Below are 267,935 nucleotides of genomic sequence, written 5' to 3'. Positions count from 1 at the left end.
TACTACAAAAAGCATTTATTTCCTCAAACCTAAGGACTTTTCATCTACTTTACTTGCCGGATTAGATTGGACTCTTAATTTGGAGCTAAGCGCTAAACCATAAACTTTATAACCAACATTATCCATTATTTATAGAAATAGGCATGGTAGCTCCATAGTAAGATTTCATAATTACAAACCCTCAATATCACAAGAAGAAGATTATGAAGAAAATTAAACTAATATGAACTTAATGAATATAGAACATAGCATACTGGAAGAAACTCATACAAACAATAATGCTGAGAATAACTATTTATTTTATGATGACTTAAATGAATATGTTTACATCCCATTTGAAATAGCTATTTATTTCACTAAAGAAGATTTTAAAGAATTAGAAACTTTTGACCTTTTACACCATAAATTAGAGTCTGACTGGATGTTATATTTTGATGAGGACCATAATATAATTGCTTAAAAGCAAGATTACTTTTCAGCAGTAGACCTAATGAATCCAACCGAATCGAGTAGCACTAGTAATTTTAGAACACAACCATTACAAGTAAGATACCCTGTAAGCTCTATGAGAACTATGGATTATGGAGAAGGGTATCCTCCAAGAATAAAGATTACCCCATATACTAATAATAATCCTTTGTTGAAATAATAGGAAAAAGGAGACCACTTGAAATTACTTATTTTGAAAAAAAAATCGGTCTTATTAAATGTTGGAGAATGCAATGATCCATAACTTTATGATACTTATTTAGAACAGTGGATAGTCTCTGTGAAAAGAGATTATCAAGCCAGACATGAACTAAACATAGAAACAGGAGAAGTCATGATAAGAGTATGGGAAAATTAGCTAGGCAATGTTGCCAAAGCAGCATGAGAAACTTATAAAACTACATATCCTGAGGAAATAACCAGGATGACCTCACAAGGAAATAACATATTCAATTTTTGCTATATAATTCATAAGTTATTTACTGCCAGGGACGCTAATACTGGATTAGATATAAGACAAAGAGAAGCTATGAGGGACTTAGAACAATGACAACTCTTTAGCTGGAACTATATTAAACTTTTTTGTAATGACTTCTTAGCATTAACAACAGTCTCAGGAAACTATTGTAACCCAGGACTAGGGGAAAGACTCTTTAGCATGCTTCCAGGAGACTTAAAAAAGGAAATACATAAGGCCTAGAGAGATATGAACGTAGCAAACATTGGAGTAAGAATCTAACACATTATTTCCATACTTAAAGAAAAATGTACCTATATCTACATATAAAAGCAACTAAAAAATCAATAATATAGATTTTATAGCCAGATATATACCCCTTAACAATATGGTCTCACCCAACCTAGACCAAGACAAAATCATTCATCAAGAATACCCAGAAGATCGGTATCAAGGCCCAAGGCAATAAAACTCAAAAAGACCTACTATGTTAGAAAAAGTAGAGAAAAGAAACTCTATCTAAATAAAGAAAAACATGTGTGAAAGTTCAAACCAAAGAAGACATATGCTAATTCCATCACATGTTTCGCCTGTAATAAACCAAGATATTTATCTTCTGTCTGCCAAATAAAAATAATTTATATACCAAAGAAGCAAAACTAGTTACCTGTACAAATCTTGATTTAGTAAAAGTACAATCAGATGTTTTTGACACATCCTTCATCTACTCTATTGTTTCTGTAGATGATGTGGAAGAAGTTATTCCTTCTTCTGACTATAGTTTTGTAAACTCCTTCTTGCAACCTTCATACCAGCAGTATAATCTACATCCTGAAAGCTAAAATTACATACCCTACGATACGCTAGATAATCTAGAAGAATTATAGAATGAATTTCCAGATACCAATCTAATGTTTAAACAACTCAGCACTAAGACTACAGAAGAACTTAACTATCCACATGAGTGGATACTCAAAATAAGAATTGATAACATTCATTGTTTCTTTTGTAGCTATTATCTATCTTTAGATAAAAGATGTACCTATAAGTTATGTAAGAAACAAGCCTGTAATCTTTGTCTTCAACAACTGTTCTCTATTATAATACCCATAAGCCAGCTCTCTAAGGGAGGTACTCAAAATTTTTTATTAGAAACAAGAGTCTTTGTATTAGAAACTCGTATTAATAAATTGGAAACAGAATTAGAGACCCTAGATAAATAAATAAAAGAAAACCTTCCTCCACATTCTTCTAAGGCTACTCTTGATAAAGGCAAAGGCTTACAACTTACACTAGTAGATATAATAGATAGAGATTTGGTCTTTATAAAAGCCTCTAGTATCTGTAATATAGGAAAAACTCTAGACATTAGAGTCAAATGTCTGGTAAATATCCATGGCCATGAGTTCACACTACATGTCTTTCTATCCAACTCCACCATAGATGAAAATACACTTTTTTAGTCTTGCCAAAAACTTTTATAAAAATCACATCACAACCATTATTAAGTACACAATTTGATAGTCAATAATTAGCTTGCACACAATTTGTCACTAACATCCATATGAGGTTTTATTGTCATGCCCCAGAGGAGTCTCTACCGACAAAATTTCGACAGCATCTCCCCTATACCGGTGACAATATGAATTATATATACATACATAACTATATACGTCAACATATAAACATATTCTTGTTGCCCACACGGCTGGATATAAGCACAACCACGCAGTTTATAAGCAGCCCACATGGCTGAAAGTAAACACAACCATGCAGTTTATAAGCAGCTCACATGGCTGAAAGTAAACACAGCGAAAATCACAAAGAAAATATACGAATGTAAAACCAACAAAACAATTACCCAAGATACCTGCAATCACCAGAGTAGACTCTAAAATCCATATCAACTAGTTACAACTGTAACGCCCCGCCCCTCCTGCTAAGGAGACGGGGGTTACTTACACATACATATACATACCTACTTACTACAGCGGAAGTCTTATTTATAAAACTTAGAAACATTTCTCTTTTTTTTTCCTATATGAATCAACGTGACTAATCACCTGGACATATAGCATACTTAACATGATTTGTCAGTCATAATGCCCAAACACAAAATTAAATGTCATGGAGTCATAAAGCAGTAACATAACTAGGCATGGTTCTTATTAAACAAAAAGCAGGTCTTTCTCCTTTAGCCAGGACACTACCACACACATCCTTCCAGCCCCTCCTGCTACTCCCCTAGTTCATCCATTCCTTGCCTTTATCTGTAGTACAAGAAAGTAAGCTGTGAGCGCTCATGGCTCAGTAAGTTCCTTTCCTACTCACAAAAACCGTATGACATATATCAAAATCATAAGACATAACACATGAAGGCAATTCATTATATCATGCAGCATATCATAGCATATCATAACATAAGCATAAAGTAGCATGGCATAACATAACAAAATCCTCAATTTCACCCTGACATATCATAACATCATCATAAATATCATGGCATAATCATAAGGTATATGCAAGGTAAATTCCTAACCATGTATCATGAAAACATATGCAATATGTCCTTTGAAAACTTATAATATACATACTTAAACATAATCTTAACATGATTAGGGCCCTGGCTTGTACCACATACATAAATGTGCGCGTCCTATGTAGGTCCAAGGTAGCAAGTCTTGAACCCTACAAGACATACATACTAGGCCCGTTTCTTAGTCCATCGACCTAGGGGCACTTAGGAGCCCATCCCTAACGAGGCCCGTTTTTTAGTCCATCGACCCCGGGGCGCTTATGGAGCCCACCCTTGGTACAAGTCATACATAAAGTAAAATAGCATGTTCTTACATATCATGGTTATTATCTCTTCTTGCACATCGTGTCACTTATCATATCATACCATATAGACTTTTGGGCACACAGCACGTCATATATTTTATGCATAAATTGGGCACACAGCACATCATATATTTCATGCATAAATTGGGCACACAGCACATCATATATTTCATGCATAAATTTGCACATAGCTTCATCATATATTTTATGCATAAATTGGGCACACAGCACATCATATATTTCATGCATAAATTGGGCACACAGCACATCATATATTTCATGCATAAATTTGCACATAGCTTCATCATAAATAATACACACCATAGCATAAGGGTTTCCATCATGTATAGATCCTAAGTGTGCATAATTAAACATAGAAGCATGGAAATCTTACAATCATGACATATAAGATACATGGAAAACATAATTCGATCTCTAACCCTAATATCTCTTTGTGGCCGAGCCATATAGGTTAGGGTTTATGGTGAAAACTTCATCCCAACATGTGAACCCTAAGCAAGCATCACTTCTTATACCATAAGAACTATCATGAGCAAGTTTAGGTAGAGTTCTAGGTTACTTAGACTTACAACTTATCATGGCCGAACCTTATCAAGCATGCATTGGGTTAAAGACTATCATTCAAGCTTGTGAACCCTAAACAACTTTCATAGCAAACATTTCAAGGAATAATATGAGCATGGTTGAGTTAGGTTCTAAGTTTCCTAAGTCCTTCATCATGTATTGGCTGAAACTTGTAGGGTTTGAAATTAGGGTTCAAGTGCCCTAAAAACATGAGAATCTTAAATAACTTTCATAGCAAAAATATCAAGAAATAACATGAGCATAGTTGAGTTAGGTTCTGGGTTCCCTAAGTCCTTCATCATGACATGGCCGAATACTATAGGACTAAAAATTTAAGTTCAAGAGTCCTAAAAGCATGGAAACCTTAAACAACTTTCATAGCATATATATCAAGGAATAACATGAGCATAGTTGGGTTAGGTTCTAAGTTCCCTAAGCCCTAGGTCTTGATGTGGCCGAAACATGTAGGGTTTAAAATTAGGGTTCAAGTGCCCTAAAAACATGGGAACCTTAAACAACTTTCATAGCAAAAATATTAAGGAATAACATGAGTATAATTGAGTTATGTTCTAGGTTTCCTAAGTTATACATCATGTAATGGCCGAATACTATAGGACTAAAAATTTAGGTTCAAGTGTCCTAAAAGCATGGAAATCTTAAACAACTTTCATAACATATATATCAAGGAGTAACATGAGCATATTTGAGTTAGGTTCTAAGTTCCCTAAGTCCTAAATCATGATGTGGCCGAATGATATAGAGCATGGATTTAAATTTCCTTACAACAATAAACATGAGCCCACTAGATTAGCTACATGTCATTTCATCAAGGAGATCATGAGCATCTTAGATTTTGCTTTAAATTCTCCTAAGCTTTTAAAAAAAATCCAACATAACCGAACCTTCATGGACATGAATAGAGTTTAACTAAACATATAATCATGACATATCATAATAGTTTCATGACTTATCTTAAGGAGATCTTGGCATACTTAGTTTTAACTTAAAGCTCTCCTAGGCCCTTAGTTTTTACCATGGCCGAATACTCATGGATCTAGGTTTTACCAAACATCTTTAACATAGATAAATCCTTACCATAAAATACATGCTACAAGAGAAATATTCAAACATATTAAATCTAGATCCTTTCATTCTCTATATCCTTCCTTTGATCTTATCTTGGTTAGAATTCCTTCATGATGTCTTCTTAGCTTTCTCTTTCTTTTTTTATATGCAACCGAATCTTCATAGCAAAATAAGAGCTATTGTACCACAGGTGAGGGGAACTTACATCCTTTCGCTTGTGGTTTTCCTTAGAGAAAAAAGGTGTTCTAGTGATAAGGAAGGTGGAAGCTTCTTCTTCTTGTATCTTCTCTTGTTTCCTTTGCTTGTAAGGGCTAGAACTTGAAGTTTCCTTCTCGGTAATTAGTTTTCTTGGAGAATAACTTAACTTAGAAATTGGTATGAGGAGGGGAAAGGAGTTTCTTGGTTCGGTGAGAATGGAGAAGGAAGAAGGAGGAAGAAGAAAATGAATTAAATCCCTTTGTTTTCTTCTCTAATCCTATTTATACCTTGCCAATGAGACATGCCCCCATTCTTTTCCCCAACTCCTCTTTTCCCTCACTCCATTAATTCCCATGAAAATAGAGAGGGGAAGGGAAGTAGTCAATCCTTCTTTTGCTTGCTCCCTTTTTCTTAACCAAGAGGGAAAATGAGGTAAGCAACTTGGTTTTCTCTTGCTCTTTTGCTTAGTTTTCTTTTCTCCTTTAACTAAATTTTTCATTCCTTTCATTCCAATTATTTCTTCTTATCCTAATGGTTATCATTCATAAATCTATCTCCATCATTTGTGGGAGGTTCAAGGTTCAATCCTTGACCTCACCTCTTCTTATTCTATATTTCTTTTTTTTTTTTATTTTCCTTTTTCTCTTATTATTTTCATTTCTATGCTCTAAGGAAAAAAAATAATATTCATACACCTATCTTATTATTTCGTGGGTGTTACAGTACCCCATACCTCATAAAAAGTTCATCCTCGAACTTAGAATAGCGATGTCAGGTTGTACCGGACTTTCGGCTGAGTGCATCGGCCACCTTGTTCGGTTTTCCGGAATGATAAAAGATTTCACAATCGTAATCTTTGACTAGCTCGAGCCATCGGCGTTGTCTCATATTTAGGTCTTTTTGCGTGAAGAAGTATTTCAGACTCTGGTGGTCTGTATAAATCCTGCACGGGGCTCCATATAAATAATGCCTCCACGTTTTCAGAGCGAAGACCACAGCTGCTAGTTCCAGATCATGAATATGGTAACTTCTTTCGTGCTCTTTGAGTTGTCTGGAGGCATAGGCGATGACTTTGCCGTCTTGCATGAGTACGACTCCCAATCCTAATAAGGAAGCATCGCTATACATATCAAAGTCTTTGTTGCTTTCTGGAAGAGTAAGGATCGGGTCACTGGTCAGCCTCCGTTTTAGTTCAGTAAAACTCTTCTCGCATTCTTCCGTCCATTCATACTTTTTATTTTTCTTGGTGAGATTCGTCATGGGGGCTGCGATTTTGGAGAAATCCTCTACGAACTTCCTGTAGTAGCCTGCCAATCCCAGAAAACTTCTGATTTCGCTGGCATTCTTTGGTCTGTTCCAGTTACTTACGGCTTCAATCTTACTTGGATCTACCATGACTCCATCCTTGGAGATGACATGACCCAAGAATATTACTTGATCTAGCCAGAACTCGCACTTGGAAAACTTTGCATACAATTGTTTCTCTCGAAGGATTTGCAGTACAATATTCAGATGTTCGGCATGTTTCTCTTGGGTTCTTGAATAGATGAGAATATCGTCGATGAAGACGATCACACATTTATCGAGATATACCGTAAATACCCGATTCATCAAATCCATGAATACAGCAGGGGCATTTGTCACTCCGAAGGGCATGACCACGAACTCATAGTGTCCATATCTTGTTCGAAAGGCTGTCTTGGGTATATCATCTTGTTTCACTTTCACTTGATGATAGCCAGACCTTAGGTCAATCTTTGAGAAGACAGTTGCTCCCTTCAATTCGTCGAACAGATCGTCGATCCGTGGAAGGGGGTATCTGTTCTTGATTGTCACGTTATTTAATGCTCAGTAATCTATACACATTCACATAGATCCATCCTTCTTTTTCACAAACAGTACTGGAGCTCCCCACGGAGAGTGACTGGGGCGAATAAGTCCCTTGTCGAGCAACTCCCGTATCTGTTCTTGAAGTTCCTTCAACTCAGTGGGCGTCATTCGGTAAGGTGCTTTAGAAATCGGTTTGGTACCCGGAACTACTTCAATCGTAAATTCTATTTCCCTGTCGGGTGCTAATCCCGATAGTTCATCAGGAAATACTTCCGGATAATTACATACTACCCTGACCTCTTCTAGCTTCTGACTTTCGGTTTGTTTTGTATCAACTACTTGTGCTAGAAATCCAGTACATCCTTTGTCCAACATACTCTGTGCCTCTATAGCTGATAAGAATCTTTCAGGTTCTTTCCCAGATTCCCCAATAAATTCAAATATCAGTTCAGCTTCAGGTCGGAAGACTACTTTCTTGTTACGACACTCGATTGAGGCACCGTACTTGCCCAGGAAATCTATGCCAAGTATAATGTCATAATCCCGCATGTCAAGTACTATCAGATCGCAGTAGAGTTCTCTGTCTGCGATTCGGATAGGTACGGCCCGCAGCATATGATCCGATGGCATAACTTCCCCGGATGGTAGGGTTGTTAAGAACGTGATATTTAGTGTCTGGGGTGGTGTGTCTAATCTCTTGGTAAATGATGCTGAGACGAACGAGTGTGTCGCTCCCGTATCAAACAATACTAAAGCATACTGACTGAAAATAGGTAGCTGACCTGTAACGACAGTAGAGTCGCTTGCCACATCCTCCTTAGTAAGCGAGAAAACCCTGGCGTTCGTTGTAGTTGGTGGAGCTTCCAATCTCCCTTGGCTAAACGGTGTTCCCTCAATAATAGTTTGCATATGATGTAGTTGTGAGGGGATATTCTTGTTTTGGTTGCTCTGCTGAGGTGGTGCCTGGAACTGGTTGGTGCAGTCTCTGGCCAGATGTCCTTCTCCTCCGCAATTATAGCACCTTCTGGTACCCTTATGACATACTCCAGAATGCAGCTTTCCGCAAATAGCGCACTGGGGGTACCTCGGTTGCTTATTCACTGAGCCACCTTTTGCATTGTCCCATTGTTTCCTTTTTCCAGTGGAGGTCCCTTTCCAGCTTGTCTTATTGCTTGAGGATTTCTGTCCTTCGGTTCGGACCTGACTCTTATTTCTGTTCATTACATTCTGATAATATTCCGTGATGAGAGCACTGTTGACCAATTCCTCTGTAGTCTGAGGTCTATTAACTCCGCCGGCCACGTTCAGTGCTATTTCGGGTCGAAGCATCTTCAACATCAGTCTGACCCTTTCTCTCTCTGTACGAACCAATTCCGGACATAGGCGTGCCAAACGGTTGAAGCGTTTTACTGCTTCGTTCACTGATAGGTCACCTTGCCGAAACTCGGTGAACTCGTCATAGTGTCGGTTCGTCACTTGCATATGGAAGAACTCTTCGAAGAACTCTGTCTCGAAGTCCGTCTAGTTCATCAGATTGACCTGTCTTTTTGCTTTCACTCTTTCCCACCACATTCTCGCGTCTCCGGAAAAACAGAAAGACACACACTTGATCTTCTCCGATTGACGGTTCCACTATGTTTTCCTCTTGTCTTGAACCGGGCTGGGCATCCCATGGCTCTCAAGTGCAGAAGTTTTCGGTTTCACCTCGGCCATTTTATTAAATAGGTCTCTGTCGAACCATTGGGGGGCTACCGTGGTAATCTTGGTGCAACTATTGGCCGACGGCACCACATTCGATTTCTTTGGCGGGGTGGCAGGGAGTTCCTTGTTGGCCCATTAACGTAGTGATCAATTGTTGTTGCTCCGTGATCTGACGCTGGAGATCAGTGACTACCTGGGTCAGATCTGGTGGAGTCGGTGTCTCGTCTGCTCGGTTAGTACGTCTCCTAGCCATGCTTATCTTCATTAAATAACAATAAATTATCGTTATTCCTATTTGTTTGCAAAAAAAAGTTAGTACTATTCCTATCCTACCATCATGCATACCTAAACTAGATAACGAACATAAATAAACATGCATAATATTAAAACGCCATAAAACAAACAACAACAAATATAAATTAAGCACATAAATTCTTACTTAGAGCGGCAGGATGGAGGCTTGACATGTGTGTAGTGAATTGGCTAAACCTGGCTCTGATACCAAACTGTAACGCCCCGCCCCTCCTGCTAAGGAGACGGGGGTTACTTACACATACATATATATACCTACTTACTACAGCGGAAGTCTTATTTATAAAACTTAGAAACATTTCTCTTTTTTTTTTCCTATATGAATCAACGTGACTAATCACCTGGACATATAGCATACTTAACATGATTTGTAAGTCATAATGCCCAAACACAAAATTAAATGTCATGGAGTCATAAAGCAATAACATAACTAGGCATGGTTCTTATTAAACAAAAAGCAGGTCTTTCTCCTTTAGCCAGGACACTACCACACACATCCTTCCAGCCCCTCCTGCTGCTCCCCTAGTTCATCCATTCCTTGCCTTTATCTGTAGTACAAGAAAGTAAGCTGTGAGCGCTCATGGCTCAGTAAGTTCCTTTCCTACTCACAAAAACCGTATGACATATATCAAAATCATAAGACATAACACATGAAGGCAATTCATTATATCATGCAGCATATCATAGCATATCATAACATAAGTGTAAAGTAGCATGGCATAACATAGCAAAATCCTCAATTTCACCCTGACATATCATAACATCATCATAAATATCATGGCATAATCATAAGGTATATGCAAGGTAAATTCCTAACCATGTATCATGAAAACATATGCAATATGTCCTTTGAAAACTTATAATATACATACTTAAACATAATCTTAACATGATTAGGGCCCTGACTTGTACCACATACATAAATGTGCGCGTCCTATGTAGGTCCAAGGTAGCAAGTCTTGAACCCTACAAGGCATACATACTAGGCCCGTTTCTTAGTCCATCGACCTAGGGGCACTTAGGAGCCCATCCCTAACGAGGCCCGTTTCTTAGTCCATCGACCCCGGGGCGCTTATGGAGCCCACCCTTGGTACAAGCCATACATAAAGTAAAATAGCATGTTCTTACATATCATGGTTCTTATCTCTTTTTGTACATTGTGTCACTTATCATATCATACCATATAGACTTTTGGGCACACAGCTCATCATAATGGTATGTAAAGATTTGGGCATACAACACATCATATATTTTTATGCATAAATTGGGCACACAACACATCATATATTTCATGCATAAATTGGGCACACAGCACATCATATATTTCATGTATAAATTTGGGCACACAGCACATCATATATTTCATGCATAAATTGGGCACACAGCACATCATATCCTTCATGCATAAATTTGCACATAGCTTCATCATAAATAATACACACCATAGCATAAGGGTTTCCATCATGTATAGATCATAAGTGTGCATAATTAAACATAGAAGCATGGAAATCTTACAATCATGGCATATAAGATACATGGAAAACATAATTCGATCTCTAACCCTAATATCTCTTTGTGGCCGAACCATATAGGTTAGGTTTATGGTGAAAACTTCATCCCAACATGTGAACCCTAAGCAAGCATCACTTCTTATACCATAAGAACTATCATGAGCAAGTTTAGGTAGAGTTCTAGGTTACTTAGACTTACAACTTATCATGGCCGAACCCTATCAAGCATGCATTGGGTTAAAGACTATTATTCAAGCTTGTGAACCCTAAACAACTTTCATAGCAAACATTTCAAGGAATAATATGAGCATGGTTGAGTTAGGTTCTAAGTTTCCTAAGTCCTTCATCATGTATTGGCCGAAACTTGTAGGGTTTGAAATTAGGGTTCAAGTGCCCTAAAAACATGAGATTCTTAAATAACTTTCATAGCAAAAATATCAAGAAATAACATGAGCATAGTTGAGTTAGGTTCTGGGTTCCCTAAGTCCTTCATCATGACATGGCCGAATACTATAGGACTAAAAATTTAGGTTCAAGAGTCCTAAAAGCATGGAAACCTTAAACAACTTTCATAGCATATATATCAAGGAATAACATGAGCATAGTTGGGTTAGGTTCTAAGTTCCCTAAGCCCTAGGTCTTGATGTGGCCGAAACATGTAGGGTTTAAAATTAAGGTTCAAGTGCCCTAAAAACATGGGAACCTTAAACAACTTTCATAGCAAAAATATTAAGGAATAACATGAGTATAATTGAGTTAGGTTCTAGGTTTCCTAAGTTATACATCATGTAATGGCCGAATACTATAGGACTAAAAATTTAGGTTCAAGTGTCCTAAAAGCATGGAAATCTTAAACAACTTTCATAGCATATATATCAAGGAGTAACATGAGCATATTTGAGTTAGGTTCTAAGTTCCCTAAGTCCTAAATCATGATGTGGCCGAATGATATAGAGCATGAATTTAAATTTCCTTACAACAATAAACATGAGCCCACTAGATTAGCTACATGTCATTTCATCAAGGAGATCATGAGCATCTTAGATTTTGCTTTAAATTCTCCTAAGCTTTTAAAAAAAATCCAACATAACCGAACCTTCATGGACATGAATAGAGTTTAACTAAACATATAATCATGGCATATCATAATAGTTTCATGACTTATCTTAAGGAGATCTTGGCATACTTAGTTTTAACTTAAAGCTCTCCTAGGCCCTTAGTTTTTACCATGGCCGAATACTCATGGATCTAGGTTTTACCAAACATCTTTAACATAGATAAATCCTTACCATAAAATACATGCTACAAGAGAAATATTCAAACATATTAAATCTAGATCCTTTCATTCTCTATATCCTTCCTTTGATCTTATCTTGGTTAGAATTCCTTCATGATGTTTTCTTAGCTTTCTCTTTCTTTTTTATATGCAACCGAATCTTCATAGCAAAATAAGAGCTATTGTACCACAGGTGAGGGGAACTTACATCCTTTCGCTTGTGGTTTTCCTTAGAGAAAAAAGGTGTTCTAGTGATAAGGAAGGTGGAAGCTTCTTCTCCTTGTATCTTCTCTTGTTTCCTTTGCTTGTAAGGGCTAGAACTTGAAGTTTCCTTCTCGGTAATTAGCTTTCTTGGAGAATAACTTAACTTAGAAATTGGTATGAGGAGGGGAAAGGAGCTTCTTGGTTCGGTGAGAATGGAGAAGGAAGAAGGAGGAAGAAGAAAATGAATTAAATCCCTTTGTTTTCTTCTCTAATCCTATTTATCCCTTGCCAATGAGACATGTCCCCATTCTTTCCCCCAACTCCTCTTTTCCCTCACTCCATTAATTCCCACGAAAATAGAGAGGGGAAGGGAAGTAGTCAATCCTTCTTTTGCTTGCTCCCTTTTTCTTAACCAAGAGGGAAAATGAGGTAAGCAACTTGGTTTTCTCTTGCTCTTTTGCTTAGTTTTCTTTTCTCCTTTAACTAAATTTTTCATTCCTTTCATTCCAATTATTTCTTCTTATCCTAATGGTTATCATTCATAAATCTATCTCCATCATTTGTGGGAGGTTCAAGGTTCAATTCTTGACCTCACCTCTTCTTATTCTATATTTCTTCTTTTTGTTTTTATTTTCCTTTTTCTCTTATTCTTTTCATTTCTATGCTCTAAGGAAAAAAAATAATATTCATACACCTATCTTATAATTTCGTGGGTGTTACAACAACACAAACTCGCGAAAGCACTATACCACTCAAACAGAAAATAAGATTGAAAAGAAAAATTGTCCTCGAATGTGTAGTGGGGCTGGCAGCCAGGACTCTCCAAGCATCCTTGATTCATCTACCTGCTACCTGGCGAAAGAAAAATCAATTTGTGGGGTGGTGAGTGTTGGGACTCAACGGGTAAAAGAAAGATAGTGCATGAACAAAATATACAAATAGAAAGTGAGCCAAAGATATACAGTCTCATAAGAGAAATAACATATAATAAAACAAAATCGTAATATATGCTCATTCTTGAAATCATATCCTAAGCTAGGTAATAGAAGATCAGGAGTAATACCGATCGACTACTGAATTGTTCCTCACTACGAAGGTATCATGTAAGGTAAAGACATTCTATCAATAAGTAAACCGGAGTCGAACAACATGTGAACAATACATATATAGCTCAACAAGTATAAATGTATCACATGGCAAAATGAACGACTGTAAACATACGAAAGCAATAGCAAAGAAACAATAACATAGGCAGGTATAATAATAATAATAAAAGCATATGCATTGATAGTCACTCCCGTCCACCCGTCTACACCATGACCCTTGTATGGTCATGAGGCCGGGTCAGTAACAAACTGTACAACACTCCAACTACCACTCTCTCGAGTGGCCAAGTGGACAATTGCATAGTAGCTAACTAGCTACATCTGTGACGGGGTTCCTGCTGCTCACAACTCCAGCTTGTTGGTGCGGGAAGCATCTGACGATCGAACCTATATTTTGATTATGTCAAAGGGTTCAAAGATAAGGTGTTTTATTATCTAACATGTTGAATGAGTGTTTCAGGAAAGTCCTAACTGCGGTTAGGCAGGTGAAAACCCTAGGGGTGGTAACCCTAGGTCCTAGGGGGTGGTAACCCTAGGTGGAGAAAAGTCCTAGCTGCGGTTAGGCAAAGGGAAAATCCTAGGGGGCGGTAACCCTAGGTCATAGGGGGTGGTAACCCTATGCGAAAAGTCTTGGTGGGTCGAGTGCTTCAGGCAAAAGTCCTAGGGGGGGGGGGGTAACCCTAGGTGGAAAGTCCTGGTGTCGCGAACTAGGTGAAAGACTGGACCAGCCGGGAAGCAGAAGTCCAGCAGAAAGTCCGGAAGCATCGAGCGCCGAGCAAAAGTCCAATCGATCTGGAGGATCACACTGGCATCAGGTAAATCTCCTGAGTGGAGTAGGTAAGGACGCGTTCCCCGTAGAGGGAACAGTAGGTGTCGAGTCGACCTAGGATTTCCGGTTAGAAATCTGAAGTCAGACCCGGACAGTCCGATGACTGTCAAACTTCATACTTATGATATTATATGTGCTAACTTTTGTTTTATAGGATATGTTTGTGTTTTGGATCTAACATGTCTTCCAGGTACGAAAGAACAAGGTTAAGCCTCGGATAAACAGTGTCCGAGGCGTCTCCATGGAGCTTGGAGGCACCTCAGGTGCAAAAGATGAGCTGGCTGCGAAGCAGGCTTGGAGGCGCCTTGGACTGGTGGATGAAGGCGCCTTGGAGAGCAAAGAAGGCGCCTTGAACCTGATAAGGTTCGACCAGTTCAGCCCTTATCTCAGCGTGTGACTCGGCCAGCATGGAGGCGCCTTGGATGACTTTCAAGGCGCCTTGAACACCCTTTATAAGAAGGTCTCGACCAGCAGCTCAAGACAACTTCGCACAAGCAATCATTCTGCAAACTGATGCTAATGAGACGTTTCGACAAAGCCTCAACTGGACGCCGACAACTCGGAGCTTCAAATTTAGTCTTTTGTTGTCGGTATAACTGTTATTTTTACTGCTTTAAATTCTACTTAGTTTGTAATAGTTTTTACGAACTATAGTTGTTGCCCACCAAAAGCGGTCAGCGACCATGGGCCTTCGAGTAGGAGTCGAGATAGGCTCCGAACGAAGTAACCTCTCGTGTCTACTGTGTGTTTGTGCGTTTTACTATTTTCGCTGCATTATTACTCGTGTTTTACGATTCCAAAAAGAGTGAAAGCCACGAGCGCTATTCACCCCCCTCTAGCGCTTCTCGATCCAACACAACTTTCTCTACTCACGAGTAAGCGAGTGGGGGCACGACATAACAAGCGGCATCTGCTCCAGCTACCACTCTCTCAAGTGGTCGAGCGTGCGACCCTGGCCAACGACTCTGTCGACCGCAAGGGAGAATTCGCCGTTGACATGCATGTAATGATATGATGCGCAAAAGACAACAGTCATCATATACATATAAACATGAATCAGGTATGCTACATGAAGCCAGCATGCTCAATACGGTACATAAATAAACAACAATCAAAGCATACAAGGTTGGTATCTAATATCTGCTAAATATCATAGATGACAACATGTATATAGAAACGAATAACTCAAAGGTTTGAGTGGAAGTATCAAGCACAAAAAAATACGAGTGGAGTCAAGGTAAAGTAGTCCTTATAAAAAATTAGCTCATGCACCAAGTTTCAAAGAACTAAAGAGAGTCAAAGTAAGAAGTATCCACCTCAAAAGAAGATCGTGCTAAACAATCCCCATGTCGAAGTGCTCATTTCGAAACAATGTCCTGCAAATCACATACTATACAGTTTAGTTATTCACATATGAATTAAACAGCTAAATCTAATCCCTCAAACTTATTTAAGGTAACTCCAATCGAATACAATCATTGATCAACCCCCAATTAATGTCTAGGTCTTACTAATACAATTCACCACCTAAACTAGAGTTAAGTCAATTTAACTCTAATTACTCTATCACCTTTATTAGATTAAGTTTAATCCTTCAATAATACATGATCCTGTTTGAGAAGCTGGACAAAATGGAAAGCTGGGAGAAAAACCTACTGCTGATGAAAAATAATACTTGTGGAATACCGATCCAAAAAATCCAAAGCGGATCTGGGAGAATGAAGTCACAAAATGTCCTCCTTATGCGAAGATCCAAAGATAAAAATAAGGATTCAATGAAGAAAACTGAGATCCAGAGCTTCCAAGGCTTCCTGCGCACAAGAGACCAACCAACACTATCGTTAGTGACCTAAGACCGGGGTGGGAATCCCTGGCAAGGCCCTCCGACGCTCAAGTTAGTGATCTCTCTTTGTATGGAAGAAGGAAGAAGAAGATGAACAGTAGTTGAAAATTAGGGTTGTGAGTGCGAGCAACCATGTGTGCGTACCTGACCAACGGAGAAGATCCCCCTTTTTATACCACTTCATATAACCTCCGTAGTCATGAAGTGGACCCCAGTTTGTTAGAATTTGTTATGAGATGACGTAAGTCATGTACTTGCATAAAATAACTTTTAAGGAATCTTCTTGGTACCCCAGATGTACCCTCTTCATCGTCTAGTACCTGTAGAAAATTCTAGAAGCATTCTTCCCGGCAAATTAGTCAACCTGTTATACAATCATATGAAGCAGATATTTTTATAAGCTATTCATAAATATCTCTAAAATATTTATTCTCGTCTTGTTCTATGAGTTATATTTTATCACCCTTGCCTGGTTGTCCTATCTTCACTATGTCATGGACAACCCGATATTATACTATGTTTTGTATTGGTCGGGATTGATCCGAGTTTTCGTACAGGTGGGTTATTATTTTTATTTAACACAGGTCCTCATCGTCCGATGATATATTATAAATCCTATATGGTCTTGTATTTGCTCATTCCTGGATGATCATATACATCCACCCGATATTAATCTATATTCGCATGCGTTAGCTCAGACAATCTCGTCCGATGTTGGCCTTTCTTTTCTTAAGCGTGTTATCTCGGTTGATCTTGACCCATATCTACTTAAGTCTGCTATCCCGGTCGATATTGACCTATATTTTCTTAAGCGTGTTATCTCGGTCGATCTTGACCCATATCTACTTAAGCTTGCTATCCCGACCGATATTGACCTATATTCTCTTAAGCGTGTTATCTTGGTCGATGTTGATCTATACTTCTCAAGGTATTACCCTGTTGAGATTGGCCTACCTCTCTCAAGATATATCCCGACCGATATTGAACTATACTTCTCAAGGTATTACCCGGCCGGGATTGACCTATCTCTCTCAAGGTATATCCCGACTGATATTAGACTATACTTCTCAAGGTATTACCCGACCAAGATTGGCCTACCTCTTTCAAGGTATATCCCGGCCGATATTGGACTGTACTTCTCAAGGTATTACCCGGGCGGGATTGACCTACCTCTCTTAAGGTGTATCCCGGTCGATACTGATCTATTTTCTTAATTCTACTATCTTCTTTCTCCTTTTTACCAGGGACACTAAACCTGACCCATATCACTAGCCTCCCCTTCAAGTCTAGTCGAAGGAGGTGTAGCCGACTGACTAGACACAAGTCTATTTTTGTCTCTTTGCATATCTTCACCCGTGACTCTACCATGGGTATCGTAGTGGTCTCATGATCTTCTTTATAGTAGCCCTCGTGATTTCTGGTACAGCAATCCCGTGAACCCGAGTACAGTGATCTGTGAACCCTTTAGATCCTTTAAATAGGGCTACAACCCTCTCTTCCTTCTTCACTCGCCCCAGTTCTTTTTCCTTCTTGTTCGCCTCTTCTCACCCAGAGTATGGCTTTAGATCCCTCTTTCTGAGGGACATTCTTGGTGAATAAGGTAAACTTTATATATGAGGTTGCCCAAGCTTTGGATTTAATCAACTCTCTGGTCCAAGAGCTGGAGGGATTTCTGTTGATCGCCTTGTTTCGAGTACGATCAAAAACTACCCTGAGGAACAAAATTCCTAGAGATCTAGAATCTCAAGCCAAAGGCACGACTTCTCTGCAAACCCGACGGGTTTCAGAGGGGTTTACACTATTCATGGGGGTTCAAGTAATTACCCCCTAGACGTCACGACGAAGGCATAACCCATGTTATCTGCGGGCTAAGGCGGACCTTCTGGAAGCAGAGCTCAAATGCTCAAACAGGAAAGGGACTCTTCAGTCACCTTTCCACCGGGGCATAAATACATCTGCCCCTCCTTGTTTATGAGACCACTCTGCTTCATAGTTTCCTTCGTCTAGGTAAGATATTTCCACTTCTTCGACCTGGGCAAGCTTCCTTCGTCCAGGCAAAATATTCCCACTTCTGCGCCTTGGTCAAATTTGTCTCTAGTGGGGTTGAAGTTTTCTAAGGAGTCTGAGAGCTTATGTTTGTAACTTTTGGGTCAGGTTTAGTGATATTATGGGTCAGGTTTAGTGGGTCCCTGGTAAAAAGGAGAAAGAAGATAGCAGAATTAAGAAAATAGATCAGTATTGGTCGGGATACACCTTAAGAGAGGTAGGCCAATCCCGACCCTATAATACCTTGAGAAGTACAGTCCAATATCGGCCAGAATATACCTTGAAAGAGGTAGGCCAATCCTGGCCGGGTAATATCTTGAGAAGTATAGTCTAATATCGGCCGGGATATACCTTGAGAGAGGTAGGTCAATCCCGGCCGAGTAATACCTTGAGAAGTATAGTCCAATATCGGCCGAGATATACCTTGAGAGAGGTAGGCCAATCCCAACCGGGTAATACCTTGAGAAGTATAGATCAACATCGACCAAGATAACACGCTTAAGAGAATATAGGTCAATATCGGTCGGGATAGCAGGCTTAAGTAGATATGGGTCAAGATCGACCGAGATAATACGCTTAAGAAAATATAGATCAATATCGGCCGGGATAGCAGGCTTAAGTAGATATGAGTCAAGATCGACCGAGATAACATGCTTAAGAAAAGAAAGTCCAACATCGGGCAGGATTGTCTGAGCGTTGAATGCGAATATAGATTAATATCGGGCGGATGTATATGATCGTCCAGGAATGAGCAAATACAAGACCATACGGGATTTATAATATATCATCGGATGATGAGGACCTGTGTTAAATAAAAATAATAACCCACCTATACAAAAACTTGGATCAATCCCGACCAATACAAAACATAGTATAATATCGGGTTGCCCATAACATAGTGAAGACAGGACAACCAGGCAAGGGTGATAAAATATAACTCATAGAACATGACGAGAATAAACATTTTAGAGATATTTATGAATAGCTTATGAAAATATCTGCTTCATATGATTGTATAACAGGTTGACTAATTTAGTGGGAAGAATGCTTCTAGAATTTTCTGCAGGTACTAGACGACGAAGAGGGTACATCTGGGGTACCAAGAAGATTCCTTAAAAGTTATTTTATGAAAGTACATGACTTACATCATCTCATAACAAACTCTAACAAACGGGAGTCCACTTCATGACTACGGAGGTTATATGAAGTGGTATAAAAAGGGGAATCATCTCCGTTGGCCAGGTACGCACACATGGTTGCTCGCACTCACAACCCTAATTTTCTATTACTGTTCATCTTCTTCTTCCTTCTTCCACACAAAGAGAGATCACTAACTTGAGTGTCGGAGGGCCTAGCCAGAGATCACTAACTTGAGCGTCAGAGCGCCGGACAAAGAGAAGCGTAAATTTAAGATGACGGTAGCTAGTGATAGCTTGCCGGAAAGAGTTATCTCTCCATTCTCTCAAAGTGTACTGGAAGTCCTTCCCAAGCGATATCAAAATCTTCAGATCGGCGAGTACACTGGAACTACAGATCCAGAGGATCATTTGTTAAAATTTGAGAACGTAGCATTATTACAATAATTTTCTGATGGAGTAAAGTGTCAGATGTTTATTACAATGCTTGGAGGAGCTGCTCAACGCTGGTTTAAGAGATTACCTGAGAATTCTATTCGGAAATTTAAAGATTTCAAGAAGGTTTTCTTGCATCATTTTTCTAGCAACAAGAGGTATCACAATACTCCCTGGAGCTTATTCTCAATTAAACAGGGATCGAAGGAGTCCATCAGAGCCTATATTAAGAGATTCAATCAGGTAGCTATCGATGTACCCAATGCTACTATGGAGATATTGGTGAGTGCCTTCTCTCAAGGCCTGAATGATAATGATTTCTTTAAGGATTTGGTGAGAAATCCTCCTGCCAATTTTGACTCATTAATCGAGCATGCTACTAAATTCATTAATGTTGAAGAAGCTCAAGCCGCCCGCCGAAAAGAAGGTACTACTTCTTCTCCTACCCCTGTTAAGGAGAAGGCTCATGCTCCTGTTCCTCCACTGTGGGGACCTCGAGTAGTTCATCCGCCCCATCATCATCCAGAGTATCACCCACAAGCAGTACAACATGTGGAGATACAACAAGAAGCTCCAAGAAGATGGTGCACTTATCATAAGACCAGCAGTCATCATAAAGAGGATTGTTTTGTTTTGAGGAATAAGAGAGCAAATAGGGATCGTTATCAGAGGCAAAACTATTATCGCCAACAATACCCCAGGTCGCAAAGTCCGCTCAAGTGCTTGAGAAGACTCAGCCTAAGGCTATGACCGCCCGACAAGAAGAGTAGGAGCAATGCCGCCCGAGGCAACATTAATATGATCGCGGGCGAGCCCACTGATGGAGACTCTAACAGGGCAGAAAAGCACACACACGAAGACTCGAGATCCATGCCGTAGGGTGCAGTATGGAAAGAGCAGCCGGTCTAGAAATCAGTTTTGAGCCCAAAGATCTTGAGGGAGTAGAAATACCCCATGATGATGCATTAATAATTAAGGTTGTGATAGCCACTTATACTATTTCTCGTACCTTTATAGATACTGGTAGTTCTGTAAATATTATTTTCAAAAAAGCTTTTGATCAGCTGCAGATTGACCCGAGTGAACTTCAACAGATGGTGACTCCCTTATATGGATTCTCTGGTAACGAGGTATAACCTTTGGGTCAAATAAAGTTGACCATATCTCTAGGGGAGGAGCCTTTTATGAGAACAAGAAGATCCTACTTTATGGCGGTGGATGCCCCCTCCTCCTATAATGTGATACTGGGTCGACCGACCTTAAATGAGTTTAGGGCGGTCGTTTCTACCTTTTGTCAGAAGATTAAATTTCCTGTCGATGACCAGGTCGGGGAAGTGCGGGGTGATCAGAAGATAGCCCGTAAATGTTATGTAGAGATCGTCCGGACCGAAGCCAATGCCGCTCGAAAAATTCAAAGAATGGAGGTCAATGTCATTCAAGAGAAGCCACTTGTTCTGGTCTACGAGGAGAAGGAAGAAGTCCAGATACAGACCGGTCGACCTGAAGCTACTACTTATGTTGCGGCCGATCTTGATCCTGTGCTGAAGACCGAGCTGGTTCACTGCTTGAAGAAGAATAATGATGTCTTCGCGTGGACGCCTAGAGAAGTCACGGGCATTTCTCCTTCGGTAATAGAGCATTCTTTGCATGTTTTCCCAGATGCCCGGCCAGTCATGCAAAGAAAAACAAATTTCAGTGCAGAACAAAATCAAATCATCAAGGAAGAAGTGGCTAAACTCATGGAAGCTGGCTACATCAGGGAGGTACAGTTCCCTAGCTGACTAGCTAATGTCGTTCTGGTTTTTAAGCCCGGGAACAAATGGTGAGTGTGTATTGATTTTCACGATCTCAACAAGGCCTGCCCGAAAGATTATTATCCTTTGCCCCAGATTGATTAATTAGTAGACTCTACACCCGGATGTGAATATATTTCTATGTTGGATGCCTATTAAGGCTATCATCAAGTCCCTCTTGCTAAAGAAGATCAAGAGAATGTCAGTTTTATAACATTTGAAAGTACTTATTATTATAATGTTATGTCGTTTGGACTAAAAAATGCAGGAGCAACTTATCAGAGGCTTATGAATAAGGTCTTCCAGAAACAGATTGGGAGAAATATGGAAGTATACGTTGACGATATTTTAATTAAGTCTCTTCAGGCTACTGATCTATGCAGGGATGTAGAGGAGACTTGCAAAACACTGAGGCAATATTGACTCAAGCTGAACCTAAGCAAGTGTCTATTTGGAGCAAAAGGTGGAAAATTCCTGGGATACATGGTATCCGAGTGGAGAATAGAGGTCAACCCGAGCAAAGTCAAAGCACTCCAGAACATGGAACCACTGCACAATATGAGGGAAGCCCAAAGACTCACCGGCCAGATCACAGCCTTGTCAAGATTCATTTCAAGGCCGGTCGATCGTAGCTTCCATTTCTTCAAAATACTTCGTAAGGCTTACAAATTTCAGTGGGACAAAGAATGTGACAGAGCTTTTCAAGAGTTAAAAGACTATTTGTCCACCCTTCCTGTATTAGCTAAGCCTGTAGTAGGTGAGACCTTATGGGTATATCTCTCGGCCAATGAAAATGCTGTAGGCTCTGTGTTAGTTAGATAGGAAGGGAAGAGCAACAACCTGTGTATTTTTCTAGTCATTTATTAAAAGGATCCAAGTGTAGATATATTACACTCGAAAAATTGGCTTATGCATTAGTGTTGACCGCCCGGAGGTTACACCCCTATTTTTTAGCACATGCAATTATTGTATTGACCAACAGTACTCTCGGACGGGTGTTGCTTAACCCGGAGGCATCGGGTCGGTTGATCAAATGGACGACCGAACTTAGTGAGTATGACATATAATACCAGCCTTGCTCGGCCATCAAGGCGCAAGTTTTGGCAGATTTCATCATAGAAGTTCAAGTTCCTGAAGAAGAGAATACTTGGAAAGTTTATGTAGATGGATCTTCAACCAAACAAGGTAGCGGAATTGGTATTCTCCTTATATCACTTAGGGAAGATAAACTTCAACTTTCTGTCAGGCTGAATTATAGGGCCACTAATAATGAAGCAGAATACGAAACATTGATAGCAGGATTACAAGCTGCTCGGCATGTGGGAGCAACCCGGGTTTATATTTACTCTGATTCCCAGTTAGCAGCTCAACAATTATCAGGTAATTTCGAAATCAATAATGATCGACTCAAGTTATATGTTGAGGCATTTGATAAATTAAAGGCTTAGTTTCAAGAAGTAACTATACAAAAAATTCCTCGAGCTGAGAATCAAATAGCAGATGAATTAGCTAAATTGACCTCTGCTATAATGCCGTAGAGTTTGGATCGGCCAGTTGAACAGACATTGTTAGTATCTTGTATTGAAAGACAGGCTGATGTAGAGATACAAGGTGACTGGAGGGCACAAATTATATTATATTTACAACAAGGTATTCTTCCAATTGATGCAGAACAAGCAAGGATATTTAAGAAGAGGGCTGCTCAATATACTATGATAGGGGAACAGTTATATAAAAGAGCTTTCTCTAGACCTTTACTTAAATGTATTGGGGCATAAGATATACAATACATCTTGCAAGAGGCTCACCAGAGCTCATGTGGTAGTCATATAGGTGGAAGGTCCTTGGCCTGAAGAATTTTATTAGCAGGATATCTTTGGCCTACTTTACATGAAGATGCTGCAAAGTTTGTAAGAACTTGTATTTCTTGTCAGAAACATCAAAATATTTCACACCATCCTACACAATTGTTAAGAACCTCTATGGTCTCCTGCCCCTTTGACCAATGGGGCATGGACATAGTTGGTCAGTTTCCTATGACAACTGCACAAAGGAGATTCTTATTAGTAGCAGTGGATTATTTCTCTAAATGGGTAGAAGCAAAACCACTTGCTCAAATTACTGAATATGCAGTTATTAAGTTCCTATGGAAAAGTATTATATGCAGATTTGGCATTCCTCACAAATTAGTTTCTGATAATGACAGACAATTTCAAGGAGATAAAATCTTAGACTAGTGCAAGAGCTATGGTATTATTCAAGCATTCACTTTTGTAGTATATCCACAGAGTAATAGTCAAGCAGAAGTAACCAACAGAGAGATTATAAGAGGGTTAAAAATCAAACTGGATCATGTTGGAGGCAGCTGGGTAGATGAATTGCCTAGTGTTCTATGGGCATATCGTACTACACCCCGAGAAGCTACCGGAATCACTCCCTTCCAATTGATTTATAGGGGAGAAGCTGTCATTCCTATAGACGTAGGCATAGAATCTGACAGAAGACAACTATATGATGACGACAATGCGGGTCGGCGGCTTATGGAGCTAGATCTGATAGAAGAAATTCGAGACAAAGCTATAACTCGCCTCACATCATACCGACAAAGAATAAGGCAAAATTATAACAGAAGAGTCATCCCGAGATTTTTTCAAGCAGGAGATTTAGTATGGAAACGTGTTAAGCCCGCCGGAGATGTTAGCAGATTAGCACTACAATGGGGAGGACCCTACAAGGTGGTAGAAAAATATGCATCGTGTTCATATTACCTCCAGGACACTGAAGGAAGAATTCTCGAGCGTCCATGGAGTGCAAATCATTTACATCCCTACCGAACTTAACAAACTCATATCATTTAAGCATACGCCCGAGAAAACAAATCAAATTTATTTGAAGCAGTTTCCCCATGAGCAAATAACAAGTATGTTCATAATTTATGTACTTCATCTAATTCGATAAATATAATGCAGGCTAAATATTACCCGAAAAACAAGCGCAGTTTAAACAACATGGCAATTATCAGGCAAACATTCTTATTCCACTCAAATGTTTGTCGATTGGGGGTTCTGGGGAATGATCGACCAATCTTCCTTAAAGAATCTCAAAGACATTAAAACCATTACAAGGTTAGTACAAGCATTTTCATTTTACTCAAATAACAGTCGATCGAGAAATCTCGTGGAGTAACCCGGACGGGTCTTCATCGGAGGAACCGGAGACTTTAAACTATCAGAAAGATAATCGATTGGGAAATCACATGAAGTGAACCGGACGGGTCTTCATGGGAGGAACCGGAGACTTTAAACTATCAGAAAGATAGTCGATCGGGAAATCACATGAATTAACCCGGACGAGTCTTCATGGGAGGAACCGGAGACTTTAAACTATCAGAAAGATAGTCGATCGGGAAATCACATGAAGTAACCAGGACGGGTCTTCATGGGAGGAACCGGAGACTTTAAACTATCAGAAACACAGTCGATCGAGAAATCACATGGAGTAACCCGGACGGGTCTTCATGGGAGGAACCGGAGACTTTAAACTATCAGAAAGATAGTCGATCGGAAAATCACATGAAGTAACCCGGACGGGTCTTCATGGGAGGAACCAGAGACTTTAAACTATCAGGAAGATAGTCGATTGGGAAATCACATGAAGTAACCTGGATGGGTCTTCATAGGAGGAACCGGGGACTTTAAGCTATCATCAAAAACACAGTTGATCGGGAAATTTCATGGAGTAACCCGGACGGGTCTTCATAGGAGGAGCCAGAGACTTTAAACTATCATCAAAAACACAGTCGATCGGGAAATCTGTTGGATTAACCCGGACGGGCCTTCATGGAAGAAACTGGAGACTTTAAACTATCATTAGCAAGATCATGCAGGATTAAGTATCTGATCAAAATATGATAGAGCGCAGGACTCTATTCGGGATTACATGCCCGACTGAAAACTCAAAGGGTGATGGAATTCTTCATATTAAATCGGTCGGAATTACACGCTTGACCAGAGGTTGATGAAATTCTTCATTTTAAATCGGTCGGGACTACACGCCCGGCTGAAAACTCAAAGGTCGATGGAATCCTTCATATTAAACCGTTTGGGATTATATACCTGGTCTAGATTCAAAATTATTTGGATGAAGATCACTCGGCATTATACTTCTGACCAGGATTCAAAGTTCAAAGGTGAATTCTTTATATATATAGATATATATATATATACACACACACACACACACAATCCTGCAAAATTACATTCTTCGTCAGAGGCCATAATCATATAAAGTTCTTTATTTAAAATCGCTCCGGATTATACACCCAACCGAGATTACATAAATCCTATGGAGTTCTTCATATAAAATTGCTTGAGATTACATATCCCTTGGAAGCGCAGAGGTCTTCGGAATTCTTTATATGCGGTCGTGCCTGACTGAAGTTCAAGGAATTTATGGAAGGCATCATTGTTCGAAATTATATGCTCTTAGAAGATATCACAAAAAGGATAATTCTTATTCTTAACTCTCAGGAGCATTTCAAAGGAACCAGGATCAAGCTAACACAAACCAAAAAAAATAGGTAAGTACCAAATTTTCTTTTAAAAATGCAAGTACTTAATTACAAGTCTTTTTCTTACATAATCATGCTTACTCAAAATTGCTTGTTAAGTTTTCGGGCAGTTCTTGATTAAGTCTACGACGATTTATAAACTGAGAGGGGGTTCCCTAGATAAGTAATCGCCTTCCCTCAATTTCCGAATAACTCCTGTCACAGAATGATTCATAGCCCCTATCATTCGGCGGACAAATTCATTACTAAACCTCGGAGACCTTAGATATGGCAAGCGCTTGCCTTCCCATCGATCCTCCTCCTGCTCCTTATAACTTTGAAATTCAGCCTGTATTTTAGCAGCTTAATCTTTGAAAGTGTCTCTTTCTAATTTAAGCTGCTCTATCTCCTTTTGAAGTAAGGATATCTCATCATCCTGAGTCTTTCTTTGTTCTTGCTCTTGTAGTAGAGCAAAATCTCTTGAGGCTGACTCTTGAGCCTGATCAGAAAGAAAGACATTGTGAAGCCTCTCCACTTTCTCTAATACAATGTTTTTATGAGAAATATCCGAGAGGGCTTTGTCTTTCAAAGCAATTTCCACTTGGAGGCTGGAATGTAATCGGTCTACTCGCAACTCCAAAGTTCTCCTTTCAAGCTCTTTATTTGCCAATAGCTGCTGCTGATGTTGCAGTTTTTCTTCAGACTCTCTCTTTGTTGAGTCTGTGAAGCTATCTTCTCTCGTAATTGAGTAAGCTCAATATGGGAAGGAGGAAGATTAGCTTTCAGTGCCTCCACTTGAGCTTTTAACTTGCCATTTTCCCTTTCCAAGGCAATGACTAATTGGTCCAGATGAAGACTTGAGGCAAGGAACTGAAATAATAATACGATTAGCTGGAGTAATAAGAAGTTAACAATATATAATGAAAAATACTTATAGCAACAGCTTGGCGACTATAACTGTCGGCACGACTGGAAATACTGGTGCCTTTTATAGTTCTTAGCTATGCAGCCAAGATTCAGACAATGGGCCTTGTAGTTGTAAAAAACCGTAACCAGGAGGGTCCGAAGTTTGCCCCATTTGAGAGGGAAGACCCATAGCTTGTTTAAATAAAGGCATGGAGGCAGAAGGAGAAGAGGGTCGTGTGGAAGAAGAAGGAAGAGAAAAGAGGGGGGGGGGTAGTAGAATCGGGAATGACAGAGGATGAGCTAGAGGGGATGGAAGATGGTAGAATAATCAAAGTTGATTCATTGGTCGAAGCATGGATAACTGATGGTCCTGGACTTGGGGAAGATCTCCTGCAAGGCGTTCTTTTAGCTCGAGGTCCAAGAGTTAGAGGAGGCAAGGCCAGGGTAAGAGGTTGAGGGGAGGCCGAAGTAGTAGTAGCCATCTGAGAGGTAGAAGTAGCTGAAATGATAGCAGAAGGGGAAGGAATAAGTAGACCCGGTCTTATCATTCTAAGAGAAAGATTAGAAATAATGTGAGTAGGGGGCATTGGTGCCTTACCTCTCTCAAAAGAAATAGGTGAAGGAGCAATAGGGGGTTGCACAAAAGTACCAAAGGTGCCGCGAAAGGGAACATCCTCAATAAGCCTGGGTTTCTTGATCACGGCAACAAAAGGTTGTTCCTCTTCCTCTTCCATAACAGCAACACCTTTCGTTGTTTGCTCTTCTTTAGATAATAAACCCAAAGTAGAGGAAGTAGAATCGGCTCGACGAGCTTGCAGTAATTGCTCTCTAAATTTATTCAAAAAGACTTGGTCATAATTGTATTCTTGTACATGAAAGCGGGTAGAAGAGCATCAGCTGAAACATAAGAATTGGGCATCATTATAGAAGATGATTAGCAACTAACTGATAAACATAGCTCAGAATATTTAGACATACCAAAAGAGACATCCAGGGGAGTGTCGATGTTACTTATCCCAAAGGGAAACATTAAACCCTTCACAATTAAGGATGGTAAGCTGAATTTTGCCCCCTTTAGTTTGGATAAGGCGAAAGAGACAGAGGGATCATTGAGGAGATTGTCAGTACTAAGAACTGGAGGGAGATCATATATCCAGTGGATAGGAAAAGGAGGAGAAGAAGGGAGACGCATAAAGAAAAATTTGTGATGTCATTCCCCTTGAGGAGGAATTCGGTTGAACAAAATAACCTTAGGGCGAGACTGAAATTTGAAGACACCGATATCTACTTGGTGTGGAATGAAGAAGTGGTGAAAAAGATGAGGGAATAGAGGAAAATCTAGCAATTTAGACACCCCAACAAAATCCATGAGGATAGAAAAAGACTGAGGAATAAATTGATTAAGGGGAGTGGCTGCTGAAGAAGCAACAACCACTGATGAAGAAATAGCCGGCGGAGAGACAATAGGAGTTTCTGTAGGAAAGCCTTTAGGAACCTCAGGAACCACCTGAGAGCTGGAGACTTCAACCAGGGGAACCAAATCTTCAACTGGAGGTGGCGAATTAATGGCAGGAAGAAGCTCTTGCTCTTTTGTGCGAAGTGCGTCCTCTTCCAGACGCAGTTCTTCATCGATTAAAGCAGCATAAAAATTGGCCACTACACAGAGTGAAGAAAATGTTTTAGTTAGTAAAAATCAATAAGGAAAAAGCAGAACTTTACCTAAAGAGCCTTGTGTATCGGGCTTGGCAGGGCTTAGATCAAATAGATACAGAAGATCGACCCGCAACCATCTAGGGATAGAAAGACAGTGACATAGTAATTTTTCGTAATAAATAGGAAAAGAAGGATAAAGGTGAAACTCCTTGACGTCGGGCAAGGGAGGCAAGGAAGATCTCCAAGCATGGGACCAAGGGATGGGCCCCGGAAACTTCATAAAGAAGAAGCGAGATTTCCAAGCTTTGAGAGACAAAGGCATATCCTCAAAAAGGACCATCTTAGTCCGAGATTGGAAAAGAAAAACGCCGGGTTCCGAACATTTTGGGTAAGAAAACATGAAAAAATTTTAGGGAGTAGGAGGAATGTCTAACAAACGAAACAACATATAAGCACCACACAAATAATGAAAGACATTAGGTGCGAATTGTTGCAAGAGAATGTCAAAATACTGGCTCACGTCAATTAGGAAAGGAGGGATAGGAAACCTCAAACCCCCTATTAGCTGATCCCTGAAAAAGGTCACGCAATTAGCGGGGGGACGGTGAGGATGATCATCTGGTTTAGGGATCAAGATACTATATTCCCTAGGGATTTCATACTGCTTGCGAATAGCAAGCCTAGCGTTCTTGTCAAAAGAAGATGAAATTTGGACATACCAGGGGCAATCATTTCTTCAGCCATAGACAGAAGTAAAAGTTAGCAGAACAATAAGTTACTTACTGAAGTCAAGAAAGGAGATCACTGGGAAGCGGTGAACGCAAAAATGAATCAAAGGAGTGCAGTCAAAGAAAAACGCTAAGGCAAAGAAGAAGGGACAAAGTAGACAAGAAGATGAAGGGTTTAGGGTTGAATGAACATATGGTCGCTGTTAGATCAGAGGGTTTTTTATCAACAGGCACCGTTGATTACAGAAAGGTGCCAACGCTGGTGTTATGAGAAAGAAAGAGAAGACACGTGTCATATGATCATAAATGAGCATTTATGTTGGACACGACAAATCGAATCACGATGGGGTTGGTAACACCTCGTCGTGCGCCTCCAACATTCTATTATCGTTGAAAAGACAATCATAATCAAGGAAATTTTGACAAAAGGTGTAGTTTACTATGTGTAATAAAGGAAGATGGAATGGGTTTGACAGAGCTCGGACCGAGGACAGAAAATAAAAAACAAAGTCAAGCAAGCGTGAAGCACAGTTTGAATTGATATCATTATGAAGCGTAGGCTAACATCGACCGGGATAACCTTGTCTGCAATAGACAAGCTAATATCGGTAGGGAAAACCTTGTCTGCAATGGGAAGGCTAATATCGATCGGAATGACAACATTTATGATATACAAACCAATATTGACTGAGGCATTACGTCTATTCTTATGAACTAGAAGGATTCAAGAAAGTCACCCAATTCAATACAAAAGATCGTTCGATTTTACACTTAGAACCTGATCAAATACATAACATTACATTTTCCTCTCAAAACATTAAACCTTGAAAGGTCAACAAAAGTTACAAACATAAGCTCTCAGACTCCTTATAAAACTTCAACCCCACTAGGGACAAATTTGACCAAGGCACAGAAGTGGAAATATTCTGCCTGGCACGAAGGAAGCTTGCCTAGGTCGAAGAAGTGGAAATATCTTACCTGGACGAAGGAAACTATGAAGCAGAGTGGTCTCATGAACAAGGAGGGGCAGATTTATTTATGCCCCGGTGGAAAGGTGACTGAAGAGTCCCTTTCCTGTTTGAGCCTTTGAGCTCTGCTTCCAAAAGGTCCACCTTAGCCCGCAGATAACATGGGCTATGCCTTCGTTGTGACGTCCAGGGGGTAATTACTTGAACCCCCATGAATAGTATAAACCCCTCTGAAACCCGTCGGGTTTGCAGAGAAGTCGTGCCTTTGGCTTGAGATTCTACGATTCGATTTTACGATCCGATTTTATAATTACTTTAATGATTTTACCTAAATTCTCAATTTTAACAACATTGGATCCATCCACCATCGGGCCTCTGACTGGTTAGCTCTATCCAAAATTATGAGCTAGATGAGAAGATGAACTTAGAGAGATTATAGATAATTTTAATGAAAAACTAATTGTGATTCAATTTATAAATTACGGGAAGAATAAAAAAAGGATTAGAGATTACAAGACCAGCCAATCTTCTCCGAACTCGCAGACAAATCCTTAAATGTGCTTTTAATAAATAAGTTTATTTATAGACTGATATGAGTCAGGTTTAATAGGTCTCTGGTAAAAAGGAGAAAGAAGATAGCAGAATTAAGAAAATAGATTAGTATCAACCGGGATATACCTCAAGAGAGGTAAGTCAATCCTGACCGGGTAAAATCTTGAGAAGTATAGTCCAATATCGGTCGGGATATACCTTGAAAGAGATAGGTCAATCCCGGCCGGGTAATACTTTGAGAAGTATAGTCCAATATCGGCCGAGATATACCTTGAGAGAGGTAGGTCAATCCCGACCGGATAATACCTTGAGAAGTATAATCCAATATCAACCGGGATATATCTTGAGAGAGGTAGACCAACCCCGACCGGGTAATACCTTGAGAAGTATAGATCAACATCGACCAAGATAACACACTTAAGAGAATATAGGTCAATATCGGCCGGGATAGCAGACTTAAGTAGATATGGGTCAAGATCGGCCGAGATAACATGCTTAAGAAAAGAAAGGCCAACATCGGGCGGGATTATCTGAGCTAACGCATGCGAATATAGATTAATATCGGGCGGATGTATATGATCGTCCGGGAATGAGAAAATACAAGACCATATGAGATTTATAATATATCATTGGACGATGAGGACCTGTGTTAAATAAAAATAATAACCCACCTGTACGAAAACTCGGATCAATCCCGACCAATACAAAACATAGTATAATATCGGGTTGCCCATGACATAGTGAAGACAGGACAACCAGACAAGGGTGATAAAATATAACTCATAGAACAGGATGAGAATAAATATTTTGGAGATATTTATAAATAGCTTATGAAAATATCTACTTCATATGATTGTATAACATGTTGACTAATTTGGTGAGAAGAATGCTTCTAGAATTTTTTGCAGGTACTAGACGACGAAGAGGGTGCATCTAGAGTACCAAGAAGATTCCTTAAAAGTTATTTTATGCAAGTACATGGCTTACGTCATCTCATAACAAACTCTAACAAACTGGGGTCCATTTCATGACTACGGAGGTTATATGAAGTGGTATAAAAAGGGAAATCCTCTCCGTTGGCCAGGTATGCTCACATTGATGCTCAGACTCACAACCCTAGTTTTCAACTACTGTTCATCTTCTTCTTCCTTCTTCCACACAAAGAGAGATCACTAACTTGAGCGTCGAAGGGCCTAGCCAGGGATTCCCACCCCGATCTTAGGTCACTGATGATAGTGTTGGTTGGTCTCTTGTGCGCAGGAAGCCTTGGAAGCTCTAGATCTCGGTTTTTTCATTGAAGCCTTATTTTTGTCTTTGGATCTTCGCATAAGGAAGACATTTTGTGACTTCATTCTCCCATATTCGCTTTAGGTTTCTCGGATCGGTATTCCACAGGTATTATTCTTTATCAGCAGTAGGTTTTTATCCCAGCTTTCCGTTTTGTCCAGCTTCTCAGACAGGATCAATTCACATCACTTCACAACTGATAACCATTCTAATAATCCTGATAATGATCATGCTATTATCTAAATCAACCTAACAATCAAATAACCAATCCATAACCGATCACAAACTCCAACATCCCTTTATTATCCACTACACATCATGAATCAAACATGCATAATCATCCTTATGATCCATTTTTAGCCACCAAATCGAATAATCAATCTCATCATATCTAAAACCTTCCTTCACAATTCACATGCTCTAATGAATTAACCCTCCAAAACACCCTTGAACAAAAACTCATCTATCATGCAAATGGACTTATATAGCTATACAAAATTAACCAAGTTAAACAACCACTTATATAAGGTAGAATTTATTACCATACAACTCTTCTAGTGGCTGCTCATAGTGGCCGGCAGCAAGTAAATCAAGATCGAACAATGGCATCAGGGTAGCGACGATGCGGGTGAGGAGGAAGATAGCGAAGCAGTGATATCTGACCCTCTGTGGTCATCGGCGTCAATGCCTAGTAGCTTGTGATCGGCACAATTAGGACCGAGAGAAGGGAGGAGAGATCGAGAGGTGACCTCGAGCAAGGATCCAACATGATCGGACGACGATGGATCAATGGCTAAGACTCAGTCGGACAGGTGAAATCGGGTGCTCGGCTCCTAATAGATGCTTCATGTCCACGACCAAGAATAGGAAGGACGTGTCTGGGCGGTAAACCAGATCAGGAGAGGCAAGATGATTGATTGGGGCAGAGAGGAGGCGGTCAGCGCTTTAGGGCAGAGATGAGAGGCTGGTGGTGATCCTTCCTTCCGGCGACTGTGGTGCTCGTGTGAGGGAGCGAGATCCGATGGCTTGTGGCTGATGGTTGTGCGGTGCTCGGGCGAGGGAGAGAGAAGAAGGAGGGAGTCGGCGGTGTCGCGGAGGTGAGGGCTCGGGAGGAAGAGGAGAGGTTAAGCGCAGAGAGTTAAGGCAAGGGCTTGGGATTAAGGAATTTGGCAGAGAAGGAAAAAGAAGGGGAAAATAAGAAAAGAAAAGAAATCTTAGGAATTAAACAATAAGGTAGCTTAAGTAGGCTTTCTCCTGGCCCAATAATTAATCCCCTTAACCTACATCATACGAGCTCGAATTAATTCCTAGAAAATTTCTATAAATTCCTAAAAATTCTAATAAGTTTATTCACCCATTAACCTTATTATTTAATTATTATTTGGGTGTCATATTTTACAATGACAACTGCGGTAAATACAACATACTGTTGGATCAAAAAGAATTTAGATATCTCCACAATGACATGATATTATTCACTTTGGGCCTAAGCCCTCATGGATTTACTCTTGGGATATACCCAAAAGGTCTCATGCCAATGGAGATATATTTTCTCTTATAAACTCATGATCTTTCCCATGTGTTTTCAATATGAGACTATGTTTGCAACCTTGCAACCCCAACACATACCACTCCCACTCTCTAAACTATGGATTAAACTATTATTATATCCTAATATTCACTTAATCCTAGGCTTAAATTTTCTTGTAGTACCAGATAGAGCTTTTCTTTTAACTAAGGATTATGCTCTTTTCTTTTCCTCACTTATAATATCTCCAATAGTATCAGACTATCCCTATATTGTCCATCCCTTAATTGTTGGTGCGGGAAGCATCCGACGATCGACCGTTGTTTTGATAATGGAAAAGGAATTCAAAGTTAAGTTATTTTGTGATCTAATGCACTTGATTGAGTGTTTCAAGAAAGTCCTAGCTGCGGTTAGGCAGGTGGAAAACCCTAGGGGGTGGTAACCCTAGGTCATAGAGGGTGGTAACCCTATGCGGAAAGTCTTGGCGGGTCGAGAGCTTAAGGCAAAAGTCCTAGGGGGGTAACCCTAGGTAGAAAGTCCTGGTGTCGCGAACCAGGTGAAATACTGGACCAGCTGGGAAGCGTAAGTCCTGCAGAAAGTCCGGAAGCCTTGAACGCTGAGCAAAAGTCCAGTCGATCTGGAGGATCACACTGGCATCAGGTAACTCTCCTGAGTGGAGTAGGTGAGGAGGCGTTCCCCGTAGAGGGAACAGTAGGCGTCAAGTCGACCTAGGGTTTTCAGTAGGAAATCTGAAGTCAGACCCGGACAGTCCGACGACTGTCAAATATATCTATCATATTATTTATGTGCTAACTTTGTTTTGCAGGGTTTGTGTTTGGGACTAACACAATTTGCAAGAACAAAGGAGCAACTTAGACCTCGGATGAACAGTGACCGAGGCACCTCCATGGGGTTTGGAGGCGCCTCGGGTGCTAGTCAAAGCCAGTTGTCCAGAGATGCTGGAGGCGCCTCGGAGGTCACTAGAGGCGCCTTGGACCAGGCGTTGGAGGCACCTTGGAGTAGCTTGGAGGCGCCTTCAGTGGGATAAGGTGTAACCAGATCAGAGCTGATCCACGCGTGTGACTCGGCGGCCTGGAGGCGCCTCGGACAGGCTTGGAGGTGCCTCCAGCACTGTTTAAAAGGGGACTTCGACCAGCAGCTTGAAACAATGAATTCTAAGCAATCCTTACTCTGCAAGCTGCCTACAAGATGATCCCGAAGTGCTGCAACAACATTCCGACGACCCCAATGTTGGGTTCTTCGAGCCGCGAAAATCGCTTTTTCGCGTCGCGGAAACCCTGAAGGACCCAAAGCCGTAGATCCGTGCAAAGATTCGTATAAAAATTCGAAAAAACTATTTCTTGTATGAGTTCAAAAAAAACTGATCTACTACTTAGATCTATGAGGAAAAAGTGTTTACCCTTGATGCGATGCCCTTCGCGTTCCCGCTCGTCCAAATGATGCCGGATCTCAAGACCGTCAAGCGCCGGTCCTCTAGAAGTATCCACACGGACACACTAGATGGAGATGACCAAAAACCAAGGTGTGCTAGCACCTATGTGGTTCGGCCAAGGGAGGAGAGGGAGAGGGAGAGCTTGAGAGGAAGAAGGAGGAAGATGCACACAAGTGAATGAAAAAAATGAATTTTTTCACCCAAAAACCAAGTGGCCGGCCACATTTCAAAATTCACATTAATTGCATTAATTGCAATTAATATGAAACCATAAAATCACATTAATTGCATTAATTGCAATTAATATGAAACCATTAAGAGAGTGACTTTGTTATTTCCATGAGGTGGCACCCATGATGATGTGGAACATCATTATTGGTCCACCTAATGCCAACTCACCAATGAGGTGGCAAAAAGGTCAAGTCAAAATTGACCTTTGGTCTTCCTTCTCAAGTCAAGTCAAACTTGACTCCATCTCTACCATGGTGGATCTAATCCAACCATTTGATTCGAGCCAACTTAATATAATGAATCTAATTCATTAAATTAAATTGATTCAATGAGTCAAAATCTAAATTAGACTCATTTAACACATGAATCAACTTGAGTCGAACTCAAGTTAGCCCAATTAGGATTACTCTTAATCCAATTTGATTCATCAAATGAATCTAATCCTCTTGGTTCATCATATGAACCTAATCTCCACCTAATTGTCCTAAGTGTGTGACCCTATAGGTTCTTGTAACGTTGGCAATGCCCTAAACCCATTTAGGAGCATAAGTAATGAGCGGTATCTAGCAACACATCATTACTACCCAAGTTACAAGAATGTCGAGATCCGACATCACCTTGTGACTACCAATTGTGACTACTCACAAAATAATGACAAGTGTCCTTCTATCCTAGACGTCTAGATTGATCAATATGAGGCATAGACCGTGTCATCCTCTAATCAATCTAAATCTTGAATCCCAAGTAGACTCACTCAATCAAATGAGCTCAACATCTCATATTGACTCATTTGGGCATGACCATGCACTTAGTGGTCTCACTCTATCAAGAATAATAATGTCACTCCCGTCATATGGGAGGGATAGATCCCATCTACATCACTCACATCCCTCAGCATAATTTGTTACATATCCAGTAATCGCCTTTATAGTCCACCCAGTTACAGGTGACGTTGACGAAGCCAAAGTTTGTAACTCCTTATGTAGGGAACCATGGTGACTTCAGGTCCAAGGACTAATAGTCATACTAATAGTCACATGAGAAAGTATATGACACTCATATAACGATCCATGATACTTTCTCATGGCGGGTCATTCAGTATACATTCTCTAATGCATACCCATGTGTCAGCTTGATATCTCTATCCATGACTTGTGAGATCAAGTCATCGAGCTGACCTACATGCTAGTCTTATTGTATTAACATTGTCCCTGAATGTTAATACTCGACTAGGAATGATTTAGAGTAGTGTTTCCTATATCATCTCACTATCGATTCAACTAATCGATTGATATAGGTATGAACCTTCTACTCAATGACGCTATTATACTTAGTCTATTTGGCACTAATATAAATAAGTATAATAACCAAACAAATGCCTTTATTGATATACAAGAATATGATATACATGAGTCCATACAATCATCAAATGATTGGCTCTAGGGCTCTAACTAACACCCAAAGCTTCAATTTCCATTTTGTTGTTGTCGGTATAAAGTTCATTTATAATTAATTTGTACTTAGCTTGTAATAGATTTTACGAATTATAGTTGTTGCCCACCGTAAACGCTCAACGAGCGTGGGCCTTGGAGTAGGAGTCGCCCTAGGCTCCGAACCAAGTAAATTTTGGTGTGCTTTTGTGTGCGTTCTTTATTTTATTCCGCTGCTTTATAACTCAATAGTTTTACAAATTCGAAAAGAGTGAAAGCCACGAGCGCTATTCACCCCCCTCTAGCGCTTTCGATCCAATAATTGGTATCAGAGCGGGGTCGCGTTGATCAGGTGCAACCACCAATCACGCAATTTCTTTCGTGGTATTTTCAGTTTTACGGAGTCAATTAGAATTAGCTTATTAGCTACATTCTAATTAATTTTTTTCGAATTGGTTTTTGCTCGAGACTGGTGCAACACCACTCGAGTTCGCAAATTGTTAAACTTTATTTCCCGCACTGCTAATCCAAGACCTAGTCTTGGGACATTTCTATTTTTTTTTGTTGTTGCATATCACTAATGGCCCAATAAGAAGGTTTCAGCACCGTTCACCCCCCACTTTTCTTCGGAGAAGACTTCGGATATTGGAAGGGGTAAATGGAAACCTTTCTCAAGACACAGTTCGACACGTGGATGATTATCAAGACTGGACTACAACTGTCATCCGACGAAGACGGCAAGCCGACACCCTGCGAAAAATGGGAACGATCCTAATCAAGAAGGTGGAAGTTGATGCCAGAGCGACATGCACCCTTCAGTGCAGACTGACCAAGGAGGAACTCAACAGAGTTGGACCCTTCTCCAATGCAAAAGAGCTTTGGGAGAAGCTGATCGAACTCCACAAGGGCACCTCCGACACCAAGGTAAGCAAGAGAGATCTCTTGTTCAATAAATTATACAATCTGAAAATGCAGGAAGGAGAGACAGCAAGTCAACTCCATGCACGGATTCAAGACATCCTCAACTCCCTCCACGCTATCGGGCAAAAGGTCGAGAACAGGGGCATTATAAGGTACACACTTAATGCTTTTCCGAGGAGTACATTGTGGGCATCGATGGTAGATGCCTACAAAGTCTCCAAGGATTTAACTTCCATTAGATTATATGAATTATTTTTTGAATTTGAACTTCGTGAGCAGACTAATACACAGCCACCCAAGATAGGTGTAGCTTTGCTTGCAGGTACCAGTAGAACACGCGAAGAGGGACCTTGTGTCTTCGAAGAGGGACCTTGAGTCTTCGAAGAGGGACCTTGAGTCTTCGAAAGACTCATGCCATGTGACATCGGCAGAAATCCCTTCTTGGAGTTCTGCATGCAAACCATAGGAGTACCTCGTCAATGTATGTACTCTGACTTAGGCCAAGCAATCTCTTAGATCTATCTCTATAGATCTGTATCCCAAGAATGTGGGATGCCTCACCTAAGTCCTTCATTGAGAAGCAACTCCTTAGCCAGGTCTTGACAGACTGAAGCATAGGGATGTCCTTCCCAATGAGTAGTATGTCATCCACATACAATATGAGGAAGACAACTATGTTTTCTACAACCTTCTTGTAGACACAAGGCTCATCTTCATTCTTGATGAAACCAAACTGTTTGATCACATCATCGAATCGAAGATTCCAGCTCCGAGAATGACCTCTAGCCATTTCTCGGAATCTGGTCTCATCACAGCTTCCTGATAGGTGGTGGGCTCATCCTCTATGAGCATCATGGTCAGACAAGAGAAATGAGTATCTCTCGGTGACAACGTACCCTATCGAGGTATGTCTACTTGAACTGGTTGTTGTTCCTCAACACCTTGTGGAACAACATCATCCACAACACTTTGTGGTTCCAGTTCAACTTCCATTGAGGCTTCAGTGCTATTGTTCGCATCTTGAGCTTCTTCAAGATCGAATGTGCTCGCACTAGTCTTTCTAGAAACAAAGTCCCTTTCTAGAAAGACCCCAGTCTTTGCTACAACAACCTTGTGCTAACTGGGAATGTAGAAATAATATCCCTTAGTTTCCTTGGGATATCGAATAAAGTAGCACTTGTCGGATTTGGGTCCTAACTTGTCTGAGACTTGACGTCGAACGTAAGCCTCACAACCCCAAATCCTCATGAAAGACACCTAGGCATCTCTCCCGGTCCATATCCTATATGGTGTCTTTATCACGGCCTTTGATGGAACTCGGTTGAGTATGAAAACTGCCGTGTCTAGAGCATATCCCCATAGATATGTCGGAAGATCCATGTGACTCATCATAGATCGTACCATATCTAATAAGGTGCGATTCCTCCTTTCGGATACACCATTCCACTGTGTTCCGGAGGAGTGAGTTGAGATAAAATCCCACACTCAACTAAGTAGTCACGAAACTCATGGCTTAAGTATTCACCACCTCGATCTGATCGAAGTACCTTAATACTCTTGCCAAGCTGGTTCTGTACTTCATTCTTGAATTCTTTGAACTTTTCAAAGGATTCAGACTTATCAGTACACATAACCATATCTACTGAAATCATCAGTAAATGTGATGAAGTACCTATAACCGCCTCTAGCAGCAACATTGAAAGAGCCACATACATCACTATGTATGAGTCCTAACAAATCAGTTGCTCTCTCTCTATGCCCACTAAAGGGCGTCTTGGTCATCTTGCCTCATAGGCATGACTCACATATCTCATATGATTCAAAATCAAATGAGTCCAGCAAACCATCCTTATGGAGCTGGGATAAGCGCTTGTCATTTATATGACCTAAGCGACAGTGCCAGAGGTAGGTTTGGTTCATGTCATTTGACTTGAACCTCTTGGTACTAATGTTATAGATAGGGCTCTCAAGGTCTAGAATATAGAGTCCGTTTATTAGTGGTGCACTACAATAGAACATATCTTTTAAATAAACAGAACAACATTTGTCTTTTATTATAAAAGAGTATCCTTTCTTGTCTGAACAAGAAACTGAAACTATGTTCTTAGTAAGAGCAGGCACATAACAACAATCATCTAAATTTAGTACAAGCCCAGAGGGCAGAGATAGCTGATAAGTTCCTACAGCAACAGCAGCAACCCGTGCTCCATTGCCTACTCGTAGGTCCACCTCGCCCTTTGCCAATACTCTGCTATTTCTCAGCGCCTGCACATCAGTACAAATGTGAGAAGCACATCCAGTATCTAATACCCATGATGTAGAAATAGATAGATTAACTTCTATAACATATATACCTGAAGTGGAAGTCTCACTTCACTTCTTCTTAAGATCTTCCAAGTATACCTTGCAGTTCCTCTTCCAGTGCCCGGTCTGACCGCAGTGGAAACAGGTAGCATCCTTGGCGACCCCTCCTTTAGGCTTCAGTGCCTTGCCTTTGCCCTTGGCTTGGGACTTTCCTTTGCCTTTGGGCTTGCCTTTGCCCTTATGCTTCTGGACCATCAGAATGGGCTTAACCTTCTTAAGGTTAATCTCAGCAATTCGTAACATACTAAGTAGCTCGGGCAGTGGCTTGTCAATCTCGTTCATGTTATAGTTGAGAACGAATTGACTATAGCTATCCGGCAAGGATCAAGTCAGTGGCCATCTCTTGGCCAAGTGGGAACCCCAGTCTTTGTAGGTTCTCTATGTACCCAATCATCTTGAGTACATAAGGACCTACAGGAGTCCCGTCTGACATCTTGCACTGAAACAGTGCCTTCGAGATCTCAAATCTCTCATGCCTCGCTTGTCCCTGATATAGTTGGCGAAGATGCTCAACCATATCAAAAGCGCCCATCAACTCATGTTGCTTCTGAAGCTCTGAGTTCATGGTCGCGAGCATTAGACAGGACACATCTAATGCGTCGTCTTGATGCTTCTTGTAAGCATCTTTGTCGGCTCGCGGGGCATTGGCAGGAGGAGCCTCAGGAATGGGCTGCTCCAGGACTTACGCTCCCGGGTGAGAACTATTCTCAAGTTCTGTACCAGTCCAGGAAATTCGCTCCGTTGAGCTTGTCCTTCTCAAGGACGGATCGCAGGAGAAGGAATTCGTGTTCGACGTCATGGTTATCTACAACAGAAAAATTTGCAGAAATAAATATCATATTCTTTAAAAACATTTAATTAGACCTTTTAATTAAATGATGCTCCCATTAATTCTATAATTCTTGTGGGACAAGATCCACATCATACTAACCCTTGAGTTAGCTTTGGCTAATACGCCCAAGGCTTAGTATGATCGGTAGGTAACGATTATCAATTACATCTCTATACAACTCTTGTTTATAGAATCAATATCGCGTTTATATTAAAACTCGAGTTAGCTTTGGCTGAGCGAGTTAATATAGATGTGATTTTGACCTATCTTTCCAACTATTGGAAGAATGCCTATAGTTGACTCGATCCAACCGAACTATGATTACTCAATCTAATTGAGTTTTATTCACCCATGCGTTGATAGGCGAGACCAAGATTGTCCCTCCGTACCTACCAAGATAATATGTATTGCTCTTCTTCGGATTCAACAATACATGTGATCGAGGTAGTGATAGGTATCACGACACGGTTAGGCATTTTAGAGTTGGTTCGATCTAGATCTAATCTAATCGAGAAGAATGCATCTTGTGCACGACTTAGATCTAATCTAATCGCAAGGGTGCATCATGTGCACGACTTAGATCTAATCTAATCGTTAAGGCACTAATTAATTAATTAATTATTAAACATGCATCAAATACATAATAATTAATTAATTAATCTATTTGTGATTTAGTCATGGCCCTACTACGATCTTCTCAAGCCAATGAGAAGATCGATTGGTCAACCTAGGGTCAACAGCTTCTCAGCGCCTCCTTTGACCACCTTGTATTGCTCGTGCGCCACCTCGGAACTCCGTCTCGTGTGGACCCTCCACGCTCCAATTTGTACATTACAATTTGAAACTCGAATTACATTCGAGTCTAAATATAATTTACAACAAGAATAAAAGACGAGGCACGACGCGCAGGTCGCGAATAATAAAATAAATACAACACGCGAAAACACATCACAGCACGCAGGCATTATGAATTACAACACAACCAATCATATTGGGCTTTGGGCCATGACTATCACAAATTAATATATATAATTCAAAATTATATATTTTCATAATTTTCTATAATTTTAAAATTAATTTTACAATTTTACAAGTAAAATTTCGCGGTCCCGTTTAGCGGTTTGGCAATGCGATCGTGAGCGGATCCCTACGGGGCCAGGGCCCGCCCCTACGCGATCTAACCATCGCGAGGGTTCCTTGCGATCCAACAGCGCCTAAACCCGCTGTCCCAAAGCGATTTGGGCCGAGACATTACCGTTTGGAAAAATCTTCCCGACGGGTTCGTTTTAGCGATTTGGGTGCGATCGCGGAGCAAATCCCTTGCGGGGTTGGGGCAGGCCCCTACCCACGATCTAACCATCGTGAGTTGCTCCGTTGCGATCTAAAGGCACCCGAGTCCGCTGTCCCAAAAGATTTTGGGTCGAAACGAAGCCGTTTGGGAAAATTTCCGATAGCCGAAGCCTACAAGTGCCGAGACACTTGTGCTTCGCCTATAAGAAAAATTACCCATAAAACATAAAATTGAATTTTACAGAAAATCACAGAAGCTTTTTTTGTTTTCCAAAACCAAAAACTAACTCAGACAAGTCTTTGCGTGGCTCGATACCCTTTGTTGGGTTCTGAAGCCGCGAAATCAGCGTCGCGGAAACCCAGAAGGACCCAAAGCCGTAGATCCGTGCAAAGATTCGTATAAAAATTTGAAAAACTATTTCTTGTACGAGTTCAAAAAACTGATCTACTACTTAGATCTATGAGGAAAAAATGTTTACCCTTGATGCGATGCCCTTCGCGTTCCCGCTCGTCCAAATGATGCCGGATCTCAAGACCGTCAAGCGCCGGTCCTCTAGAAGTATCCACACGGACACACTAGATGGAGATGACCAAAAACCAAGGTGTGCTAGCACCTATGTGGTTCGGCCAAGGGAGGAGAGGGAGAGGGAGAGCTTGAGAGGAAGAAGGAGGAAGATGCACACAAGTGAATGAAAAATGAATTTTTCACCCAAAAACCAAGTGGCCGGCCACATTTCAAAATTCACATTAATTGCATTAATTGCAATTAATATGAAACCATAAAATCACATTAATTGCATTAATTGCAATTAATATGAAACCATTAAGAGAGTGACTTTGTTATTTCCATGAGGTGGCACCCATGATGATGTGGAACATCATTATTGGTCCACCTAATGCCAACTCACCAATGAGGTGGCAAAAAGGTCAAGTCAAAATTGACCTTTGGTCTTCCTTCTCAAGTCAAGTCAAACTTGACTCCATCTCTACCATGGTGGATCTAATCCAACCATTTGATTCGAGCCAACTTAATATAATGAATTTAATTCATTAAATTAAATTGATTCAATGAGTCAAAATCTAAATTAGACTCATTTAACACATGAATCAACTTGAGTCGAACTCAAGTTAGCCCAATTAGGATTACTCTTAATCCAATTTGATTCATCAAATGAATCTAATCCTCTTAGTTCATCATATGAACCTAATCTCCACCTAATTGTCCTAAGTGTGTGACCCTATAGGTTCTTGTAACGTTGGCAATGCCCTAAACCCATTTAGGAGCATAAGTAATGAGCGGTATCTAGCAACACATCATTACTACCCAAGTTACAAGAATGTCGAGATCCGACATCACCTTGTGACTACCAATTGTGACTACTCACAAAATAATTATAAGTGTCCTGCTATCCTGGACGTCTAGATTGATCAATATGAGGCATAGACCGTGTCATCCTCTAATCAATCTAAATCTTGAACTCCAAGTTAGACTCACTCGATCAAATGAGCTCAACATCTAATGTTGACTCATTTGGGCATGGCCATGCACTTAGTGGTCTCACTCTATCAAGAATACAGATGTCGCTCCCGTCATATGGGAGGGATAGATTCCATCTACATCACTCACATCCCTCTACATAATTCATTATATACCCAGTAATCGCCTTTATAGTCCACCCAGTTACGGGTGACGTTTGACGAAACTAAAGTACATAACTCCTTATGTAGGGATCCATGGTGACTTCAGGTCTAAGGACTAATAGTCATACTAATAGTCACATGAGAAAGTATGTGACACTCATATAACGATCCATGATACTTTCTCATGGCGGGTCATTCAGTATACATTCTCTAATGCATACCCATGTGTCAGCTTGATATCTCTATATCCATGACTTGTGAGATCAAGTCATCGAGCTGACCTACATGCTAGTCTTATTGTATTAACATTGTCCCTGAATGTTAATACTCGACTAGGAATGATTTAGAGTAGTGTTCCCTATATCATCTCACTATCGATTCAACTAATCGATTGATATAGGTATGAACCTTCTACTCAATGACGCTATTATACTTAGTTTATTTGGCACTAATATAAATAAGTATAATAACCAAACAAATGCCTTTATTGATATACAAGAATATGATATACATGAGTCCATACAATCATCAAATGATTGGCTCTAGGGCTCTAACTAACACCCAAAGCTTCAATTTCCATTTTGTTGTTGTCGGTATAAAGTTCATTTATAATTAATTTGTACTTAGCTTGTAATAGATTTTACGAATTATAGTTGTTGCCCACCGTAAACGCTCAACGAACGTGGGCCTTGGAGTAGGAGTCGCCCTAGGCTCCGAACCAAGTAAATTTTGGTGTGCTTTTGTGTGCGTTCTTTATTTTATTCCGCTGCTTTATAATTCAATAGTTTTACAAATTCGAAAAGAGTGAAAGCCACGAGCGCTATTCACCCCCCTCTAGCGCTTTCGATCCAATAATTGGTATCAGAGCGAGGTCGCGTTGATCAGGTGCAACCACCAATCACGCAATTTCTTTCGTGGTATTTTTAGTTTTACGGAGTCAATTAGAATTAGCTTATTAGCTACATTCTAATTAATTTTTTTCGAATTGGTTTTTGCTCGAGACTGGTGCAACACCACTCAAGTTCGTAAATTGTTAAACTTTATTTCCCGCACTGCTAATCCAAGACCTAGTCTTGGGACATTTCTATTTTTTTTTGTTGTTGCATATCACTAATGGCCCAATAAGAAGGTTTCAGCACCGTTCACCCCCCACTTTTCTTCGGAGAAAACTTCGGATATTGGAAGGGGCAAATGGAAACCTTTCTCAAGACACAGTTCGACACGTGGATGATTATCAAGACTGGACTACAACTGCCATCCGACGAAGACGGCAAGCCGACACCCTGCGAAAAATGGGAACGACCCTAATCAAGAAGGTGGAAGTTGATGCCAGAGCGACATGCACCCTCCAGTGCAGACTGACCAAGGAGGAACTCAACAGAGTTGGACCCTTCTCCAATGCAAAAGAGCTTTGGGAGAAGCTGATCGAACTCCACAAGGGCACCTCCGACACCAAGGTAAGCAAGAGAGATCTCTTGTTCAATAAATTATACAATCTGAAAATGCAGGAAGGAGAGACAGCAAGTCAACTCCATGTACGGATTCAAGACATCCTCAACTCCCTCCACGCTATCGGGCAAAAGGTCGAGAACAGGGGCATTGTAAGGTACACACTTAATGCTTTTCCGAGGAGTACATTGTGGGCATCGATGGTAGATGCCTACAAAGTCTCCAAGGATTTAACTTCCATTAGATTAGATGAATTATTTTTTGAATTTGAACTTCGTGAGCAGACTAATACACAGCCACCCAAGATAGGTGTAGCTTTGCTTGCAGGTACCAGTAGAACACGCGAACCAAGATCACGATGAAGAACCGAGCCAGAGTCGGAACTAGAACCAGACTCGGACGATGAAGACGACGGGCTAACAACCGAACTCGTGAACTTGGTAAAGAAGCTCTACAAGAAGAAGAAGGGCTTCAACAAGAAAGACCTAAAGAAGGCAGTCCAATCTAAGGAGGGTCAACCGAGCTCAAAGGTCAAGCTTGAGGTGATCTGTTATGGGTGCAACCAGAAGGGGCACATCAAGGCCAACTGCCCCAATCAGAAGGATGCAAAGAAACAGAGGAAGAAGAAGGTACTAAAAGCAACCTTTGAAGAATCTTCAGAAGAGGATACCGACGACGAGCTCGAACAGACGAGCCTTCTTGCCTTGATGGCCCAAGACCAGATCGATGTGTCCGAGAGCGAGTCAGAAGCAGAATCAGAAAGAAGCCACGGATCTGTATTCGTTTCCGAAGGGCTCGATCCATCTGTAAGTATCCCTCGACTAAATAATCTAGTCAATTACTTGTTACGAAAATTAGCTAAATCTAATCTAAAGATTAAGTCACTTCTAAAGGAAGTAGCTGTCCTTAAAGAAGTGACTAACTCCGAATCTTTGACTGAACCAGTTCAGATTGGAAACTCGACTCAAGTCCAAAAACTTGAGGAAGAGAATTCCAACCTGAAAACTCAGGTCAAGGATTTGGAGAAAACATTAGAACGATTCTCTTTGGGTTCCAAGAACCTTGACTTAATTCTTGGAACACAAAGGGCAATCTACAATAAAACTGGACTAGGATTCAAATTGAAAAAGAAATATAAGTCATATTTATCACTTATACAAAGAACAAATAGAAAAATGGTCCAAGCATGGGTCCCCAAGTCCAACCTGATCAATCAAGTTGGACTTGGACAATATTGGGTCCCTAAGGATCAAATACATTACCTTGATAGACCATATCGAGGCTATGATCCAAGAGGAGCTAGAAGAAAAACGATAAAAATAAAACAAAATTCAAATTAAATCAAAATTAAATTGAATAAACTTGAAATTCAAATTAAAATTAAATTAAATTCAAATTAAATTAAATTAAAATAAAATTAATTAACAATAAATTAAAATAAAATAAAATTAAATTCAAATTCAAATTAAATTCAAACTAAATCAAATTAAAATCCAAAGGAAGGCTCCAGAATAGCTGGCACCTCCGAAATTAATCCACCCAATAAGGGTAAACAAGAGTAGACTACCCGACCGGGTAATTAAGGTTAGATTAAAATGGGCTATGTTTAACTTGACCTACGGTACTGGTGAAGTATTGGATGATAGTACATTGGGGAAACTTAGTCATCACATGTCTAGGAAGATATGACTTTGACCTGGTGCATTTGGCTAAGTGGAACTGACCGAAGCTATCCTTTATGGTTCCAACCAGTTAGACCAAGGTTTTGTATTAAGTTCAATGGGTAGGACTATTTGGAAAACCTCGAAGGCATGGTTACTTTAATGAGGTCCTTGTGACTCACCATAGCCCAGAAGTTTATCCAAAGAACGGCTACTTGTTGAACCCAAAGCTAAACCTGAATCTAACACACAGTTAAACCAAACCCTAAAATTGAACTCAATTTATCTCACATATATTATAGGATTCCTTGATTGAAAATTTAGATCGGGTGAGATGACTAAGGAATAGAAATCTAAAAGAGAATAAAAAATTAATTAAAATTAAAATTAAAATTAAATTCATAATTAAAATTAATTCAAATTTAAAATTAAGTTCATAATTGAAATTAATTCAAATTCACATTAAATTCATAATTAAAATTAATTCAAATTAAAATTAAATTCATAATTAAAATTAATTCAAATTTAAAATTAAGTTCGTAATTAAAATTAATTCAAATTCAAATTAAATTTGTAATTAAAATTAATTCAAATTTAAAATTAAGTTCGTAATTAAAATTAGTTCAAATTTAAAATTCATAATTAAAATTAATTCAAATTCAAAATTAATTTCGAAATTATTTTTAAAAATTAAATTAACTTAAATTAATTAACTTAAAATATTTTTCAAATTTAATTAACTTAAATTATTTTTTAAATTAATTAACTTAAATTATTTTTTAAAAATTAATTAACCTAAATTATTTTTCAAATTAATTAACCTAAAATTATTTTTTAAAATTAATTAACTTAAATAATTTTTCAAATTAATTAACTTAAATTATTTTTTAAAATTAATTAACTTAAAATATTTTTTAAAATTCATTAACTTAAAATTATTTTTTAAACTTAAAATTATTTTTTAAAATTCAAATTAATTAACTTAAATTATTTTTTTAAATTAATTAACCTAAAATTATTTTTAAAAATTAATTAACTTAAATTATTTGTCAATTTTTTTTAAAATTATTTTTTCAAAATTAATCAACTTAAATTATTTTTCAAAATTAATTAACTTAATTTTTTTTTTAAAAAAATTTAATTAACCTAAAATTTCTCTTTCAAAATTTAAATTTTCTTAACATAACCTTTAAAAATTTTAAGAAAAATTATTAGCCTAATTCATCTATCTCACAATCACCCATATGAATAACTGATTGAAAACCTAGTACGGGTAAGATGGAAAAATAGAGAGCTTAATTCAATCGAACTATCTTTCAATCCATTAAAAGAATCAAAATCAACTACTTTATGTGTAGGAATTGGATAAATGGATGATAGATAGTGGATGCTCCAGACATATGACTGGAGATAAATTGAAGTTTACTAAGCTCAAATTGAAGAACCTAGGGTCAGTTGCGTTCGGCAACGACGGTAAACTTAAGGTAATCAGAAGAGGTAATATCGAACTTAACTCTAATTTTGTCATTCAAAAAGTTCTATTAGTTGAAAATTTTAATTTTAATCTATTAAGTATTAGCCAATTATATGATAGTGGATACTTAGTTACCTTTGATAATTCTGGGTGCTTAATTAAAAATATCAATAACCCCGAAATCAGACTTAAAGGACTTAGAAAAAATAACATCTATACAATTGACCTACCCTCAATAAAGTGTCTCTTGACACAACAAGAGGAAACCAACTTGTGGCACAGAAGACTGAGTCACACTCATATTAGACTCATTTCGAAAATGAGTCAAAATGGCTTAGTTAGAGGATTGCCCAAATTAAGAAACCTTGAGAATACAATTTGCCATCCCTGTTAACAAGGAAAACAAACCAAGTCAACCCACAAATCAACCAATCTAGAAAGAACTAACTCTCTACTTGAGCTCCTTCACCTAGACCTATTTGATTCACATGGAGCCAAGTCACTAAGCAAGAACTAGTATTGCTTAGTTATAATTGATGACTAGTCCAGGTTCACCTGGGTAAAATTTCTAAAAACAAAAGATGAAACCTTTGAAGTTTTCTGTAATTTTTGTAAATTAACAGAAAATGAAAAAGATACTAAAATTAAAAGGATTAGAAGTGATCATGGGGGCGAATTTGAAAATCATAGATTTATCCAATTTTGTAAAATCAGCGGATACAAACACGAATTTTCATGCCCAAGGACCCCCCCAACAGAATGGGCTAGTAGAACGAAAGAATAGAACCTTACAAGAAGCCGCTAGAACCATGCTCAACGAATATAATCTAAATCATCAATTTTGGGCTGAAGCAATAAATACGACAAACTATATTCAAAATCGAATTTTAATTAACAAACTTTATAATAAAACTCCTTATGAAATATACTATAATAAAATACCTAACTTAAACTACCACTACAAGAAAAACCCTCATAGACATCGGTTTTTCACCGCTGTCTATTACATTTTCGACCGATGTCTATAAAGGCGATGTAAAAGGTCTGCCATTTTAGACATTGGGTTATAACCGGTGTAGTATCACTTAACGACATCGGGTGTAAAATCGATGTAATATTATATGTTAATAACACCAGTTTTGGCAGCAGTATACGACCGATGTAATATTAATTAATGACACCAGTTTTGCAACGGTGGAAAACCGATGTAATATCAGTATTGTTTAACGACACAAATTCGATTTCCGAAATAGTGAAAAACCAATATTATCACCAAGCAAATCATAAAATTAAGTTAATATTATTAATTCACTAAAAAAATCACAAATAAAACTACACCGATGTATCTAAACACACCAAGTCAATATCCATATAACCAACACATAAATATTCTTCTTACAATATAAAAAGAGAATAGATATTGTGCACATCAAGTCAGTATCCACAAATTACACATAACTATTCTTCTTACAACATCAAAAGGTAACATATATTGTACACATCAAGTCCATATCCACAAATTACATTCCATAAAAATGCTTGCATCCTCCAAAGCTTTCAAAAATCGAATACCTTTTATAATCAAATGTAATCTAGCATATATTCAGCCCACTCGAACCACACTTTATCAATTTCAATTGTAGAGTACTTGAGATTTGTAAACTGTAAAAACACATAAATAATATATTAGTAAAACCAAGTACTAATCACTTTGCAAAAACATTTTTCGAAAGCAAACTTTGAGAATGCAACAATAAAGCTTTATGTTAGTCTTAGAAAGCAAAATGGAATTCTCCCTACACTAGCAGGATACCTCAATAAATGTGAGCAACTACATAAATATATAGCCAGATAAAATACAACAACATTACCATACAAAAGCTATTCATCAATTCACAAGACTTCTTTACATAAAGAATTGTTGAATATCCAAATCTAAGAAGTGATTTGCCTCAAAATAGTTAACTAGTTCGAAATGATATTACAGGTATTACATTGAATTTGTTTATATTGTACTAGATGGCAACAAGGAAAACAACATAATGATCCTCTATTTATGTATCATTCTAGAAGCATCAAATTTCAATCTAGAAAGAAGAGGACTATAAGAATGCCTAGAAAAAAGTAAAAAGAAAACTGTTACGTTGAAGACCAATGAGATCAAAAGACCACATTCAATATCAGTGAAAAAAGAATTTTAAGAAGATCTTGGCCAAATTACTTACTCATTCTTTCCAGCTTCTCAATTTGCTCTCGAATAGCCTCAGGATCCTTTTTCAAGATGTCAACCTCACACACCTTCTTCCTTTCTTTCTTGTTCTATCATAGAAAATATGTTAAGGTTAGAAAAATAAACACAATCATAGGATTTAAAAGATGATTGTTTATCACAATCCACACTACTATAAAGTCAAATGAAACAAAATGACAAAGTCGAGAGAGGACTCAACCATAGAAAAATCACATATATAGATATGTACATATAAATCTACATGCATACTAAGTAGGAATAACCATGCACGACAAGATATTAAACTCATCTGATAAAGTTATAATATTAATGGAGAATTACCATCGAGAAGCAATGCTATTAAGAAATGGAGAATTAAAAGTATCATCAAGAAAATGGTTTCATTAATTTATAGCATCTCAAATGTAGAAATGCCAATGATACCTTTCTAAGAGGATGATCATTGGGTAGGAAGCTTCCTATCGTTTTCCCATACACTTCACATGTTGAGAAGTGAATGACGCGCTTGTTGTTTTCTGAGCAATACCTAACTTGCACATGCCATAATAAACTAAATCAATACCAAAGAAGAGTACAAAAAAGATCCAACTGGAAATGAACAAGCTCAGGGGTCTCAAAACTAACAACTGGGAGAGCATCAATGAAATTACTGAAGATGGTGTCTAGTGGGCGGGAGTGATAATCAGCAGGAGTGTAGATTGCCGCCAGATTAATCCGACATCTTGATGAGGCATTCGAGCCTGGAGTCGTGTTTGATATTGAGGCGGTGGAACTAGATTTGACCAACCCAAGGGCGGCACGCGGCTTCTTGCCCCTCCGCTGCGTCGAATAGGTGCTTGATCTTATCGCTGTAGACGTCCACTGCCAGCACCGTGTGCAGCCTAACATAATGGATAGTATTAATTTGAGATTTTGAGAGAAAGCATACATTTAGTATAAATCACAAAGGTATTTATATGGATCAATTTGAATGCTCGATGGTTTATAGAATGCAGGCAGTTTCTCCACCTCATAACTATATCAAGTATAAACATTTGCAGCTAAAAAAAAGCATAACAAAAGGATTGAAGGTAAACAAATGAGAAGTTTTTTCTTCCCATTTTTTGTTTGTCTCCGAAAGGAGTTATTACTTTTGAACTAATGATGTCGATCCACATGTCAAAATCTAAAATAAAATTTAAAGGATTTTTTCTTCCTAGCTGGATTAAAGATATGAATATCTCATGAAAAAAGAAATCGCAAGTAAGATGAACTATACTTAAGATTGGCATACAATACTGATATTCGATGAAAATCTATTTGTAAATTTCCCCTTTTATCCAATACTTTGACATGGTCCTTAGGAGATGAGATGCAAGAATTTCCAATCATAAGCTAATTTTTGAGTAAATCACTCTCCTACACACTACAAGAAGCTAAAAAAAAATATAGATAACACATAAGCTCAAATAAGATCACACAAGAGAAGATTTTTTTTTTTTACAGATTGTGAACTTATTAGAGTTGTAAGAACAATAGCAGACTGTTCACACCTCTTTTACAATGGGTCATGCTCCAAAAGTGAAACCGAGTTAGAGTAGAAAAACACTTGAACGTATATATATGTTTATCATTATCTTAATCGTATGTCACATTGCTTAATGACTTGGACCTCTATGAGGCAAATGATCTCTAGAGAATCTGGATCACATAGAATCTGTTCTAAGATATCTTTTAGTGTTTCTTGATGCATGTTCTAGTTGACGTTTTCTAGATTGTCACTAAAAATTAGAAAGACGCTACTACTTCAATGAGATGAATAATCCAAAGTGGAATAATTACTAAAAAATTTAGCTTATTTCTCCTGCCATATATAATATCTTGAGATCCTATCACTTCAAACAATGTCAAAATCACTTTATAGTTGGTTGGGGACACTCAACAAACACATTGTGGGCGGTTAAAGTGGACATCAAAGATCATCCGCCTGGATTAATTGAGAGAGACATAAAAATGAAGAGGCGTGAAAAGAGGAAGTATCATACAATTCAAGCAAATCAGATGCAACCAAAATATAATATGAAACGCGATACCATCAAGGAAAGAGATCCTTGAAAAAAACAGCACCTTTGGGATTAGGCATTCACCTGTCTGTCACAAGGTGAAATCTTTGAGGTAACTGGGATCCTTCCGGGCTCGCTCCTGGAACTTCTTGAACCACCGGTCAAGGATATCCATGGACACGACGAGCCGGCTTCCGTCAATCCCGTAGAAGGACTGCATGAAATTGAAGAGGTTCTCGCCAACCCTAAGAGTGAGTCGCTCGGCCTTCGTCTTCGCGCCGGCGTAAGCGACGGGTGGCAAGGAGGCGAGGTCCTTGACCGAGACGCCGATCTTGGCAGAGGTGAGCACGAGATGGAGGGGATTAGGGTTAGGGTCAAGAATGGGGGTTCTTCGGAAGGGTCAGGCCAGGGGAGGGAGAGGAGAGCGGATGGGTGGGCAGGGTGGATGGCGCCGCAAAAGAGGAAGGGATGACCAGGGGGCTGGAAGTGGATGGCGAGGGCCTTGCCGGGTGGGAAGGAGGAAGCCGCAGCCGGGAGGAGAAACACACAGAGTTCTCTAACGTCGCGGTAGGCATCGCCAACGAGGGAATTCATGTCAAGGATCTAGTGGAGCTGGTCGATCTGCGCGAACGCCAATGCGTCCATGGGGAAGCTCCGCTGTACTCAAGGTTCTTCTCCATTTTCTTTGATGACTATTTAAAGTCTTCTTCATCGGATCGGTGGAACTTAGTATCACCTTTCCCCCTAGTCATCTTCATCTTGCCTCCCTCCACCGCTACTACTTTGAAACCCTAGAAAACAAGACTAACTCGTCACCTCTCCTTTCTCGAAATGTGAAGAAGGGTTCCTCTTCTTACCCAAAGGGAGGAGGTGGAGGAGTTGCGTCGTGAGTCAATCTTGATCGGGAGAGGAAGAGGCGTTGATCTAAGAAGGGGAAGAGGGAGATGAAGCTGAGAGAGATGGTTGGACGACTTGCGGCGAGGAGGAAAGTGGTGGTGGCGTCGTGACGGTATACGGTGCACGACGCGATATAGGTTTAGTTTTGGAGGGAAGAGTGAAGTGTTGCAAATTTTGGCTAAGTATTGGCGGGAAAATTAAATTATTTTATTTTATCATAGACACTGGATTTTAAAAACCGCTGTTAAAATTAGTGTCTATTAACGAAAAAAAGGCGCTCATAGACATCGGCTTAAAAAACCGGTTTCTTATAGATACCGGTTTTTGGAAAAATCAGTGTAAAATACTCAAAGACATCGGTTTTTGCTTAAAACCGTTGTTGTTCCACCGATGTCTATGAGGGTTTTTCTTGTAGTGTACTTAAAAGTATTTGGATGTAAGGTTCATATTTTAAACACTAAAGACTACTTAGGAAAATTTACAGCCAAATCAAACCAAGGAATCTTTTTAGGATACTCTACAACTAGTAGGGCCTATAGAGTTTATAACCAAAATACACTAAAAGTTGAAGAAACAACTAATGTAATATTTGATGAAGAAAATAATCTACCAAATATAGATAAAGACACAGACATTAACCCAAGAATTATAGAAGACGATGAAATTCAACTTAATACTAGTAAACCAGAGGAACTAAATCCTAACACAAATATAAGACCAACGAGAATAGGTAGTTCTCACCCACCTGACCAGATTTTGGGTGACCCAACTCTAGGAGTTAGAACTAGATCCTCTTACAGAAACCTAAGTCAGATTGCCCTTATTTCTAAGATTGAGCCTAAGACGATAGAAGAAGCCCTACCTGACCCAGACTGGATCATTGCTATGCAGGAAGAGCTAGCACAATTCGATAGAAACCAAGTCCGGGAACTTGTACCTAAACCCATAGATAAGTCCATAATGGACACCAAATGGGTATTTAGGAACAAATTGGATGATCAGGGTGAAATAGTTAGAAATAAGGCCAGACTAGTAGCCAAAGGATTCGGTCAGGTTGAAGGTTTAGATTATGACGAAACTTATGCACCAGTAGCTAAACTTGAATCCATTAGGATGTTGTTGGCTTATGCAGCATATAAAGGATTTAGATTATACCAAATGAATGTCAAGTCAGCCTTTTTGAATGGATTTATTAAAGAGGAGGTATATGTAGGTCAACCCCCAGGTTTTGAGGACTTAGATCATCCAAACCATGTATTTAGATTAAAAAAGGCCTTATATGCACTAAAACAAGCACCTAGGGCATGGTATGAACGGTTATCTAATTACCTAATATCCAAGGGCTTTAACCAAGGTCAAATAGACCAGACTCTATTTTATTTGCAGTAGGTATGTGCGCAAGATACCAATTCTATGCAAAAGAGTCACACCTAACATATGTTAAAAGAATACTTAGGTACATTAAGGGCACCCTAAATGTAGGACTTTGGTACCCTAGAACTTGCACCCTTGACCTTTTTTGGCTATTCTGATTCAGACTATGCCGGGTGTAAATTAGATAGAAAGAGCACAAGTGGGAGCTGCCAAATTCTAGGTCAATGCCTAGTAAGTTGGTCAAGCAGAAAGCAACACTGTGTTGCTCTATCCACTATCGAAGCTGAATACATAGCACTAGGAGAATGTGCTTCCCAACTTTTGTGGATGATGCATACACTAAAAGATTATCAGCTAGAATATAAAAATACAAAAATTTTAATTGATAATATAAGTTCAATTAACTTAACCAAAAATCTAATTCACCACTCCAGGACCAAACACATAGAGGTAAAACACCATTTTGTAAGAGATCATGTGGCTAAGGGTGAAATTGTACTCAACTATGTTGAATCCAAGTCAAACCTAGCTGACATTTTCACTAAACCCTTGCCTGAACTTGAGTTCAGTGCACTTTGAAGGCAAATAGGAATGTGTTGGGTAGAATAGTTTTTAATTTTCAAATTAGTTTTCTATAGTTTTAAAAATCATCTTATGTTTTAAAAATTCTAGGAAAATATTATTTTTAAAATTCCAATTTTACTAGATTTTCAAAATATGAAATTAGCTTAGGCTATACCCTAGAAATCTTGCTCCCCTAGAATTCAGCCAGAGCATCTCACAAACACCTAGGCTTACCTTGCTTGTGTTTGAAAAACATAGAACGACGTGAGATGCATAGGGTACAGCCTGGACTCAAGAATGCTTATATCTGTGCATCAATATGAGTCTGGGCGTTAAACATCTAGTTAACAGTAATCAAGTCAAATCTAACTGGAACTATTGACTTGACTTGACTAACCAAGTAAAAGCTATTGCCCTCTAGGTAATCAGCTAGTAGCTAAATGGTTAGACATATGGCCGCGAACCTACATGCTTGATTTTTAATCTTTTGAGTTCAGTCAGGCATGAACATTAAGGCTCTGATACCTTACTTAAAGAGAAATTAGCTAATTTACAATCAATCTAACTTAACTCATGCTTGGACATTAAGGATTGAAGTTCCTCCCTTGCCCTCAAAAGCTTTAAATTAATTATTTGTCTAAAAAAAAAATTCTTTCAAATTTAGCTAAGTTTTCAAAACTCTAAACTTTCAAAAGTCATTTTTGTTGTACTTTTTAGACTAAGCTTTCAAAATTCTGATCATTTTAAAAGCTAAGTATTCTGAAAATTTAACTAAGTATTTTTCAAAGTCAATTTTTTTTAGCCTTTTTTGAAAGAAAAAATTGATCCTTAGACCTTGGTTTCACTTAGCTAAAGAATATTATACAAAACCAAGTATTACCAAAATACTTTGTCCCTTATTAAAAGCCTAATGTTCCAAAATCTTGACTAAATTGCTTAAACTAAAATTGCTTTTGCTATGCTATAAAATAAAATTTTTCTCTAACAAAATTAATTGATAAAGTTTTAGAAAACTAACTTCGAACTCAAACTATTTCACTTAGCGAGTTGATCGCTTTTAGTTTCCTTACTTAGCCATTTTTTCTTTTGTCCTAAAATTTTTGAGAAAAGTTAAGATTTTTTCAAACGTGTTCATTCTTTTTGATAAATGGCAAAGGGGGAGAGTAGAGAAATTCAGAATTCTTAAATAATGATGTTATTAAGGGGGAGCCTGACAAAGTTTAAGTTTTAGCTTAACCATGCGTGCACTTAAAATTTATTAAGCTTGCTTACTTAAACTTTATGCATCTATTTTACTTAGCTTTGAATTTCAGTTGCCATAATCAAAAAGGGGGAGATTGTTGGTGCGGGAAGCATCCAATGATCGACCGTTGTTTTGATAATGACAAAGGAATTCAAAGTTAAGTTGTTTTGTGATCTAATGCACTTGATTGAGTGTTTCAGGAAAGTCCAAGCTGCTGTTAGGTAGGTGGAAAATCCTAGGGGGTGGTAACCCTATGCGGAAAGTCTTGGTGGGTCGAGAGCTTTAGACAAAAGTCCTAGGGGGTAACCCTAGGTGGAAAGTCCTGGTGTCGCGAAACAGGTGAAAGACTGGACCAGCCGAGAAGCGGAAGTCCAGCAGAAAGTCCGGAAGCCTCGAACGCTGAGCAAAAGTCTAGTCGATCTGGAGGATCGCACTGGCATCAGGTAACTCTCCTGAGTGGAGTAGGTGAGGACGCGTTCCCCGTAGAGGGAACAGTAGGCGTCGGGTTGACCTAGGATTTTCGGTAGGAAATTCGAAGTCAGACCCGGACAGTCTGATGACTGTCAAATATATCTATCATATTATTTATGTGCTAACTTTGTTTTGCAGGGTTTGTGTTTGGGACTAACACAATTTGCAGGAATAAAGGAGCAACTTAGACTTCGGATGAACAGTGGCCGAGGCGCCTCCATGGGGCTTGGAGGCGCCTCGGGTGCTAGCCGAAGCCAGCTGTCCAGAGACGCTGGAGGCACCTCGGAGGTCATTGGAGGCGCCTTGGACCAGGCGTTGGAGGCGCATTGGAGCAGCTTGGAGGCGCCTTCAGTGGGATAAGGTGCGACCAGATCAGAGCTGATCCACGCGTGCGACTCGGCAGCCTGGAGGTGCCTCGGACAGGCTTGGAGGTGCCTCCAGCACTATTTAAAAGGGGACTTCGACCAGCAGCTTGAAACAATGAATTCTAAGCAATCCTTACGCTGCAAGCTACCTACGAGACGATCCCGAAGTGCTGCAACAACATCCCGATGACCCGAAGCTTCAATTTCCATTTTGCTATTGTCGGTATAAAGTTCATTTATAATTAATTTGTACTTAGCTTGTAATAGATTTTACGAATTATAGTTGTTGCCCACCGTAAACGCTCAACGAGCGTGGGCCTTGGAGTAGGAGTCACCTTAGGCTCCGAACCAAGTAAATCTTGGTGTGCTTTTGTGTGCGTTTTTTATTTTATTCCGCTACTTTATAACTCGATAGTTTTACGAATTCGAAAAGAGGGAAAGCCACGAGCGCTATTCACCCCCCTCTAGCGCTTTCGATCCAACATTAACCACCAAACCCCACATACAAATCATAACATTTGACAACACACCATTTTGTTAATGTTCTCTTAAAAATGCATGTAAATAGCCCAGTAAGCAACCACAACCTAATAGTCAAACTTATGCCATAGCTTTTTTTGACCAACAAGATCCGAAAAACTAGCCTCACTTGGTTGGTTAAGCCCTATAACTGATGACACCTGGATCCCACCTAATCTCATACTCCCATAATAGTTACTTCAAATAATAAACACCCATAAACCTGATTTAGACTCCCTTATTTATAGATTAGAACAACTAGAAATTATTAGAGACAATCCTAATAAATATTGGGACCGAGACAAAATCTACTACAAACTATCAATAATTAATCCAGATCTTACAATTAAGGCTCAAGACTTAAAATATACAAATTGGAAACTGAAGAATGTAAAATGCACATTAATCAACTCTTAACTTTAGGAGTCATTCAAAGGTCCACATCTAGGCACTGAAGTCCAGCTTTCATAGTTAATAAAAGATCAGAACAAAAACGTTGCCAATCTAGAATGGTATTTAACTACAAAAGACTTAATGATAATTGTCAAAAAGATGGTTATAAAATCCCTGACAAAGACCGACTCTTAAATAAAATCCAAAACTCAAAATGGTACTCTAAATTTGACATGAAATCAGGATTTTGGTAAGTCAAAATGCATCTTGAGTCCATTGAATGGACAATTTTTTCCTGCCTTAAGGGACATTTTGAGTGGCTTGTTATACCTTTTGACCTTAAGGTAGCCCCTCAAATATTCCAAAGGAAAATGGATGACATTTTTTGCTATGTTTCTTTCTTCACTTGTGTGTATATAGATGATATTCTAGTTTTCTCTAAGACTAAACAAGAATAATATGATCATTTTCATATTATTTTTAACCTATTTGAGGAACATGGTCTGATTATTTCTCGAAAGAAAATGACAATAACAACTACTCATATTGATTTCCTAAGAGCATAGATAAACCAGGGACATATAGCTCTTCAACCTTATATCTCTGCTAAAATCCTTACTTTTCCAGATAAAATAGAAGATACTAAAACTCTAAGAACTTTTTTAGGACTCCTAAATTATGCAAAACCTTATTTAAAAGATATAGGAAAAATTAGCGGCTCCTTATATAATAAGACCTCCTTAACCGGACAAAAACATTTTAATCAACAAGATATAGCACTTGTATAACAAATTAAACAGTTAGTAAAAATAATTCCCATGTTAACAATCTCACTTGATTTCGTCTACTTAGTTATTGAAATAAATGGATGTGAAACAGGATAGGGAGACATTTTATTTAGAAAAACTTCCAAATATGACCCTAAACCTATAGAAACCTTATGCAGGTATGCCTCTAGGAAATTTCAAGAAAAAAGACATTTAACTTCACTAGATTTTGAAATATTAGCGGTTATTTATTATCTAGAAGCCTTCCGACTATTCATTTGCAATAACCAAGAAATTACTATTAGAATAGACTGTGAAGCTATAGTCAAGTATAGTCAACAAACTAAAGGATTAAGAAAAGAATTAAGGACTAAGAGATGATTAAAATTCAAAAATACCATTATTAGTAAAGGTTTACGCATTCATTAGGAACATATAAAGGGAATTAACAATTCTTTAGTTGATACTTTATCTCGTTTACTCCACTAATTTTTTTTTCAGGTAATGAATAAACCAAGGAAGGTACGAACATCATGTTGGTGCAGCGGGACTGGCAAGAGGGGGAGGTGAATTGCCTGCATAATAAAAATACCCTCCTCGTTTCTTTCAACTCAAAAAATACAAAAATAATAAAGAAATAAACTAACAGAAATAAAGAGGAGATAGAGAATTTAACTTGGTTACAACCCAGGGGGTTGTTAATCCAAGGCAATGAAAAAGCTCAGAAAGATCTCCTTCTCTAAAGGCGGAGAAGCCTTTTACACACTAAAAACTCTTACAAGTTGCTAGGAAGTTGTTACAGAGTTGATTGATTAATTTCCTAGCTCTAGGGGCCTTTATATAACTCTTGGAAATCTTATCCCGAGTGTTGAAGGCGCCTCCAAGAGGGTTGAGGGTGTCTCCAAATAGTTTGACCGGATACAACTCTATCTGGTTGCAAACGGTCACAAAAACTGGGTCTGAGGCACCTCCAATGCCCTTGAAGGCACCTCGGACTGGTCTGAGGCACCTTCAAGGTGATGGAGGCGCCTTCAATGTTGAGGGCGCCCTCAATGATATTGGAGGCGCCTTCAACCTGCATGGTATAAATACTATCTTCAACCTACATGGTATAAATAGCTTCCAGCTTCTCTTTTTCCTCTTCTTCCGAAGCTCCGATCGCTTGGATGATTTTGGCCAACCGAAATAGGGCTCACTCGAACCCAATTTCTGACCTTCTCCTCGAGCAAGCTTTTGACCTGACTTCTCGTCCCTCGAACGCCCACACATTCTTCTCATCCATCGGTGTACTCTTCCGCAGCCCTTTCATCCTTCAGACACACCAAGCCCGTCGGCTCCCTTCCCGTGCCGTCCTTCTCGCTAGCTGCGTCATCCGCTCGACTTCCTGTGCTCCTAAGTTTCTGCACACTTAGACACAGGGATCAAATAACAAGCAGAACCTAACCTAACTTGGTTGATCACATCAAAACACCCATGGGGTCCAACAATCTCCCTCTTTTTGATATGCATCAACCCAAGTTCAAGTTAGGGAAACAAAATAGACAAACAGTAATTTATAGAAATTACTAAACTAACAGTTCAAGCATAAGGATTGCAATACAATTTGCAACACAAGATTTTAAGTAAAAACCATTAGAAATTCCCCCTAAACTTGTACCTATCTTTCTCCCCCTTTGATCACAACAAAAAGAATGGGGTAATAATTATCAAGTAGAAGTTTTCTAAAGAAAAGTTCAAGTTTAAAAAAAAACCATTTTCAAAAATAATTTCTAAGTAGAAGAAAAAAAGTTTTAACTTAGTCAATTTTTTAAACAATTTTGATAACTTCTTTTGAAAATTTTCTAAGTGAAACTTTAGGTAAGATAATTTTTCTGAAACAAAATTTAAACAAAAAATTATTTTGAAAAAATTTTTCTAAGGAAAAAATTTTATGCATGAACCGTTTTTCTAAGTATAAAAATATTTTTGAAAAAATTGTTTAAAAAATATTTGAAAAACTTTTTAAAGCATTATTTAATTCTAATTTTTAATGCTTTACCAGAAAGTTAATTAAACATTTTATTTCAATATTTTGACTTCTAGGTTGTGGCAAACCTTCTTGGTTATTGGAGTAACAACCACTTTCTTAGACAAAGTCTCATAAAGAAATTTTAACGTTTAATTTTCTCGCTGTAAGCTCTAACTTAAAAAAAATTAAACTAGCAAAGATTTTGAAACCCAATATAGGTTCCTTCCTACTGGATTTTTTAAGAACTTAGGGGGTACATAACTTTTGGGAACTTTTCTAAGTTGACCCTGGTGTTTTCTAATATACCAATTCAATTTTCTATAAATTTTAATTTTTGATTTTGGAAATTTATTTAGGCATGCATGATCATTTTTCAATTTTTCATTTTCAATTTCTAATTTTTCATATTCTAATTTCAAATTATCATACATTTCTAGAGGGCATGCTTTTGCTAAGTTTAATTTTATTTCAGCATTTTCTTTTTCTAATTTTGCTAGATCTTTCGTAAGCACTTTAATAAATTGAAAGGACTGAGTAGGGGTTAGAGCACGTACCTTACTTACCTCACTTGGTGATGCTCCCCCTTCATCGTAACATTCTTCTTCTGATGATCCTCCCCCTTCATCTATGCTCATATCCAAGCTGGTTTCTTCAAAAAGATGGTTGGCCATCAGTGCTAATCCCGAGAAGACTTCAACTTCAGATTCCAAGGATTAAGATTCATCCCATGTAGCCTTCAGACTCTTGCGTTTGGAGGACGTTAGTCTTCGAGACTTCTCCTTGTCCCTTTTCTTTAATTTAGGACAGTCATCCTTGATGCACCCTTCTTCGTTACAGTTGTAGCATCAGACCGTCCTTTTGTTGGTTGATACTTCTTCGACTGCGATCTAAATTTATTAGTTTTAACAAATTTATTCAACTTCCTTACCAATAATGCCGCTTCAGTTTCGTTGATTGACGCTTCAGAGTCGGGATTATCCATCTCAGCTTGTAGGGCAACATTGAGACTTGACTTCTCTTTAGGTTCTGCAATTCTTGATTCATGAAGTTCAAATGTTGAGAATAAACTTTCTAACATACTTACCTCAAAGTCCTTAGAGATGTAGTAAGCATCTACTAAGGAAGCCCACTCTGGAGTTCTTGGGAAGGCGTTGAGCGCATACCGAATAGAATCTCGGTTCGTTACCGGTTCTCCAAGATTGGTCAGTTGAGTTATCAACTACTTAATTCTCGCCTGGAGTTGCGCTACCTTCTCGCCGTTGTTCATCTAGAAATTCGTCAACTAAGTCCGGAGGATGTCGCGCCTTCCTAACTTTGCTTCTGAGGTGCCTTTGTGGAGCTCCAGGAATTTTTCCCAGAGGTCTTTAGCAGAGTCGTAGCTTCCGATCCGACTTACCTCCTGGGGTGGCAAGACGTTGAGCAGGTGGAACTCCACCTTTCCATTGGCCATGAAATCGGCTTGCTCCTTCTTCGTCCAGTTGTATTCTTCCTTGTCTTTGGGGGCTATAAAATCATATTTCATAATAAGAAGAATATCAAACTCAGTCTTAAAAAATACCTCCATTCTTCGCTTCCATGTAGTGAAGTCTCCGTCAAATTTCGGAGGATGAATGCTTATTCTGACCATTGTCTTGATCTTCGTGCTTCAGTCGGCGGTTAGTCCTTCTGAGGCTGTCGGGCTCTGATACCATTTATTGGTGCAGTGGGGCCGGCAAGAGGGGGTGAATTGCCTACACAATAAAAATATCCTCCTCGTTTCTTTCAACTCAAAAAATGCAATAATAATAAAGAAATAAACTAACAGAAATAAAGAGGAGACAGAGAATTTAACTTGGTTACAACCCAGGGGGTTGTTAATCTAAGGCGATGAAAAAACTCAGAAAGATCTCCTTCTCTGAAGGCGAAAAAGCCTTTTACACACTAAAAACTCTTACAAGTTGCTAGGAAGTTGTTACAGAGTTGATTGATTAATTTCCTAGCTCCAGGGGCCTTTATATAGCTCCTGGAAATCTTATCCCGAGTGTTGAAGGAGCTTCCAAGAGGGTTGAGGGTGCCTCCAAGCAGTTTGACCGGATAAAGCTCTATCCGGTTGCAAACCATCACGAAGACTGGCTCTGAGGGGCCTCCAATGCCCTTGAACGCGCCTCAGACTGGTCTGATGTAACGACCCGCCTCCTACTGACTAGGTTGCGAGGCCGATCATTACGTAATGCTGTGCTAAATTACTATTGCGGAAAATCTGGATTTATTAAAATTTTACTAAACTATTATCTTTGAAATCTGATCTTAATATTCTCGGTGTACCTAGGAGTTGTACACATGCTAGGGGAGGTGTTTACAACTGATAATAAACTTCGGATCGATCCACAGACCGATCTACTGATACTGGCACGGTAGGAAACTCCGGATCGTTCAACCAACCGATCCATAAACTACTGTGCAATCACATGCGGCTGCGGATCGTCCGTGCCGGCCGGTCCGGTGGTCTGATCGGTCAATGAGACCGATCAATGGCTTCATTGATCCCGTCGGTGAACGACCGATTTTGTTTTCGCGACCCATCTCACGATCGATCCACGGATCGATCGAGAACAACAACAACGTTCAGTACCAGTCACGATCGGTCTCGACCGATCGTCGAGACTCGATCGTCTGGCGACCGATCGGTTCGTTCGTATTCAGCCCCGATATCAAGACCGATGCGTGCCAAGGTCATTACACAATGCTATAAAAGCTAAGAGAAACATTCTACTAGGTAATGGCTAACATACTAAACATGATTAAGGCATAGAATACTAATTCATGGCATGTAAACATATGGAAACCCAAAACTAACAAGGTTTTAAACTGTTCTCTTGCTAACTAACGAAACATAAGATAACACTTGCTATAAGTACTAATGCATCTTGAACACGTTCTAATGCATAATAAAATAAAACTAGATCCCTAGGATCTTTATTCCAGTTCCTTCCACACACATCTTGATGCATTGACCTCCACCCTCCTTTGCTAGTCCATTTTCCTTTTACCTATATCTACAGTATAAGGAAAATAGTATCCGTAAGCTAAAAGCTTAGTAAGAAACCATCTACCTCACTAAAACATGCATACGATGCAAATATGATTTTAAATCATGCTGTTTGAAAGGATATGCTAAGTATCTTGAATAAACTAAACATGGCATGGCATATAAGCATACAATCATGGCATATCTAAAGTGAACATGATATCAATCACATGGTATCAATGAAGAACTAAGCTGATACTAAAAACTGAGCTAAGCTAATACTGAGCTACTGCTAGGACTGTACTGAATTCACGAACTAATTTGTGAAAGGTTGAAAACCATATACATATAGTAAGTAAAAATACTAAACATGCTGCTGATGGGCCCTGACAACTGTACTTGCTGTGCGCGCATCCCTAACTAGACCCGGGATTGCAAGTTTCGAATCTAGTAGGGTTTACTAGGTTAGCTAAACCTAGGGACGACTATGGGAGCCCAACCCAATGGATATCTAATCCAGTACAGTGCCACTGAAAAGTAAAATACTGAAATAGCTAATACTATTTTGCTGAATCTAGGTTATCTGAACCTAGAACTAGGTTGTCTGAACCTAGAGGCGACTGTGGGAGCCCACCCATTTGGACATCTAGTCTCATAAAAGCTGAAATAAAAACTGATCATGCTAATTAACATGTTCTATGGCATTTAACTAAAAGCCCACTGTATCATAAGGCTGTGCTAGGCATTTTGTCGAGCATTTGGCGCTCTCTAACTCTCCTCTCGATCAGGGAGACCACCTCTAGGCACCCAACAGCGTCTAAACCCCTATCTACAGAGGATACACGTGCTCGGCCCATCTAGAGATGCTCACTAATCCCTAAATCTGTGAGAAGAGTTAAATTACACACTATATGCTGACAAAATTAAATAAAACTAATCTAATGAATAAAAGAAAACACGCGAGAGCTACTTATACTGCAGGTGAGGGGTTTCTTACCTTGTGTGCTAGATTTCTTACAAATCTAATCGCTAGAAATTCCAGTGGAGACGACTTCTCGACGATTCGCTCGCGTCCACGTGCTCTACTCGCGGAGGGGAACGTCCTTGTGCTGAAATCGTCGCTGGAAAGTGACCTTGGGACCCTAGGGATGGAACCCTAGTTCTTCCCTTGTTGTGGCGCCGAGAGAAGGAGAGGGAAGAGGGTTGGCGTCGGCGTGAGGGTTTTGGAGAGGAGTTGCCGAACCAAGTTCTAAAAATAAACCAAACCCCAACTTAACTATCCTATTTATACTAAGTAATTAATTCGGCCAAACCAATTATAAATATAATTGATTCCCTTTCCTTTCAGCACGACCCTGCTAGGTTCACCGGTTACTAAGGTTAACTAAAGGTTTAGCGGACCCGAGAGGTCCCGGGTTCGATTCCTGCTTAAGCCATTTTACTTTTCTAATAATTTTTGCTACTTCCGCTACTCGGAAAATTCCATAAAAATATCTAATAATTCCAGAAAAATCATAGAATATTCCTACTATAGTCTTGAGAATTTTTGGGTGTTACAATCCCCCATACCTTATAAAAAGTTCGTCCTCGAACTTAGAATAATTCTGGGTACTTCTGTCTCATGCTGGCTTCTGTCTCCCAAGTTGCCTCTTCTGCTGTGTGACTGTGCCAAATGACTTTGACTAATGGTACTTCCTTGTTCCGCAATTTCTTAACTGCTCGGTCTATTATCCGAATAGGCCGACTATCATAGCTGAGGTCTTCGCGGATTCGACTGCGGCTCAATCACCTGGGTGGCATCTGGGTATGCTTCTTGACATAGAGACATGAAATACGTTGTGGACAGCTGACATTTCTGGGTAGCTCTAGCTCATATGCTACCTTGCCCACTCTTCTGTGATAAGGTATGGTCCCACATATCCGGGACTAAGCTTGCCCTTCTTCCCAAACGCATCACTCCCTTCATGGGAGCTACTCGAGAACACTATCCCGTGGAAAACTCTAAGGTTCTGTGCGTGTATCAACATAGCTTTTCCAGCGGCCGTGAGTCTCTCTATCCTCTGGCGGATCTGCTGTGTAGCTGCCGTGGTATCTGCTACTAGATCTGTCAAGTTCTAGTTCTTCTGTTCACCACCTCATACAGATTGGAGATCTACACCTGCCCATGAGAGTCTCGTGGTGCCATGCCGATAGTGGCACGATAGTTGTTGTATGCAAATCGCTAAGCTCGGATATTTGCACCAACTTCCTTGAAGTCTAGGGCACTGCCTCGGAGCATATCTTGATGTACCTGATTTACTCGCTGTCGACCATCCGTCATGGGATGGAATCTTGTCTTGAACTTTAACTTATTGTGTATCGTACACTCCCGTAAGTGTGATGTGAATCTCTGTCTCTGAAATGATGGTTCGTGGGACTCCATGTAGTCGGCGATCTTACGGAGATACAACTGAGCTAGCGTCTCCATGGAGTAGGATATCTTGATAGCTAAGAAGTGGGCTGATTTAGTCAACCTGTCGACTATTACCCAGACGGCGTCAAAACCATTCGTGGTTCCGGGCGGTCCCACTATGAAATCCATAGAGATATCCTCCCACTTCCATTCTGGGAATCAGATCCGAAGAACTCCTCAGTCGGTGGATGTTACGCCTTGACCCTCGGCGGTGCAGATGCTAACATATCTGCGATGTCTCGCTTCATCCGGGCCACCAAAATGGTTCTTGGTCTTGGTACATTTTGGTGGAACTCGGATGCATCGCATAAAGTCTTGTGAGCCTCATCTAAAATCTGTCTCCGTAGCTCCTGATCTGGAACACAGAGTCTGTCACCAAAATACAACACCCGCTATCGGACACTCGAATTCTCTACTTTCGATTCTGCTAGCCCTTGCTTGATTTTCTGAATTTCGGGGTCCTGCTCCTGAGTGATGAACATCACTAAGCAAGGTAGACTCTAAGGTCATCGTAGAGAGCTGTCCAACGATGAGTTCAAGACCGAAATCTAGATCTCCTTCGTAGGGGCGGTGACATGGCTATAAGAGATAATAAGGTAGCATGGATTTCTCGCTAAGTGCGTCGGCCACCTTATTGGCTTTCCCCGGATGGTAGAGGATATCTATTTCGTAGTCTTTGACCAGCTCAATCCATCTGCGCTGTCGCATGTTCAGATCATTCGAGTGAAGAAGTACTTCAGACTTTGATGATTTGTATACACTCTGGCACCGAGCTCCATATAAGTAATGTCTCTAAATTTTGAGAGCGAACACTCTACTGCAAGCTCAAGGTCATGAGTAGGGTAATTCTTCTCATAATCCTTGAGTTGTGCAGGCATAGGCGATCACCTTGCCGTTTTGTATCGTATTGCTCCTAGTCCCAACTTAGAGGCATCACTATAGATGTCAAAGCTCTTGTCAGCCAAAATGGGAGCACTGGTCAATCTCCTTTTAGCTCGGGTGATTTCTCACAGTCCTCCACCTGAAATTTTCTCTTCTTTACGGTAAGATCATGGGAGGCTATCTGGAGAAGTCCTCTGAATTTTAATGTTAGCCTGCTAATCCCGTAAAGCTTCGATCTCCTTTGGCGTTCTTGGGTCTTTTCCAGTTGCTCACGCTTCTATCTTACCGGGATCTACCATAATACCATCCTTTGAGATGATGTGACCGGAAGGACACTGATCTAGCCAAAATTCACATTTTGTGAACTTGGCGTATAGCTGGTTCTGCTGAAGAGTACTGTCTTCAGGTGCTCTGCGTGTTCTTCCTGAGTTCTGGAATAGATAAGAATGTCATCGATGAACACGATAACGAACTTATCTAAATATTCCCTGAATATCCTGTTCATGAGGTCCATGAAAGTAGCTGGAGCATTTGTCACGCCAAAGGGCATGACTACGAACTCATAATGTCCGTATCTGGTCCTGAATGTTGTCTTGGGTATATCCCCTTCTTTAACCTTCACCTGATGATAACCTAACCTGAGATCTATTTTAGAGAACACTGCTGCTCCCTTTAGTTGATCAAACAGGTCATCTATTCTGGGAAGGGGATACCTGTTCTTGATCGTAACCTGGTTCAGTGCTCTGTAATCTATGCACAGGCGCATGCTCCCGTCCTTCTTCTTCACGAACAATACAGGCGCTCCCCATGGTGCGTGACTCGGGCGTATGAAACCCTTGTCAAGCAGCTCTTGTAGTTGCTCCTGAAGTTCCTTCAGTTCTGCTGGAGCCATGCGATAAGGCGCTTTGGAGATAGGATTTGTACCGGGAATGAGCTCTATCTCAAAGTCAATCTCCCTGTCTGGTGCTAAGCCTGGTAACTCTTCAGGGAAGACTGCTGGGTAGTCACATACGACTCGAACCTGTGCTAGCTGTTGGTTCTTGTCCTGGTTGGCGTTGACTACGTGTGCTAGGAATCCTGTACACCCTGAATCCATTAATCTCTGTGCCTTCATAGCTGAGAGAAACCTCTTGGCCTTTCTCTTCGGTTCTTCGACGAACTCGAACTGTGCTTCTGCTTCAGGTTGGAATACGACTTTCTGTTTACGACACTCTATAGAAGCGCCGTATCTAATCAGAAAGTTCATTCCAAAGATAACGTCATAGTCGGTCATCTCGAGCACTATCAGATCACAAAAGGACCGGCACTGCTCTGAGCCAGTGCGTGGATGCCATGATCTCTCGAAGGTAGTGCCATCAAAACTGACCACTGAGTACCTCGAGGGTATTTCTAATTTTCGGAGAACATCCTGGCTATATATGAATGGGTTGCCCCGTCAAATAGAACAGAGCATTATATTGTAAAATGTTAATCGACTGTGACAAACCTCGAGGCATTGGCTCGTCCTCTCCGGTGAGTGAGTAGATCCTCGCATTCGCCATAGTTGGAGGGGCTTCTAATCTGCCCTTGGCTGATAAGTGGACCTTCTAGAGCGACTGCTGATCGATATAAGCGTGGTTGGCCATCTGTGAATCTCTGTGGTGACGAGGAAGACCGGTCTTGTTCGGGGCTTGACCATGTGCCCTTCTTGTCCACATTCAGCATCCTCGTGTGCCCTTACGACAAACCCCAGGGTGGAATTTTCCACAAGTAGCACACTTTAGATAACTGCGGGTCGCTTGCTAGATGGTCCTCCTTTTGGGTCACTCCCGATTTGCGCTTCTGTTGGAGTTCCCTTTCCATTAGAGCTGTGGCCTTGCTGTTTTTGAGTGTGAGGGTTTCCTTGGCCTTTGGACTCGAGGAGACTTGCTTCTGCTGCTTTATGCTGTTAATGCTCGGTGGTCAAGGCACCGCTCACTAACTCCTCTGTGGTTTGTGGCCTATGTATGCCACCAACCATGTTCATATCTCGGCCTCGGCATCTTGAGCATCAAGGATTCGTTCCTTCTCTCGACTAGCTCAGGCATGAAGCAGCCAACTGTTGAATTTCTTCGGCTTCCTCAAGGCGAAAGGTTGCGAAACTCGGTGAACTCGTCGTAGTGGCGGTTTGTAACCCGCATGTGAAGAACTCCTCAAAGAATTCTTTCTCGAAGTCCCATGTCATCTAATTTCTTGGGTGCTTCGCTCGATTCTCTCCACCACATCGTGCATCTCCGTCGGATGAAGGGCGCACTTTACCTTCTCATGTTACGGCGGTCAGGCTCCATCGTACTCTCGTGTTTTGAACCATGCCGAGCATCCCATGGTTCACTGGTGCCCTGAAGTTCTCGGGCTTGACTCTGCCACCTGGATCAAATAGGCTTCTCTCTTTGCCTCTACTGCTGTTGGGGCTACTGGTCATAAGCTGGTGGAACCTCTAAGACCACCGAGTCGCTGGTTTGGTTCGGGGGTGGGGTATACGGATTAGCCCCGAGGGTGACTATCTCTGTTCGTCTGACTTAATTGCTAACTGCTAGCTAACGAGCCACTAACGTCAGAGGGGGAGGCACAAGCTGACTGCCTTTTCTGGGCTCAGTAGCTGGTGTCCTTCTAGCTGGGCGTCCTCGTGCCATTTCTAAAGACATGGAGGACATGACATGCATAACTAATACAATTATAATTGTATAACTATTGCTATCATGTTATATACTATCACATACTAACATGCATCAGATATCTATAAACATGAGCTATAACAAGAAAGCAAGATACATAAATAAAGTAGAGGTAGTCTTACTTGGAAGCTGCAGGTTCAATGCTGATGTGTGTGTAGGAAGTATGGAACACTGCTCTGATACCACTCTGTAACGACCCGCCTCCTACTGACTAGGCTGCGAGGCCGATCGTTACGTAATGCTGTGCTAAATTACTATTGCGGAAAATCTGGATTTATTAAAATTTTGCTAAACTATTATCTTTGAAATCTGATCTTAATATTCTAGGTGTACCTAGGAGTTGTACACATGCTAGGGGAGGTGTTTACAACTGATAATAAACTTCGGATCGATCCACAGACCGATCTACTGATACTGGCACGGTAGGAAACTCCGGATCGTTCAACCGACCGATCCATAAACTACGCTGCAATCCTGTACGCTGCTGGATCGGTCCAGAGTCACCTGATCGGTCGTATGAGACCGATCATTGGCTCATTTTCTGTCTCCGTCACGGTCACGACGAGCCAGCGACCCGGCTCACGATCGATCCACGGATCGATCGGGAAACAATGAAGTCAGACGACGGGTCACGATCGGTCTACCGACCGATCGAGAGACTCGATTGGTCTACGACCGATCGGAGACTCGATCGGTCTGGCATCGGATGGTTTCGTATCAGGCCCCTGATATCAACACTGATGCGTGCCAAGGTCATTACACAACGCTATAAAAGCTAAGAGAAACATTCTACTAGGTAATGACTAACATACTAAACATGATTAAGGCATAGAATACTAATTCATGGCATGTAAACATATGGAAACCCAAAACTAACAAGGTTTTGAACTGTTCTCTTGCTAACTAACAGAAACATAAGATAACGCTTGCTATAAGTACTAATGCATACTGAACACGTTTTAATGCATAATAAAATAAAATTAGATCCCTAGGATCTTTATTCCAGTTCCTTCCACACACATCTTGATCTGCATTGACCTCCAGCCTCCACTGCTAGTCCATTTTCCTTTTACCTGTACCTGCAGTATAAGGAAAATAGTATCTGTAAGCTAAAAGGCTTAGTAAGAAACCATCTACCTCACTAAAACATGCATACGATGCAAATATGATTTTAAATCATGCTGTTTGAAAGGATATGCTAAGTATACTGAATAAACTAAACATGGCATGGCATATAAGCATACAATCATGGCATATCTAAAGCTGAACATGATATCAATCACATGGTATCAATGAAGAACTAAGCTGATACTAAAAACTGAGCTAAGCTAATACTAAGCTACTGCTAGGACTGTACTGAATTCACGAACTAATTTGTGAAAGGTTGAAAACCATATATATATAGTAAGTAAAAATACTAAACATGCTGCGGATGGGCCCTGACAACTGTACTTGTTGTGCGCGCATCCCTAACTAGACTCGGGATTGCAAGTTCCGAATCTAGTAGGGTTTACTAGGTTAGCTAAACCTAGGGACGACTATGGGAGCCCAACCCAATGGATATCTAATCCAGTACAGTGCCACTGAAAAGTAAAATACTGAAATAGCTAATACTATTTTGCTGAATCTAGGTTATCTGAACTTAGAACTAGGTTGTTTGAACCTAGAGGCGACTGTGGGAGCCCACCCATTTGGACATCTAGTCTCATAAAAGCTGAAATAAAAACTGATCATGCTAATTAACATGTTCTATGGCATTTAACTAAAAGCCCACTGTATCATAAGGCTGTGCTAGGCATTTTGTCGAGCATTTGGCGCTCTCTAACTCTCCTCTCGATCAGGGAGACCACCTCTAGGCACCCAGCAGCGTCTAAACCCCTATCTACAGAGGATACACATGCTCAGCCCATCTAGAGATGCTCACTAATCCCTAAATCTGTGAGAAGAGTTAAAATACACACTATATGCTGACAAAATTCAATAAAACTAATCTAATGCATAAAAGAAAACACGCGAGAGCTACTTATACTGCAGGTGAGGGGTTTCTTACCTTGTGTGCTAGATTTCTTACAAATCTAATCGCTAGAAATTCCAGTGGAGATGACTTCTCGACGATTCGCTCGCGTCCACGTGCTCTACACGCGGAGGGGAACGTCCTTGTGCTAAAATCGTTGCCGGAAAATGACCTTGGGACCCTAGGGATGGAACCCTAGTTCTTCCCTTGTTGTGGCGCCGAGAGAAGGAGAGGGAAGAGGGTTGGCGTCGGCGTGAGGGTTTTGGAGAGGAGTTGCCGAACCAAGTTCTAAAAATAAACCAAACCCCAACTTAACTTTCCTATTTATACTAAGTAATTAATTCGGCCAAACCAATTATAAATATAATTGATTCCCTTTCCTTTCAGCACGGCCCTGCTGGGTTCACCGGTTACTAAGGTTAACTAAAGGTTTAGCGGACCCGAGAGGTCCCGGGTTCGATTCCCGCTTAAGCCATTTTACTTTTCTAATAATTTTTGCTACTTCCGCTACTCGGAAAATTCCTGAAAAATATCTAATAATTCTAGAAAAATCATAGAATATTCCTACAATAGTCTTGAGAATTTTCGGGTGTTACATATGAGGCGCCTTCAAGGTGATGGAGGCACCTTCAATGTTGAGGGCACTCTCAATGATGTTGAGGGCACCTTCAACCTGCATGGTATAAATACTGCCTTCAACCTGCATGGTATAAATAACTTCCCGCTTCTCTTTTTCCTCTTCTTCCGAAGCTCTAATCGCTTAGGTGATTTCGGCCAACCGAAATAGGGCTCACCCGAACCCAATTTCCGGCCTTCTCCTTGAGTAGGCTTCCGACCCGGCTTCTCATCCCTCGAACGCCGCACACATTCTTCTCGTCCACCGGTATACTCTTCCGCTGCTCTTTCGTCCTTCAGACGCACCGAGCCTGTCGGCCCCCTTCCCGTGTCGTCCTTCACGCTAGCTGCGTCTTTCGCTCGACTTCCTGTGCTCCTAAGTTCCTGCACACTTATACACAGGGATCAAATAACAAGCAGGACCTAACCTAACTTGGTTGATCACATCAAAACACCCACAGGGCCCAACACGTCATTTGCTACTACAACATTAAGATTTAGAGCTCAAGAATTACAACAATTCACATAACAAGATTATCAGTTCCGCTCTATATTCAGAGACAAATTAGATCACATACAACACTATCTGATTGATAACATTTGGTACATTCCAACCATTCCTGGCAGCTTTGGACATAAGATAGCAGTTATAAATGTTTTAACAAACTATTTTTTAACAACCATACAAAAGCCAGAAGGCAAGAAATTCTCTTGTTATGTAATCTTCTCTAGACCACAAGTTGGGGTATATGCTACTTAGGAAGAAACAAATATGACCATACAAGGCCTAGAACATCCTTTCTTTAAAGGATACTATTCACTTGAAGAGGCTTTTAATACTGCCAGAGCCCAACTTGGTGTTAATTTGTTTATTAGCACTTTATTAAAAACAACAACCATGATGACAAACCTAACTAGCTTACAAACTAAAGAGACTCCTACATTTGCACAAATTATTGAAGGAACACATGGGTCTCCTTCCTCTTCTACAGTATTAATAGACAAAAAGTCACAACGGCATAACTATTTAACACTGCCCTAATTAAAAGAATAAGTTGCTACAACCTTCGCTTAAAGAATATCCGGAGCTCATATATTGAGTTTGCCCAACACCATACCTGAAGACATCAACTCTTATGTTCGAAACTTAGCAGAACAACCAACATTACAAACCTTTATAGAATTATGTGAAGCATTAAAGGTCTTCCATAAAAATTCCCCTCCTAGGATAACTATTGTCTATGAAGCAGAATTTGGCCCAAAACTCAAATGTCAGAAAATTAGCCCAACCTGTGAAGACTCTGCTAAATACGGATGTCCATGCTAGCTGTTATATTCTTTCTGTAAAGTTAACTTGGACTATGAAAAGTATAAAACAACCTCTTATAAAGGAAGGCTTATTATTCCTTTTCTTCTAATGGACAATGGACTGCTTTACAAAGTTTGGATCCATGATCTAAATTCTGTCAAAGATTTTCCTAAAAAGCTTAGTACTATTATTTCTCTGGCCCTAGAAAAAGAAGAAACGTTTGTCGTATGCACTTTTGACATCTCTCTACCTGAATGGCTTGACCTTAATATTGAACTAATTAAACATCTTGTTAAGCTTGACATCAATGAAGTTGGAGGTATTCAGACGGAACTTGAAGATTATTATTCCGACCCATATCTTAATTGGAAAGCTCCTCCTACTATTGGAGATCAACTAAAGCACTGGGGAGCATCAGGACAAGGAACTAATTAGGCTTGAGATCGTTTGACATATCCAAACAATTACTTTCTAGTCGGAGAAACTTATACTAAAAAAATCTACTAGTCAAAAGATATGGGTACTAGATTCTTCCCTTTCTCCTTTAAAACACAACACACAACTTTGCTTCAACATTATCAAATAAAAATTGAAAGATATTGCCAGAAGCGACTAGACAACTCTGTCCTCTCTGCTATAGTATATAGAGCAACACTCCATAGAAGTATGTAGTTAGACTTAGCCGGAAACTCACAAACTCCCTCTTTGGACCTTACAAATGACAATAACCTAGATAACCTAATAGAGACTTAATGACAACATTGCCCATGAAACGTCATCTATGACATCCTTTTCCATTCACAACACCATAGCAACATCTACTAAAAATGTCATCCATGAAATATTTTTCCATTCCTCCAACAGTGTGTCCACCCAACTAAAATGCAGTCATCTGTCCCTCATTAAGCCTCCTTTTGCCAGACCCTCCTTCTTCCCATCTCTTACTGCTTTCCACCTGTCCTTCACCAAGTCTCGGCTCCTCTCTTCTCTTCTCTTCTCTTCTCTCCTTGCTTTCCTTCTTCTCCAAGCAAACACTCTCTTCTCTACCTATAAAAGGCCCCCAAACCTCTCCTTTTGGGGCATCCACTTCTCCCACTGTCATCGCTACTGTCCAAATTCCCCCGGTGTTCTTCAAGTGTGCTCAAGTGTGTTTATTAGTTTTCTTTGTAAGCTATCTTTATGTACAAATATGTAACTCTTTCAGTTTTCTGGTTATAATTTCCTGTAAAATTCTTTGCTAAATAAGATCTATGCATGTTTTTATGATGATAAACTGAGTTTAGTAACAAAGATATTCTGTCTATCTTTTCTGGTTTTTTTCCTCAATCCTTATCTTAGTAACCAATAGGTGAACAATAACTGTATCAGGAATAATCAAAATCATATAAGACCTGTGCAGGCTAACTAAGAAGGGTATCTTTAACCTAAAATTTTACACATAACCCGAGGCACTGATTAAACGATGAGATCCTGAATATGTGAGGCTCTCTGGAAAACAAACAAGAACAGAAATCAGAGTAACTACTTAATTTACTATTCACTATTACTATTTACTATTTAGTATTTATTGTATTTTTCGAACGTAACTTCTAAGAAGAAGCAAAAAATTTAATAATATATATATATATATATATATATATATATATATATATATATATATATATATATATATATATATATATATATATATATATATATATATATATATAGTTGGATAATCTATGAGTGATTTTAGAAAATAAACTAAATTAAAATTATACTAAATTAAATTTAACTTAATTGTCAAGATGACTTAATCAGATAATTTTATGTTGTCAGTAGGGGCTAATTTCTACCAAATGCTGAGTGCTGACTATAGAGTGGTCTAGTGCGAAGTGGCCAAGTGTAGAGTGTATAGCGGCCGAGCAGTTGAGTATAGAGTAATCGAGCGCAGAGCAGGCTAGCGCAGAGGGGGCAAGCACTAAGAGGCCAAGTGCAGAGTGATCAAGCAATTGAAGATTTTGAGGCTTGTGATGAACGTAGTTTCCTTAGAATAGATTTGCTCCATATCCGACTATGCTTTTAGGTTTTCTTGAGTCACCTAGTTTCCAAGATACAATGGTTAACCATGATACGTACCAAACACTTGTTGATTCTAAAGCATGAAAAATACATAAATACAAAATCTGTAAAACTCACAGTGATCTCCCAAAGTAGATCTTGATCTTCGCTTTTAATACAAAACGAAAAACTCACAGTGATACTCACAGAAGAAGATCAGAAAAGATATCGAAGAATAACTTATCGTTAGAAGAACGATCATGAACGAATTGGAAAGCTCTTTAAGATTCCATGAGTCAAATCCCTCTCTATTGGATATTCTCCTTGCCGATTACTTGCTCATCACCACATACACAACGCAACAACCTTTTCCTAATGCTTACATCCTCTCTCTTTGCACCAATTGTCTTGGATGCTCTTTTATAGAGGAAGATGAAAGGGAAGAGACATCCTCTACCTCCATTAATGGAGGAAGGCGAAGGGTTGTTAGATGAAAGGGAAGAGACATCCTTTCATCTTAGTAACTCCTACATCCCCCACTTATCCAAGTCAATCCATAAAGGTTAACTAGTCACAAAGACCATGTAAGTCACATAAAATATATTATAATCAAGTCACAAAGACTAGAGAAAACTACTAATTAGTCACAAAGACCAAATCAGAACATCTAATCCATACTTTAGGAAAAAATAGTTTGTGAGACAGCAAGCACACTGAACAATTATTGCTAAGAAGATTGTTACACCTTACATAGCTACTCTATAGAATGAATCAGAGACATCAATAACTTGTCTTTATCCCAAATTAATCATTTACATCATTATGAACATCTCTAATTCCTCACAATGGAAATTATGTCAAGAGCATATTTTATATTAAATATTTACAATCATTTTTGTACATAACAGAAATGGGTCGAATCTTAATCTTCCTTCTTATCTTGAATCTATTCATTCTAATCAGTCGCTTTTCTAGTTATGCTCTATAGACTAAATCACCCATAACCAATAGGAAACATGCTAAAGTAGCAAACATTAATTATAACTTCAAGTAGATAGCTAAATAATCACTTAGGGTAAGATTGAGATTAACTTATAATCTCAAGGATCTCACATAGTAGAGAAGCTGAAATCCATTCTCCTACTACCCTTATTGTTGTCATAACATATGTGGTATAAATCACACATGCTACGATGTTATTCTCTTTACTAAAAAGAGCACATGCTTTTTACAAAAATCTAACATCATACAGATTTTGATGAAGATATTATCTAATGTCTAATTCTGAATTGAACATATGAATTTCAATCTAACTCTAAGCAGATTCAGTAAATGATGAGTTTATTTACTCCAATCATTACATAAATAATACCATCTTGATATAATTATCAAGGCAACATTAGCTTATGAGTATGTCTCTATTAACAACTTCATAATCTATCCCATAAGTAATGATCTTACCTTTATTTATATTGACAAATAAAGATTATCCATGTGAGTGGACCAATCTGTACCTACAAACATGTTCATCAAGACTTTAATCTAAAATATAATAATATATACACTGAATAGATCATGACATTTTACAATGCATTACATTTTACGAAATCACAAAGACTTTTCATATCCTCGAAATAACTCTTTAGTCAATAGCTTAATAAAAGATCTATAATCATAGTATGTGTAGGGATATACTCAAGAAATATCTATTTCTTGTCAACAATATTCCTTACAAAATTATATTTAATCTCTATATGCTTACCTTTGCTATGATATTTGGGATCTTTAGAAATAGCTTGACTATCATAGTACACTGTAACAAGACTCTTACTATCCTCAGTAATCTTCAGATGCTTCATGAATATTCTTAACCATATAGCCTCTTGCACAATCACTGCACAAGCCACACAACTTCCATTATCGACAAGGCTACACAATCCCAGCTATATAGCTTCTATTGTCAACAAGGCTACATAAGCCAAGTCACATAGCTTTCATTATCGATAAGGTTACATAAGCCTGCTTCTTGCTATTCCATGAGATGGTGCCACCATTTAACAAAAAGGTATAACCAAATGTGAATTTTCTATCATCAAGATCCCCCGCCTAATTTGCATTTGTGTAGCCACTAAGACTCATCTTATATCCTTGAAAACATATACATAATATGTTTGTTGGGGTTGCAAGGTTGCAAATATAGTCGCACATTGAAAACACATGGGAAAGATTATGAGTTTATAAGAGAAAAGATATCTTCATTGGCATGAGACCTTTTAGGTAGAGCCCAAAAGCAAAACCATGAGGGTTTAAGCCTTTTGGGAGATATCTAAATTCTTTTCGATCCAACAATTGGTATCAGAGCCCGGACTACCAGAAGGTTTAATCGTCGACTGTGCACAAGAGCTATGGTCTGATTGAGCCATATGGGTATAATATTGACCTCGAACAAAGAAAGTGGGGGCTCCTATGTTCGGATCAAGAGGACCAGATATCAGGAAGGAAGTCCTAGTTGCGGCTAGGTAAGGAAGTCCTAGTAGGTCGGGTGGATCGAGGGGTAGGAAGACCTGGTAGGTCGAGGATCGGACGTGGGAAGCCTGTGATCCTTTATTTGAGGGGGGGGATTGTTGGGGTTGCAAGGTTGCAAACATAGTCCCACATTGAAAACACATGGAAAAGATCATGGGTTTATAATAGAAAAGATATCTCTATTGGCATGAGACCTTTTGGGTAGAGCCCAAGAGTAAAACCATGAGGGGTTAGGCCCAAAGTGGATAATATCATACCATTATGGAGATATCTAAGGGGGCGTTTGGTTTAGGGGAATAGGAGTGGGGAATGTGAATGAGAATCATTGATTGTCATTGTTAATGTTTGAACTATAGGAATAGGAATGCAAATAAGGGAATGAATCCTTGAAATTGGGTAATAACTCATTCCCATGTATCTCCCCTTCAATGAGTCATTACCCTATTTTCATCAATCAAAATATTCCCTTATTCCAAAAATACCAATGACCTAAAACTAAAATTTTCTCCCTTAATATATCAAATATCAAAATATATATATTTATTTTTTCTTTTATATCACTTCTCTCTCCTTGTTCTCTCTCATCATATTTTCTCTCTTGTCATTTTATCACACTTTCTCTCTCCTTAATCTCTCCTATCACACTCTCTTTCCTCTTTTTTTCTCATTACACTTTCTCTCTCATCATACTTTCTCTCCCCTCAATCTCTTTTATCGCACTCTTTTCCTTCTTTTTCTCTTATCATACTTTCTCTCTCCTCAATCTCTTCCATCACATGCTCTTTTCTCTTTTTTTTTTTCATCACACTTTCGCTCTCATCACACTTTCTCTCTCCTAAATCTTTCTTGTTACACTCCCTCCTTTTTTTCCTCAACACACTTTCTCTCTCGTCATACTTTCTCTCACCATACTTTCTCTCTCCTTAATCTCTCTCATCATACTCTCTCTCCTTATTTTTCTCATGATATTTTCTCTCTCTTCATCCTCTCCCATCATACTTTCTCTCACATCATATTTTCTCTCTCATCTTCTCTCATCATGCTCTCTCCTATCACACTCTCTTTTCTCATTTTCTCTCATCATACTTTCTCTCTCTTCATTCTTTCTAATCATGCTTTCTCTCTCACCAGACTTTCTCTCTCATCATTCTCTTTCATCATATTTTTCTTTCACATTCATCTTTCTCTCACATCTAATTTTTTCTCTTATTTTTCTTTAAGGTAAAAAAAGAAATTTTGATTTATTCCGATAGAAAATATGCAACTAACCAAATATTACTTTTAAGAGTGATATCATGCTCATACCCATTCCCATTCCACAATACAATGATTTCCATTCCGATTCCTATTCCTAGGAAAGAACTAAACACCGCCTAAATTCTTTTCGATCCAACACTTTTGAGGTATTTTAATATCCTCTTCACTGCTTTCCAATGTCGCAATCCTGGGTTTGACTGGAAACTATTGGAAGCAATCTTTGGGACCAGTGTGACCCTAAGTTTTGATGTTTGGACAAATAATTTAAGTTAGGTTTATCCTTGTATTTGTATGTGTATTTGAGTAGTGCAGGTTTGTAAGATACATATATGACTCAACTTGATGACTTCGGATCTAGTAAAGGATGGAGCATCCGAGGGACCGTGGATAGGGATGACAATTTCACCCGAACCCGATGGAGGATCCGACATCCGACCCAAATGGAGGAGGGTATGGAGGGACTATTAATATCCGATACCTGACCCGAATACTCGATTAAATAATATATATACATATATTAAAGAAAATTTTATTTTTCTAAAATCAATTTACTATTTTTTTGTTGATATTAGTAGACCTATATAGATGTTTAATCTATTTTTTTAATTATATATATATTTTAATAGGATGTTAATTTTAATATATTTTTGTTGAATGATAATAGCTCGATAGAAAGAAGAAAAATTACACGTATAGAATATATCCGATCCATTAATAGGTATGGGTATACCCATTGGATATCCTATACCTAATGGGTATGGGTATGGAGGATATAGAATTTGACCTGAATCCGACCCATTGTCATCTGTAACTGTGGACAAGGCAACAAGGACAAGAGTAGAAGGAAGCACACTTCAAGGCATACGTGAAAGATGGCATTGGGACAAGCCACAGGCTTGAATGCATCCGAGGGACAAAAGCCAAAGGAAGAATGTTTAAAGGCAAGAGGTCAAGGTTGTGATGAAGAGTCAAGTGAGTCGTGAGAGTCCGAGTGCGATAGAAATATACTCGGGAAGGGAAACCCTAAGTTTAGAGTTTTACCAGTCGACTGGTGTATGTACCAATCGACTAGTAGTCAAGCTGGGAGAATAGAATATTTTTGTTATCTCAACCAAAGTGGACCAGTCGACTGGTCCTAGCATCAATTGACTGGTATCGAGCTATTGGGGCTGCAATGATCAAATTTTATAGAGGACTAGTCGACTGGTCCTAACACCAGTTGACTGGCAATGGTATAATCAGCTTGACTATTCCCCTAAGCTCTATATAATAAATCTTGGGGTGGCTAGCAATGGTTGACAAAATAGAGGTGGTTAACCCCTATTAGTAGTTTTTCAAGTGCCCTAACTTCTCAAGAGTTCCTGTGAGACTTATGATGAGGTTTCTCCACCCACAAGGAGCTGGGTAAGCTAGCCGGAGGTTTTTTGGGGAGTCATCCACTGATGGATCGAGATCATCCACTCTATGAATAGTCGTGGAGTAGGAGCTTTATCTCTGAACCACGTAAACGAACGTATCATTGTGGTTTGCTCTTCTAGTCTTTAGATTAACTTTCTATTTGTTATTATTTGTATTTCGCTGTGCTAACATCATAGGAAAGAGAATTGGGATCAATATTTATTTAACCCCCCTTCTAGCCGGCCATCGATCCTCAATAGAAATGACTAAGCCAACAACATAACTTATATCAGAACAAGTGCACAACATAGTGTACATTAAACTACCAATAACATTAACATATAGTTTTTTTTCTTCATTTTTATTATGTTAGTACGCCAAGGTAGTTTTCATATGATCAACTAAGTCAGGTTAGATTCTGTTGGTATTTAACCTCTGTGTTTAAATGTGCAGAAAATTAGGAGCACAGGAAGTTGAGCAAAAGACACAGCTAGCGAGAAGGACGTGTTGGGATATATACTATAAGCCTAGCTTTTTTATGAACATCTGTTTTAAAATATTTTGAAATGAGAATCACTTTGGTCAAATGTTTGTATTTTATATTTATATATATATTAATGTAGTTATCCATTTAATTTATATTGTAGATAATATGGTGTGTGGTGCCACACAGACGATCATGTTATCAGTTCCTTATAAATTAAAAATAGTAACTCACAACCAATATAGATTGAGACAAACCATTGGAACGGTTGTACTGTAATTTGTTATTAGTCTGTCTTGACTATAAAATTATACTAGTATAATATGTGCATATTGAGCAGGACCATTTGCGGTTGTTTGATTTATACTGACTACATGAAAGAACAGAACCTCTGTTATTATGGATGTGCATCCTCTTAATCCCTATATAATAACAAACACATATACTTAGTATTTATTTCTTTAATTTATCAATGGGTGAGATTTATTCGTTAAATCAATAAGCCCAATGAGTTGGGAAATAGTACTATTTATATGGTGTGTTGTTGATTATAGAAGGAATCTATGTCCTAATTATTTAGGCTGATGATGTCCCCTTGAGGATCTTATAAGGATTATCATGTAAACTCTGCAGGTGGACTTAGTCCGACATGATAATAAAGTTGAGTGATACTACTCTTGGAATCAGATGTTAATTAATTGAGTTGTCAGTAACTCATTTAATTAACGGACATATGATATCTTAAACACGGCGAGATTAATCCACTCATGATAAGAAGGAACCCATATTGTAATATGAGATTGTTGCGATAGTTCAATAATAACCCTTTAGTGGTATGAGTTATTATTGATGAACTTGAGTTGGGTGTTCGGGCCGAACATAGAAGCCCAAGCCCATCAGAAGGCCTAAATCAATTCCTCCTCTAGGTTCATGTTGTAGCCTCTATATAAAGTCTCGCATCCACCCATCCACAACTTGATTTTGGTTTGGTTTTTTCTTACCTTCCTAGGGCCGACGACAAAGCTATAAAAGGAGTAGGTGGTGGCCCCAAAACCTAATTCTCCACAATTCTCTTCTCCTTGTTGTGGCCGGCGCCCCTCCCCTCCTCCTCCTTGCTTAGGGTCGGCACCCCTCCTCATTGCCAAGGGTCGACACCCCTCCTCCTTACTAGGGTTGGCGCCCCTCCTTGCTAGGATCTCTTGGTGGGCGGCGGATTGGAGAAAAGGAAGAAGAGGAGAAGGAAGAAGATTAGTAGGCACCCCATGCTAGTGATTCCTTTTATGGACGGCGGTTTGGAAACAAAGAAAAGAAGAAGGGTGGTTTTGTCTTGGTTGATTGTCGCCCACACGACATCCAAGAAGAGGAGAGGAATACGGCAGAAGATCAAGAGGTCTTTAGATACAAAGGAAAGGTACAACTAGTTCTTTAATTCCGCTGCATAATTAGTTTAGTTTTCTTTGTATTGATCTTGAATATCAACACAAGAGGTCAGCGATCTTATACTTCGATCAAGGTATGTTTTGATCATTCAAGAACTTTCTTGATTGATTAAACACATGTTTGATCGAACATGCGAGTTGCTAAGAAAAGTTCTGTTCTTGTACAATTTTTATTATACAGGGAAATTGAAACACAATGGAATTCCAGTGCCTTCAAGTGGTATCAGAGCGAGTTTTCTGGTTCAGTGTGATTGGTTTTCGGTTAAATTATGCACTACTCATATATAAGTTTAGGCCGGATAATAGTAGGCTTTGCAAGAAAGATTAACTCTATGGTTGCAGGCGTCCTAAGTTCAACTATTATGGCTTTGTGTGTGCATGACTGTAATAATTAAATATGGCCGGTTGCCATATCTTTTTTTACATTCTGTTCGATCTAGATTACATGTAAATTCCTTTATGGAATATAGGATCGATAAATGTAAATTTTATTTTTTTGTTGCGGCTTGTATCCTTACTATGTGTGGTGCTATTTTGAGGATCAGAGGCGCGGTGAAGAAGGAAGCAAGATAGACGCGACGACTTGATCCATTGGCGGCACATTGGAGGACAATGATGGATGAGGCATATATTGGAGGATAACGTTGGATGAACCCATAATAGTTGGAAATTTTATTTTCATATTTATTGCCCTTATATGTTGTTTTTTATGTGCTGTGATGCTGTTTTATGTGTTGTGATGTGTGTGCATGTTAAAATTCCTCAATTTCAATAACTAAGTGGGAGAGGGATTAGTTAAATAAATTCCACAGTCTCCATTACTGGTTTGTAAATGATGCATTCAAACTTGCGCGTTGGCTTTAAGTGCCTTCCTCCATATTGGATGAGTTTGTTTGCGGATCACTAGATCAAGCTTCCTCATTGAATGATTATAGGAAATTATTTAGGTATGTGTGATCTTCTCCATCTAAAGGGACACAATCCTAATTAATGGACTAAGTATCACGAAATGGTATACACTTAGACGCATTTAATAGTATCATCCCCATCGGAGTCATTGCTATTATTTGTGTGACCGAAGATGAACCAACTATTAATTTTATTTGTCATTAAGTTAGGTTGACAAGATAATAAAATTAATGGGTAAAACCTCTTCTTATAAATGTTTGAATTAGTATATGTCCACACTATCGTGGCATACGAAATTCACGGTGTTTTGAGGTGTTGGTGAATTTAAATTATATTGTTTAAGGAATCAATATTATTTTAAATTCCAAAGTTTTGACCAAATATTTTATTTCGTGATTCTCAAGATTTCAAAATGACTTTTAATCCTCTTGCTATAATTTTAAAAGAAAACAAACTTACTAGTCCAAATTATATTATCTTAACTGCTGAAGAATACAAGTTCATATTTCTTGAGGTCTGTCCTAGCGTGCCTGATAAGGATTCTAGTGAAGAGGATAGAGAGACATAGGAAATGTGTCAAGGCAGATGAGATAACGTGGTGTTACATTTTGGCTTATATGTCAAATGTGCTGCAACATCAGCATCAGCCTCTACCCACTACCTATGACATGATGCTCAATCTCAAGGAACTCTTCGGACACCAGAATCGGGCTGCCAGGCAGGAGGTCATGAGAAACTTAATGACGACCACCATGACTGAGGGGATGCCCATAAGGGATCATATCCTCAAGATGATGGCTCATTTGAATGAGATGGAAGTCCTTGGAGTCGAACTCGATGGGGAAACCCAGGTCGATATCATTCTCCAAACGCTGCCCAAAAGTTTTGAGCAGTTCCGCCTAAATTACAACATGAACAAAAGGGTTTATTCGTTGGCGAAACTTCTAACAGAACTCCAAGCAGCAGAAGGCTATTTCGTCAAAGTTCTCAAGTTCACATTACTGAAAACGTTTCTGCCTTTAAGCCGAAAGGCGGAAAGAAGAAGAAGAAACAAGTTGGTTCGGCAAAGAAGGTGATTCGACCTCAAGGGACTGGGCTGCAGGCAGGTGTGAAGAAGCCGAAGGGCAAGTGCTTTACATGCAAGCAGTCTGGACATTGGAAGGTGGGATGTCCTCGTAGAAGGGAGAATAATAGAGGTATATCTTATTCATTAGTTGTTGAAATATATTTAGCGGTGTTATCTATCGGTACCTAGTGTGTAGATATGGGAGCCACTGATCATGTCTGTAATTCATCACGGGGGTTCCAGGAAACAAGACGACTACATGAAGGGGAAATCACCGTCTATATGGGCAATGCTATAATAGTGACGGCTGTTGCAGTGGGAGTTGTTTATTTATCTTTTGATAGGATTAAAACTTTGATTTTGAAAAATTATCTTTACGTACCATGTTTTAGAAAGAACTTGATTTCAGTTTCTAAACTATTTATGGATGGATATTCTGTTTCTTTTGATGACAAAGTGGTTGTCAAGAAATCTGTTCTGGTGCGTTGGTTAGAAATTTGTATACTCTTAATCCAATAACTCCCACGATGCAACAAATGGAAATTAATAACACATCTTCTAATTCTAATAAGAGAAAGCAACCTTCGGAAATGAACCAAACATATCTTTGGCATCTAAGGTTGGTCATATTAACTTGAGTAGGATTCAAAGGTTAATAGTCGATGGACCTTTGGGTTCATTGGTAGTGGAAAACTTTCCGACCTGCGAGTCTTGTTTGGAAGGAAAAATGACCGAAAGACCTTTTAAGGCAAAGGGGTATAGAGCCAAAGAAGTGTTGAAATTAGTTTATTCTGATTTGTGTGGGTCTATGACTATCCAGGCAAGAGGCGGTTTTGAATATTTTGTCTCTTTTATAGATAACTATTCGAGATATGGGTACATTATTTAATGCGCCACAAGTCTGAGTGCTTTGATAAGTTCAAAGAGTACAAGGCTGATGTGGAGAAACGTTATGGTAAAAGTATCAAGATACTACAGTCTGATCGTGGTGGAGAGTACCTCTTAGGAGAGTTTAGGAGTTCCTTATGCATCGGCTGTAGGAAGCCTAATGTATGTGATGCTATGTACGAGACCGGATATCGGTTTTACCGTGGGTATGGTTAGCAGATATCAAAGTAACCGAGGACCGGGACATTGGATTGCCGTAAAACATATATTAAAGTACCTGAAAAGGACTAGAGATTATATGTTGGTTTACCAGGCAGATAATTTGCTCTCTGTGGGTTACACGGATTCGAACTTTCAATAAGATAGGGACAGTAGTAAATCAACCTCGGGGTATGTGTTTACTTTGGGAGGTGGAGCCATAGCATGGAGGAGTGTTAAGCAGAAATACGTTTCAGACTCCACCATGGAAACTGAGTATGTGGCAGCCTCTAAGGCAGCTAAAGAAACTGTATGACTCAGAAACTTCTTGATGGATTTAGATGTGATTCTTGGTTTGCCCAAAGTTATCACAATTTATTGTGACAACAGTGGTGCAGTAGCAAACTCAAAGGAACTATGAGTCCATAAGACAAGTAAACACATTGAGTGCAAGTACCACCTGATACGAAACATCGTAAAACGAGGAGAGGTTGTTGTCGCTAAGATTACATCAGCATATAACCTAGCAGATCCTTTCACTAAGGCCCTTCTGGCGAGAGCTTTTGATAGGCATGTTGAGGGGATGGGAATCAAATGTATGGCAACATTTATGGTAGCATAGTCTTTTAGTATAAGTGAGAGATTGTTGGGATGTATACTATAAGCCTAGCTTTTGTATGAACATCTGTTTTGAAATATTTTGAAATGAGAATCACTTTGGTCAAATGTTTACATTTTATATTTATATATATGTTAATGCAGTTGTCCATTTAATTTATATTGTAGATAACATGGTGTGTGGTGCCACATAGAAGATTATGTTATCGGTTTCTTATAAATTAAAAATAGTAGCTCACAACAAAGATGGATTAGGACAAACCATTGGAACGATTGTAGTGTAATTTGATATTAGTCTGTCTTGACTATAAAATTACACTAGTACACTATGTGTATATTGAGTAGGACCATTTGAGGTTGTTTGATTTGTACTGGCTACATAAAAGAATATAACCTCTGTTATTATGGATATGCATCCTCTTAATCCCTATATAATAACAAGCACATATACTTAATATTTATTTCTTTAACTTATCAATGGGTGAGATTTATTCGTTAAATCAATAGACCCGATGAGTTGGGAAATAACACTATTTATATGGTGTGTTGTTGATTATAGAAGGAATCTGTGTCCTAATTATTTAGGCTGATGATGTCTCCTTGAGGAGCTTATAAGGATTATCATGTAAATCCTGCAGGTGGACTTAATCCGACATTATAATAAAGTTGAGTGGTACTACTCTTGGAATCATATGTTAATTAATTGAGTTGTCAGTAACTCATTTAATTAACGGACATACGATATCTTAAACACGGGAAGATTAACACACTCATGATAAGAAGGAGCTCATATTGTAGTATGGGATTGGTGTGGTAGTTCAATAATAACCCTTTAGTGGTATGAGTTATTATTGATGGACTTGAGTTGGGTGTTCGGGCCGAACACAGGAAGCCTAAGCCCATCAAGAGGCCTAAACAAATTCCTCCTCTAGGTCTCTGTTATAGCCTTTATATAAAGCCTCGCATCCACCCATCCACAACTTGGTTTTGGTTTGGTTTTTTCTTATCTTCCTAGGGATGGCGACAAAGCTATAAAAGGAGTAGGTGGTGGTCCAAAAAACCTAATTCTCCACAATTCTCGTCTCCTCCTTGTGGCCAGCGCCCCTTCTTCCCTTGCTATGGCCGGCACCCCTCCCCTCCTCCTCCTTGCTTAGGGTTGACCCCCCTTCTCATTGCCAAGGGTCGGCACCCCTCCTCCTTGCTAGGGCCAGCGCCCCTCCTTGCTAGGATCTCTTGGTGGGTGGCGGATTGGAGAAAAGGAAGAAGAGGAGAAGGAAGAAAATTAGTAGGCACCCCATCCTAGAGATTCCTTTTGAGGTCAGCGGTTTGGAAACAAAGAAGAGAAGAAGGGTGGGTTTGTTTTGGTAGATCATCACCCACACGACGTCCAAGAAGAGGAGAGGAATACGGCAGAAGATCAAGAGGTCTTTAGCTACAAAGGAAAGGTACAAGTAGTTCTTTAATTCTGCTGCGTAATTAGTTTAATTTTTTTTGCATCGATCTTGAATATCAACACAAGAGGCCAGTGATCTTATACTTCGATCAAGGTGTGTTTTGATCATTCAAGAACTTGCTTGATTGATCAAACACATGTTTAATCGAACATACAGGTTGATAGGAAAAGTTCTGTTCTTGTATAATTTTTTTGTATAGGGAAATTGAAACAAAATGGAATTCCAGTGCCTTCAGGACGGCACGGGAGAGAGCCGACAGGCTCGATGTGTCCGAGGTACAAGGGGCTGTAGAAGAGTACGTGGGCGGACAAGAAGGAGGTGCGCGGCGTTTCCGAGGGATGAGAAGCTGAAATGGAAGTTTGCTCGAGAAGACCGGAAGTTGGGCTCGAGTGAGCCCTATTCAGGATGGTCGAGATCACCTAAGCGAGCAAAGCTAGAGCGGAAGACCCGGACCAATGCTAGCATAACCAAAGCGGAAGACTGGGACCAAAAGTCAATAAAATGTTAACTTTTCAGTCTGGGGAACCCCTGTTGGAGCAATCCCAATAGTCCATGTGACTATGTGTTTTGGTGTTTAGGCAAAGGGTTTAAGTTAGGTTTACCCTTGTTATTTGATATGTGTATGTGAGTGTGCAGGTTTGCAAGATACACATATGACTCAACTTGATGGCTTCGGGTCCGGTGAAGGATGGAGCATCCGAGGGACCATGGACAAGGTAGCAAGGACAAGGGCCGAGGGAAGCAACTTCGAGGCATACGCGAAGGATGACATTAGGGTCGAGCTGCAGGCTTGGATGCATCTGAGGGATGAGAGACAAAGGAAGTAAGCTTGAAGGCTAGAGGTCAAGGTTGCAATGAAGGTTCACTATAGCAGTTACTATAGCAATTACTATAGCAGTCGACTGGTATTTTTACCAGTCGACTGGTGTAGTCGACTGGTGTAGTCGACTGGGCAGTCGACTGGGAGTGAACAAAATGCTTATGTTCGCTTTACTAGTGTGGAGCAGTTGACTGGTACTTTTACCAGTCGACTGGTATTGAGCCGTTGGGATGTAACAGTCGAATCTCCACAGAGGGTAGTCGACTGATGGTTTTGGCAGTCGACTGGTAGACGGGGTTTTCCAACCCACGACTTATATAACCAAGGCTTGAGAGCTTGGTTATAGTTGACGAAATTAGACTTGGTTAAAGTCTAATTAGTAGTCTACCAGTGCTTAAGGTTTCTCTTGTGTCCAAGAGGTCTTGGTGAGTTTGTAGCGAGGTTTCTCCACCCACAAGGAGGTTTAAGCTAGTCGGAGTTTTCGGGGAGTCATCCACCGATGGATCAGGATCGTCCACCTTACAGACAATAGATGTGTATTGGTTTGCATTTCCTTATTGTCCTTAGATTAGCTTTCTATTTATTTTTTTTTGTATTCCACTGTGCTAACATTGTAGGAAGCAATCGATTTGGGGGTGTCATCCATTCAACACTCCTAGCTGGCCGCAAGATCCCCTACAGCCCCAACCTAATTCGGGGTGCCTGGACCTGTCTGGGCACTTGGACTTGGTCTGGGCGCCCAAATTTTAAGTGCCTAGACACAAAAAATTAGCCAAACGTGATGTGGCACATTGCATTACAACGAGGATAAAGTTTTATCCCCATAAAGACTCTTGGAACCCTTCTAGGCATCCCAACCAAGGTTATAAATACAACCCTGGTCCCAATGGTTTGGTACAAAACTTGTAATTGATTTCATTTGAGTTTAGCTTTACATTTTGAGTGCTTTAACTGTTGTAAGAGGTTTCTCCGTCTGAATGAGACATTAGTCAGCTTTTCATCTTCCTTGGATTAACAACCTTCCTGATTGTAATCAAACAAACCTTTTGTGCCTCTTCCTTTATTTATTTAGTCTCTTATTTTTTTGTGCAATTGTTGATTCTTATAAGGTTATAAAGTTCAAAGAAGGTTCATTTTCCTTTGCAAGGTTGTTCACCTCTCTTGTAGCCAACCGCCGAGGGTCCTACAGATTATTTCCTTAGGAGTCTTAGAATACATATTTTTGCTCAGAATAGTGTCTCTCATTACAGGTGTCCGTTCAATATTACAATCTGACATATTAAAGTGTTGTAGCATCTCAGTAATATAAGCTATTGAGACAAATCTAAAAGTCTTTTTGATCATTCTCTAATGATCTTCACTTCTAAAATGTACTCAGCTTCTCTCATATCTATTATAACAAATTGTGATGAAAGTCTCGATTTCATTTCTATCACACTTTATGTTACTTCCAGCTATTAGCATATCATTAACATATAATTGATAAAATGATAAACTCTTCTTTTTTCCTTTCTTAAGTAAACACAATGATTCTCATTAATTATTTCGAAACTATAAGATAAAATGACTTCATTAAATCTTATGTTCTATTGTCTTAACGTTTGCTTCAGCTCATATATAGATTTCTTAAGTCTACATACTCTATTATCTTGGCTTTCAGCATAAGTTAAATTGTTTGTTGCTTTTGAATCTATAATCTACAAAGGATAAGAATTAGCTAACAACACTATACTAGCAATATAATGCTCATGAAACTTCTTGATTGGGTCTTGCCTAGCAGCATCACCACCTTCTTTTCCCTTTTCCTTCCATTTCTTAAATCATCTTTTCTTATTCTTGGAACCAGAACCTTCAGCTACAAAAGCTTAACCAGAAATCCTTGTGGATTCAATCCTCTCCTCCTTCAGTTCAACATGGCGTGAGATATCAATCCTCTCCTCCTCTACTTTCACTATGAGTCAGATTCTGTTTCATCATTTTCCAAGAATCAGGAAGGGGATAGATAACTGCCTAAACCTATTGTTCATTTGTCAACTCATGACTAACAGTCTTAAGCTACCCATTTCCCTTAGATTTTGGGTTATGCTAACATTCGAGCATTTTTTATAGCTATCAAACTTGATTGTCATTTAACGAAGCTTGCTTAAACTTACTCCACTATACTTCTCTCTAAGGGTAACCCAGACTGCATGAGAAGATGGTAATGACTCATACTCAAATACCAGGTTATTTACCATTGAACTAATCAATATTTCCTTAGCAGTGGACATCAAGGTCACGTTCATGTTGTGCTGTAGAACTATCAACAAGTTCTACCATGAACTCATTTACAGCCTCTAGAACATTTTTTTGCCTCAAGAACATATTATATCTTGAGTTGCCAGATTATGTAGTTATTCTCATATATTTTCTCTCTGTTATTAAATTTAGCTATGATGTTCTTATTTGTCATGATCTAACATAAATAAGTCCCCTCGGGGTGGTACGATGGTTAAGATATGGGGTGTTGCCACATGAGGTCTTGGGGTCGAAACTCAGCGTGACCGAGCATAACCTCCCCCATGTCTTGGTCATTTGCACTAATGGCTAGTAGCCACCCATGATTTACCTCCTCCGTGTTGGCTTAGGAACAGGTTGGCGGGGGCACTGGGGACAAGCGAATCGCCTTTTGCCACATGATCTAACATAAATAAACATATTATTTAGTATTCAGTGTAATTCATATGCACGCAAGTTATGATAGACTCAACATTAATTTGAGTTGATTTATAAAATCAAATGATAACTACGTTTCCACTCATTATTTGTATGGTCAAATCAAATCAACATTGATCAATATTGTTACATACATCCTAATAAATGAACTAATCATCAAATAAACAAATCATTAAAGTAAACATGAACTAATCATTGAATTGAACATGAACTAATCATGAAATGAACTAATGATTTTCAAGTTTGTTAACATATAACATAACTTTTCATAAAATAACTCTGTTCATACATAACGATAGAAATTATTACACGACTTAAAAACTAAATGGGCTAATACTGTTAGTACATAATGACAGTAATAATAAAAGAACTCTAATAAACTAGATAGGCCAACATCACTCCTAGTAGGACAAACACTAGTACAGTGGTTAACTCAATCCCCTTGAATTTGGACTCATTTGAGGTAATCTTTAGTAGACTAACTTCAAAATTCTCTATTGGATTTACTTTCAGATCCTCTTATGGATCCTCCTCAAACTCTTTGGGATCCTCTTGATGTTAGAATGTATACTAAAAGCCTAGCTTTTGGTATAAAATATTTATCTAGAAATAAGAATCACATTGGTCAAATGTCTACATTTGTGATAAATGTAGTTGTTCAATTAATTTATATTGTAGATAACATGGTGTGTGGTGTCACACACAGAAGATCATGTTAGCAGTACCTTATAAATTATAAACAGTAGCTCACGACCATGATGGAAAGGAACAAACCATTGGAAGGTCGTAGTGTAATTAGGTGTTAGTTTATCTTAACTATATAATTACACTAGTACACTAAGAGTGTATTGAGTATGACCATTAGAGGTCGTTTCTTTTATACTGACTTTATAAAGGAACAAAGACCTCAGTTATTATGGAAGTGTGTGCTCTATATAATAACAAGCACATATATTTGATATTTATTTCTTTAATTTATCAATGGGTGAGATTTAGTTCGATGAATCAATAAGCCCGATAAGTTGGGAAATGATATCACTTATAGTGTGTGTTGTTGATTATAGAAGGAAGTCCTAGTAATCTAGGTTGAGAATGTCCCCAAGAGGAGCTCATAAGGATTGTCATGTTAAAGCAGGTGGACTTAGTCCGACATGACGATGAAGTTGAGTGGTACTACTCTTGGAGATATTAATTAAGTGAGTTGTTAGTAACTTACTTAATTAGTGGACATTGTTATCTTAAACACAAGGAGACTAACACACTCATGATAAGAAGGAGCCCAAAATGTAATTTGGGATTGGTGCGATAGTTCAATAATAGTTCTCTAGTGGAATGAATTATTATTGATAAAATTAAGTTGTGTGTTCGGGGCGAGGAGACCAAAACCAATTCCTCCTCTCGGTCCCTATCGTAGCCTCTAGTATATAGAGATTTATACCCACCACCCATCTTACCATCACTAGCGGGTCGCAGCTCGAGGAACCGCCCAAGACCACAAGTGAAATGGAGCGGCAGCTTGGATCCCAAGCTTGTGGCGACCACTAGAATATTAAAAGGATTTTTATTAAAATTATTTCTTATGTGGATATCATGATTTTAAAGAGAGTTTAAAAATTAAAATTTCCTTTATAGCTTTCTACAAAGATTAAGAGAAGAGATTAATCTCTTTCCTTATTTGTAGTTTAAAAGGATGGTTTTAATTTTGGTAAAACTTTCCTATGTAAATCATCTACATGTTTAAAAGAGAGTTTAAAATTTGAAATCTTTCCTTATTTGTTGATTAAAGGAGGATTTTAAATTTTAAGAAAACTTTTTTAACCATGTTCATGATTTAAAGAGTTTAAAATTAAATATTCTCTTTATAAGTTTACAAAAGATTAAGAAAGATTTGATATCTTTCCTTATTTGTAGATTAAAAGAGTTTTTAATTTATAGAGATAACTTTCTTTTATCCACATGTTTAAAAGAAAGATTTTAATTTATTAAATTTCCTTTTTATAAACCAATCATGAAGGGATAAAATTATTGGAGAAATTTTTATAAAGTAAATAAGGAAGTTTTAATTAGTGTTTAAAATTTTATTTGCTTGGAGATTTTTATTATTTGTTATGGTACATTGTAATTTGAAAAGAGAAAATTGTTTTAATTAAATAAAATTTTCTTTTCAATGGAAAAAGAATTAAGGAAGTTTTTATTAAATTTTCCTTATTTGCCAAAACCAAAAGAGGGGTAGAGGAGGCTTCAAAGTGAGGACTCTATTCTATTTTCTCCTTCTTTTCCTTGGTGTGGTGTCCTTTCTCTTCCTCTCTCTCCTCTTGGCCGAAATCTATCATCTCTTGGAGCTTGGAGGATGTGGCTGGATAAAGAAGGAGAAGAAGCATGCATCCTGGAGCTTGGTTGGGGAAAATTCTTCATCCTTTGGTAGTTCTTGTGCTTGGTCGAAACTTGAAGGAAGAAGAAGAAGGTGCCTAGGTTGGTTCTCTCGAAGATCGCTGAAGCATTCGAGGTTGGAAGAGGAATACGGTAGAAGATCAAGATGTCTTTCTAAAAGGGTATAACTAGTAATTTTCTTTCCGCATCATACTAGTTATTTTTGGAAATAATACTAAATACAAGAGGCATACGATTCTAGTGTTTGAATATAGTGTTCTTTGTTTTGCTTTTCCTTATGATTTGATTGTTCTTTTCGTTGACCTAAAGTTATTTTAGGAAATTAAATATTAGCTTTCCTTAAAAGGTTTTGTCTAGTCGGTGGTGGTTGCTCCATATCCAAGAAGGTGCCTCACCACCATCGATCTTGGAACCAATTTTGAAATTAATATTTAATGGAATTAATAACTTTTTGGATCAAACGTGTTAAGTTCCACAGAGGAGTCCCAAAACCTAAAAGAACAAATAGATTAAGTTTTGGATCAAGCGTGTTAAGTTCCATCCAAAATTTAATTTAAAAGAACACATCGTAGCTAGAAAGGACAGGTCTACAAAATTTTATTCTGTTGGAACCTCTAGGTTTTCCAGTAGCAACCAACAATTGGTATCGAGCTAGGTTTTCTGTCTATTTGGTATTAGTTTAATTATACATAATTTAGGCAGGATAATAATAGGATATGCTAACTTTGTGGATGATCCAACTATTATGGCTTATAGTTATTATGTGTGATTGGACCCTGGACATGTCAAGGGCTATTGTGTGTGTGTTATTATAATATAAAGAGTATTTATTTTATTAGGATTTTATTTTTGATCTAGTTTAGATGTACATTCCTTCGAGGAATATAGGATAGAAATTCTATTTATGTCGGATCGAATCTTGCAAGCGTGGAACCTTTTGAGGACCAGGAGGCTACAAGGAGCAAGAGCAACTAGATGCGGACCCGTAAGAGTAAAGATAGCGGCAGTGGACACACGGTGAGCGACAATAGATAAAAGCATAATAGTTGAAAATTAGTTTTATTTCTTTTTATTCTTTTATGTTGTTAGTGTGCTTGTTAGTATGAGACTAACATAGTTAAAATTCCTCACTTTAAATAACTAAGTGGGAGAGGTTTATTTTAAATAAATTCCATGGTCTCCATTCTTGGTTTATAAGTGATGTAACAAGTTTTCAGTGCCTTCCTCCATTTGGATGAGCTTTTGCGAGATCACTAGATTAAACTTCCATTTTGGATAACTATAGGAAGTTAATTAAGAGCGTGTGATCTTCCCCCAAGGGGCATAATCTTATTAATGGACTTAGTGTCAAGTAATGGTATACACTTAGGCACGCCTAGTATCCCATGAGTCACCGCTATTATTTGTGTGACAGAAACCAACTATTAATTTGTCAAATAGGTTGGCAAGATAATAAAATTAAAACCCTCTCTATGAATGTTTGATTTTCGTCCACACTATCGTGGGTACAAAATTCACTGTGAGGTAATTTTATTTTCATAAAGATTTATTGACAAGGTAATTAATGGGTAAACCTCCTCTTACAAATGTTTAATTTTGTATCATACACACTATCGTGGCATGCAAAATTCACGGTGTTGAGGTGTTGGTGAATTTAAATAATATTGTTTGAGGAATTAATGTTATTTTAAATTCAAAAGTTTTGACCAAATATTTGATCAAAGACAGATCAACTATTAATTTTATTAATAATAAAGTAAAGTTGATGAGATAATAAAATTAATGAATAAAATCTCCTCTTGATTTTGTATACTCCACACTATCGTGGCATACAAAATTCATGGGGATTTAAGGAGTTGATATTGACCAAATATTTTGTGATTCTTAGGATTTAAAATGTTTGTCAATCCCTAGTAGTCATACTATAGAAAAGACTTAGTAGTCCCAATTGTAATGATTGGAAATAGGACTTGGACATTAAGACTGTCTTCTTAGAATTAAGAACAATATAGGTATATTTAATTCATTAGTTGAAACATGTTTAGTGGTGTTATCTACCTCGGAGGTAGACGGGTATCACATTAACATGGTTCAGAGCAATAAACCAAAAATTAAAACACAGTCCATGGACCCTCTGAAAATAGTAGCGGTGGGAGATGTTTAGCTTTTGATAAGAATAAAACATAGATTTTGAGTAATTGTCTTACTTCCCAAGTTTAGAAAGAACTAGTTTTCAGTTCTAAACTATTCAAAGAACTTGATATTCTATCTCTTTAATAACAAAGTTAAGAAAAAAGGGAAGTTATCCTGCTACGCTTGGTTGGCAATTTATAAATCCAATAACTCTCATGATGCAACAAATGGAAATTAGTAACACATCTTCTAACTTTAAGAGAAAGTAACCTTGATGAACCAATTATATCTTGGCATCTAAGGCTAGGTTATATTAACTTAGGATCATTGGTAGCTGATGAACTTTTGGGTTCATTAGTAGTGGAAATCTTTCCAACCTGCGAGTCTTACTTGGAAGGAAAAATAACCAAGAAGCTTTTAAGTCTAAGGGTATGGAGTCAAAGATATGTTGAAAATGGTTCATTCTGATTTGTGTGATCCTATGTAGTATTGAATATTTCATCTATTTTATAGACTATTCAAGATACAAATAAATTTACTTAATGTACCGCAAGACTAAGTACTTTGATTAGTTCAAAGAGTACAACAAGGATGCGAAATGTTAAAGTAAAAGTCACTATGGTAAGATCGAGTGGCAAGTACCTCTGGAGAAGTTAAGTCACTTATTAGAAGTAGGATTCAATCCCAACTAAGCAGCTCAGTACACCAATGGTGTAGAAAAGGAAGGTATATGACTCTTGAAATAAGTAGATTGATGAGTTATTTAGAATATTACCAAAATCATTTTAAGGATATACTCGAAGCGGAAATGAATATAGTACCTTCCAAGAGAGAACTCTCTACCATATAGAATTCTAATGAGGCGCCTATTTGACATATATCGGATTCGGGTAGATCCGCCAGTACGCGGAGAGACAATGATAAGTTGGACGAATTCACTTGTTGGGTTATCCTAGAGAAATGAAAGTAGGTTTATAGTCTTAAATCAGAAGGTCATTGTTAGCATCAATGACCGATTTTTAGAAAAGGATTATGTAATAAACCATGTGCCCATAAGAAAATTTGTTCTTAAGGAAATAATAAAGACATAATCTAGTACCAATTTGTAAGATGAGATAACCCACAACACGTATCACAAATGATACGAAAAAGTGCCTTGTCGTAGTGGGAGGTTGTTAGGCAACCTAAAAGGATCATGTTTTGGGAGAGTTTTGGACTCGATCCCGAAGACATGAACCTGATCTCGGACATATGATGAAGCACTCCAAGATAAAGATGCAACATAAATAAATAGAATTAGAATATATGTATTCTAATAAAATGTGAAGCTTGTAGAAACACCAATGGTGTAAAGTCTGGTTGTAAAGGTCTATAATAAGAAAAGAGGGATAGACATGAAGGTAGAAACTTTCAAAGCAAGGCTAGATGAAAAAGGAAACTTTTCTGGTAGTCATGCTTAAGTCTATCCGATTCTTTTATCCATTTGGATGTCAAGACGGCATTCCTTAATGGAAGTCTTGAAGAAAGCATCCATATAAAGCAACCAGGGTTCATTGTAAAGAGCTAAGAGCATCTTGTGTGCAACTTCATCAGTCTATGGGTGAGGCAAAGCTTCAAGCTTGGGAACATCCGGCATCATCCAGCACTATGGATTTATTGAGTAAACGGATAAGTCTTGTGTATACAAAAGGTGTGATGGTCTTGTACTATACATAGATAACATTTTTGGTAGTTGGAAACAATATCAAAATGTTGTCAGAAGTAAGGGTAGTTGTCCAAATAATTGATATAAAGGACTTGGGAGAATGTATATATTTTTGAGATCAAGTAATAAGGGATCGTAAAAAAAATATTACTTATCCCAAGCTTAATACATTGGAAAAATCCTTGTTCGCTTTTTAGCATGAAAACTCCTAGAAAGGTTTCTTACCATGGAATGTCTTTATCTAAAGAGATGTCATCAGAGATCAAAGGAGATTGAGGACATATAAGTTCTTTATGCTTGGCTTTAGACAACCTAATGTATGTACTGCGATATGATATTGCCAAGGGCATAGTTAGAGATATCAAAGTAACCCTAGATAAGGACATTGGACATAGTAAAGCATATTAAAAAGTACCTTAGAGGCACTAAGATTATATGCTAGCTTATAAGGATTAATTTGGTTCATGTAGGTTGCAGGATTTGACTTCAATCGGATAGGGACAATAATAATCGACTCTCGGTTTTGTGTTTACTTTAGGAGGAAAAGTCATAACTATGGAAGAGTGATAAGCATAGGTGTTTTTTATATGGCAAGCCTCTGAGGTAGCCATAAAAGCTGAATGACTTAAATAACCTCAAGATAGACTTAGATATGATTTCTAGTTTGTCCAAAGATTATTACAATTTATTGTAATAATAATCGATGGTACATAACTCAAGAAACCATGAGTCTAAGGCAAGTAAACATGAGCAGCAAGTACTACACCAAAGAAATTGTATAACGAGGAAGTTGTTGCACCCTAGATTGCATCGATGATAACTAGGTCCCTTAAGGCAAGATCTTTTGAAAGGAGAATCGGATGTGTATGGCAGATGATGGCCTAACTTCTTTAGTATAAATGGGAGATTGTTAGAATGTACTAAAAGCCTAGCTTTTGGTATAAAATATTTATCTAGAAATAAGAATCACATTGGTCAAATGTCTACATTTGTGATAAATGTAGTTGTTCAATTAATTTATATTGTAGATAACATGGTGTGTGGTGTCACACATCATGTACCTTATAAATTATAAACAGTAGCTCACGACTATGATGGAAAGGAACAAACCATTGGAAGGTCGTAGTGTAATTAGGTGTTAGTTTATCTTAACTATATAATTACATTAGTACACTAAGAGTGTATTAAGTAGGACCTCTTATATCTGACTTTATAAAGAACAAAGACCTCGGATTATGGAAGTGTGCTCTTAATCCTAATATAATAACAAGCATATTTGATATTTATTTCTTTAATTTATCAATGGGTGAGATTTAGTTCAATGAATCAATAAGCCCGATAAGTTGGAAATGATATCACTTATAGTGTGTGTTGTTGATTATAAGAAAGAGCTCCTAATCTAATTTGAGAATGTCCCAAGAGGAGGCTCTATATGGATTGTCATGTTAAACCTTGCAGGACTTAGTCCGACATGACGATGAAGTTGAGTGGTACTACTCTTGGAGCTAGATATTAATTAAGTGAGTTGTTAGTAACTTACTTAATTAATGGACATTTGTTATCTTAAACACGGGAGACTAACACACTCATGAGCCCAAAATGTAATTTGGGATTGATGCGGATAATAATAGTTCTCTAGTGGAATGAATTATTATTGATAAATAAGTTTGAGCACACAGGATGCTTAATTTTAGAGAAAACCAATTCCTCCCCTATCGTAGCATCTAGTATATGAAGTTTATACCCACACCTTACCCACCTTCTTACAATTTCACTAGCGAGACAAGCTAACAAGGGCCCAAGGGCCGAGTTAGTGGGGCTCAAGCTTGGGTCTCAGGTGGCCTGCTAGAAATTATTTAAATTATTTCTTATGTGATTTCATGATTTTAAATGAGAGTTTAAAATTAAAAATTTCCTTTTATAGCTTTCTACAAAAGATTAAGAGAAGAGATTAATCTTTTCCTTTTGTAATTTAAAAGGATGGTTTTAATTTTTGGTAAAACTTTCTAATTTGTAAATCATCTACGTTAAAAGAGAGTTTAAAATTTGAAATCTTTCCTTATTTGTTGATTAAAGGAGGATTTTAAATTTTAAGAAAACTTTCCTTTTAACCATGTTCATGATTTAAAAGAGAGTTTAAAATTAAATATTCTCTTTTATAAGTTTCTATAAAAGATTAAGAAAAGATTTGATATCTTTCCTTATTTGTAGATTAAAAGATTTTAATTTATAGAGATAACTTTCTTTTTATCCACATGTTTAAAAAATTTTAATTTATTAAATTTCCTTTTATAAACCAATCATGAAGGGATAAAAATTATTGGAGAAATTTTTATAAATTTCCGAAGCAAATAAGGAAGTTTTAATTAGTGTTTAAAATTTTATTTGCTTGGAGATTTTATTTGACCATTGTAATTTGAAAAGAGAAAAATTGTTTTAATTAAATAAATTTTCCTTTTCAATGGAAGTTTTATTAAATTTTCCTTATTTGCCAAAACCAAGGATTATAAAGAGGGGAGGATACTTCAAGGCGAAGGACTCTATTCTATTTTCTCCTCTTTTACTTGTGGTGCTTTGTCCCTTTTCTCCTCTTCTTTGTTGGCAAAATCTATCATCTCTTGGAGCTTGGAGGATGTGGCCGGATCAAGGAAGGAGAAGAAGGAGCTTGGTTGGTGGAAAATTCTTCATCCTTTGGTAGTTCTTGTGCTTGGCCGAAGAAGAAAGAAGGTGCCTAGGTGGTTCTCATCTCGGAAGATCGTTGCCCACATAAGAAGAGGAATACGATAGAAGATCAAGAGGTCTTTCTAAAAGGTATAACTAGTAATTTTTCTTCCACATCATACTAGTTATTTTTGGAAATAATACTAAATATAAGAGATCTGATTCTAGTGTTTGAATTTGTTTCGATATAGTGTTCTTTGTTTTTTCTTTTCCTTGTGATTTGATTGTTCTTTTCAGTTGACCTAAAGTTATTTAGGGAAATTAAATATTAGCTTTCCAAAAGGTTTTGTCTAGTCGGTGGTTGCTCCCATATCCAAGAAGGTCATGATCTGCGCCACACGATCGTCTGGGAAGAAATTAATATTTAATGGAATTAATAACTTAGGTGATTTGGATCAAACGTGTTAAGTTCCACAGGAGATCCAAGTCAAAACCTAAAAGAACAAATAGATTAAGTTTTGGATCAAACGTGTTAAGTTCCGCAGGCGATCCAAAATTTAATTTAAAAGAACACATGGTAGCTAGGAAAAGGTTCAGACCTTTGTACAAAATTTTTGTACAGTGGAACCTCTAGGTTTTCCGAGTAGCAACCAACACTTGATCCATATGGTGAAGTAACTCCACACATAACTGTGCATATGAGATTCACCCCATTCATAGTCTGTGCTTCCACCTTGGGATACTCCGACAATGAAAGCATCAAGGTCAGATTCTATAAATGTCTAGTACTAGAAACTCTTCTCGGTCGAGTTTCCAAAACAATTGATCAAGCCTTTCAATATGTCCGTTGACTCCATAAACTGGGTTATATTCAATCTCCTGAATTTCCTCCCTAGCTGGTTTTGTCACACTTCGTAACGAGTCAATATGGTAATAGTCCGTGTCATCTGTAAATTAAATAAGTTAGTATGAAACCAATTTACCAGTATAAAATCGACTTACTTCATAGACATAGAACCAATATTATTAATCAAGAAACTATTTTTTTTTTATTTTCAGGAGTCTAAGTCAACTACCCCATTGGACTGGTCGATTATAAAATCAGATCCTCATTAGAACTAATCTAATTCAACTGAGATGCTTTACTTTTGTTCTATTAATCTAAGCTCATTTAAGTCAATTCTAGACTTATTGATCAAACTCAAGTCCATTTGATCAAACCAATATATATTGAATTAAGTCTAACTCATTAAAATAAATCTAATTAGTTTAGTTAAACTAACTAATGGTTTAAATTAAATCAGAATCCAATTGGATCTAAAATAGTCTGATTAAGCTAACTTGGTCAGTCTGGTTCAATGAACCAGATCCAGTTTAAATCCGACCAAAAGGTTTAAATCCAGCTCAATTAATTAAGGTAGTTAATAACGCATGAGATACCATTAAATGAAATCAACATCTCAATGGTTTACGTAAACCAATGCATGCATCAAATTTAATTAAGAGCCCATGAAATGTTTTTACATGCATCAGATAAAAAAAACGTTTCGAACCTTTATATGTGCCAATCATTATTTGTGCTTCTTCTCCTTCGCTGTTAACCCCTATATCGTCCTTTTTTTTTTTTGCTCATACGCAAAAAATTGGAGACGAACTCCATGGAAGTGGCCACTGATCGGGGCTCGATAACGGTGATAGATCATGACATAGTCGTGATGTTACCTGGAGATGGCGGCAGACCTCGACATAGTCGAGGTTTCATTCGATGACTGTTGTAGATCACAGTCTACGATCTCGCCTGGTGATGCCAGAAAACATGATGGAGATAGAACGTGATTGAGACAAACTCTGTCGGCAATTTCTCTGGCATCAAACAGGGGAAACAGGGGAGTGAGATGCTCATTTTTTTTATTTTTATTTAATAAAATCAAAACTTATGATGAAGAAATTGTTTAATTGATTAAACCAATCAATTAAATAGACACTTTCTTTGTCGCGACGAACGTGAGGTTGCCGACCACGGTGGCCAATCACTGGCCTTCGAATGTGGTCTCTGACACGCAACACAACCGTCGTCACACGACATGGTTGTTAGAGTGTATACTAAAAGTCTAACTTTTTATATAAATATTTATTTTGAAATAAGAATCGCATTGGTCAAATGTCTATATTTATGCTAAGTGTAGTTTTTCATTTAATTTATATTGTAGATAATATGGTGTGACAAGACACACAGAAGATCATGTTATCAGTTCCTTATAAATTATAAATAGTTGCTCACAACCAATATGGAATGAGAGCAATCATTGGAATGGTTGTAGTGTAATATGGTATGAGTTTATCTTGACTATAAAGTTACACTAGTACACTCTGAGTGTATTGAGCAGGACTATTTGAGGTTGTTCTTTTTATATTGACTGTTAAAAATAATAAGATCTCTGTTATTATGGAAGTGTGTATTCTTAATCATGATATAATAACGAACATGTATACTTAATATTTATTTCTTTAATTTATCAAATGGTGTGATTTAGTTCGTTAAATCAATAGACCCGATAAATTGGGAAATGATATTATTTATATGGTGTGTTGTTGATTATAGAATGAAACTGTGTCCTAGTAATCTAGATTGACGATGTCCCTTTAAGGAGCTCATAAGGATTGTCATGTAAACCCTGCAGGTGGACTTAGTCTGACATGATAATAAGGTTGAGTGGCACTACTCTTGGAGCAAGATATTAATTAAGTGAGTTGTCAGTAACTCGTTTAATTAATGAGCATTCGATATCTTAAACAAAGGGAGACTAACATACTCATGATAAGAAGGAACCCATATTGTAATATGGGATTGGTGCGGTAGTGTGATAATAATTCTTTAGTGGAATGAGATATTATTGATGAACTTGAGTTTGGTATTGGGGGCGAACATGGGAAGCTCAAGCTTATCAGGAGACCAAAACCAATTCCTCCTCTCGGTTCCTATTGTAGCCTCTTATTTATAAAGCCTTATATCCACTTAGATCCAAGCTTCTTACCCACCTTATGGTGGCCGGCCAAGCCATGCTTGGAGCCCAAGCTAGGGTCGACCAAGCCAAAGAATGGAGCCATGTTTATGGCCGGCCAAGCTTGGAGCCCAAGCTAGGTGGTCGGCCACATGAAATTAAAAGGGTGTTTCAATTTTTAAAATCTTTCCTTTTGTGGAAGCCATGGTTTTAAAAGAGAATTTTTAAAATTTTAAATCTTTCCTTTTATAGCTTTTTACAAAGGATCAAGAGAAAAGTTTTATATCTTTCCTTATTTGTAGTTAAAAAAAAATTTTAATTTTTGATAAAACTTTTCTTTTTGATAACCATCCATATATTTTAAAAGAAAGATTTTAATTTATAAAATTTTCTTTTTACAACCAACAAGGGATTTAAAAGAGAAGTTTTTTAATTAAAATTTCTTACCGGAAACAAATAAGGAAGTTTTAATTTTGTGTTTAAAACTTTCCTTCTTTGGAGCACAAGGAGGTAGCCGACCATGACAAAAAGAAAAGGAAGTTTTAATTTTTTGTTTTAAAACTTTCCTTTTTAGTCATTGGCAAGGAATATAAGGAAATTTTAATTATGTTTAAAACTTTCCATTTTTGTAAAGACCAAAGATTATAAAAGAGAAGGAGGAGGGTGCCTTACCTTATAACACATCTTCTATTCTTCTCTTCCAATCCTTGGTGGTCGGCCCTTGTCCTTCTCTCTTCTCCTTTTGCTTTCTCTCTTGGTGGCCGGCGGCATCTTGTGTGGAGATTTCTTGGTGGCCGGTTGCTTGAAGGTGAAGAAGAAGAGAAGGAAGCTCTCTTGTCTAACATCCCTTGGAGGTTAGTTGGTGGCCGGATCTTGGAAGTCTTGGAAGAAGCTTGAGTGGATTTCATCTTGGAAGATCGTCACCCACACAACGTCCAAGAGAATGAGAGGAATACAATAAAAGATTAAGAGGTCTATAAGCTACAAAAGGTATAACTAGTTATTAGTTTCCGCATCATGACTAATTCATCCTTTTGTATAGATCTTGGAAAATCAAGCATAAAAGGTTATCAGTTTTAGTTATCATTTTTGTTATCGATTTTATTTTTTGATTTCATGTTTCGATAATGTGTTTCTATTGAGGTCTCTATAGTAAACCTAGTTTATTGTAAGCAGTTAAATATCCAATTTCTTTGTTAGACTTTGTCTAGGAAATGGTGGATGATCCCATACCCAAGAAGGTCTAGTGCCTCGCCATGTTTAACCTGGAAGCCAATCTTTGAAATATATATTTGATAACTTCTGTAATATGGTTTAACTTAGGAATATCACATCGATTGAACTTGGAGTAAGAATGTTAAGTTTCGTTCCCAATCAAAGTTTAACTTCTAAAGGAAAATTTAGATTAATAATGTTAAGCATCATTTGCAATCCAAATTTAACTTTAGTAAAGCACATGGGTAGCTAGGATAGTTCTATGCTTGTACAGATTTTTGTATAGGGAAACTAGGATGGTATTCCAAGTAGAAACCAACATTTGGTATCAGAGCTAGGTTTTAACCTATGTGTGTTTGATTTTAGTTTAATTATGCACATGTCATACATATTTTAGGCAGGATAATAGTAGGATATGCAAATAGATTAACTCTGTGGTTGCAGGCTCCAACTATTATGGTCTATTGTGATTGTGTGTGATTGGACTCTCAGACACGTCGAGGGCATTTTATATGTGTGCATTATTATACTTATTAAATACAGCAGGAGTTGTATTAGATTTAGGATTTTATATTTTGTTCGATCTAGGCTTTATGTACATTCCTTTGTGGAATATAGGATCGATATATGTAATTTTTTTTTGTCGCGGATCGTATCCTTGCGAGGCATGGTGCTATTTGAGGACCAGAGGCACAGCAGAAAAAGAAGCTCGATGGACGCAACGACATGAGCCCTAGGGCTGGCGGCTAGTTTTGATGACTGCTAGGACTGGCAGCACACAGAGGACAGTGATGGAAGAGGCTATAATAGTTGAGAAATTATTTTTCCATATTTATTACTTTTATTTGTTGTGATGTGTGTGTGTGTGCATGTTAAAATCCTCATCTTAAATAACTAAGCGGGAGAGGGATTTCTAAATAAATTCCACGGTCTCCATTACTGGTTTGTAAGTGATGCAAACAAACTTACGCGTTGGCTCTGAATGCCTTCCTCCACATCGGATGAGTTTGTTTGCGGATCACTAGATCAAACTTTCTTCATGGATGGTTATAGGAAATTATTTAGGAGCGTGTGATCTTCTCCAACTGAAGGGGCATAATCCTATTTAATGTACTAAGTATCAAGTAATGGTATACTCTTAGGCGTATTTAATAGTTTCCTCCCCATCGGAGTCATTGCTATTATATGTGTGACCAAAGGAATACCAACTATTAATTTTATTTGTCATAAAGTTAGGTTGACAAGAATAAAATTAATGGGTAAAACCTTCTCTTACAAATGTTTGAATTTGTATACGTCCACACTATCGTGGCATACAAAATTCTTAGTGTTTTGAGGTGTTGGTGAATTTAAATAATATTGTTTGAGGACTCAATATTATTCTAAATTCTAAAGTATTGACCAAAACTTATTTTGTAATTCTTAGGATGACTTTCAACCCACTGGCTATTATTCTGAAAAAGAACAAACTTACTGGTCCCAATTATATAGATTGGAAAAGAAACCTGAACATTGTCCTAACTGCTGAAGACTATAAGTTTGTACTGTTAGAGGTTTGCCCTGAAGTGCCTAATAGTGATTCTAGTGAAGAGGAGATTGAGTATCATAATAAATGGGTCAAGGCAGATGAGATGGTGTGGTGCTACATTTTGGCTTCTATGTCAAATGTGCTGCAACATCAGCATCAGTCCATGCCTACTGCCTATAATATGATGTACAATCTTAAGGAACTCTTCGGACACTAGAATCAGGCTGCTAGACAAGAGGCTATGAGAAACTTAATGACGACCACCATGTCTGAGGGGATACTCGTAAGGGATCATATCCTCAAGATGATGACTTATTTGAACGAGATACAAATCCTTGGAGCTGAAATCGATGGGAAACCTAGGTCGATATTATTCTCCAAACGCTACCCAAAAGTTTTGAGCAGTTCCGCCTGAACTACAATATGAATAAAAGAATTTATTCATTAGCGGAACTACTATTAGAACTTCAGGCAGCAGAAGGGTTATTTCATCATAATTCTCAAATTCACTTTGCTAAAAATGTTTCTACTTCTAAGTCGGAAGGAAAGAAGAAGAAGAAGAAACAAGCTGGCTCGGCAAAGAAAGTGAATCGATCTCTGGACTAAAAGCATGAATAAAGAAGCCAAAGGGCAAGTGCTTTATTTGCAAGTAGTCTGGACATTGGAAGGCGGACTGTGCTCGTAGGAAAGAGAATAATAAAGGTATGTCTTATTTTCTAGTAGTTGAAACATGTTTAGCGGTGTTATCTACCAGTACCTGGTGTGTAGATACAAGAGCCACTGATCATGTCTGCAATTCATTGCAGGGGTTCCAGGAAACTCGACGACTATATGAGGGAGAGATAACCGTCTACATGGGCAATGCTACGAAAGTGGCGGTTGTTGTATTGGGAGATGTCTACTTATCATTTGATAGGAATAGAACTTTGATTTTGAGAAATTATCTTTATGTACCAAATTTTAGAAAGAATTTAATTTCAGTTTCTAAATTGTTTATGGATGGATGTGCTTTTTCTTTTGATGACAAAGTGGTTATCAAGAAAAATAGGGTTATTATCTGTTCTGGTACATTAGTTAGAAATTTGTATACTCTAAATCTAATAACTCCCGCAAAGCAAAAAATGAAAATTAATAACACATCCTCTAATTCTAATAAGAGAAAGGAACCTTCGAGAATGAACCAAACATATCTTTGGCATCTAAGACTTGGTCATATTAATTTGAGTAGGATTTAAAGGCTAATATCCGATGGACTCTTGGGTTCATTAGTGTTGGAAAACTTTCCAACCTGTGAATCTTGCTTGGAAGAAAAAATGACCAAGAGACCTTTTAAGGCCAAGGGGTATAGAGCAAAAGATGTGTTGGAATTGGTTCATTCTGATTTATGTGGACCTATCACTATCCAGGTGAGAGGTGATTTCGAATATTTTATCTCTTTTATAGATGCCTATTCGAGATATGAATACATTTACTTGATGCACCGCAAGTCTGAGTGCTTTGCTAAGTTCAAAGAGTATAAGGCTGATATGGAGAAACGTCATGGTAAAAGCATCAAGACACTACGGTCTAATCATGGTGGCGAGTAACTCTCAAGAGAGTTTAGGAATTACTTATCAGAGGTTGGGATTCAATCCCAATTGTCTACACCTGGTACACCCCAACAGAATGGTGTAGCAGAACGAATGAATATGACTCTTATGGAAATGGTTAGATCAATGATGAGTTATTCAGAATTACCAAGTTCGTTCTAGGGATATGCTTTAGAAACAGCAATATACATTCTGAACTTGGTACCTTCTAAATCAGTACCCTCTACTCCCACAGAATTATGGAATGAGCGTAAGCCTAGTTTGAGTCATATTCAGATTGTTGGGTTTTTCGGGCCGCGAAAACCGCTTTTCGCGTCGCAGAAACCCCGAATCACCCAAAGCCGTAGATCCGTGCAAGGAAAACCGAACGAAATACAAATACGAGTTTCAAAATCTTTAGATCTACTCCTAGATCTATGTGTTGAGAACTTTACCCTTGTTGCGTGCCCTTTCGCGTTCCCGCTCTTCCAAGGAGTTGCCGGATCTCAAGACCGTCAAGCGCCGGTCCTCTAGAAGTATCCACACGGACACATAGGTGGAGAAACCTCACACAAAAAGGTGTGCTAGCACCTTGTGTGGTCACGGCGAGAGGAGGAAAAGGAGAGAACTCTCTTGAGGAAGAAGAAGAAGTAATGCCTTGAATGAAAATCAAATTTCATTCACCACTTTTGTGTGGCCGGCCACTCCATGGAGTGTAACTCCCATTTCACATTAATCACAATTAATGTGAAGCCATTAAGAGGTGTTGTGTAACTCCTATGATGTGGCACATCATGAAGATGTGGACCATTACCATTGGTCCACATCTTGCCACCTCACAAAGATGTGGCAAATGAGTAACCTCCACTCATTTAATGTGGCCAACCCACATTAAATGCAATGAAGGCTTGTAACCTCCATGAGGTGGCAAAACAAGATGATGTGGAACAACACTATTGGTCCACATCTTGCCACCTCACTCATGATGTGGCAAAGAGTCAAGTCAAACTTGACTCTTCCTCTTCCTCTCTAGTCAAGTCAAACTTGACTCAATCTCTCTCATGGTTGATCTAATCTAACCATTTGATTCAAGCCAACTTAATATAATGAATCTAATTCATTAAATTAAATTGATCTAATGAGTCATAATCTAAATTAGACTCATTAAATACATGAATCAACTTAAGTCTAACTCAATTAGCCCAATTTGGATTACTCTTAATCCAATTTGATTCATCAAATGAATCTAATCCTCTTGGTTCATCATATGAACCAAATCTCTATCTAAATGTCCTAAGTGTGTGACCCTATAGGTTCTTGTAACGTTGGCAATGCCCTAAACCCATTTAGGAGCATAAGTAATGAGCGGTATCTAGCAACACATCATTACTACCCAAGTTACAAGAATGTTGAGATCCAACATCACCTTGTGACTACTAATTGTGACTCCTCACAATATGTGACATTGTCCTTCTATCCTAGACATCTAGATTGATCAATATGAGGCATAGACCGTGTCATCCTCTAATCAATCTAAATCTTGAACTCCAAGTAGACTCACTCGGTCAAATGAGCTCAACATCTAATGTTGACTCATTTGGGCATGGCCATGCACTTCGTGGTCTAACTCTATCAAGAATATTGATGTCGCTCCCGTCATATGGGAGGGATAGATCCCATCTACATCACTCACATCCCTCTGCATAATTTGTTACATACCCAGTAATCGTCTTTATAGTCCACCTTGTTACGGGTAACGTTTGACGAAACCAAAGTACATAACTCCTTATGTAGGGATCCATGGTGACTTCAGGTCAAAGGACTAATAGTCATACTAATAGCCACATGAGAAAGTATATGACACTCATATAACGATCCATGATACTTTCTCATGGCGGGTCATTCAGTATACATTCTCTAATGCATACCCATGTGTCAGCTTGATATCTCTATATCCATGACTTGTGAGATCAAGTCATCGAGATGACCTACATGCTAGTCTTATTGTATTAACATTGTCCCTGAATGTTAATACTCGACTAGGAATGATTTAGAATAGTGTTCCCTATATCATCTTACTATCGATTCAACCAATCGATTGATATAGGTAAGAACCTTCTACTTAAGGACGTTACTATACTTATTTTATCTGGCACTAATACAAATAAGCATAATAACCAAAAACCAAATGCCTTAATATATATACAAGAATATGATATACATGAGTCCATACAATCATCAAATGATTGGCTCTAGGGCTCTAACTAACAATCTCCCACTAGCACTAGTGCCAATCAGTATAGACTCTAAGGCCTAATGACCTAGTGTGACCATCATGCTTTCTCTGTGCCAAAGCCTTGGTCAAGGGATCTGCGATGTTAGCCTCTGTAGGTACTCTGCAAATCTCCACATCTCCTCTATCGATAATCTCTCGAATGAGATGGAAACGTTGTAGAACTGCTGTGAACTTTGCCAGCTCATAGCACTACCATTCAAGCAAAACACGAACCTCGACTGTGATCTTTAATTATCCTGATCGGTCTAGAAGCTGGCATCACTGTAACCCTTTACAGTTAGCTCATCATTGCCTCCATATATCAAGAAATATTCTTTAGTCCTTCATAAGTATTTAAGAATATTCTTGACCGCTATCCAGTGACTTTCACCTGGATCTGACTGGTATCTGCTCGTCATGCTCAAAGCATACGAGACATCAGGTCGAGTACATAGTATGGCGTACATGATAAACCCTATGGCTGAGGCATAAGGGATCTGATCCATGCGGTCTCTCTCCTCTCTAGAAGAGGGACCTTGAGTCTTCGAAAGACTCATGCCATGTGACATCGGCAGAAATCCCTTCTTGGAGTTCTGCATGGCAAACCGTAGGAGTACCTTGTCAATGTATGTACTCTGACTTAGGACAAGCAATCTCTTAGATCTATCTCTATAGATCTGAATCCCTAGAATGCGGGATGTCTCACCTAAGTCCTTCATTGAGAAGCAACTCCCTAGCTAGGTCTTGACAGACTGAAGCATAGGGATGTCCTTCCCAATGAGTAGTATGTCATCCACATACAATATGAGGAAGACAACTATGTCCTCTACAACCTTCTTGTAGACACAAGGTTCATCTTCGTTCTTGATGAAACCAAACTGTTTGATTGCATCATCGAATCGAAGATTCCAGCTCCGAGAAGCTTGCTTTAGTCCATAAATGGACCTATGCAGCTTGCATACTCTGCTAGTATGCTGTGGATCTACAAAACCCTCATAGATAAGTCCATCCATGTCAGTCTTTCTCTTAAAGACCCACTTACACCCAATGGGTTTTACCCCTTCAGGCGGATTAACCAAAGTCCATACTTGGTTGGTGTACATGGATTTCATCTCGGATCTTATGACCTCTAGCCATTTCTCGGAATCTGGTCTCATCATAGCTTCCTGATAGGTGGTAGGCTCATCCTCTATGAGCACAATGTCATCATGGTCAGACAAGAGAAATGAGTATCTCTCAAGCTAACGACGTACCCTATCAGACCTGCGAAGATGTATGTCTACTTGAACTGGTTGTTGTTCCTCAACTCCTTGTAGAACAACATCATCCACAATACTTTGTGGTTCCAGTTCAATTTCCATCGAGGCTTCAGTGCTAGTATTCGCATCTTGAACTTCTCCAAGATCGAACGTGCTCCCACTAGTCTTTCTAGAAACAAAGTCCCTTTCTAGAAAGACCCCAGTCTTTGCCACAACTACCTTGTGCTGACTGAGAATATAGAAGTAATATCCCTTAGTTTCCTTGAGATATCCGATGAAATAGCACTTGTCGGATTTGAGTCCTAATTTGTCTGAGACTTGACGTCGAACGTAAGCCTCACAACCCCAAATCCTCATGAAAGACACCTGGGCATCTCTCCGAGTCCATATCCTATATGGTGTCTTTATCACGGCCTTGGATGGAACTCGGTTGAGAATGAAAGCTGCCGTGTCTAGAGCATAGCCCCAAAGGTATGTCGGAAGATCTGTGTGACTCATCATAGATCGTACCATATCTAATAAGGTACGATTCCTCCTTTCGGATACACCATTCTTCTGTGGTGTTCCAGGAGGAGTGAGTTGGGATAGAATCCCACACTCAGCTAAATAGTCACGAAACTCATGGCTTAAGTATTCACCACCTTGATCTGATCAAAGTATCTTAATACTCTTGCCAAGCTGGTTCTGTACTTCATTCTTGAATTCTTTGAACTTTTCAAAGGATTCGGACTTATGTGTCATCAAGTACACATAACTATATCTACTGAAGTCATCAGTAAATGTGATGAAGTATATATAACCGCCTCTAGCAGCGACATTGAAAGGGCCACATACATCACTATGTATGAGTCCTAACAAATCAGTCACTCTCTCGCTGTGCCCACTAAAGGGAGTCTTGGTCATCTTGCCTCGTAGGCATGACTCACATATCTCATATGATTCAAAATCAAATGAGTCCAGCAAACCATCCTTATGGAGCTGGGATAAGCGCTTGTCATTTATATGACTTAAGCGACAATGCCAGAGATAGGTTTGGTTCAAGTCATTTGACTTGAACCTCTTGGTACTAATGTTATAGATAGGGCTCTCAAGGTCTAGAATATAGAGTCCGTTTATTAGTGGTGCACTACAATAGAACATATCTTTTAAATAAACAGAACAACATTTGTCTTTTATTATAAAAGAGTATCCTTTCTTGTCTAAACAAGAAACTGAACCTATGTTCTTAGTAAGAGCAGACACATAAACAACAATCATCTAAATCTAGTACAAGCCCAGAGGACAGAGATAGCTGATAAGTTCCTACAGCAACAATAGCAACCCGTGCTCCATTGCCTACTCGTAGGTCCACCTTGCCCTTTGCCAATGCCATGCTATTTCTCAGCGCCTGCACATCAGTACAAATGTGAGAAGCACATCCAGTATCTAATACTCATGATGTAGAAATATATAGATTGACTTTTATAACATATATACCTGAAGTGGTCACTTCGCTTCTTCTTAAGATCCTCCAAGTATACCTTGCAGTTCCTCTTCCAGTGCCCGGTCTGACCGCAGTGGAAGCAGGTAGCATCCTTGGCGACCCCTCCTTTAGGCTTCAGTGCCTTGCCTTTTCCCTTGGTTTGGGACTTTCCCTTACCTTTGGGCTTGCCCTTGCCCTTGTGCTTCTGGACCATCAGAATGGGCTTAACCTTCTTAAGGTTAATCTCAGCAGTTCGTAACATACTAAGTAGCTCGGGCAGTGGCTTGTCAATCTCGTTCATGTTATAGTTGAGAACGAATTGACTATAGCTATCCGGCAAGGACTGCAAGATCAAGTCAGTGGCCAGCTCTTGGCCAAGTGGGAACCCCAGTCTTTGTAGGTTCTCTATGTACCCAATCATCTTGAGTACATAAGGACCTACAGGAGCCCCGTCTGACATCTTGCACTGAAATAGTGCCTTCGAGATCTCAAATCTCTCATGCCTCGCTTGTCCCTGATATAGTTGGTGAAGATGCTCAACCATATCGTAAGCACCCATCAACTCATGTTGCTTCTGAAGCTCTGAGTTCATGGTCGTGAGCATTAGACAGGACACATCTAATGCGTCGTCTTGATTCTTCTTATAAGCATCTTTGTCGGCTCGCGGGGCATTGGCAGGAGGAGCCTCCGGAATGGGCTGCTCCAGAACATACAGTTTACGTTCTTGGGTGAGAACTATTCTCAAGTTCCTGTACCAGTCTAGGAAATTCGCTCCGTTGAGCTTGTCCTTCTCAAGGACAGATCACAGGGAGAAGGAATTCGTGTTCGACGTCATAGTTATCTACAACAGAAAAATTTGTTGAAATAAATATCATATTCTTAAAATCATTTAATTAGGCCTTTAATTAAATGATGCTCCCACTGAATTCTATAATTCTTGTGGGACAAGATCCACATCATACTAATCCTTGAGTTAGCTTTTGCTAATACGCCCAAGGCTTAGCATGATCGGTAGGTAATGATTACCAATTACATCTCTATGCAATTCTTTTTTATAGAATCAATATCCGCATTTATATTAAAACTCGAGTTAGCTTTGGCTAATACGCCCGAGAGTTAATATAGATGTGATTTTGACCTATCTTTTCCAACCGTTGGAATAATGCCTATAGTTGACTCGATCCAACCGAGTAACTAGGAATACTTAATCTAATTGAGTTTGTATTTACCCATGCGTTGATAGGCGGGACCAAGATTGTCCCTCCGTACCCTACCAAGATAATATGTATTGCTCTGTTTTGGCAGATTCAACAATACATGTGATCGAGGTAGTGATAGGTATCACGGCACGGTTAGACATTTAGAGTTGGTTCGATCGAGATCTAATCTAATCGAAAAGGATGCATCTTGTGCACGACTTAGATCTAATCTAATCGCAAGGGTGCATCATATGCACGACTTAGATCTAATCTAATCGTAAGGCACTAATTAATTAATTACTTATTAAACATGCATCATATACATAAGCAATTAACTAATTAATCTATTTGTGATTTAGTCATGGCCCTACTACCATCTTCTCAAGCCAATGAGAAGATCGATTGGTCAACCTAGGGTCAATAGCTTCTCCAAGCTCCTCCCTTTGACCACCTTGTGTTGCTCGTGCCCGCCTCGGAACTCTGTCTCGTGTGGACCTTCCACCGCTCCAATTTGTACATTTATAATTTGAAACTCGAGTTACATTCGAGTCTAAATCTAATTTACAACAAGAATATAAGAGAAGGCACGACGCGCAGGTCGCGAATATAATACAACACATAACGGCACGCAGGCCGTATTATGAATTACAACACAATCCAATCACATTGGGTTTTTGGGCCATGACTATCATAAAATTAATATATAATTCAAAATTATATATTTTCTTAATTTTTCTGTAATTTTAAAATTAATTTTTACAATTTTTACGAGTAAAATTTCCCGGCGGACCCGTTTAGCGGTTTCGGGCGCAATCGCGGAACGGATCCCCTTGCGGGGCCAGGGGCAACGCCCCTACCCGCGATCTAACCATCGCGAGGGTTCCTTTGCGATCCAACAGCGCCTAAACCCGCTGTCCCAAAACGATTTGGGCCGAGACATTGCCGTTTCGGAAAAATCTTCCCGGCGGGTTCGTTTTAGCGATTTCGGGTGCAATTGCAGAGCAAATCCCCTTGCGGGGTTAGGGGCAGTACCCCTACCTGCGATCTAACCATCGCGAGTTGCTCCTAAGTGATCTAATGGCACCCAAGCCCGCTGTCCCAAAAAATTTTGGGGCGAAACGAAGCCGTTTTGGAAAAATCTTTCCGATAGCCGAAGCCTACAAGCGACTAAACACTTGTGCTTCGATTACTCGAGAAAAATACTCATAAAAACCCAAAAATCATAATTTTACAGAAAATTACAGAAACTTTAGTTTTCATAAAACCAAAAACAAACTCGTACTTGCCTTGCACGTGGCTCTGATACCACTGTTGGGTTTTTCGGGCCGCGAAAACCGCTTTTCGCGTCGCAGAAACCCCGAATCACCCAAAGCCGTAGATCCGTGCAAGGAAAACCGAACGAAATACAAATACGAATTTCAAAATCTTTAGATCTACTCCTAGATCTATGTGTTGAGAACTTTACCCTTGTTGCGTGCCCTTTCGCGTTCCCGCTCTTCCAAGGAGTTGCCGGATCTCAAGACCGTCAAGCGCCGGTCCTCTAGAAGTATCCACACGGACACATAGGTGGAGAAACCTCACACAAAAAGGTGTGCTAGCACCTTGTGTGGTCATGGCGAGAGGAGGAAAGGGAGAGAGCTCTCTTGAGGAAGAATAAGAAGTAATGCCTTGAATGAAAATCAAATTTCATTCACCACTTTTGTGTGGCCGGCCACTCCATGGAGTGTAACTCCCATTCCACATTAATCACAATTAATGTGAAACCATTAAGAGGTGTTGTGTAACTCCTATGATGTGGCACATCATGAAGATGTGGACCATTACCATTGGTCCACATCTTGCCACCTCACAATAATGTGGCAAATGAGTAACCTCCACTCATTTAATGTGGCCAACCCACATTAAATGCAATGAAGGCTTGTAACCTCCATGAGGTGGCAAAACAAGATGATGTGGAACAACACTATTGGTCCACATCTTGCCACCTCACTCATGATGTGGCAAAGAGTCAAGTCAAACTTGACTCTTCCTCTTCCTCTTCCTCTCTAGTCAAGTCAAACTTGACTCAATCTCTCTCATGGTTGATCTAATCTAACCATTTGATTCAAGCCAACTTAATATAATGAATCTAATTCATTAAATTAAATTGATCTAATGAGTCATAATCTAAATTAGACTCATTAAATACATGAATCAACTTGAGTCTAACTCAATTAGCCCAATTTGGATTACTCTTAATCCAATTTGATTCATCAAATGAATCTAATCCTCTTGGTTCATCATATGAACCAAATCTCCATCTAAATATCCTAAGTGTGTGACCCTATAGGTTCTTGTAACGCTGGCAATGCCCTAAACCAATTTAGGAGCATAAGTAATGAGCGGTATCTAGCAACACATCATTACTACCCAAGTTACAAGAAATGTCGAGATCCAACATCACCTTGTGACTACTAATTGTGACTCCTCACAATATGTGACATTGTCCTTCTATCCTAGACATCTAGATTGATCAATATGAGGCATAGACCGTGTCATCCTCTAATCAATCTAAATCTTGAACTCCAAGTAGACTCACTCGATCAAATAAGCTCAACATCTAATGTTGACTCATTTGGGCATGGCCATGCACTTCGTGGTCTAACTCTATCAAGAATATTGATGTCGCTCCCGTCATATGGGAGGGATAGATCCCATCTACATCACTCACATCCCTCTGCATAATTTGTTACATACCCAGTAATCGTCTTTATAGTCCACCCTGTTACGGGTGACGTTTGACGAAACCAAAGTACATAACTCCTTATGTAGGGATCCATGGTGACTTCAGGTCAAAGGACTAATAGTCATACTAATAGCCACATGAGAAAGTATATGACACTCATATAACGATCCATGATACTTTCTCATGGCGGGTCATTCAGTATACATTCTCTAATGCATACCCATGTGTTAGCTTGATATCTCTATATCCATGACTTGTGAGATCAAGTCATCGAGCTGACCTACATGCTAGTCTTATTGTATTAACATTGTCCCTGAATGTTAATACTCGACTAGGAATGATTTAGAGTAGTGTTCCCTATATCATCTCACTATCGATTCAACCAATCGATTGATATAGGTAAGAACCTTCTACTCAAGGACGTTACTATACTTATTTTATCTGGCACTAATACAAATAAGCATAATAACCAAAAACCAAATGTCTTAATATATATACAAGAATATGATATACATGAGTCCATACAATCATCAAATGATTGGCTCTAGGGCTCTAACTAACACAGATTTGGGGTAGTCCAGTACATGTGCTGAAGGGAAATGCTGATAAGTTGGAATCTCATACAGAAGTTTGGTTGTTTATAGGCTATCCTAAAGGAACGAAAGGTGGTTTATTTTATAGTCCTAAAGATCATAAGGTCATTATTAGCACTAATGCCCAATTTTTAGAAGAGGACTATGTAGTGAACCACAAGCCCATGAGTGAAATTATTCTAGAAGAAATGAGAGAGGACACGTCTACTTTAGTACCAATAGTGCAAGATGAAATATCATAAGAAACTACAACACGTATCACAAATGATACACAACTACAGCCAGTGTCTCGCCGTAGTGGGAGGGTTGTGAGGCAACCTGAATGATTCATGTTTTTGGGAGAGTCTTCGGACTTGATCTGGGGTAAACATGAACCTGATCCCCGAACATATGACGAAGCATTCCAAGATAAAGATGGAGCATCTTGGCAAAGAGCAATGCTTTTAGAAATAGAATCTATGTATTCTAACAAAGTCTCAGAGCTAGTAGAACCATCAAATAGTGTAAAAGCTATTGAATGTAAATGGATCTACAAAAGGAAAAGAGGGACAGACGGGAAGGTGGAAACCTTCAAAGCAAGGCTTGTTGTGAAGGGGTATATTCAGAAAGAGGGAATCGATTATGAGGAAAGATTTTCGCCAGTAGTTATGCTTAAGTCTATTCGGATACTCTTATCTATTGCTGCTCATATGGATTATGAGGTTTGGCAAATGGATGTTAAGATAGCTTTCCTTAATGGAAGTCTTGAAGAAAACATTCATATGAAGCAATCAGAGGGGTTTATTGCAAAGGGCAAAGAGCATCTTATATGTAAGCTCAATCGGTCTATTTATAGACTGAAGCAAGCTTCTAGGTCTTGGAACATCCGGTTTAATAAAGTAATCCAGTCATATGAATTTATTCAGTGTCCGGATGAGTCTTGTGTATACAAGAAGTGTGATGAAAACGTGGTGGTATTTCTTGTACTATACGTAGATAACATTTTGTTAGTTGGAAACGATATCAAAGTGTTGTCAGAAGTTAGGGTATGGTTGTCCAAGCAATTCGAAATGAAGGACTTGGGAGAATGCGCATATATTCTCGGGATCAAAGTAATAAGGGATCGCAAGACAAGAATGTTGTGCTTATCCCAAGCTTCATATATCGATATTATCCTAGCTCGTTTTAGCATGCAAAACTCCAAGAAAGGTTTTCTACCTTTTAGACATGGAGTATCTTTATCTAAAGAGATGTCTCCGAAGACATTAAATGAGATAGAAGAAATGAAGGTAGTTCCTTATGCTTCAGCTGTAGGAAGCCTAATGTATGCTATGTTATGCACGAGACCGGATATCTATTCCAAGCTTCTAGGTTTTGGAACATCCGGTTTAATAAAGTAATCCAGTCATATGAATTTATTCAGTGTCTGGATGAGTCTTGTGTATACAAGAAGTGTGATGGAAACGTGGTGGTATTTCTTGTACTATACGTAGATAACATTTTGTTAGTTGGAAACGATATCAAAGTGTTGTCAGAAGTTAGGGTATGGTTGTCCAAGAAATTCGATATGAAGGACTTGGGAGAATACGCATATATTCTCGGGATCAAAGTAATAAGGGATTGCAAGACAAGAATGTTGTGCTTATCCCAAGCTTCATATATAGATATTATCCTAGCTCGTTTTAGCATGCAAAACTCCAAGAAAGGTTTTCTACCTTTTAGGCATGGAGTATCTTTATCTAAAGAGATGTCTCCGAAGACATCAAAAGAGATAGAAGAAATGAAGGTAGTTCCATATGCTTCAGCTGTAGGAAGCCTAATGTATGCTATGTTATGCACGAGACCGGATATATGTTTTGCCGTGAGCATGGTTAGCAGATATCAAAGTAATCCAGGATAGGGGCATTGGACTGCTGTAAAGCATATATTAAAGTACCTGAGAAGGACTAGAGATTATATGCTGGTTTACTAAGCAGATGATTTGCTCCCTGTGGGTTACACGAATTCTGACTTCCAATTAGATAGGGACAATAGTAAGTCTACATCAGGCTATGTGTTTACTTTAGGAGGTGGAGCCATAGCATAGAGGAGTGTTAAGCAGAAATGCGTCTCAGACTCAACCATGGAAGCTGAGTATGTGGCAGCCTCTGAGGCAGCCAAAGAAGTTGTATGACTCAGGAACTTTTTGATGGACTTAGATGTGATTCCTGGTTTGTCCAAAATCATCACAATTTATTGTGATAATAGCGGTGCAGTAGCAAACTCGAAGGAACCACGAGCCCATAAGGCAAGTAAACACATTGAGCGTAAGTACCACCTGATACGAGACATCGTAAAGCGAGGAGAAGTTGTTGTGCCAAGATTGCATCAGCAGATAACCTGGCAGATCCTTTCACTAAGGCCCTTCCGGCGAAAGCTTTTGATCAGCATGTTGAGGGGATGAGAATCAGATGTATGGCAGTGTTTATGGCAGCATAGTATTTTAGTATAAGTGGGAGATTGTTAGAGTGTATACTAAAAGTCTAGCTTTTTGTATAAACATTTATTTTGAAATAAGAATCACATTGGTCAAATATCTACATTTATGCTAAGTGTAGTTGTCTATTTAATTTATATTATAGATAACATGGTGTGACGAGACACACAGAAGATCATGTTATCAGTTTCTTATAAATTATAAATAGTTGTTTACAACCAAGATGGAATAGGGTAAACCATTGGAATGGTTGTAGTGTAATATGGTATGAGTTTATCTTGACTATAAAGTTACACTAGTATACTCTGAGTGTATTGAGCAGGACCATTTAAGGTTGTTCTTTTTATACTGACTGTTAAAAATAACAAGACCTCTGTTATTATGGAAGTGTGCACTCTTATTCATGATATAATAACAAGCACGTATACTTAATATTTATTTCTTTAATTTATCACATGGTGCGATTTAGTTCGTTAAATCAATAGGCTCGATAAGTTGGGAAATGATATGATTTATATGGAGTGTTGTTGATTATAGAATGAAACTATGTCCTAGTAATCTAGGTTGACGATGCCCCCTTGAGGAGCTCATAAGGATTGTCATGTAAACCCTGTAGGTGGACATAGTCTGATATGACAATAAGGTTGAGTGGTACTACTCTTGGAGGAAGATATTAATTAAGTGAGTTGTCAGTAACTCGTTTAATTAATGAGCATTCAATATCTTAAACACAGGGAGACTAACATACTCACTTAAACACAGGGAGTTGTAATATGAGATTGGTGTGGTAGTGCGATAATAACTCTTTAGTAGAATGAGATATTATTGATGAACTTGAGTTGGGTATTCGAGGTGAACATGGGAAGCTTAAGCTCATCGGGAGACCAAAACCAATTCCTCATCTCGGTCCCTATTGTAGCCTCTTATTTATAAAGCTTTATATCCACTTAGAGCCAAGCTTCTTACCCACCTTATGGTGGTCGGCCAAGCCATGCTTGGAGCCCAAGTTAGGGTCGACCAAGACAAAGGATGGAGCCACGTTTATGGTCGGCCAAGCTTGGAGCCCAAGTTTGGTGGCCGGCCACATGAAATTAAAAGGGTGTTTTAATTTTTAAAATCTATCCTTTTGTGGAAGCCATGGTTTTAAAAGAAAGATTTTAAAATTTTAAATCTTTCCTTTTATAGCTTTCTACAAAAGATTAAGAGATACGTTTGATATCTTTCCTTATTTGTAGTTAAAAGAAAGATTTTAATTTTTGATAAAACTTTCCTTTTTGGTAACCATCCATATGTTTTAAAAGAGAGATTTTAATTTATAAAATTTTCCTTGGGATTTAAAAGAGAAATATTTTAATTAAAATTTCTTACCGGAAACAAATAAGGAAGTTTTAATTTTGTGCTTAAAACTTTCCTTGTTTGGAGCACAAGGAGGTGGCCGACCATGACAAAAAGAAAAGGAAGTTTTAATTTTTTGTTTTAAAACTTTTCTTTTTAGTTATTGGCAAGGAATATAAGGAAGTTTTAATTATGTTTAAAACTTTTCTTTTTTTGCCAAAACCAAGGATTATAAAAGAGAAGGAGGGGGTGCCTCACCTCATAACACATCTTCTATTTCTCTCTTCCAAACCTTGGTGGCCGGCCCTTGTCCTTCTATCTTCTCCTTTTGCTTTCTCTCTTGGTGGTCGGTTGCTTGAAGGAGAAGAAGAAGAGAAGGAAGCTCTCTTGTCTAGCATCCCTTGGAGGTTAGTTGGTAGCCGGATCTTGGAAGTCTTGGAAGAAGCTTGAGTGGATTTCATCTTGGAAGATCGTTGCCCACACGACGTTTAAGAGAATGAGAGGAATACAATAGAAGATCAAGAGGTCTATAAGCTACAAAAGGTATAACTAGTTATTAATTTCCGCATCATGACTAATTCATCCTTTTGTATAGATCTTGGAAAACCAAACACAAGAGGTTATCGGTTTTAGTTATCGTTTTTGTTATCAATTTTATTTTTCGATTTCATGTTTCGATAATGTGTTTCTATTGAGGTCTCTATAGTTAAACCTAGTTTATTGTAAGAAGTTAAATATCTGATTTCTTTGTGAGACTTTGTCTAGGAAGTGGTGGATGATCTCATACCCAAGAAGGTCTAGTGTCTCGCCATGTTTAACCTGGAAGCCGATTTGTTTAACTTGGAGTAAGAATGTTAAGTTTCGTTCCCAATCCAAGTTTAACTTCTAAAGGGAAATTTGGATTAATAATGTTAAACATTGTTTGCAATCTAAATTTAACTTTAGTAGAGCACATGGGTAGCTAGGATAGTTCTATGTTTGTACAAATTTTTATACAGGGGAACTAGGATGGTATTCCAAGTAGGAACCAAACTCTGTCGGTAATTTCTCAGGCATCAAACAGGGGAGTGAGATGCTCATTTTTTTTATTTTTGGTTTAATAAAATCAAAACTTATGATGAAGAAATTGTTTAATTGATTAAACCAATCAATTAAATAGACACTTTCTTTGTCGCGACGAATGTGAGGTTGCCGACGACAGTGGCCAATCACTGGCCTTCCAATGTGGTCTCTGACACACAACACAGTCGTCGTCACACAACATGGTCGCTAGCGTAATTCACAATCGTCGGTTCCCGCGGTGATAACAAGACACTCACCAACTCAGAAGGAAATCATCGACATGAAGTCACAATTTCATGACAATGGGTTTCACGTAATTTAGAATCTCGCTGCACTGATACCATTGTTGGTTCTAAAGCATGAAAAATATAGAAATAAAAAATCTGTAAAACTCATAGTGATCTCCTGTAGTAGATCTTGATCTTTTACTTTTCGTACAAAATGAAAAACTTACAATGATACTCAAAGAAGAAGATCAGAGAAGATATCGAAGAATAAATTATCGTTGGAAGAACGTTTACGAACGAATCGGAAAAATCTTCAAGATTCCATGAGTCAAATCTCTCTCTACTAAATGTTCTCCTTGTCGATTACTTGCTCATCATCATGTACACAACGCAACAACCTTTTCCTGATGCTTGCATCCTCTCTCTTTGCACCAATTGTCTTGGACACTTTCTCTACCTCCATTAATGGAGGAAGACGAAGGGTTGGAAGATGAAGGGGAAGAGACATCCTTTTATCTTTGTAACTCCTACAACATTGACAGTCACGACGACCTGAGAGGTACCCAACTGCTATCATGGGTACAACGTCAAGCAAGAGATGCATGATAGAAAAGAATGAAGGGAACACGTAGGTGGAGAGTTTTTTCTGTGTGTACCCCTTTGCTTGTGATCACATCTTCCTTATATAGGAGCTCAGACTAATGGGCCACTTGCAAAACATTGATTCATACTCGCACATGAGTCAACTTGGTTTAGTACAATCCGAGCCCTAGATTTTCATCCCCCTACGCATCGATACGTGAAAGAGAATCTCTCCACATGCATTTGTTCATATCATTAATGTATGTGAATCAATACAAACAAACAAATATGTCTTGAAACTTCCAATGTGGGACTAAAGTTTTATTCACAATGAAATTTCTTTCCTTTTTATTTTCACCTATTTTTCATTCACATTTCTAACTCTATAGTAGCGCCACCTTCTTCGCTCGATTTCACCATGTTGTCACCCCGGCTTCTTGCTGCAACCACTTTAGTGTCCTGTTTAAGGTCGTCATTTCACATGTGATGCCCATTCAATCTTTAATATTCTGTAAAAAGATAAAATCTATTACTCTGAGAGTCCCACATGACTGTCCTACATCATTGGGAGGGAATAAATCAGGAAACTAAAGTTAGCCATCACATGGGAAGATAATTCATTAGTCTTTACCGGTATTCGATCTTTGCTCAATTCTACAAACTTGTCATGTAATAACTAACTCGGCTATGCCCTTGAATCTCATTCAACCTTTAATATGTAGCAAAAAAAGGTGATTCGTTCGTCCCAGCGCCTCTACCAATCAGTCTCTAGGCCAATACGAAGGAGGTAAATTACAAGTGACTACTAGCCATTAGCGAAATGACCAAGGCATGAGGGAAGACATGCTCGGACATGCCGAATTTCAACCCCATGACCTGCTATGCTAACATCCCATGTCATAACTATTACACCGCCCAGAGGGGATACATTCAACCTTTAATATGATAATTCTAGTTCGTCTCATTGACTATCCCTGGGATGACCGACTCAGCTCTACGGAAGTACACGTGATGATCAGTCCAGAAACCAGCATCCTTTGATTATATCCCCTATTTAGAAAAAAAAAATTCCTATAAATACGATCATAGCTCTCATATAACGTTGTTGATCTCATATTTTGAAAAAAAAAACTAAAAGTTATTATTTTCGTTTTACAAAGCTCATTGGTCTCTTAGAAAGTAATATGATTCTGAGTGAGAAGCTTACCCTTTGCCTCTAATAAGTAAATCATGGCAGCTGAGAGGGCAAATGATGGTAAGATGAGTTGCACAGAGTCTAAAAATTTACGCCCCGATAGTTTACGGTTCGATCCCGCAAGTAACCACACTCTAAATGAATCAATCAGTTGTAGAAATTTCGTTGATAAGACTTAATGAATCTTAAAATAAAATTTATAATTTTAGTAGTAAGTTTGAATAGGTTAAAACATAAATTAAACCGGTTAGTATTTTCCACCGATCCTCACTTTACTGAAGCATCTTTTTCTCACTTTTTTCTTCTTCTTCAGCGACACGACCGCGCTAGGGTTTTCTTCTGCTTTGGCGATGCAACAGTGTTAGAGTTTTCTTCTTATTCGGCGACACGGCAGTTCTAGGGTTTCTTCTTCTTCGACGACGTGACAGCGCTAGGGTTTTCTCTTCTTTTGTTAATCTTAAAGATTTTCTCAGTTTGTTGTAGAGACATCGTGGATTTAAAATTTCTCTCTTTGTTGTTTGATATTATACATTTATTTTCTCTGATCGGTTTACATCTTTGATCTTCTCAAATTTATCTTTGTTCATGAAATAATCCATCCAATTTCTAGTAGTTATCTGTTGGAATTTTATTTTATTGTGATACCTTGCTAAATCATAGATCAATACTAGGTTATGCTTTTGGAATTAGTTTTCAATTCAGTCATTTGATGATTCAAAGACTCTGTAATACGAGGATTCCAATATTACTCGTATCAGTGCATGATTTTGAATCCCATTCTGATTCAGTCAGCATGAGAAAGACTTAATTTTCTGCCTAAAGACTGAAATTGGGACATGTTTGAGGCTGGCACAGACAAAATCTACATGCTCTGCCTATACAGACTTAAATTGCATGCGAGTCACAGTTATTCAATGAAATAACATGTGTGTTAGTCCAGTGATGAAATAATTACTATAGAGTCTTGATTTTGGAAGTAGACAAGTGGGAGGTGATCAAAGTGATGGGGCTAGTTCCAAAAATTTTCTGCATGGCTTGATAGTAATTCCGGGTTGATACGGAAATGATCTATAAGTCCAATTCCTGTTTGGTGGATTTTTGAAATCTACCCTTGAGCAATATCTGAAAATAGGACCAGTGGGTTGAATTGATCATCCCAATGGCTTCGGATTTTCTTGTTAATTTGGTCAAAATTATGATTAGTTGAAGTTGCAAGTGTTCTACCATTTAAATCAAACTAGATTGGCAAGCAACCCAACTTAACCAGGTGGACTGACTGATCTAGTTTAGTTCTTGAAACAATGGCCTTGAGAAATAGCTTTGTGAAGCTTACCGTGCATGAAAAAGATATCAGTGCAAGGCTTGTCTTAACATATTGGCAATTGCCTATGAGTGCATGGAATATCTTGGTTTTATATATCTGGACTGACTCACTTTAAGTGACCATCCTTGTCTTAAGTTTGAGGCTGAAATTTTGTATAGTTAGCACTGGCGATTTGGGGTTTAGTTCTCTTTGCACAATTGAGACACTCCATTATATGGTTTGTTAGTAGTTTTGAGAGCATGAAACAAAATCTAAATAATGCGGTAACCATTCATATTGATCTCCCGAAGAAATCGCCGAAGAACCGCCAGAGACGTCGCTACTGTTGTCGCCGAGAAAATCACCACACGGAACCTTCTCGAACTCTTCCACGAACCAAATCCCAGCCTCTCGGTGTTTCCCTCTGCTCGCCGATGTCCTCGCAAAGCTCTCTGATCACCTCCACAGCGCTTGCTCGCTCTTCACACCTCTGATACCCGATTGCTCTTGGACGCCATCTTATATAGCTAGCAAAACATCGGTTACCAACCGATGCTTTGATGGCTAGCTTTCAATGGAGGAAGATGAAGGATCGACACCCCTTCATCTTCCCGACGTTGCAACTGATGCAACGTCTAACATCTCCCACTTGTCCAAGTCAATCCATATGGTCACATAGACCATGTCAGCCACATAGACTACAAGGTGATCATGTCACGAAGACCAGAGCGAAATTAATCACAAAGACTAAATAAGTCACGTAGACTTTATGAGGATCAAGTCACGAAAACCAGAGCAAAATTTAGTCACAAAGATCAAATAGGTCACGAAGACTTTATGAGGATCAAGTCACGAAGACCAGAGCAAAATTTAGTCAGAAAGACCAAATAAGTCACGTAGACTTTATGAGGATCTAGTCACGAAGACCAGAAAAGAATTTAGTCACAAAGACCAAATAAGAACATCCATTCCATACATTAGGGAAAATAGTTCGTGCGACAGCAAACATAGTGAGCATTCAATTGCTAAGAAGATTGTCACACCTTACTTAGCTGCTCCATAGAATAAATCAGAAACATAAATGTCCATAGAACGAATCAAAGACATAAATGACTTGCTTTTACCCCAGATTAAATTATTTACATCATCATGAACATCTCTAATCCCTCATATTAACCATATGTCAAGAGCATGTTCAACATCTCCAATCAAACAAATTATTCACAATTACATTTTATGTACTGAACTAAAAATGTAACCGGTACCAGTGAATAAATGTTACATATGTAAATCAATCTTAATCTTCCTTTTTAGCAAGAATCCATTCATTCTAATCAGTCGCTTTCCTAGTTATGCTCCATAGACCGAATCAACCATAGCCAATAGGAAACATGCTAAAGTAGCAGACACTGATCAGAACTTCAAGTAGATCCTATCACTTGTAAGATTGAGATTAACTTTAATTCGTCGTTCCTTTGCACATTTCATTAGCTGTTCTTCTCCTTCTTGTCGCCATAGCACATGTGGTATGAATCACCTACTCTCTTTACTAAAAAGCGCTTATGTTAACAGTATTTCGATCTAGACTGTTCTATCCCAGAATTCAATATTCTAATCCGGCATACTCAACATATAGTACGCCAAAATGGTGGGAATCATTACAAATGATCACAAATATCAAGGTGACCTTAACTTATGAGTATGTCTCTATTCACAGCTACATAAGCTGTCCCAAATGCAACGGTCTTACCTCTATTCGTACTAAAAAATTAAAATGATTGCCCATGTGAGTGGACTAATCCCAATCTGCCAACATGTTTATCGAGACTTTTATTCGAATGTAACCAAGACATATACACTGAATAGATCATGACAACTAAAAACATCATAGCTGAACTCAATAAGGGTGAGAAATTATATGGGGATAACTACAAAATCTGGCACCTCAAGATACAATATGTTCTTGAGGAACAAGAAGTTCTAGGTCGGCATGACGGACGTGACCTTGATGCCTATAATACATGGAAAAGGAAGGACTCTATTGCTAAGGGTATATTGATTAGTTCAATGGTAGATGACCTGGTATTTGAATATGAGCCATTACCATCGGCTCATGCTGTCTGGGTAGCCCTTAGAGAGAAGTACAGTGGAGTCAGTCTGAGTAAGCTCCGTCAGTTAACTATCAAGTTTCTGTTGGGACCGAAATGCAGCTAGGGGGGTGAATAGCTCGTCGCGTGCTCGTGGTCGGATTTGCTTGTTTCTTCAAAGATGTGCAGTGGAAATATACAAGAAACAAACTCACACAATGCTAACAAGGATGGTTTACTTGGTCTCCACCTCACAAGAGGTGACTAGTCCAAGGATCCACACCTACTCACGCACCCTCCACTATGAATAACACTCCTTTATGGTAACTACCAAAGGCAGAGAAGCCCTACAACACTCTCAATACAAGAAGAAGAAAGGGAAATACAAGATAAGCAAAAGCTTACAAGATATACAATAAAAACCCTAATCCTAACTTCTTCTTCTTGCTTTTGATCCGCCTCTTGACTTGGAAGAGCCTCCAAGAATCTTCAAGAACTGGTGATCTGGAGCTTGGAGAGAGCTGTGGAGGTGCTGGAGAGTATCGAGAGTGAACAGTAGAAGCGATGCCGAAGGAAACGAACGTCTGCGGCTTAAATCGATGCTAACAGTCGAATCCCGATTGATTGGATTGCTCCCAATCGATCGAGGAGGCTTTGGATCGATCAACGGATCGATCCAGAGCGCCTCTGTGCTCTAGGAATTTGCCTGGATCGATCAGCTGATGGATCCAGGGCTTACCGCGACAAGACGCACCTTCCTAATTGATCCACTGATCGATTGGGACCTCTGGATCGATCAGCTGATCGATCCAGAGGCGTTCTGTGCGCTTGCGACTTCCTCCCAATCGATCCACTGATCGATTGGGATGAAGGCTTCTTGCGGGGACACCCCAATCGATCGACCGATCGATTGGGCTCCAGCCAATCGATCGGCTGATCGATCCAGCTACTGGTTTTTGCCCAAAACCAAGTCCTAAAGCCCCCAAACCAACATCCGGTCAATCCATGATCTGTTGGTTCATCATGCCTAGCATCCGGTCACCCTTGACCTGCTAGGACTCCCTCACCAAGTGTCCGGTCAATCCCTTTGACCCACTTGGACTTTTCCTCATCATGCCAAGTATCCGGTCAATCCCTTTGACCTACTTGGACTTTCACCAGATGTCTGGTCAACCTTGACCCATCTGAATTTTCCCCGTGCCTGGCTTCACTCACCAAGACTTCCAACTGCCTAGCTTCACTCACTAGGACTTTCACCTAGCTTCACTCACTAGGATTTTCCTCTGCCTGACTTCACTCACCAGGACTTCCAATTGCCTAGCTTCACTCACTAGGTCTTTCACCTGGCTTCACTCACCAGGATTTTTCACTTACTAAGACTTCTCAGTCAAGTATCCGGTCAACCTTGACCTACTTGACTCTTCTTCAACCAACCTGATCAGACCCTGATCAGAGGGGAATTGCACCAAACAATCTCCCCAAATGCACAACTGCATTGTCAAACATCGAAACTCAAACCAAGACTCAAGCTTGGTCAACCAGGTTAGCCTTGACCTGAGGGATATTGCAACAACAATCTCCCCCTTTTTGATGTTTGACAATACCACATTTAAGTTAGGCTAAACCCATAGCCTCAACCTCCTTCATGCCACTAGGTAATGAAGACATAAGTTAAACCCTTCATTCTCCTCCTAAGAGGGCAAACTCCCTCTAGGTAATGAAGTTCTAACTTAAACCCTTCATTCTCCCCCTATTGACACACATCAACAAATGCCCTATCTTTGGGCACACATCAACAAATTCACTTGTTGAACATTCTCCCCTTTGAAACTCTCCCCCTGAAGAGTTGCTCATCGTTGTTCACAACTTCACTCGTTGTGATCAACACGATAATGAAAGTCTCATACCCTTCATTATCCTTAACCCTACATTCTTCTTTAATGTAGTCAAATGCCCATCTCCGAGCATTTTTTAACTTAAACCACTTGAACAATGAGGATATCCAAACCCCATTAAAATTCAAATGCTCAACCTTGAGCATGTTCTGAAAAGAAGGTTAACCACCTTCCAAGATTCATGAAAAAATAGTTTTCATGTCTTTAAAGAGTCCCTTCCCCTAAAGACATGGTGGTAACTTCTGTCATTGCACCAACAATGACTTGGAATCCCTAAGCCTTTAGGAAACCCCAAATTTAGAAGTTTAGAGGTTCAGATGTTCAAAATTTGAATCAAACCTCAATCTAAACTTCAATTTAGTCTCTCTTAACCAATCCATCCTTGTTTTCAGCATGAAAACACCCTTTTTATGTATACAAATGTATTTTTAAGGGTTTGGAATGGTTACCTAGACTAACCATGGTTCAAAAATACTGAAATCAGGCTTTACCAGCCAAAATCAGCATCTTGGATCGATTAGAGTTGGGTTCCAATCGATCGGACCATTTTGAATCGATCCACTGATCGATTCAGGAGGGTTGGATCGATCGGTGGATCGATCCAGACGGCTTTTGTTTGCGAGAAGCCTGTTCTCAATCGATCGCCCGATCGATTGAGACCCTTCAATCGATCGGGTGATCGATTGAGGTCTGATAGTTGTTGAAATTTCATTTCAGTCAACTTCAAAAACTCCTAGAAAATTCTACAAAATTTCAAAAATCGTGAAAATTTGTGTAGACATTATTTAGGGTATACTTTATCATGGAAAAATAGTTTTCTATGAAAATACATCATATTTTCAAAGATGGATACAAACTCAAAAACTTGCAAAAACTTTAGTGTTTTCTTCAAGTTTGTGTCTAACTATTCAATGATGATTACTATCAAAAGATAGCCTTCACCAAGGTTTTCCAAAAGCAATTAAAAACATTTTCAAAACCAATATCTCACCATATTCCTTGGGCTTAATGCACATGACTTGTACATTAGCTTTCCCAATGATGGGAAAACACATAACTATGTGTTTTGATGAACTTAAAACTCAAGGAAATGTACTAAATCAGCATGTTGAGTTTTGTTCATCAACCTAATATCTCACTTGTATCTATTGTGCACAAAACACATACAAGTCATCCTATAGGTCTTTGTGAGATGTAAAAGTTTGGTTTTGCCCTAATCTTGGGATCATGCATATCTATCTAGACATTTTGTGGATATTGAACATCCACCTAGGATGTCACTTGTTGATACACTTGTACCACTTGTTAGTGAATTTGTACCACTTGTTACAAAGACCACTTGTTGATACAAGTTGATAAATGTCATTTGTCCTTAATTTTAAGGAATTAAAAATAATGCATGATATATTATGGCATACATCAAAATGAAATAGCTTTCAAAAGAAAGATTCCTTTAACTACATGATGTATGAATGCATGACATGGTATTTTTATATTTTCATAGTAAGTCATGAATGAAAGATACAAATAAATAAGTATGATGTCATGACATATCATAGGCAAACAATCATGGCAAGGTTTAGCATAAATAAAATACTTAGATTACCTATCTAAGTGCCCTTAAACCTTAGCTAAATTAAAGATTAAACCTAGATTGCCCTCTAAACGCTCCAAGAAAATGCCAAACCCTAAATTGGCATTTCTAGTTCTCTTGATTAACTTATGCCAATTGAAATTAATCTTATTCCTCAAATGTTGGCATATTTCGTTCTTTCACAAGAGTAACACTAAGAAAATACCAAAATCCCAACTTGGTATTTCTTAGATTTTCCCAAATTATGTCATTTTAAAATAAAATCAATACTTCTCAAATTTAGCACATTTTACTCTTCCAAAGAGTAAATGATAAATTCATTTCATTCTCAAAGGTTAATAATAACCTTGAAAATGCTCATTGAGTGTCAATTTCTTCAAAGTTGGGTTAACTACCCTTCTTCTTAGAGTTGACACTCTCTAACCCATCTATGGGGTAGAGAAGATGCTCCTAGGAACCCAAAACCTATTGGTGCTCCTTGGATGCTCTAGGTATTCACTAGGGATAGCTTCCCTAGATACCTTCCTAGTGACCTTGTTTGGCTTTTTAGAAGCCTTGGTCACATTTTCTAGGTCAACTCTAGGGATTTCTTCCCTTGTGACCTTTTTAGTGACTTTATTAGACTTCTTAGAAGTCTTAGTCACTTTAGTTGCAAAAATACTCCTAGGGATAACTTCCCTTGTACTTTTGACTTGACCCTTAGACCTAGGGTTGGTTCCATAGCTATATGGAACCCTATGGTAAGAGATTTCATCTTTCTTAGCCTTAGGTTTGTATCCCAAACCTCTATGGCCATTGGATGACCCTTGTTGTACTCCTAGACCTAGGTTTTGCTCATTTTTCCCTTTAATGATATTTTCCATCCTTTTTAGGGTCTTTTCTAGTTTGTCATGTCTTGACCTCAAGACTTGATTTTCCATCACTAAGTCCTTAGTTTTTGGTTTTCCATTAAGTCCATGAGCATTTTTGTTTCTAGGCTTGTAGCTAACATCCTTAGTGTTCTTGCCTAGATTTTTATCTACCTTCCTAACCCTAGGGTTGGTAGTTTTAGCATGGAGAGCTACATGATTTTCCTTAACTTTATCATGCCTCCTATTTTCATGGTAAATAGCATTGAAATGATATAAATTAGAATTATCATGCTTTTTACCATTATTTACGGGGATAGGCTCAATGAATGTTACCTTCCTTTTTACCTTGGAGGCTCCCCCTTGAATTGAGCTTCCTCCTTGAGCCTTGATCACCTTCTTCCCCTTAGGGCATTGACTTTGGTAATGCCCTCTTTGTTGGCACAAGAAGCACATAATGTGCTCCTTGTTCTTCTTTGTTGTGGGTATGGTCTCCTTGGGCTTCTCCTTGCCCTTGGGTGCCACTTGGCCCTTCTTCTTGGCCAAGTTGGGACACTTGCTCTTGTAGTGCCCATTCTTCCTATACTCAAAACATATAATATGATTTTTATTATTAATTGAACTATTTATACCTTCTTGTGTAGGGATGACACTTTCTCCTTTGGATCCGGAGGTAGAGGCTTCCTCTTGATCCGTAAATGATTTTCCTCCCATTGATTTAGCTTGACTTGTGGAGGTGGAAGCTTCTTCCTCCACTTCTTCTCTTGACCCAGATGTTGACCCGGATGTAGAAGTTTCTCCTTCTTCTTGATCCGGTGTCACCAAAGATTGCTCCCCCTCAATCCTAGAGGTGGAGGCTTCTTCATCTTCATCTTGTATATGGAACAAGGAGTATGCTCCCTCCTTGACCTCTTCAATGCATTCCTTTGAAGATGAAGTTTCTTGGACTTCCTCTTCTTCGGAAGTTGAGCATCTCTCAACTTCGGAGTTCTCCTCTTGGTCTTGCTCCAATGAGTCACCCTCTTTGGATTCTTCTTGATTCGGTACAGTGGAGGGGATCTCATGAATTGATGCCAATTTGCTCCATAGCTCCTTGGCATCCTTGAACTCTCCAATTTGAGCCAAAATATTGTTTGGCAACAAATTGACCAAAAGCTTGGTCACTTTATCATTTGCCATGCTTCTTTGAACTTGCTCTTGACTCTATTTGCTTTTCTTGAGAGGCTTGCCCTTGGAATTTGTTGGAGCTTCAAAACCTTCCATAAGAGCAAACCATTGCTCTATCTCCACCATTAAGAAGTTTTCGATCCTTGATTTCCAAATATCGAAGCTTGTTGAACCGTATGGTGGAGGCACCCTCGTGTCGAATCCGAGTCCATCTCGGAATTGCATCTTGAAGTTGAGCTTCTTGAATTCTTTGACTTTGATGAATTTGTTTCAACTTCTTCACCCTCTAACTTTGCTTGTTTTGTTTGCCCCTTCCGGCGATGACTCGGTTAAGAGCGACCTCGCTCTGATACCACTTGTTGGGACCGAAATGTAGCTAGGGGGGGGGGGTAAATAGTTCGTCGCGTGCTCGTGGTCGGCGTTGCTTGTTTCTTCAAAGATGTGCAGCGGAAATATACAAGAAACAAACTCATACAACGCTAACAAGGATGGTTTACTTGGTATCCACCTCACAAGAGGTGACTAGTCCAAGGATCCACACCTACGCACACACCCTCCACTATGAATAACGCTCCTTTATGGTAACTACCAAAGGCGGAGAAGCACTACAACACTCTCAATACAAGAAGAAGAAAGGGAAATATAAGATAAGCAAAAGCTTACAAGATGTACAATAAAAACCCTAATCCTAACTTCTTCTTCTTGCTTTTGATCCACCTCTTGACTTGGAATAGCCTCCAAAAATCTTCAAGAACTGGCGATCTGGAGCTTGGAGAGAGCTGTGGAGGTGCTGGCGAGTATCGGGAGTGAACAGTAGAAGCGATGCCGAAGGAAACGAACGCCTGTGGCTTAAATCGACGCTAACGGTCGAATCCCAATCGAATTTGCCTGGATCGATCGGCTGATCGATCCAGGGCTTATTGCGACAAGACGCACCTTCCCAATCGATCCACTGATCGATTGGGACCTCTGGATCGATCAGCTGATCGATCCAGAGGCATTCTGTGCGCTCGCGACTTCCTCCCAATTGATCCACTGATTGATTGGGACGAAGGATTCTCACGGGGACACCCCAATCAATCGACCGATCGATTGGGCTCCAGCCAATCGATCGGCTGATCGATCCAGCTGCTGGTTTTTGCCCAAAACCAAGTCCCAAAGCCCCAAACCAACATCCGGTTAATCCATGACCTGTTGGTTCATCATGCCTAGCATCCGGTCACCCTTGACCTGCTAGGACTCCCTCACCAAGTGTCCGGTCAATGCCTTTGACCCACTTGGACTTTTCCTCATCATGCCAAGTATTCGGTCAATCCCTTTGACCTACTTGGACTTTCACCAGATGTCTGGTCAACCTTGACCCATCTGAATTTTCCCCGTGCCTGGCTTCACTCACCAGGACTTCCAACTGCCTAGCTTCACTCACTAGGACTTTCACCTAGCTTCACTCACTAGGATTTTCCTCTGCCTGGCTTCACTCACCAGGACTTCCAACTGCCTAGCTTCACTCACTAGGTCTTTCACCTGGCTTCACTCACCAAGATTTTTCACTTACTAGGACTTCTCAGTCAAGTATCCGGTCAACCTTGACTTACTTGACTCTTCTTCAACCAACTTGATCAGACCCTGATCAGAGGGGAATTGCACCAAACAATCTCCCCAAATGCACAACTGCATTGTCAAACATCGAAACCCAAACCAAGACTCAAGCTTGGTCAACCAGGTCAGCCTTGACCTGAGGGATATTGCACCAATAGTTTAATAGTTGTAAGAAGCGCTCGAATGTTACCATGACCCAACATCTCAGGGAGATGGGTAACATGATTCGAGAGCTTAAGACTGCTGGTTATATGTTGATCGATGAACAACAGGTTCAGGCAGTTATCCGTTCCCTTCCTGATTCTTGGGAAACGATGAAATAGAACCTGACTCATAGTGAGAGTATCAAGACTTTCACTGATGTCTCACGCCATGTGGAACTTAAGGCGGAGAGGATTGAATCCGCAAGGATTTCGGGTCAAGCTTTTGTAGCTAAAGGTTCTGGTTCCAAGAATAAGAACAAGTGGTTTAATAAAGGAAAGGGGAAAGGAAAGGAGGCTAATGCTGTTGTTGCGAAAAACTAAATCAAGAAGAAAGGAAAGAAATATGGACAAAAACCTAAGAGCATGTTGACTTGCTTCAACTGTGGCAAGAAGGGCCATTTTGCTCGGGGTTGTACTGAGCCTAAAAAGGTAGATCAATTTTTGTCTTCTTTCCATGAGCAATATGTTGCAAGTACAGTGTTGTTAGCTGATTCGTATCCTTTGTGGATTGTAGATTCAGGAGCAACTAACCACGTAGCTCGTGATCGAGCTACATATGTGGAGTACCGTCGGGTACCAGCTGGCAACAAATGGATATATGTAGGAAACAATGCAAGAATTGAAGTAAAAGGAATTGGCACTTGCAAGCTCAACCTACGTGGTGGAGGCACCTTGTTTCTACATGATGTCCTGTACGCTCCTGAGATTTGATGGAATCTGATTTTCGTTATTTATCTTCTTGATTTAGATTACAATGTAAATTTTTATAGCCGTTGTGTGGAACTTCGAATTAACTCTGTGTTAATTAGGTATGATTTTGTAACAAATAGTTTTATGGTTCTTGATGTAGAACCAAATAATAATGATGGTTGTTTTTCAAACATTGCTCTTACTAGTAATGTTGATATTAATGATGAAATTTGACATGCTAGATTGGGACATATAGGACAAGAACGAATGAATAGATTAGCTAAGGAGGGCCTATTAGGCACTCATGCTAAGATTAACTTGCCTATATGTGAGTATTGTTTTGCAGGAAAGACGACTAGAAAACCATTTGGTAAGGCTATTAGGGTTGAATCACCATTGCAATTAATTCATTCGGATATTTGTGGTCTAATGAATGTGAAGGCTAGAAATGAGAGTTCTTATTTCATTACATTTATCGATGACTTCACACGTTTTGGTCATGTGTATTTGATTTCTCACAAATCTGAAGCATTGGATTGCTTTATTCGTTACTTGAACGAAGTTGAGAATCAATTGGAACGTAAGGTTAAAACCTTGCGCACTGACCGTGGAGGAGAATATTTGTCTGATCAGTTCAAGACAATGTGTAATGAGAAAGGGATTATTAGACAGCGGACTATCCCTTGAACTCCACAGCAAAATGGGGATGCTGAAAGAAGAAATATGACTCTTCTTGAAATAGTTAGGTCTATGATGGCGCAGGCTAATATACCAATCTCCTATTGGGGAGATGCATTATTAGTTGACAAAGTGCCTTAACCAATCTCCTATTTACTTAACAAAGTGCCTTCAAAGTCAGTTCCATCTACCCTACATGAACGTTGGACAGGCAGAAAGCCGAATTTAAGTAATCTGAGACCTTGGGGGTCAACTGTCTACGTTCATGATAAAACTCACGAATATGGAAAATTAGAAGCCAGAGGTAAGAAGTGTATCTTTATAATGTACTCTGAGACTTCTAAGGGTTATGTTTTTATTGGTGAGCGACAAGATGGAACCATTTCTGAAATAGAGTCAAGAGATGCTACTTTTTTAGAAATTGAGTTCCCAACACGAGGTGAAGTTGAAAAGACAATTCCTCTATATGAGATAGAGGAGGAGGATAATGTTCCTTTATCAACGAATCAGGAGATGCCTGAATCTAGTCAATCGAGTGAGAGTAATTTGCCACTGAATGAGTCAGTTTCTCAAGAGTCTAACCTTTAATGATGTAGTCGTCAGATTATTGCTCGAAGAAGGTTTGATATTGAGAATGAGATATTAATGGTTCTCCCAGTTGACGATGAGGAACCTCGAACAATTGAGGAAGCTTTGAGCAGCTCAGTTAGAAAAGAATGGAAAGTTGCAATGGATAAAGAAATGTAGTCAATGAGAAAGAATCAAGTTTGAGATTTAGTCGATATTCCTCCGGGCCGAAGGGCTATTGAGAATAAGTGGATTCTCAAAGTAAAGAGGAAAGCAGATGGATCGATTAATCGATACAAATCTCGATTAGTTGCAAAAGGATATACCCAAATGGAGGGTATTGACTTTGAAGAGACATTCTCCCCAGTTGTAAAGTTTGTGTCAATACGTGTCATCCTAGCTATAGTAGAATAATATGATATGGAATTACATCAGATGGATGTAAAAACGACTTTCCTTAATGATAATCTTGACGAAGAAATCTATATGGTACAACCAGAAGGTTATGTTGCTGAAGGCCAAGAGAAAAGAGTATGTAGACTTCGGAAGTCTATATTTGGGCTAAAGTAAGCGTCAAGACAATGGAACATAAGATTTAATGAAGTAATATTATCTTATGGTTTCGAAATGATCAATGAGGATCATTGTGTTTACCTAAAAAAGGAAAAAGGAAAGCTTGTCATTTTATCATTATATGTTGATGATATGCTAATAGCTAGAAGTGACATAAAGTGTGTGATAGAAGTCAAAAGTTGGCTTTCATCACAATTTGACATAATAGATATGGGAGAAGCAGAGTACATCTTAGGAGTAAAGATTGTTAGAGACCAATCAAAGAGGTTTTTGGGTTTGTCTCAAAAAGCTTATATCACTAAGATGCTGCAACACTTCAATATGTCAGATTGCAACATTGAACAAATGCCTATTGCGAAAGGTACTATCTTGAGCAAAAGTATGTATCCCAAGACTCTTGAGGAAATAGCCGAAATGAAGAAAAAAACCATATGCCAGTGCTATTGGTAGTTTGATGTACACTATGTTGTGTACTCGTCCCGATATAAGCTATGCTGTTGGCTTAGTTAGTCGTTTCCAGTCAACCCCAGGATCGAGACACTGGAAAGCGATGAAGAGGATATTCAGATATCTTAAAGAAACAGTGATACCAAACTGTAACGCCCGCCCTTCCCCTTACTGTTGGCAAGGGCGACGCTTCGCGAGCATACATACATGCATATGCAATCATTGCAGCGGAAGAAGAAAAATTTTAAAACTTAATCATACAACAAACCATGTGAACATGCCAGCATTCATGCATATAAAATTTATTTACTATCTATTACTTGAAACATGATACATGCTTGTTTACCTAGAGCATAAAGCGTACTAAATAAGAAGGAAACTAAACATGTATATTGTTCTCTAGAGTTCATGATAACTAACAATTTTCTAATTAAACAAGTACTTAATATTTCAAGGTTTCATGGAAACAAGAGCAAGTATAAGTTCACCTTAAGTATAAACCATCCAAACAAGCTCAAGTTAATATCATCAAAAAGTAGCAAGAAAAGAAATAGTTCACATGCAAAAGCTTAAAACATATATAAGTCTTGAAGCACAAAACACAGATCTCTTCTACCATGTCATTGCCACACACATCTTTGCCCTCCCTGTTACTCCCTTTAGTTTAGCCATTTTTTACCCTTTTCTGCAGTACAAGGAAATTTAAAACTATAAGCACATAGGCTTAGTAAGATCCTTTCCTACTCACAAAAAAAAATCATAAATCATGAATTAAACATAGAGTAGTGATATATTCATTTAACCAACATCTAGATTTAACATTTCATGCTAGCATAAAGTAGTGTCATACTCATTTGGACAATTCATAAACATAGCATATGAGAGCATAAACATAAAGTAGTAGCATGTTCATCTAGGTATCATAGACATATCTCAAGAGAGCATCCTCCTAAAGCATAATGATCATATAGCATGAAATAAGTATATGCAAGATGTTCTTTTGAAAACATGTATCAAAATCATATAACATGAAATAAGTGTATGCAAGATGTTCTTTTGAAAACGTATATCATATAGGTACTTAAACATAAATCTCAACATGAGGGCCTGACAATGTACCACATACATGAATTACGCGCATCTTAAATAAATCCGAGGTAGCTAATCCCGAACCTACTGGAAAACTAGGCCCGTGCTTCAACCTAGGGGCAACTTAGGAACCCATCCCATGGACTATTCTTAGGATCCGGTACAAGCCATACAAAAGTAAAATAGCATATCATGTTTCTTGTCATATCATGTTTCTTGTCATATCATGAAGAGTGCTCTTAATCCCAACTTATAGGGAAACAACTCTTAGGCATTTCATTATACATAAGCCTTGCATAAGCATAACATGGTGACATAAGGTTCACATATCACATAGCATATCATACAGTGTCATTATCATGCATAGTTGGGGTTTTGAACTTTCTACAAACCCTAATTCCATGTCTTGGCCGAAACCTATAAAGCATGATTCTAGGTTTCTTTTAAGCAACTTTAAGCATGAAACTTTAAACTAATATCACATGATACATAACATAACATAGAAGAAAACATAGGTAAGTCTAGTTGGAATTAAACTTCCCTAAGCCTTTTCATTTCCTTCTTGGCCGAAACTTACAAGGCATGTCCCTAGGTTTTTAAGCTACATAAATCATGAATAGCATCTTTATAACATCACATAACATATTAGGTATCATGAAAGAAAGCATAAGCAAGTTTAATTGGAGTTTAAACTTCCCTAAGTCTTTTATTTCTTCTTGGACAAAACTTCAAGGGCATGTTCCTAGGTTTTTAAGCTACATAAATCATGAATAGCATCTTAATAACATCCCATAACATATTAGGTATCATGAGAGAAAGCATAAGCAAGTCTAATTGGAGTTTAAACTTCTCTAAGCCTTTTATTTCTTCTTGGCTGAAACTTCAAGGGCATGTTCCTAGGTTTTTAAGCTACATAAATCATGAATATCATCTTAATAACATCACATAACATATTAGGTATTATGAGAGAAAGCATAAGCAAGTCTAATTGAAGTTTAAACTTCCCTAAGCCTTTTATTTCTTCTTGGCCAAAACATTACAAGGGCATGCTTCTAGGTTTTAGCCAACACTAACCATGAATAACATCTTAATAACATCACATAATATATTAGGTATCATGGGAGAAAGCATAAGCAAGTCTAGTTGGAGTTTAAACTTTCCTAAGCCTTTTTGTTTCTTTCTTGGCCGAAACTTACAAGGCACGCCCCTAGGTTTTTAAGTAACATAAAAACATGGAGCCATCAAACTAACATCACCTAATAGATTACACATCATGAGGAATCATAATCAAGCATGGTTAAAGTTTTGAACTCTCTTCAAACCCTAATTCATATTTGGTAGAAACTTACAAGGCATGTTCCTAGGTTTTAAGCAACATCAACCATGAATAACATCTTAATAACATCACATAATATACTAGGTATCATGGGAGAAAGCATAAGCAAGCCTATTTGGAGTTTAAACTTTCCTAAGCCTTTTTGTTTCTTTCTTGGCCGAAACTTACAAGGACATGATTTTAGGTTTTGAGAAACATAAAAAGAAGAAAACAACAAGGAAAAACTACTTGTACTGCAGGTGAGGGGAATATTTACATCCTCTTGCTTGGTTTACTAAGAAAATACCCTTGGTGGAGAAGAAGAAGAATACTTTTGGCTTCTAGAATCTCCCTTTTTCTTATTTATGTAGATCATGGTTTGTTGTATGATTAAGTTTTTTTTAAAAAAAAATTCTTCTTCCACTGAAATGATTGCATATGCATGTATGTATGTTCGCGTAGCACCGCCCTTGCCAACAGTAAGGGGAAGGGAGGGCATTACAGTTTGGTATTAGAGCAAGTCTGCCTTTCCACTACACACACATCAAGCCTCCATCCTGCCGCTCCAAGTAAGAACTTCTATGCATACTTTATTTCTTTTTTGTATGATAAGGAATGCTTTTAGTCTAAGTATGCATGAATGTAAGTAGGAATGATAATAATCTTATGCTAGCCTTGTTAGGAATGATGATAACTTATGCTAGCTTTGTTGTCATATATGAAGATAAGCATGGCTAGGAGACGCAATAACCGAGTCGATGAGATAGTACCCCCACCTGATCTGATGCATGTAGTTACTGAACTCCAGCGTCAGGTTACAAAACAGCAGCAAGTGATTAATGCTCTGATGAATCAGCAAGGGAACCCTACCACCCCACCAGTGAACCAGAATCAGATGCCAGTCGTACCTACAGCTGCACCAGTACAACCGATAGGCCCAGCCCAGTAGTTCGACAAGAGGCGTATCTAATTCAGTGGCAGAGGCTGAAGCCGGAAAATTTCTCTGGCACTTGTGAACCATGGGACGCTCAAGCCTGGTTCAAGATTGTAAAAAGTATAGTAGAGCTACTGGACTGGCCTGAACATGAAAAGGTCAAGTGTGCATCATTCTGCCTTTCGGGAGATGCCAGAATGTGGTGAGACAGAGTTAAAGCAAAGCGGCAAGTGAACCAAATGAGATGGACGGACTTTGAAGCTGAATTTTTCGAAGAATTCTTCCATATGCGTGTGACAAACAAGCACTACGACGAGTTCACCGAGTTCCGGCAAGGTGACCTATAAGTTAATGAAGCTGTGAAAAGATTCAACCGACTAGCACGGGTATGCCCAGAGTTGGTCAGTACAGAAAGAGAAAGAGTCAGACTCATGCTGAAGATGCTCAAACCCAAGATAGCTCTGAATGTGGTCGGTGGAGTTAATAAACTGCAGACCGCCGAAGAGCTGATCAGCAGTGCCCTGATCACAGAACACTATCTGAAGGCGCTGAATGAGGGCAAGGGTCAAGCCCAGTCGGGAGGACAGAAACCTCAAAGTACCAAAACCAACTGGAAAGGAAACCACAATGGTAAGAGAAAGCAATGGAACAACTCTAAGGGTGGTCCAGCGAACAAACAACCCATGTACCCCCAGTGTACCACATGTGGAAAGAAGCATCCAGGGGTATGTCGTAAGGGCACAAATAGGTGCTTCAAGTGTGGAATGGAAGGACATCGAGCCAGGGACTGCCCTACCCAGGTTCAGACACCTCCTCAACAGTATATTCAGAACCGGGGTGCTCCCTCACAGCTACACCAGATGCAAGCTGCGATAGAAGGTACTTCGATAAGCCAAGGGAGATTGGAAGCCCCGCCAATTACGATAAATGCCAGGATTTTCTCTCTCACCAAGGAAGACGTGGTGAATGCTTCTATGGTGGTCACAGGTCAGATATTTATTTTCAGTCAGCATGCTACTGTATTATTTGATACTGGGGCAACACACTCGTTCGTCTCCACGCCTTTCACAAAGAAGATAGACATGCCACCACAAGCTTTAGATTGCAAGTTCTCAACGACCCTACCTTCGGGAGAAGTGATGCCATCTACCCAAATGTTGCGAGCCGCTCCTGTCAGAATCGCAGACAGAGAACTCCATTGTGATCTGATAGTGCTCGACATGCAGAATTATGACATTATATTGGGTATGGATTTCTTGAGCAAGTATGGTGCTTCGATCGAGTATCGTAGAAGAAAAGTGGTCTTCCGGCCAGAGGCAGAACCGATGTTCAAATTTATTGGAGAACCAAGGAAAGGAACTAAGAAATTCTTATCAGCCTTAAGGGCACAAAAGATGTTAGACAACGGATGCACTGGGTTTCTAGCACATGTGGTCGATACCCGCCAAGCAGAGGACCAGAAGCTGGAAGATGTCAGAGTTGTCTACAACTACCCAGAGGTATTCCCCGATGAACTACCTGGGTTAGCCCCCGATAGAGAAATTGAATTTGAGATTGAATTGATTCCTGGTACTAAACCGATCTCTAAAGCACCTTACTGTATGGCGCCGACTAAATTGAAGGAACTTCAGGGACAGCTACGAGAGTTACTCGACAAGGGACTTATCCGCCCTAGTCATTCTCCATGGGGAGCTCCAGTACTGTTCGTAAAGAAGAAAGATGGGTCTATGCGAATATGCATAGACTACCGAGCGCTAAATAAGGTGACGATCAAGAACAGGTACCCTCTACCACGGATTGATGACCTGTTTGACTAGTTAAAAGTTGCCACAGTCTTCTCTAAGATTGACCTGAGGTCAGACTATCATCAAGTAAAAGTGAAACAGGATGATATACCGAAGATGACTTTCTGAACAAGATACAGACATTATGAGTTCATAGTTATGCCCTTCAGAGTGATGAATGCTCCTGCTATGTTTATGGACCTAATGAATCGGGTATTCTCGGCATTCCTTGACAAATTTGTGATTGTTTTCATCGACGATATCCTCATCTATTCGAGAAACCAAGTAGAGCATGCCGAACACCTGAACATTGTATTGCAGATTCTTCGGGAGAAGCAGCTATATGCGAAATTCTCCAAATACGAGTTCTGGATCGATCGAGTATCATTCTTGGGTCATATTATCTCCAAGGACGGAGTGATGGTAGACCCAATAAAGATTGAAGCTGTGAGTAACTGGAACAGGCCAAAGAATGTCAGTGAAATCAGAAATTTTCTCGGGCTAGTAGGCTATTACAGGAAGTTCGTAGAGGGCTTCTCTAGAATTGCAACCCCTATGATAGCTCTCACCAGGAAGAACAAGAAGTACGAATGGACAGACGACTGCAAGAAGAGTTTCATAGAATTGAAAAGGAGATTGACCAGTGCTCCAATCCTCACTCTTCCGAAAAGTAACGAAAGTTTCGATATGTACAGTGATGCTTCCAGATTAGGACTTGGAGCTGTACTCATGCAGGACAGCAAAGTCATTGCTTATGCCTCTAGGCAACTCAAGAAACACGAAAGAAATTATCCCACTCATGATCTAGAGCTAGCAGCTGTGGTCTTTGCTATCAAAATATGGAGGCATTATCTATATGGAGCTCAGTGTAGGATCTATACAGACCACCAGAGTCTGAAATACTTTTTTACACAGAAAGACTTAAATATGAGACAACGCAGATGACTCGAGTTAGTCAAGGACTATGATTGTGAGATCTTTTATCATCCGGGGAAGGCGAACAAAGTGGCCGATGCACTCAGCAGGAAGTCCCGTGCCACCTTAATGTCACTGTCGGCATTGTCCCAACCCTAGGAAGGGAAATTATGTGTTAAAAGATACAAAGATACCCAGAGTTATTCTAAGTTCGAGGACGAACTTTTTAGAAGGTATGAGGATTGTAACACCCAATAATTTCATATGAATTTCTTTTAAAAATAAGAGAAAATGGAACCAAAAAGAAAAGAAAAAGAAGAGTGGTCAAGGCTTGAACCTTGAACCTCTTAACAAGGGGCAAGTTCTAAGTAGTATGGGATAACCAATATCCCAAGAGGAAATATTGGTAGGAAGGAAAGGAAAATTGTAGTTAAGGGTAGGGATGGTGAAGGGACATCTTTCTCCCTTCACTTTGAAGAAAAGTTTATCTTTCCTTTCTCCCCTTCACTTAGCATGAAGAGTTCATTTTCCCTTCTCCCTTCATTTAGAATAAATGAAGGGAAGAATGAAAAGGTGTTTTCCCTTCTCCGTTTCATTTGGAATAAATAGAAGTAAGGGAAACAAAAGCTATTCTTTTCCTTCTTCCTCCTTCTTCCTTCACCGAAACTCCAAGCTTCCCCTCTCCCATTTTCGAATTCAAGCTAAAGGTTTTCTTCCTAGGAAAACTTCACAAAGGGAAGTTCTTAAAACCTACTTCCCCTTACAAGAAAGATAAGCAAAAAGGGAGTTCTAGAAGCAAAAGCTTTCTTCTTCTTCTTCTTCACCTAGGGTATTTTCTTAGTAAACCAAGCAAGAGGATGTAAGTATCTCCCTCACCTGCAGTATAAGTAGTTTTCGAGTGTTTTTCCTTTTTTTTATGTTGCTTAAAACCTAGGATTAGGTTTTGTAAGTTCGGTCAAGACATGAAACAAGGGTTGAGGAGAGTTAAAAATATTAACCATTCTTGATTATGTTTTCTCATGATGTGTAAACCATTATGTGATAGAATTCTATGCTTAAAACCTAGGATTAGGTTTTGTAAGTTCGGCCAAGACATGAAACAAGGGTTGAGGAGAGTTAAAATTGTTAACCATGCTTGCTTATGTTTCCTCATGATGTGTAAGCTATTATGTGATAGAGCTTCATGCTTAAATATTGTTAAATGAAACCTAGAACAATGCTTTAGAGTTTCGGCCAAGGCTTGAAGTTAGGGTTAGAAACTCATCTATACTTACTAGAAGTCTTATTTGCTATGCCATATATTCTATGATATTAGCTTAGAGATTCATGCTTAACGATTTTTAAATGAAACCTAGAACCATGCTTTAGAAGGTTTGGCTAAGGCTTGAAGTTAGGGTTAGAAATTCATCTATGCTTGCTAGAAGTCGTATTTGCTATGCCATGTATTCTATGATATTAGCTTAGAGCTTCATGCTTAAATATTGTTAAATGAAACATAGAACCATGCTTTAGAGGTTCGGCCAAGATATGAAGTTAGGGTTAGAAACTCATCTATGCTTGCTAGAAGTCTTATTTTCTATGTCATGCATTTTATGATATTAGTTTAGAGCTTCATGCTTAAATATTGTTAAATGAAACCTAGAACCATACTTTAGAGGTTCGGCCAAGATATGAAGTTAGGGTTAGAAACTCATCTATGCTTGCTAAAAGTCTTATTTGCTATGTCATGTATTGTATGATATTAGTTTAGAGTTTCATGCTTAAAGTTGTTAAGTGAAACCTAGAATCATGCTTTATATGTTCGGCTAAGACTAGAAATTTGGGTTAGAAACTCACCTATGGTGTAAAAAGTCTCACATGTTATGCTATGTATTGTGTGATATTGATTTAAAGTTTCCATGCTTGGTGTTGCTTAAAACCTAGGACTATACCTTTTGGTAAGTTTCGGCCAAGAAGGAAATGGAATGGATTAGGAAAGTTTAACTCCAACTAGAATTGTTTATGTTTTCTCCCATGATATACTATGTATTATGTGATGCTAGTAGGATGCTTTCCTTGTTTAAAGTTGCTTAAGATTTAAGATCATGTTTCATGCAAGTTTCGGCCAAGATATGAGTTAGGGTTGGTAGAAAGATCAAAACCCCAACTATGCATGATAATGACTCTTCATGATATGCTATGTGATATGTGAACTTTATGTTACGATGTTATGCTTATGAAAAGCTTATGTATGATGAAATGCCTAAGAGATGCTTCCCTATAAGTTGGGATTAAGAGCACTCTTCATGATATGACAAGAAACATGATATGTTATTTTACTTTTGTATGGCTTATACCGGACCCTAAGAATGGTCTATGGGATGGGCTCCTAAGTTGCCCCTAGGTCGAAGCACGGGCCTAGTTCCCTAATAGGTTCGAGATTAGCTACCTCGGATTTATTTAGAGATGCACGCAATTCATGTGTATGGTATAATGCCGGGCCTTCATGTTGAGATTTATGTTTAAGTACCTATATGATATATATTTTCAAAAGAACATCTTGCATACACTTATTTCATGCTATATGATTTTGATACATGTTTTCAAAAAAACATCTTGTATATACTTATTTCATGCTATATGATCATTATGCTTTAGGAGGATGCTCTATTGAGATATGTCTATGATACCTAGATGAACATGCTACTACTTTATGTTTATGCTCTCATATGCTATGTTTATGATTTGACCAAATGAGTATGACACTACTTTATGCTAGCATGAAATGTTAAATCTAGATGTTGGTTAAATGAATATATCACTACTCTATGTTTAATTCATGATTTATGGTTTTTATTCTTTTTGTGAGTAGAAAAGGATCTTACTAAGCCTATGTGCTTATAGTTTTAAATTTCCTTGTACTGCAGAAAAGGGGAAAGAATGGCTAAACTAAAGGGAGCAGCAGAGAGGGCACAGATGTGTGTGGCAGTGGTATGGTAGAAGAGATCTGTGTTTTGTGCTTCAAGACTTATATATGTTTTAAGTTTTTGCATGTGAACTATTTCTTTTCTTGCTACTTTTGATGATATTAACTTGAGCTTGTTTGGATGGTCTATACTTAAGGTGAATTTATACTTGCTCTTGTTTCCATGAAACCTTGAAATGTTAAGTACTTGTTTAATTAGAGAATTGTTAGTTATCATGAACTCTAGAAAACAATATACATGTTTAGTTTCCTTCTTATTTAGTACGCTTTATGCTCTAGGTAAACAAGCATGTATCATGTTTTAAGTAATAGATAGTAAATAAATTTTATATGCATGAATGCTGCTATGTTCACCTAGTTTGTTTCTATGATTTAGTTTAAAATAAATAAATTATTTATTATTTCAGTGTAATTCATATATGTACAATTAATCATTGACTTAGTGTAAATTAGAATTAGTTTACAAAATCAAGTGATAACATTGTTTCCACTCATCATTTGTATGTTCTAATCTAATCAACATTGATCAATTTTATTGCACACATCCCATCTAATGAACGAATCATTTAATATGAACTAATCATATTTATATGAACTAATTATATCATGAAATGAACTAATCATTTCCAAGTTAGTTAACATATAACATAACTTTTATTATATAATTCTGTTCGTACAAAACAAAAGAAATTATTACATGACTCAAAACTAAATGAGCTAATACTGTTCGTACATAACGACAGTAAACAGAACACTAATAGACTATATAAGCTAGCACTACTCCCACTAGGATAAATGCTAGAGCAGTAGGTAATTGCATCCCGTTCATCCCGGATTCTATAATGGGTGGATTAGCCTCAGATGTATCCATCAGATCCATTTCTAGATCTTCTACACATTCTTGAGGATCCTCCTCCGATTCTTCTGGATCCATCTCTAGATCCTCCTCGGGATCCATCGCTGGATCCTCCTCTGAATCTTCAGGATCCATTTCTAGATCCTCTTCAAATTCTTCGAGGTTCATTTCCGGATCATCTTCAGATTCTTCAGGATTTGGATCCTCCTCTAAATCTTCAGAATCCATTTCTGGATCCTCCTCAAATTCTTCGAGGTCCATATTTTCGGGATCTGGATTCTCTTCAGATTCATCAGGACTACATTCCAAATGAAGTAACTGTCTGTACATCTCTGAGTATGAGATGTGCCCTTCAGACTCATCCCAAAGTTGGAATGCTATCTGCCTTAGATGTTCTGATAATGAATAAACATATACCATATTCTTTCTGTTTCCTGAACTAGATACCCTTCTTGCTCGAGATTCCAGAACAACCAATCGAGCCGACCAATAAGCCTACTGACTCCGTGATCCGGGTCATATTCTAGCTTCTTGATCTCCTCCAACAGCTCATGTTGTCGTTTATAGCGACCAATCATCGTGTATATCGTTCTTTGTATCTGGAATTGAAAATCATGATGTCAGTACAAAACCGACTGACCAGTAACAAAACCGATCAAATTTAATTCCCACATATAGAACAAAATATACAGTATACACAAGCAATTAAGAAAAACAAATTTCCTTATTTTGGAGAGTCTCATGTGATTGACACATTGGATTGGTCGATCAGAAATCCGAATCTTAAGCTTAATCTATTGTCCTCATTAGAACTAATCTAATTGGACCTATGTTCTGTTATTGTTTAAGCTCAATTGAGTCAATCTCAGACTTATTGATCAAACTCAGGTCTGTTTGATTCATCCAATTGCCCATTGGATTTAGTCTGACCCATTAGAACAAATCTAATCTTTTTGATCAAATCTGACACAACGGAACTAATCTAGTCATATTTGATCAGCCTAACTTCTGTAATCAAACTCATCCCAATTAATTCAATAATAAACCATACTGGTTAAATCAACAAATAATTTGAACCAGCTTCAGGTATTATTGAATCAAACTGGTCTGCTTAAATCAATCAATAATTTAAACTAGACCTGGATTTGATTGTACAAGTTGGTAGGGTTCCATTTTCAATAAATTGAACCATAAATAATTAAATATTTATTTATTTATTAATAAAACATTTCTATATGTATTTAATTAATTAATAAAAATTTTTAATTAAACCTTAAACTATTGTTGTACGTGAAGAAGAAAGAATTAAAAACATGCATGCATTTACACGTTTTTTTTAATTTTTATTTTTATCTTCTTCACTGTGCTTCGTAAAAACAGTACATGCCTTTAATCGATTCCAGGTTTCCTGAATCGATTCAGTTCATGTTTTTTTTCTTACAATGCTTCGTAAAAATACTGTTCATTCTATTTTTCTTCTCTTCAATCGATTCTTCAATCGATTGAAGTAGTTTCTTCTTCAAACTGTGCTTCGTCAAAAGCACTGTTCATCCCGCAATTTTAAATCGATTGGAATACCATTTCAATCGATTCAATCCAATTGAATCAATTGATTAATCGATTCAATTGATGAACAGTATCGTCTTCTTCGTGATAGATGAAAAAAAACGCGAGTTTTTTTCGCGTCGATTTCCATGCTTTCAAAACTATGCATGTTTTGATACCATTGTTGGTAGTTTTGAGAGCATGAAACAAAATCTAAATAATACGGTAACCACTCACATTGATCTCCCGAAGAAATCGTCGAAGAACCGCCGGAGATGTCGCTGCTGCTGTCGCCGAGAAGATCACCACATGGAACCTTCTCGAACTCTTTCACGAACCAAATCCCAGCCTCTGGGTGTTCCCCTCTGCTCGCCGATCTCCTCGCAAAGCTCTCTGATCACCTCCACAGCGCTCGCTCGCTCTTCACACCTCTGATACCCGATTGCTCTTGGACGCCATCTTATATTGCTAGCAAAACATCGGTTACCAACCGATGCTTTGATGACTAGCTTTCAATGGAGGAAGATGAAAGATCGACACCCTTCATCTTCCCGACGTTGCAACTGATGCAACATCTAACACGGTTAGCATACACCATTTGTTATTGATGTCACTTTGTATGGAGTGTTGATTGTTGAACTAAAGGCTGCCTAAAAAATCTATGTATGAAGATTCTATTCCCTTGGAATACTGCCATGATTAATGTCTTTCTTTTGTTAATAAACTCGTCATAGATGCATCATGCAATGTGATTAGCACATGGGTGATGTATCTTCCATGCACTAGAAAATTTTCTTTTTATCCGTGTTGATATATATACAGTCGATCCCATCTAGTAGAAAAATATTTGGTTGTTGTTATTATATCCGTATTGATGTATCTTCCATGAGAGATCAACCATGTCACTCCTAGCTTCTATGTAACTAGTTCATGTGCATGATACTCTTATATATAGTTTCAAGTGCCAGTCGATATTGGTTAGCATGGCGTAATTTATCGTTCCAATTGTTGTTTGTGTCCCAATAGTTCAAATGGTATTGATCAAGACAAAGCTTGTTTTATCCAATAATGTATGGAGTTTGTTTAGGTAAGAAGATTTTCTCAGTTGAAGCATTGATCTCTTAAGTTGTTATAGCGGTGAATTAAGATAAGTTGTGAAATGACTGGTAACATCTGTGTTCTAAAATCACACTAGAATAGCCATGGTTGGAAAAATGTTCTTATTATATGTGCATTATCACTATGAGGTTTGTACCATTATGGTGATCAGCATTTCATTGGCGCCCCTTATGAATGATTATAGATAACCATGTTAAACTGTTGGACAATTTCAAGTTAAAATAAACCAAATCCGGTCTCGTATGTCATCTTTGAGTAATAAGTTTTATTACTGATAGACAATTTCAAGTTAAAACAAACCAAATCCGGCATTTCAATTTTTTATTGGACACGTGTAAGCATGTTGTTAAAAGAATCCGTATTGGATAAAATTTGCAGGAGAGTCCATTATTTTATTAGATTGTGAAGCCTAAGACATTATTAACATTGCAGGTACTAGAACTATTTATATTCCCCATTAGTGGTTGTCAGATAAAGATCGATAAAATAATTTTACTTCCGTTTTGATGATAAGCAACAAGCATTTCTTGTAATCTTGACTTGAACAATCTGATGTCTAGTTTTTAATCTCGTACTGTTAGTGTCATTATAGAATAGATAAATAGTAGGATCCTGAGAGGCCATCATTTTATGATTGGTCACATATTTTCATGTATTTTATTTCATTTATAGCATTTCCTCCAAAATGCTACTAAATAGTAGTCATAAATCAAGTTTCTTTCAATTTCATTTTTAGAAATTTTTATGTTGGTGCAAAGTGATGTGTGCAGATTATACCTCTTTTTAAGCATCGTTTAGCATATATCTTGTTACATTTTATGAGCATGTTTTGCATTCATATACTCTATTTCTATGTAATTTCGTTACTTTTACTCTTTTAATTTGGAGAACTGTGCTTTTCTCGTTTTCATTGAGAGGACGTGTTTTCAAATAAAAAATGGTGCATGCGTGCTCCTACGGCGAAAGAAAGATGAAGCACGGAGCGAAAACAAGGTAAACATCACTCAAGAAGGGTTGGTTGTGCTAGGAGGCATGACTGATCCAGAAGCCAAGGTCGTACCTCATCCATAAGTCACGGTGTGGTTGTGTCTTTTTGACATGGTCGTGCCAACTTTGGAGGACTTCATAGAAGGTTTCTTAGAGTGGTCATGTCATTTGACACGGTTGTGCCTTTTCACAGAGGAGTTAACAAAAAGAATCACGACATGACCATGTCTTTTGACATGACCGTGTGGCATGAAACAAGCTTTGACTATATCCCGCGACACGACCATGTTCCTTGGACAAAATCAAGGTCAAAATGGTGTTAAAACAGAGCCAAAATCCTCTCAGATGGCCAGACTGTGCTAAAAAGAATGACCATATGAATATCTTTTTCTAGAATGTTTTATGGCTTGGCCATGCTGTCAGGCAAGGCCGTGTCGAATCCTGGCCAGACTGCAAACCAAAAGTGAAAAACTTGTAACTTTCCATACGGTTAGAGCCATGAGTCGTGTCACATATCAAGATATAGATAACTTCAAAATCTATAACTTTGCTTAAGAGTGCAACATGAGAAAATCGGGTCTAGTTGTGCCAAAAGGCACAGCCGTGCCTCTTAGGCACGACTGTGTCGATCGTGCCTCTTAAGCATGGCTATGTCAGCCGTGCCTATTAGGCACGATTGTGTTGCATCATCCGCCCAAACTATTGTAACGACCCTGACAGATCAAATGTGAAAAGGTCATAACTTTCCACACAATTGGAGCCACGAGCCTTGCTTATATTAAAATGTAGATAATTTCAAGATTTACAACTTTGCTTCAGAGTGCAATATAAGAAAATCGGGGCTGGCCATGCGTCTTAGGCATGGTCATTTCACATCCTCTGCCCATATTTTAGACCAAACTTTAAACAATCATAACTTTCAGCTTAGTTTGAGCTACAGGCCATGCCACCTATAAAAATATAGACATTCAAGAGATACAACTTTTGTTTAGAGTTCAACTTGAGAAAATCTTGTTTAAGGGGCGAAAACTCCATTTTGGCAAAGCCTTATAAATCTGGTAGATCTGGGTAGTTTGGGAGAGATATAAAACCCTTCTTGGTGTCATCTTGGGATTGGAGCTCCATCCCTTTTCTTGGGGAAGAGTTTTCCTCTCTAGGGAAAAATCTTAGAGCAACCATCTTCATTCATCTAGACTATCCGTCCACCGTTGGAGCAAGAATTTCATCGAAGAAGATCGGCAACACATTGATAAATATTTTCTTCTCTCTATCTTATGTATTTAGTTGTAGGCTATTTTCTGTCTCTTGGTTTTATTTCCTTTATTATGGAGTAGATTCTCTGAATTCTAGGATATAAGGGAGTAATTATGATGTGATGTTGATGTATAAACTATGAAATTTATTTATTTCCTTATTTTATGATATGTTTACAATTTGTTCTATTGTGTTGTGCCTTATTTGTGTTTGATTAAATGTTTTTGTGGTGAATGTATATAGATGTAAAATATTGGTTACCATGTAAAGGAGTTACTTTGGATTGTAAGATCGGGGGCCTTAGTGATAGTGGATATTTTTTTAATCGGACTTTCTAGAGTCATCACCTTAAAGTCAGAATCAACTCTCTGTAAGGGATTAGCTAATTAGAGTTTAATAAGTTTCACCAATTTAATGTTAGGAAGTGATTTGTGTAATCTAGACTGTATAATTAGGGGGCTCTCATGTGACAGGAGATATCCCTTTAACGAGACTATCTTTGTTAGATTTTTACTTAATAACATTAATCTAACATAAGAAGTAAATAAAAAAACTCTAAAAAGTAGGAATGTGTGTATCCCTTTAATCGAATTTTCTAGAGTCATCATCTTAAAGTGAAGATTAATTTTATGTAAGGGATTAGCTAATTAGAGTCTGATGAGTTTTTCCAATTTAATGTTAGGAAATGATTTGTATAATCTAGACTATATGATAGGAGGCTCTCATGTGATAGGGGATATTCCTTTAATCATATTTTCTTTGTTACATTTTTAATTAAAAACATTAATCTAGCGTTAAGATGTAAATAAGAAAACTCTAGAAAGTAGGACCGTGAGGCCTTAGTGATAGAGGGTATTCCTTTAAGTGGACTTTTTAGAGTTACTTTTTTACTTAATAGTTTTGGAAATTAGTGTAAATACTTCGGTGTAACCTTCATGGTTTTATATTGGTAATTTGATTAGAATTCCTAAAAGAATATAAGCAAAGAGGTAAGGAGATAAATAATATATTAACTAGTATCATAGTAAAATTGAAATCCTAAAATCATCCTCAATTATAACTTCTCCCTTCAATTGCATGCCTTTCCTTGACCTTCTTTGCTCTAAGCTCTCTCAAATCTCTCTCAACTCTCTCTCTCTCTCGTTCTCTCACTCTCTCAATCTCTTGAGTGCACTCAAGCTTTCACGCAACATTCGATTGTCTAGATAATTTACTTTACGAACTTAACTAGTGTTTAATCAATAGTCCCTTGTGGATCGATATTTTTATTACTTGATGACTTAATCGTTACTTGTAGTTTCAACAACAAGTTTTTAGCACTGCTGTCGGAGATTAATTTTTATTACTTGATGACTTAATCGTCACTTGCGGTTTCACTTCCGTGTTGATTAGTAATTTAGTTCATTTAGATTTTTTCTTTTTTTTTTGTTAATAATTTTGTTAATAATCTTGTTAATTCTGTATTTTCTTTCTTGTCATTTAAATTCTGTATTTTTATTTTTTTAATACTTATGTTTTTCTACTAATTATATTTTTGTAAGTAATTGTGATTGTTTTCAAAAACCTATTATTTTTTTTATAAGATACAATGAGTTTTGAAATGACAAATAGATTTTTGAGAGAATTTTTCACACTCATAAGTGCAAGAGCGAGACTATTGAAATAATTCATAAAATCCTTTTTTATACTTTAAGATATTTCAAGAATATTGCACTATAGTGAATTGTGAGGGAGTCTCTACTAATGTTATTTAGTTGATCACATTTCTTTGCAGAGATAAAATAAGGACTTGGTTGTGTTCTCTCCCTCAACAAATCATCACAAGCTGAGAACAATTGGAGCAATGGTTTCTGAATCACTTTTTCTCTCCAAGTAGTACGATGTATATAAGGAATAGAATCACAAGCTTTGCTTAGGTAGATGGAGAATCACTGTTTGAAGCATGAGATAGATTTAAGAGTTTATGGGGGCAGTATCCTCCTTGTGGTTTGGAAAAGTGACTATCTGTGCATATATTCTATATGAGGGTTTCCTTTTCAAATAAGATATTTATAGATTCAGTCGCAGGAGGTTCTTTGATTAATAAAAGTTTAAACGAAGTATATAACTTAATTAATCAAGTAACATTGAACCTCCAAAAGTGGTCAAATGAATATTGGATGACATCTTCCTCGAAAATTCCAGAAGTACGAGCCATGTTTGCAAATGTGAATGTCAAAAGAGAGTTGTAAAAACTCAACCCACCCACTACTCCAACAAGGGTTTATAATCCATCGATATTCTTTCCTTAGCGGTTCCTATCCCTTAAGCTAACAATGATGATGAACTTGGCTCAATGCATCTAGAGCTGTCAAATGGGCCGACTTGTGACGGGGCAGGTCGATTTGTGGCGGGTCAACCATTTGGTGGGGTGGAGTGAGCCAACCCGTCAATTTGGCGGATTAGAAAATCTCGAATCCAACCCAATCGAAGACGGGTTGTGGGTTAGGCGGGCCAACCCGCGGACCCATAAAAATTTTAGAAAAAAATAAAAAAAACTTTCATATCTTCAGCAAGCTTCTACAACTTTAACTTGAGATGTAACCTTTAAAAAGAGAATGAAAAATTATAGCTTCGAAAAATTGTAGCTTGAGATAAATTCATAAAAAATTATTTGAAGAAGAGATTGATGGTTTGCGAGAGATTATTGGATTGTGGCCTAATCCAACAAGTTACAGTGAAGATGTTGAGCCAGGCAGTGCCGGACCTGTGATTTTGGGGCCTGAGGCTAGCACAAAAAAATGGTGCCCTCAAAGTTTGACATTCATATATTTTCCAATCAATGTAAATATAACAATATTTTTAATTCTAGAAATAAAAGATAAAAAAAAATATCATCCAAAACAATATGTCATAAGCAAATATTAATATAGTCAAAATGATCCAAACAAAATATAAAATTCATCTTCCAGACCAATATATGTCACTTGAATATTCCAACATTTAAATGCATATCATCCTGCTAAATCATACTCAAATTTTTATCTATTATTAAAAACTATGGTGGGCTAATCATATTCTTCGAGCACCCCCATTCAACCAGTAAAGAAGAAAAATAAAAAGAAGAATTGATAGTAGATTCAGAGAACTAGAGAAGTAAAGTGCCATCTCAAGAGAACATAAATAAAACATACTATTGAATCTTCCTCTTTCCCTTCCATTGTCTTTAAAATCTGCACATACTCTCTAATCTCAAGCCCTAATATATAAAAGTCATGGTAAAAGAGACATTGAAGAGAAAAACTAGATGCACAATGTATCATAACCACTAGAGTCGAGATGCAAGATTTCACATATATTGTTAAGTTGGAAACGTAGAAAAACAAGCAAGATGCCACTGAAAGTTGAAAGTTCATGTCACGCCCCAGAGGAGTCCCTGTCCGAAGAAATTTCGGCAGCACCTCCCCTGTACGGGTGACAATCTGAAGCATTTCTACAGGCATAATATACATCAGCCACAGGCGGCTGGAATATACACACAACCACGCAGTTATATATATATCATTAGCCCACACGGCTGGAACAAAACCAACACAACGAAAATGACAGAAATCCAATACAAACCAAATAAATCACTGCTAGCCGGCTAGGCTTACAACACACAACAACACAACACAACAATATAATAATTCCAAAAAAAAAATCAGAAAACAAAGCTAAATACACCAATTATAAATACCGAAGTAAAAGTACGCAAACACGTAGACATGTCTTCTGATGTGATGTGGGGACCGGCAGCCAGGATACTCCAAGCGTCTCCATAAACAACCTAGTACCTGAAAAAGATAGTGTCCATGGGGGTGAGTTCAACAACTCAGCAGATACCTAGTTGACATGTATAGTAAACTATAATAAATAGTAATAACTATTGAGTACAGTCTCCTGAACAAAAGAAGGTAATGCATAATAGAAAAGGCTGAAGAGTACTGTACTCACCAGGGCCGCCTATCAGAATAATCAGGTCGTAAGTGTATGCATGTCAAACATATGCATCCATCCAAATGCAGCATATAAGTGCAGCAAACACAAGCAGTAAATGCATAAATGCGTATGATGCCAATGATGCGTCCTGGTCACCCCTGACGCCAGTCAGTCATCTCACGCACACTGGTGAGACCGAGTGGGTAGGGCTGTGACAACTGTGCACTCTACCATCACCATACCTGATGAGTGACTGAGTGGACGGGATGCTGTCCTGTGACCCCAAATCATAAATGGGGAGCTCATGCTCATCATCTCGTATACGATGACGGGAGGTATCTCTCGTGCAGTCACCGACCAACGGTGCCAAACGAGTCCACCGCCTCACGGGCTACTATCTGCTACACTAAATGCCATGAGCCAACAGCAGCTGTCTCTCACGCTACCACTGAGTCCTCGAGACCAGCTAAACATGAGAACCGCACACAGCCGCCTGATATACCACTAATCCATGAGTGGTGGTGTGTGCAGTACATGTAACTGACGATATGCTCAACCATAGTGGAGCCGACAATCGCGCAGCATGCAATCATGATGCATGACACTAAGCATAACAATAAACTGATCAGCATAACCATATCCATATACATAAAATGGATATCATAATATCGATAGTCAAATACGAAGATCTAAAGTACACAGGTCAGATAGGATATCAAAAGAAACCTAGGTCCTGAACATAACAAGCATGGTATGTCACTATTTCTCTGAACATATATATTTATATAATCATGTGGGTACTAGCATAAAATGCATATCAGGTGAGCAAACAAGCATGTTACAGGTATCCAAAAGTGACATACCGAAACAATGACGAACATAATTATTACTAAAAGCTATGACCTACTAGACATATCAACAAGACATATCAAAAAGATAAGTCAAGGTACCCGCCTCCCATCGATAAGGTCCAATCCGATCCAAATTTGATGTCGAGATACTCGTCTCGAATCAACCTCCTGTAATCACATTTTACAATTAATTATATCATTGAATCAAAATGACCAAATCCTAAACCTATTAGGAATAAATCATAGTGAATCAATCCAATAGATCCACATCCCCTTCACAATTCACCACATATCACCAATTCCAACACATAAGCAATTATGTATGTACCAATTCCTACCTAAATCAATATGTATCATAATCATGTTCCTTACCTAAATTCACATGATCATCTAACCAAATCCTCCAATTCGGAACATGATCTACAACCAATATTCAAATACATCTAATCCTTACCTTAAATAACTGTTCTTGTTAACTCTGTTCACGATTCCAGCTTCACAGAAACAACTATATCTCTAATATGGCAGCAGGGCAGTAATGCTACTCATTGAATATGCCATTCTCTGTAAATGGAAAGCAACCTTTGGTGACTGAAATTCATATCTACGATTATCAACAAGTTTAGGTTAAAAGATTCGTTACCCATACATCCTTCTCCAGTGGCTGCAACATCCCAAATTTAATCTCGCACAAAGAAAGGTAGCAACAATCAAGTTGATCAGGAGGTGACGCTCACCATAGCTGATGGCTAACTCTTTGGGGTGGTCACAACCAGCACAAAGGGTGAATTTGATGCAAGCAAAGGGGTGTCGGCTCGGAGTAAAGCAACGGCGCAGTGGTCACAACGGCGGTGAGAGGTCCTAGGGCAGAGGGGAAAAACCCTAGAGCACCGGTAGGGGAGGAGAATAATAGGAGAAAGGACTCGGCCAGCGGCTGTGCGGGTGGTGGTTGAGATCTCTGCGGCGACGAGGCAACAGCAGAGGCAAGGAAATGGTGTCGGCTGGCTAGGGCACGGCGACGACGCTGGTTTCCAGTGACCGGCGGTGTCTCGTGAGTGTAAGGAGGAGTCGGCCACTCGACGCAAGAGGGAAGAGAGCAGCGTCGGCTGTGGCTAGGGCAGTGACGAGAGGAGGAAGAGAATCGACGGCTTGCGGCAGTGAGTGAAAGAAGAGAAATCAAAGGAGAGGAGGAGAAGAACCGCCGTTGAGGAAATGGAAACCGTCGGTGTTGGGGAGAAGAAAAGGATCGGGCACGTGGGGAGTCGGCGAAGAAAAAGAAGTAAAGAAAATAAAAGAAAAAGGGAAAATAAATAAACATTTCCTTGCTAAAACGGGGTAGCCTAAACAGGCTTTCCTGGGCCCCGTTTTTATCCCCGTTAACTCGTCCGTACAAGTTTCGGAAAATTTCCGAAAAATATCCAAAAATTATGGAAAATTCCCTTATTAATATTCGCCTATTTCCGGTATTTTACATTCTCCCCCACTAATAAAAATTTGGTCCCCAAATTTCGTTATCTACCATAAGCAGGTACTAACAACAGGTAACGAGTATAAATGCTGAACGGTAACTAAAATCACATATCTCAAATGAAAAATGGGGTATCGAGCTCGGATAGTATCCTCGAGCTCCCAAGTAACCTCCTCGTCTAAATGATACTGTCATCCGACTTTAACCAGTCGGGTAGTCTTGTTCCGCAACTGACGCTCCTCCCGATTTAGAATCCGTACTGGAACCTCCTCATAGGTAACGTCAGACTGAATAGGAACTGAGATATCTGTCAACAAATCTGTCGAGTCGGATATATACCTCCTCAGCATAGACACATGGAATACGTCGTGAACACCTGACAGGAACGATGGTAGTGTCAGACGATAAGCTACCGCTTCAATCCTCTCCAAGATCTGGAAAAGGCCAATGCATCGCGGAGCTAGCTTACCTCTGCGGTTAAATCTCTTCACCCCTTTCGTGGGTGAGACACGCAGAAATACATGGTCGTCTGTAGAGAACTACAGGGGTCTATGTCTCCGATCCGCATAACTCTTCTGGCGGTCTTATCCCTCTGACATCCTCTCTCTGATAGTACGGACCAACTCTGCCTCATGCTGAGTTCTATGAGGTCCCAACAACTGGGCCTCCCCAACCTCATCCCAAAGGGTGGGTGTCCGACAAGGCCTACCATACAACGCTTCAAACGGTGTCATCTGGATAGCCAAATGCAAACCGTTGTTGTAGGTGAACACTACCAATGGCAAATGGTCCTCCCAACTGCCTCTAAAAACCAACATACATGACCTCAGCAAATCCTCTAGAATCTGTATGGTCCGCACTGACTGTCCATCTGTTTGCGGATGGAAAGTTGTACTGAAACAGAGCTGCGTTCGCAAGGCCTGCTGCAGACTCTGCCAGACACGAGACGTGAACCGGGGTCTCTATCTGAAATACTAGTCAAAGGGACACCATGTAATCTGATAACCTCCCGGCAATACAGATCTGTCAATCGATCCAGGAAATCAGTCTTCCGAATCACTAACGATGCGCGGATCTGGTTAATCGATCAACGATTACCCAAATCGCGTCATGACCTCGTCGTGTCCTCGGAAAACCCACCACAAAGTCCATAGTAATAGGTTTTCATTTCCACTCAGGAATAGGAACCTGCTGAAGAAATCTGGCAGGTCTCGAGTGCTCAGCCTTCACCTGCTGATAAACAAGATATCTAGCTACAAAAATCTGCGATGCCCTTCTTCATTCCGTTCCACCAATAGGAACGCATCAAATCTTGATACATGCGGGTCCCGCCTGGGTGAACCACAATTCGAAAGCGATGAGCCTCCTGAAGTAGCTCCTGTAAGACCGGATGAGACTGAGGTACGCATAAACTACCTCGGAAGTATATAATACCCTCCTCGTCTCGTGTGAACTCGGTCTACTGCCCGGAAGCTATCTGACTGCAAATAAACTGCAAATACTGATCAACAGCCTAGGGCTCTCGGATCCTCGTCTTGATCGACGACTGAGCAACCATGGTAACCAGAATACCATCCGTCCCCGCTCCTCAAGGCACAATCGTAAATCCCTAAATCAAGTCTCCATGACCACCACTCGGTGGCAATCTAAAGTCCTCCGGACTTCTTACTAAAGCATCGGCAACCACATTAGCTCCCTCGGGTGATATGGTTAATGGTATCCATCCTTCAGAACTCCATCCATCTCCTCGAGATTAAGTTCCTTCTACAACAGAGATTTGAGACTCTTATGGTCGAGAATCTCAAATCGTCATATAAATAATGTCGCCAAATCTTCATGGCAAAAATAATGGCGACTTGCTCCGGATCATGTATGGGTAGTTCTTCTCATGTTCCTTCAATCGACGAGAAGCATAGGAGTCTACTCTATCGTGCTGCATCAGAATAGATGCGTCGGTGTAGAGGACAAATCCGTCCTCCCCAGAAGATAAAATCCAAAAATCGAAGCCGACACTAGTCTCCGCTTCAGCTCCTAGAAGCTGGTCTTGCAATCCTCAGTCCAAGTAAACTTCACGCCTTTTATGGTCACGCGTGAAAGTAGCATAGCTATGCGGAAGAAACCCTCGACGAAAGGTCTATAATATCCTGCGAGTCACAAAAGACTGCGGATCTCCTACACTGATTTCGGCTGTTCCCAATGGTAACAACCTTTATCTCTTGTGGAACCACGGTACACTCCTACTGGTGACCGTGTGTCCCAAACATCATCACAAAAGACAATCCAAATCAGCACTACTGATAATCATATATAGATATTCTCGTCGAATCATCTCTAGATCTATGCAAAGGTGGTGCACGTGACTCACCTCGGATCCGAAATAGATCATCACATCGTCAACAAAGACAATGGAAACCAATCTAAACATCCTAGGAATACCCATATCATCGAGTCCATGATAACATCTAGGCTCTGTAAGCCCTAATGATAAAATCAAAATACATAATGTCCGTATCACAGACATTCTTAACCATAAGATCCTCAACAATAAATTGATTTGATCACCAACGATATATAATCACCAACGAATAGATCCTCTAGTGTGAGAGCAACGCTCCATCACACACAATACCACATATGTGGGAGTAACGCTCTACCACAAGAAATCCTCAATATGTAGGAGTAACACTCCACTACAAATAATTCGTAACATATATCTACAATAAATATGGAAGCAATGCTCCACTACAAGCAATCCGCAATATGTCTAAATATGTGGGAATCCAGAATATGTGGGAGCTACGCTCTACCACAAACGATCCATAACATGTGGGAGCTACACTCTACCACAACAATACATAAGTGCCCAAAGCACCTAACTATCTAGCTAGAGACCGCACGAGATCTCTCTACCACAGATCACTGTAGTTAGCCTAGGGTATAACCACCCAGTAAGCAAATCAAATCCATAGTCAACTCTATCATCCTCCTAGTGGGTCGGTCACCCACTAATGGGAGAATTAATTGACAGGGCAAAACAACCAATATCATAATGTAGACATTTAATACCATACATCTGATACACGTGCACACACAACATATGTATGATCGCCATAATCCTCCAATTAGTACACACCAAAAATACTCACATCATAGGTATAAATCACTGTGATACCTCCAACAATGTATACCGAACCCGTGTGCATATATCATCGTAGGTAAAATCAACAATACCCCTCAAACAACACTCACATGACAAATATACACATATGCCAAGAGTATAATCAACATATACTTCCCATAAGGCATACTAAAACTCAGGTGCATTCACAAATCACACATAATCAACAAGATACCTCAGATACCACACCAAACACATATGTATATATCACAACACCGATGTAGTCGACAAGATACTTCCAACATGACACTCACACCCATGTGCACATACCATGACACAGATTTAGTTCGATAAGATACCTTCAATATGTCAATCAGGCACGTACAGCTAACTAAATAGCTATAATCCACAAGAAACCTACAATAACCATATCTAGATGGGAATACCCACACTATCTACAAATGAACTATCCATCATAGAACTCCTTCAACTCATAACAATCATATGTACACTTCATAGATATGCAGAATCAGCATATTTAATCCAATCAACCTGATATTCCATATGTTACCTTCTATGTTATCCAACTAGGTGCATATAGTCTAAATAAAAGTCCACATGAAATAGGATACATCGATCCACTATAGACTGACCCAAATCAACAATGTATACGATCAACTCAATCTTTTCCACGTCAGTACAAAACATGTACTCAAATGTGCTCTAGATTCCAAACTAAGCACAAATAACCCAAAGATTCGAACATCTAAAATAGAGTATGACTGTCCTCTACTGATCAAACCAACAAAACTAAATCAGTCATCTTCTAACTAATCAAGAATACCTTAATCCTCCACAAGCAACTAGGTATATCAATATATGACTACCCAAATCAACAAGTGTAAATCAGACTCCTACTGTCCGATCTAACAAGAGTAAATCAATATCTACTGATGAAATTAACTAAGATAACATGGTATACTACTGGCTAGGTTAACATAAATAGGTAGATACTATCCACTAAACAGCTAATAATAACAGAGGCTGGTATGGGCCTCGATCTTCTAACGAACTAATCATAACAGAAGTTAAAACTACTAGGAGTATGACATGTAAAATCACCAAAGTCTATAATCCTTAATCTCTATTAAGGTCCACCATAATCAGTGATTCACCTAACACATAAAATATATGCTATAGCCACTCGTCATGTACTAATAAAGAATGCTAATACATGTCATAAACTGTAATGGTCAACAGTGCATATACTAACAAAAAGGTAGGATAATAGTATACCAACATACCTCCTATAGCTTGGAGATTTCCTGCTGCTGCCAGGTCCCAAAACCTGAAAAGTCACATCGAGAAGACCAAAACAGAAAATCCGAAACACTGGGAAAATAAGACTCGTAAGCCGATCTCTGATACCAAATAAATTGGTATCAGATAATCTCGAAAATCCAAAACACATAGCAAGTATCGTATACCTGCTCTGATACCACTAAATTGTCACGCCCCAGAGAAGTCTCAAATTTCTACATACACAATATACATCAGCCACAGGCGGCTGGAATATACACACAACCACGCAGTTATATATATATCATCAGCCCACACGGCTGGAACAAAACCAACACAACGAAAATGACAGAAATCCAATACAAACCAAATAAATCACTGCTAGTCGGCTAGGCTTACAACACACAACAACACAACACAACAATATAATAATTCAAAAAATAAAATCGGAACACAAAGCTAAATACACCAATTATAAATACCGAAGTAAAAGTACACAAACGCGTGATGTGGGGACCGGCAGCCAGGATACTCCAAGCGTCTCCATAAACAACCTAGTACCTGAAAAAGATAGTGTCCACGGGGGTGAGTTCAACAACTCAGCAGATACCTAGTTGACATGTATAGTAAATTATAACAAATAGTAATAACTATTGAGTACAGTCTCCTGAACAAAAGAAGATAATGCATAATAGAAAAGGCTGAAGAGTACTGTACTCACCAGGGCCGCCTATCAGAATAATCAGGTCGTCTGACCGGAAGGGTCATAAATCCTGTATGCATGTCAAACATATGCATCCATCCAAATGCAGCATATAAGTGCAGCAAACATAAATGCTGTATGATGCCAACCATCACCATACCGATGAGTGACCGAGTGGACGGGATCTTGTCGGAGTACTCCTGTCCTGTGACCCCAAATCATAAATGGGGAGCTCAATGCTCTCATATCCCGGTACACGATGACCACGCTGCTACACTAAATGCCAGCGGAGCCAAACAGAGCGGAACTGTCTGCCGGCTACCACGCTGAGTCCTCAGACCAACGGAGCCAAACAGCAGAACCGCCACACACCTACCTGATATACCACTAATCCATGAGTGGTGGTGTGTACAGTACATGTAACTGACGATGTGCTCAACCATAGTGGAGCCGACAATCGCGCAGCATGCAATCATGATGCATGACACTAAGCATAGCAATAAACTGATCAGCATAACCATATCCATATACATAAAATGAGTATCATAATATCGATAGTCAAATACGAAGATCTAAAGTACACAGGTCAGATAGGATATCAAAAAAAACCTAGGTCCTGAACATAACAAGCATGGTATGTCACTATTTCTCTGAGCATATATATTTATATAATCATGTGGGTACTAGCATAAAATGCATATCAGGTGAGCAAACAAGCATGTTACAGGTATCCAAAAGTGACATACCGAAACAATGACGGACATAATTATTACTAAAAGCTATGACCTATTAGACATATCAACAAGACATATCAAAAAGATAAGTCAAGGTACCCGCCTCCCATCGATAAGGTCCAATCCGATCCAAATTTGATGCCGAGATACTCGTCTCGAATCAACCTCCTGTAATCACATTTTACAATTAATTATATCATTGAATCAAAATGACCAAATCCTAAACCTATTAGGAATAAATCATAGTGAATCAATCCAATAGATCCACATCCCCTTCACAATTCACCACATATCACCAATTCCAACACATAAGCAATTATGTATGTACCAATTCCTACCTAAATCAATATGTATCATAATCATGTTCCTTACCTAAATTCACATGATCATCTAACCAAATCCTCCAATTCGGAACATGATCTACAACCAATATTTAAATACATCTAATCCTTACCTTAAATAACTGTTCTTGTTAACTCTGTTCACGATTCCAGCTTCACAGAAACAACTATATCTCTAATATGGCAGCAGGGCAGTAATGCTACTCATTGAATATGCCATTCTCTGTAAATGGAAAGCAACCTTTGGTGACTGAAATTCATTTCTACGATTATCAACAAGTTTAGGTTAAAAGATTCGTTACCCATACATCCTTCTCCAGTGGCTGCAACATCCCAAATTTAATCTCGCACAAAGAAAGGTAGCAACAATCAAGTTGATCAGGAGGTGACGCTCACCATAGCTGATGGCTAACTCTTTGGGGTGGTCACAACCAGCACAAAGGGTGAATTTGATGCAAGCAAAGGGGTGTCGGCTCGGAGTAAAGCAACGGCGCAGTGGTCACAACGGCGGTGAGAGGTCCTAGGGCAGAGGGGAAAAACCCTAGAGCACCGACGCTCCTGGCTGCCGGCGATCTAGGGCACGGCGACGACGCTGGTTTCCAGTGACCGGCGGTGTCTCGTGAGTGTAAGGAGGAGTCGGCCACTCGACGCAAGAGGGAAGAGAGCAGCGTCGGCTGTGGCTAGGGCAGTGATGAGAGGAGGAAGAGAATCGACGGCTTGCGGCAGTGAGTGAAAGAAGAGAAATCAAAGGAGAGGAGGAGAAGAAAAAGAAGTAAAGAAAATAAAAGAAAAATGAAAAATAAATAAACATTTCCTCGCTAAAACGGGGTAGCCTAAACAGGCTTTCCTGGGCCCCATTTTTATCCCCGTTAACTCGTCCGTACGAGCTCCGGAAAATTTCCGAAAAATTTCCAAAAATTATGGAAAATTCCCTTATTAATATTCGCCTATTTCCGGTATTTTACAGTTCAATGCCTATATATTGATTATGAAAATTGTTAATTTAAGTGATGAAGATAGTAATTCTCATCAAATAACTTGCAAATCAAATCATTCATGAATAGCATTTATATTTGCCATTTTTCTTACTTTTTGGCAGCCAACAGCCTGTCTTCCTTTTCCAATAACAGCACCAAAAAGGAAAATTAAAAAGAAACCTTGAAGTGACCAAAACGAAAAATTTAGGGCTCTGAGAAATTTACTTCCAAGCATAGCACAAGATTCAGCAAGGACACAAGTCACACAACTCACCGATCTTAAGAAGCAGGAGAGGAGATAATCAAGAACAGTGTGAGTGATTAAGTAACAGCAACTCAGATTGCACCACTGAAATCTTTAAATTTGATTGGCGCAAACTGCGAGGGAGGCCAAGCCGTCAAGGTGAGCGGAAGGTGAATCAGCCGTCGTTGAGTCGCTGATGGGAACAGGAGCAGTGACGTAAGCCGCAGAGGTAGAGCTGATGGTTAGGGCAAGGGAAAAAAAATAAAACAACAACAGGGGCCACAGTGTTTTTTTTTTTAATTTATATTTGTATATTAGTGTTAATATGCTGCGCCGTATCATATCAGTTTTTTTTTAATTATTTTTTTAAAATTTGAATTAAAAAAAGTAATACTTCTTTAGATAAATCCATAATACATAAATATATCCCCTAAACATATTACAATATTCCATAAATATTTAAATTTATTTCATTTTCAATTTTTCTTTTTACTAAATACTATAGTCCAACTAGAAAGTCTAAACCCTAGAGGTAAAATCTTTTAAAAAAACAGCTTAAAAATTATAACCCAATTGGAAAACATGAACCCTAAAATAAAATTTTAAAAGAATATTTTAATTAATTTTTTTAATTCAAAAATTTTTAAAAAATAATAACAGACAAAATCTATTATTTTTTTAGATTTTGAATTTTAAAAAAATCAATATTTTCTTTTATATATCCTTAAGTCATAAATACATCTTCTAAACACATTACAATGCTCCGTAAATACTTATATTTATTTTATTTTTAATTTTTCTTTTTACAAAATACTATAACCCAATTGGAAAGCCTAACCTTAGAGTTAAAATCTTAAAAATAAAAATAGCTTACAAATTATAACCCAATAGAAAAGTCTCAACCCTAAAATAAAATCTTAAAAAAATATTTTAATTATTTTTTTAATTCAAAATTTTAAAAAATAATTAAAAAGAAAAAAAATTAAAGCTCATATCCTGTGCGACATGCACAGTGGCACACTGTGTACGTCACGCAGGATATCACATTCCTCGAGATATATATATATATATATATATATTATATATAAATTTTTAAAAAAAATTTGGTGCCACTAAAATATAGAGATCCGAGGTACTTGCCTCACAATTTATATTAAAGGTCCGGGTCTGAAGCCAGGTTTACACATAGGAGCAACTCAACACCACCCTCTACTCTAGATTAGCCGTTGAGCCATTGGTTACTCGATAATCTTCTACCCTGTAACTAGTAATGTTGAACAGTTTTGCCGAGGATCAGTAGCGGCTCACTTGTCCATGCTCAATTGTGGAGTTATAAGATTTTGCTCAATCGTGTTGTGTTCAACGTTGGGTATTACTCTACAATTGCAGTAATCAATTAGCTTTCAAATCTTAAAGCATTTGGTTATTTACAAGGCTAAGGTCGTACGGTAGAATGTACGTTTGCTGCATGTATTAGACTATTAGTTAATAATATTAGTTTATTATCGGCTTTAGCGCATTATATCTTTAAATATCAATTTCAATTAATTTATGATTATATTCATGAAATATTAATTTTGTACCCTATATAAAAACTTTATATCTTAAATACTATTGTATCCTTCATCACATCCACAAACATATATTTCTCAATCCGCGGATCAAACCAAGCCTATCACGGATCAACCTGCGCGTATCGCGGGTCTAGACGGGCCAGCCCGCGGCGTGCATGGGTTGATAAAATTCCAACCCAACCCGTTTAATTGATTTCGTGGGGTGGGTCAACCTAACGTACCCAACCCAAATTGACGACTCTAAATGCATCTACCGATAATCTCTGTATCACCAATCTTCTTTTCACAAAGGCTAGTGAAAGCCAAGAAATATGAAGAATTTGACAAATTTTGTGATGATGTGGTGTTTGGATGTAGTTCCTAAGATTGAATGTGATTATAATGTTGTGGATTTTTCTTATGATAATTGTTATAATGATGCAGTTGTTTGTAAATTTATTGATGTACTTAAATAGGAAGATTTTTCTGATGATGATGGTTAGTATGAAATTTCTGATAAAATTGTTTATTTTTTTTTATGATGATATTGATGTTGATGTACTCTTCACTGCTTTTGATGATGCTTATGTTGTGGAAGGAAGTGTATGAAGCAATGTCTCAAGAATTACTTTCTTTGATTATACCACTTGATACTATGAAAATTGCATGAACTGAATTTGTCAACGATAAATGGGGACTTTTGTAGTAAAGGCAAAGTCCTAAGAATCATAAATTTTTGAGGCACTACCATCTAGCAAGAGCTAGAGCCCTTACTACACTTGGAGGAGGTCGTATTCACTTGCTTAGAACCTTCGGATGCGAGGTGCGAGGTTAGTATTTTTGTGTTTTTTTAAATTTTTTTATAGAGGTATTTATAATTAATCTTTTTTTGATGTGATTCATTTTTTGACATATGCTTAATTAAACTTAATATAATTCAAGTTCTTTCTTATCTCGTATGCATGTGGGAGGCATGCTCATTCATTGGGTGTGTAGGTTTTAATAGGGTTTGAGATTAGATGTTCAAACTAAATCATCTCCATCCTTATGTACTTTCAAGGAGATGAATATGGAGGAAGTGGTGCTTCACGATATTGATCCCATGATGTTAGTTCTCTCTACAATTTGGGTCATTGGAAAGAAAGTCCGGAAGTATCTTATTTTGGCGAGAGTGAAATTTAGAAAAATCTAATAAGGAGTAAAGTTAATAACCTAAAATAAATGCTTTTTGGGAGTCAACCCAAATTCTTTTTTGTTTTCACTTAAGTTATCATTTTCTTTCCTTTTTCCTAACCCTAATTGCCTACATGATGTTTCTTGTCTAATCTTATTTTTGGATTATTCAGAGATAAGCAGTGCGATTATGAGATTGAGGAGTGACTTTGGCAAAGGAATGACTTAGACGCTTTGCGCGCATCACTTCAAACCTCCTCCGCATTAGATTTTTGATTTTTATTGGGACAATGAAAGATTTAAGCCTAAGGAGATAGATATATATATGTTGGTTGTTAGTTTTTGTCATATTGCTTTTTTGCATAATAATTTTTTTTAGTTACATTAGTCATCAAATTATGATTGGTTGTTATTCACTACAAAATGCCAGCACGCTTATTCAAGATATTTATGTGTTGTGATTTGGTATGCTAATATGCCTTTGATCTATTTTTTCTTCTATCCATAGTAGCATGAAGTGAGCTATGTTTTTATTGGAAGAGTTTGATTATTGACTTAGTTTAATCATCTCTTTACACTATGCCTAATTTTGATGATAAATACTTCCGAAAATAATCATAATTCATAGAATTAGACTAATATGCTTGTTTCCTTTGTGACTTTTCAACTACATTTTAGTTACTGAATAACTCTTGTTTAAGTCAACTCATTAGGAAAAATATGAATCTCGAATAAAAAAATTGTGTGTTCAAGTGTTGCATTTTGCAATTATTTAGTGAAAATAAACGAATAAGGGATAATAAAAATAGTTATTGTGAATGGAAAATTAACAACCTATCCCTTTGAGACTGAGTTAGGTTACTAGGACAATAACTGTTATGTTTCTTTTGATTCCAAATATTCCTTTGATACTTTGTGTAGTTTGAGAGGGAAGAACTTTGCGAGTAACAGGTAAGTGTCTATCACAAGAAGCATGAGAAACATGATTAGATGACAATTTTGTAGTGGTTTTCGGGCCGCAAAAATCATCTTTTTACGTTGCGGAAACCCCGAATCCCATGCCACCGGATCCGTGCAAAGTTTAAAATTCGTGTATGAGTTTCTCTACTCCTAGGTCTACATTAGATCTACAAGATCAGAAGGCATGCCTTTGAAGCGATGCCCTTCGCTTAATCCCGCTCGTCCAAATGATACCGGATCTTGAGAATGTCAAAGTAGACACTCCTCTATGTGTATCCACACGAACAAGGAGATGGAGAAAAGACACTAGAGTGTGCTAGCACCCTTTGTGGCTCTCGGCAATGGAGGAAGAGAGGGAGAGAAGAGAGCTTGAGGAAGAAGATGAGAGTTACACACCAAAATGAAAACTCCCACACAACCATCTGTTGGTGCAGTGAGCACCAGATGATCGAACCTGAGTTTTGATTATGGCAAAGAGCTCAAAGTTAAGTGGTGGTGTTATCTAACAAAGTTCATGGAGCTTGCAGGAAAGTCCTAAGTGATACTTAGGCAAAAGTCCTAGCTGCGGTTAGGCAGGTAAAAACCCTAGGGGGTGGTAACCCTAGGTCATAGGGGGTGGTAACCCTATGCGGGAAGTCTTGGCAGGTCGATGGCAAAAGTCCTAGGGGTGGTAACCCTAGGTGAAAAGTCCCGGTGTCGCGGTGAAAGTCTGGACTAGCCAGGAAGCGGATGTCCGCGTCAAATGTCGAGCAAAGTCCGGTCGATCCGGAGGATCGTCACGGCAACAGTAAATCTCCGAGTGGAGTAGGTGAGGACGCGTTCCCCGTAAGCGTCGGGTCGACCTAGGGTTTCGGTTGGAAACCCGAAGTCAGAGACTGTTAATACTTCATTTATAATATATATTGTATTATGTGCTAACTTTGTGCTGCAGGTAGTGTTTGGGACTAACGTATCTTGCAGGTGCAAAGGAGCAACTTAAAGCCTCGGATGAACAGTGTCCAAGGCGCCTCCATGGAGCTTGGAGGCGCCTCGGATGCAGCTGTTCAAGGCGCCTTGATGAACAGTGGAAGGCGCCTTGAACAGATGAAGGAGCCTTGAGTCTGTGATAAGATTCGACCAGTTCGCTCCTCATCTCCCCGGTGACTCGGTTGTTCAAGGCGCCTTGGTGAACAGTAGAAGGCGCCTTGAACACCCTTTATAAGGGTTTTCACCAGCACTCTAACAAGAACTTTCAAGCAATCTTTCTGCTACAAGCTGCTCACGAGACGATCCCGAAGTGCTGCTACGAGACACCGACGACCCGGAGCTCCGAAATCTTCAGATTACGATATTGTCGTCGGTATAACTGTACTTTTTCATTATACTTAACTGTAATACTTGTACTCTTGTCGAACTTATAGTTGTTGCCATAATGATCACGGTATCCTTAGTATAATTGTTTATTTGAGTTTAATTAATCAATAATTAATTTTAGATTCAGGTACTTTACTTCAGTTTAAGGTTAGATAAGATAGGATTTTATTAATTCAATAATAATTAACCATTATCACTCTAGAGCGTCTCGATCCAACAATTGGTATCGGAGCTCGCTTTGAACTAGTGCAACCACCATTCAAGCATTTTTCGTGGCTTTGTCGTGTGTATAGGGTAAAAATAAAACCTTACGCCTTTCGTTTTTTTTCCCTCCAAAATTATTTTCGAAAAATTCATTTTCATCCTTTCACGGCTTATTAGTATTGATAAAATATTGAATTTGGCAAAATTTGAAATAATATCTTTTAAAATATTTTTTAATAATATTTTATTATTTTTCGAAACTGGTGAACTTCTATTTCTATCCTTCCATACCGCACTGCTAATCCAGGATCAAGTCCTGGTACATTGTTTTGCTATTTTTTTGTGGGCAAGGTTCTTTTAAATGGCCCTCCAAGAAGGCTTTAGCACTTTTCGCCCCCCGCTCTTCTCCGGCGAAGACTTTACCTATTGGAAGAACCGAATGATCTACCATCTCAAGACGCAAGTCGAGATGTGGATCATCATCCAGACCGGTCTCGAGCTACCACTTGACGGCGCTGGAGAACTCGTTTCATGTACTAACTGGGATACCAGCATAAGAAAGAAGGTCGAAGCTGATGCCAAAGCAACCTGTATGCTGCAATGCGGGTTGACAAAAGAAGAACTGAATAGAGTCGGACCATTTTCAAGTGCGAAGGAGCTGTGGAAAGGGCACGTCAGACGCTAAAGTAAGTAAGCGTGATTTAATTTTAAATAAATTATATAATATTAAAATGCAGGAAGGTGAGACGGCGAACCAGCTTCACGCACGCATCCGGGACCTACTCAATGGGCTTCATGCGATCGGCCAAAAGGTGGAAAACCGCGACGTAATAAGGTACGCGCTAAGTGCTTTTCCGAGGAACACTTTGTGGGCATCCATGGTTGATGCTTACAAAGTTTCCAAGGATTTATCCTCAATAAAACTAGATGAATTGTTTTCTGAATTAGAATTGCATGAGCGGACTAATGCACGCCCAGTCGAGAAAGGTGTTGCTTTGGTTGCAGGGGACGAAGACGATGAATCAGACGCAGAAGACGAAGACAAAGTTATTTCCAAGTTGATAAAACTCGTACGGAAGATGTGCAAGTCGAAGAAGGCAACTCAAATGAACACAAAGGACGGATCGGATGTCACCTGCTCACTACAAGCCAGATTGCCCAAACAAGAAGAGAAGAAAGGCATTGAAAGCAACCTGGTCCGAGTCGTCCGAATCCGACAAGGAAGAAGAACCAGAGCTTTCTCAGATAACATAATTGACGAATCGAGTCCGAACTCGGTCGTCGTAAAAGCAGTCCGAGCGAAGCCACGGATCCGCATCCGCTTCCGAAGGCCCCATCAAGTTCTTTTCTCGCGAAACTCAAATAGATGACTTAAGAAATTTAGTTCCTTATTTGCTTAAAAATTGGCTAAATCTAACATCCGGGTTAGGTCGCTCCAAAAGGAAGTAATAGCCTAACTCAAGTTCTTTAACTGAGTCGTTCAAGTTGGAAGTTCAACTCAAGTCCAACAACTTGAGGAAGAAAATTCCAATTTGAAAACTCAAATTAAAGAACTCAAGGATACGTTAGAACGCTTTACGTTGGGTTCCAAGAATTTGGATCTGATTCTTGGAAAACAGCGTGCCGTTTACAACAAATCCGGACTTGGATTCAAGCCCAAAACTAAATATAGATCATATCTGTCGTTGGTAAATAGAAATAAAAGGAACATAATTCAAGCATGGGTCCCCAAGTCCAACCTAGTTAATCAAATTGGACTTGGACAATATTGGGTCCCCAAGGATCAGGTCCACTACCTCGATAGACCATATCGAGGCTATGATCCAGGGGGAGCAAGAAGGAAAACAATTTTAATAAATTAAATTCAAAATTCATAAATCTAAAATTCACAATTAAATTAAAATTCAAAAATTAAAATTTGAAATTTAATTAAAATTCAAAATTTGAAATTAAAATTCAAAAATTCAAAATTCAAATTACAAATTCAAAATTCGAATTCAAAATTAAATTCAAAATTTGAAATTTAAAATTCAATAGAAGGAGGATCCAGAATAGCTGACACTCCCAACTAAATTACCCAACTGGGTAACCGAACTTAATCTATCCGAAATGGATAAACAAGAGTAGACTACCCGGCAGGGTAATTAAGGTTGGATAAAATAGGCTAGGTTTAACTTTACTAACAGTACTGGTGAAGTTTTTGGATGATAGTACGTTAGGGAAGCTTGGGCATCGCATGTCTAGGAAGATATGGCTTCGACCTGCATGACTGACCGAAGCTACCCTTAAATGGATCCTAACTAGTTAGACCAAGTTTTAGTATTAAGTTCAATGGGTAAGACTATTTGGAAAACCTCGAAGGCATGGTGACTTTAATGAGTTCCTTGTGACTCACCATAGCCCAGAAGTTTATCCAAAGAATGCTTACTTGTTGAACCCAAAGCTAAACCTGAATATAACACAAATTTAAACCAACCCCTTAAACTGAACCACAATTCATCTCACCACAATTATAGGATTATCTGATTGAAAATTTTGATCGGGTGAGATGACTAAGAAATTAAAACTAAAATTAACTTAAATCAAGTTAATTCAAAATTAATCTCAAAATCTTTTAAAACTTAATTTCAAAATCATTTCAAAAATCTTTTGAAAATCAAAATTATTTAAAAATCATTTCAAAAATCTTTTGAAAATCAAAATTATTTAAAAATCATTTCAAAAATCTTTTGAAAATCAATTTCAAAATCATTTCAAAAATCTTTTGAAAATCAATTTCAAAATTATTTAAAAAAAAACATTTCAAAAATCTTTTGAAAATCAAAATTATTTAAAAATCATTTCAAAAATCTTTTGAAACTTAATTTCAAAATCATTTCAAAAATCTTTTGAAAATCAATTTCAAAATCATTTCAAAAATCTTTTGAAAATCAATTTCAAAATTATTTAAAAAAAACATTTCAAAAATCTTTTGAAAATCAAAATTATTTAAAAATCTTTTCAAAAATATTTTAAAACTTAATTTCAAAATCATTTCAAAAATCTTTTGAAAATCAATTTCAAAATTATTTAAAAATCATTTCAAAAACCTTTTGAAAATCAATTTCAAAATTATTTAAAAATCATTTCAAAAATCTTTTGAAAATTCTTTTCAAAATCTTTTAAAATTAATTCAATTACTGTCAAAATATTAATTTAAAAGGATTTAAAAATATTTAATTATCAAATTCTGATTGCTAAAGTTAAATCTAATTAATTTTCAATAAATTCTCAAAAGTTTAGCATTTTCTCATTTGGAACTTAAATTTTCAATATTTTCAAATAATCTCATCTCAAACTCATTCATAAGCTGCACATGTTTGATAATCTAGAATGGATGAGCTGGAATTAGGATAATATAAAGTTCTTCTTATGCTTGTACTCTAAGACCCTAAGAATTTAATTTGGCATTAATTAAGGGGGAATGAACAGAGTCATGCTAGTACTTTAAGGCTAAACAAATTCCTTTAGGGCTCTGATACCCAATCAAGTTAAATAATTTAATTTGATTCATGCTTGGACACCTAAACTCAAAGAAGTTATTAAGGCATTAACTTAAAATCTAAATTATCTATGCAACAATTCTTTTCAAACACCTTATGAATTGAGCTAAGTACTTCACCTAAATTTTTTTTAAGTCTGAGTACTTAACTATGCTACCCCTTAGGGGGAGCTTAAATTAACTAGACTATTTCTCTTTTCTTAATTCTTTTTGATTTATGTCAAAGGGGGAGAGAAAAGTCAAAGTTAAGAAATCAAGAATGAAAGGGGGAGCATAAACTTTAAATTTTATTTATGCATGATGCTTCTGGTTAACTTTCATTATTTATTCCTTTATTTAAAAGTTATGTTTTACTTAACTTTGAACCAAGATTGCCATAATAAAAAAGGGGGAGATTGTTGGTGCAGTGAGCACCAGATGATCGAACCTGAGTTTTGATTATGGCAAAGGGCTCAAAGTTAAGTGGTGGTGTTATCTAACAAAGTTCATGGAGCTTGCAGGAAAGTCCTAAGTGATACTTAGGCAAAAGTCCTAGCTGCGGTTAGGTAAGTAAAAACCCTAGGGGGTGGTAACCCTAGGTCATAGGGGGTGGTAACCCTATGCGGGAAGTCTTGGCAGGTCGATGGCTTCAGGCAAAAGTCCTAGGGGGTGGTAACCCTAGGTGAAAAGTCCTGGTGTGGCGAACCAGGTGAAAGTCTGAACTAGCCGGGAAGCGGATGTCCAGAAGTCCGGGCGTCAAATGTCGAGCAAAGTCCATCGATCCGGAGGATCGTCGGGCAACAATCTCCCGAGTGGAGTAGGTGAGGACGCGTTCCCTGAACAGTAGGCGTCGGGTCGACCTAGGGTTTCGGTTGGAAATCCGTTAATACTTCATTTATAATATATATTGTATTATGTGCTAACTTTGTGCTGCGGGTAGTGTTTGGGACTAACGTATCTTGGTGCAAAGCAACTTATAAATGGTGTCCAAGGCGCCTCCATGGAGCTTGGGCGCCTCGGATCTGGTGGGCGGCGAGCGATGCTCAAGGTGCCTTGATGAGCGGAAGGCGCTTGAGCGGATGAACGGTGAGCAATGGAAGGCGCCTTGAGTCCGTGATAAGATTTGACAGTTCGCTCCTCATCTCCCGGTGGGTTCAAGGCGCCTTGGTGAACAGTAGAAGGCGCCTTGAACACCCTTTATAAGGGGTTTCGACCAGCAGCTCCTAACAAGAACTTTCAAGTAATCTTTCTGCTACAAGCTGCTCACGAGACGATCCCGAAGTGCTGCTACGAGACACCGACGGCCCGGAGCTCCGAAATCTTCAGATTACGATATTGTCGTCGGTATAACTGTACTTTTTCATTATACTTAACTGTAATACTTGTACTCTTGTCGAACTTATAGTTGTTGCCCACGGAAAACGATCAAGGATCGCGGGCCTTCGAGTAGGAGTCGTCACAGGCTCCGAACGAAGTAAATTCTCTTGTCTTTCTGTGTGTTTGTTTACTTTCCATTGCGTTACTTCTCCGATAGTTGTTACGATTCCGATAATTGAACGATTTTAGCCACCCCCCCCCCCCCTCTAGCGCGTCTCGATCCAACACCATCAAGTGGTCGGCCACTTCAAAGCCTTTTAAACCTCCATGGGATACCAAGAGTCACAACTCTTGGTCTCCCTCATGAGGTGACACACACATGTGCTAGCCTTGATGATGTGGCACATCATTATTAGCCCACTTAATGTCATCTCACAAATGAGGTGGCAAATGGTCAAGTCAAACTTGACCCTTCATCTTCCTCTCAAGTCAAGTCAAACTTGACCACTTCTCTCCCATGGTTGATCAAATCTAACCATTGGTTCAAGTTAATTTTAATTTAATGAATCTCTATTCATTGAATTAAATTGACTCAATGAGTCTATGTCCAAATTAGACTCATTTAACACATGAACCAAATTGAGTCCAACTCAATTAGTCTAATTTGGATTACTCTTAATCCAATTTGGTTCATCACATGAACCTAATCCTCTAGGTACATCAAATGAACCTAATCTCCATCTAATTGCCCTTTGTGTGTGACCCTATAGGTTCTTGTAACGTTGACAATGCTCCTAAACCCATTTAGAAGCATAAGTAATGAGCGGTATCTAGCAACACATTATTACTACCCAAGTTACAAGAATGTTGAGATCCAACATCATCTTATGACTACTAATTGTGACTCTTCACAATATATGACAAGTGTCCTTCTATCCTTGACATCTAGATTGATCAATGTGAGGCATAGACCGTGTCATCCTCTAATCAATCTAAATCTTGAATCCCAAGTAGACTCACTTAATCAAATGAGCTCAACATCTCATATTGACTCATTTGGGCCTGACCATACACTTAGTGGTCTCACTCTATCAAGAATATCGATGTCTCTCCCATCATATAGGAGGGATAGATCCCATCTACATCACTCACATCACTCCGCATAATTTGTTACATACCCAAAAATCACTTTTATAGTCCACTTAGTTACGGGTGACGTTTGACGAAGCCAAAGTACGTAACTCCTTATGTAGGGAACCATGGTGATTTCAGGTCCAAGGACTAATAGTCATACTAATAGCCACATGAGAAAGTATATGACACTCATATAACGATCCATGATACTTTCTCATGGCGGGTCATTCAGTATACATTCTCCAATGCATACCCATGTGTCAACTTGATATATCTATATCCATGACTTGTGAGATCAAGTCATCGAGTTGACCTACATGCTAGTCTCGTCGCATTAACATTGTCCCTGAATGCTAATACTTGACTAGGAATGATTAAGTGTAGTGTTCCTTATATCATCTCACTATCGATTCAACTAATCGATTGATATAGGTAAGAACCTTCTACTCAAGGAGGCTATTATACTTAGTTATTTGGCACCAATACAAGTAAGCATAATAACCATAAAAAAATGCCTTTATATATAGAAAAATATTATACAACGAGTCCATACAACAATCATCAAATGATTGGCTCTAGGGCTCTAACTAACAATCTCCCACTAGCACTAGTGTCAATTAGTATAGGCTCTAAGGCCCAATGACCTAGTGTGACTATCATGCTTTCTCTATGCCAAAGCCTTGGTCAAGGGATCTGCGATATTATCCTCAGTGGGTACTTTTTAAATCTTCACATCTCCTCTATCGATGATCTCTCGAATGAGATGAAAGCGCCGTAGTATGTGTTTGATCCGCTGGTGTGAGCAAGGTTCCTTAGCGTACTATTGCTCCATTGTTGTCACAATAGAGCTTTATGGGATCAGCTATGCTAGGAACCACCCCAAGCTCAGTAATGAACTTACGGATCCAAACTGCCTCCTTTGCTGCTTCTGATGCAGCAATATTCTCAGCCTATGTTGTAGAATCCGTGACTGTGTCCTGCTTCGAACTCTTCCAGCTCACAACACCACCATTTATGCAAAACACGAACCCAGACTGCGATCGATAATCATCTTGGTCAGTTTGGCAGCTAGCATCACTGTAACCCTTTACAGCTAGCTCGTCATCGCCTCCATATATCAAGAAATATTCTTTAGTCCTTCTCAAGTATTTAAGAATATTCTTGACCACTATCCAGTGACTTTCACCTGGATCTGACTGGTATCTGCTCGTCATGCTCAAAGAATATGAGACATCAGGACAAGTACATAGCATGACGTACATGATAGATCCTATGGCTGAAGCATAAGGGATCTAATCCATGCGGTCTCTCTCCTCTCTAGAAGAGGGACCTTGAGTCTTCGAAAGACTCACACTATGTAACATCGGCAGAAATGCCTTCTTGGAGTTCTGCATGGCAAACCAAAGTAGTACCTTGTCAATGTATGTACTCTGACTTAGGCCAAGCAATCTCTTAGATCTATCTCTATAGATCTGTATGCCTAGAATACGGGATGCTTCACCTAAGTATTTAATTGAGAAACAAGTCCCTAGCCAAATCTTGACAGATTGCAGCAAAGGGATGTCTTTCCCAATGAGTAGTATGTCATCCACATATAATATAAGGAAGATAACTGTGCTGTGTAGATTACGAGGATAAATATTGGGTAATGGAAAGCCTGTTTATATCATTTAAACGAGGAAAAATTTAATTTTTCTTTTTCTTTTTTCCTTTCCATTTTCTTTTTCTTCTCTTCCTCTTCGTCGTCGTTTTATCTCCTCTTCCCCTTTTTCTCCCGCGACGCCGAATGCCTCTTCCATTTCCAGCCGACGCCGTCGCCCCCGTGTCGGTTCCGTTCCCCCATGCATACATGACTGTCGGTTAAGGGAAAACGCCGATCCCTCTCCATCTTCTCTCGATCTCCTCTTTCTTTCCCTTTGCCCTAGCCGTCTCCACCCTTGCCTCGTCTCCGCCGATCACCAGCGCCTGCCACCTACTGATGACAACCTCCCCCTCCCCCCCTTCTCTGGAGGCCAGATCGGTGACGGAGCCGAGCACCTGCGTCTGTTGGGTCGTGCCCTAGATTGGATCCACGATCGTCAACGCTATTTTTTCCGACGCTGAGGGAGTTGCCCACAGTCGTGGACACCGTCGTCACTAGAGTTGAGCCGCTGGACTTCCATCGGCCCTGAGGCAGGATCTCCTCCTCTCGGGCTCTAGCAGTGTTGTTCTGATCGCCAACCGTTAGCTCCTCTGTCGGACTAGGCACCATAGCAGCCACCACCAGACCTTCCTCTTCTCGATTCTTCATTGTCATCTCCTCTCTGTGCCCTAGAGCCAGCGTCGCACATACCTCGAGTAACTTTCAATCTATTCTTGATCTGTTGCTACCACCATCTCTGTTTGATTTCTTGATGCCATCACCGAAGAAGAGGAAGGTTAGGTAAGGATTCTTGTTAACTTCAACAACAATGTAGATTTAGGAAAATTATTGTTAGGATTCCTAACTAGTTGATTTAGGGATTGTTTGTTTTCCAAATGGCAGTGGGGGAATTGGGCGTAGTGGTTTGATTACAACCATTTTCTTCGATGGTAAATCATCAAGGCAGATCTGGATTTGGGTGAGTGGTTGACATTGATCTATGTTTAGTTAAACTATTGGATTGTGGAATGGTTAGTAATTATTGATGAAATAAATGTGTATGATGGATCTAATTAGGGTTCGTTAATTGTGTTGGATTGATTAGGTGGATCCAATTTAGAACTTCTTAATTGGATTAGAATTTAGTTTGGCTAATTGTTGTATGATAAAATTAGTTAAACTAGACATTTTTAATACAGAATTCTGATTCGCAACGAGTTGTCTTACGTGGGATTACCTTTGGCACACACTATATCGGAGGCGAATATCTTGACTTATCTCTTTTGATATGTCATGTTGATATGCGTAGTAGGTTAGCCTTTAGTAATAATTATGTCTATCATTGCTTTGGTATGTCACTACATGATACCTGTTGCATGATTTCATCTGTTGCATGCTTTTATCTGTTCTACATTTATGATTTATTATTGTCATGATTATTTATGCTAATAGAGGTAGTGACATACCATGTCTTGTGATACGCCGGACTAGACATTTACCATATCTGACCCGTGTACCTAGATTTATTTTATTTGATCCATTTATTTTTGGTACATATTTTATGGAGGTAGATATGGTCAGGATTTTTATGCTTAGTGTCATGCACCATCTCGCATGATTACATGCTGAGCGATTATCGACTCTATTATTGTTGAGCACATCGCCAGTTACATGGATCTGTACACACAACCACTCATGGGTTAGTGGTTTTTATTCAGACAGGATGTGTTGCAGTAGGTTGCTTTGTCAGTGCTCCGCTGGTCCGCTCATGGGTAGTGTGACTGCAGCGTGGTAGCACGTCAGGGAACCCTCCTCTAGACTGGCTCAGGGACATGAGAGCATTGAACTTCTCCACTTATGATTTGGATAGGAGGATAGGTGTACTCCGACAACATCCTGCCACTCGGTCACTTATCAGGAGCAGTGATGGCAGAGTGCACAGTTGTCATAGCCCTACCCTCTCGGTCTCACCATCGTGTGTGAGATGGCTGACTACGTCAGGGGTGAGCAGGACATGTCATTGACATTATATGCATGATTGCATTTATTTCTTGTGTTTGATAAATTTTATTTGCTGCATATTGGTTGGATGCATATGTTTGACATGCATACAGGGACATGTTACCTTTGGTCTGACGACCTTATCATTCTGATAGGAGGTCCTGGTGAGTACAGTTTCTTCTTATCTTACCGTTTTGCATTTTCTATTATTTCAGGAGACTGTACACACATTTATTGCTATTAGTTATTTCTTATTATGCATGTCAACTCGATACCCGCTGAGGATTTGACTCACCCTGTTGATATTACTATTTCAGGTTGATGCTGTCAGGAGGTTCTAGTCGCTAGTCCCCCGCCACTTTGCTTCGCGACGGTTTTATACTCTTTGGACTTTTGGTTCCTTGTTATGTATTTATATACACTTGTGATGTAGGATTGTACTGGAGGATTTTTATCGAGTTTGGTCTACTACCGTTGTTTTTTGATGTGTTGGATTTTCTATTGTGGGTTTGTATTTTTTCGTTATTGTAATAGAGTATGTTTTCATTTAATATAAACTGCGTGGTTGTGTTAGCCGAAGGTTGAATATATAAACTACGTGGAATGTGTATATTTTATTATTATTGTTCCAGCCGTGTTGGTTGAGCTTTGTGTGGCCCGGAGGGATTGTAGTAAAGTTTCATATTATCACCCGTACAAGTGAGATGTTGTCAAAATTTATTCTGACAGGGACTACCTGGGGCGTGATAATATTTTTGGTATCAGAGCAGGTTTATGATGCATGTTTCTTTAGTGTTATGGATTTTTGAGTTAATTTGATACAAATATTTTTGGTATCAGAGTCGGCTATGATGTCAGATTTTTCATGTTTTAGATTTTCGAGTTAATCTGATACCAATATTTTTGGTATCAGAGCCCAGTTTTTCGAGTCATTCTGGGTATTTTCAGATTTGTACGGATTTTTATCGATTTTCTTGTTTCAAAATTTCGATGTCATAAATGGGGACTGGACAGCGACGAAACATCTCCAGACGGTAAATAGTTAAAATATTAATTTTTATAATTTTGATAGTTGTAGAAATATTTGGGACACAATTTAATAAATATGAGGCGAAATGCGTGTGCTCCGAGACGTGGTGTTGGACGTCCACGCAAGAGGACAATGGAATTCCTGGCGACGGAGTTGCCAGAGACATATGTTGGGGTCGAGCCTGCCGATCAGGGTTAGACATCGCATGGTACTGCAGGCGTGTCGGGCTCTCAGACTTCGATGGTTTCAGAGGTACCTACCCCGACCGTACTCGCCGTACCCACTCTTACGGTATTCACGGTACCACCATCGGTGCCTACGACGTACCCTGCACCACCGCCACCGGTGCCTACTGCACACCCGACACTCACACCAGCAGTAGCAGTTGCTCCACATTCGGTACCACCACCTACCGTACTTCCAGCCGCACCCACCTATATTGGCCCTGCAGTGCCACTAGCGGCACCTGCCCCCGCTTATGCAGCGACACCGGGGATACCTCCCCCGGCCTATCTAACGGTACCACCTGTAGTACCAGTTGCAGTGGTTCCGCTAGTTCCTGCAGCAGTCCCTACTCACCTGATTGATATAGTTGCGATATGAGCTCGGATCCCAACTTTGGCAGAGTCGATTAAAAGTCGATTCACCCTCTTACGTGGAGAGACCGATCCGCGTGTGGCCCAGTCCTGGATAGAGATCATGGAGCGGACCTTCTTCTACATGGCTTGTTCCGAGTGGGAGAAAGCAGAGCTAGTTCCTTTCCATTTACGGGACAAGGCCAATATCTGGTGGGATATGCAGTGTTCCATCATAGGCGAGCATAACATTACCTGAGCGAGGTTCAGAGAGGCTTTTGAGAGCTGGTACTTTCCACGGGCATATCAGATGACACGCCATCAGGATTTTCTAAGTTTTTAGTAGAATAATCGCACCGTGACGGAGTATAATGCTGAATTCAATCGGTTGACCAGATTTTGTCCAGAACCAGTTGCTGAGGACAGGTCTCGTATGTTTCAGTTTATCCAGGGACTGGATGGACATCTACAAGTAAAGCTTGCCGATTTTGAGAATTTGTCTTACATAGAGGCACTGGACCGAGCCCTTATGATTGAGTCAGCTCACCAGAGAATGTATCCGGACAAGAAAAGGAAGCATACTGATCGGACATCATGACAGATTCAGCTGCCATAGGCTACCGGACAACAGCAGAGTGGTCGCGGTCGGCTAGGTCAGGGTACTTCTGGGGCATCTGGTCAGCCTCAGAAGTTAGGGTGATCTTCATCAGGACGTTTCCGATCTTCTCAGCAGAACCAGAAACAGCCCGCCAACGACCTTCACTACACCAGATGTGGGTCCAGAGACCACGTTACCACAGGCTACTCGCTGGGATAGTAAGTTTGCTATTATTGCAAACTGCCTGGGCACCTGAGCCGAGATTGTTCGTTGAAGGCTCAGCATATTGCTTCCGGGGTCTCTGTTCATAGAGGGCAGCTCAGTCAGACAGGGACACAACGAGGAGGGCAGGGAGCCCAATCTTCGCATCATCAGCAGAGGACAGCTCCCCCTGCAACAGCTGCATATGGCATGTATGGACAGGAGCACCCCAGTGCCCTCATAGTACCACAGAGCTTTGTTCCGGGACCACCGTATCTGATTCAGGGGCAGTATCAGCTGTAGCCCCAGTCACTAGTTCAGTTCCAGTCGCAGCCTTAGTACCGTATCAGCCGCAGCCATAGTCACTGGTCCAGTACCCGTCACAGCCCTAGCCGTCGGCCCAGTATCAGTCGCAACCCTCATATCCATCTCTGGCACAGTATCCGACACTGACTCAGTGGCAAGCTCAAACTTAGGCGCAACAACCTTTGGCAGCACTACCACCTCCACCACCACCAGAGACTGAACGTATTCACGCGGTTACCAGAGAGGATGTGCAGCAGGCCGACGGATCTGTTTTTCGTAGTATGATTTTACTTTATGCATTATTCGCGGATATGCTGATAGATACTAGTAGCTCGCATTCCTTTATTTCTCGTGCTTTAATGAGGGACATAGGTAGACTACCTACCCTTATACCGCAGCGACTGACCGTCTCCTTACCGTTCGATGAAACATTGGATGCCACTCAGGAGGTCAGAGGTTGCCCGTTAGACTTTGACAACATTATACTCACGGTTGATTTATTAGTCCTGGAAATGGTCGAGTTCGACATTATCTTGGGCATGGATTGTAAAATACTAGAAAAATGGGGGGAAATGATAAGGAAATTTTCTGGAATTTTTAGAAATTTTTTTGGAATATTTCGGAGACCATATAGATGAGTTTACGGGGATAAAAACGGGGCCCGGGAAAGCCTGTTTAGGCTACCCCGTTTTAACGAGGAAATGTTTATTTTCTAAATTCTTTTTCCTTCTTTATTTCTTTTTCTTTAGTTTTCTTTTCTTTTCCTTCATTTCCTTCCTTCCCCGCCGAAGCCTCGCGTGCCCGACACCTTGCCCGCACCTTCTCTTCTCTCGATTGCCTGCCCTAACCGCACATCTCCCCAAAATCGCCTGGTGACGGTTCCATCCTTCTCCCTCACAACCTCGCCAGAACCCGAGCACCTCCCCTTTACCTAGCGCCGGAGCCCTAGCTCTCGATCTGCCGGCATCCGAGCCCTAGCGCCGGCCTCTCGTTCTCCTCCTTCCCGAGCCACACCAGGCGCCGCTACCACTTGAGGTCGCATGGAGCAGCGCCGACCCTCCACAGATCGCCTCCCCTGTGCCCTAGCGATGGCAGACGACCGTCCCTCTGTCGACCATCGCTGGAGACTATCTCTTTTTCTCGATTAGCCGTGAGACACAGTGTAGAGCCACTTCTCGCAACAAGCAGCCAAGATTGTTGTTGTGCCCCAGATTTCCCTTGTTGCCGGATCCAAACCAAGGCAGTAGTGATTCGGCAATGTGACAGCAGGGTGAGGGTTTAGATTTTTATCTTGTGTTATGTTCTTGTCCTATATCTACCGTGGATCATCACTAAATGTTGTTCTCCATTTATAGAGGGTTGTAGGTTCGATCACTAGCATTACTGCTCTACTGATTTCGGGCTGGCAAGTGCTGTGGGGTTGCTCTTGATTCTGGTAGCAACCATTCCGGCTGTGGATCACAGTAGTGGTTTGGTGAAAAGAAGGTAAGGTGCTCAGGTTGTTCTGGGAATTTGGTTGTTGTTTAGATGTCGATTTCTTAAGTTTCATTTTGATCCAGACAATGCATTGCAGGGTGTTTCTTGATTTCCAACAGCAACCCTTGATTTCCAGCAACGGCTGAATTAAGGTAAGGATTAGATATATTTGAATACTTGATGTAGATCATGTTTCGAATTGGAGGATTTCGTTAGATGGTCATGTGAATTTAGGTAAGGAACATGATTATGATACATGTTGATTTAAGTAGGAATTGGTACATATGTAATTGCTTGTGTTTGAATTAGGTGTGGTGTAGTTTTCATGATTTGTATAAATGGAATTAGGTGATTGATTATGTAGATAATTAATCATGTGTAAATGGAATTTAGTTTGGATTATTGATCTAATGGTGGATTGGGGATTAGGTAACTAACCCTAATTTATCATTAGACTTTGTTTAGGTAGGTTGAGGTTTATGGTTTAGGATTTTGCCCTAAATTGTTGTTAAGTATTTTATTTAGCTATTCATTTGGATGTTTAGGTAAATAAAATGTATACATTGGTGACACAGGACTTTGACGCGGGACGAGCACTTCGACACGGAGGTCGTTTAGCTCGATCTATACTGGAGGCGGGTACCTCTTGACTTATCTTTTATGATATTGTCATTTGGATATACATAGTATTTTATAGCTACAAGCAATGATCATGTTTTCCTTTGGTATGTCACAGTTTGATACCCATAGCATGTTCTATTTTGTCGCTTGTTATGTATCCATGTTTATACCTTGTGATTATTGCCATGAGTACCTTAGTTCCTAGAGTAAGTGACATACCATGCTTTACTGAGTTTAGGACTAGATTCTGGATTTTTTTTTTATTATCTGACATGTGCATCTATATTTTTATATCATACCTGATCTGTGTACCTAGACCTTTTGCTTTGATCCATGTACATTGTTGGTACATATTGTATGGAGGTGGATATGTTCAAGACCTAGGTTGTTATACCATAGAGGGCCCGTATACCCTAGATCTGTGGATTTAACTTAGTTGTACTAGGGTACACATTTATATATATATATCTAGAAATGATTCAGATTGTCAGCCGTACAGGGGAGGTGCTGCCGAAATTTCTTCGGACAGGGACTCCCTCGGAGCGTGACAATTTAGTGGTATCAGAGCCAAGTTATACGATACTTGCTATGTGTTCTGGATTTTTGAGATTTATCTGATACCAATTTATTTGGTATCAGAGATCGGCTTATGAGTCTTATTTTCCCTGTGTTTCGGATATCGTTTTTTGGTCTTCTCGATGTGAATTTTCGGGTTTTGGGACCTGGCAGCAGTAGGACATCTCCAAGCTATAGGAGGTATGTTGGTATACTGTTATCCTACTATTTTGTTAGTGTATGCATTGTTGACTGTGATAGTTATGACATGTAATTGCACTTTGTATCTGGTATCTGTCTGATGTTGTAACCATATTACATGTGATGGGTTAGCCACTGATGATGATCGACCGTAATAGAGATTAAGGGTTACAGTTTCTGGTGATTTTTCATATCATACACCAGTAGTTTTTAGCTTCTAGTACTACTAGTAGGAGATGGAGGCACATACCTGCCTCTGCTATTATTAGCTGTGTAGTGGATAGTATCTACCTATTTATGTTGACCTAGCCAGTAGTATACCATGTTATCTTAGTTAATTTCATCAGTAAATTTTGGTTTACTCTTGTTAGATCGGTCAGTAAGAGTCTGATTTACACTTGTTGATTTGGGTAGTCGTATATTGATATACCTTAGTTGCTTATGGAGGATTAAGGTATTCTTGATTAGTTAGTAGATGACTGATTTAGTTTTGTTGGTTTGATCAGTAGAGGACAGTCATACTCTATTTTTAGAGGTTCAAATCTTTTAATTATTTGTGCTTAGTTAGGTATCTAGAGTACATTTGAGTACATGACTCGTACTGATGTGGAAAAGACTGAATTAGCCGTATACCATTGTCGGCTTGGTCAGTCTATTGAGGATCGATGTATCTATTCCATGTAGACTTTAATTTTAGAATGTATGTACCTAGTTGGATTGTCTATGATTGCGTTTTCCTGTATGATCTTTATGTTTGATTTTATTTAGTTATACCCCTAAACCATGAGAGTAGGTAGCATAGGGTTTGTGTGGTAGATTAGATTAAATATGTCGATTATATACCTGTGTAGTTTATACATATGATTATTATGTGTTGTATGAGTGTTATGATAGATGGTCTGATTCCATGTAGTGGGGTATTTTTCCAGTTATGTTTATTGTGGGTTTCTAGTAGAATATACCTGAGTGGTCTGATTGGTTTATTGGAGGTATTTTGTCAAGTAAATCTATGTTATGAAATGTGCACATGTGTTTGAGTGTTTTTATTGGAGGTATCTTATCGATTTAATCTGAGTTGTGATATGCGCAGATGTGTTCGGTGTAATATTTGAGGTATCTTGTTTATTATATGATTGTTCTGAGTGTATACTCGTGTCGATTATGATTTGTTGGAAGTATTACGTTGATTATACTCTTGGCATAGGTGTATATATGTCATGTGAGTGTTGTTTGAGGTGTATTGTTGTTTATACCTATGTTGATATATGCACACGGGTTCGATATGCATTGTTGGAGGTATCACGATGAATTATACCTATGTTGTGAGTATGTATGGTGTGTACAAATTGGAGGATTATGTCGATCATACATATGTTGTGTGAGCACGTGTGCCAGGTGTATTGTTGGTAGCAGCATGATGATTATACTTATGTTGAATGCAGGATGTGGAGTGCCTGCATTATGTCATTTGTTGGATTACCCTGTCAACCCATTTTCTTATCAGTGGGTGACTCACTACGATGTTGATAGATTTGACGATGAGTTTGATTTGATTGCTGGATTGTTATACCTTTGGCTCGTGCAGCCTCTAGTTGGATAGTTAGGTGCCTTGCACATGTTATGGATCATTTGTGGTGGAGCGTTGCTCCCACATATTGCGGATTGCTTATAGTGGAGCATTGCTCCCATATCTATTGCAGATACATATTTCAGATTATTTGTGGTGGAGCGTTACTCCCACATATTGAAGATTTCTTGTGGTAGAGTGTTGCTCCCACATATATGGTGTTTTCTGTGATGGAGCGTTGCTCTCACACTGGTGGATCTATTCTTTGGTGATTTGTATTGTTCGTGATTATATTTCAGATTTATTGTCAGAGATCTTATGGTTAGGAATGTTTGTGATACGGACATTATGTGTCTTGATTTTACCTTTAGGGCTTGGGAAACCTTAGATGTTTTCAGAGACTTGATGATTTTGGTATTCCCAGGATGTTTGGATCGATTTCTATTGTCTTTGTTGACGATGTTGTGATCTATTTCGGATCCGCGGTGAGTCACACACATCATCTTTGCATAGTTCTAGAGATGTTTCGATGGAAACGTCTAGATGCGAAGATCAGTAGTGCGTATTTTGGTTGTCTTCTGTGAGATGTTTGAGACACACAGTCACCAGTAGGAGTATACCGTGGTTCCACAAGAGATAGAGGTTGTGTTAGATGAGTGGACAGAGGTAGAAGGCTCACAACTTCCTTTGTTTGTCTCGATATTCGATACCGAGGGTTTCTCACGGTTCTTCACTTATACGACTACTGGAAAGGCGTGAAGTTCACTGGACCAGGGATTGCAAGACGGCTTCGAGCGGAGATTAGTGTCGGTCCGATTTTGGTTTCCCGGCGGATATGTCCTCTGCACACGCACTTATCTAGGAGCGCTGGGATGCGCATAGATTAGTCTCCTTCTTCGTGGTTGAAGGAGCATGAGAAGAACTACCACATGCATGATCCGGAAGTCGCCATTATTTTTGTCCTAAAGATTTGACATTATTTATAGCGTTACATTTGAGATTCTCAACTATAAGAGTCTCAAATATCATTTAGAAGGAACTTAATCTCCGGAGATGGATGGATGAAGTTAAAGATTATGTCTGGACCTTTAGCTATCACCGGGGAAAAGCTAATGTGGTGCCTGGAGCCGTGGTCCGGAGGGACTCTAGCTTGCCACAGAGTTATGGACACAGACTTGATTCAAGGTTTCTCCGAGTTGGGCCTTGAGGGGTAGGGACAGACAGAGTAGAGTATTCTATTTACCATGGTTGCTCAGTCGTCGATCAAGATGAGGATCCGAGAGGCTCAGGTTGGTGATCAGCATTTGCAATTCATTGGCAGCCTAATAGCTTCCGAGCAGCAGATCGAGTTTACACGAGACGAGGAGGGTATTATATACTTTCGAGGTAGATTATGCGTACCTCAGTCTCATCCGGTCTTACAGGAGCTACTTCAGGAGGCTCATCACTCTCGATTTGTGATCCACACAGGCGTGCACGACATATTCCACGTATCTATGCTGAGGAGATACATACCCGACCCGACACATGTGCTGACAGATATCTTAGTTCCCCTTTTTGCCTGACGTCACTTATGAGGAGGTTCTGGTACGGATTCTGGACCGGAAAAAACGTCAGTTGCGGAACAAGACTGTCCGGTTGGTTAAAGTTGGATGACATCATTATTCCGATGAGGAGGCTACTTGGGAGCTCGAGGATACTAGCCGAACTCGATACCCCCATCTTTTCACTTGAGGTATGTGATTTAATTTACCGTTCAACATTTTATACTCTTTACCTGTTGTTAGTAATTGCTGATGGTAGATAACGAAATTTGGGGACCAAATTTTTATTAGTGGGGGAGAATGTAAAATACCGAAAAAATGAGAAAAAATGATAAGGAAATTTTCTTGAATTTTTAGAAATTTTTTTGAAATTATTTGGAGACCATATGGATGAGTTTACGGGGATAAAAACGGGGTCCGGGAAAGCCTGTTTAGGCTACCCCGTTTTAACGAGGAAATGTGTATTTTCTAAATTCTTTTTCCTTCTCTATTTCTTTTTCTTTAATTTTCTTTTCTTTTCCTTCGTTTCCTTCCTTCCCCGCAGAAGCCTCGCGTGCCCGACACCTTGCCCGCGCCTTCTCTTCTCTCGATCGCCTGCCCTAACCGCACATCTCCGCAAAACCACCTGGTGACGGTTCCATCCTTCTCCCTCACGACCTCGCCAGAAGCCGAGCACCTCCCCTCTACCTAGCGCCGAAGCCCTAGCTCTCGATCTGCCGGCATCCGAGCCCTAGCGTCGGCCTCTCCTTCTCCTCCTTCCCGAGCCACACCAGGCGCCACTACCACTTGAGGTCGCACGGAGCAGCGCCGACCCTCCACAGATCGCCTCCCCTATGCCCTAGCGATGGCAGACGACCGTCCCTCTGTCGACCATCGCTGGAGACTATCTCTTTTTCTCGATTAGCCGTGAGCCACAGTGTAGAGCCACTTCTCGCAACAAGCAGCCAAGATTGTTGTTGTGCCCCAGATTTCCTCTTGTTGCCGGATCCAAACCAAGGCAGTAGTGATTCGGCAATGTGACAGCAGGGTGAGGGTTTAGATTTTTATCTTGTGTTATGTTCTTGTCCTATATCTACCGTGGATCATCACTAAATGTTGTTCTCCATTTATAGAGGGTTGTAGGTTCGATCACTAGCATTACTGCTCTACTGATTTCGGGCTGGCAAGTGCTGTGGGGTTGCTCTTGATTCTGGTAGCAACCATTCCGGCTGTGGATCACAGTAGTGGTTTGGTGAAAAGAAGGTAAGGTGCTCAGGTTGTTCTGGGAATTTGGTTGTTGTTTGGATGTCGATTTCTTAAGTTTCATTTTGATCCAGACAATGCATTGCAGGGCGTTTCTTGATTTCCAACAGCAACCCTTGATTTCCAGCAACGGCTGAATTAAGGTAAGGATTAGATATATTTGAATACTTGATGTAGATCATGTTTCGAATTGGAGGATTTCGTTAGATGGTCATGTGAATTTAGGTAAGGAACATGATTATGATACATGTTGATTTAAGTAGGAATTGGTACATACGTAATTGCTTGTGTTTGAATTAGGTGTGGTGTAGTTTTCATGATTTGTATAAATGGAATTAGGTGATTGATTATGTAGATAATTAATCATGTGTAAATGGAATTTAGTTTGGATTATTGATCTAATTGTGGATTGGGGATTAGGTAACTAACCCTAATTTATCATTAGACTTTGTTTAGGTAGGTTGAGGTTTATGGTTTAGGATTTTGCCCTAAATTGTTGTTAAGTATTTTATTTAGCTATTCATTTGGATGTTTAGGTAAATAAAATGTATACATTGGTGACACAGGACTTTGACGCGGGACGAGCACTTCGACACGGAGGTCGTTTAGCTCGATCTATACTGGAGGCGGGTACCTCTTGACTTATCTTTTATGATATTGTCATTTGGATATATATAGTATTTTATAGCTACAAGCAATGATCATGTTTTCCTTTGGTATGTCACAGTTTGATACCCATAGCATGTTCTATTTTGTCGCTTGTTATGTATCCATGTTTATACCTTGTGATTATTGCCATGAGTACCTTAGTTCCTAGAGTAAGTGACATACCATGCTTTACTGAGTTTAGGACTAGATTCTGGATTTTTTTTATTATTTGACATGTGTATCTATATTTTTATATCATACTTGATCTGTGTACCTAGACCTTTTGCTTTGATCCATGTACATTGTTGGTACATATTATATGGAGGTGGATATGTTCAGGACCTAGGTTGTTATACTATAGAGGGTCCGTATACCCTAGATCTGTGGATTTGACTTACTTGTACTAGGGTACACATTTTTATATATATATGTAGAAATGATTCAGATTGTCAGCCATACAGGGGAGGTGCTGCCGAAATTTCTTCGGATAGGGACTCCCCCGGGGCGTGACATGGATTGGCTGTCAGCATATCATGCCACGGTTGATTGCTGGATGAGGGTGGTCACATTCTGACCCCCGAACCAACCCTCGTGGGATTTCACTAGCATCAGGGATAACGACATATTTATCATTTCTGTAATGCAGGCTCAGAAGCTACTGTCACATGGCTGTCAGAGATTTCTTTGTCTTTGATTAATATTGACGACAACAGTAGTACTCAACTCTCAGATGTTCCAGTGGCCCGAGAGTACCCGGATGTATTTCCAGATGAGTTACCAGGCTTGCCTCCCTAAAGGCAAGTGGAGTTTTCCATTGAGCTTATTCCGGGGGCCGTGCCAGCATCGAAAGCTCCTTACAGTATGACACCGAAAGAGTTGGACGAGCTAAAGGTCCAACTCCAGGAGTTATTGGACAGGGGATTTATTCGCCCTAGTGTTTCTCCGTGAAGTTCTCCGGTATTATTTGTCAAGAAAAAGGATGGTACTCTGAGGTTATGCATCGATTATAGACAGCTGAATGCAGTGACCGTCAGGAATAAGTACCCCTTACTACGGATCGAGCATTTGTTTGATCAGCTTAGAGGTACATCAGTATACTCTAAGATTGATCTGCGGTCCGGATATCATCAGCTGAGAGTTAAAGAAACTGATATTCAGAAGACAGTATTCCATACCAGATACGAACATTATGAATTTTTGGTAATGCCATTTGTGCTTACCAATGCTCCAGCAGTGTTTATGGATTTGATGAACCACTTCTTTCTGGAGTATTTAGATCAGTTCGTTGTCGTCTTCATCGATGACATTTTGATCTACTCTCGTTCCGAGGAGGAACATGCACAGCATCTTTGCATAGTCTTGGAGATTTTTCGACGACATCGTTTATACACGAAGTTCAGCAAGTGTGCTTTTTGACTATCTTCAGTTGGTTTTCTGAGACACGTGGTGTCTAGCAGAGGTATTTCAGTAGACCCTCAGAAGATCGAGGCTTTCACCAGTTGGGAGCAGTCGAAATCAGTTCAGGAGATCCGGAGTTTCTTGGGATTGGCCGGATATTACAGACGTTTCGTCGAGGGTTTCTCGCGTATCGCTATGTCGCTGACACTCCTGACCAAGAAAGGCGTGAAGTTCATGTGGTCCGAGGCTTGTGAGACCAGTTTTCAGGAGCTGAAGTGGAGATTAGTGTCGGCACCAGTTTTGGTTTTACCTTCTGGAGAGGATGGATTCGTACTCTACACCGACGCTTCTCTTTAGGGTTTGGGCGCTATTTTGATGCAGCACGGTAGGGTAGTCTCCTATGTTTCTCGTCAGTTGAAGGCGCATGAGAAGAACTACCAGTACATGATTTGGAGCTAGCCGCCATTATATTTGCTTTGAAGATTTGGCGGCATCATCTTTATGGTATTACATTTGAGATTCTCACTGATCATAAGAGTCTCAAATATCTTTTCACTCAGAAGGAACTTAATCTCCGACAGAGGAGATGGATGGAGTTCCTGAAGGATTACGACTGTACTATTAGTTACCACCCAAGGAAAGCTAATGTGGTTGCCAATGCGATTAGCCGGAAGTCCAGAGGGACTTTAGCTTGCCACTGAGTTGTCGTCACGGACTTGATTCAGGGGTTCTCCGAGTTGGGCCTTGAGGAGCAGGGACGGATAGAGCAGGGTATTCTGGTTACCATGGTTGCTCAGTCGTCGATCATGACGAGGATCCGAGAGGCCCAGGCCGGTGATCAGCATTTACAGTCCATTGGAATCCAGATAGCTTCTGGGCAATAGACAGAGTTCACACGAGATGATGAGGCTATTATATATTTTCGAGGTTGATTATGCGTACCTCCATCTCACTCGGTCAGGGTGGAGTTACTTCAGGAGACTCATCGCTCTCAATTTGCTATCTACCCAGGCAGGACCTGCATGTATCGAGATTTGAGGTGTTCCTATTGGTGGAACAACATGAAGAAAGACATCGTGGATTTTGTAGCTAGATGTCTTGTTTGTCAGTAGGTGAAGGCTGAGCACCAGAGACCTGTCGAATTACTTTAGAGGATTCCGATTCCAGAGTGGAAATGGGAGCACATCACTATGGATTTTGTGGTGGGATTGCTTAGGACACGATGAGGCCACAACGCGATTTTGGTAGTCATTGACTGATTAACCAAATCCGCACAGTTTTTAGCGATCCGGAAGACCGATTCTTTGGATCAATTAGCAGGGTTGTATTATCGGGAGATCATCAGATTGCATGGTGTTCCATTGAGTATTATATCAGATAGAGACCCACGGTTCACGTCCCCGTTCTGGCAGAGTCTGCAGCATGCCTTGGGCACTCAACTCCGTTTCAGTATAACTTTCCATCCGCAGATAGATAGACAGTCAGAGCGGACCATTCAGACTCTAGAGGACTTGCTGAGGTCTTGTGTTATGAATTTTGGAGGCAGTTGGGAGCACCACTTGCCATTAGTAGAGTTCACCTATAACAACAGCTATCATTCGACTATCCAGATGGCATCGTTTGAAGCGTTGTATGGTAGACCTTGTTGGACACCCATCCTCTAGGAGGAGGTTGGGGAGGCCCAGTTGTTAGGACCTCATAGAGCTTAGCAAGAGGCAGAGTTGGTCCGTACTATCGGGTGGAGGATGTCAGAGGCACAGGATCGTCAGAAGAGTTATGCTGATCGGAGACGTACACCCCTGGAGTTCTCTACTGGTGACCATGTATTCTTGAGAGTTTCACCCACGAAATGGGTGAAGAGATTTGACCTCCGAGGTAAGCTAGCTCCACGATACATTGGACCTTTCCAGATTTTGGAGAGGATTGGAGCGGTAGCTTATCGTTTGACGCTACCACTAGCTCTGGCAGGCGTTCACGACGTATTCCATGTGTCTATGCTGAGGAGATACGTAGCCGACCCAGTACATGTTCTGTCAGATATACCAGTTCCCATTCAGCCTGACGTTACCTACAAGGCGGTTCCGGTACGGATTCTGGACCAGAAAGAGTGTCAGCTATGGAATAAGACTATCCAGCTGGTTAAAGTCGGATGGCAACATCATTCTGACGAGGAGGCTATCTGGGAGCTCGAGGATACGATCCGAGCTCGAGGATACGATTCGAGGTCGATACCCCCATCTTTTCACTTGAGGTATGTGGGTTAATTTTCATTCAACAATCATACTATCTATTTATTGTTAGTACTTGCCGATGATAAATAACGAAATTTGGGGATCAAATTTATATTAGTGGGGGAGAATATAAAATGTGGCAAAAAAATTAATTAAATAATAAGGTTAAATAGAGGAATAACCTTAACGGAATTTTTTAGAATTTTTAGAAATTTTTTGGGAATTTTTCGGAGGTCGTATGGTGTAGGTTACGAGGATAAATATTGGGTCACGAAAAGCCTGTTTAAGTTACTCCATTTAAACGAGGAAAAGTTTAATTTTTCTTTTTTTTTCCTTTCCTTTTTCTTTTTCTTCTCTTCCTCGTCGTGGTGGTTTTCTCTCCACTTCCCCTTTTTCTCCCGCGACGCCGAATACCTCTTCCATTTCCAGCTGACGACACCGCCCCCACGTCAGTTTCGTTCCCCCACGCGTACATAACTGTTGGCCAAGGGAAAACGTCGATCCCTCTCCATCTTCTCCCGATCTCCACTTTCTTTCCCTCCACCTTAGTCGTCTTTATCCTTGCCCCCTCTCCGCCGATCGCCAGTCACCAGGGCGTTACCTACTGGCAACAACCTCTTCCTCCCCCTTCTCTGGAGGCCAGATCGGTGACGCAACCGAGCACCCGCGTCTGTTGGGTCATGCCCTAGATTGGGTCTATGGCCGTCTGCATCCTTTTTCTGACGCCGAGGGAGTTGTCCATGCGCTGCGGACCCCGTCTTCACTAGAGTTGAGCCGCTGGACTTCCATCGGCCTTGAGGCAGCATCTCCTCCTCTTGGGCTCTAATAGTGCTATTCTGATCGCCGACCGCTAGCTCCTCTGCCGGACTAGGCACTATAACAACCACCACCAGACCTTCCTCTTCCCGATTCTTCACTATCATCTCCGCTCTGTGCCCTAGAGCCAACGTCGCACATACCTCGGGTAACTTTCAATCTGTCCTTGATTTGTTGCTGCCACCAGCTCTGTTTGATTTCTTGCTGTCATCATCGAAGAAGAGGAAGGTTAGGTAAGGATTCTTGTTAACTTCAACAGCAGTGTAGATTTAGGAAAATTATTGTTAGGATTCCTAACTAATTGATTTAGGGATTGCTTGTTTTCCAAATGGAAGTGGGGAATTCGACGTACTGGTTTGATTATAGCCATTTTCTTCGACGGTAAACCATTAGGGCAGATCTGGATTTGGGTGAGTGGTTGACATTGATCTATGTTTAGTTAAACTATTGGATTGTGGAATGGTTAGTAATTATTCATGAAGTAAATGTGTATGATGGATCCAATTAGGGTTCGTTAATTATGTTGGATTGATTAGGTGGATCCAATTTAGAACTTCTTAATTGGATTATAATTTAGTTTGGCTAATTGTTGTATGATAAAATTAGTTAAACTAGACATTTTTAATACAGGATTCTGATTCGCAACGAGTTGTCTTACGTGGGATTACCTTTGGCACACACTATATCGGAGGCGGATATCTTGACTTATCTCTTTTGATATGTCTTGTTGATATGCGTAGTAGGTTATAGCATTTAGTAATAATTATGTCTATCATTGCTTTGGTAATGATACCTGTTGCATGCTTTCTTCTGTTATGCATTTATAATTTATTATTATCATGATTATTTATGCTTATAGAGGTAGTAACATACCATGTCTTGTGATACACTGGACTAGACATTTATCATATATGACCCGTGTACCTAGATTTGTTTTATTTGATCCATTTATTTTTGGTACATATTTTATGGAGGTAGATATGGTCAGGATTTTTATGCTTAGTGTCATGCACCATCTCGCATGATTACATGCTGAGCGATTGTCAGCTCTATTATTGTTGAGCACGTCGCCAATTACATGGGTCTGTACACACGACCACTCATGGGTTAGTGGTTTTTATTCAGGTAGGATGTGTTGTAGCAGGTTACTCTATCAGTGCTCCGCTGCTCCGCTCATGGGTAGTGTGGCCGCAGCTTGGTAGCACGTCAGGGAACCCTCCTCTCGACTGGCTCAGGGAGATGAGAGCATTGAACTCCTCCACTTATGATTTGGGATAGGAGAATAGGTGTACTTCGACAACATCCTGTCCACTCGGTCACTCATCAGGAGTAGTGATGGCATAGTGCACAGTTGTCATAGCGCTACCCTCTCGGTCTAACCATCGTGTGTGAGATGGCTGACTACGTCAGGGGTGACCAGGACATGTCATTGACATTATATGCATGATTGCATTTATTTCTTGTGTTTGCTGTATTTTATTTGCTGCATATTGGTTGGATGCATATGTTTGACATGCATACAGGGACATGTTACCTTTGGTCTGACGACCTTATCATTCTGATAGGAGGTCCTAGTGAGTACAGTTTCTCCTTATCTTACCGTTTTGCATTTTCCATTACTCCAGGAGACTGTACACATATTTATTGCTATTAGTTATTTCTTATTATGCATGTCTGCTCGATACCCACTGAAGATTTGACTCACCCCATTGATATTATCATTTCAGGTTGATACTGTCAGGAGGTTCTAGTCGCTAGTCCCCTACCACTTTGCTTCGCGATGGTTTTCTACTCTTTGGACTTTTAGTTCCTTGTTATGTATTTATATACACTTGTGATGTAGGATTGTACTCGAGGATTTTATCGAGTTTGGTCTACTGTCGTTGTTTCCCGCTGCGTTGGATTTTCTATTGTGGGTATGTGTTTTTTCGTCGTTGTTGTAGAGTAGGTTTTCATTTAATATAAACTGCGTGGTTGTGTCAGCCGGAGGCTGAATATATAAACTGCATGGAATGCTTATTTTATTATTATTATTCCAGCCGTATTGGTCGAGGTTTGTGTGGTCTGGAGGACTTGTAATAAAGTTTCATATTGTCACTTGTACAGGGGAGATGTTGTCGAAATTTCTTCTGCCAGGGACTACCTGGGGCGTGACACAACATTAGCTGGCCATGCTTGGGAGGCATGACGATGTCTCATCTAGAAGCTGTGAGATCTCGGAAAATTTAAATAAATAGGGTTATTTCAGAAATAGCCTTATAGAATTTCTCCGGAATTTTTAGAAATTTTCTGGGAATTTTTCGGAGCTCGTACGACGGGTTTTGCGGGGATTAGTTTCGGGTACGGATAAAGCCGAGTTGGGATACCCGTTTAAATGAGGAAATGGTTATTTATATAATTCCTTTTTCCTTATTTCTTTTCCCCCAAAACCGCCGATCCCTACTTGCCTTCCCCGATCTCCCCTCTTCCTCTTCCTCTCTCTGTTCTCTCGCGGACAGGCGACGCCGAAGCAAGCCGAGAGCTCCGGTGATCTCCTTCGGCCGGCATCGACGCCTGGTAAGCCCAGATCCAGCCGAAGCCTCCTCCTCCTCGCTCTAATCTTTCTGAAGACTCTCACGGGGACGAACTGACGCCGAGCGTGGACGAGTCGACGCCGACGATCGCCGGTGTAGATCTATCTGCGGAGCTTGCCGGAGATCAATCAAGGAGACAAGGATCATCTTGATTTCCTCTGCTCAACCCTTCCCCGATCTTTCTTCTCGTTTCTGCCGACCCTCTCTCCCCCGATCCGATCGCCGGCTTGAATGCCCTAGGGTTTCGAAGGTAAGCAACTGGTTTCTTCTTTTCCCTCTCTGGTTGCGATCTTGGAGGTTAGGGCTTGTTTCGGTTTTGATCCTTGTTGGAATTGTGATATCTTCTTTCGGTTTTGAGCTAGGAAGGAGAGATCGGATCCAATTACGTGCTGTAACCCACAGATCGGTTCTGGGATGTTTCCTTCTTTGCTATGATTGAGGTTTCGGTTGAAGTGGGGGAGGATTTCAGCAGAGTTGCTGTGGTTTCTTTGATCCAGCAAGGAAATTCCTCTCATTGTGCTGTCGGCAGAGGCTTCAGATCAGTGAGGTGAGTTCTATTCCCTGTGAGCTACTTAGATGTGGATTATGGTTGTATTAATTGATACGTAAGGTATTGGTTTAGGGTTAAATTGTATTACTATACGAATTAGGTTTATGGGTTGATAGGATCTCCTAATCTAATGGGTGATTAGGGATTAGGTAACTAATCCTAATCGACCATTGGATTTAGTTAAGTTAAGTGTGATTGTTTAGTTGGATATTGGACTGTATCTAATCTAATGGAGAAACCCTAATCAATTGTTAGATTAGTTTAGGAAGGATAATGATGACGTGATTAGGGTTTTACCCTAATTTAGTTTTTAGAATTTTATTTAGCTATTTCATTTAAATTTAGCTAAATGAAATATATATGTTGTTTGACAGGACTCGATTCGAGACGGGCGTCTCGACGTTGACTTCGGATTTGGATTGTACCTTCTATTTGAGGCGGGTACCCTTTGACTTATCTTGTTGATATTGTCTTGTGATATGTGCAGTTTATATATGTTTACTAGTAATTGGTAGATCTTTCTCTTCTCTGGTTATAGTTTATTCTATACCTGTAGGCGATTATTAGCGATTGGTAGTTAGCATATTCCCTGGTTTAGTTACTTGATACTTGATACATGTTGCTACGATTAACATCTATACCTTAGTCTAGCATGCTTTTCTTTCTTGCTATGCTTATCTGTGTTCATAGAGATGCATATCTATAGTGCTCTACTCTACTGGATTAGTTGCTTTACATGTGTGATACATGCTCTTGGATTCATGATACTTACATCATTGTTATATGTGATGTCTTTGGATTTATGCTGTTTATTATCCTTGTTATATATGTGTTTACCTGTTTGGCACCTACACATATGGAGGAGGATACGTTCAGGTATGACATACTGTAGCATGATTGACGACTCCATTATTGTTGAGCTCGTCGGCCGGCTACATGGGCCTGCACACAACGTGATCACTGCATGGGTAGTGGCACAGCACTCAGGGTGTGTATGGCGGTTGCTCGGTGGTGCACCGCTGGTCCGCTCATGGGTAGCACGACAGCAGCGGGGTTGCAGAGGGATCCCTCCCGTCATCGCGCACCGGGAGTTGAGAGCATTGCGCTCCCTCACTATGTTTGAGGTAGGAGGATAGGTGTACTCAAACGATCCTCCGTCCACTCTCACTCTTGAGGTAGTGAATGTGCACGCAGCGTCACCCTACGCCGGTCTCACCATTGTGTGTGAGATCGCGTCGGTGACCATGTCATATTGCATCATATGCAGTTGCATTTATTGTGATTGTTGCATATTGGATGATGCACTTGGTGTAATATGATTGACATGCATGAGATACATGCGTATTGTTTCGACTATCTTTATCTGTATGTCCCGACTCATTCGCCCAACCTCGCAGTGAGTATATTTTATTTCAGTTATGCATTTCTTATTATTCTTCTGTGAGTGTATTAGATGTTTCGTTACTCATTCGCTTTTATTCGTTATGCATACCGTTATATTGTTAGGAGATCTTAGGGTCCTATGGTTTAGGACTGTATTAGGATATTCTTGGTAGTTATATGTTGCTACATATCTATTGGATTACCCGCGGAGTTCTTTGAACTCACCCGTTATTACTATTTTTCGTTGAGGAAGATATTCGTCGGCGCCCCATTATCGCGGATTTTCTTTGTCGGATTATATTTTGCTTTTGCATCTTATATACTTGTATTGTGGGTTTGTATTGTGGACTTTACATTGAACATTCGGGTTTGCTACTTTTGTTTTCCGCTGCGGTTGTATTTTTATTACTGCGTGGATTTGTTTTCTTCGTTGTAGTGGAGTAGGCTGTTTACATATATCTTCGGGGTTCTATATCGTCTTTCCTTATTAAACTGTGTGGATTGATCATATATTATATCTGTGTGGAATGTTGATATAAACTGCGTGGTTTGTTTCTTAATTGTATTGTATTATTCCTAGTGTGGCAGAGGTATAGATATATATATCTCGAGCTTCATATTGTCCGATGAGATCTTTAGAAATTTCTTCGTGACTACCAGGCGTGACAATTTAGTATCGAGCGCTGATTCCGGGTTCTTCTGAGTTTTGCGTGCGTATGATCCGGATATTTCGATTGTCGATTGTCGATTTTATCGTTTGAATTCGAGGTATTTTGACGAGGTTCTATTTGGGGCTAACAAACGAGGATATCTCCAAGAAATAGGTAATTTAGGTAAAGTTTCGTTCTTATACCTAGTGATATCCGGGTAACATTTTTTCGGATATGCCACCTACACGCGTGTACCACCAGAGGGCGCCACGTAAGAGTTAGATTCTCCCGAGATAGAGTCTTTAGAGCAGTAGGGTTGAGCCCTGTCAGCGTGCGACTCCGTCATTGGTCATTGTAGTGCGGTGCTTATGAGACCCGATAGCTCCGAGGGTACCTACACTGTACCACCCGTGGTACCACCGTCGGCATATTGGCACCTCCCAGTGGTAGGGTACCCGGATATCCCCCCGTAGCCTCCTCGGCCGCCCTCCTATAACGACTCGGTTACTGCGCCGTCATTGACCCCCAGCTGCGTACTGTTACTCCTTATCGGTACCACCACCACCGACCTCCGCCCCTACTTATGCCTACTCGCGTTCCACCAGTACCATTCCAGTGTTATCGACACAGGCAGGTACCTCTTGGCCTATCCTCGGTACCACCCATAGGATCGCCCGGTGGCTCTACCTAGTTCATGATCCCTCATCGGTATAGTTCGGCACGGATCCCGCCTTAGCAGAGTCGATGAAGAGTCGATTCACATTATTCCGCGGGGAGATCGATCCGAGCATAGCTCGATCTGGATTGAGACTATGGAGCGGACATTCTTTACATGGCCAGTAGTGGGAAGGAAATAGGCCTAGCTACCACACTGCGAGATGGGGCGAGATCCGTGGGACAGCCCTCCATCATAGGCGATCGGCATATTACCGGACGGAGATTTAGGAGGCATTCGAGAGTCGTATTTTCCCGAGCATATCGGATGACTCTTGGCAGATTTTCTTAGTCTGCGCAGAATAACCTGGTGGATGGAGTATAATGCTGAATTTAATCTACCGATTCTCATTCTGAGATTAGTGTCACGATTATCTCTGATGTTCTTGTCCGTGGGGCCAGGCATCTTCACCGAAGATTGCTTTAAGCTTCGCATCACACCGAGACACCGGATAGAGCCCTTCATGATTGAGCCCTCATGATTGAGTCTACTCGGAGTGAATGAATGAGAAAGAAGCGGACCCTTGATGAGCTACCAGCGTAGCGATTCTGCATACCGACAGCGAGCAAGCCTCAGCGGTCGGGTGAGTACCGTCATCCATGATCCGAATCGTGGCTCGGGGGACGTTCCTTGCCTCTGAGAGCAGAAACTCTTACGGATTCTGCCGCTTAGGATCCCGAGATCACATCACCTCTGATGTACTCGGGACATCGCCGATTATTACCAAGAACCGCATGGGTCAAAGGTTGTTGAAAGGCCCGGATGTAACTTCCGGAGTTTCGGTCCGGAGGACCACTTGGTCCGGGACTCTGGGGAGGCCGACCGAATCTTCAGCTCATCAGAGCGGCTCACTCCCAGTGCTGTGGCCTTCTCGTCGCTCATGCCCCTTATGGAGTCCGAGTTCTATTTCGGACCTCGATTCGACTCGGAGACGATGTCTCGGCGGCCTCGACCATTGGCGATTGCGATTCAATCGACTGACCAAGATTGCGATGCGTATTAGCCTATAGTCCCATCTCGACCCGATAATCCATGCACTCTGATGCCTTGGCAGCCTGACACTTACTTTGCGTACTACCGCCTCTACCACCGTCCGTCTTTGCGGCCGAGTACACGGTCACGGAGAGGGCGCTGCCAGGCGGATCCGTTTTCCGCGATGCGGTTTTACTTTATGCATTTCTCCGATATGCTAATTGACGTGTAGTTCACATTCTTTTATATCTTGTGCATTTATGAGAGAGATTGGTAGACTACCTTCTTGTAGACCGCGACGACTGACCGTCTCCTTACCATCTGGTGATACTTTGGATATCACTCAGGAGGTCGAGGTTGCCCGTTAGATTTTGGTAGCATTATACTCACGGTAGATTTGTTAGTATTGGAAATGGTCGAGTTCGATATTATCCTTGGCATGGATTGGTTGTCTGCATACCATGCCACTTGATTGCCGAGAAGAGGGTGGTTACTTTTGACCTCGAACCAACCCTCTTGGGATTTCATCGCATCGAGGCGATGGGATATCGACCATTTAGATACGTCGCGCTATCACATGGATGTCGAGATTTCTATTATCGTTGATTACTATTGATGACATCTGCTCGGGGAGCGTTTATGGTCGAGAGTATCGGACGCTTTTCCGACAGTTACTGTTTGCCTCCAAGGCAAGTGGAGTTGCTATTGAGGGATTCCTAATGGTAAGCTCCTTATCGGATGACCGAAAGAGTTGGACGAATTAAAGGTCCAACTCAGGAGTTATTGGATAGGGGATTTATTCGTCCTAGTGTATCTCGTGGGGTCTCGATATTCGTCAAGAAGAAGGATGGTACTACGAGGTTGTGCGATTATAGGCGGTGAATGCGGTGACTATCGAAATAAGTACCCCTTGCCACGGATTGAGGATTTATTTGATCAGCTCAGAGATACATCGGTGTATTCTAAGATTGATCTGCGATGCGGATATCATCGGTGAGAGTTAGAGATTACGATATTCGAAGATGCCTTCCGCACTTGATATGGACATTACGAGTTTTGGTAATGCCATTTGGGCTTACCAATGCTCCGGCAGATTTATGGATCGATGAACCGTATCTTTCCGGAGTATCTAGATCAGTTTGTTATTGTGTTTATCGATGATATATTGATCTATTCGCGTTAGAGGAGGAGCATGCGCAGCATCTTCGACGACATCATCTGTATGCGAAGTTCAGCAAGTGTGCGTTTTGGCTTCCCTCGGTTGGTTTTCTAGGACATGTGGTGTCTAGCCGAGGTATTTCGTGGATCCTCGGAAGATCGAGGCTATCACTAGCTGGGAGCAGCCAGTCCAGGAGATCCGTAGTTTCTTGGGCTTATAGACGATTCGTTGAGGGTTTCTCCAGCATTGCTATGCCATTGACACGTCGACTAGGAAAGGCGTGAAGTTCACGTGGTCACAGGCTTGCGAGACCAGCTTCCAGGAGTTGAAGCGGAGATTAGTATCGGCACCAGTTTTGGTTTTACCTTCGGTGATGACGGGTTCATACTTACAGATGCATCCCTTCAGGGCTTGGGCGCTGTTTTGATGCAGCATGGTAGGGTAGTCTCTTATGCTTCTCGTCAGTTGAAGGAGCATGAGAAGAACTACCCAGTACATGATTTAGAGCTAGCCGCTATTATCCTTGCTTTGAAGATTTGGCGACATCATCTTTATGGTATTACTTTTGAGATTCTTACTGATCATAAGAGTCTCAAATATATTTTCACACAGAAGGAACTCAATCTCCGACAGAGGAGATGGATGGAGTTCCTGAAGGATTATGATTGTACTATTAGCTACCATCCGTAAAGCTAATGTGGTTCTTGATCCGGAAGTCCGGAGGGACTTTAGCTTGTCACGAGTTACTGATCACGGACTTGATTCAGGGATTCTCCGAGTTGGGCCTTGAGGCAGAGCAAGGTATTCTTGTTACTATGGTTGCTCGACCGATCGTGATGAGGATTCGAGAGGCCCAGTCGAGATCAGCATTCTGATTCATTGGCGACGATAGCTTGGACGGCCAGAGTTTACGAGATGATGAGGTATTATTTATTTCGCGAGATTATGTACCTCGACTCACCCGGTCTTGGAGGAGTTACGGAGGCTCATCGTTCTAGATTTGCTATCCACCCGTGGGACTCGTATGTATCACGATTTGAGACGTTCCTATTGGTGGAGCGGCATGAAGAAAGACATCGCAGATTTTGTAGCTAGATGTCTTGTTTGTCGCCAGTGAAGGCCGAGCACAGAGACCTGGTTTACTTGAGGATCCCTATTCCGAGTGGAAGTGGGAGCATATCACTATGGATTTTGTGGTAGGATTGCCTAGGACTCGAGGTCATGATGCGATTTGGGTAATCGTTGACCGATTAACCAAATCCGACACTTTTAGCGATCCGGAAACCGATTCTCCGGATCGATTAGCTTATGTACTTGTCCGAGATTATCGATTGCATGGAGTTCCGTTGAGCATCATATCAGATAGAGACCCACGGGTCACGTCCGATGTGGCAGCAGCGGGCCTTGGGCCGTTCGATCACGGCATTCCATCCGTGACACAGTGGCGATCGGGAGCGGACTATTGGACATTGGAGGACTTTGAGATCTTGTGTCATGGACTTGGGAGATTGGGAGGACCACCCGCCTTAGTGGAGTTCGCCTACAACAACAGCTATCATTCGGCTATCCGGATGGCACCGCTTGAGGCGTTGTATGGTAGGCCTGTGACACCCATCCTCAGGGAAGAGGTTGGGAGGCCAGTGATAGGACCTCGAGAGCTCAAGGATGTAGAGTTAGTTCGCACTATCTCGGAGGATGTCGAGGCCCGGGACCGTCAGAAGAGTTATCTTGATCGGAGCGAGAGACCCTGAGTTCTCCATTGGTGATCATGTATTTCTTAGAGTTTCACCCACGAAAGGGGTGAAGAGATTTGGTCTCCGAGGTAAGCTAGCTCCCGATATATTGGACCATTCCGATCTTGGAGAGGATTGGAGCGGTAGCTTCCGGCCCAGCGCCCACCATCTCTAGTAGGCATTCACGATGTATTCCATGTATCTATGTCGAGGATACGTCGATCGGCACATGCATATTCATCGGATATATCTGTTCCTATTCACTGATGTTACTTACGAGGAGGTTCGGTGCGGATTCGGACCATAGAGGGCGTCGGTTGGAACAAGCGTCCTATGGTTAAAGTCGGATGGCGAGCATCATTCGACGAGGAGGCTACATGGGAGCTGGAGGATACGATCCGAGCTCGATACCCTCATCTTATTACTTGAGGTATGTGGGTTAGAGTTTCTTCAGCATTTATACTACATGGTTATATTTCAGTGTTTGCTGTTGGTTATAGCGAAATTTGGGGACCAAATTTTTATTAGTAGGGGAGGATGTGAGATCTCGGAAAATTTAAATAAATAGGGTTATTTCAGAAATAGCCTTATAGAATTTTTCCGGAATTTTTAGAAATTTTCTGGGAATTTTTCGGAGCTCGTACGACGGGTTTTGCGGGGATTAGTTTCGGGTACGGATAAAACCGAGTTGGGATACCCGTTTAAATGAGGAAATGGTTATTTATATAATTCCTTTTTCCTTATTTCTTTTCCCCCAAAACCGCCGATCCCTACTTGCCTTCCCCGATCTCCCCTCTTCCTCTTCCTCTCTCTGTTCTCTCGCGGACGGGCGACGCCGAAGCAAGCCGAGAGCTCCGGTGATCTCCTTCGGCCGGCATCGACGCCTGGTAAGCCCAGATCCAGCCGAAGCCTCCTCCTCCTCGCTCTAATCTTTCTGAAGACTCTCACGGGGACGAACCGACGCCGAGCGTGGACGAGTCGACGCCGACGATCGCCGGTGTAGATCTATCTGCGGAGCTTGCCGGAGATCAATCAAGGAGACAAGGATCATCTTGATTTCCTCTGCTCAACCCTTCCCCGATCTTTCTTCTCGTTTCTGCCGACCCTCTCTCCCCCGATCCGATCGCCGGCTTGAATGCCCTAGGGTTTCGAAGGTAAGCAACTGGTTCCTTCTTTTCCCTCTCTGGTTGCGATCTTGGAGGTTAGGGCTTGTTTCGGTTTTGATCCTTGTTGGAATTGTGATATCTTCTTTCGGTTTTGAGCTAGGAAGGAGAGATCGGATCCAATTACGTGCTGTAACCCACAGATCGGTTCTGGGATGTTTCCTTCTTTGCGGTGATTGAGGTTTCGGTTGAAGTGGGGGAGGATTTCAGCAGAGTTGCTGTGGTTTCTTTGATCCAGCAAGGAAATTCCTCTCATTGTGCTGTCGGCAGAGGCTTCAGATCAGTGAGGTGAGTTCTATTCCCTGTGAGCTACTTAGATGTGGATTATGGTTGTATTAATTGATACGTAAGGTATTGGTTTAGGGTTAAATTGTATTACTATACGAATTAGGTTTATGGGTTGATAGGATCTCCTAATCTAATGGGTGATTAGGGATTAGGTAACTAATCCTAATCGACCATTGGATTTAGTTAAGTTAAGTGTGATTGTTTAGTTGGATATTGGACTGTATCTAATCTAATGGAGAAACCCTAATCAATTGTTAGATTAGTTTAGGAAGGATAATGATGACGTGATTAGGGTTTTACCCTAATTTAGTTTTTTAGAATTTTATTTAGCTATTTCATTTAAATTTAGCTAAATGAAATATATATGTTGTTTGACACAGGACTCTGATTCGAGACGGGCGTCTCGACTTCGGATTTGGATTGTACCTGCTATTTGAGGCGGATACCCTTTGACTTATCTTGTTGATATTGTCTTGTGATATGTGCAGTTTATATATGTTTACTAGTAATTGGTAGATCTTTCTCTTCTCTGGTTATAGTTTATTATATACCTGTAGGCGATTATTAGCGATTGGTAGTTAGCATATTCCCTGGTTTAGTTACTTGATACTTGATACATGTTGCTACGATTAACATCTATACCTTAGTCTAGCATGCTTTTCTTTCTTGCTATGCTTATCTGTGTTCATAGAGATGCATATCTATAGTGCTCTACTCTACTGGATTAGTTGCTTTACATGTGTGATACATGCTCTTGGATTCATGATACTTACATCATTGTTATATGTGATGTCTTTGGATTTATGCTGTTTATATCTCTGTTATATATCTGCGTTTACCTTTTTGGCACCTACGTATATGGAGGAGGATACGTTCAGGTATGACATTCTGTAGCCGCATGCACCATACCGCATGATTGCATGCTGGGCGATGGACGACTCCATTATTGTTGAGCTCGTCGGCCGGCTACATGAGGGCCTGCACACAACGTGTCTACTGCATGGGTAGTGGCACAACACTCAGGGTGTGTATGGCAGGTTGCTCGGTGGTGCACCGCCGGGGTGCTCATGGGTAGCACGACACAGCGGGGTTGCAGCCGGGATCCCTCCCCGTCATCGCGTACCGGGAGTTGAGAGCATTGCGCTCCCTCACTATGTTTGAGGTAGGAGGATAGGTGTACTCCGACAGCATCCCGTCCACTCGGTCACTCTTCAGGGGTAGTGACGGTAGAGTGCACGGTGTCACAGCCCTACCCATCATGTGTGAGATCTGACTGGCGTCGGGGTGACCATGTCATATTGCATCATATGCACAGATTGCATTTATTGTGATTGTTGCATATTGGATGATGCACTTGGGTGACTGCATATGATTGACATGCATACAGGATACATGCGTATTGTTCGACTATCTTTATCCTGTATGTCCACGCATTCGCCCAAGCCTCGCAGGTGAGTACAGTTTATTTCAGTTATGCATTTCTTATTATTCTTGCAGTAGATTGTATTACATGCTTAGTGTTGATTACTGCAGTTTATTCAGTTATGCATACTTGTGATACTGTTAGGAGACAGTACTATATGTTATACTGTTAGGATACTGTACCGTAGGATTGTTGCTGGTCGTTATATGTTATTGTACATATCTATTGGATTACCTGCTGAGTTCTTTGAACTCACCCCGTTGTTACTATTTTTCAGGTTGAGGCCGTCGGAAGATATTCCAGTCGCTGGCCCCATTATCGCGAGGATTTTCTTTGTCGGATTATATTTTGCTTTTGCATCTTATATACTTGTATTGTGGATTTGTATTGTGGACTTTACATTGAACATTCGGGTTTGCTACTTTTGTTTTCCGCTGCGGTTGTCTTTTTATTACTTCGTGGATTTGTTTTCTTCGTTGTAGTGGAGTAGGCTGTTTACATATATCTTCGGGGTTCTATATCGTCTTTCCTTATTAAACTGCGTGGATTGATCATATATTATATCTGTGTGGAATGTTGATATAAACTGCGTGGTTTGTTTCTTAATTGTATTGTATTATTCCGGTCGTGTGTGGCCGAGGTATAGAGATATATGTATACTGAGCTTCATATTGTCCGCCGTACAGGGGAGATGCTGCCGAAATTTCTTCGGACAGGGACTACCTGGGGCGTGACATCTATGGCCATGCCTCATCCATAAGCCCTGGCATGGCTGTGTCTTTTTGATAGGATCGTGCCAACTTTAGAGTATTTACTAAAGGTTTTATGGAGTGGCCATGTCTCTTGACATGATTGTGTCTTTTTATGGAGGACTTCACAGAAGATTTCATGGAGTGGTCGTATCTTTTGACACGACTGTGTCTTTTCACAAAGGACTTCACACAAAGAATCATGGTATGACCGTGGCTTTTGACACTATCGTGTGACATGAAACAAGCTCTGGTCGTGTCCATGGTCATGTGAACTTCATGTTAGACCCCGTGGTAGTTTTGATGTGATCAACCAAGTTAGTTAGGTCCTGCTGTGTTTGATCCCTGTGTCTGAGTGTGCAGGAGCTTAGGAGCACAAGAAGTCGAGCAGAAGACGCGGAAAGGCGCGAGAAGGGCGGGGAAGGGGCGGCCAGTCGTCGAAGGCGACAGAGCCGCTAAGAGTACTCGGTGGGCGTGAAGAGCGTGTGCGGCGTTCGAGGGGCGTTGCGGGATGGAAGGCCGCCGAGGAAAGGCCGAGAATTGGGTTGGGTGAGCCCTATTTGGTTGGCCACAATCACCCAAAAGATCGGAGCATCGGAGTCCGCAAGCGGAAACGAAGTCAAAAGGTTGTCCAGCTTGAGGCGCCCAACTGATGGGCGCCTCCGAGCAGCGCGCTTCACGCGGCCGCCGGGGCGCCTTGACCAGTGAGCGCCAACGCCCTTGACTGATGGGCGCCTTCAGTCAAATGACCGTTTGCGTTGGGATAGAATTCTATCCGATGAGCCGTGGGCGCCTTGAACCTTGTTGGAGGCGCCTTGGACCCTTGGGATAGAATTTCCAGAGGCTATTTAAAGGCCCCTGGAGCTAGGAATTAGACAACAACTCAAGCAATCAATCTGTACTCAATTCCTAGCAACTAAGTGAGCGTTCTAAGTGTAAAAAGGCTTCTCCGCCTACAATGAAGGAGATTCTAGTAGAGCTTTTCATACGGATTAACAACCTCCTTGGTTGTAACTAGGTTAAATGTTTACTTTTTTCTTTTTCCGTCTCCTTAATTTAGTTCGTTATTTCTATTGCTGATTTAATTCGAGTTGAAATCCAGGAGGGTATTTTTAGTTTTGTTTTCGACAATTCACCCCCTCTTGCCGGTCTCATGCACCAACAAGTGGTATCGAGCACGATCGCCTCGGAAGGACTAACCGCCAATTGAGCACTACGATCAAGGCGATGGTCGGAGCGAACATCCATCCCCGAAGTTCGACGGAGACTTGGAAGCGCAAAATGGAGGTATTTTTTAAAACAGATTTTGATATTCTCATTACAATGAAATATGGTTTTGCAGCACCGAAAGACAAAGAAGAAAACACATGGAGCAAGAAGGAGCAAGCCGATTTTGTCGCCAACGGAAAGGCAGAGTTCCACCTGCTCAGTGTGCTGCCGCCGCAGGAGGTAAATCGTATCGGAAGCTACGACTTAGCGAAAGATCTTTGGGAGAAATTCCTGGAGCTTCACGAAGGTACTTCTGAAGCGAAGCTAGCGAAGCGTGACATCCTCTGGAACCAGTTAACGAACCTCCGGATGAACCAAGGCGAGAAGGTAGCGCAACTCCAGGCGAGAATCAAGGAGCTGATAATGCAACTAACGAACCTTGGAGAAGAGGTAACCAACCGGGATTCTATTCGATACGCGCTCAATGCCTTCCCGAGAACTCCAGATTGGGCCTCCTTAGTAGATGCATACTACATCTCTAAGGACCTCGAGGTAAGTACGTTAGAACAATTATTTTCAACTTTTGAACTTCACGAATCTCGAGTTTCAGAACCCAACGGAGCAGAGAAGACAAGTCAGAACATTGCCTTAAAGGCAAAGATGAACAGTTCTGACTCCGAAGCCTCAGTCGACGAATCCGAAGCGGCACTACTGGTAAGACGCTTCAATAAGTTTTTTAGTACTAATAAATTTAAATCGCAGAGGCATCATCGAAAAAAAAGGACGGTTCGCTGCTACAACTGCAACGAAGAGGGACACATCAAAGATGACTGCCCAAAGCTAAAAAGAAAGGAGAAAGAAAGGGAAAAGCCAAAATACAAGAAACCAGAACCCTCCAAGCACAAGAATCTGAAGGCTACTTGGTCAGATTCGTCAACCTCTGAGTCGGACATCGAAGAATTCTCAGGGTTAGCGCTATTGGCGAACCATCAACCGGAAGAAGACTCAAGCTCAGAGATGAGCATCGATGAAGGGGGAGGAACATCAGAAGAAGAAAGCAGCAGTGAAGGGGGAGCGTCACCAGACCAGGTAAGTAAGGTACGCAATCTAACCCCGACTCAATCTTTCAAATTTATCAAGTCTCTTTCTAAAGAGTTAGATCAATTAGAAAAAGAGAATGCTGAACTAAAGTTGAACTTAGCAAGAGCATGCCCGTTAGAAATGTATGATCATCTAAAATCAGAAAATGAAAATTTAAAATTAGAAATTGAAAAATTGAAAAATGATGCATGCTTAAAGAAATTTCCAAAGTAAAAAATTAGAACTTATAGTAAATTAAATTGGTATATAAGGGAGCATCAAGGTCAACTTAGAAAAATACCAAGAAACTATGTACCCCCTAGATTTTTGAATAATCCTGTAGGAAGGAACCTCTATTGGGTTCCAAAATCTGTGCTTAATTAATTTTTCAAAAATTAAAAGCTTAAAGTGAGAAAATTAAACATTGAAATTCTTTATGGTAGCTTTGTCTAAGGAAGTGGTTGTTGCTCCAATAACCAAGAAGGCCTAGTGCCTCGCCACGACCTGGAAGCTAAAATATTGAAAGAAAATGTTTAATTAACTTTATGAAAAAGCATTAAACTAGAATCAACTAATGCTTTAAAAGTTTTTTTAATCTTTTTAAAATTCTAAAAAGTCAGATTGTGAAAATTTAAAAAAAAAATTGACTTAGATATTTTTTTTAGAAAATTTTTTTTCTGAAAATTCAAAAATTTGACTTAGAATTTTTTGGAAAAAAATTCATTTTGACTTAGAAATTTTTTTAAATAATTCATATTGTGGTAGAAATTTTTTTTGAAAATTCAAAAATTTGGCTTAGAAATTTTTTTTACTTAGAAATTTTTTTTGAATTCATTTTTAACTTAGAATTTTTTAAAAAAATTCTATACATTTCACTTAACTTAAGTCATTTGTTTCTTAACCCCATTTTTGCTGTGATCAAAGGGGGAGAGAAAAGTACAAGTTTAGGGGGAGTTAGAAAAATTTAAAATTTCTGTTATTACTTTTATAAAAAGTGTTGCAATTTTACTAATTGCAAAAATTATGCTTCATTTGTTAGTTTAGTAATTTTTTCTTTAAAATTACTCTTTATGTCTATTTTAACCCTAACTTGAACTTGGGTTGATGCACATCAAAAAGGGGGAGATTTTTGGACCCCGTGGTAGTTTTGATGTGATCAACCAAGTTAGTTAGGTCCTGCTGTGTTTGACCAGTGTGCAGGAGCTTAGGAGCATAGGAAGTCAAGCGGAAGGCCGACTAGCGGAAAGGGGCGACACGGGAAGGAAGGGGCGCCGGGCTCGGTGCGTCCGGGACGAGAGCTGCAAGAGTACCGGTGGGCGTGAAGGCGTGCGGCGTTCGAGGGCGTTGAGGGAAGGAAGGACGGCTCGAGGAGAAGGTGGAAATTGGGTTCGGGTGAGCCCTATTTGGTTAGCCACAATCACCCAAAGATCGGAGCATCGAGTCGCAAGTGAAAGCTGACGAAGTCAAAGAGAGTTTGCCCGACTTAGGCGCCCAACTGCTTGGAGGTGCCTCCAGCGGAGGCGCCTTCAACCAGGTTGGCGCCTTGCAGGGCGCCTTGACTGATTGAGGCGCCTTCAACAGTCAAAATGACCGTTTGCGTTCGGATAGAGTTCTATCCGACCAAACTGGGCGCCTTGAACCTTGTTGGAGGCGCCTTGGACCCTCGGGATAGAATTTCCAGAGGCTATTTAAAGGCCCCTGGAGCTAGGAATTAGATAACAACTCAAGCAATCAATCTGTACTCAATTCCTAGCAACTAAGTGAGCGTTCTAAGTGTAAAAAGGCTTCTCCGCCTACAGTAAAGGAGATTCTGATAGTAGAGCTTTTTCATCTCCCTAGATTAACAACCTCCTTGGTTGTAACCAGGTTAAATTCTGTTTCTGTTTCTATTTCTTTTTCTGTCTCCTTAATTTAGTTGCTGTTATTTCTATTGCTGATTTAATTCTGAGTTGAAATCCGAGGAGGGTATTTTTAGTTTTGTTTTCAGCAATTCACCCCCCTCTTGCCGGTCTCCGCTGCACCAACATTTCATAGTTTTTCCAAAATGTTTTATGACTCGGCCGTGCCTCTTAGGCACGACCATGTCGAATCCTGGCCAAACTGCAGACCAAAAGTTAAAAGGTCGTAACTTTGCACACGGTTGGAGCCACGGGCCGTTCCATATATTAAAACGCAGATAACTTCAAGATCTACAACTTTGCTTTCGAGTGTAACATGACAAAATTAGGTCTAGCCATGCCACAACAGGCTTAGTCATGTCGTGCCCTTTGCCAACATTGCAGACCAAACGTAAAAAGGCCGTAACTTTTTGTATGGTTGGAGCCACGGGTCATGCCACATATGAAAATGTAGATAACTTTATGATCTACAACTTTGCTTCAGAGTGCAACATAAGAAAATCGGGTCTACCTGTGCCTCTTAAGCACAGTCGTGTCGTGTTCTCCGTTCAGATTATAGACCAAACTTTGAACCACCATAATTTTTGGTTCAGTTAGAGCCACGAACCATGACACCTATCAAAATGTAGATAATTTCAAGAGATACAACTTTTGTTTAAGGTTCAACTTGATAAAACTAGGTCTAAGCGGTGAAAAATTCATTTTAGTGGGTTCCTTTAAATCTTGCTGATCTAGGCAGTTTGGGGGAGAAATAAAAGGGTCAAGAAAATACTTGGGGTTATCTTGGGATTGGGGCTCCGTCCCTTTCCTTGGAGAAGAGTTTTTTCCTCTAGGGCAAATTTCTAGAGAAGCCATCTTCATCCATTTGGACGATCTGTCCATCGTCGGAGTAAGGATTTCATCTAAGATGACTGATAATGCATTGATAAGCATTCTCTTCTTTTTATCTTATATATTGAGTTATAGATTGCTATTTTCTTTATCTCTTGATTGTATCTTCTTTTTTTTTTTAGAGTAGATCCTTCGAATTCTAGGATGTAGGGAGTAATTTTGATCTGATGTTGATGTATGAACTATGAATTTGCCCATTTTCTTGTTCTATGATATGTTTATGACTTGTTCTATTATGTTGTGTCTTGTTTGTGTTTGATTAAATGTTTGTATGGTGAATATGTATGTATGTAAAGGATTGATCATCATGTAGAGGAGATCCTTTGGATTGTATGATCGGGAGACCTATCGTGATAGTGAGTGTTCTTTTAATCGGACTTTCTAGAGTTATCACCTTGAAATACTGATTAATTCTTTGTAAGAGATTAGCTAATTAGAGTCTAATGGATTTTCCCAACTTAATATTAGAAAGTACTCGTGTAAACGATACTGTATAACTGGGGGGTCCTTATGTGACAGGGGTATCCCTTTAATCGGACTTTCTATGTTATCTTTTTATTTAATAGCATTAATATAATGTTGAGAAGTAAATGAGAAAACTCTAGAAAGTAGGATCGTAGGACCTTTAGTGATAAAGTGTATCCCTTTAAGCGGACTGTCTAGAATTACTTCTTTATTTAATGACATTAAAAATTTGTGTAAACAATCTGGTGTAACCTTCACAAGTTCATATCGGTAATTTGATTATAATCCATACATAGGTAACAAAAGGTGGAATTCGCCATCCCGGCAGCTTCACACGGTCAGCCTCACGATCATTTGTGAAGAGGTAAATTGGGAAGCTATAGTTGGCCAGTGCGAGGAGGGCTTTTTTCCCTCTACTTTGCCTAGATTTGAATCCTTGTCTTATGGTAGTAATTTTGTCTGCTCCAGGGGCACATGTCTTCCAAAAATAAAGTCTCCAATTCTAACTAGTCTCATAGTAAAATCAAAATCCTAAAATCATCCCCTAATTCTAACTTCTCCCTTCGATTGCTTATCTTCCCTCGACCTTCTATGATCTAAGCTCTCTCTCTCAAACCTCTCTCTACTCTCTCTTTCACTCTCTCAATCTCTTGAGCGCACTCAAGCTTTCATGCAATTTTTGATTGTCTAGATAATTTGTTTTACGAATTTAATTAGTGCTTAATTAACAGTTCATGTGGATCGATATTTTAATTACTTGACGATTTAACCATGTACTTGCAATTTTGACAATAGAAATATATTATATTCATGGTATTTGTTTTAAACTTTTGTTAATGTTTTAGTTTGTAGCATTAATCAAGAACCAATATTACAAACAATCTCAGTATGATGAAGTAAGAAGTGATTGGAGCGAATTCGTTTACTTGCATGTGGGGGGACCTAGGTCCTAGGGTTCGTGTACGTTGTGATATAAATTTTTAAGTTGTATTTAGAGATTTGTGGATACACTTTTGAGAAAAATTGGTCAAACATATCTTTTATGAATACACTTTTAGATTATATTTGGTAGATATTTATGGTATATTTGTTCTATTTTGACGGTGAAAAATATTTTATTCAATTAAAACTATGTTGTAGTAAAATATAATTAATTATTTCTACACTATAAATAAATGATGAAGTAACATGATAGAATTTTTTTTGATAAATTTAAACAGTGATGAAGTTAAAGAAACATTTACTTCGCCATAGTTAAAATTATGAAGTTGTTTATATAAATTATTTCATTAAATTAAAATTTTAGTTGCAATAAAATATGTTCTATTATATTTATATTGCAAAGAAGTAATACACTAATAAAATATTTCAATCAAGTCAAATTGTGCAAAACTAATAACCAAACATTTGCTTTCTCAATTACTGGAACCTATAAAATCATATAAATAATTTATTTCACCAATTAATATAATTTGTGATGTTTATATATGATCAATTATTTTGGTATTTTTATGAAACCATAAAGTAAAAGAACTTTTTTACTTTAAAATCGATATGATTCAAATCAATTTAGATCGGATAAAAACTTTAGTATTTTATGATAAAATAATAAACTGACTTTTTACTAATTTGGTATTTATTACATCGTTGAATATACAAGTCTATGTTCCAAATTCACATAGTGAATGTTTTAATAATATCCACGACCTCCAATTCATCTTCCAATATGGCATAAACCTACCCTTGGATTTGTAACAATCATAGACCTTTATAATGTCGAAGTCCAAACCATGCTAACTATCGTGTTTGCTTGATAAAAAAGAGTCCCTCTTCTTAGGTTGTCGTTCTCACACTGACTGTACCTTGAGGTAGATATCTATTGTATAAAGAGTCCTTAGCATATATATTACATAAAGGTTTAATGAGAAAGGCTTGATTCGGCCTTCCGCCTTTAGAGTGCACATATCCTTTCGTGCCACGAGTTCCTTTTTGGATCCCATAAGAATATATTCTATACAATATACAATATGATAGTCTTGTCTATAATCGCTATAAGAATTGGAAATGTAGTCAACAAGAAGCATTCCACACTTTGCAAACTAGCTTGAATCAACTCTACTCTACACTTTTTACAACACACTCTACACTTTTTACATCACATCACTTTGGGAAAGGATGGCTCCCCGATGCTCAATCCTTTCATAAAGTAATGCACTTATTAAAGTAGCATATTCTGCCCACCACTGCTTCCATGTTATGGTGGGATTGCTTTTACTTCGTGCCCTATCTGCTGTACACGTTGCATCTCTATGAATAGGTCCTTTTGATGCTTCCTTATCTTTTCAAGATTTTTGTGATAATAGCTATCCCATCCCCCTTCTGCATGTCGTCTTCTGTTAAAGTCAAATTCATTCATCTATAGGATAAGCTCCAGCTCACGAAGGCATTCCAGCACATTCCCAATTGCCTCGTCTTCAATTTTAGCCATTCGATTTCTTTTCTCATGCTCTTCCTCTAGAAAAATTTTTGAGAACGTATCACTGATTAAATCTTCATATTCAGTTAATAAAGGGAATTGGAGAAGAATTTCCTAGAAAAGCACCCAGGAAACACTATAGGAGTACTCCCGCAAATACATCATGCATACCAAGAATTAACAGAGATGTGTAAACAGGCCTTTTTACAATGAAGCCTAAAAGATTTACAGTTCTGCTCACAAATACCAATACCTTCATACTATCATCAGTCATCCCGACGTTATGGCCTAAGAAAAGCAAGGACATACAAAGGGAAACCTCATAAGTCTCATGTGCGGGTTATCAAGAAGAAATATCAGAATGACCGAGCAAAGGTACGAAAATGCAAATGTTTTATTTGTGGAGAAGAAGGTCACTTTGCATGGGACTGCAAAAATAGATCCGGAAATAAAGAAAGAATAGTTATCCTCAATGAATTAGATCTTCCAGATGATTATGATGTGGTGTTAATAGATCTTGAGGAAACAGAGAGTGACGCAATTTGTAGTATTTCTGAAGGAGAAATTAACACAGAACAATATTATAGCATGGTAACTAGTTCTCTACCTGAAACATTATTTATGCTAATAGGGGAAACCCATGGATGATAGGTTCAGGTAGACATACCAGAGGAACAATAGTACTGTGAACATGAATGACAACTAAATCAGGAAATTGGATCCCAATTCCTCAAATGTACATTCTGCAAGATGAATACCACACAAAGAGCAAGAGGCCACTGCATGAATTGTAAGTTAACAACATGTACTCTATGCGCAGGATATTATTTAAAAACATCCTTAAGGTCATCACCACCACCAATGGTACAGTATGATGATAGATATCTGATTTCTGAACTTGTCAATTATACCCAGTATTTGTTAGCAGAAAACAGGAGGTTGCAGGATGAACTAATTAGAGTATTGAGAAGAAATCAAGACTCAGAAAACCAATCGACAAAAGAATTATTGGAAGATCTGTAACAATTATCAATTGAAGATCTTCATAAGGGAAAAGAGCAAATCTCCTATTTGGAAGAACAAATTATATCTAAAATAACTGATGGACAGAAATCACAAAGAGGTATGATAAATCGTCTATATAATATTAAGGTTAGCTTTGAGATACAGGGGATACCCCCATTTAGCGTGAATGCTATATTGGATACGGGAGCAACATCTTGCTGCGTTGACATCAAATCAGTCCCAAGTCAGGCTATTGAACAAAACTCATATTCTATTACAATTAATGGTGTAAATTCGCAACAGGAGGCAAATATGAAGATGAAAAATGGACAAATGACTATAGGGGAAAACAAATTCAGAATTCCCTTTACCTATGCCTTTAATATGACTTTGGGAAGAGGTATCTAAATGGTATTGGGCTGTAATTTTATACGAAGTATGCAAGGAGGAGTCTGGATTGAAGGCAATACAGTCACATTCTACAAAAATGTGACAACCATCAATACAAACCAGAGTGCTGGGGCCGCCATTGAAGAACTTAGTATTGGAGAGCTGGAGTATATTCAAATTCAAGAAGTATATTTTACAGGTATAATTTCCAACCAAAATATTCTTGCTAAGCATGGAGTATTAATTAACAGGTTAAGAGAGCAAAGATATATAAGGGAGAATCCTTTACAAGACTGGTCGAAAAATGGGATTCTATGTAAGATCAATATTATCAATCCAGATATTACAATACAAGATAAGTTGTTATCCAGTATCACACCTGCAATGAAGAAAACCTTTGAAAAGCATATTGAGGTACTCTTGAAATTAAAGGTTATTCAACCAAGTAAAAGCAGACACAGAACTATGACAATGATAGTCTAGTTAGGAACATCAGTTGATCCAGTCACAGGAAAGGAAACAAAAGGAAAGGAGCGTATGATCTTTAATTACAAGACACTTAATGATAATACATATAAAGATCAGTACAGTCTCCCTGAGATCAACACGATACTTAAAAAGGTTGGTAATTCAAAAGTATATTCTAAATTTGACTTAAAGTCTGGTTTTCATCAAATTACTATGGATCCTTCCTCTATTGAATGGACGACTTTTATATGCCCATCTGGGTTATTTAAGTGGCTGGTGATGCCTTTTGGCCTAAAGAATGCACCTGCTGTATTTCAACGAAAAATGGACCAGTGTTTCCAAGGTACGGAAGACTTTATCTCTGTATATAATGATGACATCTTACTATTTTCCAACACAGAAAAGGAGCATATTAAACATCTAGAAATTATGTTAATTATTTGTGAAGAACATGGGTTAGTCTTATCTCCTTCAAAATGCAAAATTGGAGTTCCGAAAATAGAATTTCGTGGAGCAGAAATTGGAGAGGGAAAGCTAAAGCTACAACCCCATATTATCAAAAAAATAACTAAATTCAAGGATATGCAGCTAAAGGAAAAGAAGGGGTTACGGTCATGGTTGGAAATCCTCAACAATGCACGAACCTATATTCCTAATTTAAGTTCAAAGTTGGGACCTTTGTATGAAAAAAATCACCTCATGGAGATAAACGGATGAAAAGCTCGGATTGAGCTTTAGTCAAAGAAATCAAAGCCCAAGTTAATAATTTACCAGATTTAGAAATCCCACCAGAAAATGCTTATATTGTTCTGGAAACTGATGGATCTATGACAGGATGGGGTGAAGTTTGTAAATGGAAGCCCAACAAGTATGTTCCCAGAAATATGGAGAAAGTATGTGCTTATGCTCATGGGAAATTTCCAGTAGTAAAATCAGTTATTGATGCGTAAATATATGCTGCAATGGAAACTATGACTGTGCTAAAGATCCACTACATGGACAAGTTAGAAATCACTTTGCAAATGGATTGTCAGGCCAATATCAATTTCCATAATAAAACCTCAAGAAATAAACCATTAAGGGTTCGCTGGCTTGCATTCACTGATTACATTACAGGCACGGGATTAAAGGTAAACTTTGAGCACATAGATGGTAAATTAAATATTCTTGCGATACGCTCTCAAGACTAGTAGAAGAACCAGAAACATTGGCGGTCATAACTGAAGAAGGGGAAGTGGCATTTGGACCACCAACTCTTACTGATGCTGAGGAGGAAGCAGCTTGTTCATCATGATTCCCTTTATTAACTGAATATGAAGATTTAATCAGTGATACGTTCTCAAAAATTTTTCTAAAGGAAGAGCATGAGAAATAAAATTGTATGGCTAAAATTGAAGACGAGGCAATTGGCAACGTGCTGGAATGCCTTCGTGAGCTGGAGCTTATCCTACAGATGAAGGAATTTGACTTTAACAGAAGACGACATGCAGAAGGGGGATGGGATAGCTATTATCACAAAAATCTTGAAAAGATAAGGAAGCATCAAAAGGACCTATTCATAGAGATGCAACGTGTACAACAGATAGGGCATGAAGTAAAAGCAATCCCACCATAACATGGAAGCAGTGGTCGGCAGAATATGATACTTTAATAAGTGCATTACTTTATGAAAGGATTGAGCCTCGGGGAGCCATCCTTTCCCAAAGTGATGTGATGTAAAGAGTGTAGTGTGTGCTGTAAAGAGTGTAGAGTGTGCTGTAAAGCTTTAATGGCAGACATAGGGTGAATAATGGAGGGACGATGGGGTTAAACAGAGTACCCGCCTTCATCATTTCACAACCTACTCTTGCCTATTTAAAAGCTATGAGTGTAAGGGGTTTGAGCATCCTTGAGAAAAACCAAGAAGCTCATTCCTTCAGAGTGCTATGTTTTCCTTGTGTGCTAAGCTTTCCACTAAGCTTTCCGTGTGTGGAGCCATCCTTTCCCAAAGTGATGTGATGTAAAGAGTATAGAGTGTGCTGTAAAGCTTTAATGGCAGACATAGGGTGAATAATGGAGGGACGATGGGGCTAAACAGAGTACCCGCCTTCATCATTTCACAACCTACTCTTGCCTATTTAAAAGCTATGAGTGTAAGGGGTTTGAGCATCCTTGAGAAAAACTAAGAAGCTCTTTCCTTCAAAGTGCTATGTTTTCCTTGTGTGTGCTAAGCTTTCCACTAAGCTTTCCACTAAGCTTTCCTTGTATGCTAATCTTTCGAGGGAAATATTTCCTTGTGTCCTTATCTTTTGAGGGAAATAAAATCCGGATATAATCCAGATTTCTTTTTCAAATTCCGAAAGAGGAAGAAACTCATTGACACCAACTCAGGTTAGCACAAGAACCCTAATGGATGGTAGTATTACTCTACAATTTGTAGGATATACACCAGTACCTGAACGCTTGAATAATCAAGTAAATCAAGACGATGAAGAAATATGTTCACCTGATAGGGAAATCCTGGCATATCTTTATGAGGAAGAACCTCCTCTATTAAACGTTAAAAAATTACATCCGAAAGCAGTCATTCCTCAGAGAAAGACCATGGGAGCAGCAGGATATGACCTTGTTATCATACAATCATATGAATTAAATTCAGGAGAAAGAATGCTACTCTCTACAGGCATCGCAGTAGCCATACCAGAAGGTTATTATGGGTGAATAGCTGCAAGATCAGGTGTTACGTGGAAGAAAGGAATTCAGATTGGCGCTGGAGTTATTGACCAAGATTATAGAGGTGAAATCAAAATTCTGATATTCAATTTAAATTTTGATACTATTCTTCTTGTTAAAGGAGAAGCCATTGCACAACTAATCATTGAAAAGATCTGTATACCACATCTCATTCAAGTTAAAAATCTTGACGAAACCCCTAGGGGAACGATGGGATTTGGATCCACAACTCAAAAGGAATTCATGATTCCAAATGAATCAGAACAACAACATATGAACAAAGGCAAACAGGTACAAGAAACATATATTTTTGATGACCAGATAAGGATCGTCTTTTGGAATTTGAAAAAGAAATTTGGATTATACCCAGATTTTATTTCCCTCGAAAGATTAGCATACAAGGAAATATTTCCCGCGAAAGATTAGCACATAAGGAAAGCTTAGTGGAAAGCTTAACACACACAAGGAAAACTTAGCACTCTGAAGGAATGAGCTTCTTGGTTTTTCTCAAGGATGCTCAAACACCATACACTCATAGCTTTTAAATAGGCGAGAGTAGGTTGTGAAATGATGAAGGCAGGCACTTTGTTTAGCCCCATCGTCCCTCCATTATTCACCCTATGTCTGCCATTAAAGCTTTACAGCACACTCTACACTCTTTACATCACATCACTTTGGGAAAGGATGGCTCCCCGAAGCTCAATCTTTTCATAAAGTAATGCACTTATTAAAGTAGCATATTCTGCCCACCACTGCTTCCATGTTATGGTGGGATTGCTTTTACTTCGTGCCCTATCTGCTGTACACATTGCATCTCTATGAATAGGTCCTTTTGATGCTTCCTTATCTTTTCAAGATTTTTGTGATAATTGCTCTCCCTATTGGTTAGTCCTAAGAAAATCGTACCGGTTCCACTGTACAAAAATTTTGTACAAGTGTCGAACCTTTCCTTAAATAGCCTATTGTGTTCTTTAGAAGTTAAATTAGGAATTGCAGACAGAACTTAACATCATTGATTCCAAATTTAACTTATCTGTTCTTAATGGTTTAGATTTGGATCGCAAGCGGAACTTAACACTATTGATCCAATTCCACCTATGTTATTAATTTCATTAAATATTAATTTCTAAAATTGGCTTCCAGGATTGCATGACGAGGCACATGGCCTTCTTGGATATGGGAGCAACCACCACCGCCTAGACAAAGCCTTTTATGGAAGGCTAATATTTAATTTCCTTAAATAACTCTAGGTTAACCAAAAAGAACAATCGAATCACAAATTCGAAAAACAAAACAAAAAGAAACACATCTTCGAAACAAATCTGAAAATCTAGAATCTAATGCCTCTTGTGTTTGTAATTCATACAAAAGAAATAGAACTAGTATGATGCGGAAATTAATTACTAATTATACCTTCCTTTGTATGCAACGACATCTTGATCTTCTACCGTATTCCTCTTCTTATCCCGGACGTTGTGTGGACAACGATCTACCGAGATGAGAATCCACCTAAGCCACCTTCTTCTCCAAGCATGATTCGGCCACCACAAATATTCCATGAATAGATGTGGTTCGGTCACCACCACCAAGCTCCAAGGGATACTTCCTTTCTCTCCTTCTTCTCCATGCTAAAATCTGGCCATCTTCAAGCTCCATGAGATTACAAGGTCCGACCAATGAAGAAGAAAGAAAAGGAAGAGGGAAAAATAATAGGGCCGGCCACCACCAAGGAAGAAAAGAAAGGAAGAAAAATAATAAAGTCGTTCACCATGAAGGCACCTCTACCTCCTCTTTTATATTCCTTTGTCTTGGCAAATAAGGAAATTTAATTAAAAACTTCCTTAATTCTTTTGCCATGAAAAGAAAAAATTTATTTAATTAAAAACAATTTTCCTTTTCATTATTACATGGTCGGCCACTTATTTCCCCAAAACAAGGTGAGTTTTAATTAAAACAAAAATTAAAAATTCCTAATTTATTTCTGGAAATTTATAAAAAATTTCTCCAATGATTTTTCCCTTCATGGTGGGTTATAAAAAGGAAATTTTATAAATTAAAATCTTTCTTTTAAACATGTGGATAATTTCCAAAAAGGAAAGTTATCTCTAAAAATTAAAATATCTTTTCAATCTACAAATAAGGAAAGATATCAAATCTTTTCTTAATCTTTTGTAGAAACTTATAAAAAAGAATATTTAATTTTTAAACTCTCTTTTAAATTATGATCATGGTTAAAAGGAAAGTTTTCTCAAAATTAAAATCTCCTTTCAATCTACAAATAAGGAAAGATTTCAAATCTTTTCTTAATCTTTTGTAGAAAGTTATAAAAGGAAAGATTTAAATTTTAAACTCTCTTTTAAAACCATGATATCCACATAAGAAATAATTTTAATAAAAATCCTTTTTAATATTCTAGTGGCCGGCCACCTAAGCATGGGACCCAAGCTTTGGCCGGCCACCAACTTGGCTCATCCACTTGGTCTTGGCTGACCCTAGCTTTGGTTCCAAGCTATCTTGGCCGACCCCATTAGGATGGGTAAGAAGGTGGATATGTGGGGGTATAAATCTCTATATACAAGAGGCTACGATAGGGACCGAGAGGAGGAATTGATTTTGGTCTCCCGATGAAATTAAGCATCCCGTGTTCGCCTCGAACACATAACTTAATTTCATCAATAATAATTCATTCCACTAAAGAACTATTATTGAACTACCGCACCAATCCCAAATTACATTTTGGGCTCCTTCTTATTAAGAGTATGTTAGTCTCCCTATGTTTAAGATAATGAATGCCCACTAATTAAATGAGTTACTGACAACTCAGTTAATTAATATCTTAGTCCAAGAGTAGTACCACTCAACCTTATCGTCATGTCAGACTAAGTCCACCTGCAGGGTTTAACATGACAATCCTTATGAGCTCCTCTTGGGGTCATTCTCAACCTAGATCACTAGGACACAGTTTCCTTCTATAATCAACAACACACACTATAGGTGATATCATTTCCCAACTTATTGGGCTTATTGATTTATCGAACTAAATCTCACCCATTGATAAATTAAAGAAATAAATATCAAATATATGTGCTTGTTATTATATTAGGATTAAGAGCACACATTTCCATAATAACTAAGGTCTAGTTCTTTTATCAAGTCAGTATAAAACGAACTTACCTAAAATGGTCCTACTCAATACACTTAGAGTGTACTAGTGTAATTTATTAGTCAAGATAAACTAATACCTAATTACACTACGACTATTCCAATGGTTCGTTCCTTTCCATCTTTGTCGTGAGCAACTGCTTATAGTTTATAAGGTACTGATAACATGATCCTCTGTGTGTGACACCACACACCATGTTATCTACAATATAAATTAATTGAACAACTACATTTATCATAAATATAGACATTTGACCAATGTGATTCTTATTTCTAGATAAATGTTTATACCAAAAGCTAGGCTTTTAGTATACATCCTAACACTCTCATCCCCCTTCTGCATGTCGTCTTCTGTTAAAGTCAAATTCCTTCATCTGTAGGATAAGCTCCAGCTCACGAAGGCATTCCAACACGTTGCCAATTGCCTCGTCTTCAATTTTAGCCATTCGATTTCTTTTCTCATGCTCTTCCTTTAGAAAATTTTTTGAGAACGTATCACTGATTAAATCTTCATATTCAGTTAATAAAGGGAATCGTGATGAACAGGCTGCTTCCTCCTCAACATCAGTAAGAGTTGTTGGTCCAAATGCCACTTTCCCTTCTTCGGTTATGACCGCTAATATATTTGTTTCTTTTACTAGTCTTGAGAGCGTATCGCAAGAATATTTAATTTACCATCTATGTGCTCAAAGTTTACCTTTACTCCCGTGCCTGTAATGTAATCAGTGAATGCAAGCCAGCGAACCCTTGATGGTTTATTTCTTGAGGTTTTATTTTGGAAACTGATAATGGCCTGACAATCTGTACGTAAAGTGATTTCTAACTTGTCCATGTAGTGGATCTTTAGCGCAGTCATAGTTTCCATTGTAGCATATATTTCCGCGTCCATAACTGATTTTACTAGTGGAAATTTTCCATGAGCATGAGCACATACTTTCTCCATATTTATGGGATCATACTTGTTGGGCTTCCATTTACAAACTCCACCCCAGCCTATAATAGATCCATCAGTTTCCAGAACAATATAAGCATTTTCTAGTGGGATTTCTAAATCTGGTAAATTATTAACTTGGGCTTTGAATTCTTTGACTAAGGCCCAATCTGAGCTTTTTATCCGTTTATCTCCATGAGGTGATGTTTTTTCATACAGAGGTGCCAACTTTGAACTTAAATTAGGAATATAGGTTCATGCATAGTTGAGGATTCCCACCATGACCGTAACCCCTTCTTTTCCTTTAGCTGCATATCCTTGAATTCAGTTATTTTTTTGATGATATGGGGTTGTAGCTTTAGCTTTCCCTCTCCAATTTCTGCTCCAAGAAATTCTATTTTTGGAACTCCAATTTTGCATTTTGAAGGAGATAAGACTAACCCATGTTCTTCACAAATACTTAACATAATTTCCATATGTTTAATATGCTCCTTTTCTGTGTTGGAAAATACTAAGATGTCATCAATATATACAGAGATAAATGTTGCGGCAATTTTCGTAGGTCAAGTTTGACCAATTTGACTAAGCTTGAGTTGAGTCAAACTTGAGTCAAGATTTGAGTTTTGATGTTTGACAATATATGGAGATTGCTAGGGCAATCGTCCGGTTGTGGAGATGGTCAAAGTGTTGACCAGGTTGAGAAGAAGAAAAGTCAAGTAGGTCAGGGATGACAGGAGAATTGACTGGGTAAATCCTAACTAGATGTTAGGTGTCTGGAAGTCCTAATTGGAGGTTAGGCAGTGGAGAAGTCCTAACTGAAGGTTAGGCAGTGGTGAAGTCATAACTGGAGATTAGGTAATGGTGAAGTCCTAACTAGAGGTTAGACAGTGGTGAAGTCCTAACTGGAGACAGTGGAGAAGTCCTAATTGGAGTTTAGGCAATGGGAAAGTCCTAACTGGAGTTTAGGCATCTAGGAAAGTCCTAACTGGAGGTTAGGCAAGAGAGAAGTCAAGTAGGTCAAGGTTGATAGGAGACTTGACTGGGAAAGTCCTAATTGGAGATTAGGCAAAGGTAAGTCCAACAGGAAGGTTGGAAAGAGTGAAAAATCCAAGTAGGTTAGTGTTGACTAGACTTGGTGGTGAAAGTCCTGATAAGTGAGATCAGGCAATTGAAAAGTCCAAGTGTGATCTTGGCAAAGGGAGAAAGTCCAGGTGAGGATCTAGGCAATTGGGAAAGTCTAAGTGTGATCTTGGCAAAGGTTCAAAGTTCAAGCATGTAGCCTTGGCAAGGTAAGTCCTAGTGTGACTTGGCAAAGAGAACTCGATAACTAGGATGAGGCCAAAGGAAGCTCTTGAAGGCAAGGCGTGAAGGATGGGAGATATCTGAGGGACGCAAGGCTGATGGAGGAGGCTAGAACGATAGTTCGAGGTTGATCGAGTGTGGTGTATAATCCGACAACTAGGATGAGGCTAAAGGAAGCTCCTGGAGGCAAGGCATGAAGGATGGGAGATATCCGAGGGACGTAAGGCTGATGGAGGAGGCTAGAAGACTAGTTCGAGGTCGGTCGGGTGTTGGCCAAATGCTAGGCATGGATACCCAACAGATCATGGTTGACTGGGAGTTGGGTTTGAGACCTTGAACTTGAGTTTGAGGCAAGTTCAGGGTGTTCAATTGATCGGTCGATCAATTGAACCAGTGTCCAATTGATCGGTCGATCAATTGAACCAGTGTCCAATCGATCGGTTGATCGATTGAACCAGTCTCCAATCGATCGATCGATCGATTGGAGTGTGCTGCGAGTGTGGGATGACTCCAATCGATCGGCCGATCGATTGGGGGCATTACTCGCAAGCACAGAAGCTTTCCCAATCGATCGGGCGATCGATTGGGATCTACTAATCGATCGGTGGATCGATTGGAGAGGAGAAGCTCTCGCATGGACGCGAAAGCACAGAATGGGTTTGAATCGATCGATCGATTGGGTGATCGATCGATCGATTGGGAAGTGACCGTTGAGCAAGAAACGAGCAATGGACGGCTGGGATTATGCAGATGTGACATGGTAATCGATTGAGACTATTTTGGATCGATTGGGAGCACTGTATAAAGCTCGGACGGAGCGTTTTCTTCGCTAGAGCTTTGCGTTCTTCCTGCGATTTTTCGTGTGATCTTCACTGAGCTTCTTCCGATCTTCACCGCCAGTTCTTGAAGGCTCTTGGGGTGCATCTCCAAGGTTCAAGAGGCAACCTACATCAGCAAGATCAAGCAAGGAGAGGTTTTATTTTATACCCTTGTGTATTTTCTTCTTGTTTGAGTGATTCTTGTTGTGAGGGTGTTTGTGTAAGGCTTCTCCGCCTTCGGCTGCGACTGAGAAGGAGTGTTTCATAGTGGAGGTGTGTGCTCGGTGTGTGGATCTTTGGATTAGTCACCTCTTCTTGAGGTGGATACCAAGTAAATCCTTGAGTTAGCGTTGGTTGTGTTTGTGTTAGTATTCCACTGTATATTATCAAGACGAAGCAACCGACGAAGCGATGAGACGGGCACAAAGGTCCCAACAATTGATATCAGAGCGAGGTCGCTCTTCTACAGACTAACTACCAAGAGAGCAAAAAGCTAGAGGAAGAAGGAGATGGACTTGGGAGGTCCACTTGGATGGGACATCCGGATTCCTCCGCCATTCGACAAGGAAGACTTCACTTTTTGGAAGAATCGGTTGGAGACACGGTTCCAAATGGATTGGAACCAATGGGTTGTCTTGAGTGACCCATTTGAAGCTCCTACGGACAAGAAGGGTAAACGCCTCCAACCTCGGCATTGGACCGAAGAGCAACGAGAGCAATCGGAGGCGGACAAGGAGGTAACGAGAATTTTGCATAATTTACTACCTTCTAATATTTTGTTGAGTGTAGGTGAAACAACAAATGCTAGTGATCTTTGGAAAATGATCATTGCCTATCATGAAGACCCTACACAAGTCCAAGGAGTGGAAGAGCCCAAGGAGAAGGGCTCATTGGTCCAAGAAGAGAAGGACCAATCCGATATTGACACAAAGTCAACATTCGAGGAGAAGAAGGAAGAGGAGGAGAAGTAAGAAGATGAGAGATCCTCTACATCTTCAAGAGAGGAAAAGGTGGAAGCATCCACAACCTCAAGAGTTGAAGAGGTGGAAGCACCCACACCTCCAAGTAGAGAAGAAGAATTGGAAGATGATGCTACCTCCACAACTCAAGCTACATCAAATGGAGAATCGAGCATCATCCCTACAAGAAAAGGTATAGAAATTTCAATTGAAAATAATAAAAACCATATCATTTGCTTTGAGTGTAGGGAGCATGGGCACTACAAGAGTAAATGTCCAAAATTGGCCAAGAAGAAGAGCCAAGTAGTATCCAAGGGCAAGGAGAAGCCCAAAGAGACAATTCCCACTACAAAGAAGATCAAGGAACACATTGTATATTTCTTGTGCAATCAAAGAGGACATTATAAAAGTCAATGTCCTAAAGGGAAGAAGACAACCAAGGGGATAAGAAGAAGCACAAATCAAGGGGGAGCTTGGAAGAGCAAACCTAAGGTAATATTTAACAGTGCAATTCCTCCTAGTAATGGTAAAAAGCATGCTTGTTACAAGATAAATCATTCAAATGCTATTTACAATGGAAATAGAAAGCATGATCAAACTAGTGATAAATATATATCTCCTTATGCTAGAACTATCATGCCTAAGGTTAGGAAGGTAGATAATTACTTAGGAAATAACTCTAAGGACTTTAGATATAAGTCCCAAAATAGAAATCACTATAAAAAAAACATTAAAAGACAACGGTTAAAAATCGTTGTCGTAAGCCTTTAAAATCGTTGTAATTGGCAGTGTTATTAAAAGTGGGGGGCTACGACAACGGTTTTAAACTGTTGTCTTTGACTGAAAAGACAACAGTTTTGCAACGGTTTAAAACCGTTGTCTTTGAATAAAAAGACAACGGTTTAAAACCGTTGTGGTTTAGAGTATTTTTTTAATAACATTGCCTGTTACAATCATTTTTGGGGCTACGACAATGGTTTTTAACCATTGTCTTTGAGGGTGATAGACAACAACAACTGTTTTAACCGTTGTCTTTTAAATTATTATCTTTTAATACCAATATATTATATTTCAATATAAATATATAATAAAGAATCATAATCACAAAAGAAAGAATATTACTCACATCAATATCATTCAAAATGTTACTTATACAAGAATTACAATCACAAAAGAAGAAACATGTCTCATGTTTAAATAAAATTTATCTCAATACAAATAAACAAATAAGTTTCATTTATAACTAATGAACAATAGCCAACTAATGAACAAGTCCCATCACAATCTTCAACTTGTAGGATTTCATTGAACTCTTTTTTCTCACTTGCTGATTCTTTTTCAATCAGTATATAAGAATTGGCAGCCACTGTTATAGCCTTGCATATAGCAAAATGAATAAAGCTCAATGGAGTGAATAGCTTCATGTAGCTGAAACCAAAAAATTAGGACAAGCATAGCTTAATGAAGATGATGTAAGAATTGGCAACAAGTTAATTCCAATAAACTGACCAGTCCTGCCCCAACATGATCACAAATGAAAGCTGCATCGCTGTATGGCTCTTCCTCTATAGCTCTCTGTGGCAACAAGAGTGCTTAGAATATAAATTAAATACAATAAGTGCATAAGACAAGTTTCATACATTCATAATAGTTAATGCTGCTCCAACAATATCCTTTTTTGTAGCACCAGTTATGGCCAACTTCAGCTTTGCAGCTTCTCCATAATCCTCTCTTAAAATAGCCTCATTCAATTGTGACTGAAATGAGACCATCACATAGCATGAAACTATCAGCAAAACTAAAGTCACAGTGGTATGAACAAAATTGTACACTAGAACATAATAAACTTGACTCTAACAAGAGGAAATCAAGTTTGGTATATTCAGTTAAGCTTCAAGTTCTAATTTAGTGGTGTTGTTTGTGCTACTCTCTTTGGGCATAACAAGCCAGAGTGACCATGGTCCAAAATTTTGAACAAGACTGATTTTACCAGCCAGTTGATGGCCTATACCATGTGAATCATTTTCATATAACCTTTACAAACCTATAATAAGATCTGAACTAACATTGACATAAACCAAATTGTGCTAACTATACCAATTTTATGGATCAGTATAACTGTTAGAACCAGCTGATATCATTTCAACTCATCACAAGGACTCTTTGAGGGTTTTTTTACACTGTTTAAGTTATTTTATACTTCTAAACCCAAACATTTCTTATCTAATTCCCTCGCTCTTTACAATATTCCACTCAAATGGATGATTCTCTTAATTGATTAATCACAAGCAGATGCACAAGACGACTGACAATGAAATAACCATGTAATTGAACATAAAAGTAAAACAGTTTTCTTTATAAATAAATATTAACCGACCCAACTCCACCACCAATATGAAAATATCAATCGAAGACTAGAAGATTTTACCTTTAAGACGGAAACAAGTTTCTCGTGTTCTTCAATCTCCGTAAAATGCTGCTTCCACCTCTCCCAATCCCAATCCTCCCCATTTTCCTCGACCGTAGTCACCTTCTTCTCCTCCTCCGTAATGCAACCAACAAATTTGGATGGATGACGCCTCAAGACACTATTGCATTAAAATACAAAAGAAAATCAACTTTTTTCCTGATCCAAAAATCTTAACCTAACGTTTACATAACTACACTTCATCAAATGAATGTACAAAGTAAAATACTAGTTTGTTTGTGTTGCATATAAAGCAAAAAAAAAAAAAAAAGAAATACAACCTACTTCTATATCCTCAAGCTTTAATCCAAACAACAAACTTTAATGAGAAAAGTAAATGACCAAATTAAAGATAAAAATATGTTATAACTACATGCACAAAAGGAAAAAAATAACATATTCTGATGCATAAAGCAGCTGGTCAACACAACATGCACTTGTCTAAGAGTTTTCATACCTGATACAGAGCATGACTTAACTCTTACCTAGCTGTGTAATTGATTCTCAAGTGCAAAATTAGATAGCATCAGAGCATCTTATTCCTGTTTCAGTAGAAGAAAAACAACATTAAATTCCTTAAGGATTAATACATTGGTTGTAAAGTATAAAGAAGGATTATTCTAGAAAATTAGGATAAGGACAAGCGTGTTCTGATTACCGCATGCTCCCATCTCCCGTGTTCTAATTACCTCTTCTAACAGAACACCTGTGACAAAAGTCTTCCATGAGTTACAAGAAGACAATTCAGGTCAAACTTCAAATGATTAGGTATTCTATTATTGAGGTGGATATATGCTTACTCTCTGTTTGCTTTAATGGGGATCCAACCAATGTCCCTCATTATCCTAAAAACCTGCAAAAGCACCATGGTTCTGCATATATTAGTTGATACTTTGCTAGAATTTGAGATTATATAAAAACTGGGAAATCATCTCACTGAAGCTTGAACATTAGAACACACGCTACCTGGCATGTAGAAAGTGATTAAAACATGATTGATAAATAAGGACCGTTTTGATTGCACAGAATAGAACAATAACAAATTCGCTGAACTTGAGCTCACAAAGTTACAACATTTGTAATTACAAAATGACAAGGTTCTTGCGAATCAAGATTTGTAGAAAAAATATCACTGTTTGATTATCCTTCCAGCCAATACAATTGCTCACACAATTAGATTTTCCCTAAGCCTTTGGATTAGCATAAAGCAGCGCATTGAATCGAACCTACCTCACGATGTCCATGATTTAAAGCCCAAGGTAAGCTCAAAACTCAATGGAAACACATCGCATAGTAAATCTTCAATTCTTCACCCTAGATATCGAGAATCAAATGTAGCCAACAAGGTAGCCAAAACATGGTAATCAAGGAGACTCATCCAATAGCTCATCCTCAAAAATTTTGCAGGTAGAGTGTAATAAATGCTCAATTTCATACAACAGAACGATTGGATATTTTCAACAAGTAACCTCACCTACTAAGACTAACACCTGAGCATGTTTTCTTTGCAAAGCAAGAGACATCAAAATTATTATATTTAACCATACGACTACGGGCAAAATCCTGAAAGGCATGGTACAATAATCAGTATTTGGAATTAGGTAAAAGTGTCCAAACAATTAAAGTGCAGTAAGAATTTAAACAAGGAATAAACTTCTGTGGCACAATATATATATATATATATATATATAGGTGAACTTAGATTATTTATCATTTCTAAGTGTCTTCCAAATCCTTATAGTAGCATAATGGAAGGAAAAGAAGTAAGTTCGATAAATATACCAAAAAAAAAAGGTCAAATTGCTTAGATCCCTTGTTAAATCTTGGAAGGATAATGGAAAAAATTTTGCAAAATTCTGTGGAAAATGCATTCCATTTCAAAAATTAGCTCAGAATATGTAACTTGCTCTTATTTTTGGGTAACTCAACTTCCATTCACTAGGAAGCAGCACACAGCTAAGCAAGCGTGCAAAACCATGATTTTAACATAACCGCAAAAGAAACATCTAGATGGAGTTGCAATTATGGCACGCGAACGAGGATTGTGTAGAAAAATAAATATACTCCAAAAGGGGGCAGGAGATCCTGATCAAGCTACAATCCAGAGCGAGAACAACAAGCGGTGACAAAAATTGTATTCAAGGAATGAGGAGGTGACCTGGGCGACGTAGAGGAAAGAGATAGACCGAGGGTAGCGGCCGGCGGCGAGGGAGGAGGTCGCGGCTGCAAAGGCATAGGAGATGCTAGGGAAGATTCCTCAAATATGCTCTCGTTGAGAGAAGGGCGACAAGATCGAAGAAAGGAGCAAGCGTTACATGAGGAGAAGGGAAGATTCCTCTGGGTAGAGGGTGGGGTTAGTCGTAAATGGACTTTTGCTTCAAGAGAGAGGGAAAAAAACCTGTACCTTGACCTTGCGATGGATGTGGTTTGTTTGGTCGGATGCAACCATTCGATTCCGATGGGAACAAGAAAGCGAGCCATGGGAGGTGCTCGCTTTGTTGTGGAAGAAGATCCAACAGGATGGAGTGAAGAGATTGTATGAGGAAAGGGAAAGAAAAATTACTTAGCTAGGTTTGGGAGCACGAAGGGGAAAACAAGGCGCCGAAAACATTTGCGGAGAGAGGGAAAGAAAAACTGCGAGGGGAAATGACGAAACAAATAAAGTCAAAGACAACGGTTTATCAAAACCGTTGTCGTAGCCCCTAAAAAAGCGCTTAAAGACAACGATTTTAGATAACCGTTGTAAAATGCGTTGTTGATTTAAAAAAAAAATTGCTCAACAACAACGATTTTCACAAAACTGTTGTCTTTTGTATTTTATGGGAGCTCAAAGACAACGATTTTAGATAAAACCGTTGTCTTTTACCAAATTTACAACAGTTTCATCTAAAACCGTTGTCTTTGTGGTGTTCTTGTTTAACATTTTTGTTGTAGTGAATGCTCAAGGTTTCAATGAGAAACCAAAATCTATGGATTTGATAAGAGAAAACCAAGTCTTAAGGTCAAGACTTGATAATTTAGAAAGGACCGTAGCAAGAATGGAAAATATTATTAACGGTCAAAATGAGCAAAAACTAAGGAGAACTAGGCAAGAGCCATTCAATGGTCATAGAGGTTTAGGATACAAGCCTAAGGCTAAGGAGGATGTGGCCTCCTTTCATAAGGTTCCATATAGTTATGTGACCAATCCTAGGTTTAGAGGTCAAGTTAAAGAGACTAGGGAATGAATCCCTAAAAGTACTTCTGGCAAGACCATGTTGGGCTTTTCGGGCCATGAAAACCGCTTTTTCGCGTCGCAGAAACCCTGAAACCCCCGTCACCGGATCCATGCGAAGTAAAATAAAACAAAAATATGAGTACAAGTTTCTTACATCTAGATCGACACCAGGAGAAGGAAGTTACCCTTGATGCGATGCCCTTCGCAATCCCGCTCGTCCAACGGTTCACCGGATCTCGAGATCGTCAAGCGTATGATCCTCTAGAAGTATCCACACGAACAAACTAGGTGGAGAGGCCAAACAAAAGGTGTGCTAGCACCTATGAAGTGTTCGGCCAAGGAGGAGGAGAGGGAGAAGAGGATGAGAGCTAGAGGAAGAAGATGAAGTGAATGAGCCTTGAATGAAAAATGAATTCCATTCATCACAATAAGTGGTCGGCCACTATTGTAACCTCCTCTCATTTAATGTGGCCATTAAAATGAGGAGGAGATTTGTAACCTCCATGAGATGGCACACACATGTTCTAAACATGATGATGTGTAACACCATTATTTGCCACTTAATGCCAACTCACAAATGATGTGGCATAAAGTCAAGTCAAACTTGACTTTTCCTCTTTCTCTCAAGTCAAGTCAAACTTGACATTATAACTCCCATGGTTGATCTGATCCAACCATTTGATTCAAGACAATTTAATATAATGAATCTAATTCATTTAATTAAATTGATTCAATGAGTCATAATCTAAATTAGACTTATTGAACACATGAATCAACTTGAGTCCAACTCAATTAGTACAATTTGGATTACTCTTAATCCAATTTGATTCATCACATGAATCTAACTGAAACAACCTGAAACCCACCCTCAAGTTTTATATATATATATATATATATATCTATTGTGCATCACCCACCAAACACAAAACCAATCATATACTTATGACACGATACTAAATCAAACATTCTGTTTCATCGAAAGTAAAAGAAACCAACATCTCTTACAAAGTATGACAAATAAAATTTCAAATCAAAACCCTTGACCTCTCCGAAGCAAAGCCCCTTTCCCGTGAAGCACCTAAACTCAGCACTCCTAACATCCGGACAACGCCATGCGTCCATCTCGCCTCCTTGCCTACTCCGTCCGTGGGCCCTCCGCCGTGTCCGGAGACACATCCTCACCTGTAATGTAGGCATCATGAGTCTACAACCCAACAAGTATAATCTTATGTGATGGAACATGATATCCAAAAAGTAGTAGAGGTAGAAGTTAAACGTTAAAACCACACTACAAGAATTTTTGCATTCAACAACACCCAATAGACAACGCTTTTTAATAAAAACGTTGTCGTTCTTTGTTTTACAACGCTTTTAGTGAAAAGCGTTGTCTATGGTATTTACTTTTTACTAAAGACAACGGTTTTTAATGAAGTGTTGTCTTTAGTGTTGTTGTTTATGGTCAAAGACAACATTTTTTTAAAAAACGTTTTTTAAAGTGTTGTGTATGTTTCCCCTAAACTCACTTAAAATAAATTCGCAGCCCTCGCTTTGCTAAACTCTAAACCCTCAACGCGCGCGCGCCTTCTCCTCACCACTCCTCTCCACGAGTTCTCCTCTCCACTCCTCTCCACGAGTGCCTTCTCCTCTCCTTCTCCTCTCCACGAGTGCCTTCTCCTCTCCTTCTCCTCTCCACGCGCGCCTTCTCCTCTCCACTCCTCTCCACGAGCGCCTTCTCCTCTCCTTGCCGCGTGATCTCCTCTGAACCCTAATCTCAACCCAAACTCCTCACGCAAAACTCCTCACGCCGGCCCAACTCCTCCAAGTCGAGATCCCTAATCTCGCATTTCCCCATCTCCTCAATCAAAGTCAGCTTACCCTTCCTAATCTTCTCACGGCTCCTCAACTCCTCTGAACCCTTCGATCTTAGTTCCTTCCTCGCAGAGCAGATTCGAGAGTAGGAGGAACGGAAGAAAGAAAGGTAAAATTTCTTCCATCCCTCTAGAATAAGATTTTGTTTATTTTTGATTATTTTCCGAACTAGCCATTTTGCCGGATTCATACTGCATCAATTTTCCCCCTCCCCTGATTGTATTTTCTCATGATTTAATCTGGAATTTTTAAACGTTTAGCTATAGACTTTGGCAGTAGGTATTAATCCTTAAAAATAGCATGAAGCATATAACATGCTATCCTTTTTTCTCAAATTCAGTGTGAAGCTGTTGGCCAAGTTGCAGATATTATTCACATTCCAGCCTTTCTTTGTCGTCAGGTATAATGTGCAGCTTGAAATTAATCAATCTCTAGTGTTATTCTACTATTATTTTTATTGTGTACCCTTAATGCGCAGAGAATATCTCTCATTTTTATTGTATCTAAAACTTGTGTTCTGCATTATCTCATCTTAATTCTGGGCAGTGACTTGTGCCTACTCAGTTTGTTGAATTTATATCAACTACTATTGTTATATTTATGTCACTTGCCTTCTAAGAGCTTAATGGCTTAAGTATGATTTAATACATCATGCACTATTGCATTGAGTTGCTTATGTTGATGTCCCTTTGAGGAAGTTGCAGATTCTCAAGTGCTAAAGAAACAAAGTTGCTTATTATAAGTTATAATTCAAGCATTTTCCTGGAATGGTTTCATTTTTCAACTAAAGGTTAACATGTTTCAATAGAGAATATGTTTTGGTGAATGCTCCAATATTATATGACTCTACAATTTATACCAAGGCAAAAGTACCTAACTACCTATACGTAGACTCTAACAAACATGTACATATGGATAATATAGATAACTAGGTTATCTCCCCAAGTGAGAAATTTGCTATTGGGATTGCATTTTGATGAGAAACCTGTATGGTCAAAAATTTTCAGGTAGAAATACAATTTTGATTAATTGTTTAAATATTTTGTTATAGTTTCACACTATTGTTTGTGTTAATATTTTTAGGTATTAGCTCATTGTTGATTGATTAGTTATAAAGAATGGACAAAGATTGGATGTCAAAGGATAGACTATCACGTGAATATGAGAATGGAGTTGAGTCTTTCTTGCAATTTGCAATGGAAAACACTAATGATCCGAATATGGGAATATCTTGCCCATGTGCAAAATGTGGCAATCTAAAGAAGAAAAATATACAAACTATCAGGGCACATCTGTATTGTAACGGTATAGATATGACATATCATACATGGATATGACACGGCGAAAGATCTACGATAGGGATTTCACAAAATGAAAGTGACCAAGTAGGGCCAAATGAATATGTTCGTGAGGAACCAATAAATATGGTTCATGATGCATATGATAGTTATGCTGAGAATCCAACCCAATTCAATAAGCTTCTTGAAGATGCCGAGACACCTTTATATCCGGGATGCACTAAATTTACAAGGTTATCTGCAATTGTGAAATTATTCAACTTGAAGGCCAAATATAGTTGGAGTGATAAAAGTTTCACTGACCTACTCAGTTTGTTAGGAGAAATACTTCCAGATGACAATAAATTGCCTTTATCTCTGTATGATGCAAAGAAAAGCTTATCTGCATTAGGGATGGATTATGTAAAAATTCACGCTTGTCCTAATGATTGTATCTTATACCGAAGGAGTATGAGGATTTAACTAATTGCCCTACTTGCGGGATGTCAAGGTGGAAGTTGGGAAAAAAAATATGATAAATGAAGGAATTCCTGCCAAGGTTTTGTGGTACTTCCCCCCTATTCCAAGATTTCAAAGAATGTTTCGGAATAAAGAGATATCTAAGGAGTTGACTTGGCATGCCGAAAAAAGACTTTGTGATGGATATTTACGCCATCCAGCTGATACACCTTCTTGGAAAATAGTTGATCGCAAATGGCCAGATTTTGGTATTGAGGCAAGAAATCTCAGATTGGCTATATCAGCTGATGGGATGAATCCTCATGGTTTAATGAGTTCTGCATATAGTTGTTGGCCAGTTTTAATGATTACTTATAATCTTCCTCCATGGTTGTGTATGAAGAGAAAATTTATGATGCTCACATTGTTAATTTCTGGTCCCAAACAGCCGGGAAATGATATTGATGTTTACTTAGCACCTCTAATTGATGACTTAAAATGCTTATGGGATATAGGTGTCGAAGCATATGATGCATATCGCCAAGAAACTTTTATGCTTAGGGCTATCTTATTATGGACGATCAATGATTTTCCTGCATATGGGAACATGTCAGGATGCATTGTGAAAGGATATCATGCATGTCCTATTTGTGGTGAAGATACCTATTCAACAAGGTTGAAGCATAGTAGGAAAATGTCTTATACAGGTCATAGAAGGTTTCTACCTGCAACTCATCCCTATCAAAGGCAACGGAAGGCATTTAATGGGAACCAAGAATTTAACCCTGCTCTAAAACCATTAAGTGGCGATGAAGTTTTTGAAAGAGTTGAAAGAATTAATTGTCATTGGGGAAAAATGAGTAGAAAGTCTCAGTCGAATGATGATGTAAAATCATGCTGGAAAAAAAATCAATTTTCTTTGAACTTCAGTATTGGAAACATCTATACATTCGACATGTTCTTGATGTGATGCACATTGAAAAGAATATTTGTGAAAGTCTTATCGGAACGTTACTTGATATTCCAGGAAAAACAAAGGATGGAGTAGCAGCGAGATTAGACCTTTTGGAAATGAATGTCAGGACAGATTTGACACCAAGGATGGGGGAGAAGAAAACATTTTTGCCAGCAGCCTGTTATACACTTAGTAAGGATGAGAAAAGGAAAATTTTGAATTCTTTGTTTGGAATACAACTTCCATCATGTTACTCATCTAATGTTAAAAACCTCGTGTCGTTGAAGGACTTAAAACTTATTGGCCTTAAGTCACACGACTACCACGCTTTAATGCAACAATTGCTTCCTGTGGCGATACGTGGTGTTTTGCCCAAACATGTTAGAGACACTATCACTCGCTTGTGTTTCTTCTTCAATGTGTTATGTAATAAAGTGATAGATGTTTCAAGGATGGATGATATGCAAAGAGAGATTGTGACAATATTGTGTTTACTTGAAAAGTATTTCCCCCCTTCATTTTTTGATATAATGATTCATTTAAGTGTTCATCTTGTGCGGGAGGTGAAACTGTGTGGACCGGTTTGGTATAGGTATATGTATCCATTTGAAAGATACATGAAGATTTTGAAAGGTTATGTGCGAAATCACAATCGACCTGAAGGGTGTATGGCTGAATCTTATATTGCTGAAGAGGCTGTTGAATTTTGCTCAGACTATCTGTCTAGTGTGCACACAATTGGGATCCCATCAAGTCATCGACAAATAGAACTTACTAAGCCTTTATCAGGTGCAGTAGTCTACTCCACTACTCACGATGAGTTGACGCAAGCACATCGTTATGTATTGGCAAATGATGCTTTGAGATTGATCTCTATATCGAGTAATGTATCTAACTTATTAATATTTTAATGTGGTTTGCTTACATTCTGTTGGTTTATTTATACCAAATAATTTGATTAGGGAACACATGACGTATTTGAATGCAAGATTTCCTCGTAAGGCTAAGTCCAAAAAGTGGTTACAAGATGAGCATAATCGAACGTTTATTACTTGGTTGCGTGATCGTGTAAGTTTCTTTAGTATTACATATTGGCATACATTCATTTTCATATTTATGCATAATTAAAAATTTATTGCATAAAAAATTTAGGTTGCTGATGTAGTTGACCATTCCACTCATCAAGTTTCAGAAAGATTGATGTGGATAGCTCGCGGGCCTAACAAGCAAGTACTAAAATACTCTAGCTATTTGATTGATGGGGTTACTTATGCTACAAAAGAGCGTGATGCTATACGAGTTGTTCAAAACTCCAGAGTCAGCTTAGTTGCAAAGACAATGCAAGTTGCAAGTGCAAAGGATAAAAATCCTATTGTGTCAGATATGGTTTTTTATGGAGTTATAGAAGAAATATGGGTAGTTGATTACCATAAATTTCAACTTCCAATGTTTAAATGTAATTGGGTGGAGCATAATAACGGCATTAAAGTAGATGATCTTGGTTTCACATTGGTAAACCTCAATAGACTTGGATTCAAATCTGACGCTTTTATCCTGGCAAGCCAAGCAAAGCAAGTATTTTACATTGAAGATCCTGAAGATCCTTTATGGAGTGTTGTACTTGCAACACCAAACAGAGACTACTTTGAATACCTAAAGGGCGAAGAGTTAGAGGACACTGCTATCCACTATCAATGTTTTAGTAGGGGGTTACCATCAATGGATATTGACGAAGAAGATGATAATGAACCACCATGTATTCGTGAAGACTGTGATGGAAGTTGGATTGACAATATTTAATTGCTGAATTTTTGCTTTTGAATATAAGTGTGTAAACAATTTACCTATGAGGATGAATTTGTGGACAATATTAATATGTTATATTCCTCACTTTAATTCGAATCAGATATGTTGTGATGTTATTGCAAGTTTCTGCTTTTATCTTTTATTTTTTTTTCATACTGTTGTGAATTTGTTGGTGTAAATATATCATCTTGCTGTGAGTTTATGCATGTTTCTAACTAAACTTATGTTGATCAGTCTAAGTTGTTACAGATCAATGGATTCTACTAGAAAGAGTAAGAGAATAGGGCAACTTGCAAAGTTGGACAAGGGTAAAGAAGTCATTACAGCTGCCCGTGAAGAGAGTTGCGAGGGTGATAAAGTGTTGGATTCCAAAGACACTATCTCCTCAAGAACTTCTAGAGGTCGCACACAGTTGGATAAGATTACAAAGCAAAGAATGCAAGGTATTAGAAATGAGGTGTCATTCAATAATTTTGGACAACCGATAGGACCAGCTGCTGTAGCCATGCAAAGTTACATTGGTGTCTTGGCTCGGCAAAAGGTTAATATTAAATACAAGACATGGAAGCAAGTCCCAATTGCTGTCAAAGAATTAATATGGGAATCAGTCAATGTAAGCAAGTTAGCATGTTTTAACAATTATAATATTTCACTACTAATGATAGATATATTTTATGTTTGTCTTAATTAATCTTATTAATGTTTTCCACTTATTTGATGTACAGTTGATTTATAATGTTGACTCAAAGTGGAAAAAGGGATGTTTGAGGTCTGCAAATAGTAAGTGGAGGCAATACAAGACCCATCTCACCCAAAAATTTATTTTAAGCAGGCGTGACAAACCTGAGGAGTTGAATGAGCCACCTGTTGGCTTTGAAATTACAAGAGAAGATTGGCGTGCGTTTGTCATTAGTCGCATTTCTGAAGATTTCATTGTAAGATTCTAAATTTTTTCTTTTGAAACTATTCGATCATAATTCATTATGTATTATTCAAATTTGATATGTCGCCTGTTTGAAATAACTAGAAACTCAGTGATCAACAAAAAGAGCGAAGGAAAAAAAATAGATATCCTCATCGACTCTCACGCAAAGGGTATGCACGCTTTGCTGAAGAAATTGTAAGTATTTTTAAAATATATTTCCTCTAAGAACCCTCTAATTGATTCACATTAAATTATTTCACATTTGTTATTTGATTTTTCTTTGTTGTAGGGGACTGAATTATGTGATGATAATGACATCAATAGAGCTATTATGTGGAAGAAAGGACGCGCCAACAAAGGAGGAGAGTTTGAAGGTGAAGATTTGGTGGACACAGTACACAAGATTGTAAGTAAATTTTCATGTTCTTCTGATAATGACTTCAATATATCTTCTAGTTTTCGAGAGTAAAGTTGCATGCATGCATACCCTTTGTGTGAGGAAGCCAAGGCAAGCGGTGCAATGAGGAGTTTAACACCATTCCTTGCATAGCTTGAATTCTCAGTACTAGAGCATGTATTGAGGAAGTAAATGGTGAATGAATGCATTGAGAGCTTAGAGGTGACGGGTTTATATAGAACAGATGTGGATTTACTAGGTATCTAGGTTTGAAATGTTCTTACTTGGAGAAGAGATCAAGTCGAAAAGTCTATTACATGCAGTGGTTTCCTTTTGCTGCAATCAATTAATGGTGAATGCATTGAGAACTTAGAGGTGATAGCTAGAGTTTCTATAGAACAGATGCAGATAAATCAACCAGGTTTGAAACGTTCTTGGCAGTAAGCAATTTGTAAGCTTCAGTAACCCAAGGGCCAGTAAAGTTGTTCCCCAGACCACTGCTCTGAAGCTTCTATTATGTTTTCCCACTTGATTGGTGACAAATAAAGCTCCTTGTCTCCTTGAGCATTCTCTTTGTGCTGTTTTAGTTTGAATTAAAGCATAAGATTCATGAATCGGAACTTGAGAGGTTGGGAACAACTTTACTTTTGATTATTCTTTCCTGCAACTCCAGACAATTAGCTTCAATTATGTGGTGGTCCTCTCTTTATGGGTTTGTGTAGTGAAAATTTATTAAAATTTTGTCATTTTATTAAACTTGTAGTCAATTGCTCAATCAAATATGTGCCTTTTTTAGAACTGTGCAGAAGTAAATATATGATTGAATGCCAAAAAAGGAAAAAATATTTCAAAGTCAACTTCATATTTGTTCAATATGACTTACTAAGCACTTGACTTGAGCTATCACGGGAAGAACCGACCTGGACATCAGTATTTTTTAAACCAATATTGCATATCCTTGGTAATTATCCTTGGTAAAGTACTGATAATTCTTTTTAATGTTGCATTACAGGATGAATATATACAGCAAAAGAGGGAGGGTAAGCTGCAATGCGAAGGAGCAAAAGAGGATATTCTTACCAAGGCACTTGAAACTCAGGAATATTCTGGGCGTGTCCGGGGTATCGGAGGTCATATCAACCCAACAATCTATTTCAATGTTGGTAGAACAAGGAAGAAATATGATGTTACCCTAGATATAATCGCTGAGCATAAAAGGGAGCTGAAGGAGGCGAAGATGCAAATTTTAGAACAAGATGTACGCATCCAAAAACTTGAAGCATTAATGCATAAAAGGGGTGCATGGGACAATTCAATTGATGACAAAGGCAGTTGCTCGATGAAGTTTCATCAGAAGAATATTGAAGAAGATGACGTACAGATTGTGGGTAAAGACGAAGTTTTACAGGTAAAATACAAGTTATAGTGATATTCATTATTATTATAGCATTATAAACTAAATATAATCAACATGTTTTTTTTAATATTTTTAGGTAATAGCTCATTGCATTGACATTGGAATCTTGCTCAAATATTGCTGCATATGGTACAATTGTTTGTTTCAATGGCATGGAAAAAATGCTTCATGGTATTCCATTTCCCAAGAATTGCATTCGAGTCTCCATTGATCAAGCAGTGGACAAATCCGCTCCTTTGCCATATCCAATTCCAAGTGAATGTGAAGTAATTGGTGATGCCATAGGAACTGTTGTGGCTTGGCCTGAACAGCAGATTGTGAAGCAAGATGAGGTATATGAGATATTATATTTCTAATTATATTGTCACTTTATTATTATATTTCTAATTATATTGCCACTTTATTATTATTCAACCTAGCTATCTAACTTGTTTATATTTGAAATTATTAGAAGCCTAGAAGGAAGAAGTTTGAACGAAAAAAATCAAAACCTACTTTGTCAACAAGTGTCCCAAGAGCATTACATATGTTATATTGTTACAGTAAGCATGCTCTAGATGGAGGAAAATGTATATCAATGTGCTTAGATAATGAAGTGTTTGATGAAGATTGTGAACTTTTTCTTGACCTTGAGGACATCAATTCTTTGTATCATTTGGAGTCAATTTCAGGAAATTTGATCATTGCCTACATATGGTAAGTAAGTTTATTTAAGCAATTTCAGCAACTTTTTCATCACATGTTTGCTTCCCAATTTTAGCAACTTATTATGGTTTATTGTTACAATTTCACCAACTTATTATGAGTGATCATTATTTTTTAATCCACATGATTGTTTTGTATCTAAATTTTATTATTTAGTATCTAAATATTATTTTCTCAGTTGCAACTGCATTGCTTTACTTATGCTGGGAAATTACTGCATTGCTTTATGTTTGTTGGGAAATTCTAATATCTAGCAAGACAGAAAATCCCTGATTTGAACTGCAAGAAGTTTACTAATATTGTTGTGTGAACAAGTTTACTCTTGAAAAATTCAACTTCTAGTAATTTTCTCATACCATGTTATTCTCATTAAGTTAATAGTTCATCATTTCTATTGAGAGGTTTACTAATATCAATTGATGTGGTACACTTTACATAAATATAGCTCATTCATTTTCAACCGGCCCTTAATGTTTGCCTTCTGCCATTTGTTCTTCTAGACAGGAAGTACTTTGCTCATATCTTTTTTCTTGTATATTTTTAAGTATCTTAAATGTGCTTGTCCTCAAGAAATAAAAGAATTTGCATGTATACATTTCTAGTATGTTTAATATGCAAGACTGTTCATAGTAAGTTCTCATGTATGGATGTTACTATCATCAGCCATAACTTAGTGTTATGAGTGATCATTATTTTTTCCAACTTATTATGAGTGTTTTGTATCTAAATTTTATTATTTAGTATCTAAATATTTTTTTCTTTGCAATGATAGGTGTCTGTATAAAAAGATGGTGAAAGATACCAAGACAAAGAAATTCAGATTTATGAATCCTCACAAACTCCCATATCTGGCAAAAACGGCACAAGACAAATCAGTTAAGCTTGAAACCCTGAATCAAAGGGCAACTCTTTTAGCAGATAAGCTGACAAGTGCATCAACAGATCAACTAGTGTTAGTGCCATGTAATGTCGGGTAAGCAAGAAGTAAAACATCACTTTCAATTGCTTCCTTTCGATAATTTATTCAATTTTATGATCTAATCCTATGTATTTGCCTAGTTTCCATTGGAATCTTAGTGTTATTGAACCTTACAAGGATGCTATTTACCTGCTGGATTCCCTAAGTTGCCGCATTCGCGATGATGATTCAAAATACGTAATGGAAATGTGAGTTCAGATTTCTTTTAGTAAATATTTATTATAATAAAAATCTTATTTAACAAATATTCTTAACGTATGAAGGGCCTTAAAATTATTTAATTCAACCAAGGGAAGGAAAGGTAGGAAAAATGTTAAGTGGGAAGTAGTTAAGGTATGTGTACTTTTGTTTAACATATATTGTAATGTGTATAATTTTCATTAACAATTTGACTCTAATTACTATATATAGGCTCCTCAACAACCGGATGCGAAACAATGTGGTTTTTTTGTGATGCGATTTATGAGAGAAATTATTGAAGAAGTTGAGACTATTGAGAGAGATTCGCTGCAATCAATAGTAACATTATTTAGCTTATCTCAAATTATTTGACATAAACTATTTAAAATTGCAAAGTGATCAGTGTTGATTATTTTTTCCATTAACATAAATTGTGTATGCTCACAGTTCACAAAAATAGGGTACTCTCGTGAACAAATTGATGAGGTTCGGTCCGAGTTGGCGGAGTGCATACAAGATCATATTTATGAATAGGTATGGAATGATAGTTGCCATAATTCTATTTAGATTTAAGTTCATGGAATGGTGGTTTTTTTTGGTGGAATCATAGTTAATGCCAATTTTTTTGATGCAGTGCATAGTTACCAGATCGACCTTGAGCAGTTGACCCCAAAGAAAAGTTGTCACTGAAGTTTAAAAACTTGTGAAAATTTTTAGTGAATGATGATGTTTTGTGAATGATGATGTTTTGGAAAAATTGTCACTTAGGTGAAAGGATGTTTTCTGGATTAATATGCAAGTACAAAGCACTGTATTATATGTTATTCTGTAAAGTTCTGTCAATGTAAATTATCTAGTTTCTTTATCTAGCTTTTGTTCCACTATTGGGTTTGTTTTCTAATAATTACTCGTGCAGCAAAATACTGAGCAAGAAGCTGTAGATCTTATAATCGGGTAAAGTAGAAAAGTTAACTACTTCATTATGCTTTCATCTTAGTATTTGTATATTTGATTTGTCTTCTTTGAACCAACTTCAAGTCAAAAAGCCAGATCCTCTAGATAGCTGTTAAAAATAAGGTATTATTTGGTTTGTCAGTGATCTTAATATTTGGTAATATTTGGTCTTTGATGCTCACGACAGAGTTCCAACGCTGCATGATTACCTTGTTCAAGCAGATTGCTCGCTGCCTCAGTAGCTCGCATTTTCAGGTTTGTTTCATCATTGATATTCCTTCTTTTTAGTGTTCTATATTAAAAGGAAATACTAACTGTCGATGAGATTGTTATCCTCTTGCTTGAACATGAACCAAAGTATATAAATTTGACCTTTTGATCTGAAAGTATAAAAAAAAGTTAATTGGATACTAGTTTTTTTTGCAGTTGCATTTGTTGTATTTTCATATGTTTCTCAGTGAACTTCTAAACAATTCTTTTTTCATTAATTTATTAAGGCTTATTATAAGTTTCAGTTTGATGGTGCAAATTGTTTTCTTTTGTAATCCATCTGTTTCTTCTTTGGTTTAGGAAAGTTGAAGTGAATCCCTTGATAGTTGTTTCATAGGTTTGTTCCATTATTTTCCAGTACGTACTGGAATCACTATCAATAGCCCTCAAGGACTGTTTACAACCTTGCAATCAAATTAATTGGACTTATAATCTAATGTATGGTCATCTGGAGCATGAATATTGGAGGATTCATGAATGACTCTTCGGATGATGAATGTATGTCATTTAATATTGGTTCATGTATTTATTTAGATACATCTTGAGTATTCCTATAAATACCCTATGTATTTAACAATTCAAAGATGAAGAAAATCAGAAGTAGTTGAACACTAACACTTGGACGCCAACATTTTTGAGTTGGCGCCTAGATTTGACCATCTAACAGACACGGCTAAAGGATCAACTTCTATGAACACCCTTAATAACTTATACAGATATTTGTGAACAATTAGGTTGGTGGCTATCATTTATCCTCCCTTTTTGTTGTTTTTTCCATGTACCCAATGCAGCTTTCATTTCAAAGGTTCCAAGCTGATGAACAAGGATGGGTGGACACAATCAAGTCAGTGCGATTTGGAGGAGCTGTCAGGATTAGTACCATGGATTGGCTTGGGCAATCTCAATATTTGCGTCAAACTGATCTTCTGGCCTTTCCTATCATCTGCAGTATCTGAGGTATACTATGCACATTTACCGTGAATTTTCCTTATTGAGCTTGGGCTAGTGACGGTTACGAATGTATTTTATTTCAAGAACCGTATAAGCAAGTGTTCGTGCATCTAGTTTTATAACAATGCACTTCGTATCTTTGATCTAAAAAGCTTCTGAAACAAGTCATCTTCTCCAAGCATGCCCTGGTCAACATGCTAGTCACCTACTGGAGTCATTTCCTCGATGGCACGGATGAATACCTGAAATCCATCCTCTACTCCACCATTCTTTGCCACTCCTCAAGCCGAAACAACTGCAAAGGTAGAGTCAACATCAAGTATTACATTGTGCCTGGCTACAAGAAGACCGGGGCCGCAAAATCCAATAAAGACAGGTCAAACATCAAGTAGCATTTTGTAACTTATTCCTCTTAGGTTATATGCTTGGTTAATATATATGCTTAGAACTTGTAAAGACAGGTCAAACATTAATATGCTTGGTTAATATATCCATCTACAGCACTCCCGCTTTTTCCTCTAAATATGATTTTCATTTAGCACAGAACTAATGCCAATTTTTTTATTTTGATGCAGTGTTTAAAGAGCTTGAGTAGAAGTTGGCCCTAAAGAAAACTTGTCAGTTACGATATAAACACACTTACGGTATGAATTACATGTATATATAACATTGACATATTATTTAGTACGAGATTTACATGTATGAAAGTTTTCATACAAAATTTCTTGATTGCCTACAACCCCAGGTGTGCTGATGACAAGTTGAAGAAGATGGCTCTAAGAGTGATAGCTGAAAGCCTTTCAGAAGAAGAGATTGCTGGACTTAAAGAAGCAATTCCATGCGATGGACACCAACAACAGCGGTTAGTCAATGATGAGGTTTTGTAAAACTTGTGTGTTTGAAAAATTATTGTCATGAAGTTAAGGATAACTTGTATGATACAAATTTAATTTGTGGATCAATATGTATACATTTTGTTTGTATAATATAAAGTTTTATTTATTTGTTAAATAGTCTTATTATAAAAATGATTGTGGTTGTGGATATTCAATTATATGTAAATTTTGAGTATTTTTATAATTTTTGCTATTTAATTAAGAAAAACACTATTTTTTATAAATTTAAAAAGACAACGTTTTTAAGTAATAAAAGACAACGCTTAAAAAACAATGTCTTTGAGACCAACCACAACGCTTTTAAAGCGTTGTCTTTGATATGTGCATTTTTACAACAGCATCTTTAACAACGCTTTTTAAGAACGAATAGACAACGCTTAAAAAGCGTTGTCTTTGTGACCAACCACAACGCTTTTAAAGCGTTGTCTTTGATATGTGCATTTTTACAACAGCATCTATAACAACGCTTTTTAAGAACGAAAAGACAACGCTTAAAAAGCGTTGTCTTTGTGACCAACCACAACGCTTTTAAAGCGTTGTCTTTGATATGACTTTCTACAACACCATCTACAACATCACTTTTTAAGTACATACGACAACGCCAAAAAAGCGTTGTTGTTTAGCTTTTTTCTTGTAGTGCCATATTTAAAAGGATTGTATAATAGAGAAGGAAGATGCGGTAAATAAAGTTCCTACACAGCTAAATAAGAAGAATATGTCACATATCCGATAACCACAATTAGAGCCAGTCAACAGTCCCATGAACCTAGAGGTACCTCGTAGAGAATATGCATCCAGTCATATAGCCGAAGCTAACCATATCAGTCAAGTTTGGATGGGCCCTCCCCGGAGCTCATCCCGGGTTACCCATCCCGTACTGCTACCACATATGCACATATTCAACCAACTAGCCACATAAAACTTATTCTACCTGTACCATAAATATAACAATAACTCAATCTATCCAGTTACGTCAACATATCAATATACCATATCCATGTGTATCTAATCTAATCATTTCATAGGAAAATTTATTATCAGGTGCACGTATATAAATTTGCAACAAAAGACTGAAAGTTAGTAATTAAGCTTACCATACCAGACTTAGACTCAAGGAAATTAATCGGTTCTCATGGCAACTATTACTTTACCAATAACAAATTAAATTCCTACTCCAAAAGAAATTTGCAACACTTACAATTGATTCCATCAATTCACTATAAACTGTACCATCACAAAAATCCTAACAGTAATAAATCTCCGAAGAAAACCAGATTCTTAAATCTCCTAATCAACATGAAGAACACTTCCACCAAAAGAGTCAATTAAGATTTTCTACATCAGTATAAAAATGAATCAACAATACAGCCAAACCACACAAAATTCCAATTCACAATTATAAACGATACCAACAGTGAAGTAAATGTATTGAGTAAACGCACAACAATTCGAAGCAAAATTCCCACGAGTCTCAAATTCCATCTAAAGCCTCACAAAATTCCTCAAACCCAATCCAGAATTTCCATGGAAAGCTCAAATCACAACTGACATCTCAGTCTAACATTTAATCAAACAGGTTATGCACAACTCTCTAAACCATGTTCATCACGAAAAACAGGAATTCAAACTAAATTCCCAACTCATCGATCACCAGCCAAGACTTTCAGAGGTGCATATTGCGGAATTTGACCTCATCAAATTGAAATCACTGCCACAACTTCGAAATCATAAATGAACCTAACAAAACCTTCGGCCAAAACCTCCAACAAAACACATCCTTACAGAGGAGAAGTCAATCCAACACGTTTACCAGAAAATGATCGAATGCATCCACAAATGAGAAAAAAAAAACAATCGAAAACATCTACCCAAGGAGCAAATTCGAACATCTCCAAGGAAAGAAAAAAACTACCAGAACATTCTCCAAAAGAAACCAATCGAAATCCATACCCATCCTCTCCTTCATAGGGTTTTCCTCCCCCTCCATACCTCACAGATCTCAGGTTATCACAGTAGATATACTTGCCTCTTTCTTCGTCATCTCGCCTCCACCCGTCCTCGCGTTGTGCCCCGTCAGCTGTGGCGCCGCCTGCGAAGCTCAGCTAGGCAGCAAAATGGCTCGACGAGTGGCTCTGTCAACTCGGGGAAAATGGAAAGAAGAGAAGGGGCGGCGGAATCGGCAGGGAGATGTGACGAGGGAGTGAACAGTGAGCTCTTATAGTTAGGTCATGTTCACATTAGGTAGGGGAATTAAGGTTAATCATCTCCTAATTACATTAAGTACCATATGTTTTCCTTAGACTTCATTTCCGATTTCCCCCTTAATCATATTGGCCAAGTACATTTAAATTCCGAAAAACAATCCTCAAAATTCCTAAATTTCCATAATTTTATTTCCCTTTATTAACGTAATCCTAACGAATATATATATATATATATATATATATATATATATATATATATATATATATATATATATATATATATATATATATATATATATATATATATATATATATATATATACTATTTGAAACTAGCTTTAACTTACCAAATAATTCCGGATAGCGATTACGCATATCTGGTTCGGTTTCCCAGGTGGCTTCCTCCATCGTCTGATTTCCCCATAAAACCTTCACCATCTTGATCTCTTTGTTCCTTAGATTCCGGACTTGCGGCTCCAGGATTTGTTTTGGTCGTTCCTCGTAGGATAGATCTGGCGTCCACTGCACTGTCTCATGCCTAATTATATGAGAAGGGTTAGAGAGGTACCTTCTAAGCATGGATACATGGAACACATTATGAACCCCCGACAAATTAGGTGGTAGGGCAAGTCGGTATGCTCGGGTCCCAACCCGATCCAATACTTCAAATGGTCCAATATATCTCGGACTGAGTTTCCCCTTCTTCCCGAACCTCAGCACCCCCTTCAGTGGAGACACCCTGAGAAATACATGGTCCCCCACCGTAAATTCCAGGTCTCTTCTTCTCAGATCAGCATAACTCTTTTGACGGCTTTGTGCTGCCTGCATTCTATCTCGGATCTTGACCACCAAATCCACAGTATGGTTTACTATATCCGGACCCAACACTGCCCTCTCGCCGACCTCGTCCCAATGCAAGGGTGTACGACACTTCCTTCCATATAAGGCTTCATACGGAGCCATTTTGATCGTGGCCTGGTAACTTTTATTGTAGGTAAATTCTATTAAAGGTAGTTTTGCCTCCCAGTTCCCTTTAAAGTCCATCATACATGCCCGCAACAGATCCTCCAAAATTTGGATCACCCGTTCAGACTGGCCATCTGTCTGGGGATGAAAAGCGGTGCTAAAAGTGAGTCTTGTACCCAATCCTCGATGCAAGCTTTCCCAGAATCCAGAGGTAAACTTTGGGTCTCTGTCTGACACAATCTGAACGGGGACCCCATGTAGTCGTACTACCTCCCTTATATATAGTTCTGCATACTATGTCATTGTGAAGGTGGTTTTTACTGGTAAAAAGTGAGCCGACTTGGTCAATCGATCCACTATCACCCACACCGCGTTTGATCCTCTAGGAGTGGTGGGTAACCCCACCACAAAATCCATGGCAACCTCTTCCCATTTCCAGACAGGGATCGGAAGTGGCTCCAACAATCCTGCCGGTCTCTGATGCTCGGTCTTTACTTGTTGGCAGGTGAGACATTCGTGCACTACTTTGACTATGTCCTTTTTCATACCCGGCCACCAATACAGTAATTGCATGTCCTTGTACATTTTTGTGCTTCCAGGATGGGTGGAGTATGGAGTATTGTGTGCTTCTTTCATGAGATCCTCTCGGAGAGTCCCTGTTCCAGGCACCCAAATGCGGCCCTTGTAACGCACCACTCCACCCATTGTTGTGTAAACAGCCTGCCCCTTTTTCTCGTCCCTCCGCTTCCATTCCGCTAGCTGTTGATCCATCATCTGTCCTTCCCGAATTTGATCCAGTAAGTTTGATTTTATGGTCATTGCTGACAATCTAAGGTGATCCTCCGGCGCTACCACTTCCAGACTCAGCCGTTGGAATTCTGATATCAATTGCTGCTGGGTGGTTAGTTGCAACAACATTGCAGATTTGCGACTCAGTGCGTCTGCCACAACATTAGCCTTGCCCGGATGATAGCTGATACTACAGTCATAATCCTTCACCAGCTCCAGCCACCGTCTTTGTCTCATATTCAGTTCCTTCTGTGTGAAGAAATATTTCAAACTCTGGTGGTCTGTAAAAATGTCACAGCGTTCTCCATAAAGGTAATGTCTCCAAATCTTTAATGCAAATATAACTGCCGCTAGCTCTAGATCATGGGTGGGATAGTTACGCTCGTGCACCTTCAACTGACGTGAGGCATACGCAATGACCTTCCCATTCTGCATCAACACAGCTCCTAGTCCGGTTTTGGAAGCGTTAGTGTACACCACAAACCGTCCAGAGCCGTCCGGTAACGTAAGCACTGGTGCCGTCGTCAATCTTTCTTTCAACTCCTCAAAGCTTTTCTTGCACTGACCTGTCCATTCATATCTTACCCCCTTCTTAGTCAGCGAGGTCAGCGGCAAAGCAATACGAGAGAAGTTCTGGATGAACCTCCGATAGTAACCTGCCAAACCCAAGAAACTCCGTATCTCGGAAGCAGTCTTTGGCGTATCCCAATTCCGGATTGCTTCAACCATGGCAGGATCCACTTCTATCCCGTCCCCTGAGACGATGTGCCCTAGAAATGGAATCTGGTTCAGCCAAAAGTCACACTTGCTAAATTTGGCATACAACTGATGTTCCTTCAATGTCTACAGCACCGTGGTCAAATGCAAGCGATGTTCTTGGTAATTTCGAGAGTAAATTAATATATCGTCAATGAAGATGATAACAAACTGGTCCAAGTAAGAGTGAAATACCCGATTCATCAAGTCCATAAATGCTGCTGGGGCATTAGTAAGTCCAAATGGCATAACTAGGAACTCATAATGCCCGTATCGGGTTCTAAATGCTGTTTTGTGCACATCCTTCTCCTTTACCTTCATCTGGTGATACCCGGATCGCAAGTCAATTTTTGAAAACACTGTTGCTCCTTGTAACTGATCAAACAGGTCATCGATCCTGGGCAATGGGTACTTGTTTTTGATTGTCACTCGATTCAGCTCCCGATAATCAATGCACAGACGCATAGTCCCATCTTTCTTACGTACGAATAACACCGGTGCTCCCCATGGTGACACGCTTGGTCGAATGAAACCCTTGTCCAGCAATTCCTGCAACTGTTCCTTCAACTCTTTCATTTCGATAGGCGCCAATCTGTATGGTGCTTTTGACACCGGCATAGTCCCCGGTACTAGTTCTATTCCGAACTCCACCTCTCGATTCGGAGGGAGTCCTGTAACATCCTCTGGAAACACCTCTGGGAAGTCTCGTGCTATGTCCACTTCCTCCAAACTTGGTCGTCGTGCCTCCGATTTAACCGAGATGTGGACTAAAAGACCCTTACATCCCTTACTTAGCATTCTTCGAGCTTTACACATGGAGATCATGTGGGGAATGGCCAGTTGTGACGCTGCTTGAAAAATGAGGAGTTTTTCATTTGGTAGTTTCAACTTAACCGTCCGTTGTTTGCAATCTATGACTGCCTCATGCTGAACCAGCCAGTCCATGCCAAGGATCACATCAAACTCTGTCATTTCCAACACGATGAACCTTGCGCCCACCATATGGTTCTGCATCATCATCTGACAGTTCTTTACCATCCTGTTGCTATGCAATTCCTCCCCCGATGGTAATAAAACACTATATCCCGCAACCATTCGTTCAGGTACAATGCCTAGTTTTGTGAGATAGGCCTCAGATATAAAGGAATGTGTAGCTCCGGAGTCTATTAATGCATGGGCTGGAATATTGGCAACATAAATCATACCTGTGATAATAGCCGTGTCCAGATCCACCTGCTCTTGTGTCATCGCAAATACTCTTCCTTTGGTTGGCTCCCTGAGTAGTGGGCATTCCCTCGCGAAGTGTCCTGACTTCTTACACATAAAGCACGCATCTGTACCTGTTAAGCACTGCCCAGCATGAATCTTCTCGCACTTGGAACAACGAACCTTGTTTTCGACCCTGGAACCAGTGCCTTCAGCTGCTTGTGTCTTCTGAATTTGCTGACGCGGCTGTGCTTGCTTAAACGGCTGTTTTCCTAAATTCTGACCAGGAATTGTCTTCTTCTTCCCCGGCTCCTGCTGATCCCGTCCCTGATAACTCAGTCTTTTGTTCTGAGCTTCCTTGATCATGTCATTTCTGTCTCTTTCGGACATCAATGCCTGGTCAACAGCTTCTCGGAATGTGGTGACCCGACTCAACCTGACATCATGGAGAATAGCCGGCCTCAAACCTTCTGTAAAATGCTTCATCTCCTCGACTGGTTGGCTAGTAATCATAGGTACGAAATAGCGTCCTCTCTCGAATCTCCTGACATACTCCGCAACTGACAAATCTCCCTGACGAAGCTCCAAGAATTCCCGTGCCAGTCGTGTCCTGTTGTCAACTGTGAAATACTTTCCATAGAATACCTCCTTAAAATCAGTCCAAGTCAAAGTAGCCAGATCTACAGTAAGCCGCGCACCCTCCCACCATACTCGAGCATCATCCCGGAGCATGAATATCGCACACCTGACTTTGTCCGCATCTGTGAGCTGCATGAAGTCGAATATCGTCTCTAGAGACCGAATCCATCCCTCTGCAGCGATCGGGTCCGTGGTGCCTTTAAACTCCGTCGGTCCAAGCTCCCGAAACTGCTTGTAGACCGGTTGCGTGCTAGGTGCAGAACGTCTGGGTGTGCTCCCCTGCTCCCTAGCCTGCAGTATTTGTTGAATTTGTTCCCCATGAATGCGGTTCTGTTCATGTAGAAGTGCTGTAAGTCCTTCTAGGAACTGGTTGTTCTGACCACCCGTCTCTCCGTTGTTGTTGTTCCTTCTCCCAGCCATAACCTATACATTTTCGATTTAATCTCATTTAAATCCCATAATTACATATCAGTATATCAATCATAATATGACTAAGTTATCACATTAAATACAAAACTTAAATAATGTAGATCTTACAGACTTGTTGGCTGAAGTAGTCGAGTTCCTGACGAGATGGCTGACGCATGATGTCCCTTAGGAGTGTCGCTCTGATACCAACTGAAACAACCCGAAACCCACCCTCAAGTTATATATATATATATATCTATAGTGCATCACCCACCAAACACAAAACCAATCATATACTTATGACACGATACTAAATCAAACATTCTGTTTCATCGAAAGTAAAAGAAACCAACATCTCTTACAAACTATGACAAATAAAATTTCAAATCAAAACCCTTGACCTCTCCGAAGCAAAGCCCCTTTCCTGTGAAGCACCTAAACTCAGCACTCCTAACATCCGGACAACGCCATGCGTCCATCTCACCTCCTCGCCTACTCCGTCCGTGGGCCCTCCGCCGTGTCCGGAGACACATCCTCACCTGTAATGTAGGCATCATGAGTCTACAACCCAGCAAGTATAATCTTATGTGATGGAACATGATATCCAAAAAGTAGTAGAGGTAGAAGTTAAACGTTAAAACCATATTTAAAAGGATTGTATAATAGAGAAGGAAGATGCGGTAAATAAAGTTCCTACACAGCTAAATAAGAAGAATATGTCACATATCCGATAACCACAATTAGAGCCAGTCAACAGTCCCATGAACCTAGAGGTACCTCGTAGAGAACATGCATCCAGTCATATAGCCGAAGCTAACCATATCAGTCAAGTTTGGATGGGCCCTCCCCGGAGCTCATCCCGGGTCACCCATCCCGTACTGCTACCACATATGCACATATTCAACCAACTAGCCACATAAAACTTATTCTACCTGTACCATAAATATAACAATAACTCAATCTATCCAGTTACGTCAACATATCAATATACCATATCCATGTGTATCTAATCTAATCATTTCATAGGAAAATTTATTATCAGGTGCACGTATATAAATTTGCAACAAAAGACTGAAAGTTAGTAATTAAGCTTACCATACCAGACTTAGACTCAAGGAAATTAATCGGTTCTCATGGCAACTATTACTTTACCAATAACAAATTTAATTCCTACTCCAAAAGAAATTTGCAACACTTACAATTGATTCCATCAATTCACTACAAACTGTACCATCACAAAAATCCTAACAGTAATAAATCTCCGAAGAAAACCAGATTCTTAAATCTCCTAATCAACATGAAGAACACTTCCACCAAAAGAGTCAATTAAGATTTTCTACATCAGTATAAAAATGAATCAACAATACAGCCAAACCACACAAAATTCCAATTCACAATTATAAACGATACCAACAGTGAAGTAAATGTATTGAGTAAAACTGCACAACAATTCCGAAGCAAAATTCCCACGGAGTCTCAAATTCCATCTAAAGCCTCACAAAATTCCTCAAACCCAATCCAGAATTTCCATGGAAAGCTCAAATCACAACTGACATCTCAGTCTAACATTTAATCAAACAGGTTATGCACAACTCTCTAAACCATGTTCATCACGAAAAACAGGAATTCAAACTAAATTCCCAACTCATCGATCACCAGCCAAGACTTTCAGAGGTGCATATTGCGGAATTTGACCTCATCAAATTGAAATCACTGCCACAACTTCGAAATCATAAACGAACCTAACAAAACCTTCGGCCAAAACCTCCAACAAAACACATCCTTACAGAGGAGAAGTCAATCCAACACGTTTACCAGAAAACGATCGAATGCATCCACAAATGAGAAAAAAAAAACAATCGAAAACATCTACCCAAGGAGCAAATTCGAACATCTCCAAGGAAAGAAAAAAACTACCAGAACATTCTCCAAAAGAAACCAATCGAAATCCATACCCATCCTCTCCTTCATAGGGTTTTCCTCCCCCTCCATACCTCACAGATCTCAGGTTATCACAGTAGATATACTTGCCTCTTTCTTCGTCGTCTCGCCTCCACCCGTCCTCGCGTTGTGCCCCGTCAGCTGTGGCGCCGCCTGCGAAGCTCAGCTAGGCAGCAAAATGGCTCGACGAGTGGCTCTGTCAACTCGGGGAAAATGGAAAGAAGAGAAGGGGCGGCGGAATCGGCCGGGAGATGTGACGAGGGAGTGAACAGTGAGCTCTTATAGTTAGGTCATGTTCTCATTAGGTAGGGGAATTAAGGTTAATCATCTCCTAATTACATTAAGTACCATATGTTTTCCTTAGACTTCATTTTCGATTTCCCCCTTAATCATATTGGCCAAGTACATTTAAATTCCGAAAAACAATCCTCAAAATTCCTAAATTTCCATAATTTTATTTCCCTTTATTAACGCTCGTGTAATCCTAACGAGTTATATATATATATATATATATATATATATATATATATATATATATATATATATATATATATATATATATATATATATATATATATATTATGATCTATAGCAAGCTTCTTAACCAACGCTTAGGGAGACCTTACACTAACCCTCTTGATTCATCATATGAACCTAATATCCATCTAATTGTCCTTTGTGTGTGACCCTATAGGTTCTTATAACATTGGCAATGCTCCTAAACCCATTTAGAAGCATAAGTAATGAGCAGTATCTAGCAACACATCATTACTACCCAAGTTATAAGAATGTTGAGATCCAACATCACATTGTGACTACTAATTGTGACTCCTCACAATATATGACAAGTGTCCTTCTATCCTAGACATCTAGATTGATCAATGTGAGGCATAGACCGTGTCGTCCTCTAATCAATCTAAATCTTGAACTCCAAGTAGACTCACTTAATCAAATGAGCTCAATATCTCATATTGACTCATTTGGGCATGGTCATGCACATCGTGGTCTCACTCTATCAAGAATATCGATGTCACTCTAATCATATAGGAGGGATAGATTCCATCTACATCACTCACATCCCTCGGCATAATTTGTTACATACCCAGTAATCGCCTTTATAGTCCACTTAGTTACGGGTGACGTTTGACGAAACCAAAGTACATAACTCCTTATGTAGGGAACCATGGTGACTTCAGGTCTAAGGACTAGTAGTCATACTAATAGTCACATGAGAAAGTATATGACACTCATATAATGATCCATGATACTTTCTCATGGTGGGTCATTCAGTATACATTCTCCAATGCATACCCATATGTCAACTTGATATCTCCATATCCATGACTTGTGAGATCAAGTCATCGAGTTGACCTACATGCTAGTCTTATTGCATTAACATTATCCCTGAATGTTAATACTCGACTAGGAATGATTAAGAGTAGTGTTCCATATATAATCTCACAATCGATTCAACCAATCGATTGATATAGGTAAGAACCTTCTACTCAAGGACGCTATTATACTTAGTTTATTTGGCACCAATATAAGTAAGCATAATAACCAAAAACCAAATGCCTTTATATATAAGAAATATGATACAATGAGTCCATAATACAATCATCAAATGATTGGCTCTAGGGCTCTAACTAACAATCTCCCTCTAGTACTAGTGCCAATCAGTGTAGGCTCTAAGCCCCAATGACCTAGTGTGACCATCATGCTTTCTCTGTGCCAAAGCCTTGGTCAAGGGATCTGCGATGTTAGCCTCTGTGGTTACTCTGCAAATCTTCTCATCTCCTCTCTCGATAATCTCTCGAATGAGATGGAAGCGCCGTAGTATGTGTTTGGTTCGTTGGTGTGAGTGAGGTTCCTTCGCCTGTGCTATAGCTCCATTGTTGTCACAATAGAGCTCAATAGGGTCAGCGATACTAGGACCACCCCAAGTTCAGTGATGAACTTGCGGATCGAAACTACCTCCTTTGCTGCCTCTGATGCAGCAATGTACTCGGCCTCTGTTGTAGAATCAACGACTGTGTCCTGCTTCGAACTCTTCCAGCTCACAGCACCACCATTTATGCAAAACACGAACCCTGACTGTGATCGATAATCATCCTCGTCGGTCTGGAAGCTGGCATCACTATAACCCTTTACAGCTAGCTCGTCATCGCCTCCATATATCAAGAAATATTCTTTAGTCCTTCTCAAGTACTTAAGAATATTCTTGACCGCTATCCAGTGACTCTCACCTGGATATGACTGGTATCTGCTCATCATGCTCAAAGCATACGAGACATCAGGACGAGTACATAGCATGGCGTACATGATAGATCCTATGGCTGAGGCATAAGGGATCTGATCCATGCGGTCTCTCTCCTCTCTAGAAGACGGACCTTGAGTCTTCGAAAGACTCACGCCATGTGACATCAGAAGAAAACCCTTCTTGGAGTTCTGCATGGCAAACCGTAGGAGTACCTTGTCAATATATGTACTCTAACATAGGCCAAGCAAACTCTTAGATCTATCTCTATAGATCTGTATGCCTAGAATGCGAGATGCTTCACCCAAGTCCTTCATTGAGAAGCAACTCCCTAGCTAGGTCTTGACAGACTGAAGAAAAGGGATGCCCTTCCTAATAAGAAGTATGTCATCCACATACAAAATGAGGAAGACAACTATGTTCCCTACAACCTTCTTGTAGACACAAGGCTCATCTTCGTTCTTGATGAAACCAAACTATTTGATTGCATCATCGAATTGAAGATTCCAGCTCCGAGTAGCTTGCTTTAGTCCATAAATGGACCTATGTAGCTTGCATACTCTGCTAGTATGTTGTGGATCTACAAAATCCTCAGGTTGTGTCATGTACACATCCTCGAGCAGGTTTCCATTCAGAAACACGATTTTAACATCCATCTGCCATATCTCATAGTCATGGTATGCTGCAATAGCAAGCATGATCCGAATAGACTTAAACATCACTACTGGAGAAAAGGTTTCATCATAGTCAATACCATGAATCTGCTTGAAACCTTTAGCTACCAAGCGACCCTTATAGATAAGTCCATCCATGTCAGTCTTTCTCTTAAACACCCACTGACACCCAATGGGTTTTACCCCTTCAGGTGGATTAACCAAAGTCCATACTTGGTTGGTGTACATGGATTCCATTTCGGATCTCATGGCCTCTAGCCATTTCTTGGAATCTGGTCTCATCACAGCTTCCTGATAGGTGGTAGGCTCATCCTCTATGAGCACAATGTCATCATGGTCAGACAAGAGAAATGAGTATCTCTCAGGCTGACGACGTACCCTATTAGAACTGCGAAAAGGTATGTCTACTTGAACTGGTTGTTGTTCCTCAACTCTTTGTGGAACAACATCATCCACAACACTTTGTAGTTCTAGTTCAACTTCCATCGAGGCTTCAGTGCTATGGTCCGCATCTTGAACTTCTTCAAGATCGAACGTACTCCCACTAGTCTTTCTAGAAACAAAGTCCCTTTCTAGAAAGACCCCAGTCTTTGCCACAACTACCTTGTGCTGACTGGGAATGTAGAAGTTTCCTTGGGATATCCAATAAAGTAGCACTTGTCGGATTTGGGTCCTAATTTGTCTGAGACTTGACGTCTAACGTAAGCCTCACAACCCCAAATCCTCATAAAAGACACCTGGGCATCTCTCTCAGTCCATATCCTATATGGTGTCTTTATCATGGCCTTGGATGGAACTCGGTTGAGTATAAAAGCTGCCGTATCTAGAGCATAGCCCTAAAGGAATGTCGGAAGATCTGTATGACTCATCATAGATCATACCATATCTAATAGGGTACGATTCCTCCTTTCAGATACACTATTCCACTGTGGTGTTCCAGGAGGAGTGAGTTGGGATAGAATCCCACACTCAGCTAGATAATCATGAAACTTATGGCTAAGGTATTCTCAACCTCGATATGATCGAAGTATCTTAATACTCTTGCCAAGCTGGTTCTGTACTTCATTCTTGAATTCTTTGAACTTTTTAAAGGATTCTGACTTATGTGTCATCAAGTACACATAACCATATCTACTGAAGTCATTAGTAAATGTAATGAAGTACCTAAAATCGCCTTTAGCAGCGACATTGAAAGGGCCATATACATCACTATGTATAAGTCCTAACAAATCAGTCGCTCTTTCGTTGTGCCCACCAAAGGGAGTCTTGGTCATCTTGCCTAGTAGGCATGACTCGCACGTCTCATAAGATTCAAAATCAAATGAGTCCAACAAACCATCCTTATGGAGCTGGGATAAGCGCTTGTCATTTATATGACCTAAGCGACAATGCTAGAGATAGGTTTGGTTCATGTCATTTAACTTGAACCCTTGGTATTTATGTTATAGATAGGGCTTTCAAGGTCTAGAATGTAGAATCTGTTCATCAGAGGTGCACTACAATAGAACATATCTTTTAAATAAACAGAACAACATTTGTCCTTTATTATAAAAGATAAACCTTTATTGTCCAAACAAGAAACTGAAATTATGTTCTTAGTTAAAGCAGGCACATAACAACAATCATCCAACTCTAGTATAAGCCCAGAGGGCAGAGATAGAAAATAAGTCCCCATAGCAACAGCAGCAACCCGTGCTCCATTGCTTACACGTAGGTCCACCTCGCCCTTTGCCAATGCCCTGCTATTTCTCAGCGCCTGCACATTAGTACAAATTTGAGAAGCACGTTTGGTATCTAATACCCATGATGAAGAAATAGATAGATTGATTTCTATAACATATATACCTGAAGTGGAAGTCTCACTTCACTTCTTCTTAAGATCTTCCAGGTACACCTTGCAGTTCCTCTTCCAATGCCCGGTCTGACCGCAGTGGAAGCAGGTAGCATCCTTGGTGACCCCTCCTTTAGGCTTCAGTGCCTTGCCTTTGTCCTTGGCTTGGGACTTTCCTTTGCCTTTGGGCTTGCCCTTGCCCTTGTGTTTCTGAACCATCAGAACAGAGTGGGGCTTAACCTTCTTAATGTTCAGCTCAACAGTTCTTAACATGTTAAGCAGCTCGGCCAGTGGTTTGTCAATTTCGTTCATGTTGTAATTTAGAACGAATTGACTATAGCTATCTGGCAAGGATTGCAAGATCAGGTCAGTGGCCAGCTCTTGGCCAAGCGGGAATCCCAACCTCTATAGGTTTTCTATGTACCCAATTATTTTGAGTACATATGGGCCTATGGGAGCCCCATCTAACATCTTGCACTGAAATAGTGCCCTTGAGATCTCAAATCTCTCGTGCCTCGCTTGTCCTTGATACAGTTGACGAAGATGTTCAACCATATCGTAGCGCCCATCAACTCAGAGTTCATGGTCATGAGCATTAGGCAGGACACATCTAATGCGTCATCTTGATGCTTCTTGTAAGCATCTCGGCCAGCTCGCGTGGCGGTGGCAGGAGGAGCTTAGGTCTAGGAAATTTGGTCCGTTGAGCTTGTCCTTCTCAAGGACAGAACGCAGAGAGAAGGTGTTCATATTCGACGTCATGGTTATATACAACAGAAAAATGCAGAAAATAAATATCATATTCTTTTAAATCATTTAATTAGGCCTTTAACTAAATGATGCTCCCACTAAATTCTATAATTCATGTGGGACAAGATCCACATCATACTACGCCTTGAGTTAGCTTTGGCTAAATCGCCCAAGACTTAGTATGATCGGTAGGTAACAATTTACCAATTACATCTCTATGCAACTCTTATTTATAGGATCAAGATCCGCATTTATATTAAAACTCGAGTTAGCTTTGGCTAATACGCCCAAGAATTAATATAAATGTGATTTTGTCCTATCTACCAACCATTGAAAAATGCCTATAGTTAAACTCGATCCAATTGAGTTAACTAGTTACTCAATCTAATTGAGTTGTACTCACCCATGCGTTGATAAGCGGGACCAAGATTGTCCCTCCGTACCCTATCAAGATAATATGTGTTGCTCTGCTTTGGCAGATTCAACAACACATGTGATCGAGGTAGTGATAGGTATCATGGCACAGTAGGCATTTGAGTTGACGCGATTGAGATCTAATCTAATCGAGAGGGTGCATCTTGTACACGATTTAGATATAATCTAATCGCTAGGCACTAATTAATTACTAATTATGCATCACATACACTCAAGCAATTAATTAAATTATTTGTGATTAGTCATGGCCCTACTACGATCTTCTCAAGCCAATGAGAAGATCGGATGGTCAACCTAAGGTCAACATCTTCTCAAGCTCCTCCCTTTGACCACCTTGTGTTGCTCGCGCCCTCCTCGTAACTCCGTCTCGAGTGGACCTTCCACCGCTCCAATTTTATACATTACAATTTTTGAAACTCGAGTTATATTCGATTCTAAACTAATTTACAACAAGAATATAAAATAGAGAAAGGCACGACACGCAGGTCGCGAATCAAATATACAACACGCACATCACATGACGACACACAGACCGTATTATGAATTACAACACATTTATAATCAAATTGGGTCTTTTTGGGCCATGACTATCACAAAATGATACATAATTCTAATTTATGTATTTTCTATAATTTTTTGTAATGTTTACTATCATTTTTATACTTTTTATGAGTAAAATTCCCGGCGGTTCCGTTTAGCGGGTTTTCGGGCGCAATCGCGGAACGAATCCCCTTGCGGGGCCAGGGGCAGCGCCCCTATCCACGATCTAACCATCGCGAGTGTTCCTTAGCGACCCTACAGTGCCTTAGCCTGTTGTCCCAAAAAGATTTGGGGTGAAACCTTGCCATTTCAGAAAAATCTTCTCGGTAGTCGAAGCCTACAAGTGTCGAAACACTTGTGCTTCACTTCTACGAGAAAAATATCCATAAAAACTATAAAAATATGAAATTTACAGAATATTATAGAACTGATATTTTTCATAAAAACACAAAATAAACTCGTACAAGACTTCGCACGTGGCTCTGATACCACTGTTGGGCTTTTCGGGGCGTGAAAACTGCTTTTTCGCGTCGCGGAAACCCCGAAACCCCTGTCACCGGATCCGTGCGAAGTAAAATAAAACAAAATACGAGTACGAGTTTCTTACATCTAGATCTACACTAGGAGAAGGAAGTTACCCTTGATGCGATGCCCTTCGCAATCCCGCTCGTCCAACGGTTCGCCGGATCTCGAGATCATCAAGCGTACGATCCTCTAGAAGTATCCACACGAACAAACTAGGTGAAGAGGCCAAACAAAAGGTGTGCTAGCACCTATGAAGTGTTCGGCCAAGGAGGAGGAGAGGGAGAAGAGGATGAGAGCTAGAAGAAGAAGATGAAGTGAATGAGCCTTGAATGAAAAATGAATTCCATTCATCACAATAAGTGGCCGACCACTATTGTAACCTCCTCTCATTTAATGTGGCCATTAAAATGAGGAGGAGATTTGTAACCTCCATGAGGTGGCACACACATGTTCTAAACATGATGATGTGTAACACCATTATTAGCCACTTAATGCCAACTCAGAAATGATGTGGCATAAAGTCAAGTCAAACTTGACTTTTCCTCTTCCTCTCAAGTCAAGTCAAACTTGACATTATAACTCCCATGGTTGATCTAATCCAACCATTTGATTCAAGTCAATTTAATATAATGAATCTAATTCATTTAATTAAATTGATTCAATGAGTCATAATCTAAATTAGATTCATTGAACACATGAATCAACTTGAGTCCAACTCAATTAGTACAATTAGGATTACTCTTAATCCAATTTGATTCATCACATGAATCTAACCCTCTTGGTTCATCATATGAACCTAATCTCCATCTAATTGTCCTTTGTGTGTGACCCTATAGGTTCTTATAATGTTGGCAATGTTTCTAAACCCATTTAGAAGCATAAGTAATGAGCGGTATCTAGCAACACATCATTACTACCCAAGTTATAAGAATGTTGAGATCCAACATCACCTTGTGACTACTAATTGTGACTCCTCACAATATATGACAAGTGTCCTTCTATCCTAGACATCTAGATTGATCAATATGAGGCATAGACCGTGTCATCCTCTAATCAATCTAAATCTTGAACTCCAAGTAGACTTACTCAATCAAATGAGCTCAATATCTCATATTGACTCATTTGGGCATGACCATGCACTTCGTGGTCTCACTCTATCAAGAATATCGATGTCACTCCTGTCATATAGGAGGGATAGATCTCATCTACATCACTCACATCCCTCTGCATAATTTGTTACATACCCAGTAATCACCTTTATAGTCCACCCAGTTACGGGTGACGTTTGACGAAACCAAAGTACATAACTCCTTATGTAGGGAACTATGGTGACTTCAGGTCTAAGGACTAGTAGTCATACTAATAGTCACATGAGAAAGTATATGACATTCATATAATGATCCATGATACTTTCTCATGGTGGGTCATTCAGTATACATTCTCCAATGCATACCCATGTGTCAACTTGATATCTCCATATCCATGACTTGTGAGATCAAGTCATCGAGTTGACCTACATGCTAGTCTTATTGCATTAACATTGTCCCTGAATGTTAATACTCGACTAGGAATGATTAAGAGTAGTGTTCCCTATATCATCTCACTATCGATTCAACCAATCGATTGATATAGGTAAGAACCTTCTACTTAAGGACGCTATTATACTTAGTTTATTTGGCACCAATACAAGTAAGGATAATAACCAAAAACCAAATGTCTTTATATATAATAAATATGATACAATGAGTCCATAATACAATCATCAAATGATTGGCTTTAGGGCTCTAACTAACAGACCAATATGACTAAGACTTCTAAGAAGTCTAACCAAGCCACAAAGAAGGTCACAAGGGAGGCCATCCCTAAAGTTGACCTAGTAAAGGTGACTAAGGCTCCAAAAAGGTCAAACAAAGTTACAAAGAAGGTTACAAGGGAAGTTATCCTTAGAAGTGACTTAGTAGAAGTGGCCAAGGCTTCTAAGAAGCCTAAAAAGGTCCTTAGAAAGGTATTTAGGGAAGTCATCCATAGTAAATACCTAGAGAATCCATGGAGAACCAATAGATTTTGGCTTCCTAGGAACATATTCTGTACACCCTAGATGGATTTAGAGAGTGTCAACTTCAATTGGAAGGGTAGGTCACCTAACCTTGGTAAAGTTGACACTTGAGAGCATTTTCAAGGTTATTGTTAACCTTTGAAAATGAAATGGATTATTAGTGTTACTCTTTGAAAGAGTAAAATGTGTCAAAGATTTGAGGAGTTGATTTTAATTTAAATTGACACACTTGAGAGAAGCAAAAGAAATGTCAAATGGGAATTTGACACTTTCTTATGGAATTAAGGGAAATGTAAACCTTAATCCAAGTTGTC

General features: G+C 39.2%; 2 protein-coding genes, 1 long non-coding RNA gene and 1 pseudogene across 3 annotated transcripts; 2 read left to right on the top strand and 2 right to left on the bottom strand.

Annotated features, from left to right (window-relative positions):
* Window positions 1–50,228: 50,228 nt before the first annotated feature.
* LOC122029139 (UDP-D-apiose/UDP-D-xylose synthase 2-like) lies at window positions 50,229–51,517 on the bottom strand. The gene is made up of 4 exons (XM_042588087.1): window positions 51,471–51,517; window positions 51,270–51,372; window positions 50,821–50,914; window positions 50,229–50,257 (listed from the first exon to the last, which is right to left on the bottom strand). Exons 1-4 carry the CDS (start codon window positions 51,482–51,484, stop codon window positions 50,229–50,231), a joined length of 240 nt encoding a protein of 79 aa, XP_042444021.1. The 5' UTR covers window positions 51,485–51,517.
* A 1,462-nt stretch (window positions 51,518–52,979) lies between these two features.
* LOC122029138 lies at window positions 52,980–180,464 on the bottom strand (annotated as a pseudogene).
* A 2,596-nt stretch (window positions 180,465–183,060) lies between these two features.
* On the top strand, window positions 183,061–183,423 carry LOC122029137 (extensin-like). Its single transcript, XM_042588086.1, has one exon. The coding sequence runs from the start codon at window positions 183,061–183,063 to the stop codon at window positions 183,421–183,423; it is 363 nt and encodes a 120-aa protein (XP_042444020.1).
* A 23,879-nt stretch (window positions 183,424–207,302) lies between these two features.
* LOC122029915 lies at window positions 207,303–208,424 on the top strand. The gene is made up of 3 exons (XR_006125237.1): window positions 207,303–207,688; window positions 207,801–207,985; window positions 208,366–208,424. It is a non-coding gene; the product is annotated as an uncharacterized LOC122029915 (long non-coding RNA).
* Window positions 208,425–267,935: the final 59,511 nt, after the last annotated feature.

Source organism: Zingiber officinale, chromosome 10B, assembly GCF_018446385.1.
Source record: "Zingiber officinale cultivar Zhangliang chromosome 10B, Zo_v1.1, whole genome shotgun sequence".
NCBI classification, from domain to species: domain Eukaryota; kingdom Viridiplantae; phylum Streptophyta; class Magnoliopsida; order Zingiberales; family Zingiberaceae; genus Zingiber; species Zingiber officinale.
The sequence above is the reverse complement of the archived record's forward strand: the minus strand, read 5'-3'. Positions and strand labels throughout refer to the sequence as shown.

What these genes read in the sequence shown, in the direction of transcription:
- LOC122029139 (XM_042588087.1), bottom strand. An exon ending in ATGATCATCCTCTTAGAAAG is followed by an intron (nt 50,915 to 51,269) that starts GTATCATTGGCA and finishes TTTCTATGATAG; the next exon opens with AACAAGAAAGAAAGGAAGAA. An exon ending in TGAGAAGCTGGAAAGAATGA is followed by an intron (nt 50,258 to 50,820) that starts GTAAGTAATTTG and finishes GTGTTTTTACAG; the next exon opens with TTTACAAATCTCAAGTACTC.
- LOC122029137 (XM_042588086.1), top strand. Translation starts at nt 183,061, where the DNA reads ATGGTTTCAGAGGTACCTACCCCGACCGTACTCGCCGTACCCACTCTT.